General features: G+C 38.3%; 6 protein-coding genes, 1 long non-coding RNA gene and 1 other non-coding gene across 21 annotated transcripts in view; 3 read left to right on the top strand and 5 right to left on the bottom strand.

The window, feature by feature from the left end:
* Positions 1-64,686, bottom strand: part of SYCP2L (synaptonemal complex protein 2 like) — a 69,849-nt gene extending 5,163 nt beyond the window's left edge. The window contains exons 1-26 of the mRNA XM_036027498.1: positions 64,629-64,686; positions 62,643-62,780; positions 62,223-62,342; positions 58,909-59,013; positions 58,257-58,281; positions 52,518-52,603; positions 52,317-52,405; positions 49,859-49,893; positions 48,673-48,815; positions 46,935-46,987; positions 46,097-46,142; positions 44,366-44,458; positions 44,205-44,265; positions 37,188-37,327; positions 29,140-29,233; positions 28,413-28,630; positions 17,091-17,241; positions 16,434-16,483; positions 14,617-14,743; positions 13,834-13,907; positions 13,615-13,684; positions 5,247-5,348; positions 3,679-3,785; positions 2,703-2,794; positions 806-905; positions 602-660 (exon numbers count right to left, since the gene is read on the bottom strand). Of these exons, the coding sequence (XP_035883391.1) occupies positions 602-660; positions 806-905; positions 2,703-2,794; positions 3,679-3,785; positions 5,247-5,348; positions 13,615-13,684; positions 13,834-13,907; positions 14,617-14,743; positions 16,434-16,483; positions 17,091-17,241; positions 28,413-28,630; positions 29,140-29,233; positions 37,188-37,327; positions 44,205-44,265; positions 44,366-44,458; positions 46,097-46,142; positions 46,935-46,987; positions 48,673-48,815; positions 49,859-49,893; positions 52,317-52,405; positions 52,518-52,603; positions 58,257-58,281; positions 58,909-59,013; positions 62,223-62,342; positions 62,643-62,780; positions 64,629-64,649 (2,399 nt within the window). The 5' untranslated portion in view covers positions 64,650-64,686. The remainder of the gene's footprint in view (positions 1-601; positions 661-805; positions 906-2,702; positions 2,795-3,678; positions 3,786-5,246; positions 5,349-13,614; positions 13,685-13,833; positions 13,908-14,616; positions 14,744-16,433; positions 16,484-17,090; positions 17,242-28,412; positions 28,631-29,139; positions 29,234-37,187; positions 37,328-44,204; positions 44,266-44,365; positions 44,459-46,096; positions 46,143-46,934; positions 46,988-48,672; positions 48,816-49,858; positions 49,894-52,316; positions 52,406-52,517; positions 52,604-58,256; positions 58,282-58,908; positions 59,014-62,222; positions 62,343-62,642; positions 62,781-64,628) is intronic.
* Positions 64,687-69,625: 4,939 nt separating this feature from the next.
* On the top strand, positions 69,626-76,179 carry GCM2 (glial cells missing transcription factor 2). Its single transcript, XM_028512653.1, has 5 exons — positions 69,626-69,715; positions 73,200-73,452; positions 73,586-73,698; positions 74,112-74,237; positions 75,259-76,179. Exons 1-5 carry the CDS (start codon positions 69,626-69,628, stop codon positions 76,177-76,179), a joined length of 1,503 nt encoding a protein of 500 aa, XP_028368454.1.
* A 40,645-nt stretch (positions 76,180-116,824) lies between these two features.
* MAK (male germ cell associated kinase) lies at positions 116,825-221,482 on the top strand. Of its 10 annotated transcripts, none has more exons than XM_036026570.1 (17): positions 116,825-116,900; positions 122,290-122,612; positions 123,893-123,947; positions 124,649-124,770; positions 134,105-134,184; positions 137,440-137,572; positions 169,612-169,783; positions 173,276-173,443; positions 186,391-186,702; positions 191,248-191,420; positions 194,359-194,507; positions 211,852-211,983; positions 213,847-213,921; positions 216,582-216,701; positions 218,091-218,120; positions 219,849-219,937; positions 220,883-221,482. In XM_036026570.1, exons 2-17 carry the CDS (start codon positions 122,512-122,514, stop codon positions 220,955-220,957), a joined length of 1,986 nt encoding a protein of 661 aa, XP_035882463.1. In that variant the 5' UTR covers positions 116,825-116,900; positions 122,290-122,511; the 3' UTR covers positions 220,958-221,482. The 10 variants fall into 10 exon arrangements, with proteins under 10 accessions (XP_035882463.1, XP_028367833.1, XP_028367834.1 ...); XM_036026572.1 differs by lacking the exon at positions 116,825-116,900 and adding an exon at positions 116,907-117,058 and having other exon boundaries at positions 213,850-213,921; XM_036026569.1 differs by lacking the exon at positions 116,825-116,900 and adding an exon at positions 116,907-117,058.
* LOC118500747 lies at positions 150,111-169,113 on the bottom strand. Its single transcript, XR_004903333.1, has 3 exons — positions 168,513-169,113; positions 162,981-162,983; positions 150,111-150,121 (listed from the first exon to the last, which is right to left on the bottom strand). It is a non-coding gene; the product is annotated as an uncharacterized LOC118500747 (long non-coding RNA).
* Positions 178,293-178,399, bottom strand: LOC114498199. The gene has a single exon (XR_003684647.1). It is a non-coding gene; the product is annotated as a U6 spliceosomal RNA (small nuclear RNA).
* A 14,184-nt stretch (positions 221,483-235,666) lies between the features above and the next one.
* Positions 235,667-243,607, bottom strand: LOC114496711 (transmembrane protein 14C). Of its 2 annotated transcripts, none has more exons than XM_028512411.2 (6): positions 243,502-243,607; positions 242,456-242,535; positions 242,059-242,135; positions 240,705-240,806; positions 237,105-237,192; positions 235,667-236,163 (listed from the first exon to the last, which is right to left on the bottom strand). In XM_028512411.2, the coding sequence occupies exons 2-6, from the start codon at positions 242,476-242,478 to the stop codon at positions 236,106-236,108; spliced, it is 348 nt and encodes a 115-aa protein (XP_028368212.1). In that variant the 5' UTR covers positions 242,479-242,535; positions 243,502-243,607; the 3' UTR covers positions 235,667-236,105. The 2 variants fall into 2 exon arrangements, with proteins under 2 accessions (XP_028368212.1, XP_035882461.1); XM_036026568.1 differs by having other exon boundaries at positions 242,456-242,526; positions 243,502-243,573.
* An 8,752-nt stretch (positions 243,608-252,359) lies between these two features.
* On the bottom strand, positions 252,360-267,046 carry PAK1IP1 (PAK1 interacting protein 1). Of its 2 annotated transcripts, none has more exons than XM_028512051.2 (10): positions 266,729-267,046; positions 264,433-264,595; positions 260,901-261,021; positions 260,751-260,825; positions 260,268-260,320; positions 259,751-259,896; positions 259,557-259,654; positions 257,832-257,931; positions 256,980-257,103; positions 252,360-256,824 (listed from the first exon to the last, which is right to left on the bottom strand). In XM_028512051.2, exons 1-10 carry the CDS (start codon positions 266,810-266,812, stop codon positions 256,619-256,621), a joined length of 1,170 nt encoding a protein of 389 aa, XP_028367852.1. In that variant the 5' UTR covers positions 266,813-267,046; the 3' UTR covers positions 252,360-256,618. The 2 variants fall into 2 exon arrangements, with proteins under 2 accessions (XP_028367852.1, XP_028367851.1); XM_028512050.2 differs by having other exon boundaries at positions 264,433-264,598; positions 266,729-267,045.
* A 178-nt stretch (positions 267,047-267,224) lies between these two features.
* Positions 267,225-281,259, top strand: C5H6orf52 (chromosome 5 C6orf52 homolog). 3 transcript variants are annotated; one of them, XM_036026566.1, is made up of 4 exons: positions 267,225-267,684; positions 273,147-273,327; positions 276,926-276,971; positions 280,089-281,259. In XM_036026566.1, the coding sequence occupies exons 1-4, from the start codon at positions 267,656-267,658 to the stop codon at positions 280,244-280,246; spliced, it is 414 nt and encodes a 137-aa protein (XP_035882459.1). In that variant the 5' UTR covers positions 267,225-267,655; the 3' UTR covers positions 280,247-281,259. The 3 variants fall into 3 exon arrangements, with proteins under 3 accessions (XP_035882459.1, XP_035882458.1, XP_028369901.1); XM_036026565.1 differs by having other exon boundaries at positions 267,225-268,458; XM_028514100.2 differs by lacking the exon at positions 267,225-267,684 and adding an exon at positions 272,612-272,913.
* Positions 281,260-288,358: the final 7,099 nt, after the last annotated feature.

The raw sequence follows: 288,358 nt of genomic DNA, 5'->3' as shown, positions 1-288,358 counted from the left end.
CCACTGCAAGTATATGTAGAGATCACTTTTGATTGTTCAAACTGGAAGAACACACTAGAATTCCTCCCAGGGCAAAAGCAGAGGAGTGCATGCAGGGCTCTGCTCTGTACTACCCCACTCCCTCCTACACTCTAAAGAATGGGATGGGACCCCCAGTGCATTGAAGCAGCAGCCTCAGAATGTGGGGTGGGATAAACCCATTTGTTGTTTTATATATATGTGAGTGTTCTTGATAGAATATACTGTATCAAGAACACAAGTCAATATATAACTAGAAATCAACTGTTTACTCACAAATCAAAATCTTTTGCTCAAAATCTACTGATTTTATTTTTTTTAAATACTGCTTAAAAATAAAACAATTTGGATCACAAATACTCAAATTTGGATGATCCTGTTTCTGCTTTTGAAAATTTACCCTTCTGGGTTCATATCCTGAGCCAGACCACACTCAAGCAGTGCCACAGGAGCAGCTGGTTTAAAAAGAAGTAGGCATTTAGCTCCTTATGTGAAGTTCTACCAGCATCAACCCCCATACTCTAGCTAAAGCATAGCTCACATTCAACTAAGGTACTTCTAGGAAGAAACTTTAAAAAATTACCTAATCATCTGTAGGTCACAGAATGACTTCAGATCATCAGCCTGTTTCCCCAGAAATTCCTAAAATTGAATAGTACAGTGTTGAAATTCACTAAAATTCAATTCCTAAAATTGAATAGTAAATTGTTTAGGCAGTAAGCAGTTATTCTACCCTGCAACAGCTTCTTGAAAGCCACAGAGAATGCTGTAAACAAAAAGAACTTACCAGAACATCTTTCTCAAGGTGTTTCAGAGCCTGAAAATCCTTCTCAAGATTGGTCAGCTCTTGAAGAACAAAATTGTGAAACTGCTCTAGTTTATTCAGTCTATAAATGTAAAAGCAACAGATTTCACTGGGGCTGCTTGGCTGTGACAAAATACACTCTTGATTAATCCTCTCATCGCAAGGATACTTCACATTTGACTCTAGATGGTTCTTGTTTTTAAGAATTCACATCTCTTCTCTTCCCTCCCCTCACTGCCAGCCCATCCTCAACCCCTAAAACTTAACTGCAAACTGTGATTTACCCTATTGACAGAAGCCCGGAGAAAGCTGGTATTTCAATCCATACTTTGTAGAGAGCAAAGGAGAAATAATGCCAGGGAAAAGGAAGCCAACACTAGACCTGGGCTAGAAGCCACTGTACCACCAGCCACGGCTCCCCGATACTTCCTACCTTCCACTTGCACCCCTTTTCTTGAGTAAGCTGGCTCTAAAAGCTGAAATCAGCTAACAAACTTTTTCCATCTCTACGTTTTAGTTCTGAAATTTCTAATAGTTGTTATTGTGTCTGACCACCATATAAACTGCTTCTTTGTGTGCTTGCTTCTTGTCTGTCTTCTTCATTGTGCAGTAAATTCCACAAAGGCAAGATGTTCTTGACGCTCACCCTCCCTGCACTCCTCCTGCCTAGGGCACAGACCCGCACCTCACATGCTCGTGGGCATAGACTAAACAAAAAGTGAATAAATGTTTGCCCCCTAGAAGACAATGGAAGTTCCAGAAGACCCAAGTCCTTCTCAGGCTTATTTTAAGAATCAAATGGCAAGTACATGTACAAATGTTTGAAAAAATTATAAATTTCCATTCACATTATGTAGCCCACCCTAGGAAACTTTTTACTTCAGTTAAGGAAACCAACCTGCCATCAATGTCTTCCCACCTTTGTTTAAGGCCATTCTCTCCAACAGAAACAATCTCTATACTCGTCTTCCCTATACTGTTCAAACCTTCATTTCCAGACCCTCACAGCAGATGCACTTCCATTGTAATCACTCTGGATTAACTCCAGTCACTACAGAAACCCACCTCTCCACTTGCAATTCTCATCCTTCACATCTCTCTGAAATCTCAGCACCCTTGTGCTTCTTGCTACATGGTGATAGGGGTATGTGTGTTTGCACACATGTGCATGAGTGTGTAGTATTTTTTATTGTGTCAAAATATATATAACATAAAACCTACCCTTTTAACCACTTTAAGTGTACCGTTCTGTAGCAGTATAAGGCCATTCACAATGTTGTGCAACCATCACCACCATCCATTTCCAAAACTTCCCCATCTATCCAAACAACAACCCTGCATTGATTAAACAATAACTACCTGTTTCCTATTCCCCAAGCTGCTGGTAATCTCTATTCCATCTCTATGAATTTGCCTATTCTAAGTATATCATATAAGTGGAATCATACAGTAATTGTCCTTTTATATATTTCACTTAGCATAATGTCCTCACAGTTCATCTATACTATAGCCCATATCAGAATTTCACTCCTTTTTAAGGCTGTATAATATCCACTGTATGTCTCTACCACATATCATTTATCAAGCATTTTTTACATATATATATACACACTTGTCCTGTCTTCACAAGTGGGTTATGAATTTTTTAATAGTATCTTAAAATCATATAATGGAAGGTCATAAAGAAGCTTAAGGAAGGCCTTTAGTTCAACCCTTATCTTATGAGTGAAGAATCACACACCTGCAAGAGTTAAACCATGTATCAAACCTCACACGTGCCCAAGCTTCAACTCTTCACAAGCCAGCACAGTGGTCATGAGACAAATGTTTGTGAGGGATCACACTTTCATGAACTTGTTTTGAACTTTTATGCACTTACCTGCAGTGATGTATCTGGTTTAAAAATTTTATTAGGCAACTCGGTGCTTGCTTTGCATATTTTGAATAAAGTGTACTCCTCCTGTACCTAAGCTAAACCATAACAACAATAAAAAGGGTCACATTCGGGTTAACCATAACCTCACAAATTGAGTACAGGCTTTGTACTGAAAAGATGTTGACAGCATATCACATTCATTGCAAACATCATGGCTAGAGAATAGGTTCCACACTACACACCTTCCATGCATTACCTCAGGGTCAGTACCAATAAAGAACAATAAGCTAAAATAGAAAAACTCACATTCATACTATTGCTACACATATTGCATATCATGTACAAATTTCCATTATAAATTAGCTTACATTAAGAAAATGAGACTTCGGAGATCTTTCAACTTAGGTAAATGACTATACATTAGGGTAAGATAGTTCTCTCATATGTGCTATTAAATAACTCTAGGGATATACAAAAATAGGACAAAAAGGGGGCATTGAACTGGTTCTAAAATTCATCTGGCAGATGAAAGTTTGGTGACAGCCTGTATGTGCAGAGTCACAAAGAGAAGCCACCACTCGGCTGAACACCCACGCACAGCCTAACTCCATCTCTATCCCAGACACCTCTGTTATTCACACGCTTCCTCCCCGTCCTCTTAGTCTATCACTGTGACCAAATCATTGCCTCCTAGTAGTTCAGCTGTCTAGAATGCTATCAATGAAACCAAACCATGAGTCTGATTTCCATATAGTCCTTCTGGTCCGATGGTAGCAAATGGGCATGAAATAGCTGTCTTATAAATATAAACCACAATTCACAAAGGCTCTAAAGTCAGTGACCACAGCTAAGACAATCTACCTTCCCCAAACACTCAGAAACACTTTCACACATGAAAGACAACAGGATTAATAAATAATGTGAACCTGTTACTTTAAACTCATCACAGGCTAGCTTTTCATTGTTAGCAGATTATTACCTCGTATTTTCTTTTCAGTTCTCTAGTGAAGTTTTCAAAGGTTGTGATAACAGCAGAACTATTCAAGTTCTCTGGCACAGCTACCAGGGGTGGAGGAGAAATGCCTTCTGAACAATAAAAATAAAACATGAAGTAAAATCAGCATGTGCTTCATGTAGATGTGCTCCGTCCATTAGCTGAACTGAGGATGGACACTCAGGCAGAAGCACAAATCCAATCCACCAAGCTGCACAGCTGCCTGGTGGTGCCTGCAACAGGGCTGCCTCTGACTGAGGCCAACAAGGACACTCAAGCTGAGAATCCTTGCAGGAGGCACTTCATGTCACTTCCCATCAAACCTCACTCTCTAGAAAGTGCCCATTTAACTCAAACTTTCCCAGTACTTTAAATCAGTGCAACTGGTCTAAGAAGCAGACTGTGGTGTTGTAAGGAGTTTTAAGGAGGATATGATGGGTAGGGCATTTCTATAAGGCAGGGGTGTCAAACTCATTTTCGCCAGGGGCCACATCAGCCTCAAGGTTGCCTTCAAAGGGCTGACTGTAATTTCAGCTCCTTACCAGTTAAGGAGTAGTTACATTTATACAGTCCTAAAATTATTTTGGCCCTTGTAGGCAACTGCTAGGCTGATGTGGCCCCCGGTGAAAATGGTGAGTTTTGACACCCCTGATATACGGGAAACACTAGCATAACAACTTATGGGTGCCAGAAGTTTCATTAGGGCACATGAGGGGTCTGACACCATTCTAGGGGCCCTGCATGTGTCGACTCATTTAATCCTCTTAAAAACCATGTGAAGTAGGCACTGTTACTGTCCACATTTAATAAAGAGATCAAATAACTGCTGCAAGCTCACACCAGTTGCTTCAGGATTAGAACCCAGGCTGCCTGGCTCTTACCTACCATCCCCTAGCACCTCTAGGCTTCCCAATTTGCCTTATTGGAGCCTTTTGTTTCAAAATGTAGTGGCATCACTCTTCCAGAAGGCTAGCCCCACCTATGAGATCATCTCAGGTAATTCTCCTTCATTGTTTTAGAGTAAACATACACAACACAAAAATTTAGTTACGTATTTTTTGGACTATAAGATGCACCCCCCCATCGCCCTGCCCCAAATGTGGGAGGAATAATGTTTGTTAATGCTGCTGTTGAGTTCTGTTTACATTTACATTGGTGAAATATTACATTATTAAATATTTTACCACATTTTTTGCTTTAAATTTTTTTTTCTGTTTTCCTAATCTAAAACGTAGGTGTGTCTTATGGTCCAAAAAATATGGTAGTAACTATCAACTAAAGCAGAGACCTGTAAGTTTAGGAACCTTTGGCCCTGAAAATTGCCACAAAGAAGAGTTAAGTAGCAGAAACCAAAAGGTTAGAAGGGGATGTGCTTACTTTTATCTGTAATTTTTGCAACAATTTACTTGTCTCTGAAAGGACAGAACGCTTAGTTTTTAGAGTTTTTCAGCTGCTATGAACTTCAAACTGTAACTCTTGTAATTCGTGTTGCTACATTCAGTCACACTTTGCCACACTCTTGCATGACTGGCTGGCTGGCTGTATAATGTTACCTGACAAGTCTGTTTCTTCTGTCACTGAGGAAATGGATCCTGGAGCATCATCTTCTTTCAATTTTGACTGTTTCCACTTAGCAAAACTGCCATCTGATGTGTCTAAAGGTAAGCACAGCATATTAATAACCACACACACATTTATTTTGTCCCAAGTTTATCTTGTCTTCTTTTTGCCAGTTAATATCTAATCTTAAGTGCAGCAAGTGAAAGCTGTTTCCTGTTACTAACTACTTATTATTTGGCACATTCAACAAGTATCAAAGCACTAAGTCTAATATCTAAAAAGAACACATGGGAATAGGCTTCCTTTTGATGAGTTTTGTACCATTTAGGAACACCACTCTGCTTATCAAGGTACAGACTGACATACAAAAAGCAGTAATGATTGGCATCAAACACCCACTCCCCAACCCTGGGGGAAAAAAAATTCCCAGGCTCCAGGCTTAACTGCAAAGTAAAAAGGTTTCCAGGCAAATGGGTTTTGGAAGCTCACCTGATCACCCTATGGAGTGCGCCACCTGCTGGTAACACTGGAGCTTCAGAGTTGTAATAAGGGCTACCTTACAAATAAGGTCATTTTGGCTCCTCTCTAGTTCAAGTGACTTTGAAGGCCTCGTTTATGAGATTTAAATATAGATTCTCTTTTCAACTCAGCATTTGCTAATTATTTTATATTCTTATATTCACTTTTACCCCATCCAGGCCTTCCTGATTTTATCAATGTTACCACCATTGTCAACAGTGCACTAGCATTCGCCTGACTCTTGCTTTTCTTTACCGTCTACTTCTCTTCTGTCATCAAAGCCTGAGATTCTGCTTGTAGAATGAACCCATATCTGTTTCTGCATTTTCATGCCGTGGCTCCGTCCACACCTGAATTCCTACACCATAACCCTGGAGGATCTCATCAATCCCATACCTCCAGATGTCATCTGACAAATACCTCTCTTGCCTGAGCTCTCCTAGGTAGCAAAGCTGTGTTTCCAATTACCTACTCAACATTTCTGTCTCAAACCTACTCTTTTCTATTCCTCCTCATCCTAACCACTTCCTTCCCCACCATACACATAGCCCTTACACGCACACTTATCTGGTAAGTCACCTGCTTTTCCCTGCCTCCTCGCATATCCAGCTAGCCGCTATTGGTTTTCCCTCTGAAAGTGTTGAAATCTAATTTCATTAATATGCTTAATAAGCATTTTTTAATATTCCATGTGCAAGGAGTCATGCACTATGGTGGGCAGACAGTAGAGAAGCAAAGAAGCGAGTTTCTCTTTCTCCACTCTGCTCTTCTACCCTAGTCTCCTTGAGCTTCCTCAGACACCCCAGACACATCCTAACCTAAAGGCCTTTGCACTTGCTGTTCATCCATCTTGAGTCCTTTCCCCACATTTCTGCATTAAGGTTTTTCTCTGGCCATCCAATACCCTCCTCCCAATGTTTAAACTTCTTCTGTAATTAATTTGTTTAGCCTTTATCACAATATAACACTTAATACTATCTCCCAACCTTTAATCCCCTCTCCTGATGTTTTCTTAGCCTTTATCACCATATAATATACTACATGTTTTATTTTTCTTGTGTATTATTTCTCCCCCACTAAAAAGTAAGCTCCAATGAGGTCAGGCATTGTGTCCATTTTGTTCTCTAGAACAGGGGTTCCCCAACCTCTGGGCTGCAGACTGGTATCATTCCAGGCCTGTTAGGAACCAGGCCACACAGCAGGAGATGAGCTTGAATGTAATGTGCTTGACTCATCCCGAAACCATACCCCATCCCCCACCTGTGGAAAAACTGTCTTCCACAAAAATGGTCCCTGGTGCCAAAATTGTTGGGGACTGCTGCCCTAGAATATCTAACATGTAAACTGGTTCACACATAGTAGAAATTAAATAGACATTTATAGGCCAAACAAATGAATAAGTGCTGCAGAATATTCAAGCTTCTTCAACGTAAGATATGACATCTTAACTTCCAGTCAAGATGGGTGTGTAGGTAAATATGGTACTTGCCTACTCCCAGAACCACAACAAAATTACAACTACAGAACAACCATCATTCAGAACTGCCTGAAATCTGGCTGAATGGAAATCCTACAACTAGGGGATTAAAGAAGCCACATGGAGACTGATAAGAGGGCAAAGACATGGAACAGGCTGGTCCTACACTCATGTATGGTGGATCAAAATTGGAAGGGATATCTCAGCTGCAAAGGTCCCCCCTGAGAAGCAAGGGAACACAACCCAATATCAGACCCCCTAACCCAGGGGTCCAGTGCCAGGAAGAGAAGTCCTCATAACTTCTGACTGTAAAATCCAGCAGGAATTGTGGTTGAGGGAGATGAAGGGCTTTTGGAGTCCCAGGAAGTTCCTCTTAGAGGGCCCATGCACAGACTTACTCAGACTCACTCCCTCTGAGCTCGAGTTGGGGCAGCAACTTGAAAGGCACCAGGGATGTATGCAGAGGAACTGAATTATCCCGCATCAGGGCAAGAATCGGGGGCATCTTTCTCTGAGACAGAAGTGCTGGCAGAGGCCATTGTTCCTTTGCTGAACCCTCCCCTCACAGATCTGGCAGACAGGCACCATATCTGAAACTCAATCAACCTGGCTCACAATTTTCCCCACCCTGGTGATTCCCTGAGGTTCTGCCCCACCCAACCTTCAGGTCCACCCAAGCTGTTCTCAGTTGCTTTTTAATATGAATGGCCTATCACAACTCATTCTTCAAATGTTCCTGAAACCTCTTAAACAAGTAGCATCTGTCCATATCTTTCACTAAGTGGCCCCAGGCCCAGCACTAGTGGCATCTGGCTTTGGTTAACAGCTTGCCCTCAACTGGGCACCTCTGAGCCCAGCACAAGTAGCAGCCACCTGCATATTTCTCTGTAGCTCATGCTGGGTGTTCCTAGGTGGAACACAGGCAGTAGCTGACCTTGGCTTGCACCTCCCAGGAAGCCCCATAGTCAGCTGATAGCTTCAGACCACATCAGAACACCACTATCCAACCACTTCCACAAGCAATACACTAAAAGGGCAAATTTCATGGGCACCAGAGCCCTGCTGAAGTAAGTCCTGCTCTGTGGAGTGGGCCCTCTGCACAGCTGATCACCCACAGTGATCAGTGGTCACAGCCAGTCCTCGCAGCTGATTGGTCTGGTGGTAAATTCCTCCCATTGATGTGCCAACAGCAATCAAGGTTCAACTACAAGAGGAGAGTGTACACAGCCCACACAAGGCACACCTTGAGTACCCAGCTTAGATGATAGTGGAGGCTGTGCCATTGGACCCTACAGAACACCTACTACATTAGGCCACTCTACCAAGTCTGGGAGACATAGCAGCTCTACCTAATACATAGAGACAAAAATTGGAGACCTCCAAAATGAGACAAAAGTAACACATCCCAAGTGAAAGAACAAAACTCTAGAAAAAGAACTAAACAAAATGAAGACAAACAATGTACTACATGCAGAGTTCAAAACATTGGTTATAAGGATGCTCAATGAACTTAGAAAAAACTTCAACAGCATAAAAAATAACCAGTCAGAAATGAAAGGTACACTAACTAAAACAAAGATAATTTACAAGAAATCAGCAGTAGAGTAGATGAAGCCAAGAATCAAATTAGCAATTTGGATTATAAGGAAGTAAAAAACACCCAACCAGAACAGCAAAAAGAAAAAAAGGGTCCCCATAAATGAGGACAGTGTAAGGAGCCTCTGGGATAACTTCAAGCATACAAACATTCACATCATAGGACTGCCAGAAGAAGAGAGCAAGAATTTGAAAACCTATTTGAAAAAATAAAGACAAAAATTTCCCTAACCTGTTGAGGAAATAAACATAAAAGTCCAGGAAGCACAGAGAGTCCCAAACAAGATGAACCCAAAGAGGCCCACATTGAGACTCACAATCAAAATGCCAAAATTTAAAGACAAAGAGAAAATCTTAAGAGCAGCAAGAGAAAAGAAGTTAGTTACCTATAAGGGAGCTCCCATAAGACTGTCAGATGATTTCTGGCCAGCAGAGTTGGCAAGAAATACTCAAAGTAATAAAAAACAAAGACCTACAACCAAGATTATTTTACCCAGCAAAGCTATTATTTAGAATCTAAGGACAGACAAAGAATTTCCCAGACAAGAAAAAGCTAAAAGAGTTCACCATCACCAAACCAGTATTATATGAAATGTTAAAGGGTCTTCTCTAAGAAGAACAAGAAAAAAAGAGACAAAAAATTTGAACAATAAAATGGCAGTAAATACATAATCTATCAACAATTGAATCTAAAAAAACAAACAAGCAGAACAGAAACAGACTCATATATACAGAGAACATGATGGTTGCCAGATGGGAGGGGGTTGAGGGGATGCATGAAACAGGTAAAAGGATTAGGAGTACACATTTGTTACAGAATAGTCATGCCATTGGCTCAGTCTTGTTTCTACGGTAACTATATGCCTCTTTTAATCAGGACATTTTGATATTCTCATAAAGGGGTTAAAACTACATATATAGCCCTGGGTAGAGAGGCTTAGTTGTCAACATACCACAAAAAGTTCATAGGTTTCATTCCCAGTCGGGGCCCATGGCTGATTTGTGGGTTTGACCCCCAGGAGGGGTGTATATGTGAGGCAACCAGTTGATGTTTCTTTCTCACAATCATGGTTCTTTCTCTCCTTCATTTTCTCCCTCCCTTCCCCAGACTCTAAAAAAACAAAAACAAAACTAAAGACCCCAAAACTACATACACAAAACAGTTCCAAATGAACACAAACAGTAAACACATCATTTCTGAAATTAAACCCGCCTCAAACATATGATAACTGACCAAAATGGCAGAGGAATGGGTGCGAGTTACACTAACCACCTCTCAGGACCAAACTGGAATTACAAGTAAATTAAAGAAAAACTACCCTGAATAGCAAACTGAACACTCACTGAAGAGAGAAGCCTTATAACGAAGGACAGACAGAAACCACCCTGCCCAATAAGACTGGTAGGGAGTGCAGAGGTGTGAGAGGGATAGTGGGGCTCCTGCAGGCAGCGGCTAAAGTTCCAGAGGGGTATTTTAGTCACAGGAGGGCTCTCCTTGAGAAGTGTCAGGTCAAGACCCCAACCTGGGCCCCCACCTTAAGAGCCAGAACTGGGAAAGAAACTCAAATAATATACAGCTGTGAAAAGCATTGCAGTTTCTGTCCACCAGGGAGAGACAGCTAGAGAAACAGAGAGCCTCTAGAGGGCCAACACACAATTTTCTGTTTGCAGCCCCACACTTTGGGATCTGGCGGAAGGCAGGCAGAGTGAACTAGAGATGCATGCGAGTCTGGGACTGGTGGCTTTGGTGAGAAAGCAGAGGGATGAACTGCCAAGATCCCTGTGTTGAGTCTTTTCCCATACTGCAGAAGCCATCTCTCTCCAGCAGAGAATTCCCCTCCAAATGACATCAGCCTGAGAGGAAGCAATAGCCTCACCCACAGGAATCTGTGTTACCTCACCTGCAGAGCTCACACCAGGCTGCTAGGTATAGTTGGAGAATACATCAGTGATTAAGCAACTTGATTTATTAAGCAACTGAATTTATTTCTTCTTTTTATCTGATTGCTGTGGCTAGGACTTCAAAAGACATATTTCTCACTTTCACAAATAATTTTATTGATGTGGCTATTTTGACTATGTTGGCTATATCCTACATAGTATATCCTCAATTAATGTTTCAATTTGATCATATAATCCACCCAACCGTGGAGCATCATCCAGCAAGAAATCTCCAGCATGAAACTTTACAAATCACTTTTTATATGTTTGACCAGTTACAGCACCTTCTTCGGAAACTGCACAAATCTTTTAATGCGTTTCAGTTGCATTTTTACCCCTCTTGAAATAATAAAATATAATATGCCAAAAATGTTGTGTATTTTCTCCCATCTTCAATATTAAAATGGCTGCACAAAAATTCACCAATTTCGATAAGGTTTTGTAAATGCATGCTGATATACCAGCTGTCACAATCAATCTAACAAAATAGTTTCAAATGAAGTTAAAGACAACTCAGCACTAATATAGCCATCTTACAGAAAAAAACAAATGAACTTTTTGTTTAACCTAATACTGCCATATGCAAGAGCATGGATGGATCTTGAGAATATTATGATAAGTGAAAGCAGTTAGTCAGAAAAAGCTAAGACCCATATGATTTCACTCATACGTGGTATATAAAACTGAAACTCATGGACACAGACAGCAGTGTGCTGGTTACTGGCAGGAAGGGTGATGGAGTGCTGATGGGGGGAGGGAGCCCAATATATGGTGATAGAAGATGGTTTGACTGTAGGTGGTGGGCACACAGTGCAATATACAGATCTTGTGTCATGAAAATGTACTGCTGAAACCTATATGAAATATTAACCAATGCCATCCCAAAAATTTAATTAAAAATTTTTAAAAAGAAAAAATAGAAAAGCTTTTAAAATAAATAATAACAAATATATATTACAATGTGTGGGATTCACCTAGAGTAGTACTTAGAAATGTATAGCATTAAATGTATATAATATAGAAAATAGTATATGAGAATATCTTTCACCTTTGATAGGGAAGAATTTCTCAAGACTAAAAAAGTCCTAACTATAGAGAAAAGATAAATAATGTAGAATTCATTAAAGTTAAGAACTTTCATTTTTTGGAAAAGAAGTCATAAAGACATGCACAGACAGCATCATACAGAGTGAGAAGTGCAAACTACAAAGTGGAAGAAGATATTTATAAAACACATAACCAAGTCCAGAATACATGAAGAATTCCTAGGAATTTATATAAAGACAATCCTATTGTCAAATTGGCAAGCCATGTTTAGATACTACACAAAAAAGGAAATTCAAATAGCTATAAACATATAAGATGATGCTTAAATTTTATCAGGGATATTCTAATTAAAACTTCAATGTATACATAAACATACACATATACACACACATCAAATATTTTAAGCACCAAGTGATGGCAAGAAAGTGAAGCAGCAGAACTCTCATACACAGCTGGCAAGAAATACAATCACTTTGGGAAAAGTTTTTCACCTTTAAAACTGTTAAAAGGTTGTTATATACTCTATGGCCTAGCAATTCTATGTCTAAAAAACACCTAGAGAACATTTTTCTCTACCTGCATGATGAAATAAATGTACGTGATTCTTCACCGTGGCACTATTTCTAACTAAAACTGTAAACAATCCAAAGACTGCACAGTACTAGAATGAATAAATACATGATGGTGTATTCATGTAACCAAATACTGTATTGTAAAGAAAGAATATACTTCACCTACATGCATCAGCATACATGGATCTTATAAATGATTATAAGCAAAAGAAGCAGGCCGCATCAGATATACACAGTATGATGCCATTTGTTTAAATTTCAAATCAAATCTAAACTACATATTATTAGGGGTGCACACAAAGAAAGTAAAATTATGAAGAAAAGTGAGAGAAGCATTTCCACAACTCAGGACTGCTGTCACCTGTGTGAGGGCAGGGCCCTGTGCTGGGGACCCTAAGTCAGTGACAGTTTTCCAGTTCTCAGTCTGAGGTGTGGTTACATAGGTCTCCACTTTATCATCACTCTTTATACTGTGTACATGTTCTGTGTTCTCTTCTGAACATGTTGTATTCTTCATAATGGAAAAGTGAAAACAACAAAAGCAGTGGAATCCAACGCAAAACTAAACTGAATGGGCCCCTGTGAGGGGGGAAGTACTGGGGATGGAGTGTACCAAAATTTGGAAATAACAACGTTCTGAAACTGTATTGTAGTTCACAGATGTTTGCTGTGTTGGTATACTACATATCCTGCACATAAGTCATAACTATTTGAATCTTCCTCAATTTAATTTAAAATGTAAGGAAAAAACAAACAGTTCACAAACACCCTAAACAGCCATTAGGCACTGTACTCATTCACCACATTGTCAGTTAGCCTGGAAACCTTCATATTACTGTTACCATTACAAATGAATTTGGAAGTTTTAATAACTTGGCCACACAACTTTTTGAAGCATTTCTGATAAACTGTAAGTGCACCCACTAAGCTCTTCTCTGAGGCCAAAAACGAGTTGTGCAGGTTGACGGGATTTGGGTCCCCAAGCTATATGCTTCTTCATGTTAAGACACTCTTGTTCCTGAGTGAAGCCCCTGTCCCTCCCCCTGACCTTCATGCACATTTGGAGCTGGTGAGCAGATCAAGCTGCTCTGTCCAAGGCCTGGCAATTGTCATTCTGTAAAGTGAGTTTATCTGCTGCAACTTGAACAACACAGCCTGCAAAGTCCAATAATTTTGCTTCGGTCTGCAAAAAGAGTTTAGTATTCTCACCTCTGTCTTCCAGATTTTCAAGTTTATGTTTGAGGTTAGCACTTTTCATCAATAGCTCTTGGTTCACAGTCTTAAAAAAAGAAAAAACAGGCCACAGATATATGTATTTGTATGAAAATAAAAAAATGTATTATCCCTTAAAAAGGAATAAGCAGTATATCATGCAAATATAACATTAATCCTGGAAAATCAGATAAAAACCCAACAATTAAAGAGTACCTTAGGTAAATTTTCTTCAGCTTCTGAGTGCTCCAATGAAGAAAGACTGCTCAGTGGATGGGGACTTTGAAGTTCTGAGTATTAGAAAGAACAGTTTCAAGAGAATAAACAGACTAAGAAGCAACATCAGGCACTAACATTTCACTATGCCTTTATATATAAAATTTCACTGCCAAAAAAGGGGGCTACACAGTACCTACTGAAATAACAACAAAAAAAAGCTTTACTATATTTTTCATGGCATGTATGGTTATCAGGTTCGTAGCTCTGAACATAAGATAAATAGCCAGTTCAAATCACCACCTTTTATAGCTGCCCATCTGGCTGGCCCCAACTTCATGAGCAAGCATTCTACTGCCCCAGCCTACAATCCCTCTCCTTCTCTCTCTTAGTTCTACTCCCCTATTTCCTCTTATTCTCTAATGCTAATTTTCCCCTGTGCTTGTTTCTCTCCTTTACTTCTTTTCTGCCAGCAGCAGCCACGCGAAGAGGTTGTCAGTTGCGGTTACTTAGAGCCATTCTGTGCCTGGCAATGTGCTAAACTGCAGAATGATAAAAGTGAACGAAACCTCTAAAAGATGCAAATTAGTTTTAATAAAATTCAGTGGGGGTTAAGATACCTTTAGGTCAAGGGTTAGCAAACCCCTATCTTTTGCCAATGAGATTATTCAAGAGAAGATCCTATCTTCACACTTTCTTCAACATACATGACAAGTGTTTTATTTACTTCAAATTGCCTTTCCCCAATATAATTTTTTCTATTTAAATCAACAAATCAGGTACCTGTTTTCTGGGCAGAAACTTCGGGAGTTAAAAGGGCAGAACTACCCTTAAATTTTGTTCCAGAAATTGGAGGCATGGCATTATTTTGCCTGGAGGTATCTTTCCACAATGGTGTTAGAAGTTTAGCCTAAAATGTAGTACTTTTTAGAAGTGTTAACATTCATAATCACTTAAGACAAGCTACCAAAAAATTCCAAGACATTTCCAATACCCTTTATACAGGTTTACATATTAGAGTTGCTCCATTTGAAACTAAACACTAAAACTATAAGATCCCAGAGTTGGAGCACATTAGGTCATATATCAATTGATAATTCTAAATCAAAAGTAATTCCAAAGCAAAGATCTCAAAGTGAGGTCCCAGATCACAGCATCAGCAACACTGGGAATCTGATAGAAATGCAAATTCTCCGGCCCCACCTGTGATCTACTCAGTCAGAAACTCTAGGAACAGGACCCAGCTACCTATATTTTAACAAGTCACCCTGGTCATTCTGATAACTACTAAAGTTTTTTTTAACTTTATGGTATTTTCTTTCATTACCATTTGGTCCCCTTATACCAAGTTAACCACTGCTCTAAATCAGGTGCTGGTAAATAAAATTTTATTGGCACACAGCACACCGTGCATTGCAGTGTTGTCCACGGCAGCCTGCGTGCTGCAACAGCAGTGCTGAATAGTCGCCACAGAAACCCTGTGGCCTCGGAGTCAAACACATTTACTTTCTGGCCCTTTACAGAAAAAGTATGCTGTCCCCTGCTTGAAATTATTCTCTTATACTCCAATACAGAGAGGTAAATTTTGAAAACCAGTATTTATACAAAGTCAGCAATGCCTTCACTGAAAATTAGCATGTAGTTCTTACCACTTACACAGCTTTGATTTATGGATTCTCAAAGCTTTGATGTTTCTTTGGTGTTTATTTAAAATAAAAGATGCATTTACTAAAAACTGTTCATTTGGTCTATTTCTGGCAACATTATTTCAGGTTAAACAAAAATTTTGGGTACTTCCTCTGGCTCATAAGTTTAATCTGTAACCTCTGTCATTACAGAACCTCAGAGGCCCTAAGATTCACAGAGGGCCACAGCCCCCTGGCTGAAGGAGGAAGGCAGGTTTGGGCAGGTATCCACTTCTGACTCGAGCACTGAACACATGGTTGTTGACCCCTCCTCAGAATCTAAGCAACCGGACAGGACAGGTCTCATTTAATTAACAAGAGAGAAAAGCCAACTGCTGAGAGAGACAATTCAGCTAATCACAGGAAAAATTAGGCAATTCACAATTGGTCTGGAGGACACTAATGTTCATACTCTTAACCATTTTGCTATAAAATAAGGGTAAGTGAAGGGAATGAAGAAACTTTGAGGGTTTACTCAATATTTATATAGCCCTGAAGGCATTTCAACCACTTGCAAAATAAAGATGTAAATGTTTAAATCTCTAAAAGCTTTGGAAGTAACATATGAACAAACTGAATGCCAAGGGAAGAATTAAACCAAGAAGTTTCTTTTTAAAAGTAAGTTCAAAAGAGCACACATTTGCAGTAAATTGGAACAGCCTAGATTGTACACACTGTTATAATCTTTCAGCAACATGTGAGAGCAATGAAAAAGGTGCCTAAACCTTTACTCAAGATTCATCCTAAACGTTTAGAACTCCTTCCAGTCTCTACTGACAGTGGTTTACATACCAGTGCTTTGTTATTCTCATATTTCTGAAAGGTTTTTTTTTTTAGAAAAAGATGCGATTTAACCCTAAACAGATCAACCTGTGCCATGCTCATGCACAGGCAGCCCAGATAAAATTTACTTACTTGGTCTTTCTCATGGTCACTGCCCAGACTGGGAGGGGAAAGTGGCAAGACTAAAATGAAAGGGAAAAGTGTACAATGGATACATTTACTTAGGAGAAATACAAAAATTCATTTATTCCTCTCCCAATTATACATGTCCCAGTGAGAGGCAATTCTTATTTCCTACAACTGGCTCAAATGTTGGGCTCTTAAGATCCCTTTGTAATGATTCAGTTTTGTTCCTCACTACCCAGCACAAATGTCCTGCTCCGGATCACGTTCCTGAATGCTGTCTTCATGTCTTCAGGTTGTCCTTGTAGTTGTACCTAACTTACAGCACTTCTCCTTCTCCAAACCTGTTTTTCTCTAACAATGAGCTCAAGTGCCACCCACCTCTCCCCTGAAACTTTTCCCCATGATTCCAGCTCATATCAGATTCCTCTCATCTGACCTCCTACTCCACTTATGTACAGTTCACACTTAACAGTCACTGGCCAGTTCCATATTTTTACACTGTTTCACATAGGTACAGTTTGCCTCCTCAGTGTAATTGTAGCAGGGAAGGAGATTCACATGATCATACAATTCTTTGGCACCCTCTCTCATCATGTATGGAGAAATAAATACCCACGGGCTTATTTGAAAAATGACTTGGAAGAAGACATACACCAAACTTACTTTTTAAGCTACTTCTAGTTCTTGTCTTTCTTCTACCAGGATATGGTTTTAAGGATTTCCTATCTTGGTCATTGGTCCAAGATAGTGCAGTGCTACTAGAACTTGAATCTTGATTGCTCTCCGAGAAGAGGTGTTTCCTGTAACTGAACTTCTACAAACACAGACAGCGAATGAGCACTATTAAAGGGGTGTGGGTACTCTTTATGTAACATTAAACATATCACTACAAAGTTAGACAAGAGAGGAGTAACAGGGTTTCTTACATAATAAAGAGGCAGAAGTAAGGAGGGGAAGAAGAAACAGATTATTTCATTAGTCAATTCTTAACCAAGCACTGTTGTAAAGGATGACAAAATCCTGTCTAATCAGATATTGCAACTGAAGAGATGCTAGGTAACTGTTTAGAACCTGAGGCACCTCAGTATCATCAACACTGTCGCTTCAAAATACTAACCTGAACAACAAAACAAAGTATAAAAATAATTTTTTGCAAAGACATGCATGTCTACATTTTAGAGGAACTAAAATAAAAATAAGGGGGTCATTTCCATTTAAAACCTTAGACTTCTGAAATTGGACCTGTACTATGAAGTTTAGAGATTTGGGCAAATTTAATCTGTTCTGGTGTGTTATTCAACTGTACATTAATATTTATATATCTTTAAATACTTTTCTGTTTTTGGATTTGTTTTTATACATGTTATAACAAATAAATGTTTGTGATTAATTTTAATATGACATATAATTTGACTTCAACATAATATATCTTTCTTTGAGCCCTGTCTGCAGTGCCCCTCTGGGGCCCCGGTCCTTACACTGACATGCCTCTAGAGGGCTCCAGCACACTCAGCTCCCAGCAACTCATCTCAGGCCAGGGAGGATTTCATGAACCCACAGTACTGAATGGTGACAGTACCTCACGAGCCCTTCTCGAACTGTGACACCTATCAGCTGGAAGCTCCACCCTGTGCCTAAAATGGCAAAGCGCAGGATCAGCTTAGGGTGGGAACCAGCCTCACCCTTGTTTATGAAAATACAACCCATAACCTTTAAGGTGGGTGATGGTAAACTATCTGTTTTTAAGAGGAATTTATTTTTAAAGACCCAATTTAAAATGTTTAGCAGCTCAATATTTTGTAGAGAACTCATTTTGGAAAGGAACTCTGGGAGCCAGGCCTATCAGCATCTTACTCTTACAAAACGAATAAGAAAAGTTGGTGGAACTGCCCACATTTCTTCCCAGGTTCCTCAGCCCAGTGTCTTGTAAAGAGAAAGCATCACTTCACTGAATGTGCCCAGTAAAAATATCACACAGCAAGGCTTCCCAGTTTCTTTAGTTTTATATATTAAAAAGTGTTGAAAGCTACTTACAAAAACACGAGTAATCAGAGCAGTTGTTTTTAAAGTTGGCTGAATATTAGAATCACCAGGAGGGGGGAGTTAAAAAAATCCCAATGCCTGGGCTTTACCCTGGACCAATTAAGTCAGGATCACCCAGGAGGGGATCCAGGCTTCAGTATTTTCATCAGCTCCCCTGGTGATTCCAATTAGAAGACTGGGCAGTAGAGAGTGAGAACCATTGCTAAAAGCAAGCCAGAAAGGACCTTAACTGATCTGTTTAAAGCTCATGATCTCAACTTTTTAAAAAAATTCCATTTAATGTTCATTATAGAGATTTTTTTAATGCTCTGACTACATATTTGGAGCCGAAGTGGGAGGCAGACTGGAGATGTGTGAGTTGGTGCACAGAGAAACAAAACCAAGCCATTGACTCAGAGTGAAAAATTTCTATTCATTAACATGTCTGCTTCCACTCAGCATAAATCTCAAGTGTTTGTAGGTTTTTAACACTTTTCTGCTCACTAATCTTTTTTTTAAAAGCAATAATAGGCTTTAGCCTCAAAGCCTAATTAATATAAGTAAAACTACAGATCAATTTGATAACTTTGTTATTTTCCATTGTATTTATTTGGTGGCTTACATACCATTTGTTACAACTGATGCTGATTTTCCATTTGAAAGTGAAATAATTCCCTTTAAAATAAGTTTAAGATAAATTTAATTGAGAAAAATAGAGGCAAAGAGCAGAGCTATGATGAATTTTTAAGATAGTATGCAAATACGTAAAATTTGGGAGTAATACCCCCAAACAATAAAAATTGTTTCATTACCAGCATCCTTGTTTCTTGCTTACTGTCTCCCTTGAAAACAGATTCTTTCCTAAAACAAAACACATTGACTCAGCAGAACTGTACCACCTTCACCTTCTCCTTCCCTCATTTCATAGCCCTGACTTTTCTCCCGTCACGTGCCCTTTGTCGAATGTGAGCCCAGTACAAGCAATACCAAATCACATAGACAAACTTATCATATTGCAATGCATTTCCATAGATCCTCTGCCTGACAACAACTTGTTATTTACAGCAAAACCAAACTTTGCTGAGTCCTTCTCTGTCAGGCATGTAAAGAAGAAGACAGGGTACAACTACATGCAAGCAGTGAACTGTGGCAAAGCTGCAGAGCAGTGTTTGTCTGGCTCTGCCTTAGAATCAACTAATGAGTAGTAATGCTGAGCATCTTTTCATATACCTGTTTGTCATTTGTATGTCTTCTTTGAAAAAATGTCTATTCAAAGCCTTTCCCTATATTTTTTATCAGGTGATTCTTCTTTATTTGCTACTGAATTATAGGAGTTCCTTATATATCTTGATTTGCTATTTTGCCTTTTATGGTTTGCTACTATAAAAAAAATTTAAGTGTTGGTGAAGATGTGGAGCAACTGGACCCTTGCATACTGTTTATAAGAATGTAAAAGGATCTGGCCACTATAGAAAATAGCATGGCAATTTTTTAAGAAAATTAAAAATAGAACCATTATATGATCTAGCAATCCCATATATCCAATGAAATTGAAATCAGGATCTTGAATAGGTATCTTCACTCTAACGTTCACTGCAGCATTATTTACAATAGCCAAGATATGGAAGCAATCCAAATGCCCATGATTAATGAAGGGATAAACAAAATATGGTATATACATACAATGGAATACTGGTCAGCCTTTTAAAAGAAGGAAATCCTGCAATATGGAACAATATGGATGAACTTGGGCATTACGCTAACTGAAATAAGCTGGTCACAGAAAGACAAATACTGCATGATTCCACTTACATGAGGCATCTAAAAGAGTCAAAATTGTAGAAAGAATGAATAGGATGGTGATGTCCAGGGGCTGAGGAGAGGGGGAAATGTGGAGTTGCTATTCAACAACTATAAAGTTTCAGTAATATAAGGTAAATGAATTCTATAGGTTTCTCATATAATATTGTGCATCTAGACATCAATACTATATTGGGCACATAAAATTTTCTTAAGAGAGTAGAGTTCCTGTTAGGTGTTCTTAACACAATTTAAAAAAACATGAATGAAACAGCCAATGAACCTCCATTTCCAGGCAACCATTGATCTACTTTCTGTCTCCATAGACTAGTTTGCATTTTCTAGTATTTTATGTAAATGGAATCATACAATATGTACTCAGTTTTTGCCTGACTTCTTTGACTTGGCATTATTTTGAAAATACTTAATATATTTTGGGTATAGTTCTTCATCAGATATATGCTTTACAAAAATTTTCTCCAAGTACATGGCTAGTCTTTTCATTCCCCTAAAACTATATTCCAAAGGGAAAAAGTTGTTGATTTTAATTAAGTCCAATTTATCAACTTGTTCTTTTATAGACAATATCTTTGGTGTCATATCTAAGAAATCTTTGCTAACCCAAGCTCACAAATATTTTGTCTTAAGTTTTCTTTCATATAAGTTTTAGACTTAGGTCTATAATCAATTTCTTTAGTGAGTTTTTTTATATGGTAGAAGGCAAAGATCAAAAATAGTTTATTTTATTGCATGTATGGATATTCGATTGTCCTAGCATCGCTTTTTGGGAAAAAACAACCTATCCTTTTGCCACTGAATTCTCTGTGCATTTGTGTCACAGACCAGTGGTTCATATATGGGTAGGCCTCCTATTTCTGGACCTCCTAGTCTATTTCATTTATTTATATATCTTTATACAAAAACCATACTCCCTTGATTATTGTAGCTTTATAAAAAGTCTTGAAAATAGGTAGTGCGTTAGCACTTCCACTTTGTAATTATGAAATCTGTTTTGGCAATTATTTACGTGTTTAAATTTCCATCTGAAATTTAGAAATAACCTGCCAATTTCTTTTTTATATATACCTATCAATAATTATATTTTTAATTAAAAAATTTTTTTAAATTTAATTGCTGTTCAAGTAAAGTTGTCTCCATTTTACCCTTCTCCAATCCCCCTAACCCCAGCCATCCCTACTTCCTACCCTTGATCCCACCCCTCTTTGGCTTTGTCCGTGTGTCCTTCATAGATGTTCCTGGAAAGCCTACCCCATTTTCCCCCACCCTTCTCCCCTCCCACCTCCCCTCTCATTACTGTCAGTTTGTTCTTAATTTCAATGTCTCTAGTTACATATTGCTTGCTTGTTTGTTTTGTTAGTTAGGTTCTACTTATAGGTGAGATTATATGGTATTTGTCTTTCAGCTCCTGGCTTATTTCACTTAGCATAATGTTCTCCAGTTCCATCCATGTTTTTGCAAAGGGAAAGAGTTCTTTCCTTCTTTCTGCTGTGTAGTATTTCATTGTGTAAATGTACTATAGTTTTTTTATATATTCATTTACTGATGGGCACTTAGGTTGTTTCCAGCACTTGGCTATTGTAAATTTTGCTGCTATGAACACTGGGGTGCACTGGTTCTCCTGAAATGGAGTTTCAGGGCTCTTAGGGTATAATCCTAACAATGGAATTTCTGGGTCAAAAGGCAGTTCCATTTTTAGTTCCATACTGTTTTCCACAGTGGCTGCACTACTCTGCATTCCCACCAACAGTGCACTAGGGTTCCCTTTTCTCCACATCCAAAACAACAAAACAAACAACAACCAAACAAGTGAAAAACTCTGCTGGGATTTGAGTTGAATTTGCAGGGACTCTATAGATAACTTGGGAAGAATTGACATCTTAAAAATATTGTCTTCGTGAATAGATATTTCTCTAAAGAGGACATAGAGATGGCCAACAGACCTATGAAAAGATGCTCAATATCACTAATCATCAGAGAAACACAAATTAAAAACACAATGAGATATCACCTTACACCCATCAGGATGGCTATCATCAATAAAACAATAAACAAGTGTTGGCGAGGATGCAGAGAAAAGGGAACCTTGTACATTACTGATAGAATGAAGATTGGTGCACCCCCTATAAAAAAACAGTATGCAGTTACCTGAAAAAATTAAAAATAGGACTTCTGGCCCAGATGGAGGCATAGGTAGATACACCATGCCTCCTCACGCAACCAAAAGGACAACAACAAATTTAAAAACAAAAAACAACCAGAACTGCCAGAAAATTGAACTATTTGGAAGACTGACAAACAAGGAGTTGAAAAAGAAATATTCATCCAGACTGGAAGGAGGGACAGAGACAGGCAGCCAGGGTGAAGGGGATGTGCAGCAAGGAGGTAGCTGGAGGACCTGGTGGGTGAAGCAACAGCTGGTAGACCCATATTTGCATGCGGATGAACCAGGAGGAACAACTGGGAAGCAAGACAGGCTATGTAAAGTAGGGGTTAAGGTGGTAAAAGAAAGCCTCAATATCTCTGGCTATAAAAACCTCTGGTCAGTGTGGTGGCAGGAGAAACTCCCAGTCTCACAGGAGACTACATTAGAGGGGCCCACAAGGTCCTACAATGTACACAAACCCACCCACCCACCTAGGAATCAGCACCAGAAGGGCCCAATTGGCTTGTGGGTAACAGGGGAAGTGAAAGTGGGGCAAGAGTGGAGCAAGCAGCATTGTTTGTTAACCCCTCTCTGACCCTTCCCCCACATACAATGACACAACACAGCAAAGAGGCTTGCCCCACACAGAAGAGTAGCTAAGGCTCCATCCCTTACAATGTAACAGGTGCAATGAGACAGAGAAATATGGCCCAAATGAAAGAATAGATCAAAACTCTAGAAAAAGAACTAAGCCATGAGGAGATAGTCAACCTATCAGATGCAGATTTCAAAACACTGGTAATCAGGATGGTCACAAAAATGGTTGAGTATGGTTGCAAAATAGGGGAAGAAGTGAAGGCTATGCAAAGTAAAATAAAGGAAAATATACAGGCAACCAACAGTCAAGTGAAGGAAAACAGGATTCAAATCAACGATTTGGAGCAGAAGGAAGAAATGAACATTTAACCAGAACAGAATGAAGAAACAAGAATTTTTTAAAAATGAGGAGAGGCTTAGGAACCTCCAGGATACTTTAAACATTCCAACATCTGATCATGGGGGTGCCAGAAAGAGAAGACCAAGAAACTGAAAACTTATTTGAAAACATAATTAAGGAGAACTTCCCCCATCTGGAAAAGGAAATAGACTTCCAGGGAGTCCAGGAAGCTCATAGAGTCCCAAGGAAGCACATACCAAGACTCATCCTAATTAAGTTACCCAAGATTAAAAATAAGGAGAGAATCTCAAAAGCAGCAATAAAAAAGAAGTCAGTTACCTATAAAGGAATTTCCATAAGACTCTCAGCTGGATTCTCAAAAGAAACCTTACAGGCAAGAAAGGTCTGGAAAGAGGTATTCAAAGCCATGAAAGCCAAGGACCTACATCCAAGATTACTCAATCCAGCAAAGCTATCATTTAGAATGCAAAGGCAGATAATGTGCTTTCCAGATAAGGTCAAGTTAAAGAAGTTCATCGTCACCAAGCCCTTATTATATGAAATGTTAAAGGGACTTATCTAAGAAAAAGAAGATCAAAACTATGACCAGTAAAATGACAACAAACTTACAACTATCAACAACTGAACCTAAAAAAATAAAAAACAAGCCAAGCAAACAACTAGAACAGGAACAGAATCACAGAAATCGAGATCATATAGAGGGTTATCAGCAGGGAGAGAGAGAGAGGAGGATGGGAGAAAGGTACAAAGAATAACAAGTATAATTGGTAGGTACAAAATAGACAGGAGGAGGTAAAGAATCATATAGGAAATGGAGAAGCCAAAGAACTTATATGGACAATCCATGACCATGAGCTAAGGTGGGGGGAGCAGGGAGTAATGGTGGTAGGAGGGGCGGTACTGGGTGGAGGGAAATAAAGGGGAGAAAAAATATTTGACAACTGTAATAGCATAAAAAAACATACTTTAAAAGATTGAGAACTAGAACTACCATATATTCCAGCAATCCTATTCCAAGGTGTTTATCTAAAGAGATACAAAATACTTAATTCAAAAAGATTTATGCATCCTATGTTCAATGAAATATTATTTACAATGGCCAAACATGGAAATTACCAAGTGTCCATCAACAGACAACTGGACAAAGAAGAAGTCATACATATAAACAATGGCATATTATTCAGCCTTAATAAAGAATGAAATATTTCCATCTGAGACAACATGGATTGACATAGAGGGCATTATGCTGATTAAAATAAGTCAGAAAAACAAATACCATATAATTTAATTTATATGTGCAACCTAAAGAAAGAAAGTCATAGATACAGAGAACAAACTGATGGTTGCCAGATGGAAGCAAGGTTTTAGAGCTGGCTGAGAAAAGTGAAAAGATTAGGAAGTACAAACTGGCAGTTACAAAATAATCAGGGGGATGTGAACTACAGCATAGGAAATATAGTCAATGATAGTGCAGTAACTACTTATGGTATCAGGTGGGCATGCAAGACCTATTAGGGGGATCACTTTGTAAGTTATATAAATGTGTAACCACTATGCTGTACACTTGAAATTAGTATAATATTGTATATCAACTGTAATTGAAAATTAAAAAGTTAAAAATGGTTAAGATGATAAATTTTAAATTACATATATTTTGCCACAATTCTTAAAACTACAATTATACATTTAAAAATTTACTTTTAGTTCTAGCAGCCTTCTTGTAGATTTCACCCAACTGGCTACCTAGGTGATCCTATCACCTACAAGTACAGTTGTTCCAGTCATGCTCACAGCTGTTGCTGGGGCTGTGCTATAGTAGAGAATACAAGCTGTTCACTTCTTGTACTTTACTGGGAATTAAGTACTTAAAATGTGCACAGCAACTAAAATTCTATCAACTGGAGTATAAAAAAATTAGTAAGTGGGTTTAAGAAGGATATAATATCAATACATACACATTCACTGTATTTCTATAGAATAAACATTCAAAAACTGGAATTTAAAACATTTATAATAGCAGAGAATATGAAATACTTAGGGATAAATTCAAAATATTTGTAAGGTTTACACATTGAAAACAGTAAGACATTACTGAGAGGAAAAGTTTTAAATAAATAAAGAGATATATTATGTACATGATGTTGCTTCTTCCTAAATTGATCTATAAAGCCAACACAATCCCAGTCAAAATCCCAACAGACTTTTTTGTAAAGTTGATTCTAAAATTTATATGAAAATTTGAAGGACCTAGTATATTCAAGGCAACTCTGAAAAGAAAAATTGACAAAGATGGAAGACTAATACTACCCCATTTCAAAAGGGGAAATAGTACTTACAATAGCAAAATTATAGTAATTCAGATAATATGGAAAGACAGAAAAACAGATCAATGGAACAGAATATAGAGTCCAGAAATAGATCTATTCAGATATGGTCAACTGATCATCAATAAAGATTCCAAGAAAATTAAATGGGGGAAAAATAATTGTCTCAATAAATGGTCTGAAACAACAGGACAAACATATGAAAGGAAAAAGAGAGGAAGGATCAGAAGACAGAGAAAAAGGAATGGAGAGAGAGAGGGAGCAAGGAAGGAAAAAGATACTCAACCTCTATCTCACATAATATATAAAATTACTCACAAACTGAAATAAGATCTAAAATTTAAAATTCTAAAAGAAAACATAAGAAACAATACTACTGATCATGAGTTTGCCTAAGATTTCTTAAGCATGTCTCAAAAAAGCATTAAGCATTAAAAAATAATCAATAAATTGGATATTAGAAAAATTTAAAACTTTTGCTTTTTAAAAATACACTGTTATAAAAATAATTAAGACACAGAAAATAAATGCAAACATATATCTGATTAAAAAACATGTATGTATAATGTATAGAGTACTATAACTCAATAAGAAAAAAATAATCCATTTTTTAAATGAGCAAAAGATTTGAAGATACTTTACTGAACAAGATACATAGATGGAAAACAAATGTATGAAAAAGTGCTCAACACCACTTCCATTAGACTTCCACTGCAATGGCTAAGATAAAGAAGACATTACCAAGTACTGGTAAGAATGTCTAGCATCCAGAACTCTCAAAGACTACTGATGGGAATGTAAAATGCCACAACCACTTTGGAAAACAGTCTGACAGGGTTTTTTGAAAATAACATGCACCAACAAAGATCCAACCATTCCACTCCTATGTATTTAGCCAAGAGAAAAGAAAACACGTGTCCATGCAAACACTTGTACATGAATCCTAAGGACTTTACTTGCATCAACAAAAAAACAGAAACAACTCAAATGTCATCAACAGGTGAATGGATAAACAACTCTCAGCACAGCCATACAATGGAATACTACGGGGCAATATAAAAGAATGAACTGCTGATACATACAGCATGGATGTATCTCAAAATAATTAAAGCAAAAGAAGCTAGAAAAAAGTGCATACTGTTTGGTTCCATTTATATAAGATTTTTAACTCTGCAAACTTATCTACAGTGGCAGAAAGGGAATCAGTGATTGCAGTGGTGGTGGGAGGGAATTGAAATAGGGCAGGAGGGAGGGATTTCAAAGGAGCAGGAAGAAGTTCTTGGTGATGATGGATATGGTCAGTATCTGCTTGTGGTCACAGATGTGGTCATATGTTAAAACTCAATAAAATATATACACTTAAAACACATACAGTTTATTTCATTTTAATTATATCTCAAAGCTATAAAAACATCACTTGTCCTATGACCTATGCTTCAGAGGCACAGTGGCAAGTAAATAAATGCTGGGATATAAGCTTTCTGGCTGAGGTTATTCAATGTTTTCCTGCAGAAAAATACATCACCAAAGATAATACTGGGGCTATAAAAGCAGACCTGTAGGTCAGGAGAACATTCTATTGCTGCTCCAATCATTCTATAGAAACTGCACACAATGCCCTCTCCTTGTGTGGGGCGTGGCCACATGCAGAAAAGGGGGACAACTTAGACAGCTGACTTGTATATTAACTAGTCACATTAACAGAAATCTACATCATTTATATTTGTTTTAAAAAACACTTACATAGAGTTGTCTTTTAATTTAGGAACCAGAATTTCCACTGATTGTTCTTGTAAATCCGAAGAAAATTCATGTTCTGAAGTAACTTCTAGTGGTGAAAATTAAAAACAAAAATGTTAAGTTTTTCAAGTAAATATTTAAATATAAATATACCATCCAAGCCTTATTTATGAGAGATTTAAAAATCTGACCTTGCTGTGCATCACCCAGTTTCAATTTTTCAGGAGAACTATCAGCTATCTTTGTTTGCTGCAGAAAAAAAATATGTATTTCATTATGGTGCCTTTGAAGGCCTCTTTTATCACTTGTTTGTAGCCTCCAAAGAAAAGCATTTCCATTGAATACTAAGATACCAGGCTCTTTGTTCATTACAGTTAGCTGTTCCAAAAAATCGATATTCACCCTCAGGAGAAATTTGCCACTGTCGAAGACAATCAGAGTGTTCCAAAGTTACTAAGGGAAACATCAAGGGAAAACTTACAGAAATGTCTTCAATAGTGTCAGAATTGTTGAACTAAGCACAGAACTTCCCAAGGGGACCAAATATCTAGCCATGGTATGTTTGTTTTTTAAAAAATCCATTATACTATCATCACAGTTCAGTATGATGTGTCCAGGTAATCCAATATAAGTAAAGGAGAAAGGGGCAGAACCCTACACATGCTAAGCAGTGTGTTAGGTGCTATACACACATTGTGTTTTTAATCCTAGAGGTCCACACTGAGAACCAGCTATTACTTCCATTTTGTAGATGAGTCTTCAGGCTCAGTGATGTTAAGTAATTTACCCAAGTTCCCACAGGTAGTAAGTAAAAACCAGGTCTATCCCCAAAGATTAGGCTCCTTTCCCTACATCTCAGTTGCCAGATTTCAAATGAGGGAATGAGGCAGACCCAGCCAAGTCACTCATTCCATGGGAAAGCCAAATTGAAAGAAAAAAGAGAACGCATAAACAAGGCAGGCAAAAATAATCTAAAGGAAGGGATGGTCAAAAAGAGACAGATGGTTGGCCGAGAGAAAATGGACTACATGCCAGAAGAGGCAGCTTCCACCCAGTGGACAGAGTTCAGAATCTTGTTTCCAGCTCCCCGTACTCACAGCAAGCTCAGACTGGTCATTTAAGGGTGGAGTTGTCAGGCAGTTGTCAACTTCAGCACGCCTTAACTCTGCCAGCTCAGTGGATTCTTCTGCCTGATCTATCACATTAAGAAAAGCGTATATAAAAGTGATAACAGTACTCACGTATAACTGTGTGCACACTCTCCAATTGCTCTTTGTGGGACCCTCAGTGCAGGGACATCACCATCTTTTGGTAAAAGCTGGTAAATTAGGTCAGGTCTCCAATCTCAGATTGGAAATCTATAGGAACTGCAGAAAACAGCTGTGGGCTGTAACTCATAAGGGCTACCTGATCTGTGCACGGCCAGCCTTGTAGGTAGACAGGCCACTGCACACCCTATCCCCTGCTGCCTGCCACCCATGCCATTTTTTTTTCCTTTGTCATTTCCAGTTGACCCAGAAGAGGGACTATACTAGGTGGGGAAAATGATTTAAGGCTATTAGCAGGTTTTCTTTCTCTAAAGGTACAATAATGAATTTATTATTCTTACATGATCATAGGTTTTCAGTGACCTCTTCCAAGTAAGGTTTTATCATTATTTTTACAAATATTCAGAGTAAGAAAATGTGTTATCTTCTAATATACCTGTCTCTCTTTCATGGTTGATAGGAATCTCAGTGTCTTCTTTATTAAACTTATCAACAAGTTCTGAGGAGATTTCTGTCTGGATAGGCAACATCTGAAAGAAGCCACATGACTGTTAAAACCAGTAATCTTTTTTAAAAAATTTAAGGAAAATTTAAAGCTCAGAAACAGCACATTGAAAAACCAGAAGTTTGTCTTCATCTTGTCCTTTTTTGAAGGATCATTTCACTGTTCCCAGCTTCTGGCCTACCTCCATCCTTCAGGAAAGCTCTGACTTACCACTTCCCTGCTCTCAGCCCCTCCCATCCTGGAGTCTTCAGAGCCCTTGCTTCCTGTATCCCAAGTCTGAGCCCTGTAACTTCTATCCCTGCTTTACTCAGGGAATGAAGCTCTCAGGATGAGTGTGCTGTGAGTTCCCAACTGTAGGCTCTTGCCATCCCCATCCCTTCCTCACAGGGGCTCGTGGTAGAGGAACTGTGGCTTAATAGCATGAAAAGCCCAATTTTCTCCCAAAATATTTTATTCACTTTGTGAAATATGGAGATACATGTAATTCTGAAGTTTTTCATGAATGAAGGCAAACCTATAATGTCAGGCCAACTCATGAAGTATGATGGAAGAGGTATTTTCATTAATTAATTGATTCTACTTCTATTTCTCATCTTCATGAAATGGTCTTCTCATGGCTAAGTCTTTGGAAATTATATTTATAATGCATGTTAGCATGCATAAAATGATTTTCTATACAACTAAAGCCAAAAGGATACCAACTGAATGCATGCTCCCTCAGGTCTCTGATATCTTAATTCCACCCCTATTGACCATACCATAGTGTTTTATGTTTTCTTGTCACAAATTTCTTTGCTGTGCCTACTGTCTATGATAGTCTCCTTGCTCTTGTATACAAATACGAAATATTATACTTAGTGAGATCATAGCAATCTATATAAGGCTCAGATCATTACCACAAGAAAAGGCCAATAGATAGAACTATTGAAAATTTCCAAAGAGACACTATTCCTAGTGATTCCCTTCCATCCTCAACGAGCTGAGAGATAAGGAAGTAACAACAAGCCCACAGCAGGTATCCTCAGGACTTCTGGAATAATATGATAGGGAGATGATAATATCCTAGAAAAATTTTCAATTATTCAAAATAAATAAAATAAAGCATTTTGAGGCACAAAGAGGCATTGTGCACTACATAATTAGGATGATACATGAAAAAGAAGAACTGGGATTAAAACTCACTACTCTCAGCTCTTACTTATTACATGATATGAGAAATCAATCCTTCTGCTTAATCAAATGTTCACATCAACACCCAACAAGGAGTTCTGGTTCAAGATGGCAATGTAGGAAATTCCTAAACTCACCCCCTCCCACAGGCACACTGATCTTCAGCTACTATAGTACAATTTCCTCTGGGAAAAAAAAAACACCAAATGTAGCTGAATGATTCCTACAGATCAGGTGAACAAGAAAAAAACTACAGAGAAGAAGGCAAAAAATGTTAAGACATGATCTCACCATAAACCCTACCACTAGCATGGTAACCCACAATCAGGAAGGAACTCAGACTGCACATTTCTCATTGAGGAGCAAAGGGTATGAACTCCCACTTTTAAGTGGTGCCCCAACTTTTAAGATTTGCACCTGAGATACAAACTCTGCAACTATCTAGCTTTGAAAAGTCATTGGGACTTGAGTCCATGAGACTTACAAGGCTATAACAAACTGAGAAACAGTTTTGTTTTTTCTCTTAAATTATTGTTGTTCAATTACACTTGTTTGCATTTTCTCCCCACCTCTCCCCCCACAACCCCAGCCAAACTCACCTCCCTCTCTTGCTTCTACCCTCCCCCTTGGTTTTGTCCATTATAGTAGTATGTCCTTTATAGTAGTTCCTGAAAACCCTACTCCCTACTGTCCCCTTCCTGCTCCCCCTTGGCCATTGTTAGATTGTTCTTAATTTCAATGTCTCTGGTTATATTTTGTTTGCTTTTTTCTTTTGTTGATTATGTTCCAGTTAAAGGTAAGATCATGTGGTATTTGTCTCTCACTGCCTGGCTTATTTTACTTAGCATAATGTTCTCCAGTTCCATCCATGCAGTTGCAAAGGGTATAAGCTCCTTTTTTCCCTCTGCTGTGTAGAATTCCACTGTGTAAACGTACCATAGTTTTTTGATCCACTCATTTGCTGATGGGCACTTAGGTTGCTTCCAGCACTTGGCTATTGTAAATTGTGCTGCTATGAACATTGGGGTGCATAGGTTCTTTTGGATTGGTGTTTCAGGGCTCTTAGGGTATAATCCCAGCAGTGGAATTGCAGATCAAAAGGCAGTTCCATTTTTAGTTTTCTGAGGAAATTCCATACTGTTTTTCACAGTGGCTGCACCACTCTGCATTCCCACCAACAGTCTACTAGGGTTCCCCTTTCTCCGCATCCTCTCCAACACTTGTTTATTGATTTGTTTATGATGGCCATTCTGACTGGTGTGAGGTGGTATCTCATTGTGGTTTTAATTTGCAGCTCTCTGATGGCTAGTGATACTGAGGATCTTTTCATATGTCTCTGGACCCTCTGAATGTCCTCCTTAGAGAACTGTGTGTTCAAGTCTTTTGCCCATTTTTAATTGTTTTTTTTTTCCTGGAGTTGAGTCATGTGAGTTCTTTATATATTTTGGAAATCAAACCCTTGTCCCAGGTATCATTGGCAAATATGTTTTCCCATATAGTTGGTTCTCTTTTTATTTTAATGCTCTTTTCTTTAGCCACACAGAAGCTTTTTATTTTGATGAGATCCCATTTGTTTATTCTTTCCTTTATGTCCCTTGCTCTAGGGGACATATCCACAAAGATGTTGCTGCTTGGAATGTCTTAAGATTTTCCTGCCAATGTTTTCCTCTAGGACTTATATGGTGTTACAACTTATATTTAAGTCTTTTATCCACCTTGAATTTATTTTTGTGTATGGCATAAGTTGGTGATCAAATTTCAACTTTTTGCATGTAGCTGTCCAGTTCTCCCAACACCACTTGTTAAAAAGGCTATTTTTGCACCATTTTATGCTTCTTTCCCCTTTGTCAAATATTAATTGACCATAGAGACTTGGGTTTATTTCTGGGCTCTCTGTTCTGTTCCATTGGTCCATGTGCCTGTTTTTATGCCAGTACCAGGCTGTTTTGATTACAGTGGCCTTATAATACAGTTTGATATCAGGTATTGTGATCCCTCCTGCTTTGTTCTTCTTTCTCAAAATTGGGGTTGTTTATGGTTCCATATAAATTTCTTAAATGTTTGTTCTATATCTGTGAAATAAGTCATGGGTACTTTAATAGGGATTGCATTGAATGTATAAATTGCTTTGGGTAGTATGGGCATTTTGATGACCATACATTTATTCTTCCAATCCATGAGCATGGTAAATGGTTCCATTTGTTTGTGTCTTCCTTAATTTCTTTCTTCAGTGTTGTATAATTTTCTGAGTACAGGTCTTCTACCTCCTTGGTTAGGTTTATTCCTAGGTACTTTATTTTTCTTGTTGCTATATCAAATGGGATTTTTTTCCTGATTTCTTTGAGAAACAGTTCTTAAAGGGCTCACTTGCCTTCCCCAGGGCCCAGCATGGAAGCAACCCACTAAAAAGAAACTTATCTGCTTATCTTAAAACTTCAGTCTGAGTGCCAGGCATCTAAGGACAGAAGCCAGAAAGCACCATCATTATACTCTACTTTGTCTTGCCCTAGCTTGCCAATGTCTCTGGACAGCAGCTTATCCTCTCAACTAGTGCCTTGATTTTTACAGCTACAACCCAGGGGACACCTCTAAATTGCCTGGCTCTTGTGACCAGCAGGGCTCAAACTCAGGACTGCAAACAATGAAGAGTGTTCTTACCTAGCTACCACCCTCAGGACACACAAAAGATTGAGATGTCCAGTCTTTATGTGAAAAAGGCCTATTCACTTATCTCCATAGCTGCTGCCTGAGAGGCAGGTTTCTAATTAAACACAGAACTTAGGGCTGACTGTGAATCCCCAGAGGACTTGGAGGGCAGGTGTTATCTTCATACTTCCCCTCTGCCATGCACCAGACTACCAAGATCTCCCAGACAGCAACTTGTACACACATCTGGTACCCATTTCTACATCTGGTGCCCCAGTTTTGGTGGCTGTAACCCAAGGTATGCCCCTGGATTGCCTGGTTCTGATGGCCATCAGGGCTTGCATTCCTGTGTCCCATAGGACTATAACAGCTGAAGAGACAGTTCCTGTCTGGCTATCACCCCTAGGGCACAGCACACACAGCAGACTAAAACACACCCCCAGTTTTTCTTTGAAAAAGGCCTATTTGCTTTCCTGAAGATGTGGTAAGAGGGGCAGATTTCTGGCTGGGCACATGCATAGAGGCTACTGAGGTACTCTCCAAAACAGAGGCCAGTGGATGCTACCTTTGCCTTCTCCCTCTCTGCCTCACTATAGCTCACTAGTATCTTCCAGAAAGGAGCTTGTACTGTCACTTAGCACCCAATTTTTGTGGCTGCCACCCAGAGTACACCTCTAGATCACCTGGTTCTAATGGACAGTGGGGATTGCACTCACACTCACAGTCCCACAGGACTGTAAATATATTAATACTTCAAAAGCTGCTGGCTGATGGTCTATTTTCCAATCAGCCTGAATCTAGGTGTTGATTGAGATCTTTCCCTTTAGGATACTGACAGCTCTTGGAACAATTTCAAATACTAGGAGCCACTAAAAATGAAAGAGGCTGCTTGGACTTTCCCAGGACTGAGAGAAAATGAAGAGCTAGGGCAGGGTTGAGAAACAAGATTCATTTCTTTATGAGGCCACTCCTTCAGATTGGAAGAGGTGGCTATTTTATCTAATGCATAGAAAGCAACAAAAAGAGTAAAATAAAATGTAGGAACACAGGAACATGTTCCAAATGAAAACAAAATAAGTCTCAGAAGAAGACCTACATGAAAAGGATATAAGTGATTTACTTGATAAACAGTTCAAAATAACAGTCATAAAAATACTCACCAATGGTAGAATGGATTATCACAGTGAGAAATTCATAGAAAACATTAAAAATATAAGAAAATACCAAACAGAAGTCATAGACCTTAAGAATACTGTCACTAAAACTGAAAAACACTCTACAGATGTTCAACAACAGGATAGATGAAACAAAAGAAAGGATCACTGAACCTGAAGACAGAACTCATCCAATCAGAACAGCAAAAAAAAAAAAAAAAAAAAAAGAAAAGAAAAAGGTGAGGATACTATAAAATATTTATGAGACAACATCAAGTGGACAAACATTCACAATAGGGGTCAGAAGGACAACAAAGAGAGAAAGGGGAAGAAAGTTTATTTGAAGAGATAATGGCTTAAAATTTCTCTAACATGGAATAGGAAATAGACATCCATATCCAGGAAACCCAAAGAGGGAAGGAAGGGAGGGAGGGAGGGAAGAAGGAAGGAAAGAAAACAAACCCAAAAGACCCACAACATGATACATTATAATTAAAGTGTCAAAAGTTAAAGACAAAAAAGAATCTTAAAAGCAGCAAGAGAAAAACAACTTGTTACATATAAAGGACCCCATCTAAGACTATCAGTTTTCTCAGCTGAAAATTTGCAGGCCAAGGGTATGTGGCACAATATATTAAAAGTGCTCAAAGAAAAAAACTTCCAACCAAGAATATCCTACCTGACAATGCTGCATTCAAATTTGGAGATAAAGTGTTCTAGAAAAGCAAAAGCTAAAGGAGTTCATCATTACTAAACCATCTTTACAAGAAAATGTTAAATGGTCTCTTTAAGCTTAAATGAAAGGGTGCTAATTAGTAACAGGAAAATATATAAAACTATACATTTCACTGATAAAGATAGATATACAGTAAAATTATGAACAACCTAATGTAAATAAGCTAATACTATAATTACTTATAAAGCTAATATGAAAGTTAAAAAGATAACTGAATAAAAGTAACTATAACTACAATACTTTGTTAAGGGATATGCAAGATAAAAAGATGTAAATTTTAACATCAACAATATAAAACATGAGAGGAAGAGTAAAATGTAGAGCATCTGAATGAAGTTCAACTTAAATTGTTATCAACTTAAAAATAGACTGTCACAAGTTGCTTTATATCAGCCTTACAGTAACAAATCAAAAAACTATAGTAGACACACACACAAAAAAAGATTTTTAAATAGGAACCTAAGCATACCACTAAAGAAAATCATCAAATCATACAGAAATAGAACAAGAGAAGAAAGGAACAAAGGATGTATAAAAGAGCCACACAAAAAATGAACAAAATGGCAATCAGCATGTACCTATCAATAACTTTAAATGTAAATAAGTTCAATTCTCCATTCAAAAGACATAGTCACTGAATAGTTTTTTTTTTAAAGACCCATCTATATGTTGCCTTCAAGAGACTCACTTCAGATGTAAGGAAGCACACACGCTGAAAGTGAAGGGATGGAAAAGATATTCCATGCAAATGGAAAGTGAGAGAAAGCTGGAATAGCTATAGTTATATCAGACAAAATAGACTTTAAAACAAAGGCTCTATAGTTGTCCCTCGCTATATCGCAGTTCACTTATTGCAGCTTCACTGTATCACAGGTTTAAAACCCCAATAGAAGTAATTACGTTTACTTCACTGGTAAGTACACATATAGAATTTTATATGTTGTTAAAATTATATAGGTTTAAGAGTGTAGAAAGTGTTTAAGAGCATATGAAGTGTTTATAAGAGAGTGGGGAAGGTTTATAGGAGTGTGGGAAGGGTTTATAAAGCCTTAAAATATATATAAATAATAAAACAAATATAACATCGCTACTTCGTGGATTTTCACCTATCTCGGGAGTCTCTGAAATGTAACTCCCACGATAGGTGAGGGATCACTGTAATAAAAAACAAGGAAGGTTATTAGTTAATGATAAAGGGGTCAATTGTATCAGCACAATACAGTACTTATACATGTTTATGCACCTAACATAGGAATACCTACCTATATAAAGCAAATATTAAAAGACCTAAAGGGAGAATTAGAAATTACATATTTGAAAACTGCTGAGAGTAAATTAAAAGTTCTCATTACAAGAAAAAATCTTTAATTATGGCAACAGCTCACTAGACTTTTGTGGTGATCAGTTTGCTATATGCACAAATACTGAATCACTATGCTATACACCTGAAACTAATAGTCATGTACCACTTACTACATTCTGAGAAGTGCATCATTAGGTGATGTCATCACTGTGTGAACATTGAGTACACTTACACAAACCCAGATGGTGTAGCCTAGTACACACCTATGCTATATGGTAGAGTCTGCTGATCTTAGGCTTCAATCCTGTACAGCAAGTTACTGTACAAAAACAACATGAGATTAAAACAAACACAACCTAAAATGATGCAATCAAAAGACACAGTAAGCACCAGACGTATGAGGCTCCTGCCAGCATAACACAGTGTACTGCTCTACAGCAAAGTTCTTTTTTCAGTAAGGAGAAAGAGTATTCTAAAGAAACAAAAATGGGGAGGGGTGAAGGGTGGGGAGAAAATACAGACAACTGAACAATAATTTATATAATAAAAATAAATATTATTATACTTTTAAAAAGAAACAAAAATATACAATAGTGAACATATGTCAATAATATTGTTGCTTATCATTATCAATTATGTGCTATACATAATTGCATGTGTCATACTTTTATGTAACTGGTTGTGCAGTAGGTTTGTTTACACCATGACAAACACACATATAATGCACTGCACTATGATGATGATGTTATGAAGGCTACAATGTCACTTGGTGATAGGAATTTTTCAGCTCCATTATAATATTGTGGAACCACCCTCATCTATCAAGTCTATCACTGACTGAAACATTGTTATGTGAATGACATATTATATGTCAGTTGTATTTCAATTTTTAAAAACCCAACATGGAAACTTAAGAGACATGAAAACATACTAACACAGTAAAATAATTAAAGACAATTAAACCTGCCACCTGTTTGTCTTCTCCTAAAGCTTTAATGGAAGCTTGTGATATGTTGAATTGCAAATCAAAATGGATTTCTATTTTCCTCACTTCTTGGTTTCTGATATTAATAGGCTTCAGGTAAATGATAAATATCTTCTTTTCAGTCTCTAGAAAAAAAATAAAGTATACCAATGTGTATCAACAACTGTAAGTTTTATTTTAAATTTTTATAATTTATAATTTTATAAGTGTACTGTGATATTTGTCAATTGTCCAGATTTGTCCAGTAATTACTGGCTGAAAAGAAATATTTTAATGTGTCTTTTTAAAATATTTTTTATTTTTTATTTATTTTTAGACAGAGGGGAAGGGTGGGAGAAAGAGAGGGTGAGAAACATTAATGTGTAGTTGCTTCTCACAGCAACCCCCCAAATGGGGACCTGGCCCATAACCCAAGCATATGCCCTGACTGGGAATCGAACCAGTGACCCTTTGTTTTGCAGGCTGGCACCTAATCCATTGAGCCACACCAGCCAGGGTGAAAAGAAATATTTTAAAAGTTATTTTGAAGTTACTTTTATTAGATTCACATGTGTGTTTATAGACACACACAATATGATTAAGTGGTTAATTTGGCAGAAATAGAAAGTAACTGATCTTAGCCACACAGCAATGGAGATAGCTTCGTCTTCTAAAACTCAACCCATTTTTCAAAGAGTATTTTCTAAACATAAAGCTATCATTTATAACAGATGTTTTACATCCCAATATATTAAGAATAACTAACATTCATCCTCATTCTTTCTCTCTCCCAGATCCCACTCATTTCTAAAATTCAGATCAAATGTCAATGGTCACAATATGCAAAATGGAATAATCTACCTTTCTTTCAATGTTCTCCACTTACACAGGAGAAATGGAAACATCACAAACAGTCCTGTTCCTCAGACAACAGTCTCCTTGAGGGTCCCCTTCCAGGACACCAGCCCCTTACTGACAAATAGTAATTGTTTAGAACAGAAAATAGCTTGGACCAATGATTTTTAATGAGTGTGCTGCAAGAATTTTTTTTTAAACTTGCAATACCTAACTATTTAGTCAAGGGCACTGACCTCTTTTTCCTTATATTGTCAACCAAAAAAATGACAACACCCATAAGGGAACTAAATGGTAATGGGAAAAAATACAATGAAGATTAACTTTTTAAAAAATGACAATAGCCAAAATAAAAAATAGCCATCCAGAGTGAATGCCCTGTCTTGAACCATAAATATATAGGTCTTAATAGAGTGACATTCTATTGGTCACATCGCAAAATAAGGCTGCACCTGATTGGTTAATTCTTGGTGCCAGAAATCCTTATATACAATTATAGGTACCTGCCTTTTTAAAATATTGGAGAACAAAAATTATAGGTATCAAAATTTTACCTATTTTTGTCAGATGAGCAAAATATATATTTTTTGGTGTGCTACAGATTTTTAGTAATTAGTTTGTGTGCCATGAGATGAAAAATATTGAAGATTGCAGGCTTAGACAAAAATTCAAGGGGAGTCCAAGAATAAGCCATAATAAGTTCATGCTGAGTTGGAAACAACAGGAGGAAAAAAGAGTACAGTCTATGAAAGAGTGGGCAAAGCTAAAGTCACCAACTGTTGAGAATGGAAAGAGGAAAACAGAGTAAGACACACCTAGGTCTGGATCTGTGGCTACTGAGTATTTATAACACGGCTAGTACAAACTGAAGTGCGCCATTAGCATAAATTACACGTCAATCCATGAAGGCTTACTACAAGAAAGAGAGAGTAAAATATCTGATCAATTTTCCATATTAATTACATGTTAGAAAGTTGATATTTTTATATATTGGGTTAAATGTATATTATTAAAATTAGTCCACTTAAAACAACTTCTTAATGTGGCTATGTGAAAATTTAACATTAAATATGTGGCTCACATTATGTTTCTATAGGACAATGTTGGCCTAGAGAAAAGCTCAGTAATCCCCTAAAATACTGGTCTTGCTGAATATCTAGTCACTGCAGGAAAAGTCTATGAAACACTGCACAAAAGTAATTCAAACAATATCTAAAAGTATACATCTAGTTGGGCTGTACAGCTCAATGCAAACATACAAGCATCAGAAGAAATTACCTGAAGGCTGCACCAAGCATTCAACATACTACTAAAAACACTGCCAACTTCTTAGCAAGAAGTTGCATACAAAACTAAGGTGTTGCTTGGAGAATCTGCTAGACAATCTTTAGTGTCCTTGGCTATAAAAATAGAAAGTAATACCTATCTCCTTCAGATACTGTGAGGCACACAGTAAATCATAGTCTCAGAAAAGTGATATGTTAATGAAGTATAGAATATTAACTTTGAGGGGGAAAAAAGAATATTAACTTTGGCAAGTTGGTTCCTGAAAACCATTACAGTAGCAAGGTTTGGAGTTCAGGGATTTAAACAATGAAGAACAATGCTAGGGGTACCATAGTCAGAAAACCCATGAAGTTCTTTTAAAATGTTTATTTAGAGTAAATATCAACAATATTTTATGTATCTTAAATTAATAGTAACAGTTTGGATGCCTTTTATTTCTTCTTCATGACTGATCACTGTGGCCAGGATTTCAGTACCATGTTGAACGAGAGAGGTGAAAGCAGACACCACTGTCTTGTTCCTGATCTTAAAAGAAATGCTTTTAGTTTTTGCTCATTGAGCATGATGCTTGGCTGTAGGTTTTCCGTATGTGGCCTTTATTATGTTGAGGTATTATAACAGGGGAAATGGGGGCATGGTTGGGAAGCATGGAGGACTGTGCATGAGCAGCAGCTACAGTGTGATCATGCTGAGGAGCATGTGTTGTCCTATCAACCAGGGCAACATATCATGATTCAGCAGGAAGAAGTGTACAGGGTGCATGTTGGGCTAGGGAGGTGATTGGACAGAGGGACATACCCTCCTATCTGCTTCCACCACACAGGGTATTCTGGGGGACATCTTTAAAAGAGCAGAGAGTGTGAAAACAAGGAACTCTTTGCTTTCCCCTTGCCTTGCTAGTCTGGCCAGCTGCCAGGGGCCTCAGTTCCTGGGCCCATGATTCTTGCAGACCACATGGTCCAGAAGCATTCCCAGCACCCCTCCCCAGGTGTCCATAGTCTGCCTGGCAAGAAGCACAGCAGGCACTGGGCAGGTGGGGTACAAGGGAAGGAGGCTAGGGCTGGTGGACCCTGAAAGCCATATAATGGGGCAGCTAGCCTTACACCTCTTCCACACATGGGAAGCTACAGCAGCACGAGAGACTAGAGTGAGAGCTGTGCAGGGCTGCCTGACCAGGAACACAGCTGAACTGGTAAGCTGATGCTGAAGAGACAGGGAGCAAGTGCTGGACTGGTGGGCAGAAGCCAAGGAAGGAGCAGCATGCCACCAGTGGGACTTCGGTCAGTGCACACAGACTCCAAAGGATGCCTGGGGCAGACCATGACAACAAGCATGCTGCAGCTGCCTGCATCTTCCCAAGGACAGTACTTTTAAATGGGGAAAGGAATTCTGGGTGCAGCCTACAACTGATCTGGCCTGGCAGAGAGTGGCAGGGTAATTTCATTTGGATATTTTAGAAGGAATGGGCTTTGAATCTGAAACTTGCCTTTATTTCAAATGGTATGGTCATCAAATAAAAGATTCCTTTTCCTTTCCACCAAACTCTGTCTCCAGAGTTTTGCCTGTTTGGTGGCAAGTGGTGGGACCCCCACTGGCTGGTTTTGGTAACAGCACGATCCCTCTATCCCCACTTTGCTGAGAGTTTTATCATAAATGGGTGCTGGGTAGCATCTTTTCTACATCTACAATAACAGCTAACAACAACTTAAGTTATTTTTAACTTATATTTATGATTACACTTAATTTACATTTCTAGTGAGCTATTTATAACCCCTTTCTCTGTACTACAGATAGGAGGTACTCCCAACTAGTGTATCCTGTCTTTTCAATTCTTAACTGCTAAGTTTTCTCATCTGTGACACAATAAGAACTATATATTTGGCTTCTGCCCAGGTTCCTGACACAGAACTCCTAAAATCTTTATAATTTCCTGAGTGCTAGGAGCATCTTTTCTCCTAATATTTGGTCTTTTACTCCTGTTCCTGACATAAGAGCTAAGACTCTTAGCATCCCCCGAGTGATGAGTGTCTTTTGTATACTAATGAGGTGACTGGTGGCTGGAGGACCCTAGATGGCATCAGGATGGGGGCTGGTCGCAGAAGAGCTAAGGCACAATTAGAGGGTTAGAACTTTCAGACCCACCACTCAAGCTCCAGGGGAAAGGGGCCAGAGATTGAGTTAATAATCTATCATTCCTATGTGATAAAGCCTCCACAAAAATCCCTAAGGCAAGGGTCTGTAGAGCTTCAAGGTTGGTAAACACATCCTTGTGTGTGAAGGATGGAGCACCCCAATTTTACAGGGACAGAAGCTCCTGCATTCAGAGCGCATGTGGATCTCGCCCTGTGTACCTCTTTTACCTAGCTGTTCATCTATACCCTTTAATATATCTTTTATAATAAACTGGCAACTTAAATGTTTCCCTGAGTTCTGTGGGCTATTATAGTAAATTACAAAACCTAAGGAGAAAGTTGGGGAAACCCCAATTTGTAGCTAGTTGGTCAGAAGTACAGGTGGCCATCTGGGCCTTATGATTAGTGGGGGCAGTTTTGTGGGACTGAGACCTCAACCTGTGGGGTCTGCACTAACTCCAGGTAGTTAGCCTCAGAATTGAGGCCAAGAATTGACAACATTTGTTGTCAGAAGTGTTGTGAGTGAAGAGTTTTCTTTTACCCTCTCTCTCAATTCTTCCGACTCCCAGACTCCTCAGATGTCAACTGGTACAGTTCCAAAATCTAGGCTCCTTCTCACCTTCCCCTTGTTTCCCAGAGTTCCACTGGAAATGCCTCTCCTCCTGTCTCACCTCTTCTGCCATCTGCTTTACCACTTCATGTATCACAGTCCCAAAGTTTCCCTCTTTTTCCAATAATATCCAACAGGAGAAACTAAAAATGTCTGCACATTAAAACAAATTCTAACATGCATTGAAAAGAACCAATACAGAAAACTGAAACATTTGAAATGAGCCAAAAAGTTCCTGGGTGCCTGTCTACAATCCTTTCTGGGTTATCTGTACTCTTCATGGTCTTTGAGCTATTTTACAAAGCTGTGAGTTATAGAAAACTGATAATAATGAAAATGATTCTTGTCCTTAGAAATTCAAATCAATTGTGTCTGTGGAATGCAATTGCCTAGTCTTAAATCTATTTGTAAACTAATTTCAGTATTGCTTATATATGTGTGGTTTTAATTCTCCTTTGAACTGTTTATTACATCACACTGACTTCCTCATTAATTAATGAATTAAATAAAATCTGCAACTCACATTCATTTAGTAAATTTGTATAAGGATCATGATTACATCTTTTCAAAAATTATCATTTAACAAAACAAAGAATTTAGCTTATGTACACAAAATATTTCAGGGAAACTCAGGGCTGAGAAAGAATTACCTGATCCTAAGTGGTCCATGGGAGAGCCTTCAGTTACAGGTTCAAGGTTAAGAAGGATTTGTTCTCCCCAGGACTTATATGATGAGAAAGAATTGTGTTACACATTAGGTTTCACTTTTCACCCTGTTTTCAGGAAGCTAAGCACCAAATCTGAATCTCCATGCTGGCTACTTTAGACTAGTCTTCATTATAGATGTTTTTATTCTTGTCTGTGTTATCGATTTTCCATTTTTATTATTTTGGTATAAATATGCAAGCTGGTCTAAATTCTCTGTGGAAAGAAGTAAAGTATAATATCCATATTATCACATAATTTTAGTTTTCAATCTTTAATAAACCCAATTATTTTAAAATGTTAAATATATTAAATTACTTTTAAAAACATGCTTTAATTTTTTAAAGACCCAGTTTAGGAATCCTGATAGATGTTCAAGTATGGGTATAGCTGAAATGCTGAACTGAACTAACAGGTTACTTGTACCCACCCAGAAAAGGATCACTCCTGATTTCATGTCCTTCAAACCTACCTACCAATTTGAGAAGAAAGGTGAGTGATGGAGGTTTAAGAGGAGGATGCCAGGGAGATGATATTTAGACAGAGGTGGCACATAACCATATCCACTCATTATTACTATAAATCTGTAGGAAGGGAAGGACAGGTACTACATGCATTTTTTAAAATTGTAGTACAAAAAATAATATTTGCCATGTTAAGCATTCTTAGGTGTATAGTTCAGTAGTGTTAAGTATATATCATTGTACAACTGCTTTCCAGGACATTTTCATTTTGTAAATCTGAAATGGTTTAACATTAAACAACTACCCCCACTTTCCCCTCCCCACAGACCCTGGTAACCATTCTATAGTCTCTATCAATCTGAGTTCTTTAGATACCTTATGTAAGTGGAATCATACAGTATTTGTGTTTTTGTGACTGGCTGATTTCACTAAGCATTATGTCCTCAAGGTTCATGCATGTTGTCACATGTGTCAGAATTTCTTTCCTTTTTAAAGCTAAAATAATATTCTATTGTATGTATATCCCCCTTTTGTTTATCTATTCATCCACTGATGGGCTCTTAAGTTGCTTCCACACATTAGGTATTGTGAATAATGCTACAATAAACATGGGTCTATAAATACTCATATCTCTTTAAGTCCTGCTTTCAATTCTTCCAGACATATACCCAGAAGTGAAATTGCTAGATCACATAGTAGTTTTATTTTTAGTATTTTGAAAAACTAGACCATTTTCACAATGAGAAGACCAGGCAAGTAGAGAAAAGTAGGCAAGTAACGGAACCCCAAAGTCACAAAGCGAAGGAGTTAGCAGTCCTGTGCCCCTGCCTCCTGGTCCTCAGCCCACTGCTCCTTCCACTACAATTCTACATCAGTGCACAAAGTCTGCTCTGTAAGTAACTAAACACATACTGCAACTATTAAAAGAAATAATACTCTGAACTAAATGTTGGATAGTTTATCATCTTACCTATTATGCTGAAATTAATCACTTCTTCCTTCAAAAGTATTACTGAGTCCCACAAAGCACTCTTGGAGGAAAAATAAGTGAAATTCATGAGCATATAACACGTACTCACATATGAACACTCTCTAAGTGCTTAAGTTTAAACAAAAATCAAATGTGATTACCTCAGTACTATTTATATAAAAAGTTACACTCTGACTTCCTAGGTTGAAATCAATCCAAAATTTCTCTAATTTTTCATCTGCTGGTTTTCTCATCTGTAAGATAAAATTTCAGCATTAATTATACACATAAATATTATGTCAAAGGTTCAGATGAAAACTTTTCCATTAAAAACAGAACTTCTGCTTTTCCTAAAAAACTACCCTAATATTATAGGGTGTCTTCATTGCCTTACTCATTTCAACAAAACAAAAGGAAGATCTCAACTTTATACAAGTAAACTACTTCTGAAAAAAATCCTACTATCTTTAGCTATTTAATGAGATGTTTAAATATGTCAGATGGCTCTATCCACACAAACCTTTTTTCCTAGTGAAATCAGAGACGACAGTTCTATGTTTAAGCAGTAACAGTCTACACTGCATATGGATGGAAATGTGTAGCAAAGGAAGTACTGTGATCAAATAGAAGTGGTGATTTGTCTTCTAACTTACTGTGTACTAGGATAGAGCTAAGATGGAAGATTTCAAGTTACCTTCATTTTAATTATTACAAAATACATATATGCTTATAGTAAAAAAAAAGAGTCAAACAGTATGGTGTTTATAGAAACAGCAAGCTTCTCCTTCCCTGCCTCCCCACTACCCATAGGTACCTTCCCATAGGCACCATTAACAATGCCTTTGTTTTCTCCCAGACGTAGTGTAGACATTATCAGGAAATACAAAGTTTTTATTCCACAACAATGAAGCAAACACTAAACTTACCATTCTACCTCCTGTTTTCCCAATAAATAGTATTTCTTGGACACCTTTCCATCATACATGCCTACTTTTTTACAGCTATAGAGTTGAATAGAGGTTTTAACCCACAATGTATGAATCCAATGAACGGGCCCTGACTGTAGCTGATGGAAATTTAAAAGTCCAAGAAAGAAGGAGAACCAAGCAGAGAATGAACTCCTCAGACAATTAGAAGGAAAAGTAGAATACAGATACAGGAATCAAGCCATCAAAATCAGTTCTAGAGAGAAATTTGTAGAGTAGTCATGAGTTGCAGACACAGTTCACAGAGGCCAAGAACAGGTTTGGAACCCAAAACAAAAGACTCATTAATTAGGAAACCCTGAAGACATGGCTCAGACAACCTCCAACAAGGTGAAAGTCAGAGATCTTTCAAGATTTTACACCAAAATTGAGATGTTGCAGATTGGGGCACCTATACATGAAGGAACTTGTTCCTTTAGAAACCAAAGGAAGGAGTAAAAAGAGGCTGCTCAGCTTTGGACTATAAAATACATAGTAGAATTTCTTATGAAAAGGAAAGTGGCCCCAGTTGATGTGGTTGGAGTAAGAAGCATCAACTGTGTAGAAAGAAGCAAAATAATTGCCTTTTCCCCTTTTACCTAGATGTGAATAATGTTACCCACTAACACAGTAAAATAAGGCTAGGTTCCTGTAATTCACCACATGGACACATATAAACCCTAAAATTTCTTTATCAAGTAGTAACAATAGGACCCTTAAACTCACTGGTAATGCACCCCAGTTACAGTATGAGAACATAGGGGAAAGAGACAATGAGCTTCAGAGTTGAGGCCTCAGCCAGAAGTGAGCTGCCTTTTCTACAAAGCCCTGCTGAGTGACAAGAGCAGCATGGCCACTTACTGAGTAAACCTAACTCTGGGTTTCATCACATACCACCCTCACCACCCCCAGGAAGCAGAAACATACCTCATGCCCATCAGCAAAAGCAGCAATACATGGAAATGAATAGACCCTGTAAAACAATTCACAATTAAAAAGTAAAAATATGGATGGAACCCAAGCACAGCCTACAGATGTTCTACAAACCAGCATTTATGAGCAGGGTATGCCATCAAGTCTCCTTATACAAGATATGAAAGGGGACCTCAACTCTGCAAATGGGGATCATCTATGGCTAGATTTCAAGTCTCCATCTGGCAATCTACAAACCAGGTTTATTGGTACTATACCTCAGCCCAGTTGCTTGTCAAAATTACCAATGAAAGGAGTAAATTTAGCAAATATCTTCCCTTCGTGGACTTTACTGTCCATAATGTGCCTTCCCCTTGTGACCTCAAGGCTGTAGGACTTGTCATCAAATCTTCCCAGAGGATGTAATGTTAAAAATATTCCAAATCATAAATATGCTAAAAGACTGATAGAGATTATTTTTTTAATCTACACTTATTTCCAGAGAGAAGAGAAGGGAGGGAGAAAGAAAGGGAGAGAAACATCTATGTGTAACAGAAACATTGATTGCTTGTCTCCTACTTGCTGCCAATGGGAACCTGGCCCACAATCCAGGCATGTAAGTGCTCGCATCCAGTGAGCCACACCAGCCAGGGCTGACAGAGATTATTTTTAAACACACAAATGAGTCAACAGGCAGAATGCGTCTAATCTTCTAAGGTTTCTATGCAACGAATAATTCAGTAGTATGCAGTATATTCTGTCCCAAAATATTATAAAATAGATCCTATATTTTTATATTACACATTTTCAGAATATAACTAGTCAAAAAACAAGGCTCAGATAAACATCTTACCTTCTTTGGTCACCGAGTCTGTTGTTCAGGTAATTAAGAAACAGTCTACTGTCCTTCAAAGCAAATAATGCAAACACTTAAATAAACCATCAAGATGTCTTAAATAGTACTATCCTCACCAGCATGTTAGAAGCCAGTGTAATAACATGTTAACTAAAACAATACTTTATGTCAGAAGAGGAGGCCCCAGACATTATGTTCTAGAAGGAATCCCTGAGCCAGGAGATTTTCAGCTGAGGAATGTGTAGATCTCTCAAAGTTCCATGCACAATTATGTATCCCTTGGTTAGAAAAGTAGCAATAGAAACTGCATCTTACTGATGAGGTAGATTACAATATTTGACTAACCCACTGGGCATCCATCTCCCTAACATCTGCCCAGCACAAGCCAACCACAAACCCATAAAACTTACACATCACCTGCCATTTTCCTTATCCAGAACATTCTACATGCTGCTTCTTGGATTTCCCCTCCCAGTATATGCTCTAATAATGAAGAATATTTTTAGAGCTCTCCTATCCTACAGCTATTATGAAGGTAAATTTGTTGCCTCCAGAATTCAAAAGCCAAGAAGAGACTGATCCAGGCTTTTGCCAGCGAGGACTAGCTTTTGATAGTATTGAGTCCTGCATTCTGTGTCTATACCGAGCACTAAATAGACAACAGGAATGTGAGCCTTCAGATGAAAGCAGTTCAATTAGGAAGTTGATAGCTCTGGAGTGAGGGGTATGATTTGAAAAACAAGATAATTACTTTTGTCCTATTTTCACCAAATTTCCACGCAGATGAGGGAGTGACACGGGGGAGAAAAAAACATGCCTGGCACTTCCTTTTTCTCTCATTTAATTCTCTAAATGTTGAGGTTGGTTTTATTTTCATTTTATAGATGAGGACACTTGGGTTTTACAAGTAAATTGCCAAAATGCAAACATCAAAATACATATAAATCAGGGAGGTGGACTCCCAGGGCTCATAGTCTTTACACTGAGAACAAACTGAATCCTAATTATTGCAGACCTGACAACAGGCTCAAAGTCAACTGTAATATATTTAATGATATTTAAAGGTTTGGATTTAATAGAATCCTAACTGCACAACTGTTTAAACCCAAGAACCTTTGTTCATTACTTTTTCCTAAGTGTCCAACCCTCATTTTCAGAACTTTTACAAAGAAAAGGGAAAACATTTTAGCTATTGAAGATGAAGGTGAGTATGAAACAAAGCCATAAGCTATTTTTGTGCTACTTGAGGAGACAATCACAGTGAACCCAGGTTCATGGGACACACTGAAAATCATTGGCCCTCTAAAGTGTCCCAACACAAACACCCTGTGTTATACCACTAGAGTACAGGGTGCCTCCCGTTATTGCATTGGCTGCTCTCTGCAAGGCTGAAACTCACTTTCTTTTCTCCTCCAACTCTACCCACCCTTTGAGGTTCATTGAACAATTGTTCCCCCCACCCCATGACATTTTCTCTGCCTGGATCGATCAAATTCACATATAGTAACTTGTAAGTTACCTATAAAGAAGCCCCTATCTGTATCCACATATTTGACCCACAAAATATTTTATTTGTACTGTCCTCAAATTGTTTCACGTAGGTGGGAAACAGGAAGTTTAAAAATGGTAACTTAATTGCAGGTAAGGAAAAAACCCTCCCCTAAGCACAGGAAATTACTGAGAGGATGCTTAGTAAATATAGACTAAACAGAATTTTGAGGACCAGGAACCGCACCGTCTCAAATTCTTGATCCTTAATTTTTTTGAAAGCTTCAGCAATAACGTCATCTTCAAACCACTGATGGACAAGGTCATCTCTTGATGTTTTAGTTGTCAGTCTGCACAATGCTTCAGAAAGAGCAACCTGCTGACCATAATCTAGAGATTAAAAATACAGACAATTCTGGGCACAAAGCAAAGGAAAAAATGAGTTCCAGAGATTGGCATGACTTAAAGAAATTCCACTTTAAAAGACTAGTATTGTGTCTTATTAGCAGCAAGATGTATCTTGGAGTAGTTATAGTTATTTAAATTCAACATTTAAAGAAACATTAGGAGAATATCTAAACAGTATGTCAGCATATAATAAATGATATCTCCATATTTTATATTTTATATATATATTAAAACATTCATCAGAAGCAGCTCATCAAATAGCCTTTCAAAAGTATTTCTTTTTTTTTTAAGATTTTATTTATTTTTAGAGAGGGAAGGGAGGGAGAAAGAGAGAGAGAAACATCAATGTGCAGTTTCTGGGGGCCATGGCCTGCAATCCCGGCATGTGCCCTGACTGGGAATTGAACCTGCGATGCTTTGGTTCGCAGCCCGCGCTCAATCCACTGAGCTATGCCAGCCAGGGCAAAAGTATTTCTACTGCAAAGATTAAATCTCCACATCAATTGTGGCATTTCACAGCACAAATGCAAAAACTACATATATCAACATGTTTAAATCTTAATTTTAAGGACAAAAATAAAGTCTCAGCTGGATGGGTACAACAGAATGAAATTTATAAAATGCTTTTAGAATCTGCAAAATAATCATGTATATTGCTTTTGAATACACAGTGAAAATGTAGAGTAATATACTTAGGAATGAAAACCAAATCCAAGTCAAGGACTACCCCTACCAGTAGAGAGGGGACTGAGATCAGGGTCATGGGCACAGATTTAGTTTTAAAAACTAACCAAATGTAGCTAAATGATAAAATTTGACTACATTCATTGGTAAGTAAATAAGTAGTCATCAATTATTTTTTATGGTTTTCAGCATGCTGAAATTTCTTACAATAAATCAAAAACAAATCTTAATTCCTATTTCCAGTTTGGCCATAATTTATTTCCCATAGTTCCAAAATGCTCATAAAACCCTAATGCCCAATATTTAATATTTTTATATTTAAAATTCTAAACATTTCTTACCACCCACAGTCAAAATTGTCCTTGAGAGATCTTTCCTGAAAAACATTTAGATAAACTGCATGTTACTGAAATCAACCTTAATAGGGAAACTTCACTATATTCGCATTAAAATTTTAAACCAACATGTATATTTTTAAAGTTATTTATTTCAAATTCAGCATCAGCACGTTTTCAATGTCAAAAATAGATTTTAATGAAAAATTTTTCTCGTTTGTATGTTAATGACTTAAATGTTTTGTTTTATTTTGTTTTGTTTTATTCAAAAAAAGCTACAGTTCTACTCCTCCCTCTGTAAAGAGAATTCAATTTGATGGCCTTTGAGGATTCAGCCAAAGTTAAGAGCCTAGAATTTTGTAATCACTTCACCAGCCTTGTTGGAATGTGTGCCCCTTTTTTACATAGTTTAATATCAGGAAGAAATATTAACAATAAGTGCAGAAAAATATTAACAATAGGTACAGTAAGCTTTTCTAACTTATTTTAAAAAGTAAGTTATTACATTACTGTAACAGAGACTCCTTTTTTGTATGCAGAGTGTCTTCAACTTACAATTCTTTGATTTAAGATTTTTCAACTTCACAATGATGGAAAATGATACACATAATAAATTATATGAGATATTCAACACTTTATCATAAAGTAAGCTTTGTGTTAGATAATTGTGCCCAACTTTAGACTAACATAAGTGTGCTAAGCATGTTTAAGGTAGGCTAGGCTAAGCTATGATGTTTAGTAGGTTAGATATATTCACTGCATTTTTTACTTAAAATATATTCAATTACCATGGGTTTAATGGGACATAACCCCATTGCAAGTCAAGGAGCATCTGTGTTTGTTTAACAATTTTAATTAAATGCTAACAAATGTGATGTAGATCTTTTTTAATGTTTGAAATAACTCTCATTTTAACACATTTGTTAAGAAATCTTAACAAATCTTGTAGTAGTTCAGTTTCTCATAATAAACGATTGATTTGTTACTGCTAAGTAGAAGCCTTAAAACAGCACCACTGAGAGTTCTGCTTAATTTTATACTTGCACATTTTACCTGAAGTCTAGAATATTCCAGACTTGCTAGAACACACAAGCAATAAGGTAAGACCATAGGATTAGACTGACACTTAGAAAATTCCAGTCAGCTATTCTCCAAGTCTAAATACACTAAGAATCATGATTTTGCTAATGTATTCAATATTAGCAATAAATTATTCAATAATTTATTTCAATAAAATATTCAATAAATATTTTTTAGGAAAAATTCAGTGCAAAAAACTGAATCCTCCACAGACTCGTTAAGTGGACAAATATGACAGCAATGAGCCCCATGCTCACCAGTCCCGTCTCAGGCCTACACTATGGTAAACCTGGTCACCTGTCCTCACCCGGTCATGGCTGCGTATCCTATGAATCATTGGGTGCTACAACAGTGTCATCAGTGTGTGTTGGTGGTTAGCTCACAGTCATGGTTTTTGGTTCAAATTTCAAAATAGGGTGCTTGTTTTCTTCTTTCTATCTTCACAGATAACAACTCTGCCTCCAAATTTCAATTTCCCAAAACGACATAGTTGTGACTGGGGCACCAAAACACAAAAACACCAATCACTTGGGCCCTGGCCAGTGTGGCTCAGTTGGTTGGGGCATCATCCTGTACACTGAAAAGATTGTAGGTTTGATTCCCAGTCAGTGCATGTACCTAGTTTGCAGGTTTGATCCCCAGGTTGGGGAGCCTATAAGAGGCAACCAATCGATGTTTGTCTCTCACATTGATGTTTTCCTCTCTCTTTCTTACTCTCCCCCCCCCATTTCCTCTATCTCTAAAAACAATTAAAAAGTCCTTAAGTGAGGATTTTAAAAAAATCTATCACTTGAAAAGCAACACAAATTCCATCCATGCAACTATGGTATAGCTAATAGTTGGTAACCTCTGGCTATTTGATCTCTGCCAGGTAATGTGTGAATCATTTTCAGTGGATTGCCTGATTTAACTGGTACATACCTATCAATCAGGTATATTTAATGTTGGCTTTGTTTCACAGGCAAGCAAACTGAGACACAGTGAGCTTAATACTGTGCTCTAAATAGTACAATGAACATAAAAGGCAAAACCAGGGTCTGACGCCAAGCAGTTTACCAGCAGGATTTGTACTCAACATTCCCCCATAAATAACTAATTTAGTTCACACTAACAGTGAAAAATTAATCTATAGTCCGAGGAAGCTTTTTATCTCACAAACTTGATGGAAAAAAAGCCAAAAAGTCATAGTGCTAAAAAGGGGAGCTTAGCAAAGTCTGGCTTTTTTCCTGGGTCCTTCTTCATTGTTTAGCATAAGAAAACGAGGACAGCATTTCCTGAAGGAAGGAATGTCGCAATCAGGCCTAAGGAGAACAGAGACTGAGGCAGCGCAATCAAAGAGATTTTGCCTTTGCATCATCACTCAGTTAAGTACAAGGTCACTTACATAAGCTGACACACTCCTTCTGACGAGGGGAGTTGTTTTCTCTCCTCCCGAGGTACAGCACGCAAAAGGCTGTTCAAAGTCTTCAAAGCCTGGTCAGAGTTGAAGAAAGGGATTCAAGGGAAAGAAACAAACAGGGACAGTGCACAGCCTTCTCCCAGGTTTCTACAGCAACAGTTTTCTGTTTTGTTATTTGCTACTCACCTCTTGTTGAATCAAACGATTTACCATCTTTTCTGTCACCAGAAATCCTAAGGTAAACATGAAGGAACCCAACATCTGAATTTTCCCTGAAAGTATAATTTTAAAACAATCAAAGTAATGCTAGAAAGAATACGGAAATGTCTCCTACACAGCAGGAACAGGCTAAGACTGGAAAAGGCATGAGAGCAGTAAACATTTCAGAAGTTACATAGTTAGGGCAAGAGACAACTGGCAGCCTGCTTCGAGGCCGAGAAACCACCAGGCCACAGCACCCTTGCACTGCATAGATGCCACCAAGGAAAGTAAGAACAGTGTGTGCTGAGTGTGCTGTTTGATGGCCACAGCTCAAACAAAGCTTTTCTGCCTAGACTGAGCCACATGCAAAGCGCAACTCCTCACGCAGTGTCCCGCTGTTTCTTACATTCATGTGTTTCATAAAAATTAAAATTTTATAAGGTCTTATACTAACAGAAGCAGGAATTTTTTTAAAGTGTTGGCCTTTATTAAATAACATAATCACAGAAACTTGAAAACCTATGTGGTAATTTTTATGCTTATTAAATGAACTATTATTTTGATTTTATTTGAGCATATTATATTAAGATATGAAATGACACCAGTAGCGTACATTGCAAAAACTTATACTTGGATCATAGTATTATTTTGACAGGCTCAGATGTACTGTTTTGACATATGAATCATTCATCACATTTCATACACTTTTAAACCCCCATGTAACTCATGAAACTATAGGAACCCAAGCCAGAAAGTAGAAATTTAAAAGATCCCTGTTCAGTCCCAAAGCAGCCAAATTAATACTACTTGATAATCTCTAGTAGTATTAATACTAGAAACCAGGTATCTGGCTAGGGGCTGTGGCAACAATTTGCGTGTCAGTATAAAACTGGACGGAAAGATTCTAACAGAACCCAGATTGATAGCAGGGGATCCTAAAGATACTTATGCAGCCTATTAGCAAATATCAGCCATCATTAGACTTTTCCATTTAAAGGGTAATAAAGAAAAAACTAATGAACATTGCCCAATGAAAAAAGAAAGAGAAGCAGATTAAGTCAAGTGGTAGCAGAAAAATAACTTTGGAAAATATGCTTATTTCAGGAAACAAAATTTTTTGAGGCATCTGATTTATCATCTCAAATCTCAATAGAACATGAATTCTATGGAATAAAAAAATAGATATGCAAGAAAAGGTAACCATCTAAGATGAATATAGAGAATACAACTGTAAATGAGAAAGAAATATATAATATGAAAATTAAAGCCATTCTAGATATTTCAATTTGAGGGAATTTAATACAGGAAATTAATTATAAAGATAATTTTTAAAAGCTGTGAAGCCAAACTGGAAACACTGATGTGGTCGAGCAATTAACATCATTAACAAAATGACCAGGCCCCTCCCAGTGTGTCACCCCTCCCCCAAAGTCACTTGGACAAAGTAGTATTATCAGACCCCAGGAATCAAGGTCACCTAGCAAAAGCTGTAACACAAATGGGCCAGAGCCACAGAGACTATGCAGTCACTCCTGGAAATGGCACCTCCATAGAACAGAGAGGGAGAAATGCCTTTTTTGCTCCTTGCTGCTTCTGATTTCCTTCTATTGGCTAATCCTAGCAGGCAGCCAGTTGATAAGAAAACCTAGAAAAAACAGTTCTCTGTAATAGAAAGTAGAGTGAGAGAAAGAGTGGATATATGCTTTGGCAGAGACAAATCACCACCACCCAGAACTTTCAAGGAAGCAAAGATGTGATAGCAGAATTCAAGACTGTACTGGAAGTAATGAGAACAGAATTAAAGTGATGACTTCTAAGAAAAATTTAGGAACTGTTCTCAAAATACATGGGGAAAAATGACAGAAACTGATGCATGTGAAGACAGAAAAGATGTAACAAATGAATAATAACCTCAAATAGAGGCTAGAATAGAAGGAGTAACTGTACTGAGGGGAACCCCCCCCCAAAATGGAATTATTTTCTGGAGGTGGGGGCCTTGTAGTACAGGCTTCCTCCAATAGGTGAGTATTCTAGGAACCCATCTCTATCAGTGTACCAGCTGGTGTTGTTGTGAGAGGCTGCATTTGGCATCAATGAATGTTTTTGAAGACTCTTTCAATGTGTTTTCCCATGTCATGATGGGTAATTTACAAGCACACCTGCTTATACCATGCTGAGTATTTAGCAGTTTCTTACCAAAAAAGGCATGACCCCCATGCTCCACCCTCCCTACTCACTGAATCTCACCCCAGAGACATTTTTTTGTTTCCCTGGATGAAAAGGTCCTCAAAGAGAAACACTTTGCTAACATGAAGAGGTGGAAAAAACCCACAGAAGCACTAAAAGGCATAAAAATCAACAAGTTCAAAAACTGTTTTGAGCAGTGGAAAAACGTAAGTGTTCTGCATCTGAATAGGTGTATTGCATCAAATGGAGAGTACGCTGAAGGTAAGAGAAGATTAAATATGTAAGAATAAATACACAATTTTCTATAAATAAATTCCATTTGGGGGGATCCCCTCTTGTAAAGGACTTTCTGCTGCCTCCCATCACCCTTCCCCCTCCTTTTACATAGCTGCCATGCTATGGGGTGGGACACATTGGCTTAAGTTATGCTGGGATATCATTTCATCTTCTCATAGTGATTGGCTCATTTAGCGGTGGGGCATCCAATTAGAGCAAAGCTATGGCTTTCTTTTGATGATTGAGAAAAAAGAAATTTTCTTCCCTCCTGGATGTGAAGCAGAAAGCACAAAGTTCTGGTTACTGGCCACCACCTAACAACCAGCAAGGGACACCAACTGAAGAGCGAATACAAGGAAGGCAGAATTGAAAGAACTACAGTGCATGTAGCACAGCCACAACCGAAGTGCTCCTGGAACTACCTACCTCTGGCCTTGTTAGCTCCTGTGCCTATAAGCACCTTTATCGTAAGACTATGTGAACTAGATACTACTCTGTTACATAGATGGAAAATACTTTACCTCTGTGGTTTTCAACTAGAGGTGATTTTTGCCCCCTCCTCCACCCAAGGGGCACTTAGCAATTTCTGGAGACTTTTTTTTTTTGCTTATCACAACTGCAGAAGTGGGAAGAACTGCTATTAGCATCTGAGTAAAGGCTAGGAAGGCTGCTAAACATCCTAAATGTACAGTAAACCAACCCCCTCCCAAAATTATCTGGCCCTAAAGGTCAACAGTGTCAAAGTTGAGAAACCTGACTCTAACTCATACAATTATCAAAGAATAAAATTCTCCAAGCTAAGTAAGATCTGACTTTGAAGTAGCTCAGCACAAACCACCTAAAACAAACGTGTGCCCACACTTCCAGCACTTAATATTAGAAGACAATGAAACAAGAGTTTTGAAGGGAAGAAACTGCAAAGCAAGAGTTATAGTGTATAAAAACCACAAAGACTTTATTAAATGATAAAAAGCTCTGACCATGACCAACCTACACACCCCAATAACACTATTCCAAAGATAATATTGCGTTGGAGATAAAGCACAACAAAGAACTCAAGACTGAGGACATCATGATATAAACAGGTTGGTAGTGACCCCTACGCAATTATTGTAAATAGACCTGCAACACAAGGCAAAGAGCAAATCCTGTTTACAAAGATATATACCTAATCCAGGCCTAAAACCCCCGATTAAATTAATCTGGGTAAAAGATGGAGAAGGAATAAAAACATGTTGAATTCCTTGTTATGTAATATAAAGAAAAAATAAGGTGCTATCATTTTGATGTTAATAATTAAATTAAGAGTAACTACCAGTATAATACAACTCAAACATAAGCCATTCAAATCACTACAGAGAAGCAAATTGTGAAAGAAAATAGAATCCATATAGTAAAGCACAAAACAAAGGAATCATAAAATGGAATACATCTAAAGATGACATAAATCTTGGTGGAAAAAGGAATACTAATTCCATCAATGACAAGAAGAGATGGAAAAGTCAGTGAAAACATCTTTGTACTTCAAAGAAAGATATTAGCTCTCAACTCTGTGGAGCCTGGACATAATGCCATCCATGCAAAACGACTGTCAGAGCCACATGTGAAAATCTGACTTGTTCAGAGAGGTCAGCCACCCTAAGGTGGCCAGGGTGGGCTCCAACCAGAAACTGTCATTGCTATGCTGTTCCCCCTCCGAATTAATAGGTTGAAGCCCTAACCTCAATGTGATGGTATTTGAAATGGGCTCCTTTGAAAAGGTGATTAGGGATAGATGCAATCATGAGGGTAGGGTATTCATGATGAGATTAGTATCTTTATATAAGATGAGATACCAGCCCTGGCTGGTGTGGCTCTGTGGACTGAGCACCAGCCTGCAAACCAACAGGTTGCCTGTTCGATTCCCAGTCAGGGCACATGCCTAGCTTGTGGGCCAGGTCTCCAGTTGGGTGAATGTGAGAGGTAAGAGATCAATATATCTTTCACTCATTGATGTTTTTCTCCCTCTCTGCTTCCCTACCCCCCTCTTTCAAAGTAAATAAACAAAATCTTTAAAAAACACTTATAAAAAGATGAGATACCAGAGAGTTGGCTTGCTCTTTGCCATGTGCCATGTGAGGACATAGCAAGAAGGTAGCCATCTGCAAGCCAGAAAGAGGGTTTTCACCAGAACCCAACAGGCTGGCACCCCAATCTCAGATTTCCAACCTCCAGAAGTGTGAGAAAATAAATTCCTGCTGCTTAAGCCACTGAGCCTTTGCTATTTTGCTATGGCAGCCCAAGCTGACTAATACAGTCATCTAGAACAGTGCTGCTTCCATTCGGGGCAATGGAGTTAGTGTGCAGACAGGACTCTCTAAGTGGACTGAACAATGACAGTAGACTGAATAGATCTCTCTCATATGTATTTTTCTCAAATATGCAGTGGTCTATATTGCTGCAATTAATATAAGACAAGTTTATTTTTAAATGTTACAAAAATCAAAATAGTTTTTAACCATTGTGTATTTTATTAATCAATTTTAGAGACATTAACTATCACTTATGAAGGTCACAAGAAATTTACTTGGAAGTATTTGGATCCACCTACTAAGAATAGGAGGGCCTTTAAAAAAATCAACTAAGCACCATGTACATGTAAGTTTCTAGCACTGAATTTCCTCAATTATGAGGTAACATCCATTGTAGAATGTAATGTCAATTTAATAACAGCTTCTCAAGAGACAAATAAGACAAACAATAGGAAGAGGACATACCCAATTTAAGATGACATCAATTTCTGAATGTTCCAATATTTTTGAATCCATAGTATAATTCAAGATATCAAATTACCTTTAACTTGAGTACATGGAACAGAATCAGCAATCTAACTACTGAGTATTCTAAAAATTTGCCTTTTAGACTCTTGAAAGACAAAGAAGGCATCTGAATCAGCTCCAGGTTAAATCAGTAACAGCTCAGCCTTTGCTGCTTGGAATGACAAAGATGGCTCTCCGTGCCAGAACGGAGCAGGGTAGCCAATCACAATTGGAGCGGCTAAATTAAGACGGACCTCAGGCAAAGTATGAGGTCCGTCTCAACATACTTTACAACAAAATTCAGCTCAACATCACAATATGAATACCATAGGTGGTCAATAAATCCAAACAATAATTAAACCCACTTTACTTTTACATGTCACATAGACAAATATTCTCTCTGTACCAGAATAGTCTGTTAATGAAAAGTAAATAGTCAATTAGTGGTTAGTAATACACTTACCTTTACTACTCCTCCTGGAAATAATCTAATAAAAAAAAGAAAAAGTAAGGCTTGCATAATTTTTAAAAAGTATTGTAAACTATAATGTTTACAATACTTGATGCTGATATTTCTCTAGCAGGCAGGAGTTGACTTTAAATACAGCAGAAAAAAATTTAGAGAAATTCTATGTGAACTTCAATCACTTTATTAAAATCGGCATATCATTATCAAGTGAATAATAATATATTGGATTGGCATGTATGAGAATAAAACATCTCATCTTTTTATAATATTGGTTATCTTATTGCTTGTTTCTATTTCATATAATATTCTAATAATAAAATATGGGAGTTTTGTAGTAAAACCCAATCTTAGAAAAATCCAAGTTTTAGAAATAATGCAGCCCTGGCTGGTGTAGCTCAGTGGATTGAGCACAGGCTGCAAAACAAAGTGTCGCAGGTTTGATTCCCAGTCAGGGTACTTGCCTGGGTTGCAGGCCATGACCCCCAGCACCCGCACACTGATGTTTCTCTCTCTCTCTTTCTCTTTCTCCCTCCCTTCCCTCTCTAAAAGTAAATAAATAAAATCTTTTTTAAAAAAAGAAATAATGCAAAGATTCCTGCAAATTACCAATGGTATCTGTTCAGGGAAGCGTCCACCCCATCCTTACCAGTGCTGCATCAAAGAAGTCCTCTGTAACATTCATCAGGGATGTGTCTGAAGCGAGATCTTCCATGGTCAGAAATCCTACTGTTCTTTCAAACCAGGTAACCATGTACACAAGAGAAGAAACACAGATGAAACCCCCATGACTGCATAACTACTCCCTATTCGGTAACATTTCATAAGATAATTCTTTAACTAGAGAAAAATAATTTTAAAGACCTCTTTCCATTCCATCACCAAATTCAATTAGGCCTGGCTCTGAGGCCTCCATCTAGAACACTCCAGAATGTAATCATACTGCTACAGAGTTGCAATAAGTAAATTCTCAGACACCAGCAAGAATGGTTTGTTTACATTTGGCCAGGAAGCAAGGCTAGAGAGCCACATAAAGGGGCTAGTGAGGAAGGGTGAGGACAAAAATTAGGCTCCCAACACAGAAGTTCCTGTCCTCTGGGAAGGTGTAGAAAGACAAGCTGTTAAAGGAGATGTAGAATGTGGAACGTGCTCCAAAAGTGCATGTAGTACAGTAAATATTCCAATGTCTCACTACCTTTCTTTTGCCAAAAGTAGCAAAAGCTACTTGAAAATTTTTCCTTTCCATAAGGACATATATCTTTAAGCTCATATTAAGTTGCTAACATTGCTATGATTTAAAATAAACTTCCATAAATCCTCCTACAACATATGTATTCAATAAATCAAAGGCCATCTTTGGACCAGTGCTGCTGAGAATGGTCACTCTTAATAGAAAAAGGAAAAAGAGGAAAAAATTCTGCATGCATAGTTAAAAATTATCACTTGAACACAAAGTTCATAACATGAGTTCATGGTGATCCACTCTTATCAGGAGCAGAGCCTTGGACACTGTTCAATTTGGAGCTAAGAATACAAGGCACTCCGGCTAAAGACCACGAACAAATCAATCAGCTCTCACCCTTGGCGGCACCTTGGGAGAACCCCCAGGAGCTATGGAACACCCTCATGCCTAGGACCCATGCGGACTCAGTAAATCAGAATCTCTGCTGATGTACCTGGGTAGTGCTTGTTAAAGTCCTCCAGGTGATTCTAATGCACAGCAGGATGGAGCCACTACTAGCTTCCAAGTAATGGTTCTTTTATCTCAAATCAGACAAATATTTGTATTAGACTGAATGATCATTCACTTCTGAAGCAAACTTTTTTCCAACAGACAGAGGAAAGAAATGTACCTCTATACAGCAGAACTCACTGCTAAGGTGACAGTTTCTGTTCCCTATATTCATACTCAAAATTTTATGATTTTTAAATGCATTTTTGCCACCATTCTATTTATTCCTCCAAATCCTATTCCCTTTCCAGCCCACCAAAATATATTGGTTGAGCAGAGATACAAAGAATGGGGGAAATGCCACATTATTTGATGAAGGCTTGGGACCAGGAAGTCACTCCTGAACCCATTTATATGCTATGGTCATACATGGTCTAACAGATAAAACCAACTGCCCCACTGCACAACCAACAGCTGTGTTGTTACCAGAGGACCAGATAAATAGTTATTTACAGATGCAGTAGCTACTACTCATTATGTATATGGTATACGACAAGTTAATGCTCCTGGATCTTTGGGTACAGGACTAAATGCATTCCTTTCTGTAGGAAATTCTTACTCTGTGGCAAGTTAACACCCAGCACATTTTCTATTGGTTGCAAACACAACTGGATTTACAAGTACAGAATCTAATATCCCATCCACTTTGATATTAGTCTCTTCTTCTTGGCCAAAACTTACATGAAACAACAGCACTTGCTTTCTTTTTTTCTTTTTTTAATTTATTTAATTGTTGTTCAAGTACAGTTTTTTGTCTTTTACTCCCATTCCAGCCCACCCCCCCAGCCCTCCCCACCTCTAGCCCTTCCCACCTCCCTCCCATTTCCACTCCCAGCTAGATGTTGTCCATGTGTCTTTTATACTTGTTCCTGTAAACCCTTCCCCTTTTCCCCTGAATCTTCCTCCCCCCTCCCCTCTCCCCGCTAGTCACTGTCAGCACTTGCGTTAAATGTATCTAAATTATGGTTACGAAATTTCCATCATTAATTAGAATGTCAATGGAATATAGAAATTTCTATGATTTCAAAACTCCAGTGGAAAGCTGATCTGACACTTTAAACCTTTGGGAGGGTATTCTTAAATCAAAATGGGAAATGCTGGTTGGGGCAGATGGCAACTCATCCCCCCAATAATCAGCTTAAGGTTCCAAGGTACCCCTGGGAAGTCCTGCTCCATTTCCTTTGAAATTTGATTTTTCTCTTCTCTACTTCCTGTTACTTGCATAAGTGTGTATCAGGGAGTTAGGGGAGACTAAACGCAAAATGAAACATACAGTTTGTATACTAAGCACTTGAGCACTACTTGAGCACTTAGTTTCCCCCCCACCCCCTCTCAACCCTGAGAAGACTTAGGGAAAGTCTGGTGTTTATTCTTTCTTCCCTGGAGAGGCAGCTGCCCAGAGGCGTTTTTGGGTTAAAAAAAAAAAAAAAAGACAGAAACAAATCTCCTTGACACAACCAGATCTTAAAACATTTGAGGTAGTAGAGTCCAAGGAGTAAATCAAAGACGTCACTACCAGTCAGATCACCCTTCTGCCCCTCTACCTCCTCCCATCTTCTCCCCAACAAATAAATCATCTCAGGACTGAAAAATCTCATCATGTAAAGGGAACTGCAGCCAGAGTTTTTGCAAACTCTGCTGGGTCCAGATGCCATTATAGAGGTACTCGTAATATTACCTACTAGTTAATTAAAAGGCAGAACAGAATTTCATAATTGGGGTGACTTAGAATAAATAAAAAATGTTTGCCATTTGTTTTTTCAGCTTGAACTGGGATTTTAGAAAGTTGGAAAAGTGGGCTGTGGCAAGGGGAAGTATTTGATAATTTAGGTCCAATCTTGTTATTAATGTGTATTAAAATACTTATAGAGCCTTTGCAGGGGTTGCAGGGAGAAGTGTGGAATGACTAGTCCACTACCTACTCATCCTATATTCCTAAGTCAAATTCACTAAAATAATAAAAACATGTGACTACTGCTTCCACTCGTCCAGGAGAGAAAGGGGCGGTGTCTGACTCCTGCTGTGCCTCCCAAAGTGTCCTGCCTGACACATACACCAGGAAACATATGCTGAACTCAATTTTTGACTGGATATGGGCAATAAACACTGTTACCAATTTCTTTTCCAATTTGATTTTAAAGGAACAGAAAATACCAAACTTACCTAGATTACTGAATCCTCTCTAGTTCTTTAAGTTACCCAAAGCCATACAAAATTAAAACATGACTTATCTTTGGGATCAGTCCCTGCTGAATTAACAAAGGCTCATCTTCTTTGAGGCCATCAATGAAGAACCGCTGAATACATTTCAGCAACAGTGAAACATACAGAAATTCACTTTTGTCCAGTCCCTACGTATGAGACCACACTAAGTTAAAAGTCTTACAATGAAAGTTGAGAGTAGATCTCAAGTGTTCTCATCACAAGGAAAAGAAGTTTATTTTTAAATTTTCTTTTTTTTGTACTATATGACAGATGTTAACTGAACTTATTGTGGCAATCATTTCACATCCATACATCAAATCTCTATGCTACACACCTTGAACTTACACAGTGCTATATGTTAATTACATCTCAACAAAACTGGAGGAAAGCTTTACTGAGTATAATACATTTTGGTATTCTGGTCAAAAAACAAACAACCTACTTGCCTTATTTATTGATTTGTCAAGATGGTATAATACAAGATGATCATATTTTTGAGGAATGTGGCTTGCTTTCTGTTGAAAATATTCTTTTATTTTCTGAAATCCTTTTCCATGGAATGCATCAATAATAAGTGATTGAAGCTGAAAGGTTGATAGTTTGCAAATTACCATTTTTCCCTAAGAAGATTTTTTTCACAATAACATTTCTAACTACCATTATCAATAATAACTGTGTGAAAATATTAGAGGATAAATATAAAACAGAGTTATATCTTGAACAGCACATAAGCATGTAGCCAATAAGCAAGTTTGTTGGCTTAAGACAGTGCAAGCATTATCTGGTAGAAATTGCAGATTCGGTTCCAGACCATCCCAATAAAGCAAGTATTGCAATAAAGCCAGTTGTAATGTTGTTGCTGGTGGAAGGTCTTGCCTTTAGTTTGTAAAAAATGCAACACCTGTAAAGTGCAATAAAGCAAAACACAATAAACTGAGTTATATAGCTGCAGTTTCATGGCTCCCGGGCCACCAGCAGTATGGCCATCACCTGAGGCTTGTTAGGAATCAGGAACTTGGGGTGGTGTGCAGGTGATTATCAGCATGCTAACATCTAAGAAACACTGACTTTAGGAAACCTGCACTTCAGTTACAGATATCTGGGGGTACAGAGTGTTTATCCTCAATAGTGTTAGAAATTCTAAAACACTAAAAATTTCAAGCCTATTGTCACTCATTAAGTGACATGAAAGCTCATAAAAGGAAGAAAATGGCTCCAACACGAGTAACTTCAGATCATGAAAGCTGATAAATATGCCAATTTCCATGATGAAACTGATCTTTTCTGCCTGAACATTAGCCAAGTCATACTTCTAATTATATATTTGAATAGTACTCTTCCTTAAATATCTGTACTACAGAGACATGATTTTAAATCCAGTCCAATCCTGCAGGCTAAATTACAACATATAATGTTATTTTAATAAGAAGGTATTATACTATATGAAGCCCCAAATTCTACTTACCCTTAGTACTGATTTAAATGGGAAGACAGCATTTGAAATTAAATATTTAAATATTATTTTCTTTATAAAGTTACCACATAGTGAATCTTTCTGTGCCAAGTGTTAAGTGTTCTGCAGATGTTCTCATTTCATTTTCATCACCACCCTAAGAGGTTACATTCTTTATCTAGGGATAATAATAGCAAGTCTGGGAAAGGTTAAGATTTCACACGAGATCACCCAGCTGAGATTCACACTCTGATTCTCTTGAGTCAGAACCTCAGCCTCTGTCTGCTCAACACTCTGCCTGGCTTGTCTGCACTCTGATAAACCCAAAACCTTTGCCTTGGTCTGCAGGGCTCTGCCTGATTTGTTCTCTATCAGCTTCCTCTGATTGACTTCCCTTATAATGAGTCCCAGAATAGTAAAATTCTTCCCTGTCTCAGGGCCTCTGCACTGGCTAATGAATGCCTAGACTGCTTCTCCCCACAACTTTCCCCCCATCTGGCTCCTGTCACCTCTCAAATCTCTGCTTCAGTATCACATTTTCATGTATGTCTTCTAGGACCTTGCCTAAAGTAAGCCAAGTATCTCCCTTCACTCTCAATTATTCTCCATCACAACACCCTGTTCCTTTCCTTCCTCCTACTCTTCTTTGGTCGGTAACCTGTTTCTTTGGCCAGGTACCAAGCTGCATGCTCTAGGAGGGCACAAACTCTGTTTTGTTCAGTACTGTTTACCTGCATTTAGAATACTGGCTAGCACAAAATAGCTTAGACTAGCTTATACTTATCACAAGACACAACAATAAATTGGATGTTGAAGATTAGGGAAGGAGAAGCAGCAAAGATGATTTCTCTGACTCTGGTTTGAGCAACCAGAGGAACAACAGTACTGAAAGCTCAGGGAATAGAGAACAAGGAAGAGTATACACTGGGAGTAAAGGGAGAGAGAGGGAGAGAGAACATGAAATTAACTTGATCTTTACATAGAAGGCATCCTGGGCCATTCCACTCCCATCATCTTCCTGAACAGGCTGCAAAGGACCCTCGTTTTCCTGTGTACAGTAAAAAAGTTTTTTTAAATTTTTATTTGAAACAAATGCAGTTCAAATTTTTCAAGTAAAAGAAATAGAAGTTCATATTAATTTCTTTTAAAAAATTCTTGTTTGCCCATGCCCCTGATTTTAAGTCTGGTCCATATTATTTTCTTGAACAAAACATGTTTTTTGCTCGCTCATGCCCCTGATTTTATGTCGAAGTCAGATACTACTTTAAACAAAAAAATCTATCCAACCTCTTTAGCACTAAAACACAACTATCACAAGAAGCAAAGCAAACATCATTGTTATAAAAAAACCACACAAAATAAATATATTTAAACTATATAGACAACTATAAAATAAAAGGCTTTGAATTAATGAACCTTTTAGAACAAGAATTTGTAAAATAAAATTTTAAAAGACGCATTTCAAGCCCAGTCATGAGTTTAAACTTCATGTTTCTGATTTACAGGAATTTTAAATGTGATCTAGGACATATTGAAATTTCAAGGACCAAATAACAGCCACCCATCCCAGAGAATTTACAAAACGGCAGTGGATTGTTATATATTTTCCTCAAAAAGTGACCCCTGGGTCTGCCATCCTGTTTTTCACAACACAGTGCAATAACAGCATCTCATCTGCTCACTTCATCCCAACAATTAATTAAATTGGAAAGTATAACAAAAAATATTTTTTCAATCTCTTCTCAAGTTTTTTAAAAACCTAGCTTGGGCTAACAGTTCTACTTCTACATATTCTTGCCCCCAACTCCTCAAATGTCACCATATTTTACAATATTATCGTCACTGTTTATAAGTATGAAAGATAGGGTGAAATCAAAAACCCAAACCCAAACTTTTTTTTTTTCCCTACCAGCCGTATTTTCGGCTGGGCAAACGACGAGGCAATTGAAAACAACTAATTATTGCCTTCCAAGCATTAATTCTACACTTTATCCTTCCCCCAGCGCTCTGTTAAACAAGGGACCAGAGGTTCCTAAACTGGTTTGTCATCTCACTAAAGGCGTCAATAAACTCCACAAAAATCTAAAGAGGTGGAAGCGCCCGAAGGGTCCCGGAGAAGGGCCAGATCCTTGGCCGCCAGGGCACAGGAATGGAAGCCAGCCCCGGGTCTCTGGGCTAGCACGCAGGGCTCCGCGCCGAGAGCGGGACAGACCACGCAAGAAGGAGGCCAGAGCTGAAAGGGTGCCCAGCCCTCCCAGTGTCACTCACGTCCCGCATCCCAAGGCTCCTAGCCGGCGCCGCACTCCACTTCCCGCGATGCCGCGCGCCGGGAGAGGCCGGATGGCTCTTGGATTCCAATCTTTGTCAGGAGTCTAATTGCTGAATTCGCCCCCGAAATTCACTAGAATCCAGTATTTGAGACGGAAGGTACGCTTGCAAGCAACTAGCAACCCTGGTCTGGCCACCAGGACTCAGGCACATAGTTCAAGAGATTACTCAAAGCATGTAAACAACGTCATTTAAACGTTCTACCTCTGCAAATTTCTACACTGATAGGTGTCCCCTTTGAGTCAGCAGGCAGTTTTCTCTCCATCTTTAACAGCTGTTGAGCTGTTTTTGGTCTATTAATAGTAATATAGACTAAAGCTGAACTTTTACCACAAGAACCAGATTGTACCTGAAATCTGAGTGTACTCCTGATACCACAAAAGGAAGTGTAAAAAAAAAAAACCCCCAAAATAAAAACAAACACAAAACCTTGCTGTACTCAGTCAAAATAAAACCAAAACAAGCAAACATATTTTCATCCAGTTTGTTTTCTGCCCACGTCCTTTAGCAGGACACAAATGTGTACTAACCACCAGGGTAAGTGGCCTGTTACGATAACACCGTGGCAGCAAAAATAATTTGGACTAGTGTTTTCTTTAAAAAAAAAGACCCCTCAAATCCAAACATTCCTTGTGTAAACATCAACTTGAATTATAACTAGATGCTAAGGGTATTTCATGTTATGACATTTACAGAAGATACTTGTTTACATCCAAGCAAAACATAATATAATCAGAATCTCAGCTGGTTAGTCCAGGACTGTGTATGCACCTCAAGTTCATTCCAAATACTTATTTCAAAGCTCATCATTTCCTGGCACATATGATGTAAATATACTTCATTAATTTACCTATATTAATCTCAACCTACCAAATCCAAAGCCTTCTTCCTTACCTTTGAATTAATTGGCTTTTATAATATCAAAATAGTAATTAAGGAAGAGCCAGCCTTGAATATAAAGTGTTATGAATCAGTGCAAATATTACTGAAGGAAAGAATTGAAGCATAATAAACAATAATCAAAATATAGTTTAAATACATTTTACTTTAGGAAATATAACAATGTAATAAATACCATATAATAAAATTATTAGATTTTAAAACTTTATATCCCATTATTTTCAGGCTTTTCAGGAAAAATATATCCTCCCAAACAATATGGTTGTTAATGCATTCAAATTTTCAGGAGAAATTAAAAATAATATAATAAAGAACACCTCCATTTATTTATTTTTATTTTTTTATATTTTCACTTTGATTCATTTCACTAATGTATTTTACCCAAATTTTAGGGCAATTTATAACATGCATATTTTAATTCTTCTCAAATTAATATGGTGGAGACTGTATGACATTTCTTTGGACACCAGAATCCATTTAGAAAAAAAGGATATGAGTAATTGATTTGGCTTTAATGTTAAAAATTGAATTTCTTTATGTTTTTGAAGGATATAACTCTAAGAGTATTCCAAAACTATAAAGACACGAAGTATTCTAAAAATGTTTACAAGACTAGAAATTAATATCTATGCATTCTGAGATGTTACTTTAAATTATTTTTGAAGTTATACTAAAATTGTTTAAAGTATATATTATGTTACACTATCAAATTAACAAAATAGCTATTTAAAAAATAAAATGTCAAATATTTTAACTTCTAAAAGACAAAACAGCATAAAAAGCAATTGAATAAAAGGGTTGCAATGACCTTCGGCAATCAGTTAGTAGATAAAAGTCTGAGGACAGAACCAGTGGGTGAAGAGTGGATACTCTCTTCCTTCCCTCCCAGGACTTCCTGAGGACCATGTGAGAGTGATTTTAATCACAAACCCAGACCAATACGACATTTCAGGGGACAAGACCTGTGGAGCAGAGGAGACTTGGGAGGCGTATCCCAGCTTGAATCTAGAAAGAAGATAAGTCATGGAAATGCCCATTTCCTGTCTCGTCACGAGAGTTCTCTTCCAATCAGCTGCCAATGGCCGGCGGCTCTGAAAAGCACTTCACGCCTGAGAGTGCCTTTGACCCAGGAGGTTAAGAGGATCAGGAGCGTAGATGGTTATTCGGGTAGTGGGTTTTTCCTCTGCTTCTTCCCGCTTTTCGCCAAAGGATAAGACTAATACTGCAAGAAGTGCTGGCCTGGGTGCCCTCCCAGCTGGGTCCCACGCGGCATTAGTCCCTGTGCTGGGCGTGCGCTCGGAGATTGCAAGCGCCAGTCACGGTGCGCCGGTCGCAGGGTTTAGAGGAGTGTAGGTCTGGAGAATTCTCCTCTAACAGAGATGGCCTTCAGTGGCTGGCTCTTCTCTGGCTAGGGCTGGGAACAGAAGCACGCCCCCCGCAAAACAGAATAAATTCCGGGAACCCATCTTCTCTCCGCCCAACATGAACAATGAGCGACTTAAGTCACTTCAGTCGTTTTTCTTTTATTGGACGCCTCCAGGTACTGGAATCACTCTAATGAGGCGGAATAACAGACGAAGGGTTGATCTCAACCTTGAGGAGCCCACCGCGAGCCTCCTCACCTGGTTACAGCAGCCTCCAGAAAAGCCTCCCCAGATGGAATAGGAGTAAATACGATTTTGTCTTGTATGTCCACAACAATACCAATAAGGTTTTTTTTTAAGGGTTGTGTCAGGTGGATGGCGACTGAAAACTCGCTGAGCCCCAATCCCTCATTTAAGCAGATAGGGAAACTGGTTCAGAGGGAGCCAAGACAACAGAGATAGCTATGGGTTCTGCAGGAGCTCCTGCGCCTGGGGCCGCAGAATCCACCTTCTTCCTCTTCCTCCACCTACCCCTAGCTAGTCTTCCCTCACCCTTTCCAGGTTCATTTTTCAAAACTATCTTCCCACTGGGCCGGTCGCTCCTCAACCCCACGGAACACGTGTACACCTAGGCCCGCGAGCCCACAGGGACCTTTGGCATGCTCTCCCTCGGACGTCAGCCTGGCACCCTTCTCCCCCTCCCCCACAAAACAAGCACAACTCCCAGACACGGACACCAGCTGCTGCAAAAGACTAGAGTAGAGGCCCAAAGAGGACCGACACCAACCCGGAGGGCATGGGCAGAGTCATTCAGACTGGGGTGCACGGGCGAACTACCGCTCCGGAGCGACCTGTGAATTGAGCATTGGCTCTCAAGGGATGACTCGAAAGCCTCTTGTCTAAAAAGCTGCCATCTAAACCCAATCCGAAACCCCAGAGGCAGGGCGAGGTTAGAAAAAAAATAATTTCAATTTAAATGAGGTATTCCAACATCCATACCCCTACCCTCGCCCCTTAACATCTAGGCCTGTTTTCTGTCACCCAAGGGCTCAGGCCAACCTTCCCCTCTGTTCCTAGTTCTGTAGGGGAGAGGGAGCTGGAGAGGGAGCGAGGAAAGGCGGAGCAGGGGGAGGTGAATCTTTATAAGTGTGCGGACTGCTGCCTGGCGCCTTCAGCACCGAAGCCTGAACAGGGCTCCGCCAGGGTCTTTAATCCCTGTGGATTTCCTAATTCTCTCTCTCTCTCTCTCCCTCCCTCACCCTCTCCCTCCTGTTCACTACTTTCTTTTAAAAAACGGGGAGGAAATCACCTGGTGCACTTCTAGGTTTATTTTCCTCTTCTATCTTTCAGAATCCTTGCCAGAAACCACTAACAAAGTGGGCAGATGCCGACCGGAGAGAGGCAGAAGGCGGACTGTGTGTGCTCCTATGGGATGAAGCTCAGTTGGGACATCAACGACCCGCAGATGCCGCAGGTGTGTGATAACTGGCGTGAACGCACAAGTGGTGCTGTCCAAAGAAGGAGGGTGGCATTCAAGTCCTTGCAGAGACTGTGGACAGAGGGCATGCGCCCGCACCAACAAAGGGATGAGAGTCCTCAAGTGTAAATGGACTCTACAATGGGCAGAGTTGGGTTTAGAGGTGTATCTTCACCCAGCTCTTTCTTCGAGCCTGTCAGAAAACACTGAAAGCAGTGGAAACTTTCAGTCAGGCTCCAAGTTTCCAATCCTCTGGAAGGGGACGACTGGTCCATTACTGTCCTTAACTGAGGCAGAAATCAAGCAATCCTCTCCTTATCTGTTCTTTGTAATCCCTGAAAAAGGTAGGGGATGTTGCCAAGGTAGATACTACTGCTTCTTGTGCAGCAAAACTGTGAGACAGGCTGTACTCTCGGAGACGGTGATGGAAATCTTAAACAAATAGCATGATTTAGGATTTAGGCAAGTTATTCAGATGCCCTGGGATACCTGGATGAAGCACAGCTCCTAGCAAACTGTACTGTCATGCTAACCAAGACTTTGGTGACTAGAGGGCTGGAGTCTGGATTTTGGACATAACATGACAAGAAAATCATTTTCTTTATGACAAGAAAATTTCTGTCCTTTTAGGGTGGTTTTGTTTTGTTTTGTTTTGTTTTGTTTTAATGGAACAAAGTGGTTTAAAGCCAAGTCTAGGGAATTTATGCTTTGTTATACTGGTTTGGGGCAAAAACTGAGGAGTGACTTTAAAGTTCTGGGTCCTGTAATAACTTGCAAGTTCTGGAGAGAGCAGGGGAATGACTTCCCAAGCAATGGCAAGTGTTGTGGCACTGGAATGAGAGGGTTTTCCTTCACTCAGGAGCTACTATGCACCATACAGATGCTCGCATGGATAGCAGTTAATTAGCAAAGTTGTGTAACCTCTCAAAGAGATCATGCTGTTTTGGATGTCATTTTTGTAGAAAGTTTGTTTTATTTGTTTGTTTTAAAGTTCGCCTACTTTACAGCCACACTACCATTTTTGTAAAAGTGGACCACAGTACAATGAGCGCATCTCATTCATTCTCACTGACTTTAGTCCACATAAATCTTCATAGAAAAAAATCTAATTTTGCATTTTAGAAAAGAGCCACATCCAAGTAATGAAAAGATGACTTCTTTCAAGCATTTTCTAGACTTCCTATGTAAGTGTGAGTAATTTTTCCTTTTGGAGACTAGTTCTTAAGCAGGGAGTTTGTGTGGCATCTCAAAAGGGGCAGATGCACTGGGCTGAATAAAGAGAACTAGAAAAACTTAGGCTTCTAGCCCTGTTTTGATTAATTGAAGGAAATAGAGCTAAACTGGCTGTATGACCTTGAGATAGTTACTGAGTTTGCCTGTCTCAACCTACTCACCTGTCATCAAGGTGCAAGACTAGATAACAATCTTAAGCTCTGGGCATTCGTGTTTAGTGTGTCCATGCTTGTCCGTGTGTGAGTGTGTGCGCTCACACATGCCCACACATTAGAGAAAATGAAACCCGATCCTGGAGTCCTCCATTCTTGTTTTGACTTAAAAACACTGTCTCTGTGGCCTAATTTTTGGTATCATTACTTTAGTAGCTGGTGTGAGACGTGGGAGCCTCGTCTGTACACTTACAGAGCAATGCTAAAAAAAAGTCTGTTATGGAAAATTGTCAATTTGTTACTAAGCTCTTTAAATTGTAATATTCACTTTGACAACAAAGATATTAGCATTTAGTATAAACTTAGAGTTGATAGCACATCATTATATATTTCATTTGTGACTGACCTTAAGTCAATCTATTAATTTTTTGTCAACTATAATATTTCTAGACAAGATAATAGTGCCTATTAATAATGATTTCAACAATACCCCTGTGGTTTTAGAAACAAAATTGTCCACCTACCTATTACTGTGAAACTGTACAATGCTTACGATGTACATAAGTCCAAACTGTCCAACTGAGAATACTTTTTGCTTTGCAAATGTTGCATCTAATTTTCTTGGGGTGGTGGAAGGGAGAGAAGTTGCAAATGTCTTATTACTATGATAATGCAGATAATGTCTATACCTCCATCATGCCAGCGAAGCCCCACCGGCCTGGCTGCCACAGCCTTCTGTTTAAATCCCAGCTATGCCACTGTAGAAGGTTCTCTCTCTAACTTCCATTTCCTTGTCTACTAAATAAGAGTAACGATGCCTCTCATGCAACTCTGCTGTGAGATTGTACATATGACATAATGTGGCTTTGGGGACCTTACTATCTCTGTCCCAAACACCCAATTCCACATGGTAGTATGGAAACAACCACGGACAACACATCGACAAATGAACATGGCCATATCACAATAAAACTTTACTTATGGGTACTGAAATTTGAATTTCATGTAATTTTCATGTCAAAAAAATAACTAAAATTTTTTAATTATATAAAAATATAATTAAAAGTCATTCTTAGCTTGTAGGCTGTAGTAAAACCTGTGGCCCACAGTCCCTTTTTTACTGAACCCTGTCCCAGGTACTCTTTAGAGAGGGGTTAGTAAGTGCTAATTAAAGGGTAGTTTTATATTAAACTTATATATAAGAATAACATTGCAATATAAGTAATGCATAATATGGACAAAGAGCACCAAACATGAACAGTAAAGCAGTGATCAGCATTTTAGATATAACTTATTATTGGAGCCATGTGGCTCTTGGTTGAGAATGACAATCCATGTTGCTCTAGGTAGAGGTCTCATTCTCCATGCTGAGGTTTACCTTGATGCTTAGGCCCTTCATTGCAATGCTCTTGTAAACTTGGAGAGCTAAGTCAGGAGGAAGAGGGAAGCTGTTCTCGCCTCTCTGATATTACTCTAGGTATCACTACTGAAGTGACTGAGAGGTTTGGGAGAGAGCCGAGAGCATTTGAAGAAAAAGTGCTGTGTTGAAGTAAAGCTATTTACAGGCTCAACTGCATGTCAGTGAGAGAGCATCCCAATCACTTTTTGCCCTGGCACTTTGATACTTAATCTGAAAATGTTTTCAACATTGAAGCACACAAGAAGTGTTATAATATGGTGACAAGGAAAACAGGCTCTGGAGTCAAACTGCTAGGGCTCAAATCCTAGAGCTAGGTCTTACTAGCTGTGTGACTTTGGGCAAGTCAGTTAACGTCTCTGGCATCCACTTCTTATTAGGCAAAATGGGCATAATAATATCACCTATTGTCTGTGTGTTGTGAAGTGTAGATGAATTGATATGTGTACAGCCTTCAGATGATAAGTACTATATTAACATCAGGTAGGCCAACTGTCAGGAAGGCATTACAGATCGGAAGAATGACATTTTGCAATGGCTTAGTTTCTGAGTTTTACAACACTTCTGGATCTAAAACGAGCCAATTTTTATCCTATTGTCCTTGAGAAAATTATGAATTCAATGTGTTGGCTTTGGTCTTGATGAACTTGACTGCCCTTCCTTTTGTGCGCCTTTCCAGGAGCCAGCCCACTTCGACCACTTCTGCGAGTGGCCAGATGGCTACGTGCGCTTCGTCTATCGCAGCGATGAGAAGAAGGCACAGCGCCACCTGAGTGGCTGGGCCATGCGCAATACCAACAACCACAATGGCCACATCCTCAAGAAGTCCTGCCTGGGCGTGGTGGTTTGTGTGCAGGCCTGTGTCCTGCCAGATGGCTCCCGCCTGCAGCTTCGGCCTGCCATCTGCGACAAGGCGCGGCTAAAGCAGCAGAGTGAGGCCGTGGGCCTGGGGTGGGGCAGCCCTGCAACCCTCAGTTCCCTCTATCCAACTAATTTACCTTTTCTTCCTTCAAAGGAGTCTGGGGTCAGGGATGTTATTAATATTCTTCCCCTCTGTCTTTGCAGAGAGAGCATGCCCAAACTGCCATTCTGCTTTGGAACTGATTCCCTGTCGAGGGCACAGCGGCTACCCTGTAACCAACTTCTGGAGGCTTGAGGGCAACGCCATATTTTTTCAGGTGGCTGGGGTGACACCACCATTTGTGATGTATATTTTCATCACACAGTAGGCACCAAACCACCTGGGATATGCCTTAAGAACTCTAGACCAAACCAAATCCACATCTAGTGGCCAGAAAGAGGTTCTGGGCCCCCCAGGGCCTTTCCAGGCTCCTAGGATAATTAGTGTGCTCCTTACTATGAAAGGAAGTAATATGCTCTGGAAGTATGAGAGATCACGAACCATGTAGTAGTTATAGTTTATTTATTATGGTGAAAGGACTGTTAGATAATCTTTTAAGATGTCTATTATTGATGCTATTATATTAGTTCAAGAAATTTTTTTCCCTGTCAGTTTGAAAAAGACAAATAACAACTTGGGACCTTGGGAAAGAGATAATTTTTGACCAACATTGCCATTTTCCTTATGTAGGCCAAGGGAGTTCATGATCACCCACGACCAGAAAGTAAATCAGAGACGGAAGCTAGGAGAAGTGCCATCAAGAGACAAATGGCCTCTTTTTACCAACCCCAGAGAAAGAGAATTCGAGAACCAGAGGTAATGGGGAGCTGACATTACACTCTGGTCTGTGTTTACACTGCATATTACCATAATATACAGTGGTATATTGTGTGTATATTACACTGTATATTACCACAATATACAGTGGTAATTATGTAAAACATTAATGTCATGCATTAATTAGAAAGATTTGATTATCTGTGAAAATTATATCTCTCCAACAAAGTGTCATTGAATCAACATTTTGGGTAGTCTTTTTAATTTTATCTTCTTTTCAGAAAAAAAAAAGAGAACTTTCCGCAGTCAATAATATAGTGAGAATGTATGCTGACATCCTGATATAAGGGCAGTTAGGCAGGAGAGGATCCAGTGGTTCTAAAGAAAGAAATGTGCATACCAAGAGTGAGTTAACATTCATCCTTGAGAAAGTCCTTTACACTATGTACATAGAACAGATCAAATTTGTTTGTGCAACTTGATTCAGTTTAGCTTTTGATCCAGAGCATGCCAAGCAGGCAGAGTGTTAGTCTGAGGATAAGAGAAACTGACATTGTCTGAGTACTTTCTATGTACCAGGCACATAAGGTCTCAAGTTTCACACATGAAATGTTGTGAAAGGCTTGGGGGTTACTATTATTGAGCCCCATTTTAAAAATTAGGAATCTGAGACTCATAGAGGTTAAGTAATTTGTTCAATTAATGAGGAATGGAGTCAGGATTTGAACCCTGATCTGTGTCAGACTCCAGAGTCTCCGCTTTTATGAACATACTACAGCAAATGGTCTGTACTCTCCTATAATTTGACACTCAGACTCATCCTACCTGGCTGCTGTCAACTCCTCTCTGTAGCAGTGTCTTATTCATGGCCGAGCAAGCTCAAGTTATACAACCACTGGCCCATGTGCCCAAATCATGTACCTGAGCTGTGCAGTGCTCACAACACAGACCCCCCCAATTGGAAGTTTATTTTCATTTGGTTGGTTGGCTTCTGTTACAGGTGAGAGTATCCATGCAATTTGCATTTGGTTTACAAATAAAAATTTATATCACTTTTTAGGCAGGAAAGGATCAAGACAACAGTGGACATTTCAACAACATACCTGCCCTGGAAAATACAGAAGAACATGATATAATTACTGACACTGGCTTTCCAATGGTAGGGCAGTCTTGTGTTTCCTGCTCAAACTCTGATACTTACAAGGCTACCTGTGACTTAGCCACCTTTCAAGGAGATGTAGTGCTACCCTTTCAGAAATATCCAAACCCAAGAATCTATTTGCCTAAGCCACCTTGCAGCTATGAATTAACAGGTCCTGATTATGCAAATATAAGCCCATATTCCAGCAATAACGCTAATGAATCAGACTGGGTTCATCTGAATGCACTACAATATAACATCAAGTCATATAGCAGCTTCCAGAGAAGCTGTGATTTCACCAGTAAACAACATGGCTGGAAACCAGCACTTGGAAAACCTTGCCTTGGGGAGAGGACTGACCCTAGGCAGTTCCCAGCCATAGCCAATCACCCCTACTATAACCCCGAGCTTCCCTGCAGGTACCTCACCACTCCCCCACCAGGTGCTCCCTCCCTACAGACTGTGATCACCACCACCACTAAAGTGTCCTACCAGGCCTACCAGCCCCCTGCTCTGAAATACTGTGACAACGTGCGGGAAGCTAAGAGCCTTTCAGCCTATAACTATGCTTCCGAAAACACCCCGATATCCATCTATCCAGAAGCCTTGGACCTTCCAGCTACAGTCACCAGGGCAGCTTCTCCTTCAATGTCATTTTCTTTGAAAATTCCAGGAGATTGCAGGGCCATCAGACCTACTGTGGCTTTTCCTCAAGAATCAGCTGCCTCCAGAACAGACAAAGCAGAGACCTGGGATGTGTGTGCATCTGGAATGGGGTCTACACTCAGTTATTCAGATCGAGTTAGCCCATTGTTTAGTTATGACAATGAGGACTTTTAAACAGCAAACCTGGCATGACATAATATTGGTGCCATGCCTGCAACAGAACATGAAAAGGCAACTGTCTCCTGTTGAGTTGGAATATTTATGTAGTACATTTTTAAACCCACTACACTCACAGAATTAGGTCTGGAATGTGACTCTCCTAACTGAACCTGGTTCTCATTCTAAGCCTTCTTCCATTAGGCCATATTAGGGAATCTTATATCAAGTTCTTTAGATTACAGAATCTAAAGATTTCACGAATCTTTTTGGCATTTTGAGGTTGTCAAATAGCTTCAGGAAGAAATCTTTACACACTTACCACCTGAGTCACTTTTTTTTCTATATTTCAATATTTTAATAGGAACTGAGTTGCTTGGCTCAAAATCTGAGTTAGTGCTTAAGATTTTTATTTAGCATGTAAAGCCTGTTAAAATAGTTTCAGGAAGTAATTTTGGTCATTTTAACTCCAAAGTATATATCTACAGGTTTTTAAAAAATCTATATTAACCCTGGCTGATGTGGCTCAGTGGATTGAGCACCAGCTTGTGAACCAAAGGGTTGCTGGTTCAATTCCCAGTCAGAGTACATTCCTTGATTATAGGCCAGGTTCCCCAGCTGGGGTTATGTGAGAGGCAACCACAAATTGATGTTTCTCCCCCTCTCTTTCTCCCTCCCTTCCCCCCTGTCTAAAAATAAGTAAAATCTTTTTTAAAAAACCTATGTTATTGCAATGATAAAATGCAATTGTTTTCAAGAAAATTTTGTTTTCCACTGTCAGCTAAATAGTTCTTATTAATATTGATGATTGTTTTCATAACATATACAGCTTAACAATGATGTGCCCTTAATGGATTATTATCATACTATCATATTAAAATTAGAATTGAGATGTTTTATTCAAATATAGCTTTATCATTTCTTTGTTACTTCTCACAAATATTAATTGATAATGTTCAGTTAATATAGTAAGTTGTAAAGTAATATAGCTGATGCTTAAGTTACATCAAAACAGAAATACAGAAAGAAATTGTTCATATTATGACCTCAAAAATAGTTGTTATAATAGATTAAAACATATTAGTATATTTAACACTTTTATAATTTATTCATTTTTGTACCTTTTGACCCCTGTTAAGAGAAAAATTAAAGTGGAATGAACATAGCTATGAGAGTCACTTCAACTAGAGTGAGGAGGCTATTAGGGAAGTGAACCCTAATATGTCACTTTTCCTTTATCCAGCCATCTGTTGGCAAATGCTTAGGTTGTTTCCATGGTTCAGTTATTGTAAATAATGCCACAATCAACATAGGGTAGGGTGCACATATCTTCTCAAATTAGTGTTTTCATTTTCTTTAGATAAACACCCAGAAGTAGAGTTGCTTTACCATGTGGTACGGTAGTTCCATATTTCATCTTTTGAAGGAACTGCATACTGTTTCCATAGCAATTTTACCAATTTTCATTAACACCAACAGTGCACAAGTGTTCTCTTACATCCTTGCCCACATTTGTTATATTGCCCTTTTGATAATGGCCATTCTTTTTTTAAAAAATATATTTTATTGATTATGCTATTACTGTTGTCCCATTTCCCTCTTCACGCCCCTCCACCCTGTACACCCTCTTCTACCCACTTCCCCCCCCTTTAGTTCATGTCCATGTGTCATACTTATAAGTTCTTTAGCTTCTACATTTCTCATACTATTCTTACCCTCCCCCTGTCTATTTTCTACCCACAATCTATGCTACTTATTCTCTGTACCTTTCCCCCTCCCACTCCCCGGTTGCTAACCCTCCATGTGATCTCCATTTCTGTGGTTCTGTTCCTGTTCTAGTTGTTTGCTTAGTTTCTTTTGGTTTTGCTTTAGGTGTGGTTGTTAATAATTGTGAGTATGCTGTCCTTTTACTATACATGTTTTTTTTAATCTTCTTTTCTTAGATAAGTCCCTTTAACATTTCATACAATAAGGGCTTGGTGATGATGAACTCCTATAACTTGACCTTATCTGGGAAGCACTTTCTCTGCCCTTACATTCTAAATGAAAGCTTTGCTGGATAGAGTAATCTGGGATATAGATCCTTGTCTTTCATGACTTGGAATACTTCTTTCCAGCCCCTTCTTGCCTGTAAGGTCTCTTTTGAGAAATCAGCTGACAGTCTGATGGGAACTCCTTTGTAGGTTACTGTCCCCTTATCTCTTGCTGCTTCTAGGATTCTCCTTCATTTTTACCTTGGCTAATGTAATTATGATGTGCCTTGGTGTGTTTCTTCTTGGGTCCAACTTCTCTAGGACTGTCTGAGCTTCCTGGACTTCCTGGAAGTCTATTTCCTTTACCAGAATGGGGAAGTTCTCCTTTATTATTTGTTCAAATTCGTTTTCAATCTGTTGCTCTACCTCTTTCCCTTCCAGTACCCCTATAATTCAGATGTTGGAATGTTTCAAGATGTCCTGGAGGTTTCTAAGCTTCTCCTCATTTTTTTGAATTCTCATTTCTCTATTCTTTCCTGTTTGGTTGTTTCTTTCTTCCTTCTGGTCCACTCTATTGTTTTGAGTCCCAGTTTCCTTCCTATCACTATTGGTTCCCTGTGCATTTTCCTTCATTTCTTTTATGGTAACCTGCATTTGTTCATCTAATTTGTGACCAAAATCAACCAATTCTGTGAGCTTCCTGATCACCAGTGTTTTGAACTGTGCATCTGACAGGTTAGCTATCTCTTGGTTGCTCAAAAGGATGATTTCTGGGGCACTGATTTGTTCTGTTTGAGCCATCTCTCTCTCTCTTTTTTTTTTTTTTTTTGGTCTGGTCACTGCTGTTATGGTGAGGGGTGGATCCTTAGGTGTTCTCCAGGGCTGGTCACCCCAGTCGCTAGATTGCGACGTTGTGAGGGTGGGGTCAAGAGGGAACAATGGCGGTAGCTTCATTCTCCGTGGGACCTCAGTCCCTTCCCTGGGATCCTGGGTTGTGCACTATGCCCTACTCCACAATCGCCACCTCACTGGGTCTGCCAGCTGCCACTTGTGTACTCAGGGTCCACCCACTGCGATCTTGTGCACTCCAGATGCCTTACGAGCTCCCGGTTGCCTTATGCTCCCAATTCTCCCTGTTCTCCAAGCCCGGCTGCTTGTCTCCGCCCCTCCTACCGGTCTGGATTAACAGGTCTATTTCAACTTCTTGGCTATCTGACTTCCATTCAGATAAATTTTCTGTTGGTTCTGGGTATTATTCTGCCTCTAAATTGTTGTTCCAATCTTGGTTGTGCGTGGAGGTACGGTGCATCCACCTATGCCTCTATCTTGCCAGAAGTCCGATAATAGCCATTCTAACAAATGTGAGGTAATGCCTGCCTTGGTGATAGGGTTGCCAGAGTTAGCAAATAATATAGAGAATGCTCTGTATTAGATGCTCTTAAATTAGAATTAAGATAAATAACAAGAAATTTTGAGTATAAGTGTATCCAAAATATTGCATGGATGAACAAAAACTATTTGTTTTTTGTCTAAACTGTAGATTTAACTAGATGTCCTGTACCTGTCACTCCTACTTGGTAAAATATTATAATTTAATTTCATACTTGTTCAAAATATGGTAAATGATGTTTGATGAAGTGAGAGGCTAAAAATATCTTTACATAAAACTATTGGTTCCTGAAATTTTATAAGGAAATACTATTTATTTTAACTGTGTAGTCTAGTTAATGGGAGAGAATATATTTTTATTATCCTTTATCATATAAACATCATAGATAAACTTAATAAATATTTTTAAAAGCAAAAAAAAATCACCCTCTAACATATCTATTTACAAACTGCATTGAATGGTGAACCAGATTTCCTAACACTAACCTCTTCAGCTAATAGTCACCCTGTTTATTCATATTTCTATACCATTTGATTAAAGCAAAAGAGTGTTCTTTGTATCATATCTCAGTAATGGATTTTTCATTAATTGGCCCATTAAAGCTTGGTCTTCTGATCCTCTTGGACAGCTGAGTTACCCACATAACATTCTGTTTACAGTTTGATAAATCTTTTTAAAAATGAGCCATTCTGGGGCTGGGCATGGAGAAAGAAGCTGAAGAAGCTGCTCTCAGACATCAGCCACCCGTGGTTCTCCCAACTCATGTACAAGAAGGACATTACTGAGTAAAAATGCCACCTGGCCTCCTATAGAAAATAAACATTCAATTTTCTAATGAATCTTAAGGGTTAGGTTTTTAAGAAATAAAAAAGACTTCTGCCTGGAGATGGTTGATTTAATAAACTATATTGCTTATTCAGGTTTCCATAAACTTCTTTTAACCACTCTAAGCACTATGCTTTTAAAAACATTCTGGCTATTGCCAAGATGCAGCAAAAAGCCTATTAATTCAAGTGCACCCAGAAGTGAGACACAAGAAAGGGACATGCAGCCAGCCAGCCATATGCAAAGTGCTCACTATGGGAATTACAAAGAAGCATAATCTGGGGTCTCTGCCTTCAAGAAATTTCTAGGAAACGAGAAATAATATATGCTGAACAGCATGTTAAATAGCAGGTAAGGTTACATTATCATTTGCATGGTAATATTATTTAAAGTGTTTCTAAAAACATTTCCTTTCTACTCTTAGAGCTGTTGAAAGCATTAAAGCTGTGAATGTCAAATTTGTTTCTGCAGCTGGAAAGGCTGGGCAGAGGGACCTTCTGCCAAAGGAAGGATGACGGGCAGGGAGATTCAGAAGTCTAACCTGAGAGAAAGGGAGGGAGAAGATAAGCAACATTCTCATGAATATTTTTTTCATCCCATTTTTCTTTTTTTAGTAAGATATTTTTCCTTGTTAGTATTTTGTTATTAAGACATTCTTCTTCCAAACTCTCCATGTATATATTCTTCAAATTACCTCAAAATTAATTTTCTCATGAAATATTCTTTATGGAAGCATTCTTCATGAATATGAATATATTCCATGACTATATTCATTAATATGTTCTTCTTGATTACAAGTATTTTAATACAGCCATAAGAATATACTTAAAATGAATGAATATAATATTGTTCCCATTTCTAGAGAATCTATTTTTTAAAGATAGACAATATATTTGTCCATATTCGTAATGAATATATTTTTTAAGTTACCTTTAGAAAGAGGGAAGGGAGGGAGAAAGATGGAGAGAAACATCAATGTGTGGTTGCCTTTCACATGCACCAAACTGGGGACTAGGCCCACAGCCCAGGTATGTGCCCTGACTGGGAATTGAACCCCCAGCAACCCTTTGGTTTACAGGCCCACACTGAACCCACTGAGTCACACCAGCCAGGGCCATAGTGAACATATTTGTGATCAGTTATTCAAGCAAATATTTGAGCACCTACCATGTGCTGTGCACTGTTCTAGATCCTAATGATAAAGTAATGGATGCCAAGCCTGGTCCTTGCTCCTATGGAGCTTACAGTTTTTGTAAAGAATATGTTCTCTAGTTCCAGCCAAGATGGAGGTATAGGTAGAAACCCTTCACTTCCTCACACAACCAAAAGAAGAAAAACAACCAATATAAAATCAATAAACAACCAGAGCTGCCAGAAAATCAAATGGCATGGAACTCTGAATTAAAAAAAAAAATCAACCAGAACAACCAAATTGGTAAGGCAACAGATAGAAGCTGCATTGAGGCCAAGGACTGGGTGGGAGGGGCTGACTTAAGGGAAAACTAAGACTCAGAGGGGGCTATGGACTACGGCGGTTGCTGTGGTGGGAGTAACTCCCAGTCTCACATGAGTTCATTGAAGAGTGCACTAAAGACAGAAGGTGAGCTGCATTGTTCCCTCACTGGCCCCTCCCCCACAGGCAGCACCACAGCCCAGCAAAGAGGTTTGCCCTGCCCCGGTGAATACCTAGCCCCCCCCCACCCCCTTACAACTTATCAGGGTCCCCGAGCAAAGAAATATGGCCCAAATGAAAGAACAGTACAAAAATTCAGAAAGAGAACTAAGAGAGGAGGATATAGCCAACCTATCTGATGGAGAATTTAAAGTCCTTGCAATCAAAATGCTCACAGAACTGATTGAGCTCGGTTGAAAAACTAAAGGACAAATGAAAGATACTCAAAATGAAATAAAGGAAAATTTTCAGGGAACCAATAGTGACAGAAGGGAAACCAGGACTCAAAGCAACAATTTGGAACAAAAGGGAGAAATAAACATCCAACTGGAACAGAATGAAGAAACAAGAATTCAAAAACATGAAGGGAGGCTGAGGAATCTCTGGGACAACCTGAAACGTTTCAATACCCAAATCATAGGGGTGCCAGAAGGAGAAGAACAACAGGAAGAAATTGAAAACTTATTTGAACAATTAATGAAGGAAAACTTCCCTAATATGGCAAAGGAAATAGACTTCCAGGAAGTCTAGGAAGCCTAGAGAGACCCAAAGAAGTTGGACCCAAAGAGGAACACACCAAGGCACATCATCATTAAGTTACCCAAGATTAAAGACAAAGAGACAGTCTTAAAAGCAGCAAGAGGAAAGGAGACAGTTACCCACAAAGGAGTACCCATAAGGCTATCAGCTGATTTCTCAAAAGAAAACTTGCAGGCAAGAAGGGGGTGGAAAGAAGTATTCCTTACGTCATGAAACGTAAGGACCTATATCCAACATCACTCTATCTAGCAAAGCTATCATTTAGAATGGATGGGCAGATAGAGTGCTTCCCAGATAAGATCAAGTTAAAGGAGTTCATTGTCACCAAGCCCTTATTATATGAAATGTTAAAAGGACTTATCTAAGAAAATATCAAAACTATGAACATATTAAAATGACAACAAACTCACAACTATCAACAAATGAACCTAAAAGAAAAGAAAAACAACAAAAACAAAAACTAAGCAAACAAATAGAACAGGAACAGGATTAGAGAAATGGACATCACATGGAGTGTCTTCACTGGTGAGGGCAAAGGGAGGAATGGGGGGAACAGGTACAGGGAAGAAGCAGCATAATTGGTAGGCATTAAATAGATGGGGAGAGGTCAAAAATGGTATAGGAAACAGAGAACTCAAAGAATTTGTATGTACAATCCATGGATATAAACTAAGGGGGGGAGATGCTGGAGGGTTGGGGGGTGCAGGGTGGAGGGGGGATAAAGGGGAAAAATTTGGAAAACTATAATAGCATAATCAATAAAATATAATTTAGAAAAAATAGAGTATGTTCTCAATAAAGAGGGAAATGTTATGTATATTCTTATAGCTGAGTACAACTTAATCCCTTACTAATTTTTCCATCTGGTCTAGTCAGTGCTCCTTGTTTTTTCTCCCAGCAAAAAATCTCCTTTCTGCCCAACTGTCTCTAACACAGCAGTATACATTTGAGGCAAAGGCAAATTAAATATTCTTCAAAATGCTGTTATGAACATAAAATTAAAATTGGCCTACCAAAATTTTGCAAAAGCCCTCAAAACTTAAAAAAAAATCTCATCCCATTCATTAGTAATTGCTATAAACTTTGTAAGTTGTTATTTAAAAAAAAAAAAGGGAAATCAGAGAAATCGCTGTTTGGAAAAGTATTTTCCAACAAATGTCTTTTATGAAGAAATTCACTCGTCATCATTCTGCTGATTTGCAGTGGACATCCACTGAGTATCACATACTAGATAGTTAACAACCCCCCCCATTGAAGCTGAGACTTGAGACCATGTGTTGAAAATGAAGATGGGGGAACACTAAAGGCTGCTCGCACTCTGTCTGGAAGGAGAGGAGAGCCTTCTGTGTAGATTTGGTTCAAAGGGACTCAGCCTGCTCCTATGTGCCAATGTCTTTCAGTCAAACAGCTCTCCTCTACTTCCAAGTGAAAGAGATGAGCCTGGAGCATCTAGTAGCACTGGAAAGTGCTAAACAAACAAACCCAATAACAACAAAGCCCCACTATGATAGGTGTCATATGAAAGATCCCCTCATAGCCAAAATTGGAATAAGTTAAGAAAAAATAGTATTGGATTCTAAAGCCAAAGTATAGAAAAAATCCATGCGTCCATCCTGATATGAATACATGATTAAACAGGTGGGGGGAGAATAGACAAATGTTCTGTACAGAATAATTCTAAATAATTGATGTAGATGCCCCAACCTCAAGGAGACAGAGCACAATTCTCCACTCCTTATTGTGGGCTGTTCATAGTCACTTCCTTCCAGAGTACTGTATGGAAAGGGAAAAAACAGTAACTTTATAATAGAAAATCTGACAGACAGTACCTCACCCAGATGATCAAGGTCAACATCAACAGTGGTTAAGTCATACTGATAGTATGTACCCCTGATATCATGTGATGAAAATGGCACTTCACTTCTGTGTTTTTCCTCTTACAAGAAACAGAATCACAACCTAAGCAAGAGTAAAACAATAGATCAGGGGCATCAATCTCATTTCCACTGGGGGCCACATCAGCCTTACGATTGCCTTCAAAGGGCCGAATGTAACTTTAGCACTGTATAATGTAACTACTCCCTAATAGTTAAGTGAGCTGTTAACTGTTGCTGGGCTGGATAAAACAAGGTGGAGGGTGGGATTCGACCCATGGGCCTCGTGTTTGCCACCTGTGTAATAGATGAATCCCTGTTGACAGATCATTCTGCAAAACAGTATTCCTCAAAACTGTCAAGGTCATCAAAACAAGGAAAGCCTGAGAAACTCACAGTGTAGAAGACCCTGAGCCCTGGCTGGGTGGCTTAGTTGTTTGGAGTGTCATCCTGTACACCAGAAGGTTGTGAGATCCATCCCATTCAGGACATATACCTAGGACGTGTATGCAGTCACCAGCTGGGGCACGTACAGGAGGCAACCAATAGGTGTTTTTGTTTTCCTTTCCTTTCCCTTCCTTTCTTCCTTCCTTCTCTCTCTCTCTTACTTCCTTCTCTCTAAAATTGATAAATACAGAGTCTGACAGAAGTAAGGTTTCCTTCACTGTTATTGGTACGGTAATAATATGGATGTAATAATTTATAGTTTTAGTTTCAACATTTCAGCTAAAATGTCATATGGTGTGCTTCAGTGTGATGTCATGTTACAGAATTATATGCTAATGATTTTGTAATATAAGATTTTGTAATAAAATGGGGTGTTATTTGTGCTGGACCCCTGTGTATCCTCAGATGATGATTTTTTTAAAAAATCAATAAGCATATCTTCAGGTGAGAATTTTAAAAAGAGAGAGAGCGAGGAAGAGAGAGAGAGACATGTCTGAAAATTAAATGTAATGTGGTATCCTGGAAAAGGACACTAGGTAAAAACTGAAGAAGTCGGAATAAAATAAGAACTAATAATAATGTATTAACTAATTGTAACAAGTATACCACACATTATTAAGATGTTAATGATAGAGGAAACTGGGTGCAGAGTATAGGTGAACTCTGTACTTTCTCAATTAGTTTGTAAATCTAAAACTTCTAAAAATAAAGTCTATTTAAAGTATACAATAAATATTCTACCTTCCCAGGTCCCCTCTTTGTCAGCAGGATCCTACACACAAAGGAATAATAGAGCAGAGCCTTCACTGGAAGGGCAAAACATCCTCATATGTGTGCCTAACACCCTGTTATATCCTGCTTCAACATATGTTTGAAGGTATTTTCTTATATCGGATTTTAACCATTCTGGTGCATTGAACCAATTTTAGCAAGATGAAATGTAGTAAGATAATGGTCCTGTCTTGCTAGTTTGGGGTCTAACAAACACACATGGGCAGTTTGGGGTTGATGGGTCACTGGGAGCCCCTGAGGAAAGAACTCTGAGGTTTAGCCGACATGGTGATTCAACAGTATGATAGGGTTGCTTTCAGACAGCAGCTCATGAAGCAGGCAGGAGCATGTCTAGACAAGATGTAGCCATGTTAACAGGCCTTCCCGGTGAACTGCTATTGTCTTAATAATTCTCCCTTATTGGCTATTCTTCTCTCTAGCCACCTCCAGGCCTAATTTGATGTTGGCTTCATGGTTGGCACCATGGCTTCATGGTGGCCCATGGTCATGGGCTCACACACATGGTCAGTGTGTGAGTATCTACCTCAACCTCTTCCCAGGCTGACAGTCTTTACTAGCAAAAAAGCCAAAGTAACTTTTGAGGACACAAATAAAATTATATATTAAGATAGTAGCTAACATTTATTGATTACTCTATGCCAGGCATCATGCTAAATATGTTTCATATATGATCCAATTTTATTCTCTGTCAAAAGATGTGTTCACCACTGAATGCCTGAAACGAAGAGCTGAAATTACTGGCAAACAAGGAACAGCTGTGCTCATAAGCTGCCGTGTCTGAGCAGAGCAGAGAGCTGTGCTTACATAGGGTTGAGGCCAACACAGAGTTCAGACACTGGTGCATGTTCAGAAGCAGAGGTATTAACGATGGGTCTGTTGATATTTACCTTTGGAAACAGTCATTCGAGTAAGACACTTGTTGATAGGCTGCCCTTTAGAAGTATAGTTATTCAGTGGGTCTATTGCTAATTAACTATTTTGAAGTGTGAGCTGTCTCTGGCTGACTTACCGATTACTGTGGCAAGTGTCATTGATAAATCCAGGTGGGTTTAAAACTGATCCTGATGATTACTTGTTGCTAAAGCCAAAGAACTGGTTCTTCCCTTGGAGTAGAGTATCTCTTTATTCTCAATCACTAAATACTGTAATGTAGTTACTATTATTATCCTCACATAGAGATTCACAGAAACTAAGATTGAGTTAAGTGACTGGTTTAAGACACAAAGTAGTAACATGGAACCTTAAAACTGGCTCTTTCTCTATATAAGATTCAGGCACAAAATTATACTGGGGCTATGATAAGATGGGAATAATATTACTCCATCTTGTATTTATTACACCCTGTGTATATATTAGGTGAGGTATTAGTAATCTGGAACATATTCAGAAAATGATAAAGAGGTGGATGAAAAAATGAAAAACTTTTGTCGTTTGATGTTTTAGTTAGGGTTCTCCAGAGGAGGACGTAAATAGGAGATATATATATATATAGAGAGAGAGAGAGGAGATATATATAGATTAGATAGATGATAAAGATAGAGATAGAGATGGAGGTAGAGATAGAGACAGAGACAGAGACAGAGATAGAGATAGAGATAGAGATAGAGATTTAAAGAAATGACACACAGTCCTCAGACTGTCAGGTCAGAAATCTGTAGGGCAGGCCCATAGGCTACAAATTCTGACAAAAGTTGATTTGTAGTTCTGAGTTCTGCAGGAAGGCAGGCTGAAAACTCAGGCAGGGTTTCTTTGTTGCAGTCTTCTTTTTAAATACTTTTGATTTTTATTGTTGTTCAAGTACAGTTTTCTGCCTTTTCCCCCCACCCTTCCCCATCACCCCAGCCTTCCCCACCTCCCTCCACTGTTTTCACCCACCATTGTTATTGTCCATGTATCCTTTAGATTTGTTCCTGTAAATGCTTCATCCCTTTCCCCCATTTTCCCCTCCCCTCTCCCTTCTGGTTACTGTCAGCTTGTTCCCAATTTCAATGTCTCTGGTTATATTTTGCTTGTTTCTTTGTTTTGTTCTTTAGGTTCCTGTTAAAGGTGAGATCATATGCTATTTGTCTTTCACTTGCCTGGCTTATTTCACTTAGCATAATGCTTTCCAGTTCCATCCATGCTGTTGCAAAGGGTAGGAGCTCCTTCTTTCTTTCTTTCTGCTGCATAGAATTCCATTGTAAATGTCCCATAGTTTTTTAATCCATTCATTTACTGATGGGCATTTGGGTTGCTTCCAACCCCTGGCTATTGTAAGTTGTGCTGCTATGAACACAGGAGTGCATAGGTATAGGAGACTGTTCTGTGTGGCATGGGCCCTGACAGGACCCATGCCCACGGATAGGTTCTCCCATGGGGAATCAGACGTGCACTGTACCTAGACTGCTTTGAGACTTGCTTTTTCCTAAAACTCCCTCACCCTGAGTTGAGGCAGCAAACGTTTACTGCATGTCTTTAAAGTAACTTCATGCCCTGGCTGAAGTGGATCAGTGGATTGAGCACCAGCCTGCAAACCAAAGGGTTGCTGGTTTGATTCCCAGTCAGGGCACATGGTTAGGTTACAGGCCAGGTTCCTGGTAGGGGACGTATGAGATGCAGCCACATACTGACGTTTCTCTCCCTCCATTTCTCCCTCCCCACCATCTCTAAAAATAAACAAATAAATAAAATATTTTTAAAAAAGGAAATATAAAGTAACTTCCTAAAACCCATGCTAAACCTTCCAAGGACGAGTGTAACCCATTCAACCACTTTTCCCTTTGCATTTGCAGATATCCTTCTTCTGTGATGTGACTAGTGGCATCTGCTCCTTTGTTTTCTGTAAAAGGTAATCAACTAAAGTGAACCTGTGCATGGTAAATGAGGATCATCATGTAATGTGCCCAGAAAAAGCAATCAAAGCTTGTCAAGGCAAGGGTCGAGGTGCTCTTCTCTTGAGAGAGTGGCCATGTCATCCCTTTTCCTACACAGGACTCAGCAGTCCATGTAAATTTGTCTCATGTCTCATCCACAATGCAGCAGGCACTGCTTGCCGGTGACCATGTCAGCTGGTACCCCAGAAGAGGGACCCGGGGATATGAGCCGTCATTGTGGACAACACACCAACTTGGTGGGACTGCATGTGTCAGCCCAGTTAAGTGCCGACAACACTGAGTGCTTTTTGGTTAGGTCGTAGAATGTGTTGGATTTCAGAGGAAAAGTGGTTGAATTGCTTACACTTGTCCTTGGAAGGTTTAGCATGGATTTTAGGAAGTTACTTTAAAGATATTCAGTAAATGTTTGCTGCCTCAATTCAGGGTGAGGGAGTTTTGGCAAAAAGCAAGTCTCAAATCAGTCTAGGTACAATGGAGGTCTGATTCCCCACAAGAGAACCTATCTGTGGGCACAGGTTCTGTATGGGCCCACGCCACACAGAACAGTCTCCTATACATAGGTTCTTTGGATTGATGTTTCAGGGTTTTTAGGATAAAATCCTAGAGTGGAATTGCCAGGTCAAAAGGCAATTCCATTTTTAGTTTTCTGAGGAAATTCCATAGTGTTTTTCATAGTGGTTGTACCAGCCTATAATCTACCAACAGTGCACTAGGGTTCCCTTTTCTCCACAACCTCTCTAACACTTATTGTTTGTTGAAGAATTAACATCATCAAAATGTCCATACCACCCAAAGCAACTTATGGATTCAATGCAATACCTATTAAAGTACCAATGGCATATCTCTCAGACATAGAACAAACACATAAAAAATTTACGTGGAACCATGAATGACCCCAAATAGCTGCAGCAATTTTGAGAAAGAAGAGCAAAGTAGGAGGGATCTCAATACCTGATATCAAACTGTATTACAAGGCCATTGTACTCAAAACAGCCTGGTACTGGCATAAGAACAGACACATAGATCAATGGAACAGAATAGAGAACCCAGAAATAAACCCAAGTTTTTATGGTCAATTAGTATTTGACAAAGGGGGCATGGGCATAAAATGGAGTAAAAACAGCCTCTTCCACAAATGGTGTTGGGAGAACTAGACAGCTACATGCAAAATAATGAAACTTGACCACCAACTTACACCATACACAAAAATAAATTCAAGGTGGATAAAAGACTTAAATATAAGTCATGATACCATGAAAGTCTTTCAGGAGAACATGGGCAGGAGAATCTCAGATATTCTACACAACAATATTTTCACTGATATGTCCCCTAGAGCAAGGGACATAAAGAAAAGAATAAACAAATGGGACCTCATCAAATTAAAAAGCTTCTGCATGGCTAAAGAAACCAGTCTTAAAATGAAAAGAGAGCCAACCATATGGGAAAACATATTTGCCAATGATACCTCAGACAAGGGTTTGATCTCTAAAATATATAAAGAAGTCACACGACTCCATTCTAAGAAGACAAGCAATCCAATTAAAAATGGGCAAAGAACTTGAACAGACACGTCTTCAAGGAGGACATACAGAGGGCCCAGAGACATATGAAAAGATGTTCAGTATCACTAGCCATCAGACAGGTGCAAATTAAAACCACAATGAGATACCACTTCACACTGGTGAGAATGGCCATCATCAACAAATCTTTGTTGCAGTCTTGAGGTAAAACTGCTTTTTCTTTTAACAACCTGTCTTTCCTCTTAAGGCCTTGAAGTGATTAAATGAGGCCAATCCACATAATGGAGGGATGGAGGGTAATCTGCTGTACTCAAAGCCTACTGATTTAAATGTTGATTCCCATCTATAAATTCCTTCACAGACATCTAGAATAAAGCTTGACCAAACAACTGTGCACTATAGCCTAGCCACATGACTCCATCAAATTAACCATTACATTTAATAAAATGTAAAGCATCCAGTAATACTTAGGAAAAAAGTTAGAATAAAATAGTTAGAAAATAGTTAGAGTAATAGCTAGAAAAAAAGACTCAGATGGGACATGATAAAGTCTAGAAACATTTGCAGTAGTGGCATTACTTGTGTTGAGATGGCATTAAGTAGTATAGTGTAGAGTTTAGGGACATTGTCTTCAGTTTAGGAACATGGTATTTAGACAAAACTGAAAATAGTGAGCATGAGAATAGATTTTTCCACATTTCACATAGCTATTTAGTGAGAGTGGGGATTTGGACTCAGGTTTTGTGCTCTGTGAAAATCAAGTAAGCAGTTTCTTTTTGTGGATAGTTTAAGGGCTGTAGTTCCTTCCCTTTTCCTTTTATTCAGGGGCAGACATTCTAAATTACCTGGAACACTTGCATGGGAACATGGGAAATATGTACAATCTGAAATAATTAGGAGGGAATGTGAGCCAGGAAACAGGATGCAGTCTAGAAGTTTGCTTAGAATCAACCCATTTAAGGTACAAAGGAAAACACTGGGAAAAAAATGCGTCTGGTTAAGCAAGAGCATTTTGTTATGATAGAACCTTTCCCCTGGACCTTGGAATCATGGATCAAGTTAAGCCTTCTCAAAATGGAACTCAGTACATCCTTAGGAGGAAGATAAATGGTGACACTCTTAACACTGCAAATACTGATTTCCATCACACATGTCCTGTTTTGTATTCTTTCATGATTTGTTCAGGACAAAAGTCAGATTTAAAATCTGCCTTATCCATAAAAATACAACTTAGAATATTGACACTTTGAAGGTTTAACTTATTTTGACAAAATTTAATTAATACTATTTAAGATTAGACAAGATTATGCATGAAAATATAATGTATTTTATATGGAGAAAAAAGAAAACTAATAATATGCCAAGTTACTATAAGACTTTTCATTTACCATAGTAATCTGTAATTCTTACTCTGCTACTAGCTATTTGGTAGCTAATGACGTTCTTCTACACTTTGCACTGATGGTGGAGAACATGGGAGATATACCTATGATTGTAAGCTATGACTGTGAGACCCTGGAGACTCAATTCTCTGATGAAGACAAATTGCCATGAGTCTGTGAAATGTTATATTAGGCATTTGCTGAATCTGAAGGGAGTAGCAGGTGGTGACAGAATAACAAATGTTATCAGTGACCTGTATCAGTTGTGCAGATGCCAGGAAAATTATTTCAAGGTTATTTCACAGGTATTTGCAATAGATCATAAATCAAAAATGGTTGCTGGCTTGTAGTATCATGCATTCTACTTTGAATATCTAGCAAAGAACAGACAGGTCTAATTTGAACTCCAACAATTACCTCTTACTCTTTAAATCAGGGGTGTCCAAACTTTTGGTGTCTCTGTGCCACACTAGAAGAAGAGTTGTCTTGAGCCACACATTAAATATAATGTGACACATGATCACAAAAAAAATCTCATAAAATTTTAAGTAAATTTACAATCTTGTGTTGGGCCTCATTCATAGTCATCCTGGGCTGTGTGCAGCCCATGGACTGCAGGTTGGACACCTCTGCTTTAAATGTTCCCTGAGGGAAATTCCTAATTAATTAAGAAATCAATTTTAAAATGTAGAAATGAAGTAAGGGATGAATTCTCCCTTTTTTATTTAGCCTTTAGAGTAGAAGGCTACTCCACTACACTGTAGGATTTAATAGACAGCAGAAATACTTGTGAAGTAGGAATACTTTCTAAAAATTTCATCCACAGCTTTTTTTCTATAAAGAATATTTATTTATTTATTTATTTATTCATTATTTTTATTCTATTTCAAGTCTCTAAATAATTCTGACATCATAATCCATTAGAGTCTACTTTCCATACCCACTTGGTTGGCTATGGAATCGTAGACACTTCATGCCATGTGGTACAGACGAAACTCCCAGAGAAAGATCTGTATCTATGCTGACTGGTATGGCTCAGTGTGTTGAGCATCATCATCCTGGAAACCAAAAGGTCACCAGTTAGATTCCTGGTCAGGGCACATGTCTGGGTTGCTGGTCAGGTCCTTGGTTGGAGGCATGTGAGAGGCAACAGATCGATGTTCCCCTCCCTCCCTTTCTTGCTCCCTTCCCCTCTCTCTAAAAATAAATGAATCAAATCTTTTTAAAAATGAAGAGATCCATAACCGTCAGAATTCTTGAGAAATGCAGAACCAATAGGAGATTCACACACACATGCATATACACATATAGATAACATATGTCTGTGAGCATATATGTTTGTATTTGCCTTTACATATGTACAGTGTATATATAAACACAAACACATATGAAGAGATTTATTTTAAGGAATCACCTCAGATGATTGTAGGGGCTGGTAAGTCTGAAATTTGCAGAGCAGGCTGGCAGGCTGGCAATTCAACAGGATTTGATGTTGTGATCTTAAGGCAAAATTTTTTTTCCTGAAAAACCTGTTTTTCCGCTTAAGGCCTTCAACTGATTCGAGGAGACCTACTGACCCAAATCTCCTTGACTTAAAGCCAACAGGTTGTAAACATTAATTACAGCTACAAAATATCCTCACAGCACAGTCAGGTTAGTGTTTGACAAGTCAGTGGGGCATCAGCCTAGCTTGGTGGACACATAAATTTGAAACCTCAGGGTCATTGGCTGATGGCCCCCCACCACCTACACTTATTGTAATGACTGCCTTTCCCTGGGGTACTACATATCTGGCTCTTCTGGTCATTTAGGTATCAGCTCAAATGTTATCTTCACAGGGCCTTTCCCTGGCCACTATATCTATTCTTGCCCAGTAAACCCTTTCCACACATTTCTCTCTATCACAGTGCTGTGTGTGTGTGTGTGTACATACATATATGGCTTAATTGTTTCTCTGACTCTTTAAAATATAAGTTATATTACAGCTGGTCCATGATTATTTTGGTCATTACTTATTCATGTCAAAAGCAGTGCCTGACAGATAGTAGGCATTTAATAAATATTTGTACAATTAGTAGACCCAATAAGGCAGGTAATTCATTCTATTTTTAAAGAGTTCAAATCATGAGCAAGTTATGAAAATGTTACCTATGCTAAACTGAATCACCCCTGCATGAAAAGCCATCCATTTGTCGATTTATCTTCTGAACCACCTGAAATAATTCTGCTCCTCATTCTATATGTATAAACATATGAATACAGTGTTCTTCTCTCCTATTAATTTCTTATCCAGACTAAACACCTTTAATGGTTTCCACAGTCTGCCCAGCTTGCATGTATCCAATTGAAAGATCTCTACCTTAAAATGGGCCTTGTTGAGTGGAACACGTTATACTGGGTGTGTTGTAACCAGCACAAGCTGCAAGACTGACACTTCCAAGACCTGAACACTATAAGCCTATTAATTTACCTGAACACTCTATGCCTATTAACTTGACCTAGCAGATTATTATCATTTCTAGGAGTCATATCACACTCCTAAACACACAAAAAATGTGCATGCTTGTAATGGCTAGTCATTTATTAAGCAACTGTCTATGTTGAACAGAGACTTTATGGGATTAAAATTTTATGTCTCTGTCTCAAGAAGTTTATAATCCAAGTAGTAAAAACTATTATACATAATGAGAATTTTCAGCTTTGGAAGAAACTTTAAAGGGCATCTAGTCTCATCTTTTCAGTTTATGGAAAATTCAGTGGGGTTCAGAGTAGCTAGAAATGAAATGATAACAAACAAGACAGAATAGAATGTGATGGAGTGATCATCATGGGTGCAGACAGTAGCACAGTATAAAATAAATTCAGAGAGGAAGAAAATCAGTGATACTTCCAGTTGCTGGTGAGAACCTCATAGAAGAAGTAGGCCTGAGTCCTGGGGTGTGGAGGGAATTTGGTATGTAGCAAACAGAGCTGGCATTTGGGTAAATATTTGTACAATTAATATTTCAAAATAAATATAGTAAAGTGAACCTGCTAAGAGGACACAAGACAGGATGCAGTATAGTATGTTCTTGAGACAAACTCACAAAAATAAATGGTATTTATATCAAATACCAAAATGTTATGTAATACAGGTATATAGTTAATAAAATAATAATAAACTTTTTAAATGTAAGACTATAGTTTTACAGAAAGCCTACAGAACAATTCAAACCTTAACACCAGATAATAACTACATTTTATGGATAACTCTTATGGAATTATCAAATACGTGCTGTGAATAGTAATAACTAACCACATGTCAAAAAGTGCATATGTCACAGTGCTGTTTATAAGCTATTTTTCTTCCAAAGCCTTATAATTACTTCCAAAGTACTAAAGCCTAGAAATAGTTCAGTGAATGAAAAAAAAAATCAGTGTTTACAAAAGAAGGAACTGATTCACGAAAAAGAATATGAGTTCTCTAAGTTTTCTTCTGACCTGTTCTCTATATTTGTCACAGCATGATCTGAAGAAAACAGAAAAGAAGGAGAGGGAGGAAAGGAAAAGAGGAAGGGCAAGTGGGAAGGAGGGAAGGAAGGAAGGAAGGAAGAAAAAAAGAAAGGGAGGGAGGGAGGGAGGGAGCAAACCTATCATTAAAATTCTGGCCTTTTGAAGAAGATGGTGCCCAAAGCAAAGAAGGAAGCCCCTGCCCCACCCAAAGCCGAAGCCAAGGCAAAGGCTTTGAAGACAAAGAAAGCAATGCTAAAAGGTGTCCACAGCCACATACACACACACACACACACAAGATCCACACATCACCCACCTTCTGGAGGCCTAAGGCACTGTGGCTCCCAAGGCAGTGTAAATATCCTCAAACAGCACTCCCAGGAGAAATAATCTTGACCACTATGCCATCAACTTCTCCCTGATTACTGAGTCAGCCATGAAGAAGAGAAAAGACAACAGTACACTTGTGTTCATTGTGGATGTCAAGGCCAACAAGCACCAGATCAGACAGTCTGTGAAGAAGCTGTATGACATTGATGTGGCCAAGGTGTTCAACACCCTGATTAGATTGAGATCATCTAAACTGAATCCAGCTGTCTAATTCTAAATATAAAAATTTTATACTAAAAAAAAAAAAAAAATTCTATATTACCTGAGGGGATGATTACACAACATTGTGAATGTATTAAAAGCCACTAAACTGTTCACTTCAAAATGGTTAAATTTGTATTATGTAAATCTTAACTCAATTAAAAAAATATTTTTACTAGTTCAGAGAAGGTATTATAATAATATAGAAATGGCCACATCTGAAAATCCTCCTCTTCTTGGTTTATAGAAACATCTTCATTTACTCTTTGTGTCCATATGATTCATGAGCTACACTGGCCTCAACTTTAAGGTAAAGCAGTGCAGTGCCTTGGGAATATTTCTGAAATTATAGAATCATAAATATTGTATAAGATTACTATTTTTAAATTGATTACATGCCCTAAGTCATGTAATCACCCTGGTTGTACTTTCCTCCATAGTAAAATGGGGATGGAACTGTTGTAAAAATCAGATATAAAAACATGCATAAAAGTGCTTTGTATCATTCATTCAACAAATATGTTTGGAGTCTCTACTGTGTATTTGACACTGTCTAGGCACTGAAGATAGAGCAGAGAACAGGCAGCTCAAATATCTGCCCTCATTGAGTTTACATTCTAGTTATGGAGATTGACAATACACAAGATCTCAATGAGGAAATATTTAGCATGGCATATAGTGATACATACTAAGGAAGAAAAGGAAGGAGACAAAGGGAATTGGGAACATGTGTTGCAGGGAGCTGTACAAATTTAGACAAGAGTCCAGGGAATGTCTCACTAAGATTGTAACCCTTGGGTAACAATCTGAAGAAAATGTGAGAACTGGCCACAGTGGTGACAAGATGTAAGAGCATTCCAGGCAGAGGGAACATCTAACGTTCAGCATGTTTGGAACCTCCAATTTCCTGTAGCTGGGTAAGTGAGGGGAGAGGAGGGAACAAAAGGTAGGGCCTTGTAAGTCTTAATAAGAGCTGTACCTTTTATTGGAGTGATGTAGGAAAGCATTGGAGGGTTTTGAATGAAGGGTTTTCATCTGATGTCTGTGTATTCTAACAGGATCACTCTGGCCAATGTGTTGGAAATAGACTGTAGAAGGGCAAGTGTGGAAGCAGGGAGGCTGGTTAGAGGGTTATTACAATGATGCACATGAGATATGATGGCAGCTTGAACCAGCACTGAAGGCAGCAGGTGTGGTGAGGAATGGTCAAGTTCAGAATGTTATGAAGGCAAGTTTATGGGTTTTGTTAATGTTGAGAATAAGAGGGTGAAGAGTCAAGAATGACACACCAAATACTCAATCTGACAGCTGAAATCATGGAGTTGCCATTGACCAAGATGGGGAAGACTGAAGAAGGAGCACTTTTGGAAAGTAGGGGAAGGAGAGAGTATTAGGAGCTCAGCTTTGAACATGTTAAGTTCAAACTATTAGATTTCTAAGGGAAGTGTTGAGTAGGCAGTTGGATATATTAATCTAGGGTTTAGGATAGAGGCATAGACTTGGAGGTTCAAATTTTGGAATTATCAGCATGCAATAATGGTTGGCATTTGTAGATAGTAAAATGCTATTCAGATATAAAGTATCTTCCCTACCAGTTACTCATGAATAGAACGCAGCAGCAATCATTGGCCTACTAACCCCTCTGAAGCACCAAAGACACTTTTAAAAAAGTATTTTTAATAGAACACAATTGTGTCTGGAAAATAGGACATATGCAAGTGTTAGTTTTTTTCTCAGTCTACTTCTCAACTATTTTATTGCTGATCTTAAATCAGCAAGAAGTTCAGAGGTTCTTAATTGATATTAGACTTACAAAGTATAATCAACTGGAAGTTCTGAGAAGGCCCTGTAATGACATCTTCTTCAAGAATGCTTATCTTTCTAGAAACAGAAAAGCTTCCATGTGAAATGCCGTCTAAAAGAAGCATGAAGTTGCTAGGTCAGCCATTGTCTTGATAACAATCATGTACGGAAGACTATTTGGCCAAGCTTTGATAAGAAATATGCTGGTAGTTTAAAAATATACACTTTTGAACACTCCATCCTGTAAGGAGAATTTAAAGAAATCTCTATTAAGATTAACCACTGAAAAGTTGATTATTTGAGGTTGAAACAATTTATGGAAAATGCAAAGATAAGGTTATATAGGGAGGAATCCCAAGAATGACTATATTAAACTACTGCAAATCTTGATATTATATTGAGAATCAGAATCCATGTTTTGTCATTTTGCTGTTACACATCTACATGTCAATCCATAAAAAATATTTGTGTTGTAAAATACAATATTGTTCTGAATATTTGGAGTATCAATACTTACAACTAAATCTCAAATTTCTTGTTCTAGAAATGGTAGAGTGGCTCATATTGGACTAGCTCTCCTTCAGGTAACAGTTATAAACTCTGGACAAATATAAAATTTAACTACTTAAAGGCCATGGAAAAAAATCACCAAGTTAGGTAGAAATTGGAGGGGACTGGAGCCTTGAGAGCAGGGAGCCACAATGACTACAGTTCGTGTTTATACATTTGTCTCCTGAGAGCACGCCCTGTCCAAGCGGCTTGGAGCTGCTAGAACAGGAGCATCCTGCTACAGTGGTTTGGCTTGTCAGACATTGAAGTCTGGAGCTGTCAAAGTAGCTGGAAACTGAGGGGAGGAATCTTGGAGTAGAGGGAGCTACAGAGAAAAAGTCCCAAAGCTGTGTATAAATTCACTTTAAACTCTTGCCTGCCCTGTGAACGCTGCTTGCATTGACAGGGCTGCAAGGAGACCAGGGCGAAGCAGCAGCTGGAGAGCTGCCAAAACAGAGCACGCCTCCCCGGGTCCCCACTGTGAGGGGGAAGACATTTGCAGTTTGTGTCTCACCCAGTTAGAAGAGTCTGGTAATGCCATGAGCTTTCCATCAAAGCCCTAAAATGGCTATAGCAGGTAAATGTTATATCTTAGGTCTAAGAGAGTTTACCCTAAAACTAATGACAAAACTAAAACAAACCCATCTTTAAAAGTGTAATACTGAGCAAGTATTCATAAGTTTCAGGTGATTAGCTGGTAAATGACTACTTAAAACAAAGTCAACACTCATAAATTTCCAAAAACAGATGAAAACCATCAATGGATTCAAAATACTCAGTGCATCTCAAAAAGAGAAATACAAACAGAATCACACCCGTGCTCATCACTGTCAGACAGCTGAAAAATAAAGAGAAAAATTTTTAAATCTTCAGATAAAATGAGGGAAATTATACGAATAACTTCTGGCTTTTCATTAGAAATAATGGAGAGTAGAATAGCATCTTCAACGTCTGGAAAAAAATAAAACATGTTAATCCAGAGTGCTATATGCATCAGAAGTGTATTTCGTAAATAAAGGTACAACCCTGACCAGTTCAGCTGAGTGGGAGTCATACCACAAAGCAAATGTTGCTGGTTTGGTTCCCAGTCAGGGCACACGCAGACACATACAAGAGGCCACTGATCGATGTTTCTCTCTTGCATAGATGTTTCTCTCCCTTTCCTTCTCCCTCTCTTCCCCTATCTCTAAAAGTAAGTAAATAAAATTTTTTAAAAACCAAATAAAGGTACAATGAAAACATCCTACAGGCATCAAAAGGATAATAAAGAAATATTATGAACTACCGGAAGTCAGTAAATTGAACAACTGAGATGAAATCAGAAAATTCCTTGAAAAAAAACTTACAACTGACATAAAAATTTTAAAAATTATGAATAACTCTAAGATTATTTTAAAAAGTAAATTTATAATGAAAAACTTTTCTGCAAAGAAAACTCTTGGCTTAGATGATTTCAATGTTGAATGCTACCAGACATTTAAATAAGAAATAACATCAGTCTACCCAAATTATTTCAGGAAGTAAAAGAGGAGGCAACACTTTCTAGCTGTTTTGATGAGTCTAGCACAGCCTTAATATGAGAATTTGATAAAATATGGTAAGGAAAAACATTTCAGTTCAATGTCCTTCATGAACACAATTAAAAAATCCCTACCAAAATATTATTACATTGAATTCGAACAATACATTAAAAACAAGATGGAACGCTTTCATGTGGAGTTTATCCCAGGTTAAGTTTGCTTTAACTACACATTCACCTGGGGGAAAATGAACTTCAACCCTTACATCATACTACACACAAAAAATTAATTTGTGATAGATCATAGACCTAAATCTAAAAGCTAAAACTATAAAGCTTCAAGAAGAAAACAAGAGAATATCTTTGCAATCTCTACAAAGAGGTAGGCAAAGATTTCTTAATGAGAGCACAAAAAAAACCCACTAACTGTTAAAGAAAAATATAAGTAGGACATTATCGGGATGTGAAACTTCTGCTCATCAAACAAGACCACTAAGAAAACGAAAAAGCCACAAAGAGAAAATATTTGCAAAACTTATATCTGACAAAGAACCTCTATGCAGAATACATTAAAAAAACTCAATCTAATCACTAAGAAGAAGACAAAGAACTCAGCAGAAAATTGTCCCCCCAAACTTGAAATGGAACTTCACAAAAGAAAATGTATGAATGTCTAATACATATGTACATTAAAAAATGCTCAATGTTATTAGTCATCAGGGAAATGTAAATTAAAACTAAATGAGATTATTTAGACTTTTGCAAAAAGTAGAATGGCTAATTTTCTCTTTTAAAGGACAATACCAAATGTTAGCAAGAATGTGGAGCAAACATGAACTCTCATACATGGCTGGTAGAATCCATTAAGTTGTACAACTATTTTAGAAAACTATTTGGCAGTTTCTTTTAAAGTTTAACATACACCTCCCTTATGATACAGCAATTTCACTCCTAGGTATTTACCCCAAAGAAATGAAAACATATTTCCACAAAAAAAAAATTATACAAGAATTATTATAGCAGTTTTATTTGTTTTAACCAAATATCAGTGAATAGGAAGATGAATAAACAAATTATGGTAAGTTCATACAAAGGAATGCTATTCTGTAATTGAACTACAGATAAAAACAACAATAGAGATGAATGTTAAAACATTATGTTCAGCAAAACATTAGGGCACAAAAGAGCAAATCCTCTACTTGCTCTTTTGAGTATGCAAAGCGGTTTATTCTTGTATTATGATTTATTAATTATTGTATTATTTTCCATATGAACAACTATTCAAAGAAAACAACTTCATTTACATGAAGTTCAATGAAAATTCAACTTCATTTACATGAAGTTCAATGAAAATTGAACTTCATTTACAAGAAATCAATGAAGATTGCCCACAGGAAAGAGGGGTTGGGATTAGCTGGTCAGAGATTGAGGGATCTTTCTGGAGTGAAGTGAAGGTTCTATGTCTTAATCAGGGTTTTGATAACACAAGTATATAGATTTATAGAAACTCAATGAATTGTACACTTAAGATCTGGCATTTCAGTGTATGTAGATTTTACCTCAAATTTTTAAAAAGTGAATTCCTTGCGTTTCCCAAATTAAAATAGAAGTCTCTACATGAATATTCCTCTAGAATAAAATAACTTCAGAGAGAGAAGAATAGCCAAAAGGAAGTCCTTTATTCCCACTGTAAGTGTTTTGGAGAGAAACTGCTATGTTCTTGAAGATGTATATCCACCCTGATGTTACTCCAAGACACTTAAGAACTTTTTTTAGGTTTATGGAAGGAATATTAATTTGGATTACACACTGTGGATCACTCAGTGTCCTACTGCATCTTGGTGAGGCAAAGAGCAGGGAAGTATGTAGAGATCTTGCACACATTGACACTGCAAATTTCTCCTAGAATAGTCAGTAACAGAGTGTAACCCACTGATCAAATTCAGTGATATTCCTCCTCCAGTATTTGTCATTTGGCTTCAAGCATAAGTTAAATCCATACCTAAAAAGTGTGGTGATAATTAAGACAATTTATGTTGCTCCAAAATCTGAAATTGTCTTTGTTGAGGTGTGGAAATGGGGAGCTGTTAAATCACCTAATCTCTTCATTTCTAATAAAAACAACAGCAACAAATTTCCCAAACTGCCACTTTTCATTAGTAATTGTTTGTAAACCATTTTTGCTCTACTGTATAATTGTCCTTAGCTAGCAGAAGCAGTTTAAGCTACGAATATTTACCATACTCAAATTTTAAGCATATTCCAGCAGACTCTAAGATGCTTCTCTGAAAAGCCAGACAACATAAAAAATTTCTTAGAATCAGTATTTTGTCATAACAGAATCCTAATTGCAATAGGCAATACATACAACCAGGTAACCATTACATGTTAATTTTATTTTTTCTAAAACTACTTCTTACTATGTGTTTCTACATATACACATAAAAATAGTATTATAATGGGCTACTCTTCCTTATATCTAATTCCCACTAGCCTGAGGAAACCACGTTCAAATCTTTTGAGCATTCTGCTGGTATTTATTTCCATATTTCTAAACCACAAGTTTAGACTGCTATTTCTTTCTACTATCATTACCTAGGATTCCTTTTCCCCTCTCTCCCGTGTTAAATCATCTTTATCCAGAATCTTACATCTTCCTTCCAGTCTTATCTCTCCTTCGGGTGGATCACATTTTCTAGAAACATGCTGAGAAAGGATATATGAGAGTATTTATGGAAGGAGCATACATGCCTCAAATTCAAGGTGAAAAATAATTTTTCTCAAATCATGAAGGCATTGCTCTACTGTTTGTTTGCTTAGTTATTTTCCCAGTTTCCAGCATCGGCTACCACTGAAATTCTTAATCATTTGTGTGTGACTCATTTTTTTCCTTTTTGGAAGCTTTTAGAATCTTCTATTTATCACTAGCTTTTAAAATTTTCACTGTGACATATCTTCAAGTCCCACTCCCCCTATTCTTTTACTGGGCATTTGTTGGGCTCTTTTAATCTGAAAATAAGTATCCTTCAATTCTGTGTTTTTCTTGTATAATTTCTTTGATTTTTTTTATCCTATCTCCCCTGTTCTTTCTCCTGCACAATCATTAGACAAAAGACTTGATTCTCTCATTTTCTAATTGTTTCTCTTCTGTTTATTTTTTTTAAAACTGCATGTTGTTCGATTCAATTTCCAGGAGTTTTTCTTAAAATTATCTTCAACTATTCTATTAATTTATTTTATATTTTTGCTATCCTGATTTTATTTTTCTGAGTTCTTTATTGTTCCTTGAATATTACTTCCTTTTATAATATCCTCTTTCTGTTTCATGAATACCATATTTTCTCTTTATATCCTGAAGAACATTAATTATAGTTCTGGGTTTGCTTTACTTTTATTATTCTTTTAATGTCTCCTGAATTGCTTTTGTTTCCTCTGAATCACAGAATTTCCTCCTGAGTCTCAGATTCTTTACTTGGGTGGGGCTTGTCAATTTGGGGACTCAACTGTCAGTATATGCAGGATTTTTTCTGGTTTCAATCCACTTTCCCAGAGGGTATTGTTCTGTTACCTATGGCATAATTCAGTTGCTGTCTTTCTGGAAAGCACAGAAAGTGGCCTAGAGTCTCACCATTCAAAATGCAGTAGTTTTTTAAACCTACCTGATTTCAGCCTGCATCTTATCTGCTCTTCTGCTGAGCTAGGAGGGACAGCTGCCTGGTTGGGTGGGCCAAAGGATAAGATATGAGGTCTGTTTCTTTTTACAGACTTTCAGTCAATTCTCTTTTCTTTGGCCCCACCCTAGCCACCTTCTGCAGTCCCTCAAAATATTCAATTGCTGAACTTCATCTGAGTTTGGTAGCATGAATCAGCTTTTTTCTCCTTTTCCATTTAGTTTTTACAGTTATGTTTTTATTTTGAAAGGATGATCATTTATCTTCAGGGAAAAAAGTACTTTGCTTTTCTTAAGTCCCCCAAGATTTAGGCTTTATAAGCCTGTTCACCAGTAAAGAAAAAATGACCGTGAGTGTTGTAAAAATATCTAACAGATTGTGCTGTCTGATTTTTAATTTATAACTCAACAAACAACAGAAAATCTCTTTTTATTAAAAAACATATATCTTAACATTTAAACAAAATCATATCTAAATAAATATCTTTAAAATCTCTGTATGAAGCCAATTAAACACCACACTTACTAAAGACTTGTATGGTGTTTTGAAAATCTGAAGCTTACGTGTACCTCTTGTGCTTAAAGAGTTTCATTGATTTCCCAAGTTTTTTTAAAACATAACCTCACCTAAATGTTCCATTGTGACCCCAATCAAGAAGTATGCATTTTAAAAAATAAAAAAAGTTGGGAATAAATATTGGGATTTCCATAGTCATTTGTCTTTATGATGTCCCTGAAGTATTTTTTAAATTTTATTTCAGGTTTTGATTTAGGCAAGAACTTAATGATGTATCATATTACAGTAAAATCTTCTATGTCAGTGAATAAAATATATAAACAAAGTGTCTGGACCTAAAAACATATTGATAAAGATCAGTTCCACGATTTCATTTGACAGAAACAAACATACTTGAGGTGATATAATTTATTACTTCCTTCTAAGCAGGACAGGCTCTCATCTTACTTGTGACAGGAATGAAGTCAACTGAATAGTCTGTTTAAACATAATGCAGTGAAGTAGTTGCTTCTTGACAGATAAGCCAGATCTCAGATTCCCATTTCTGTGGCTTCAAGATGATCACAGTCCTCCACGGGGAAGTTTTGTGCCTAAAGTTCCAATTGATTGTTTTGGATTCAATGACTTTTAATCTCTTAGGTGTGTGTCCCTCCTGGTTTCTGCCTGCAACCTCTGGGACATTTCTAAGGTAGGTGCAAAGGGTTTTAGTACTGGGGTGGCACTTAGCCAAGATGCAGTGGTTGTGTATCACTGAATGGCACTGACATCTTTGCTCTGGTAGAAAGCTATAAGCTGTGCCCTGATCAGGTAGCTCAGTTGCTTGGAACATCATCCTGATGCGCCAAGGTTGTGATTTCAAACCCCAGTCAGGGAACACACAAAAATCAACCAATGAATGCATAAATGGGTAAAACAAAAAAATGATGTATTTCTATCTCTCTCCCATTCACTTTCTCAACTCAACAACAATGAAAAGCTACAAGCTGTGAATATTGGTAAAAAACAACACATCCACACATATTCTGTTTTACTGGAAAACCTGTTTACATGGTAATAAGTGGTTTCCACTGTTTAGTGTAAAAATCATTTGTTTGTTTGTTTAAGGTAACTGGCTTCTTCAGTGACAATGGCAGGATGGGTGGGGTAGGACAAAATGGCGGCTGGACTACAATCCATCATGGTGGCTCTAACAAACAGGGCATCTCAACTACAACCCGGAAGAGATGGCTGATGTCAAACCAGGGCTCGAGGAGAGCCACCAATGATATGTTGCCACTTTGTTTGGAGGGGACCAATGCCCAGCCCCCACAAAGAGGGCCGACCAAAATAAAATCCCACCATATCCCGTTTGCTCGCAGCTTTTCTCAGCCCCCTGCTGTGCAGACGCAGGGAGAGGGGGGGAAGAGAACATCACCCAGGCACACAAACCCCAGTAAAGCTCTGTCTATTTTTGTAGCTAATTAGCATTTATTCTTCAGCAGAGTCTAAGAAAACCTTTCAGATACCAGTTTTTATGTTTAATAAAACTTTTGGTTTAAAATAAAGTGGGCAGCAGTTCCAGCCAAGCTGGAGACAAAGGTAGAACCCTTTTGTTTCCTTGCACAACCATAAGAAGGATAACAACCAATCTAAAAATAATAAACAACCAGAAGTGCCAGAAAATCAGACTGCATGGAACTCTGACAATGAAGGAATTAAGGAAACATTCATCCAGACAGTAGGGAGGAGACCTGTGGCCCGGAGGCATACAACCTGGCGGGGCTGGCTGAGAGGACCTGAGGGGACGCAGGGCTGGCTGAACAGGAATCAAAGACTCAGAGCTAGTGGTAAACTAGGGTTGAGGTTGCCACGGCAGGAGAAACTCTCAGTCTCACACGACAGAGTTCCTTGGAAAGTGGGGCTACAGCTGAGCAGATGAGCTGCATTGTTCCCTCTCTGACCCCTCCCCCACAGACAGAGACACAACGCAACAAAAAGGGTTGCCCTGCCCTGGTGAATACCTAAGGCCCCACCTCCTTACAATACAATAGGTGTGCAGAGACAAAGAAATATGACCCAAATAAAAGAACAGATCAAAGCTCCAGAGAAAGAGCTAAGTGATGAAGAGATAGCCAACCTATCTGATGGAGAGTTAAAAACTCTGGTAATCAAGATGCTCACAGAACTGATTGAGCTTGGTCACAAAATGAAGGAACAAATGAAGGCTATCCAAAGTGAAATAAACAAAATATTCAGGGAACCAAGAGTGACAGAAAGGAAACCAGGACTCAAATCAACAATTTGGGACAAAAGGAAGAAGTAAACATCCAACCAGAACAGAATGAAGAAACAAGAATTCAAAAAATGAGGAGAGACTTAGGAACCTCTGGGACACCTTTAAACGCTCCAATATCCAAATCACAGTGGTGCCAGTAGGAGCAAAAAGAGCAAGAATTTGAGAACTTATTTGAACAAATCATGAAAAAAACCTTCCCCAATCTGGTGAAGGAAATAGACTTCTAGGAAGTCCAAGAAACCCAGAGAGTCCCAAAGAAATTGGACTCAAAGAGGAACACACCAAGGTACATCATCATTAAGTTACTCAAGATTAAAGATGAAGAGAGAATCTTAAAAGCAGCAACAGGAAAGGAGACAGTTACCTACAAAGAAGTTCCCGTAATACTGCAGCTGATTTCTCAAAAGAAACTTTACAGGCAAGAAGGGGCTGGAAAAAAGTATTTGAAATCATGAAAGGCGAGGACCCACATCTAAAATTACTCTACCCAACAAAACTATCATTTAGAGGGGATGGATAGATGAAGTGTGTCACAGATAAGGTAAAGTTAAAGGAGTTCATCATCACCAAGCCCTTATTGTATGAAATGTGAAAGGGACTTATCTAAGAAATAGAAGAATATCAAAAACTATGAACAGTAAAATGATAAGAAACTCACAACTATCAACCACTGAACCTAAAAAAAATCAATGAAAACAAAAACTAAGCAGACAACTAGAACAGGAAAAGAATCAGAGAAATGGACATCAAATGGAGGGTTTTCAGTGGGGAAGGGGAGGGGAAGAATAAGGGGGAAAGGTACAGGGAATAAGAAGCATAATTGGTAGGCATAAAATAGACAGCAAGAGGTTAAGAATGGTATAGGAAACAACGAAATCAAAGAACTTATATGGCCCTGACTGGTGTGGCTCAGCAGATTGAGCACGCTGCCCTGTAAACCAAAGGGTTGACAATTTGATTCCCAGTCAGGGCACATGCCTGGGTTACAGATCGGGTCACCAGTAGGGGGAGCACAAGAGGCAACCACAGATTATTGTTTCCCTCCCTCACTTTCTCCCTCCCTTCCCTTCTGTCTACTAACAGAAAGAATATCTGTTAAAAAAAAAAAAAAGAACTTATATGTACAATCCGTGGACATGAATGAGGAGGGTGAGGAATGCAAGGGGGTTGGGGATGCAGGGCAGAAGGGGGATAAAGGGGGAAAACTGGGAAAATGTAATAGTATAATCAATAAAATACTTTAAAAATAAATAAAATAAAGTGTACTTTCAAAAACAAACAGATAGATAGATGATAGATAGATAGATAGATAGATAAAGTGGAGCATCATCCTGTACATCAAAGTTTGTGGATTCCATTCCTGGTCAGGGCACATATAAGGAGGGAACCCAAAAGACCAGGAATTTATTTGTAAAAAACTGTGTATTTACTTTTATGTGTTTAAACTTCAGTCACCTTCAAAGTGCTTCTCCATTAGACACAATACACCTATCGAGTCTTTTTTCCACTGCACAAAATAATTTTGATGGATCTTAGTGCTTCTGCCATTTTTTTGTTTTACCTCTTCCACATAGGCAAAAGGTTTCCCTTTGAGAATTTTTCATCTGGAGAAACAAACAACAGTCACTCGGGGTGAGATTGGGTGAACAGGGAGAGTGGGGCACAAGGGTCAGACTGTTTTTTTGTCAAAAAGTGCTGAACACTCACTGCAATGTGGTCAGTTGTGCCCCTTAATCACCCATCAAGAGATAGGCAAATGCAATGAGAGTCTTCAGAAAAAATTCACTGAAGCTGAATGCAACCTCTCATGACAACACCAGCTGGTACACCAATACAGATACTCACATTAGCAGGGGGAGCCTGTACCACAAGGGGCCTGCACTCTAGAAGATAATTCTGGTTTTTTTTGGGGGGGGTTCCCCCTCATAGCTAGGTTGTGGGTTCTATGCCTGGACTGGGTGCACATATAGGAAGGAACTGATCGATGTTTCTCTTTCTCTCATTCTCTCTCTCTATATATAATCAATAAGTATAATCTTGGGTAAAGATTAATGAAATGAAGTGACATGAAATGAAATGAAATGAAATGAAGTAAAATAAAATAAAATAGTGGGAAAATACAGCAAAATACTAAACAGTAAACAGAATGTGATAACACATTTTATTTTAAAAATTTGCCTGTTTTTTTTCAATTTTCTCAATTTATATTTGAAAAAATGAAAATAAATTTTTCTCTTTTAAAATAAAAATTTTAATGCTTCTAATGCCAAGCAGTGGATCAGGGAAAAAATCCAATAAATAATTGGATATGAATATCTCTACAAAAACAAAAGTGAATCAAGCCTAAAAGACATAGTCCCTATCGGACTGTAACCTGCAAATTCCTATTTTAGAACATGAACTGCTTGAGGGCAGGCTCTCTATTGTTCATTCAACAAATGTTTATTAAGCCCCTACAATGTACCAGGCACTCTTCTATGTAACATAGACAACAATGAACAAGTCACATAAAATCCCTGCCCTGTCAAGATTATAATATAGTGGAGATGGACGGGAAAACAAACAATGAATAATTTAGTTATATAGTATATTGAAAGGTAATAAGTGCTGTGAAGGAAAATAAAGCATTCTTAAAATTATGACCATGTAAAACTTGTTTAGAGTTAAGATTTGATTAGGATCTTATATAGTTGATATGTTTCTTTAGGAAATAATTTATATCCTAAGGAAGGGTAATAACCCACAAACACATCATTTGAGGTGAGCTGGATCAGAGTTGGGAGTTGAGAAAAAAGTAAAAGAGGACCACATAATAAAAAGAATGTATTGAACCCAGAATGTTCTGATCCCTTAGTCATTCACTGAATGTCAGGGTCCCACACTTGGCATTGACACTGAGGTGGGAATTCAGTGTGGAAGCTGGGCTGACTGGATGATCCTTCACCCTGCAATTCTGAGGTGCCAGGGGAAGGCACAGAGAGCCAGGACAGCTAAGTTCGAATACTGGAAGGAGTAACACGTGGGAGGAAAATGTATGTCTTTTTTATCATCCTATATAAATCAAGAACACTTTTAACTGAAGTGGAAAGGAAAATCAAATGACTAAACAAGGGGAATTTCCTGGCTCTTGCAGTTGAAAAGACTAATAGATTCAGGCATGACTCAATGCAGGTGCTCAAATGCTGTGATCCAGAAGTGATGTCATTCTCACTCTGCTCTGCAGTCTTCTGTGTTCATACTCAGCAAAAATGTGCTGCAAAGATGGAGCCCAGCTCCTCCAGGCCCTCATTTTACTAAGATTCCTTCATGAAAAGGGAATGTCTTTTTCTCAGTATTTGAGAATCGTGCGGCCATCTACGTAAGCTAGCCACTGGTTCTCTGAGTAACTCACATGTCCATTCTTGAAGCTGAGCCACAAAGACAAATGGGTCATGGGGTCTCCCCAAAGGAAAACTGGAGGGATACCTGACAGGATGGAATAAATGCTGGAAAGGCAAAAACGAGAGGTCCACTGAAGATCATACAGGGTGAAATTCATATTAATGGTCAGGAACTTCAAAGTAACATGTTACCATTCAATGAAAGGGCAATTTAAACAAGCAGAATGGTCCCAAACTGAGATTAGAGGAGGTAGTGAGTTCTGTTGTAGGAGATTCCGTCCAAGAATCACATTTTGAAGGTTTCTAAGGTTTCCATCAATCAACTGAATCCATTTAAGGACTGACTTGTGATTGGACACCACAACACTCCCCTCTTTCTCTGCTGCTGTTACACTTCTCCATTCCATCATATCTGAACTGTGCAGCTTCAAATGTCTCCTAACTAGTCTTCCTACTTCCCACTTGCCCCTCTACGATTCTTTCTCCAGACAGCAGCCAGAAGAAACTTTCATCCATTCATTCAACAAATATTTATTGAGTACCTGGTATGTTCCAGGTACTAATTAAAGGACAGATAACATTGGTGACCAAACACATAAACCCCTGTCTTCAGACAGCCTCTGTTCCACTGGGGGAGGCAGAAAATAAACCACACATATTGGTAAAATATATGAGATATTAAATTGTGATAAGTGCTAAAAAGAAAAAAAATAAAGCATCAATATATGCACGAAGTGTTAGCATGGTGGATAGTTAGGGTGGTCAGGGAAGGCTTCACTGAAAAAGTTCTCTTTCAATGAAGACCAAAAGGAAGTAAATGACTGAGCCTTGAAGATATCTGAGGGATGAAAATTCCAAGCAGAAGGAAAGCCAGAGCATAGGTCAAAGGCCTGAGTGTCTCCGGTGATGGTGAGAAGGCCAGTGTAGTTGAAGCACAGGAACTACAAGAAATTAGTAGGAGATGATGTCACATAGATAAAAGGTGACCGGGTGACTTTCATAGTTTTGTAGGTCATGGTAAGGACCTTGGGAGGAAGATGAGAGTGTACTGTGGGATTTTAAACAAAGTGACAAAATATGTCTTGTGTTTTTAACAGGATCGTTTGACTTCCATGAGAATATACTGAAAGTGAACAAAGGCTAAAATTTCTATCTTAAATTTTTTTTACCCTCACCCAAGGACATATTTTTTCATTGCTTTCAGAGAGAGAGGAAGGGGGAAGGGAGAGACAGAGAGAAACACCAATGTCCCAGAGAAACATTGATCCATTGCCTTTCATAGGCTCCCTGACCAGGGTTCAAATCCACAAGCCAGGTATGTGCCCTGACTGGGGATCAAACCTGCAGCCTTCCCTTTGCTGTATGGTATGATGTTCCAACCAACTGAGCCACACCTGCCAGGGCTAAAGTTTCTATCTTAACTCCACTGAACACCATGAGGATCTTATAATTCTTTAATTCTGATTAACTCTTCAATTTATATGCTAATGTCATCTAATATTTTGGTTCATATTTTTAACTTCATAAATTAGACTATCATTTTACATGAAGAATATGTATGCATTTATACATTTATGCATTTATACATGCTTATCTTATCTTTTTGCACCTGACTTGCCTCCTGGGATTACATTCCTTCTTCCTAAGGTCCAGTCTTTGAAAGTGCCTTTGAAGTAGGTCTGTTGGTTTTAAAATATCTTTTTTGTTTTGTTTTTTAAATGTGGAAATGCCTCTATTTGTCCTTGTTCTTACAACATAGTTTTCTTAGGTATAATTCTAGTGACAGTTACTTCTTCTCAGTTATTTGAGGGAAAGTTTTCATTATCTCTTGAGGGGAAATTTTCGTTACATCTCCTGGCTTCAAGTTTTACTGTTGAAAAAGTCCATTGTCAGTCTAGTTGCTCTTCCTTTGTGAGCCATCTCTTTTCTCCCTGACTGCTTTTAAGTTAGCTTTTTCTTTGGTATTCTGAAGTTTTACTACTTTGTGTCTGGAAGTGAGTATGTTTTTTTAAAATATATTTTATTGATTATGCTATTACAGTTGTCCCATTTTCCCCCCTTCACTCCCCTCCACCCTGCAATACCCTCTCCCATCCACATTTCCCCCTTTAGTTCATGTCCATGGGTCATACATATAAGTTCTCTGGCTTCTACATTTCCCATACTATTCTTACCCTCCCCCTGTCTATTTTCTACCTACTACTTATGCTACTTATTCTCTGCACCCTTCCCCCCATTCTCCCCCTCCCACTTCCCTGCTGATAACCCTCCACGTGATCTCCATTTCTGTGGCTCTGTTCCTGTTCTACTTGTTTGTTTAGTTTGTTTTTGGTTGTTTTTTTTTTCAGGTTCAGTTTTTAATAGCTGAGTTTGTTGTCATTTTACTATTCACAGTTTTTTATCTTCTTTTTCTTAGATAAGGCCCTTAAACATTTCATTCAATAAGGGCTTGGTGATGATGAACTCCTTTAGCTTAACCTTTCCTGGAAAGCACTGTATCTGCCCTTCCATTCCAAATGACAACTTTTCTGGATAGAGTAATCTTGGATGTAGGTCCTTGCCTTTCATGACTTAGAATACTTCTTTCTACCCCCTTCTTGCCTGCAAGTTTTCTTTTAAGAAATCAGCTGATAGCCTTATGGGTACTCCTTTGTAGGTAACTGTCTCCTTTCCTCTTGCTGCTTTTAAGACTATCTCTTTGTCTTTAATCTTGGGTAACTTAATGATGATGTGCCTTGGTGTGTACTTCCTTGGGTCCAACTTCTTTGGGACTCTCTGAACTTCCTAGAAGTTTATTTCCTTTATCAGATTGGGGAAGTTCTCCTTCATTATCTTTTCAATTTCTTGGTCTTCCTTTTCTCCTTCTGGCACCCCTATGATTTAGATTTTGGAATGTTTAAAGTTGTCCTGGAGGTTCCTCAGCCTCTCCTCATTTTTTTTTTAATTCTTCTTTCTTCATTCTGTTCTGGTTGAATGTTTCTTTCCTCCTTTTGTTCCAAGCGGTTGATTTGAGTCCTGGTTTCCTTCCCTTCATTGTTGGTGCCCTGTACATTTCCCTTTATTTCACTTTTCATAGCCTTCATTTTTTTTCTCTAATTTGCAACCATATTCAACCAATTCCATGAGTTTCCTGATTACCAGTGTTTTGAACTGTGCATCTGATTGTCTGGCTATCTCTTCATTGCATAATTGTGTTTTTTTTCTGGAGCATTTCCGGAGCTTTAATAGGTTCTTTCATTTGGGCCTTTTTTTTTTTTTTTTTTTTTTTTGTCTTGGTGTTCATGTTATGTTTAAGGGGTGGAATGTTGGGAACTGCCTTCCCTGGTTTCAGAAGCTGTAACACCCCATGGCTAAAGCTGAGTGAGAGACCTTGGGACCATAAGCCACAAAGCAGACAAGGCTTATCTCTCTGGCAGAAGCACCACCTGTTCCCTCTTTCACTTCACCCTGCTTGGCCCTGAGGCCTGACAAATGACGGGTAAGATTCCTCAAGAAACAGATGACCTAAGACAGGCATGGTCATGCAAAGGTCCCTCAGGGAAGGACTTGGGGGGGCTATAGAAAAAGGGGATGATGTACCTTCACCCCTTGGCTTTGGCACAACCTGAGTCCTCATTCTATTTGCAAGAAGTCTTCTAATCTCTTGGCTGCCTTACTTCCCCTACCTGACTTAAGCCTGAAACAATGACAGGGGGTGGTAAAGCCCTGGGTAGGAATGGGTGGTTGGGTGGTTCCCTGAGGTGATCAGGCTTAAGAAAGAATACATAAAATCCTGTGAAACCTGCTTTGCTAAGAATGCCCTCAATTTTCTGATAAGGGTCCAAGCATGAAATGAGTTTATTTCCCAAAGTTTTATAGCCCTTTATCTAACTGACCCTGACCCCGAATAAGCCCTCAGAGTTCTTTGTATGCTATCTATTGTTTGATCCTTACTGCCTGACAATGATTGATGAGCTTTACCTATATTCCTATGCAGAATGAACCCAATAAAAGCTCATTAACAAAAAGGCTCTTGGCTCTTCTCCTTTGAGAGATTGGCCACCTTTCCTCCCCAGGCAGAGCCCCTGGAGCCTTAGGTTTTCACCAGGGTGGGGCAACTCATGTCACTGCTGTGACTGTACGTTGGGGAGTGGTCTGAGAGGGAACAATGCCCCTTGCTTTACTCTCTGCTGGTTTTCAGTCATTTCCCCTGCTACCCACAAGCAAATTGGGCCCTTCTGGTGCCAATTCTTGGGCGGGTGGGCTTGTGTACATTCTAGGACCCTGTGGGTCTCTCCAACGAACTCTCCTGTGAGGCTGGGAGTTTCTGCTGCCTCAACCCCCACAGGTTTTTTTCAGTCAGAGACTTTGAGGGTTTACTTCCCCACAATGGAACCCTGGGTCCCTTGGTCTGTCTTGCTCCCCAGTTGTTCATCCTGGTTTTTCTGCACTCAAATGTGGTACTGCCCTGGGCATCATCCACTGCCTTTTCCACCCTTCTCCACCTGGCTGCCTATCTCTGCCCCTCCTACTGGTCTGGATGAATATTTCTTCTTTAACTCCTTGGTTGCCGGACTTCCATACAGTTTGATTTTCTCTCAGTTCTGGTTTTTTGTTTTTTAAATTTGTTGTCATCCTTCTTTTGGTTGTGCAAGGAGGCACAGTGTGTCTAACTACACCTCCATCTTGGCCAGAAGTCTGAGTATGTTTTCACTTGCCCAGCTTGGTATTCTTTATGTGTCCTTTATCCGTGGATCATATGTTCAGTTAGTTGCAGAAAATACTCAGCCACAATTTTGCAAAACTTGCCTCTCCTCCAGTCTCTATTCTCTACCTCTTAGGCTCTATTTAGACATACATTAGACTTTTTCATTCTTCCATCTTATCTTTTAATCTCTCATTAATATCTTCTATCTTCGTTTCTCTTATGCTACATTCTGGGTGATTTCTGCAGATTTTGTGCCAGTTCCCTAATTCTTTCTTTGGTTCCAATATGTTATTTAACTCATTCTTTTAAGAAACATTAACAATTATGATGTTTACTTTTAACAGTTTATTTGATTATTTTTCTAATATTCCTGGTCAGCTTTGGTTCATTTTTGTGATTCTGTATACTTTTTCAAACATAGTTATCTTATATTCAAGTTAATATTTCCAATTTGAGAAATACTTGAAAGCCCGAACATATTGATGCTTTTTCTGCTAATTCTCACTTGAAGGGGTTCACTTGTCATATGGTCATGGGTTCATATGTTCTGGAGGCCTAAACTGAGGATACTTCTTCAAAGATCACTTGAGTTTGTTTCTTCTAGGTTTCAGATGGTTCTACCGGTATAGGCCCCTTCCCAGGGTCCTTGGTTAATTTTTGGGTCTCTGGTTCAGCTCAGCCCCACTGTCACTGGTCCAGAGTGTAGTCTTCTTGCTGCTGTGTTGAAGTTGAATTTGCTTTTGAACAAGCTTTGCCTTTCACATTTGTTTACTGCACATGCTGGAGTACCAGTTACCTTTTAGGAGGAGTTGGGAGTGGTCAGAGATTTTCTGTTCTTCCTGTTCTAACAATGTGATAAAAGTTATGCTTTACACCTGGTCCAGTTGTTGCAAAGCAGGAAGACTTCACAGTATCTAGTAGGCATGCTGTCCTCTTTTTGTTTTCCTACTCATTTCTTGTTTTTTTAAACCTACCTTTTCTTACTCTGAAATATTTTTTGAGCTCTCCTACTGCTTCTCTGAATTTTTTTTCACTCTCACTTCCATTTTTCTCTTCCATTCTTTAGAAGAGGGAATTTTCCAGAATTCCAGTCCCTTTCTTCTTAGTTTACCTCATCCAAACAATGACGTTATTCACAATATTGCGATATGTTGGTATTTCCAGCTCTGACATAACCCTAAGTTACAAATCTATATTTCACAGTGCTTTCTTGTGGCCCCCAATGGGTTTTTCTCAAACTCAAAATTTTCAAAACTGGGTCTACCCTCTATCCTCAAATCTGCTCTTCTTCAAATATTTTCCAACTTAGTTGTGGATACCATTCATCTAAGCCATATGGTCCTATCAATTTTAACTCCTAAATATCCCTTGAAACCTGTCCCTCTCTGTCCCACTTCCATCATTGCTGCTATAGTTGGATTCTCATTCCTTCATGATAAATTACAGTAGCCTCTTTTTCTTTCTCTTGCCTTCAAACTCACTGCTCAAATCCACCAATTCCCTTCTATTCTTGTGATCTTTCTAAAATGTGAATGTGAACATGTCACTTCTCTGTGGAAAATTCTTCAGTGGTCCACTTTCGCAGCATGGTATGGATTAGGCTTCATAATGGTACATGTAAGACCTTCATGATCTAACACAGGCTTTTTACTTTGCCTGTGTATTTCACTTTAAGCTATGAGAGGGCCATGAGCATGTCTGTCTTGTTACCTTGGCATTATTTTCAGTGCCAAGCCCAGAGCCTGACATCTAATTTATAATTACTAAGTGGATACATCACTGCCTTGTGTATCATGTTTCTGATTTATATACGCTTTTTGCTAGCTAGTCTGAGGTGTTATTTATTTATTTTTTTGCAGTAACATGTGTACCTTCCTCTTGCAACTCTAAGCTAGTTAATATTTGTTCATTTATTCTCACATTCATTCATTTGTCTTGTAATTATTGGGTTGGCCAAAGAGCTTGTTTGTTTTTTCCCCATAAGGTGGCTCTAGTAGCACTTAGTTGTCTTTAACTTCATTAGAAACAATTTTGTTAGATTGTATTGTGACAGCTGTCATATCAGCACACATTTAAAAAAACATCAAAAATGGTGAATTTTTGTGCAGCTATTTTAATGTTGAAGATGGAAGAAAATATGAACATTTTGGCATATTTGGCTTTATTATTTCAAGAAAGGTAAAAATGCAACTGAAACACACACAAAAAAAGAGATGTGTGGTGTATAGAGAAGGTGCTGTGACTGATCTAATGTGTCAAAAGTAGTTTGTGAAGTTTCATGCTGGAGATTTCTCACTGAATGATGCTCTGTGCTCAGGTAGACCAAAAAAAGACATTAATTGAGAACCAAATAAAGACATTAATTGAGAACAATCAATGTTATACCATGTGAGAGATAGCCGACATAAAATATCCAAATCAATAAAGTTATTGGTGAAAATACTTTTACAGAAAAAACCTAAATGAACTTTTTGGCCAACGCAATACCACCAGCTAACACTGTGACTGCTACAGAGTAAGCGCTCTGAGTCAATAAATGAAAACAAATTTAGAAGTGTGGCCTAAGAGATAACAAGAATTAACCAATATAAGGAACTGCAACAGAAGAGTAGTTTTTCTCCAGGTGGTATATGCATAACAACAGAAGCACAAGGCAAGCATAATGTCTCTCTCTTCCCCTTCCCTAACATGGAAACCAGATTTAGTGAATCAAGCAAGACTTGGTAGAAAGAATTGGAGCAAAACCCAACAAAATAAACAGCAAACCAACCAACCAAATGGGCTCAACAGACGCCCAGGTGTTCCAAGAAGCCAGGTCCCTCAAGGAGGCCAGAGGGCAGGATGGGGCGGGGCCTGCCCGGCTAGACCACGCCCCTCTGGGTGCGAGTGTAAATTAGCGGGCTGCGCATTCCCGCTGTTTCCTAGGAGATGAAACACACAGGACGCCGGCGCTTCACAAGGAGCATTTGAGGTAAGCGGCCGGCGTGGGCAGGTAATCCCAAACCGGCTGCGAAGCCTCCACTCTCCCACCTACCCAGCCCGAGCTCAAGCGAGGCTGGCTCAGCATGTCCCCTCGAAGCCCAGTCCCACCAGAGTCAACCTCCGAGGAGAGAAGGGGCCCGTACTCTGGTAGAGGAGGAACTTCGGGGAGGAGACCCGGGGAGGGGCGGTGCGGCGGGAGGGGTCGCCGACGCTGCTCTGCCACACACCCTCGACCACTCTCCGGCGCTCTCAGACGTTAGGGATTGGACTGGTTCGGAGGTGCCGGTGGAACATCCTTAATCCGAGGGTCCGTGCCCCCAAACCTCTACCCTAGGGTCGCGCCACTCTTCCGTCTCCGCGGCTCCCTCTACTGATTGTGCTGGAGCAGAAACTACTTTTAGGAGTGAGGGGAGGGCGGGGTCGGGTCTGAGGAAGCAGCGAAAGGAGTTCGGAACTGCTACAAAGTGAAAATGGAGGGAGAAGTCTTTTAAAGGACCCTCTTTGCGCGAAAAGGATAAGAGTACGGGTGTAAAGAAAACTTTCTTTACTGCAAATAAGTCGGGTTGGAAAGTGAGGGTACCAGTAAAACTGGTTTTTAGTGGTTTGTAATCTCATTTATAAAAGGAAAGAGATTTTGTAATTGTGTTTAGATAATTCTTTTAAATGAGCAGACATTCGTTCTAATGATAACGGAATCATCATGAAAGTCAAAGTTATCGGACTAATTTTAATCAGACAACAACCCGTTGAGTCAAAATAGTCGTGGGGACAGTTACTTTTCAGCTCTTTGGCCTGCCTTTGCCTCTGTCACCCCTCAGTTTGCCGCTGCGTGATGGGGAAAAGCAGGTACGTCTTTTCTTCGAAGGCGACCACTTACTGCCTTCAAGAGGCTGGTCTTGGGCAAGGATGTTAGATCTCTGGTGGGGTTTTTGTTTTTAGTTTTAAAATGATTTGAGACTATTAGCAAAGAGCACCAGTGCAATTATATTTTAACACGGAATCTTTGTTTTTCCATTGTGAAAGCTTTCCTTTTAATTTTTGTAAACACGATTTACTTCGAAATCTTCTGTTTTGCTTTTTAAACAACTTAGTGTTTTTTAAAACGTTACTTTTTAAAAAATAATATCATACAGTAGGTTCTACAAATACAAGTTGAAGATATCCAATGGTGTCTTTTCAGTGGCAGACACAAATTTTGCCCTCCCTTTGCCCTCTATGTTAATCTTCTTTAATCCTATCTAAATCCCTCTTAACTGGCAGAAGCTGTTGAGAATAAAGCTAAACTTTACAGCAATTGTACACTTACATGAGCAGTAATTGTGCATTTAGATAAAAATAAAACAAGCAGGAGAGAAATTTGATGGGCCTCTAAATAAATGTCTTTTTTTAAATCAGAATATAAGGTTTGTTTAACCCATAGGAAAGTAAATAATTGTAGCTTGATTGTAGGAAATTCCAAGTACCTGACAGTTCTGTTAGGCTGAAGATCATAGTTATATACCTGTACTTGTGTTTTGCCTTGTTACATGTGTATATGGAAATAAATGTATAGAAATATTCATGTATGTAAGAAATCATGTTAATACCTGTCTGTTTTGCAGAATTAGCTTTCCGTAGGTCAACAGAAAAGAACATATGTAACTTGTAGAGAAATACTGTGTTTGAACTGGGAACCCATAGGTAGTCTATGTTCCTTAAGTTACATATACTGCTTTTGATTAGTAACCAGTTTAGGACCTTTCCATGCTACATTGATAAAAGTATTAATAGTTGTTTGTGCAAGTAGGCCCATGGGAATAATGATTTTTTAGAACCCTTTATATTTATGCATCTTCACATTAGGCCATGGTAAGGGGACAGCTGAAATGATTAGCATTTCAGCCTGGAGAGCTATTTATTTTTTAGTTAATATGACTCAAAAGAGGCTTTCCAAAGCTTTTGTTTGGGACCATGGTATGTAAATTTGTTTTACTAAAAGATTGGGTAGGGTCATATTCACAGTTTTCACTACTCAACCCCTCAAATGAAAGAAGCTGGGAAATGACCACGTCTGTTGTTTATTCTTCCTTGAATATAAATACCCTACCCTGTAGACACCCTCACTTGAAACAAACCTTGTATTTCCAGTGTATATTTGAAAGTCCGTTGGTTAGGCTTGGAATGAAGTTCCAGAAGCCACTCTAAAACTGGGTTTTGAGGCCAAATGCAGATAGGTATTAAGGACTGAATGATCTGTTGTGCTAATAGTGCTTGTGATAGTGGTGGTTCATTGTCTTACTAGTGAATGAGAAAGGTAATTAATTCCACTTTTACAGTCTAAGTCACTGCAAAGTAAAGTTTGGACTACTGTTCCCCCTTTAAATGATTGCTGTTTCCTTCTCAAGCAATGTGTCCTTTTGCAGAATTGCGTACATTTACTTTCTATCTCTTAGACCTTCAGTTAGGTATTAACATGAAAGTAATTGTTGCATATGCAACACATTTGCAAAGGAAAGCAATGCTATTATCCAATTCGATGTCTTAATTAAATAATTTTTGGGGTGAGGTGAAAAATAAAATTCTCATGACGGGAGCTCCAGGTAGCCTCCCTTCTCCCTTACTCACAATTTCTTTCCCCTCACTGTTTCTGGCCTGTTGTTTTTACAAGGTCCTTCAGGAATAGGATGAACCAGGTGTAGCCCCAGAGTTTTATTAATTAGGAAAAACCATTTCCCTATTTGTAGAATCTTGGTATTCCAATTTGGAGGATCTTGGTATTTTAGGGTAAAGCAGTTGAGTTAGGAATCTTAACGTGGGAAGGGGGCAGCTTTTGTTGTAGGGCAGATTCTGAATGGTTTGAGGGAAAAGAGGGGTGGTTTATTACAATCAGCTATATCGGTGATCGTAAAAGCCAATAGGAATGGGTCATTTTGAAATTAGGGACTACACTGAAAGAACACAGCTTCAGGCTAATGCAAGTATCAGACTGACTCCATCTTTGATTCTCCGATTGATCATTGATAGGTTATTTAACCCTTCTGTATTTTTATTTTATAATTTTACTGGTATGATGGACATCATAGCCTTTTGGACAGTTATATTCTCTGTATGGTTATTTATGCAGTAAACCTATAGAGAGCACCATTTCCTTAAGAGAGATAGGTGTATGTCATCTTAAATAGAGTAGCTAGAAAAGACTGTTAAGTAATGTAATATGTTGATTGTAAATTGCAAAATACTGATTTCATGAAATCCTAAATGATCAGAAGAAATACATTTCAGCCCATAGTTTAATCATAGCATGTAGTACAAAACAACCCAAAAGATTTTCAAAATTGTATTTTCTTGTACATCTAAAGTAAAAATTAATAAAAGCAAATACATGTTTTGGTCAAGTATCCTGCTGAGGGATGTTGCCTTTCTCCATGTTAATACTTTAATATTTAGAATCTGTGTTTATGTATAATTTAATGACCACTTGCAAAAAACTGCATGAATAGGGGAACCATTTGCTGCCATTTGATAAACCATTTGCTCAGATGCAAGCTAAAAGAAATGAGGAACCCCTAAATAGAACTGGAAGCTGCTATCATCATCTCTTTTTCAAGATCTTGGCCACAGAGTTAGCATAGCCTGAATTATTTCCCATGTAGCTTTGAAAGGGTTCTTATCTGTATGAAATAAAAACACTCCCTGTTATTGAAAAGCCCCACAGGGTTTTTCTGAAGTTTCCTGTGGACAAGTATATTCCTGAATATAAGAAACAACTTAGTTTTACTGTGCTTCTCTACACTTGTTTGTTTTTTTCTCCAGAAAGCCTGTTGTTGGAAGTTCAGGTACATTGACAACTACATCACATCCCTGTCTGTCCTAATTTATGCATATAATACAGAAGCAATTTCTGTGATTTAATTTGATCTTGTAGAAATGAAACAGTGCTGCAATGAAAGGAAAATAATCTTTGAATGAAGTATCAAATTATAAAAGGCATTTTAAAACACACTATTTATTTTAATGATGCCAGACATCCTGCAATTAAGCATAATGCCTTGTAACAGAATTAATAGAGATTTTTTTTAAGATTTTATTTATTTATTTTTAGAGAGGGAAGGGGGAGGGAGAGAGAGAGAGAGAGAGAGAGAGAGAGAGAGAGAGAGAGAGAGAGGGAGAGAGAGAGAGAGAAACATCAATGTGTAGTTGCTGGGGGTCATGGCCTGCAACCCAGGCATGTACCCTGACTGGGAATCGAACCTGCGACACTTTGGCTCGCAGCCCTTGCTCAATCCACTGAGCTACGCCAGCCAGGGCAGAATTAATAGAGATTTTTAAAAGCAAAATAAGAATGAAAAGTAGGTATGAACTGAGAACCAGTTTCTTAAATGTGGAACTAAGAACAGTGGGAAGAAACAAATGTAATGAAGTAGACACTAAGCCTAGAGTTTTGTTTTTCTGTAATCGTAATAATAAAATCAGAACCTATTGAAACCTGTACCCTTCAAATTATATCCATAATTGTTTATTTGTAGTTTTGAAATCCACAGCTCTCTGAAAGGTGAAATTTTAAAAATTGTGCAAACACATTTGCAACAAGATATGACCTGAATGATGGGAGGACATTCATAGTCTTTTTTATTTTGCTTAGTATACTTTTCATATATTTTTCTGTAGGTATATTAAGAGGCTAATGGGAAGCATTGCATTACATACAGTATATGCACCACATTACTTTTCCAAAACATGAGAATTCCTGGATTCCAAAGAGATCTTGCCTAGGAGTTTCACACAGTGGATTATGGTCCAGATTAAATATGATGCAGAAAGTGATTCAAAGGATTGATATAGTATAGATGTCTGATTTCCCAAGGTCTGATTTGGAATAATATAGATTATATTTAAAAAAAAAAGAAGTCATACACATCACTAGGCTGATATTTATTGAACATTCCTGGGATAAATAGTACAGTACCAAAGGTATATTATCAGTCTGTTAAATGTAAACTTCATTCCAAAAAACATAAATGATTTACTGACAAATGTTTAACACATTAGTATTTATATTATTCATAATTTTCTCTGTGCTATATATTACCAATAAACTTCTTGAAGAGATTCTTTTTTTTTTTATATACTATAATTTTCATTTTCTTTTTTTTTTTTAAATATTTTATTTATTTATTTTTAGAGAGGGAAGGGGGAGAGAGAGAGAGGGAGGGAGAGAGAGAGAGAGAGAGACATTAATGTGCGGTTGCTGGGGGTTATGGCCTGCAACCCAGGAATGTACCCTGGCTGGGAATCGAACCTGGGACACTTTGGTTCCCAGCCCGCGCTCAATCCACTGAGCTATGCCAGCCAGGGGTGAGATTCTTTAATGAAAGTTCTTTTGTTATTATTTTTTATAGGGTATTTATAAGAATGGATGCACTGTTTCCTTGCCAGATTCCTTATTGCTGTAACTCATGAACCTGCATAGTCTTGGGAATGAACCTATGTTCAATGATGACAAACCTGTCACCAGTGTAGCAACAACAGTCTAACAGCAAAAACAAAAATTAAAAAGCATTTAAATTTATATCCCACAAAGAAGCCATTGTAATCAACAACTGCTGCATTATTTTTCCAAGATGAACCGGTATACAACCATGCGACAGCTAGGAGACGGCACCTATGGGAGTGTGCTAATGGGCAAGAGTAATGAATCTGGGGAACTGGTGGCCATCAAAAGGTACTGTATACAACACTGCAAAGTTTACCATTGGTGCTGATCTTTCTTTTCCTTTGTTTGCTTGAGAATACATGCAAACAGTAATGCTTTTGTGTCTTACTGTAGATCATAGACTTGGGCACATCTAGTATTTAATGAGTGCTAGGCAGTTTGTAATAACTTTTTCTTATGCATTAGTTTCTACTTTATAGCTAAGGAATTTGAGGCACGTAGAGGTCATTAAGTCATTCATCCAAGGTCATATAATAAGGGAGCTGCTGAGTGAGGGTTTAAATCTACTGCTACCTTCTTGGCTACCATGGTGTGTTGCTAATTCTTTATGCTGCCTTTCCTTTACTTATTTCCTTACCCCGTCCTGTGTTTTACACTCTTGTACAGGCTCAGAATAATTCCTGTAGGAATTAGTTTAATAAATATGGATAAATCTAAGGTTTCTGAGAATCTTCTAGAATATCTCAATAGCAAATTATAATGCTAAATGAAAGCAGTAGGACATACAGGATTCTGATTTTTCATAATCCAGCTTTGTAATTTCTACACCTGAAGAAATATTTTTAGAATATAAGTCTTGTTTTTCTTGTCTCTCATTTTGTGTGGTGACTAAAAATACATTCATATAAATAATACAATCTCTTTCTGTGGCATATGTATTGGAATTACTTTATTACCGTAGATTCACTTTTTATGTATTCATCTTTAATGGTAACCAACATTAGCAGGGAAGAGAGGCAGTAAAAACAAAATTCAAGAAAGTTATTTCTAAAATTTGGTTACTTCTGAATTATTGCCAATTTAAATAAATCACTTGATTTTATGGGCCTCTTGTTTAAATCTAAGGTAATGAATGATATAAAAGTTGTCAGAGAAAGCATTTTACTAAATTTGCTACCAAAATTTGTAATTTTCTTCTATTCCACCTAATTATAGTATTTCATATTTATCTTTTAAGTTTTAGAAAGAGGGCCTTTTGGAAGAAGCCTTTGTAGAAAGGCCCAGTAAAACTAATTAGAGAGATGTAAGAATTCATCCAGAAAGGAAGATTAATGATAATTCTTTCACTTTTGTATTAAAGCAGAATTTCAATTATGACATAGTCATGAACTTACACCAAATAGCCTTGAGATATGTGGAAGGGAGGTGATTTGCTTTTCAGGAGGAGGGAAATGGGAGAATCATAGCTTGCCCAAAGTGAACTAATAACAGTGAGAAAGCCAGTGGTTTAATTTGTGCTTTCAAATCTTTAGTCCCCATACACTAAACTTAACTGTTTTTAACTTCAGGATGAAGAGAAAGTTCTATTCTTGGGATGAATGCATGAACTTGAGAGAAGTTAAGGTAAAAATCCTAGAGATGAAAAGAATTGGAGAAGGCCTTAGCTCTACCTCATACCTATCTCATTTCTGAGGAAAGTAGCTAAGGAGATTATTCTATAGTTAAAGACTTAAAATTAAAGATTTTGAATTAATTTTAGGAGATTAATCTTTTCTCTGTAGGAAGCAATACAAAGATCATTATATTTCCTAACATTTTCCTTTATCTTCTAATTTCTCATTTCTCATCAGAATCTCAATGAAGAACAGAAAATAACTATGCCTTTTGTATCTGTAAATACATTCTCACTTTTAAGAGTATTTTCATTTATACTACAATGAAAAGACAACTTTTTAAATTACTATATACCATTTCTTTATATTTTATGCTGTATGATTTGAATAAAATTTTGGAGACTTTTGCATGGTTAAGTCAGAAAAAAGTTAGACCTAGTTAATATACTTAGAAAAAAATGTTTAGTAGGTATTATTGACTTGGTTTATTTTTGCACTCAAATTAATTACTTAAAACAATTCACTGCTTACTTCAAATAGGCATTCTAAAATGTTTTTAGAAATGTGAATTTTATAGATATTAAAATTCATTAATGAATTCAGAAGAAATGGGCTATTAAGATAATTATCATACCTACTAGCATTGGTGAGATTTTGCCAGCTTCTGTAATTCTGTTGTAAGAATTTTAATGCTTATTTGCTGTGTTGCAGTCTCTGAAGAAACTTAATCATGCCAATGTGATTAAACTAAAAGAAGTTATCAGAGAAAATGACCATCTTTATTTTATATTTGAATATATGAAAGAAAACCTCTATCAATTAATGAAAGACAGGTATGTCTGCATTTTATGAAAATTGTACTTTTCTCCTATTATCTCCTCCATGAGTTCCTTGGGTCCCTTCAGTATGACACATTTTACAATATACAGATTGTAAGAGGGGGATTTAAGTTCATTAGTTTTTATCTTCATGAAAGGAAGTATTTAACGTTGAAGAACTGGCTACAACATAGCTACTTTCCTTCTGTAATCTCTTAAAAATCAAAATAAATATATGATGTAAACACACATACTATCTACCTGTACTTTTGAAGCAAAATTTATTTATAATTTAATGTTCAGTAATAAAGCTGGTCTTGGGCAAAATTGAGAAAATTATGTTCATTTCTGTCCTAAGTGTCTTGTGGAAGGTTAATGAAAGAATGCAGGAAGAAATGAAGTAGCTTCCTAAAAAGGAGCTAATAAACTCAGTAGAATGCTTAAGTGAATGATAGAACTTAATGTTACCCATCCTAAGGAAATTCTTATTTTAATTTTTAAACCTGTGAACAGAACCTAACGAGGAAGAGCTTCAGTCATTTGTCATGAGTTTGGGGAGGATAATATTTAGGAGGTAGATGCCAGTCACATCTGGGAGGTTAATGTCCAAAATTTTGTCTGCTTTTAAAGCGAAGGTTGAATAAAATATCTTCAAATACTTTGGAAACAAATTTCCCAGTAGATTGATGTTGACTTCTCTCTGCATTTCTTTCACATACACACATACTCACCCAAGGCCTCAGCATGGTGAGCAAATTTTTCTTTAATCATATTTCTTCTTCTTTCAGGCTGGCATGTTCCAGGCTGATATCATAACATTAATAGCAATTAAAGTAAAAGTAAAAGTTTTCTACCTCCCAAATCAGTATTTATTTTCTAGAGTCCTTTCTAGCCCTTCTATACAGGCATGCATACTTTTTGCATGGTTGTAATTTTAAATATCATACATTATTTTATTTCATTCATTCACTTATAGGCCTATTTTAATACTGATATATAATTTTCATAGTTACCATAGGATGTTCTGTTAAATGATTATACTAAGCTTCACTTAGCTCTGAATTATTTTAAAAGAAATAACTATCAGTCGGAGACTGGGTTGGTAATTATAATGCATAACATTGATAGAATTATTTTGTAGCCATTAAAAGTGATAATTACAGCCCTGGCTGGCGTAGCTCAGTGGATTGAGCGCGGGCTGGGAACCAAAGTGTCCCAGGTTCGATTCCCAGCCAGGGTACATTCCTGGGTTGCAGGCCATAACCCCCAGCAACCGCACATTGATATTTCTCTCTCTCTCTCTATCTCCCTCCCTTCCCTCTCTAAAAATAAATATAAATAAATAAAAAAAGAAAAAAAAGAAAAATATATGTTAAAAAAAGTGATAATTACAAAGATTATGGAAATGCTTATAAGTAGATAAAAAACAGAAAGCAAAATTGTATTTATGTAACATTGATACCTAATACAAGAGTTATGCATGTGCATGGTTTAGTATTACATTAGAATACTGAAAAACCAAAATAGTTTCTTAGGTGGTGAGATTATGGGTAATTTTAATTTTGGGGCTTCTAATAATAATTTATGCTGTTTAAAATATATGAAATGATAAACATGCATGATATATTGAAATGTAGTTGTTGAAGAAGAAATTAAATACATAGAAATATATGAAGTATTATACTGTCATCTGATTAAAAATATGTCTGTCCATGGAAGTGGTTAATGTAATAGAAAATGAACACTAAAAAGAATCAACTTTGGAAATTAAGTATTCAATTCTGGATTTTTAAATGAAATGTAAATAAAAGTGATATTATTTAGAAAATTATTCAATATCAAAGGTATAAATTTAACCATTAACAAGTGTATATGGTAAAGGGCTGTTTGGGTTAAGTGGTAATTTTACACTTTGTTTTTGGTACTTAACTTCCTGAAACATTGTTTTTGAGGATCTAGAAAAACTCAGAAGTCTTTTTTATTCAAATAAACTTTTCTATTTCAATTGGAAACCAATATACATTAACCTTTGTTCTGATACTATAAATTTCAGCATATAGCATTCTTTTTACAAATTTAAAATTGTTGGCTAGGATAAAAATATTGTGTTTCTTTTAAAATTTATAGTTTGTGAAAGTATGTTTTTTTATTTAATAATTTTTTTGCTGTATATCTTGACCATTTAGTCCCCTCATACCCCCGCCCCCCCGCAGTTACCACACTGTTGTCCATGTCCATGGGTCCTTTTTCCTTTTTGCTCAATCCCTCTACTCCCTACCCACCCATCCCCTTCACTGTCATCCTGCTATCTATGAGGGTGATAGATAGTTTAGGCTGTTCATTAGATTCCACATATAAGTGAAATCATACGGTATTTGTCTTTGCCAGGCTTATTTCACTTAGCATAATATTCTCCAGGTTCATCCATACTGTTGCAAAGGGTAAAACTTTATTTTTTTACAGTTGAGGAGTATTCCATTGTGTAAATGTCCCATAGTTTGTTTATGTACTCACCTACTGATGGACACTTGGGGCTACTTCCATATCTTGGTGATTATAAATAACGCTGCAATGAACACAGGGGTCTTTATGTTCTTTTGAATTAACATTTTGGATTCCTTCAGATATATTCACAGAAGTAGGATCTCTGGGTCAAAGGCAGATCTGCTTTTAATTTTTTGAGATATTGCCATATTCCTTTCTGTAGTGGTTGTACCAATCAGGATTCCCACCAACAGTGCAAAAAGTTTCTCCTTTCTCTACATCCTCGCCAGCACCTGTTGTTTTGTTGATTTATTGATGATAGCCATTCTGACAGGTGTAAGAATGTATCTGTGGTTTTTATTTGTTTATCTAATGATTAGTGACATTGAACATCTTTTCGTATGTCTATTAGCCATCTGTATGTCCTCTTTGGAGAAGTGTCTATTCAGATCCTTTGCCCATTTTTTAATTGAGTTGTTTGGGAGTTTTTTTTGGTGTTGAGTTTGTAAGTTTTTTATAAATTTTGGATATTAACCCCTTATCAGATGCATTGGTGAATATGTTCTCCCATTCTGTGAGTTGTTTTTTTATTTTATTGATAACTTGATTTGCTGTGCAAAAACTTTTCAGTTTGATGTAGTCCCATTTGTTTATTTTTGTTTCCCTTGCCTGGGGAAATATATCAGATAAAATATTGCTCAAGCTATGTCCGAGATTTTGCTGCCTATGTTTCTCTACAATTTTTATTATTTCAGTTCTAACATTTAATTCTTTGATTCATTTTAAAATTATTCTTGTGTTTGGTGTAAGAAGGTGATCTAGTTTCATTTTTATGCACTTATCTGTTCAATTTTCCCAAATCATTTATTGAATCAACTGTATTTAGCCCATTGTATGTGCTTGCTTCTTCTGTCGAATAGTAATTGACTGTAAAGGCATGGGATTATTTTTGAGCTTTCTGTTCTGTTCCATTGATATATGTGTCTGTTTTTATGCCATTACCATGCTGTTTTGATTATTGTGGCATTATAGTATAGTTTGTTAATTAGGTAGCATGATTCCTCCAGTTTTCTTCTTTATTCTCAGGATCACTGTGGCTATGCAGGACCTTTCGTGGTTTCATATACATTTTTTAAAAATGTGTTCTATTTCTGTGAAATACGTCATTAAAATCTTGATAGGGATTGTGTTGAATCTATAGATTGCTTTGGGTAGTATGGACATTTTAATGATGTTTATTCTTCCTATCTACGAACATGGTATATGCTTCTGCTTAGTTGTATCTTCTTCAGTTTCTTTCTTCGGTGTCATAATTTTCCGAGTACAGGTCTTTTATATCTTTGGTTAGATTTATTCCTAGGTATTTTATTCTTTTTGAATCAATTGTGAATGGGATTATTTTCTTAATATCCCTTTCTGTTAGTTCATTACTGGCATATAAAAATGCAACTTATTTCTGAATATTAGTTTTGTATTCTGCTACATTATTCAATTCATTTATAATCATACTAGTTTCTTGGTGGAATCTTTAGTTGGATTCTATATGTACAGGATCATGTCATCTGCAAATAAAGACAGTTTTACTTCTTCCTTTCCAATTGGGATGCCCTTTATTTCTTCTTTTTTGTCTGATTGCTGTGGCTAGGACTTCCAGTACTATGTTGAATAAGAGAGGTGAAGGTGGACATCCTTATCTTGTTTCCTATCTTAAGGAGAATACTTGTAGTTTTTGCCTGTTGAATATGATGCTAGCAGTGGGTTTGTCATTTATGGCCTTTATTATGTTGAGGGATGTTCCCTCTATTCCCACTTTGCTGAGAGTTTTTTATCATAAATTGGTGCTGGATTTTATCAAAAGTTTTTTCTGCATCTATTGGTATGATCATGTGGTTTTTATCCTTCATTTCATTTATGTATGTAGTGAATCACATTTATTGATTTACAATTGTTATACCAACCTTGCATTCCTGGAATAAATCCCACTTGATCATAGTGTATGATCTTTTTGATGTATTGCTGTATTTGGTTTACTTATATTTTGTTGAGGATTTTAACATCTATCTTCATTAGGAATATTGGCCTATAATTTTCTTTTTTTGTAGTGTCTTTATCTGATTTTGGCATTACGATAATGCTGACCTCATAAAATGAGCTTTGGAGCCTCCCTCCTCCTGAATTTTTTGAAATAGATTGAGAAGAATAGGTGTTTGTTCTTCCAGGAATGTTTGGTACAATTCACCTGTGAAGCCATCCAGTCCAGGGCTTTTGTTCATTGGGAGTTTTTTGATTACTGTTTCAATTTCACTAGGTGTAGTCTGTCTAGTTTTGGAAGAGTGTATGTTACTAGGAGTTTATCCATTTCATCCAGGTTGTCCAGTTTGTTGACATATATAATTGTTCATAATATTTCTACAATCTTTGTATTTCTTGGGTGTTATTTCCCCTCTTTGATTTCCTATTTTATTTATTTGGTTTCTCTCTCTCTTTTTTCTTGATGTTCTGGTTAAAGGTTTGTCAATCTTGTTTATCTTTTCTGAGAACCAGCTCTTGGATTCATTGATATTTTGTATCCTTTTTGAGATTTTTATTTATTTCTACTCTGATCTTTATTACTTCCTTCTACTCACTTTGGGCTTTGTTTGTTGTTCTTTTTCAAGTTCCTTTAAATGTGAAGTTAAATTGTTTATTTGAGTTTTTTCTTGTTTTTTGAGATAGGCACATAATGCTATGAATTTCCCACTTAGAATTCCTTTCCCTGTGTCCCACAGATTTTGGATAGTTGTGTTCTCATTTTTATATGTTTCAAGGTATCTTTTGATTTCTTCCTTGACCAATTCATTGTTCAATACTGTGTTATTTAGCTTCCATGTCTTTGTGTGTTTTTTAGTGTCCTTCTTTTGATTGATTTCTGCTTTCGTAGCATTGTGGTCAGATAAGATGCTTGATATGATTTCAATCTTCCTAAATTTATTGGGACTTCTTTGTGTACTAACATGCAGTCTATCCTAGAAAATATTCCATGTGTACTTGAAAAGTATGTATATTCTGCTGCTTTGGGGTGAAATGCTATGAAGATATCAATTAAATCCATTTGATCTACCATGTTCTTTGTGGCTGCTGTCTCCTTTTGATTTTTTGTCTGGAAGATCTATCCATTGAAATCAATGGGGTGTTAAAATCACCAACTGTGACTGTATTTCTGTTGATCTCTCCCTTTATGTATGTCAAGAATTGTTTCACATAATTAGGTGCTCCTATGTTGGGTGCATAATTGTTTACTAGGATTATATTCTCTTATTGGATTGTTCCCTTTATCATTATGTAGTATCCTTGTTTGTCTCTTACTATAGCATTGGTTTTAAAGCCTCTTTTGTTGGATATAAATATTGCTACCTCAGCTCCTTTTTTCCTTTCCATTAGTATGAAATACCATTTTCCATTCCCTTACTTTTAGTCTGTGTGTATCTTTTCATCTGAGATGAGTCTCTTGGAGGCAGCATATATATGGGTCTTGTTTTCTTATCCATTCAGGTATGCTATGTCTTTGGTTGGGGCATTTAAGCCATTTACATTTAAGGTGGTTATTGATAAATACATATTTAGTGCCATTTTATTGTTAGACTATTTTTTTCCTGTTATTTTTCTTTCTCTTTTTCTTCTTCTTAAAGCAAGCCCTTTAACATTTGTTGCAGTATTGGTTTGGTGTTAACAAACTCTTGCTTTTTCTTATCTGGAAAGCTCCTTACTTCTCCCTCAGTTTTAAATGATGGCTTTGCTGGGTAAAGTAGCTTTGATTATAGGTCCTTGCTTTTCATCACCTTGAATAGTTCATGCCAGTCCCTTTAGGTGAAATGATTTGTTGAGAAATCAGATGACTGTAATTGGTGCTCCCTTGTAGATAACTACCTGCTCTGCTCTTGCAGCTTTTAGGATTCTCTCCTTTGTTTAAACCATGTTGTTTTAATTGTGATGTGTCTCAGTGTATGCCTCTTCGGGTCCAACTTTTTCAGAATTCTCTGAGTTTCATGGACTTATATGTTTTTTTTTTCTTCACCAGATTAGGGAAGTTTTTGGTCATTATTTCTTCTAATACCTTCTTGGTACCTTGCTTGCTCTCTTCTTCTTCTGGTATTTCTATGATATGGATGTTGTTATACTTCATGTTGTCTAAAATGTTTCTTAAGCTCTCCTTATTTTTGCTGCTCTGCCTGAGTGTTTTATTCTACTTTGTTTCCAAATCACTGATTCCATTCTCTGTGTCATCTAACCTATTGTTTATTCCTTCCAGTGCATTATTTATTTCAGAAAGTGCTTTGTTTATTTCTGACTGGTCCTTTTTTATGGTTTCTGTGTCCTTTTTTCATGCAGTTGAGTATCCTTATAATCATTAGTCTAAACTCTCTGATATCTTTCTTGCCTCCATTTCATTTAGTTCTTCTGGAAAATAGTTTTCGTCTTTCATTTGGGGTTTGTTTCTTTCTTTTTCCATTTTGGCTGCTTTTTGTGTATTTGTTTCTATGTATTAGGTAGGTCTGTAAGACTCTTGTACATGCCTAGGTCAAACCCTGCCTGTGACTAGCCTTGGGAAGCCTGCTTGGTGGTATCAGCAAACCATAGCATGTGTGTGGTTCTTTCTGCTAGGATTGCTGGTGTGCAGAAAGAACCAGGCTGCATGCCAAGACTGGCTCCAAGCAGCACCAAGTCCGAAGAGAGTCAGCTGAAGTCTTGGAGCTCCCAGAGACCCATCTCTTTCTGAAGGCTTTCTCAGTCAGGCTTAAAGAGTAAAAGTCTTCCAGCTGCACTCCTCAGTAGCAGGTCTTAAGCACCATACTGTAGGGCAGAACAATTCCTGCAAGCGGGGCAATTGCTTCCCCTCAGGCTGATGCCACTTGGTGGGGACTACTTTGCCTAAGAAAGATGGCTCCTGCAATATGGGGAATGACTCAGCATAGGGATCCTGGCAGCTGCTCCTTCAGCTCTCTACTGAGAGCCACCACCCCCGGCCTCTCCTCAAGTGTCTCTAGTCAACTCTGCCCTTTCTCTTCTGGAACCCAGGGTAAGTGACTGTAAACAAAATTTTACGTGTTGACCCTTTAAAAGGCTCTCTGAGTCTCCAGCCATCTCTCTCTGGCAGACAGAAAACCTGCTGCTTTTCACAGCTGGACGTTATCTGGATTCCTTTCCCATTTCTGGTTCTGTAGGCTGGGGAGCTCAGCTTGGGGTTTAAACCTTATACTACTCAGGAGAAACCCCTTGGCTGCTGAAATATTCCTGTGGGACTTCAGCTGCTGCCCATGGGAGTCTAGACAGCCCTGTTATGCCTCTTTCACACTCCCTACCAGTCCCATTGTGGTGATATGGCTTCTCCTGTATGTCTGTGGTTATAAGGCTCCTCTCTAGCTAGTGTTCAGTTGATTATTTGGGGTGATTTTTCTATACTTTAGTTGTAATTCCAGTTTGGTCCTGGGAGGAGGTTAGTGTAGCTTCCACTTACTCCTCTGCCATCTTGGGTCTCTGAAAGTGAGTTTTTCAAATATTTCAATAATACATGATCAGTACTATTTTCAGGCCCTGGCCAGTAGTTCAGTTGGTTAGAGCATTGTCCCAATATGCCAAGGTTGTAGGTTCAATCCCCAGTTGGGGTCTCTCTTTCTTGCTGTCTGTCCCTCCCTTCCTCTTTCTCTCAAAAAAAAAAAAAAAATCAATAAAAGACTTTTTTAAAATATTATTTTCAAATTTGAGATAAGGCTATGTTTATCTTTATGGTTTGCTTCTAGCCCATTCGGTGGGACATTTTGGAATATTATGTAAACATATAGTTAACAATACAATGTTAAAAAAAAGACTTTTTCCCATATGTTGAGAACACTTGAATAAACACTCTTAATTAATCCAATCAGTCATTGCTGAAATAAAGATGTTAGAAAATGTTGAAATGATTACTTGCGAAACATAGAATGGCTTCAGAATCAAAGAAGAATTAACTTGGAGTCAAGGAATTAAATTTGATCACATTAATTTTTGGTATGCTATTGATTAATATTTGTCAGCCTTAATTTGGCCCTTATTTGGATCTTACTTTGTTAGGCCTTTTGTAAATACCGTATAAAGCTTCACTGTCTAGTGCAGTATCTGTGAGACACAGGTAGCAATTTTGAAGTGTGGCAAGTCTGGATTGAGCTATAAATGTAAAATAAATTACATGTCAGATTTTGAAGACTTGGTACAAAAAAGAAGAATGTAAATTGATTAGTAATTTTATAATTTTTAAAAAGATTTTAATTTATTTTCAGAGAGAGGAAAAGAGAAGGAGAGAGAGAGAGAGAGACATCAATGTGTGGTTGCCTCTTGCGTGCCCTCTACTGGGGACCTGGCCTGCAAACTCAGGCGTGTGCCCTGACTAGGAACTGAACCTGCGACCCTTTGGTTTGCAGCCTGGTGTTTAATCCACTGAGCTACACCAGCCAGGGCTCATTAGTAATTTTAAAATACTGACTGCGTGTTAAAATAATATTTGGTATATGTTGAGTTCGACAAAACATTGTTAAACACTTGTGTTTCTCACTCGTGGTTCTTGTTATATTTTTATTAGACAGTACAAATGCATACTCTAGAACTGAAGCAGTTATGCCCTTAAAACTTTTAAAGCCTACATACACTAGCTATTTGAGTTTTTACTACCAAGCAAAACAAAAACAATTCTAAGTTTCACTTTTTAAATATGTGACAGCACTATGAAACTATAAATCATACTTTAGCCAGAATCATAAGGCCAGGAGGAGCTCCAAGGGAGGAGGAACCTCATTTGTTTTGGTGGTTGGTTAGCAGCTGTTACATGAGTATTTTTCTGTTCATTTCTTCACAGGAACAAGTTGTTCCCTGAGTCAGTCATCAGGAATATTATGTATCAAATATTGCAAGGGCTGGCATTTATCCATAAACATGGTAGGTTTCTTTGTTTTTCTTTTTATTGTTGTTCGAGTACCGTTGTCTCCATTTTCCCCCTAATACTCCCCCTTGCCACACCTATCCCCACCTTCCACCCTCAGTGCTATACCCACGTTTGGCTTTGTCTATGTGTCCTTTATACATGTTCCTTGACGACCCTTCCCCTTTTCTTTCCTCATAATCCCCCTCCTTTAAGCTTCCTTTTCCTGCTTCAGATTATTGTCAACATCACACACAGGAATTGAACATGTACATAAATAATGTTATGTTTGGATAACTGCAAGTTTGCAGTATGTGACTATACATACTTATATTTTTAAGAATTTAGTATTTTTATCATTTTATATAAAATACAACTTCTATAATCTGTAACTGTCTTCCAGTATGGCAGAAATTTTTAACAGTTTGATCATCAGCCTTTGGTCTTAGTGGTCATAAACCTATCCTGCAACTTCATTCCCTCTGATTTTACCATGGAAATGAGAACAATAAATATATAAGGCCCTTCTTTTGGAAATGATAAGAATACTTTGATTTACCAAGACTAGTTATTATTATTTAAATAGTTTAAATCAACCATATTATAATATTTCATAGTTTCCCTTGGTATTTACATTTAGTTGTTTCTGTTCTTTGAGTAAAATTAAAGCAAGTGATCTCATTTTTATGAATTTCTTATTTATGTAGTCTTTACATAGTTTTTGCATATCAATCAAACCAAAATAATTAGTATTGTAAGTTAGTATGATATTATAAAAACTTTTAGCAAACATTTCTTTAGTCACTAGATGTTTAGATATTAAGTTAGAAAAGTTTCTACTATACCATTGGTGCATTTTGAACATAGGCATTCAAAAAACACCATCATTAGTCTCCGTTCATGTTTCATCCCATATTTTATATTTCTTTTTCTCCTTTAAGTGCTACAGGAAATAATTTATTTTCTAAAAATACTATGCAGCTCTGACTGCTGTGGCTCAGTTGGAGTGTTGTACTGTAAACCGGAGGTCATGGGTTCAATTTCTGGTCAGCACACCTTCCTAGGTTGTGGGTTTGGTCCCCCAGCAGGGGGTACGAGAGGTGATGGTTGTTTCTTTTTCACATTAATGTTTCTCTCCCTTCTCCCATCCTTCCCTTCTCTGTAAAATCAATAAGTAGGTCCTTATGTGAGGATAAAAAAAAATGGTCTGCAGAATTCCACAGAAGCATTGAGAAAATTCCTGAATCCCCAGTTGTTCGTCTTATATAAACTAGTAAGGTCTTTAAAAGTCTAAAACCCTGGGTAATATACTACAACCCATTGGTAAAAGTCATTTATTAATTATAGACATATAAAAAATGTATGCTGTTTTCATTGTTTGTGGTAGATGCCTAATCTTCAGCCCCAAATCTAGAATAGGGTGAATATATTATGCCATTGAAACTCTGGTCAGCATGGTACTCTTGATATTTACGAGTTACTTTATGCTAATGAAGCAAGTATGATATGAAAATCAAAAGTCTCGAATTGTTTGATTTTTGGGGGAAGAACTTTGTGTTTTATTAATAGTTTTCAGGCTAGTAATAAAGTTGTTTTAGTTTCCTTAGATATGTATCGATTATTAGCAACTTCAGAGCACAAGGGATTCAAGGAAATTAGTATGGGATTTATAAATTTCTGCTGAAATTAAATAACATGAGTAATCTAGAATTACATAATTGGCCACACAGTGATTTGGGAAACTGGACTTTAACAACAATAGGCATTTTTACAAAACTTTATTTCTCTGTAGTTGATAAATACCACATATGTAATATTTTGAGAAAATATTTTTTAAATAGTGGCTGTCAAAAAAACAAGACTAATATTTTAGTTAAAACAGGACCAAATCTCCAATATATTTATATTAGTGAGGATAGGGAAAGTCTAAACTTTACATATATGTAATTGGTTCAATTCTAAGATTTTATGGATTAATGTCACTTTGCCATCATGTGTTCGCATTCCTGTCTTCTTATAAAAGTGCAACAGATTTCTCTTGGAAGTTAGTGAAATGGCTCCTAACAGCTATTTTGAGTAAGAAGTACCAGATAAACTGAGTTCAGAACTCAGTTATAGATGTCACAAATGTAGAACCCACACTGGCTTTGAAAGACTTAAGATTGAGCTTAGGATGAGACAGTCTTCCTAGCCCAAAGCTGCATGAAAATCCTCTCGTGATGAATATTACAGCCAGTGACCTGGCTTGTTCTTTATCCTCCCACCTTGCAGGGTCATTAGAATACAAGCCATCTGTGTACAAGAAGTGTGCTTTAGATCTCTCATAGAAATTTACAAGGAGGGCTTTAGAGGTTTTTCTTCTGCCTGGGTTTTCTGCCTCATTTTCATTGGGCTGCTTTTTAGATTCCATAACTAACCACTTATTTTATATATTGGTTGGTAAATAAGCATTATAGTTACTGGGTTTTTCAGTAAAGCAGCTACCAAGGAAGAACTGAACTGTTAAATAAAAGAATTTTAAATAAATTGGTTAAAATGGTTGGAGATCTCTTTTTGTTTAATAGGCTTTTCAAGTAAGTGATTATACTCAAGGAATCTCATGTGAAATGTAATAGAGCCCCATAGTAAGACCAGCTGTGTTGACTTAAGCCTGATTATGCAGCCCTACTCAAGGTTTCATTGAGCTAGTTCTCTCTCAACCTCAACCTCCTCGTCTCTTACACAACAGTGATCATAATACCTCTTTAAGGCTGTTCTGCAAATTAATGAGATTGTCATAATGTGGCAGTATCCAGCCCACTGCCTGAACTTACTGGATTAACAAATACATGTTATTTTATGTATTTTTTTATCCTCACCTGAGGATTTGTTTGTTGATTTTAGAGAGAGAGAAAAGGAGGGAGGAGGGAGAGAAACATCAATGTGAGAGAGAAACATTGATCGATTGGATGCCTCCTACACACACCCGGCCCCAAGATGGAATGGCACTCTTTTGGTGTGTGGAACAACACTCCAGTCAATGGGCCTCACCTGCCAGGGTGAAGGAATACATGTTATTTTTAATGATCTTACATGCCTTGCGATCTTTCTTGCTAAATTACTTTGAAAGGAGTATCTCCACCTCCAGTCACTTTTTATACACTAAACATGGTTTCTTTTTTCCCCTTAGTTCACATTCCTAATTATAACAGAGAGGCTCAGTTCTATTTTGTTTATGTCACATATATTTAAACATGATAGTTGATGGTTGTTTTTCCTTTTTATATTCCTAGGTTTTTTTCATAGGGATATGAAACCAGAAAACTTGCTTTGTATGGGTCCAGAACTTGTGAAAATTGCTGATTTTGGTCTTGCAAGGGAATTAAGGTCACAGCCACCATACACTGATTATGTGTCAACCCGATGGTGAGTGTTATGCAGCTCTCCAGAGGCATATGCCTATGCTGAAGTTTTCCTCTAGTGAATTGTCAAATATCATTCTGGATGTTCCATATGTATTATTTAAAGCAAAATGTAGAAGTGACTTCGTATTCTTTGGAGATAAAGGATCAGTTGAGACTATACTAATTTATGAATAAGAGGAGGAAAAAAGATTTTTTATTCATTCAACAAATATTTATTGAACACCTACTATGTGCCAGATATTAACTTAGGCACTGGGAACAGAGAAGTGAACTAAACAAAAAGAACACTGCCTCATATACAAATAACCAAGTTGCAAATATCATGAGTTACCAACAGAAGGATATCATACATGTTCATCAAAAAACATATACTAGTCCCAAACTGCAAACTACCCAAATGTCCATCACCAAGTGGTGTGATATATTCACCCAGTGAAATGCTTTACAGCAATGAAAATGAAAGGCCTGTAATTACATGCAACAGTATGGATGAGTCTTACAGATATAATGTTGAGAGCAAGAGACCAAACAAAAAAGAATACATACTGTATGATCCCATTGATATTAAATGCAAAAGTAGAGAAAACTAATCTATGTTGTTAAAAGTCAAAATAGCAGTTACATGGCGGGGGGCGGGTAGCAACTGGAAGAGTTCAGGAGAGGGGACTTCTGGGATGCTGGTAATATGCAGTTTCTTGATCTGGGTGCTGGGTCCATGGGTGTGTTTTGTTTGTGAAAAGTCATCAGGCTAGTACTCTTATGATACATACATTTTTCTGTATGTATATATACTCCAGTAAAGATAAGAATATTTGTGTATCAGACGGAGAAAAATAAAATATGAAAAGGCACAGGGAGTTGGGGGAGATAAGGGAAGAAAAAAAGAATGTTGCTATTATAAATAGAAGATTTTGCTGAGAAGAGCCTGGGAGGACATGCCAGGGTAAGCAGGAGCTTTTCTGGGGGAGAAAATGCTGAGGGTAAAGACCTTGACACAGGAGTGCCACATGTGGACTCTGCAGAGCCCAGAATGAATAAGGAGGGCAGTAGTAGGAAATGAGGTCTGAATGTTTAGGGATGGCCAGATCTCCTAGTTCATTGAAGGACTATAGTGGCTTTTTAATCTGAGGGACTAGGGAGCCCTTGGAGAATTTTGACATGATCTGACATGTTTTAAAACTCTGACTGATGTATTGAAAATAGAATTTAGAGGAGCAAGGGCAGAAGCAGGGAGGCCAGGTAGGAAGCTATTGTAATAATTCAGGCAAGAAATGGTGGCTGTGGAGATGGTGAAAGGTGTAGGATGTTGGCTATGTTTTTAAAGTAGAGCAAACATGAGTTCCTGGTAAATCAGGTGTTGGATTATAATATATAAGGGAGTCAAGACTCCACCTTTTTCCCCTCAGCAACTGGAAGGATGGAGTGAGCACTAATTGAGATAGGGAATTCTAGGGAGTTCTTGCTCAGGGGGTTGGGGCAGGGGAAGCACAATTTGGTTTTGGGTTGAGGTGAATGTTTATGTAAGGGGAGATGTCAAAGTAGACAGCTGGATTTATGATACAGAGTTCAGGGGAGAGGGCTGGGCTGAAGATGTGAAGTAGAAGACATTAGTGTTAAAAATTGTAAGATTAAATGAAGTCACTAAGTGAGCAAGTGTAGTTAGAGAACAGAAGCGATCTGAAAACTGAGCTAGATAATGTAATCATAGGCCCCCATTTGCCCAGGACAGTTTCAGCCAATGCCTGTTTTGTTTCTTTTCATTAAAGTTATTGGGATGACATTGGTTTAATATGATTACAAGCATACATTTCTTGGATATATGATCTATATATTATTGCACTATGTGCCCACCACCAAAAGTCAAATCTTCTGTCACCATATGTTTGACTCCCTTTACCCTTTTCAACCCACCCCCGCTTCCCTCTGTTGTCTGTGTCTATGAGTTTTTGTTTTTCTTGTTTGTATCCCCCATATGAGTGAAAGCATATATTCTTAACTTTTCCTGTCTGACCTATTTGGCTTAGCATGATATTCTTAGGGTCCATCCATGTTGTTGCAAATGGCAGTATTTTATCTTTTCCTTATGGTTGAGTAATATTCCATTGTATATATGTACCACATCTTCTTTATTCAGTCATCTATGGAAGGACACTTTAGTTGTTTTAATGTCTTGGACACCGTGAGTAATGCCTCAGTATACATAGGGGTGCATATCTCTTTGCGAATAAATATTTTCAAATTTTTTAGGTAGATACCTAGAAAGGGGTTGCTGGATCATATGGTTGCTCTGTTCTTGATTTTTTGAGGAATCTCCATCTTTTTTTTTTTTTCCCCACAGTGGCTGTACCAGTTTACATTCCCACTAGCAGTGAATGAGGGTTCCTTTTTTCCTACACAGCCTCTCCAACACTATTACACTTGCCTTGTTGACAATTGCCATTCTAATAGGTGTGAAGTGGTATCTCATTGTGGTATTGATTGGCATTTCCCTAATAGCCAGTGAAGTTGAGGATCTTTTTATATATCCATTGGTCATTTGTATGTTTTTTTTTGGTAGAAGTGTCTATTCGGGTCCTTTATTCATTTTTTAATTGGATTGTTTCTTCATTTGATGTTGAGTTATATGAGTTCTCGCTATATTTTGGGCATTAATCCCTTGACAGAGCTGTTGTCTGCAAATATCTCCTCCCATTCATTTGGTTGCATTTATGTTTTGTTGGTTTCTTTTGCTGTGCAGAAGCTTTTTAGTTTGATATAGTCCCATTCACTTACTTTTGCTTTTACTTCCCTTGCCTTTGGGGTCAAATTCTTTATATAGAAAACTCTAAAGACTCCACCAAAAGAAACTATTAAAAACAGTAAATACATAAAGTTGCAGGATACAAAATCAATATACAAAATCCACAGCATTCCCATGTACTAACAATGAAATTTCAGAAAAAAAAAATGAAAAACACAATTCTTTATGCAATTGCAACCAAAAGAGTAAATATCTAGGAATAAACTTAATAAAGGATATGAAGGACCTATACCTTACAATGCATTATTAAAAGAAATTTTAAAATAATACAGTTAAATGGAAAGATATTCTGTGTTTGTGGTTTGAATAGAATCAACATAAAATGACCATATTACCCAAAGCAATATACAGATTTAATACAACCCCCATCAAAATCCCAGTGATTTTTTTAAAGGAATAGAACAAAACGGTAGAGCTTGTTAGGAACATGTAAAAAGGACATATGGGCAAAAAAAAAAAAAGAATGAAAGATCATAAGATTTGTATGGAACTACAGAAGACCCCGAGTAGCCAAAGCAATCCTGAGAAAAAAGAACAAAGCCAGAGGTATCACACTCCCTGACTTCAATAGTTATGATAATCAAAACAACATGGTATTGGCAGAAAAACATACACACACAGGCCAATGGAACAGAATTGAGAGCACAGAAATAAACCCATATTTAGATGGGCAAATAATTCAACAAAGGCGCCAAAAACATAAAATGGAGGAAAGAAAGCCTCCTTAATAGATAGTGTTAGGAAAAATGGAAAAGCTACATGCAAAAGAATGAAATGAGACTGATGTTTGTGCCAATATATAAAAGTTAACTCAAAATGGATCAGAGGCCTAAAAATAAGATCTGAAACAATAAATTACATACAAGAAAACAGATACTAAACTTAGGGACCTTGGTCCTAAGAGCCAATGCCTATTATCAGCAGTTTCATTTAAATGAGCTAGGACAGGTCTGAGAGACCTCCACTGTATGCTTCCTGCTCCCTCTGTGGTCTTACATGGTAATGTGAGAGATGTGTGAAAGTGAATGATGAACCAAGTGAACACCTTAACATGACTAATTTAGAGATTTCCTGTCTATTTAAACATTTCCTGAAGCAATATAAACAAATGTGCTTAGATAGAAGTGATCTTCAGCCAACTGGTTCACTGAGGGTGCGAACAGGAGTAGTCTTGATACTGTTTGCCCGTCCATGCACATGGATACAAGCTTCTTGTCCACGGTCTTTGCCATAACCTTTGAGATGGCTGCGGGTAAGATCGTGGGAAACATAGGAAGTTATAGGTTAGGTGTACTGGAAGTATATGTGGGAAATAAACCCACAGCAGGGTACTCGTAGGGCATAGAGAAAGTGGCCTAAATATTTATTTTAAAGTGATTATTACATAGTATAAGGATATAACTATTTTGCTGTTTGGTGCTATGGATTGACTTATATCTCAAAAACGGATAGGTTGAATACCTAGCCCTTGATACCTGTGCCTGTGACTTGATTTGGAAACACTGCATTTTGCCATGTATAATGTGCATACATGTTTTTGTCCCAAACTTTCAGGAAAAAAATCATTTTAATTTCTTAATTCAATTATTTATTTATAGTTAGAAATTTGTTTTTTATATTATAAAGGAATTTTAGCATTTATTTTTTTTAAATATATTTTGTTGATTATGCTATTATAGTTCCATTTTTTCCCCTTCATTCATCTCGACCTGTACTCCTTTCCCACCCACACTCCCCTGCCACCTTAGTTCATGTCCATGGGTTGTACATATAAGTTCTTTGGCTTCTCTATTTCCTGTACTATTCTTAACCTCCCCCTGTGTATTTTGTACCTACCATTTATGCTTCCTATTCCCTGTACCTTTTCCCTCATTCTCCCACGTCCCCTGTCACTTCTGCTCTGATAACCCTCCATATGATCTCCATTTCTGTGACTCTGTTCCTGTTCTAGTTGCTTGCTTTTTGTGATTTCTTTTTTTAGGTTTGGTTATTGATAGTTGTGAGTTTGTTGTCCTTTTACTATTCATAATTTTTATCTTCTTCTTTTCCTTAGATGAGTCCCTTTAACATTTCATATAATAAGGTCTTGGTGATGATGAGCTCCTTTAACTTGAACTTATCTGGGAAGCACTTTATCTGTCCTCGCATTCTAAATGATAGCTTTGCTGGATAGAGTAATCTTGGATGTAGGTCCTTGCCTTTCATGACTTCAAATACTTCTTTCCAGCCCCTTCTTGACTGCAAGATCTCTTTTGAGAAATCAGCTCACAGTCTGATGGGAACTCCTTCATAGGTAACTCTCTCCTTTTCTCTTGCTGCTTTTAAGATTCTCTCATTATCTTTAATCTTGGGTAGTGTAATCCTGATGTGCCTTGGTGTGTGCCTCTTTGGGTCCGATTTCTTTGGGACTCTCTGAGCTTCCTGGACTTTCTGGAAGTCTATTTCCTTTTCCAGATTGGGGAAGTTCTCCTTCATTATGTTTTCAAATAAGCTTTCAATTTCTTGGTCTTCCTCTTCTCCTTCTGGCACCCCTATGATTCGGATGTTGGAACGTTTAAAATTGTCCCAGAGGTTCCTGAGTCTCTCCTCATTTATTTTGTAAATTCTTGTTTCTTCATTCTGTTCTGGTTGAATGTTTATTTCTTCCTTCTGGTCTAAAGTGTTGATTTGAGCTCAGTTTCCTCCCCTTCACAGTTGGTTCTCTGTATGTGTTTCTTTATTTCATTTTGCGTAGCCTTCACTTTTTCCTCTGTTTTGTGACCATACTCAACCATTTCTGTGAGCATCCTGATTACCAATGTTTTGAACTCTGCATCTGATAGGTTGGCTATCTCCTCATCACTTAGTTCTTTCTCTGGAGTTGTGATCTGTTCTTTCGTCAGGGCTATGTTTCTTTATGTCATCGCACCTGTTACATTGTAAGGGGCGGAGCCGTAGGTATTTGCCAGGGTGGGGCAACCCACTTCCCTGTGTTGTGGCACTGTATTGGGGGGAGGGGTCTGAGAGGATACAGTGCCACTTGCTCAGCTCTCGGCTGGCTTTCAGTCACTTCCTCTGCTACCCACAAGCACATTGGGCCCTTCTGGTGCTGAATCCCAGGTGGGTGGGCTTGTGTACATTCTAGGACTCTGTGCCTCTCTCCAGTGAACGCTCCTGTGAGGCTAGGAGTTTCTCCCACTGCTGCAACCCCCATAGGTTTTTACAGCCACAGGTTTTGAGGCTTTCTTTCCCCATGCTGGAATCCTAGGTTGTGTGATCTGTCTCACTCCCCAGTTGTTTCTCCTGGTTTATCTGCATGCAAATATGGGACCACCTGGTCTGCCAGCCACTGCCTCATCTATCCATTCCCTCAGCTACTGCCTTTCCACACATCCTTCTGCCCCAGCTGCCCATCTCTGCCCCTCCTACCAGTGTGGATAAATGTTTCTTCTTTAACTCCTTGGTTGTTGGACTTTCATACAGTTTGATTTTTCTGGCAGTTCTGGTTGGTTTTTGTTTACAGATTTATTGTTGTCCTTCTTGCATTTCTGCATGGAGGCAAAGTGTGTCTACGTCTGCCTCCATCTTGGCCAGAATTCCATTTTTTTTTAGCATTTATTTTTTAGCATAGTGTACAAGAAATTTTAGGGAATCCCAAAACACAAGTACAGATACAAGGTACTTCAAATACAGCCCATGTATAATGCATATCCTTATATTTCCCTTAAAAATTTGGGCAAAGACATGCACATTATACACAGCAAAACACTGTAGTTTCTTTGCAGATATAATTACCTTAAGATGAAATCTTCATGGTGGGCCCTAATCCAATGTGACTAGTGTCCTTATGAGAAGGGAGGGGAGGGGATGGGGGGGAGGGGAGTGGAGAGGAGAGGAGGGACACAGAGACACACACAGTGGGAATACGGGAAGACATACGGGAAGAATGGCATGAGAGGATGGAGGCAGAGATTGGAATGATGCAGCTGCAAGCTAAGGAACACCCAGGATTGCCAGCAGCACCAGAAGCTAAGAGAAAGGCACAGGACCAATTGTCTCTCAGAGCCTTTAGAGGGAACAGGGCCCTACTGTCATGTGTCTTTATCTTCCAGAACTGTGAGAGTTTATGTTTCAGTTAGTTTAAACTAGTGATTTTCAACTGGTATGCCACAAGAATTTTTAAAACATACAGTACCTGACTTTATTCAGAGGCACTGACCTCTTTTTCCTTAGATTGTCAAATAAAAAAAATTATAACAGCCAACACAACAATAGCTATCTAATATGAATGAATCAAAACTATACCTATTTTTTTGTCAGAGCAACAAAAAATATGTTTTTTGGTGTGCTGCAGAGTTTTAGTAATTATATGTGCCATGAGATGAAAAAAGTTGAAAATTACTTGTTTAAATCATCTAGTTGTGACATTTTGTTATAGCAGCACCAGGAAACTAAGACTTTTTTTTATTGTTGCTCAAGTACAGTTTTCTGCCTTTTCCCTTCACCCCTCCCCACCACCCCAGCCCTCCCTGCCTCCTTCCCCTGAAACTAATACATTTAGTAATGCTTTTTCAAAAAAGAGTTTGCAAGGAACCCTTTTTTCAACAATGGCCTCCAAAAATAATAAGTGTATAGGTAGTGGAATATTAACTTTTTTTGGTGCTTCTTGAGAAGTTGCTAATGAACTTACATAAAATATTCATTGGCATTTGCTGTCCACCACAGGAGCCATAAGTCACTGACTTGGTGGAAACCAGAACACACAAATCTGTGGAAGAAGCACCAGCATTTTTTATAAATAAATAGCTATTTTAAGAACACTATGCCAAAGGCAGCCATTAGCAAGTATATTTTTAGGAGATGAGTTTACACATCCCTGGCTGATGTGGTTCAGTGGATTGAGCGCTGGCTTGCAAACCAGAGGGTCACTGGTTCAATTCCCAGTCAGGGCACATACCTGGATTGTAGGCCACCTCCCCAGTGGGAGGTGCATGTGAGGCAACCATACATTGATGTTTCTTTCCCTCCCTTACTTCCTCCCTTCCCCTATCTCTAAAAATGAATACATCTTTTTTTTTTAAGAAGAGTTTACATGTGACTCCATGGGGCACTAATTTTTATTTAGTGAAATGAATAGTGTAAATTTCCCTTTTATTTTTTTAGTATTGTTATACTATTACAGTTGTCCCAGTTCTTCCCCTTTTTCCCTCCTTTGCCGAGCCACCACCCCCAGTCCCACTCCCACAGTTAGTCCTCACACTGTTGTCTACGTACATAGGCCATTCATATATGTTCTTTAACTGATCCCTTCCCCTTCTTTCCACCATTAACTCCCTCCCACCTCTGGCAACTGTCAGTCTGTTCATGTTTCCATGTCTCTGGTTTTATTTCACTCATTAGTTTATTTTGTTCATTATATTCCTCTTATAAGTGAGATCACTTAGTTTTTGTCTTTCACCAACTGGCTTATTTCACTTAGAATAATAGTCTCCAGTTCCAATGGTGGTACTATAAAAGCTAGGAGTTCCTTCTTTATTTCTGCTCCATAGTATTCCATTGTGTAAATGTACCACAGTTTTAATCCACTCATTTAATGGTAGGTGTTTCCAGCACTTGGCTATTGTAAACAGTGCTGCTACGAACATGGGGACATATAGTTGCTTTTGAATTGGTGATTGGGATTCTTCGGGTATGTTCCCAGCAGTGGAATCGCTGGGTCAAAAGGAAGTTCCATTTTTAATTTTTTGAGGAAATTCCAGCTGTTTTCCACAGTGGTTACACAAGTCTGCATTCCCACCAACAGTGTCCTAGGGTTCACTCTTCTCCACATACTCCACATCACTTGTTGTTTGTTGATTTATTACTGATTCATTCTGACAGGTGAGGTGATACCTCATTGTGGTTTTAATTTGCATCTCTCTGATGGCTAGTGATGTTGAGCATTTTTTCATAGGATTATGGGCCATCTGTATGTCTTCCTTGGAGAAGTGTCTATTCATATCCTTTGCCCATTTTTTAAATGTCTTCCTCACATTGAGTCTTATGGGTTCTTTATATATTTTGGAGATTAAAACCTTGTACAGGAGTTCCGGCCAAGATGGAGGCAGACGTAGACACACTTTGCCTCCATGCAGAAATGCAAGAAGGACAACAATAAATCTGTAAACAAAAACCAACCAGAACTGCCAGAAAAATCAAACTGTATGAAAGTCCAACAACCAAGGAGTTAAAGAAGAAACATTTATCCACACTGGTAGGAGGGGCAGAGATGGGCAGCTGGGGCAGAAGGATGTGTGGAAAGGCAGTAGCTGAGGGAATGGATAGATGAGGCAGTGGCTGGCAGACCAGGTGGTCCCATATTTGCATGCAGATAAACCAGGAGAAACAACTGGGGAGTGAGACAGATCACACAACCTAGGATTCCAGCATGGGGAAAGAAAGCCTCAAAACCTGTGGCTGTAAAAACCTATGGGGGTTGCAGCAGTGGGAGAAACTCCTAGCCTCACAGGAGCGTTCACTGGAGAGAGGCACAGAGTCCTAGAATGTACACAAGCCCACCCACCTGGGATTCAGCACCAGAAGGGCCCAATGTGCTTGTGGGTAGCAGAGGAAGTGACTGAAAGCCAGCCGAGAGCTGAGCAAGTGGCACTGTATCCTCTCAGACCCCTCCCCCCAATACAGTGCCACAACACAGGGAAGTGGGTTGCCCCACCCTGGCAAATACCTACGGCTCCGCCCCTTACAATGTAACAGGTGCGATGACATAAAGAAACATAGCCCTGATGAAAGAACAGATCACAACTCCAGAGAAAGAACTAAGTGATGAGGAGATAGCCAACCTATCAGATGCAGAGTTCAAAACATTGGTAATCAGGATGCTCACAGAAATGGTTGAGTATGGTCACAAAACAGAGGAAAAAGTGAAGGCTACGCAAAATGAAATAAAGAAACACATACAGAGAACCAACTGTGAAGGGGAGGAAACTGAGCTCAAATCAACACTTTAGACCAGAAGGAAGAAATAAACATTCAACCAGAACAGAATGAAGAAACAAGAATTTACAAAATAATGAGGAGAGACTCAGGAACCTCTGGGACAATTTTAAACGTTCCAACATCCGAATCATAGGGGTGCCAGAAGGAGAAGAGGAAGACCAAGAAATTGAAAGCTTATTTGAAAACATAATGAAGGAGAACTTCCCCAATCTGGAAAAGGAAATAGACTTCCAGAAAGTCCAGGAAGCTCAGAGAGTCCCAAAGAAATCGGACCCAAAGAGGCACACACCAAGGCACATCAGGATTACACTACCCAAGATTAAAGATAATGAGAGAATCTTAAAAGCAGCAAGAGAAAAGGAGAGAGTTACCTATGAAGGAGTTCCCATCAGACTGTGAGCTGATTTCTCAAAAGAGATCTTGCAGTCAAGAAGGGGCTGGAAAGAAGTATTTGAAGTCATGAAAGGCAAGGACCTACATCCAAGATTACTCTATCCAGCAAAGCTATCATTTAGAATGCGAGGACAGATAAAGTGCTTCCCAGATAAGTTCAAGTTAAAGGAGCTCATCATCACCAAGACCTTATTATATGAAATGTTAAAGGGACTCATCTAAGGAAAAGAAGAAGATAAAAATTATGAATAGTAAAAGGACAACAAACTCACAACTATCAACAATGGAACCTTAAAATAAAAGAAAAGCAAACAAACTAAGCAAGCAACTAGAACAGGAAGAGAATCAGAAAAGACCGATACCATATGATCTCAACTTTAACTGGAATCAACCGACAAAACAAACCATCAAGCAAAATATAATCATAGACATTGCAATTAAGAACAGTCTGACAGTAACCAGAGGGGAGGTTGGAGGGGATAATGGGAGGAAAGGGGGAAGAGTTTTTAGGAACAACTGTAAAGAACACATGGACAAAACCAGGGTGGGGGTGGAATCAGGGCAGGGAGATGAGGATGGCTGCGGCCGGGGCAGAGGTGGGGGAAAATGCAGACAACTGTACGTGAACAACAATAAAATAAAATAATTAAAAAGTATGTTCTTCTTACATGGTTCAATGTCTCTAAAATAATGAAAAATAATATGAGATATTTTTAAAGAACAGAAAAAAACAAGAAATGGAGATCACATGGAGGGTTATCAGCAAGGAGGAGGCAGAATTCGGGAAAAGGTACAGAGAACAAGCGTAAATGGTAGGTACAAAATAGGGGGAGGTTAAGAATAGTATAGGAAATGGAGAAGCCAAAGAACTGATGATGCAGGGAATGCTGGTGGTGGGGTGGAGTGCATGCTGGAGGGGAATAAAGGGGAGAAAAAGTGGGATAACTGTAATAGTATAATCAGTAAAATATACTTAAAAATAAATTTCTTTACATAACAAAAAGATAAATAAAATATAACCCTGTCTGATGTATCATTGGCAAGTATGTTCTTCCATATAGCGGTTCCCTTTCAATTTGATGATGGTTTTTTATTGCACAGAAGGTTTGTAATGTGAAGTAATTCCCTTTTTTAATGTTTTCCTTTATTTCCCTTGTCATAGAAGATATATTAGCAAAAATATTGCTACAGGGGATACCTGAAATTTTACTGCTTATGTTTTCTTGTAGGACTTTATGGTATCACAACTTATATTTAAGTCTTTTATCCATTTTGAGTTTAGTATGATGTAAGTTGGTAGTCTAGTTTCATTTTTTATTTTTTTTGCATGTACCAGTCCAGATCTCCCAAAACCATTTTTTGAAGAGGCTATTTTTACTCCATTTTATGGTCTGGGCCCTTTTGCCAAATATTAAATTACAATATTGACATGGGTTTATTTCTGGGCTCTCTATTCTGTTCCATTGATCTATGTGTCTGTTCTTATGCCAGTACCAGATTGTTTTGATTACAGAGACCTTATAGTATAGTTTGATATGAGGTATTTTGATCCCTCCAACTTTGTTGTTCTTTCTCAAGATTGCTGAGGCTATTAGGAGTGTTTTTTAGTTCCATATAAATTTTTGAAATATTTGTTCTATCTATGAAATATGCCATTGGTGTTTTCGTAGGGATTGCATAGAATCTAGAGATTGCTTTGGATAGTATGGACATTTTAATTAGCTATTTTTTCCAATCCATCAACACAATATATGCTTCCATTTATTTGTATCTTCCTTTTTTTCTTAAGTGTTCTTTAGTTTTCCAAGCACAGGTCTTTTACCTCCTTGGTTAAATTTATTCCTAGGTACTTAATTTGTCTTGTTGCTGTAGTAAGTGGTTTTTCCTAGTTTCTCTTTCTGATGTTTCATTGCTGGTGTACCAAAAATACTCAGCAAAGTGAAAGTAGAGGGAGCATACCTCAATATAATAAAAGCCATGTATGAGAAACCTACTGCCAACATCATACTCAATGGGCAAAAACTAAAAGCTTTCCCCCCAAGATCAGGCACAAGACAAGGGTGTCTGCTTTTACCACCCTTATTCAACATTGTACTCAAAGTTCCAACCACAAGATCAGACAAGAAAAATAAATAAAAGGCATCCAAATTGGAAAGGAGGAAGTAAAGCTGTCATTATTTGCACACATGATAGTGTACACAGAAAACCCTAGAGCCTCTGCCGAAAAACTACTCAACCTACCTCAAAATGACCTCAATTTCTGAATATTTACTTTGTATCCCACTATTTTGCTAAATTCACTTATTAGGGCATCTTTAAAAGTTCCACTACCCAAATTATAGGGGTACCAGAAGGAGAAGAGGAAGAGAAACAAATTGAAAACTTATTTGAACTAATAATGAAGAACTTCCCCCAGTCTGGCAAAGGAAACAAACTTCCAGGAAGTTCAGGAAGCTCAGAGATTCCCAAAGAAATTGGACTGAAGGAGGAGCACACCAAGGCACATCATAATTAGATTCACCAAGATTAAAGAGGAGAATCTTAGAAGCAGCAAGAGAAAAGGAGTCAGTAAACCACGAAGGAGTTCCCATCAGACTGTCAGCTGATTTCTTAAAAGAGACCTTGCAGGCAAGAAGGGGGTGGAAAGAAGTATTCCAAGTCATGAAAGGCAAGGACCTACATCCAAGATTACTCTGTCCAGCAAAGCTTTCATTTAGAATGGAAGGGCAGATATAGTGCTTCCCAGATAAGGTCAAGTTAAAGGAGTTCATCATCACCAAGACCTTATTATATGAAATGTTAAAGGGATTTATCTAAGAAAAAAGATAAAATATGAACAGAAAAATGACAGTAAACTCAGTTATTAGTAACCACACCAAAAACAAAAATAAACTACATAAGCAAACAAGTAGAACAGGAACAGAATCACAGAAATGGAGATTGCATGGAGGGTTATCAGCAGGGGAGTGGGACGGGGAGGAGAGGGTGAAAAGGTACAGAGAATAAGTAGCATAAATGGTGGGTAGAAAATAGACAGGGGGAGTTTAAGAATGGTATAGGAAATGTTGGTCCTGGCTGGCATAGCTCAGTGGATTGAGCATGGGCTGCGAACCAAAGTGTCTCAGGTTCGATTCCCAGTCAGGGTACATGCCTGGGTTGCAGGCCATGACCCCCAGCAACCGCACATTGATGTTTCTCTCTCTTTCTATCTCCCTCTCTTCCCTCTCTAAAAATAAATAAATAAAATCTTTTTAAAAATAAAAAGAATGGCATAGGAAATGTGGAAGCCAAAGAACTTACAAGTATGACCCATGGGCATGAACTAAAGGTGGGGAATGTGGGTGGGAGGTGGTATGCAGGGTGGAGGGTAATAAAGGGGAGAAAATGGGACAAGTGTAATAGCATAATCAATAAAATATATTAAAAACTAAATAGTGAAATAATAGGAAGAAAATTGAAGAAAAAGAAAAAATGCTTAAAAGCTATGCAGGAGAAAAAAATAACACAAATAATGAAAGTGAGGTGGCGTTTGCCTCAGCAGAGTCTAGTGTTTGCCTACTGTCTTCTCCTTCTGGATTTGTCTCTGATAATGTCAGATGGTGTCCCAGTCTAGCTTTAGAAAGCATGTTCAAGGCTTCAAGGAAACAGTCTGTGGCTGTTTCCTTTAGGTTTGGCTGGTCCTACCTGGTCTGCCCTGCTGGCTTTTTATCAGCACAAGGCCCAGGGATGGCTCATCTAATGTCTGACAGCACCACATGTATCACCTCTATCTGCCTCTAGAGGGGGTTTCTGGTGCTATTGGGAAGATGGTATCCCTGGTTCTCCCTTGGGAGGCACTGTTCAGTCTTCAGAGAAGATGATGGGTGTGTTCCCCTGCCTCTGCATTACCCATCTTGTTCTGTCCCAGATTATCTCCCAATAATGTATAGTTTCTGATGACTTAGCTGTCCATGTCCTGTGAGTGGCCCACAGGACATGCAAAAGGGTCAGTTCTTCCCTGCTTGGTACTGATGGTAGCTCTGTAGAACAGCCAAGGCTGGGCAGTGCCCTTAGTACTGCTTGCTGTGCCAATTTGTAATCTCTCTTCTCTGCCATTTTCCAGTGGAATAGGGCTTGAGAAGGAATCACTGTAGCTTGTCACATCTGATAAAACTTTATAAAGGGCTCTTTAAGCGATTTTCTTTCCCCTGTGGATATGTGCCCAGAAGGGGGTTCTTGAGCTTGGCCCTACTGTTCTGAGGAATTTACAATCCTGCAGGTGGGGATCAGGCACACCTTCCTTTTCCCAGAGGTTAGGACTCCATGGTGTGAGGGGACCTGCCTGGCTGGAAAGAATCTTAGATGCTCAGCTCTTGCTTATCTAACTTTCAGCCCACTGCTCTCACAGGAAGCTCAGACCCAAGCTCTCCATTCTGTTAGCAGCCCCCCCCCCCCCCCGTCACCTACCCCTGCCCCACCCCGCTGGCCAGCTGTGCTAGATGGGGCCCTACAATCCCCTTGCCATGCAGCTTTCTAATTTTCCTGCTGGATTCTATGGGTATGACTGCACTTTCAGTCTGGTTTCTTTGCTGGCAGGACAGCTGCATTCATGTAACCCTAGCCCAGCCACACTCCTGTTCCCTTTTCAAAAAGTCAGTATGTAGCACCCAACTGCAGCACTGAGTCATCGCCTAGTTCTCCACGTACTCTACCTCTCCAAAAAGCAACAAGTCTCTTAATCACCTCTGGCCACAGCCAGCCAAATTGTTGGAGCCAACAATTTTAGGAGATAGAATTTCTCTCTGGAACTCCCCTGGTTGGGGCTGCAGCAGTGGGTATGCTGCTCACTGTGTGTGTGCAGCCTGAGATCCCTAGGATCCATATATCCTCACAAGTTTCTCCTGAATAAGGTTGGAGATTCCCTATGTGGGACTAGGGCCCCCCACTCTGGGAGGAGAGGGAGCTACTAAGCTGCATTTTCTGCCTGGTCTCTCCTTTGCTGCAGGTGCCTTGAACAGGATATTTCCCCTTCAACTTATAACATCTCTTACCAGCATCCTCTGTACTCCTTGGCTTCAAAAATTCATATTAACTGAGATTCTGTTGATTGTTAGATCATTTGTAGGAATATCAGCCAAAAATCTATGCTGGGAACACAAGCAAGTGGGCTCAGCTTCTACCTACTAGGCTGCATTCATCCTCACCCTGAACTTTACTCTTTTTAATTCCAAGGTTTTTTTCTTTTTAATTTTTATGGATTTATTGGGGTGACATTGGCTAATAAAATTATATAGGTTTCAGATACACAATTCTGTAATACATCATCTGCATATTGTATTGTGTGTTCACCACCCCAAGTCAAGGGTCTTTTCATCACAATCCTCTCTTTACTTCTACCTCTCACTCCAGCCCCTTTCCCTGTGGCAATCACCACATTGTTGTCTGTGTCTATAATTTTGTTTGTTTGTTTGTTTGGTTTGCTTAATCTCTTCACCTTTTTCACCCGGACCCCACCTCTCCTCTCAGACAGCCATCAGACTGTTCTCTGTATCTGTGAGTCTGTTTTTATTGTGTTTGTTAGTTTATTTTATTAGATTCCACATGTAAGTAAAATCACATGGTACTTGTCTTTTCCTGACTGGCTTATTTCACTTAGCACAATACTTTCTAGGCCCATTGTTATCACAAAAGGTAAGATTTCCCTTTTTTATGGCCAAGTAGTATTCCATTGTATAAATATACTACAGCATTTTTTATTCACGGATGGGCACTTGGGCTGCTTCCAAATGTTGGCTCTTGTGAATAACACTGCAATAAATGGTGTGCATATGTTCTTTCACATTAGTGTTTCGTGTATCTTCAGATGTAGTCCCAGAAGTTAAATCTCTGTGTCATAAGGCAGTTCCATTTTTAATCTTTTTACAATGTTACTCAGTTGCGGTTGTTTTTCCCCCCATTGCCCTTCTATGCCCTGTCCAACCTGCGCTCCCAAAGACAATCCCAAGCCCATTGTTCTTGTCCATGGGTCCTTTGTACATGTTTACTTGACCCTTCCCCTTCTTTCCCCTGATATCCCCCTCCCCAACTACCATCTGGTCACTGTCAGTTTGTTCTTTATTTCCGTGTCTTTGGTTCTTTTTTGCTCATTTCCTTGCTTTGGTGCTTATGTTCCACTTACAGGCGAAATCTATAGGTATTTGTCTTACAGGTATTTGTCTTTCACTGCCTTGCTTATTTCACTTAGCATAATACTTTCTAGTTCTATCCACAGATAGGAGTTCTTTCTTTTGGCTGTGTAGTATTCCATTGTGTAAATGTACCACAGTTTTTGATCCATTCATTTATTGATGGGCACTTAGGCTCTTTTCCAGCACTTAGCTATTGTAAATTGTGCTGCTATGAACATAGGGGTGCATAGGTTCTTTTGAACTGATGTTTCAGAATTCTTAGGGTATAATCCCAGTAGTGGAATTGTCAGGTCAAAAGGCAGGTCAAAAGGCAGTTTTAGTTTTCTGAGGAAATTCCATACTGTTTTCCACAGTGGCTGCACCAGTCTGCATACCCACCAACAGTCTACTAGGGTTCCCTTTTCTCTACAAGTTTGTCCACACTGATTGTTTGTTGATTTGTTAATGATGGCCATTCTGACTGGTGTGAAGTGGTATCTCATTATGGCTTTAATTTGCATCTCTCTGATGGCTAGTGATGTTGAGCATCCATTCAATGCCTAGGGACCCTCTGGATGTCCTCCTTGGAGAGCTGTCTGTTCAGGTCCCTTGCTCATTTTTTAATTAAATTGTGTGTCTTCTTGGTGTGGAGTAGTGTGAGTTCTTTCTATATTTTGATCAAAGGTTATAGATCAAACCTTTGTTCAAGGTATCATTGGCAAATATGTTTTCCCATAAGGCTCATTCCCTTTTAATTTTGTTGATTTTTTTTAGCTGTGCAGAAACTTTTTTATTTGATGTAGTCCCATTTGTTTATTATTTTCTTTATATCAGTAGCCCTCTAGGATGTATCAGTGAAAATATTGGTGTGTGGGATACCTGAAATTTTTCTGCCTGTGTGCTCTTCTGAGACTTCTATGGTGTCATGATTTATATTTAAGTCTCTTATCCATCTTGAGTTTATTTTCCTGTATGGTGTAGGTTGGTGGTCCAATTTCACTCTTGCATGTACCTGCCTAGATCTTTCAGCACCATTTGTTGAAGAGGTCATTTTTACTCCATTTTATGCTTCTTCTCCCTTTGTGAGTATTAATTGACCATAGAGACTTGGGTTTATTTCTGTGCTTTCTATTCTGTTCCATTGATTTGTGTGTCTGTTTTTATGCCAGTACCAGCCTGTTTTGATTACAGTGGCCTTGTAATATATAGTTTGATATCAGCTATTGTGCTCCCTCCTACTTTGTTTTTATTTCTCAAAATTGCTAAGGCTATTTGGGGTCATTTATGGTTCCATTTAAATTTTTGAAGTGTTCTATATCTGTGAAATATGTCATTGGTATTTTAATAGGGATTGCATTGAATCTATAGATTGCTTTGGGTAGTATGGACATTTTAATGATGTTAATTCTTCGGGTCCGTGAACACGGTATATGCTTCCATTTATTTGTATCTTCCTTAATTTCTTTCTTCAGTGTTCTGTACTTTCTAACTACAGGTATTTTACCTCCTTGGTTAGGTTTATTCCTAAGTACTTTATTTTTCTTGTTGCTACAATAAATGGGATTTCCCCCCTAATTTCTGTTTCTAATATGTCATTGTTGGTGTACAAAAATGCTTTCAATTTCTGAATTGACTTTGTATCCTGTTGTTTTGCCAATTTCACTTACTAGGCCAAGAATTGTTTTTGGTGGATTCTGTAGTATTTTATATGTACCCTATCATGTCATTTGCAAACAGTGACAGATTTGCTTCCTTTTTTTTTTTTCCAATTTGGATGCCTTTTATTTCTTTTTCTTGTCTACTCACTGTGGCTATTCAATACGGTGTTGACTAGAAGTGTTAAAAGTGGACACCTTTGTCTTGTACCTGATCTTGGGGGGGAAGCTTTTAGTTTTTGCCCATTGAGTATGATGTTGACAGCAGGTTTCTCGTATATGGCCTTATGGTATATTTTGAGGAATGTTCCCTGTATTTCACTTTGCTAAGTTTCTTTATCATTAATAGGTGCTATACTTTCTCAAATGCTTTTGCACCATTTATTGATATGATCATGTGATTTTATCCTTCATCTTGTTTAAGTGATGTATTATATTTATTGATTTGTGAATATTGGACCATCCTTGCATTCCTGGTATGAATCCCACTCAATCATGGTGTGTGATCTTTTTAATGTATTACTTATTCCAGTTTCCCCATATTTTCTTCAGGATTTTAGCATCTCTGGTCATCAGCGATATTGGCTTATAGTTTTCTTTCTTTGTTGTATCTCTATCTGGTTTTAGATTTAGGAAGATGCAGGTCTTGTGAAAAGAGGTTGGGAGTCTTCTCTCTTCTTGGATGGTTTGGAATAGTTTGAGCAGGATAGGGATTAGCTCTTTCCTGAAGGTTTGGTAAATTTCTCCTGTGAAGCTGTACAGTCCAGGGCTTTTGTGTGCTGAGAGTTTTTTGATTACTGCTTCAGTTTCACTAGCTGTTATTGGTCTGTTGGGGCTTTCTGCTTCTTTCTGATTTAGTTTTGGAAGATTACTATATGTTTCTAGAAATTTGTCCATTTTGCCCAGGTTTTCAAGTTTCTTGGCTTATAGTCATCCATAGTAATTTCTTACAATCCTTTGTATTTCTGTGGTATTAGTTGTAATTTCTCCTCTTTTGTTTCTGATTTTATTTATTTGGGTCCTCTTTTTTTGATGAGTCTGGCTAAAGGCTTGTTGATTTTATTTATCTTTTCAAAGAACCAGCTTCTGGATTTATTTATCCTTTGAATTGTTCTTTTAGCCTCTATGCCATTTAATTCTGCTATGATCTTGATTATTTCCTTCCTTCTACTTGTCTGGGCTTTGTTTGTTGTTATTTCCCCAGTTCTTGTAGTTGTAGGTTAGGTGTGTATTTTCAATTTTTCTCTCTTTTTTAGGTAGGTCTGTTTTACTGTGAACTTCCCTCTCAGGACTGACTTCACTGTGTCCCGTAGGTTTGGGGCTGATGTGTGTTCATTTTCATTTGTTTCCAGAAACTTTTTGATTTTTTTCTTGATTTTCTTGTTAATCCATTTATTGTTTAATAGCATGTTATTCAGTCTCCATGAATTTGACTGTTTTTGAGTTTTGCTTTTGATTGGTTTCTAGTTTAAGGCCATTGTGATCTATGAAAATGCTTGATGTGATTTCAGTTTTCTTGAATTTGTTGGGGCTTGTTTTGTATTCTACTATGTGGTCTATCTCTGAGAATGTTCCATGTGCATTTGAAAAGAATGTATATTTTCCTTCTTTGATGTGAAAGGTTCTGTACATTATCAGTTAAGTCCATTTGATCTAGGACATTGTTCAATGCTGCAATATCTGTGTTGATATTTTGTTTGGAACATCTATCCATTTTTGATAGTGGGGTGTTAAAATCCCCTCGTATAGGTGTGTTGCTGTCTATATCTTTCTTGAAGCCCTCCAAGATTTTTTTTATATATTTGGGTGTTCCTATGTTGGATGCATATATGTTTACAATCTTTATGTCTTTTTGATGAATTCTTCCCTTCAGTATTATGAAGTGACCTTATCTGTGTCTTTTTATGGCCTTTGTTTTGAAGTCTGTTTTTTTCAGATACAAGTATTGTTATACCAGCTTTTTTTTTTCTGTCTATTTGCTTGGAATATTTTTTTCTAGCCCTTCACTTTCAGTCTGTGTAGGTCTTTTGTTCTGAGGTGGGTCTCTTGTAGGCAGCATTGGTACATGTCATGTGTTCTTATCCATTCAGCTATCCTGTGTCTTTTGATTGGAGCATTTAATCCATTTACATTCAGGGTTATTATTGATAGGTACTTATTCATTGCCACTTTTCCCCTTTATACCTGTATTTCTCTCTCTCACATTTTTCATTTTCTTAAAGCATTCCCTTTAGCGTGTCTTGCAATGCTGGGTTGATGGAGGTGTATTCCTTTAGCCTTCTTTTGTCTAGAGAACTCCTTATTTCACCTTATATTTTAAATGTGAGCCTGGCTCAGTAGAGTATTCTTGGTTCAGGCCTCTGCTTTTCATTACTTGGACTATTTTGTGCTTTCCCCTTCTGGCTTGTAGCGTTTCTGTTGAGAAATCAGCTTCTAGCTTTACTGGGGCTCCCTTGTATGTTACATTCTGTTTCTCCTTTTTTCCCTTTAAGATTCTCTCTTTGTCTTTGAATTTTGCCATTTTAATTATGATGTGTCTTGGAGATGGGCCTCTTTGGGTTCATCTTGATTGGAAAGCACACCCCTCTGTGCTTCCTGGACTTGGGTGTGTTTTTCTGTCATCAAATTAGGGGTGTTTTCTGTCATTACTTTTTCAAACAGGTTTTCTATCACTTGCTCTTCTTCTTGTCCTTCTAGTATCCCTATTATACAGATATTATATTTCATGTTGTCCTGCAACTCTCTTAATGCCTCTTGGTTCTTTTTGAGTCTTTTTTTCATTTCATTGCTCTGTCTGGTAATTTTTTGTACCTTGTCCTCCAGCTCACTGATTTGATCCTCTGCTTCATGTAACCTTTTAAATCTGTCTACTGTGTTCTTCATTTCAGGTACTGTATTTTTCATATCCTCCTGTCTCTCATTGATAGTTTCTATGTCCTTTTTCATGCTAGTATATTCACATTAAGTTTATTGAAGCTTCCCTGGAGTTCTTTGAAGTTCTCACTGACCTCCTTCAGCGTCCTTATAACCATTATTTTGAACTCAATGTCTCTAGTTTGGTTGCCTCAACTTCATTTAGCAGTCATTCTTGGGGTTCCTTTTTTCCTTTCTGTTGTGGGTTGTTTCTTCATCTCTCCATTTTAGTTGACTCTTCTGGTTTTTTCCTTTTTGTCAAATTTATCTTCTTTGACTCCCTATCTTTATGATGTGATCTTCTGTGTTAGGAGACCTGTGGGACTCAGTGGTGCATTCTTCATGATCATCTGGGCTTGATGCTCTTGCACTGCCCTTTATGCCTTTTATGTGGTTATAACTGGGTTTTGGTTGCTGTTGGGTCATTCTTCAGTGAGTTCTTCCCTCTGTGTGACTGAGAGTTACTCCGCCTGCCAAGTTTTGTGTACTGTTGTACAGGTGCTGCTAGAACAAAAACCAAAGAGCCCAGGAAACAGATCCACACCTGCACAGATATCCCCCACCCACAAATACACTATCAACAATCAGTGTGTTCATATTAATAAAGGTGTAAAGAGATTAAGACTATTTTAAGGAAAAAGAAACAAATATGAGATGACTAAATGAAAGAAAAGAGATTTTGTGATATAGAGGGAGGGGCAATAATAAAAGTAGGATATAGAGACAAGGCAAAGAAAAAAATAAAATTTACTTGGTAACTAAAAAAGGGAGGAGGGAAGGTAGAATGGAGTAAGAGAAGAAAAGCATGTAGTATTAGGTTAAACCAAATTTAAATTAAATATATATATTCATATATAGCTAATGAAAAAAACAGACAACAAATATATGTGTGTATAATATGGTCCTAATTGTAGAAAAATCTCTATCCCAGAGATATCAACAACCAATGAGCTAAGATTTATATAGGTGGAATGGGAATAAGAGAGCACAAGGAAAGAAAAAAAAGCTGAAGAGATGTCTAGAGGAAAGAGAAGTTATTTTGAAAGCATACAGGGAGAAGGAATACTAAGAGTGCAGGATGAAAACTCAGCTAAGAAAAGGAAATGCTAACATTTAAAATGAAAACAGGGAAGACCAGGAGGAAGGCAAAAATGGAGTGAGAGAGGGAAACAGTGAAATTTGAGACTTGAAATACAAAGATAGTCTCTATCTAGAATAAGATTGAAGAACTGCAACATCCACCACCATATCTACTACCTGTGAGCACAGATTGATAAAGGTGGAGAGAGAATAAGAGTATTTTTTAAAATACATTTTATTCATTATGCTATTACAGTTGTCCCATTTTTCCCCTTCACTCCCCTACACACCCTCTCCTACAAACATTCCCCCTTTAATTAATGTCCATATCTCATACTTATAAGTTCTTTATCTTCTACATTTCCCATACTATTCTTACCCTCCCCGTCTATTTCCTACCTACCATCTATGCTGCTTATTCTCTGTACTTTCCCCCCTCTCTCCTCCCACTCCCCTGTTGATAATTCTCCATGTGATCTCCATTTCTGTGATTCCGTTCCTGTTCTAGTTGTTTGCTTATTTTGTTTTTGTTTTTGTTTTAGGTGTGGTTGTTAATAATTGTGAGTTTGCTGGCATTTTACTGTATATATTTTTCTTCTTCTTTTTCTTAGATAAGTCCTTTTAACATTTCGTAAAACAAGGACTTGGTGATGATTAACTCCTTTAACTTGACCTTATCTGAGGAGCACTTTACCTGTGCTTTCATTCTAAATGAAAGCTTTGCTGAACAGAGTAATCTTGGATGTAGGTCCTTGCCTTTCATGACTTGGAATACTTCCTTCCAGCCCCTTCTTGCCTGCAAGATCTCTTGAGAAATCAGCTGACAGTCTTATGGGAACTCCTTTATAGAGAACTGTCTCATTATCTCTTGCTGCTTCTAGGATTCTCTCCTTCATTTTAATCTTGGGTAATGTAATTATGATGTGCCTTGGTATGTTCTTCCTTGGGTCCAACTTCTTTGGGACTCTCTGAGCTTCCTGGACATCCTGGAAGTCTGTTTTCTTTTCCAGATTGGGGAAGTTCTCCTTCATTATGTTTTCAAATAAGTTTTCAAATTCTTGCTCTTTTTGCTCCTTCTGGCACTCCTATGATTTGGATGTTGGAATGTTTAAAGATGTCCTGGAGGTTCCTAAGCCTCTCCTCATTTTTTTGAATTCTTGTTTCTTCATTCTGTTCTGGTTGAATGTTTCTTTCTTTTTTCCAGTCCACACCATTGATTTGAGTCTCGGTTTCCTTCCCATCATCGTTGGTTCCCTGTACATTTTCCTTTATTTCACTTAACATAGTGTTCATTTTTCCATTTAATTTGCAACCATATTCAGCCAATTTTGTGAGCATCCTGATTACCAGTGTTTTGAATTGTGCATCTGGTAGGTTGGCTATTTCTTTGTTACTTAGTTGTAGTTTTTCTGGAGCTTTGATCTGTTCTTTCATTTGGCCTTTTTTTTTTTCTCTAAGTGAACCTGTTTTGTAGTTAGGGGCAGAGCCTTAGGTATTCACCAAGGCAGGGCAACTCACGTTGCTGCGTTGTGACACTATATGTGGGGGAGGGGTCCAGGAGGGAACAGTGCTGCTTGCTCAGCTCTCTTCTGGATTCCAGTCATTTCCCCCACTACCCACAATCAAATTTGGCCATTCTGGTGCTCATTCCTGGGTGGGCGGGTTTGCGTACATTCTAGTACCCTATGGGTCTCTCCAGTAAACTCTCCTGTGAGGCTGGGAGTTTTTCCTGTTGCCACCTTAATTCCCACAGGTGTTTTTAGTCAGAGGTTTGAGGCTTTATTTCCCTGTGCTGGAGCCCTAGGTTGAGTTGGAGCCCTGGTCATGTGGTCTGTGTTGCTCCCCAGTTTTTCCTCCCAGTTTATCTGCACACGAATGTGGTACTGCCCACTCCGACACCTCGCTGGGTCTACCAGCTGCAGCCTTCTCGCACCACTCCACAATCTGCTGCCTTGCTGGGTCTGCCATCCGCTGCCTTGTCTCAAGTCCTCTCCACCTGGCTACCCTCTCCACCCCTTTTACTGGTCTGGATGAATGTTTCTTCTTTAACTCCTTGGTTGTCGGGCTTCTATATGGTTCGATTTGCTGTCAGTTCTGGTTGTTTTTTTTTGTTTTTAAATTTCTTGTTGTCCTTCTTTCCCTCTCCATCTTGGTCAGAAGTGAGAATAGAGTATTTTTAAGAGCAGAAGGAAAGTGAGATGACTAATGACAATCACAAATAGTTTTGCAAGGCTGGAGGTGGCAGTAGTAGTAATAGTGTGGAATAGAAACAAGTCATAGCAAAAGAGAAAATAGAATTTAAAACAAATATATGAAGGGGAGGAAGGAGGTAATATGGAATAGAGAAGGGAAGAGTAATATATGAGATTTGAAGTAAACTATGTTATAAAACCTGGTGCCATGTTATGCCCAAACTTGAAGGATATGATATGACTGTTAAACAGCTTTGCAGGAGAGAAGATAGTGTCTTGCTGTGCCTGTCTTTATTTTCTCTGCTTTGCTGGGTTTTGTAAATCAGTCTGGAAGAGCTGTGTAGCATATAGTGTCTGGCAAAGGGCCTTTTCCCTCTTTCCCATGAGGAAATATACACAGCAGAAAACTCCTGGGCCTGACCTGCTGCTCTGCTGAGCCTGTAATTACTCAGGTGGGGGTTGGGTACGCATGTCTGTGAAAGACTCTGGCTGAGTGGAGCAAATCTCAGGCATTCAGCTCCTGCCTTCCAGATCTGAGCCTGCCACTCTCTCTCACAGGATGTTTGGACTGAATACTCTGCTCTGCCCTCTGCTTGTGAACTGTGTTGGGTCAGGTCCTCCTGTTCCTTCAGTTTATTTTGTGCCTCTGAGTTTTTTGGTTAGTAAAGCTGCTGTGTGCTACCCATGTGCACAGGTCACTGCCAAGTCTTGGGCACATCTCCTCTCCCCTTTTAAAAGAGTTTCTCTGTGGCCCCAATGCTGTAGCATGGGTCCCACAGCATCCTGTTCTCCATACACTCCTACTCCCCCAAAATCACACAGTCTTTCACAATCAGGGCTGTCCACCTTACATAGCTTCCAACAATTTCAGATAAAGTTTGTCCCTGAATCTTTCCTGAGTGGTGTTGGAAAGACCCCCTCATATCTGCTATAACACAAGGCAATACTGGAGTGTTATCTCTGCCTCCTTCAGAGGTCCTCAGTCTCAGGCCTGCCTGTTCCTGCCATGCTGTTTCTGGAGCCCACCAGTTTCTGGAGTTCTTTGCTAACCAAAAAACTGACCTAGGCCTTCTCTTGCCACCCCAGTAACTCCAGTAACTCTCTCAGGTCCTCAGCCAATTTACTGCCACCCCGACTCTGTGCAGCTCGCGGTGCTGGCCTGGATAGTGATGGCTGTCCTAGAAAGCACAGGCCGTCGGCCCCCTGGGTTCCTCACAGGCAGGCTGGTGCCTGTGTACTCCTGCACACTCCCCACACTCTCCTCCGAGTATGCTCTCATTCATAGATGCTTTCACTCACTGTCCACTCTTGTGTTCTGACTTAAAATCTCGTCTGTGTCTGGGAGCAGATGAATGGAGCTGCTTGCTACTCTGCTGCCACTTAATCTCAAGTGCCCATTTTAAATTTTTTGAGGTATCTCCATACTGCTTTCCTATACAGTGACTGCACCGTCTGCATTCCCACCAACAGTGTGCTGAGAGTTCCCTTTTCTCTACATCCTGGCCAACCCTTGTTTTGTTGATTTATGGCCGATAGCCATTCTCAAAGGTATGAGATGGTATCTCATTGTGGTTTTAATTTGCATTTCTCTGATGGCTAGTGATGTTGAGCATCTTTTCATATGTTTATGGGCCATCTGTATGTCCTCTTTGGAGAAGTGCCTATTCAGGTCCTTTGCTAATCCATTCTAATTTGGATTTTTGGGGATTTTTTTGGCTGAATTTTGTAAGTTCTGTATAAATTTTGCATATTAAGTTCGTATCTGAAGTATCATTGGAGAATATATTCTCCCATTCAGTGGGTTGTCTTTTCATTTTGTGGATGGTTTCCTTTAATATGGAAAAAATTTAGTTTGATGTAGTCCCATTTGTTTATTTTTCTTTTGATTCTCTTGTCTGAGGAATAATATCAGATAAAATATTGCTAAAAGAAATGTCCAAGTATTAATTAGTATTTTTTCTTGTAGGGCTTTTATGGTTTCAGGTCCAACATTTAATCTTTAGTTCACTTTGAGTTTATTTTTGTTTATGGGGTAAAAATATGGTCTATTTTCATTTTTTTGCACGTAACCGCCCAATTCTCCCAACACCATTTATTGAAGAAACTACCTTTACTCCATTGTATCTTCTTGCCTTTTTCATCAAATATTAATTCGCCATAATGGTATGGGTTTATTTCAGGACTCTGTATCATTGATCTATATGTCCATTTTTATGCCAGTGCCAGGCTATTTTGATTACTAGGGCCTTATAGTATAATTTCATATCAGATAGTATGATTCCTCTAATGTTCTTCTTTCTCAAGATTCCTGAGGCTCTGTGGGGTTTTTTCTGGTTCCATATAAAGTTTTGCAATATTCTAGTTCTGTGAAGTATGCCTTTGATATCTTGATAGGAATTGTATTGCATCCATAGATTGCTTTGGGTAGGATGGACACTTTAATGATGTTAATTCTTCCTATCCATGAAAAACTGATATGCTTCCATGTATTTGTATCTTCAGTTTCTTTCTTCACTGTCTTATAATTTTCTGAGTATAGGTCTTTTACATCCTTAACCTGCTGAGGTTAAATTTATTCCTTGGCTTTTTTTTTATGTAATTATAAATAAGATTGTCTCCTTAGTTTAGTTTCTGATAGTTCATTATTGGGATGTAGAAAGGCAACTGTTTACTGGATATTTATTTTGTCTCCAGGTACTTTAGTGGATTCATTTATCAGTTCTAATAACTTTTTTATGGTCTTTAGGGTTCTTGTTATAAAAGTATCATGTCACTTCTGTCAAGATGGCAGCGTAGGGAGACATGGCTCACCTCTTCACACAACCACATCAAAATCACAACTAAAATATAAAACCACCATCACTCCAAACCATCAGAAACTGAGTTGAATGGAAATCTGACAACTTACTGTGTAATTAAAGAAACCACATGCATCCAGACTGGTAGGAGGGGTGCTGACGTGGAATGGGCTGGTCCCTTACGCTCATGTGGTGGATAAAAGTACAGGAAGGATATCTTGGGAGCAAGGAGTCCCAGCTCCACACCAGGTCCCCCAGTCCAGGGTTCCAGTGCCAGGAAGATAAGTCCCCCCCATCTTCTGGCTACAAAAACGAGTGGGGATTGAGTCGGTGGAAGAAAACTGCTGGAACCCCGAGCAGTTCCTCTTAAAAAAACCCACACATGGACTCACATACTCAGACTCACTATCTCTGAGCACCAGCACCAGGCTAACAGCTTGAAGACATCAGAGGCATAAGGGGAAGAACTGAAGTGTCTGGCATCAAGGCAAGCAGAAGCCATTGTCCTTTTTCTAAACCCTCCCCCTACAAAGCTAGCAAGCTGGTCCCATATCTGAGACCTAGCTAACACTGTTTGACCCACCTTGGTGACTCTGTCCCACCCAGTTTATGGACCCGCCCAAGCTGCTTTTCCATATGATTGGTTGGCCTTGGCTCACGCTTCACAACTTCCTAAATCCTCTCAAACAAGCAACATCAGGCCTCAGTGAGCCCCAGGTGCAGCACTAGCACCAGCCAGCCTGGATTCACAGCTTGACTTTGATTAGAACCCCCAAGCCCAGCACAAGTAGCACCCATCTGAGATTGCTTTACAGTTTGGGCAGGGTGGCCCTTGTCAAAACACAGGTAAAAACTGACTTTGGCTTGCACCACCCAGGAAACCCCAGGGCCAGTGCACCCAGTGGACATCTACAGACCACATAGGAGCACTACTACCTTGTATCACCATCCAGTTTGGATGCCCTTTTTTAAATTATTATTTATTGACTTTTTTTTTAAGACAGAGACATCTATTTGTTGTCCTTATATATGCATTCATTGGTTGCTTTTTGTATATGCTGTTATTGTCATCAAACCTTTAACCTTGGTGTATGGAAACAAAGTTCTAGCCCACTGAGTTACTCTTCCAGAGCTTTTATATTTTTTCTTCTTTTCTGTTTGCTGTGTCTAGCACTTCCAGTACAATATTGAATAAGAGAGGTGAAAAGGACATCCCTGTCTTGTTCCTAATCTTAAGAGAAACCCTTGTATTTTGCTCATTGAGTATTATGTTGGCTGTGGGTCTTCATATATGGCCTTTATTATATTGAGGTATGTTCCCTTTATTCCCACTTCGCTGATAGTTTTTATCATAAATGGATGCTTGATTTTATCAGGTGCTTTTTTTTCTATATCTATGGATATGATCATGTGATTTTTATCCTTCATTTTGTTCATGTGGTGAATCACATTCATTGTTTTGCAGATATTGTATCAACTTTGCATTCATGGAATACATCCCACTTGATCATGGTGTTTCATCATTTTAATGCATTACTGGATCCTGTTTGCTAATATTTTGTTGATTTTAACATCTGTGTTCATCAGGGATATTGGCCCATAATTATCTTTCTTTGTAGTCTCTTTACCTGATTTTGGAATTAGCATAATGCTGGCCTCGGGAAATGAGCTTCAGAGTCTGCCCACTTCTTGAATTTTTTGGAATCATTTGAGGAGAGATGTTCTGTGAACGTTTAATAAAAATATCCTGTGAAGCCATATGATCCAGGACTTTTTTTTCTTGGGACTATTTGTGTTACTGCTCAATTTCACTTGTAATTTGTCTATTTAAACTCTTTCATTCTCTTGATTCAGTTTTTGGAAGATTTTATGTTTGTAGGAACTTACCCATTTTTTCCAGATTGTCCAGTTTGTTGGCATATAGTTGTTATGATATTTTCTTCCAATCCCTAGTATTTCTGTGGAGGTTACTGCTCTTTCATTTTTTATTTTGGGTCTTTTCTCTTTGTTTCTTGATGAGTCTGCTTAAAGATTTGTTGTCTTTTCAAAGAACCAGCTGTTGGTGTCATTGGTCTTTTTTATTGTCATTTTTGAGTCTTTACTGTATTTCTGCTCTGATCTTTGCTTGTTTTTCTTCTTTGCTTTCTTTGTGCTTTGTTTGCTGTTCTTTTTTCCAGGTTTTGTTTTGTAACTATAAAAAGTAAAGTGATTGACCATGAATGTAGATCGTTCTTTACTCAAGGTAGAACTTCACAATTAGACAATGCTAGTTTTAAATGAGTATTTTTGAATAATTCAAAGGAATAATCAGTTACCTTATTTCTAATGATGGTTTGATTTTTTCATTGCAATTCACAGAATCAACAGTAAAGTTTCTGGAAGTTCTTTCTGGGAAAGGTGGAATACTATTGTAATTTCAGTTAAAAAGTCAGCATTGCTAAGTGAAATAAGCCAGGCGGTAAAAGACAAATACCATATGATCTCACCTTTAACAGGAACCTAAACAACAAAACAAAGAAACAAGCAAAATATAACCAATGACACTGAAATAGAGAACAGGCTGACAGTGTTCAGAGGGGAGAGGAGAGGGAATTTCAGGGGAAAAAGGGAAGGGTTTACAGGAACAAGTATAAAGGACACATGAATAAAAAACTAGGGGCAGGTGGAAATGGGAGGGAGGAGGGGAGGGCTGGGTGGGTGGGCTGGGATTGGGAGTAAAAGATAGAAAATTGTACTGCAACAACAATTAAAATGCAATTAAAAAAATAAAAAATTAGAAAAAGTCATCATTTAAGATAAATTAGTTTTTGCGGTAATATTACAAATGTAAATTTAAGTGGAACACACCATCATAAAACCAGTGTCTTTTATAAATTAAGAAAGCTAAAATGATTTATATCTATTTTGTAATGTATCTGAATAAGCTACCTTTCTTTTTCTTAATATATCAGATAGCACTTATTTCCATAAGCAGTTAAATCTGTGTTTGACCAATCAAAACATAAATTGTAGTCCAAATTTACAATGTATATATACACTTATACAGAGAGTCACTGAACTACTAAATTCTTTGATGATATTGATGTTGACTACAAAATAATACTTCAGTGCAGCATGTGCTTTATCTATTTGCTGTCAAATTTTAGAATTGTTTGAGCCTTCGAAGAATTACTTTTGTAAATCAGCTAAGGTGATTTACAATGGTATCTAGCTTCTTTGTAAACAAGTCCTTTATATTATGGCTGCATTTTATTCCAAATCACTTAGAAATCTTTCATCAGAATTTTTGATAAATGGAGTGCCAAAAACACAATGTTTTTGAAGTTTGTAGAAAATTGTAATTATTGGAAATGAAGTTTGCACATAGGAAGACAATGATTTTTATTCCTACAAATGCAAAGGAGGAATTGAACAAATTAAATGACTAGAGCTCAAACAGTGTACTACTTTCATTTTTCTTAATGTATAATTAAATTTAGAACATCGCTTCTTGAAGGAAGAACTTTCTGTTTTCAACTGGGTAAATTTAGGTTCTACACTGACAAGGAATATAATTAAGACTTGTTTTCAGCATCTAAAGTGGCAAAACATTTAAAACAATTTTTGTCTCAAGAAACTATTTGTCAAAGCAGATAATAACAAGTGTTGCCAAGGATGCGATGAAATTGGAACCCTCATACATTACTGGTGGGAATGTAAAATTATCCAAAAGAGTCTGGCAGTTCCTCAGTGGTTAAATGTCTAGTTACCATGTGATTTATCCAGCAATTCCACATCTAAGTATATATACCCAAGAGAAGTTAAAACTCCCATCCACACAAAAACTTATAAGTGAATGTTTGTAACAGCAATATACATAATAGTCCCAAAGTGGAAACAACCCAAATGTCTATCAGCTGATGAATGTATAAACAAAATATGGTATGTCAATACAATGGACTGTTTTCAGCATTTATTTTACTTTTTTGTAGAGTACAGACCTCATTAACTTTTTTTCAATTGAATTTATTTGAGTAACATTGATTAACAAAATTAATACAGGCTTCAGGTGAACAATTCTATAGCACATCATCTCTACACTGTATTGTGTGTTCACTACCCCAAGTTATTATCTGGCACTTAAAAGGGTAAAGTACTGATACATGCTGTAATATGGATGAACCCAGAACACATGTTAAGTGGAAGAAGCCAGTCACAAAGGACAATGTAGTATATGGTTACATTGATATTAAATGTCCACAATAGGTAAATCTATAGACAGAGAAAATACATTAGTGCCACCAGCATAAGGTATATTGGTGGGGTTTCTTTTTGGAATAATGAAAATGTTCTAGAATTGATCGTGATGATGATGCACAAGTCTGTGACTATACTTAAAGCTATTGAATTGTACTGTTTTAAAAAGCTGAATCATGTATTATGTGAATTATATCTCAATAAAGCTGTCAAAAAAAGGGACTCTGTATGGAAGCAGAAGGCAATATTGTAAAACATTTGGGCTGAAATATGTACACATTTCAATGCTAATCCTCTACCAGGTAAATTTGCTCTTATAAACTATTTTTATCAAGTAAAAATATCATCAATTGAGGAAATTGAATCAGTTGAAAAAATCAGCATTCTCAAACTGATAAGAAAGAAGAAAAAAATCCCACTACTCAGGGATAATCTTTGTTAATCTTTTGTTTTCTATCTTTCATATGGATATATCATGGATATAATGTTTCATGAAATTATATACTCTTCCCATTCAGAATATATCAGCTTCCATTCAGAGCTCCCTCCTTTTTCTTAATATATCAGATACCACATTTCCATGTTTGTTCATTTGAGTTCTTATTGTAGGCTATTTGAACATTTCAGTTATATTAGTCACCAGCCCTACTAATTGTTTGTGGTCAGAGAATATGCATGATGTCCAATTTAACCCCAGTGCATTTTACAAATGCCTGATGCACAGAAGGCACTTAATAGCTGTTCCTTGACTAAAATGACTGACCAAACAGAGCAGAATCCTACTGCCACTCAATCATTGAAATTGCAATGAAAATAATCTGTTTTATTTTGTTTTCCTTTCTATTTTCATAGGTATCGTGCTCCTGAAGTTTTATTAAGATCTTCAGTTTACAGCTCTCCCATTGATTTGTGGGCTGTTGGGAGTATAATGGCTGAACTATATACATTAAGACCACTTTTCCCAGGGACAAGTGAGGTTGATGAAATCTTTAAAATTTGCCAAGTTTTAGGGACTCCAAAAAAAGTAAGTACTCTTGTTCTTAAATTGTTATAACTTTTGATTATAACTTTTGCCTAGCTATATGATATTTTTATTTTCAAATAGGTTTATGATTTAGTGGTTAAGTTTCTTTTAATTCTTAATTTTTTAAAAAAATTGGGGTGGGATGAGGATTATAAGAAGTCAGATCCCAATAGACTGAATAAAAAAGATGCTTGCCTTTGTTTAAGAACCTAGGAAAAATGCTCCATATTTAGAATTCTGTGTATTTAATTTTGGGTTGATGACTGACAGCTACATAGACATCCTTACTTGGACTCTTACCTACTTTCCCTGTGAATGTCCATTGGCATCAACTCATTACCCCAGATGTCCTGGATTACTTTCTCTTAGCTTTGCCTTGTTGCCTTTTATATACCTCTGCCATGGACATATGACTTCTTGGACTGAATATTTTTCACTTAACTACTTCATTCAACTAGATTTTACATTCAGGGGTGTGCTTAATAAGTTTAAGTATATATAATTATCTCTTAATTAGTATGTGTCATATGGTTAACAGTAGCTATTAAAGCTTTAAGTTGTCATTACCCAGCTATGTGAAATTTTTATTTTTAATTGTATTTTATGGATTATGCTATTACAGTAGTCCTGATTTTTACCCTATTGTCCCATTCCACCTAGCCTTACCACTCCCTCAGGCAGTCCCCCTTCCATTGTTCATCTCCATGGGTCATGCATATAAGTTCATTGGCTACTCATTTCATATAGTGTATTTTTATATCCCCATGGCTATTCTGTAACTACCTATTTGTAATTCTTAATCGCCTCACCTTGTCTCCCATTCCCTCACACCAGCTTCCATATGGCAGTCATCAAAACACTCTGTATATGCATGATTCTGTCTCTGTTCTTTTTGTTTGCTTAGTTTTTTAGATTCAATTGTTTATAGATATATATTTTTGCCATTTTATTGTTCAAAGTTTTGAGCTTCTTCTTTTTCTTAAATAAGTCCTGTCAACATTTCATATAATAATTGTTTGGTGATGATGACCTCCTTTAGTTTTTTCTTGTCTGGGAAGCTCTTTATCTGCCCTTGGATTCTAAGTGACAGCTTTGCTGAGTAGGGCAATCTTGGCTGTGGGTACCTGCTTTTCATGACTTTGAATATTTCTTGCCAATCCCTTCTAGCCTGAAAAGTTTCTTTTGAGAAATCAGCTGATAGTCTTATGGGAACTCCCCTGTAGGTAACTAACTGTTTTTCTCTTGTTGCTTTTAAGACTCTTTCTTTATCTTTAACCTTTGGCTTGTTAATTATGATGTGTTTTGGAGTGGGCCTCTTTGCATCCATATTGTTTGGGACTCTGTGCTTCCAGGATTTGCATGTTTATTTCCTTCACCAAATTAGGGAAGTTTTCTTTCATTACTTTTTCAAATAGATTTCCAATTTCATGCTCTTTCTCCTCTTCTTCTGGCATGCCTATGTTGCGGAAGTTGGGCCTCTTGAAGTTGTCTGAGAGGCTACTTATACATATATTCTCATTTTTTTTGGATTCTTTTCTTGTTCTGATTGTTTTTTTTCTACCTTATGTTCTAAACCATTGATTTGATTCTCACCTTCATCCACTCTACTGTTGTTTCCCTGTAAATTGTTCTTTATTTCAATTAGTGTGTCCTTTGTTTCTGACTGGATCTTTATGTTGCTGAGGTCCTCACTAAGTTCTTTGAGCATCCTTATAAAGTGTTTGGAACTCTGCATCAGAAAGATTGCTTATCTCCAGGTTGTTTAGCTCTTTTTCTGGAGTTTTGATTTGTTCTTTTCATTTGGGCCATGTTTCTTTGTCTCCTCGTTTTGGCAGCTTTCCTGTGTTTGTTTCTATGTATGAGGTAGAGCTGCTTTTGACTCCGTGTCTTGGTAGTGTGGCCTAATATAGTAGGTGCCCTGCAGGGGTCCAGTGGCACAGCCTCCTCTATCACCAAAGCTATACTCGAAGTGCGCCCTTCATGTGGGCTGAGTACACTGTCCTCTTGGAGTTAAGCCTTGATTGCTGTTGGCACATCAATGGATGGGATTTACCAAGGCCAGTCAGCTGCAAAGATTGGCTGTGACCACTTGCCACCAACCTCTGCCCCCCATGGAGGATCAACTGTGCAGAGGCAATGTGATAGTGCTCCTATGTGGTCTGTAGATGTCCACTGGGTGCACTGGCCCTGGGGTTCCCTGGGTGGTGCAAGCCAAAGTCAGTTTTTACCTGTGTTTTGACAAGGGCCACCCTGCCCAAACTGTAAAGCAATCTCAGATGGGTGCTACTTGTGCTGGGCTTGGGGGTTCTAATCAAAGTCAAGCTGTGAATCCAGGCTGGCTGGTGCTAGTGCTGCACCTGGGGCTCACTGAGGCCTGATGTTGCTTGTTTGAGAGGATTTAGGAAGTTGTGAAGCGTGAGCCAAGGCCAACCAATCATATGGAAAAGCAGCTTGGGTGGGTCCATAAACTGGGTGGGACAGAGTCACCAAGGTGGGTCAAACAGTGTTAGCTAGGTCTCAGATATGGGACCAGCTTGCTAGCTTTGTAGGGGGAGGGTTTAGAAAAAGGACAATGGCTTCTGCTTGCCTTGATGCCAGACACTTCAGTTCCTCCCCTTATGCCTCTGATGTCTTCAAGCTGTTAGCCTGGTGCTGGTGCTCAGAGATAGTGAGTCTGAGTATGTGAGTCCATGTGTGGGTTTTTTTAAGAGGAACTGCTCGGGGTTCCAGCAGTTTTCTTCCACCGACTCAATCCCCACTCGTTTTTGTAGCCAGAAGATGGGGGGGACTTATCTTCCTGGCACTGGAACCCTGGACTGGGGGACCTGGTGTGGAGCTGGGACTCCTTGCTCCCAAGATATCCTTCCTGTACTTTTATCCACCACATGAGCGTAAGGGACCAGCCCATTCCACGTCAGCACCCCTCCTACCAGTCTGGATGCATGTGGTTTCTTTAATTACACAGTAAGTTGTCAGATTTCCATTCAACTCAGTTTCTGATGGTTTGGAGTGATGATGGTTCTATATTTTAGTTGTGATTTTGATGTGGTTGTGTGAAGAGGTGAGCCATGTCTCCCTACGCTGCCATCTTGACTGGAAGTGTGCAATTTTTAACATTAGTGTAATGTATAATGAGGATCTTTGTCACGATGAGACACATTGTAAAGCAGGTATCCTTATTTTTTCAAAGTCACTGTCATCATGCATGCCATTGTCATATTCATCATCATCATCCAAATAGTAGACAAGAGTTTAATATTTTGAAATTTATAAAAATGCCTTCTCATTTTTTCCTAACTCTCAGTTCAGTATTATTTCTATACTGTTTGTAGCACTGAATTGTTAGTGGTCTAGTAGTTCATTCTCACATTTATTTATATGAATCAACATTAAAATTTTCACATGTGAATGGCTTGTATATTATTACTGTGTTTTTAAATGTATTACTAATATTCTCTTTGCTGTCTCCCTACTTACATATTTCTTAAACAGAGTGACTGGCCAGAAGGGTACCAGCTTGCATCTGCGATGAATTTCCGTTTTCCCCAGTGTGTTCCTATAAACTTAAAAACTCTTATTCCAAATGCCAGTAATGAAGCTATTCAGCTTATGACTGAAATGTTGAATTGGAATCCAAAGAAACGACCAACAGCAAGCCAGGTAAAATTAATCTCCCTGGTACACTTTTGTTAAGTTTTGAGGATGTACAATACAGGGATATTTTCATTTGTAAAGAGAAGTCTTTTCACAGCCAGGTATATCAAAAGAATTAAAGCCCTAAAGTCTTAAGGCGAGTATATATAATAAATTAATTTCTGGGCATGCAAGATACTTGGGAAAATTGCAAAAATAGTTACACCAGTAATTTTACATGTTTTATAGTTCAAATGAGAAATGTTATAAAGGTAAGGCTGAAAGGAATACTGTATTTTGCCATATATAATACACACTTTTTTTAGATTATTAGATTAGTCTTATTTTTGTTTCTTTTTTTGGCTTTATTCCATTTATTTATTTTTTCCACTTCTTTTGTTGTTGCTCAAGTACAGTGGTCTCTATTTTCCTCCTACCAATCTCCACACTTCAGCCATCCCCACTTCCCACCCTTGGTTCTATCCCCCTTTGGTTTTGTCCCTGTGTCCTTTGTACCTGTTCCCATAAACCCTTCCCCTTTCCCCCCCTTATCCCCTACCACCTCCCCTCTGGTTATTGTCAATTCTTAATTTCAATGTCTCTGGTTATATTCTGCTTACTTGTTTGTTTTTTTTTTACTGGGTTCCACTTATATGTGAGATGATATGATACTTGTTTTTCATCGCTTGGCTTATTTTACTTACCATAATGCTCTCCAGATCCATTTGTCCCAAAGAGTAGAGCTCCTTTCTTTCTGCTGTGTAGTATTCCATTGGGTAAATGTACCATAGTTTTTTGATCCATTCATTTACTTACTAGCACATAGGTTGCTCCCAACCCTTGGCTATTGTAAATTGTGCTGCTATGAACATTGGGATGTATAGGTTCTTTTGAATTGGTGTTTCAGGGATCTTAGGGTATAATCCCAACAGTGGAATTACCAGGTCAAAAAGCAGATTCATTTTTACTTTTCTGAAGAAATTCCATACTGTTTTCCACATTGGCTGCACCAGTTTGCATTCTCACCAAAGTGCACTAGGGTTTCCTTTTCTCCACATTCTCTCTGACACTTGTTTGTTGATTTGCTTATGATGGCCATTCTGACCAGTGTGAAATGGTATCTTATTGTGTTTTCAGTTTGCGTCTCTCTGATGGCTAGTGATGCTGAGCATCTTTTCATAATTCTTGGGGCACTTTGCATGTCCTCCTTAGACATGTATCTGTTCAAGTCCTTTGCCCATTTTTTAATTGGTTGTTTGTCTTCCTGGAGTGGAGTCGTGTGAGTTCTTTATATATTTGGAGATCAAACCCTTGTCCGAAGTGTCATTGGCAAGTGTGCTTTCTCATATGGTTGATTCTCTTTTCATTTTAATGCTGTTGTCTTTAGCTGTGCAGAAGCTTTTTATTTTGATGAGATCCCATTTGTTTATTCTTTCCTTTATGTCCCTTGCTATAGGGGACATATTGGTGAAAACACTGTTGTGTGGAATATCTGAAATTTTCCTGCCTATGTTCTCCTCTAGGACTTTTATGATGTCATGACTTATATTTAAATCTTTTATCCACCTTGAATTTATTTTTGTGTATGGTGTAAGTTGGTGACCAAGTTTCATTATTTTTCATGTAGCTGTCTAGCTCTCCCAACACCTTTTGTTGAGAGACTATTTTTGTTCCATTTTATGCTTCTGCCCCCTTTGTCACATATTAATTGACCATAAAAACTTGGGTTTATTTCTGGGCTCTCTATTCTGTTCCATTTGTCCATGTGTTTATTCTTATGCCAGTACCATGGTGTTTTGAGTACAATGGCCTTGTAATACATTTTGAGATCAGGTATTGTGATCCCTCCTACTGTGTTCTTCTTTCTCAAAATTGCTGCAGTTATTTGGGGTCATTTATGGTTCCATATAAGTTTCTGAAATGTTTGTTCTATGTCTGTTAAATATGTCATTGGTACTTTAATAGGGATTACGTTGAATCTATAAATTGCTTTGGATAATATGGACATTTTTATGATGTTAGTTCTTCCGATCCATGAACATGGTACATGCTTCCATTTGTTTGTCTTTCTTAATTTTTTTCTTCAGTGTTATGTAGTTTTCAGAGTACAAGTCTTTTACCTCCTTGGTTAGGTTTATTCCTGGGTACTTTATTTTTCTTGTTGCTGTATGAAATGAGATTTTTTTCCTGATATCTGTTTCTGCTATTTCATTGTTGAGATACAAAAATGCCTTTGATTTCAGAATATTGACTTTGTATACCTCTCTTTTTCCAAATTCACTTATTTGGTCAAGTACTTTTTTGATGGAGTCTAGGATTTTCTATGTATACTATCATGTCATCTGCAAACAGTGACAGTTTTGCTTGCTCCTTTCCAATTTGGATGCATTTTACTTCTTTTTCTTGTCTGATTGCTATAGCTAGGAATTCCAATACTATGTTGAATAGGAGTGGTGGAAGTGGACACCTTTGTCTTGTTCCTGATCTTAGTGGGAAAGTTTTTAGTTTTTACCCATTGAGTATAATGTTGGGTATAGGTTTCTCACATATTGCCTTTATTATGTTGAGGAATGATCCCTCTACTCCCACTCTGCTGAGTGTTTTTTCATAAATGGGCACTGTACCTTACCAAATGCTTTTTCTACATCTATTGATATGATCATGTGATTTTTGTCTTTTGTTATGGATGCATTACGTTTACTGATTCGTGTATATTGTATCATCCTTGCATCCCTGGGATGTATCTCACTTGATCATGATGTATGATCTTTTTAATGTATTGCTAGATGCATTTTGCCAGTATTTTGTTGAGGATTTTAGCATCTGTGTTCATCAGTGATATTGGCCTGTTGTTTTCTTTCTTTGTTGTATCTGTGTCTGGTTTTGTAATTAGGATGATCCTGGCTTCATAAAAAGAGTTTGGGAATCTTCCATTTTCTTGGAATGGTCTGTGAAGGATAGGTGTTAGCTCTTCCTTAAATTTTTGTAAAATTCTCCTGTGAAACCATCTGGTCCAGGGCTTTTGTGTGTTGCAAGTTTTTTGATTACTGCTTCAATTTAGTCAGTTGTTATTGGTCTATTCAGGCTTTCTATTACTTCTTCATTGAGTTTTGGAAGATTATATTTTTCTAGAAATTTGTCCATTTCATCTACGTTTTCAAATTTCTTGGCATACAGTTCTTTTTAGTAATTTCTCACAGTCCTTTGTATTTCTGTGGTATCAGTTGTAATCTCTCCTCTTTCATTTCTGATTGTGTTTATTTAGTTTCTCTTTTTTTCTTGATGAGCCTGCTTAAAGGCTTGTCGATTTTGTTTATCTTTTCAAAGAACCAGCTCCTGTATTTATTGATCCTTGGAATTATTCTTTTAGTCTCTATGTCATTTAATTCTGCTGATCTTGGTTATTTCCTTTCTTCTACTTGCTCTGGGCTGCCTTTGTTGTTGTTCATCCAGTTCTTGTAGATGTAGGGTTAGGTTGTTTATTTGAAATGTTTCTCTCTTTTTTTTAGGTAGGCCTGTATCGCTATGAATTTCCCTGTCAGGACTGCCTTTGCTGTGTCCCATAAGTTTTGGATTGTTGTGAGTTCATTTTTATTTATTCCCACAAACTTTTTGATTTCTTCTTTGATCTCATACTTGACCCATTCATTGTTAATAGTATGGTATTTAATCTCCATGAATTCGAGTGTTTTTGAGTTTTTTCTCTGAGGTTGGTTTCTAGTTTCAGTCCCTTGTGGTCAGAGAAAATGCTTGATATGATTTCAGTTTTCTTGAATATCTTGAGGCTTATTTTGTGTCTTATCATGTGTTCTATCTTTCAAAATGTTCCACATGCATTGGAAAAGAATGTGTATTTAGCTTTTTTGGGATGAAAGGCTCTCTCTATATATATATATCAGTTAAGTCTGTTTGATCTAGGACATTGTTCAGTGCTGCAATATCCTTGTTGATATTTTGTTTGGAAGATCTATCCATTTTGATAGTGGGGTGTTAAAATCCCCTAGTATAGGTGTGTTGCTGTCTGTATCTTTCTTGAAGTCCCCCAAGTTTTTTCTTGTGTATTTGGGTGCTCCTATGTTGTGTGCATATGTGTTTATATCTTCTTGATTGATTCTTCCCTTGATCAGTATGAAGTGTCATTCTGGGTCTCTTTTTATGGCTCTTAGTTTGAAGTCTATTTTGTCTGATATGAGTATTGCTACCTCAGCTTTTTTTTCCTGTCCGTTTGCTTAGAATATGTTTTTCCAGCCCTTCACTTTCAGTCTGTGTAGGTCTTTTGTTCTGAGGTGGGTCTCTTGTAGACAGCATATGTGTGGGTTATGATTTCTTACCCATTTGGCTACTCTGTTTTTTGATTTGAACATTTAATCCATTTACATTTAAGGTTATTATTGATAGGTATTTATTCATTGCCATTTTACTTCCTTTGTACCTGTGTTCCTTTCTCTATCACTTTTTTTCTTCCTTTACTTAATGCAATCCCTTTCACATAGCTTGCAGTGCTGGTTTGTTGGAGGTGTATTCTTTCAGACTTGTTTTGTTTGGGGAACTCCTTATTTCACCTTCCATTTTAATTGAGAGACTTGCTGCAGGCAAGCCTTGGTTGTAGGCCATTGTTTTTCATACTTGGATTATTTCTTGCCATTCCCTTCCTGCCTAGATCATTTCCATTGAGAAATCAGCCGCTAGCCTTATCGGGGTTCCCTTGTATGTTACTTCCTGATTCTCCCTTTCTGAGTTTAAGATTCTCTCTTTGTCCTGGAACTTTGCCATTTTAATTATAATGTGTCTTAGAGTGGGCCTCTTTGGGTTCCTCTTAATTGGGACCCTCTGTACTTCCTGGATTTGTGTAACTTTTTCTCTCATCAAATTAGGGGAAAATATGGAACACTTCACAAGTTTGTGTGTCATCCTTGCTCAGGGGCCATGCTAATCTTCTCTGTATAATTCCAATTTTAGTATATGTACTGATGAAGCGAGTGCTAATACACACTTTTTTGCCCAAATTTTTAAGGGAAAAATATTGATGTGCATTTTACATGGGTAATACTAATTCCATATCTATATAAATGTTTTTAATTCTTTTATTTATGCTTATATTTAAAAGTGTAACTCTAGAAAGCACTAACTTATTTACATGCAAAATAATACTCAAACACAATAATAGATTTTGTTGAACTTGCAATGAACTTGCAATGAAAGCAGTTTTGCCCAATGATTCAATGAAATGAAACAAATTGTGATGTATTGTTATCCACAGAGTAAGATAGATGATGCCAATTGTTATGCACTTGATAAGATAGGTGATGCCAGCTTTATTACGATAGGGTGAACAGCATGACATTTTTCTTCATACACTTTAGGTAGGAGAAATTATTGGAAAATCCCTTGGAAAACATTGAAACAATTTTCATACACTGTAAGCTTTAAGCTAAAAGTTAACTAAATATCTAAAAAGCATGGCAGTAGAGCTGCCAAGAGACACATTGGACCTCTTCCCACAGTGTCATCAGATTTTGGAGGCAATGGGAAGAAAAGCTTCTTCAGATGCCAAGACAGAAGGTGGCAACACAAGGGAGACCTCCAAAGTGGCCTGAGATGGAGCAGAAAGTGAAGACCTGGATTCTGGAGCAGTGACAAACTGGGATGTGTTTTGACCAAGATGGTACAAGAAGAAGGTGAAAGGATTGCAGGAGAAAAAAACATTGATGATATCTCAGGGAAACCTAAATGGTACTTTAACTTTATGAAGAGAGAACCTTTAAGCATGAGGACATGAATGAAACTTACCCAGAGTCTTCCAGCAGCCTATGAGGATCAAGTTTTGGAATTTAAGTCTAATGTTATCAGTCTTTGAAAGACTTACAACTTTGAGCTGTCCCAAATCGCCAGTATGAATGAGGCCCCACTCACGTTGATGTGCCATCCAAAAAAACTGGGGATGTCAAAGGAGCAAAGACCATGGCTGTTAGAACTAGTTGTCATGAGAAAACACATTTTACTGTTGTTCTAGCCTGTTTGTCCTATCTAGCAGATGGGTCAAAGCTACTACCTATGATCATCTTTTTTTTTTAAGATTTTATTTATTTATTTCCAGAGAGGGAAGGGAGGGAGATAGAGAGAAACATCAATGTGCAGTTGCTGGGGGTTATGGCCTGCAACCCAGGCAGGTACCCTGGCTGGGAATCGAACCTGTGACCCAGTCCACGCTCATCCACTGAGCCACGCCAGCCAGGGTCCTATGATCATCTTTAAAAGAAAACTATTTCTGAAAGAAGATTCTATTGTGGTTATTGTCCAAATGCATGAAGGAGAATGGATGAATGAAGAAGGCATGAAATGTGGTTTAACAAAATCTTGTCATGAAAGTCTGGAGGATTACTTTAAAAACCAGCTTTGCTTGTTTTTGATCACTTGAAAGCCTATGTTACACAAAGTGAAAAACAATCACAGCAGACTTGAAAACCCAACTTGCTATAATAGCTGGTGGGCTAACCAGCCAACTGAAACCTTTTGATGTGTCAGTAAACAAGCCCATTAAGGCCCTAATGAAGAAATAATGGATGTTGTAGATGCAATCAGTTTGTAATGATTTAATACCTACAGGCAGAATCAAGAAAGCATCCATTTCCCAGATTTGTGATTGGATCCTAGGATGGTAAAACGGTGTCAAGAAGGAAGTGGTTATAAAATCGTTTTAAAAAATGCAGTTTTGGGATGTTCTGGCCAACATGGAGGCATAGGTAACATCATTTCCTCGCACAACCAAAAGAAGGATAACAACCAATTTAAAAACAGAAACAATCCTGGCTGGTGTGGCTCAGTGGATTGAGCGCTGGCCTGCAAACCCAAGGATTGCTAGTTCAATTCCTAGTCAGGGCACATGCCTTGGTTGCAAGGCCAGGTGTCTAGTAGGGGACATGTAAGGGGAAACCACACATTGCTGTTTCTCTTCCTCTCTTTCTCTTTCCCTTTTCCTCCCTTTAAAAAATAAATAAAATCTTAAAAAAAACAAAAACAAAAGCTGCCAGAATATTATACTGTATGGAAGTGTGACAACCAAGTATTTAAAGAAGAAATATTCATCCAGACTGGTAGAAGGAGTGGAGGTGGGAAGCTGAGGCTGAGATGGTGTACAACCAGTTGGCAGCTGGCAGATGAGTGGGCGAGGTGGCAGCTGGTGAACCAGGAAGTCCCACATTTGTATGTGGATAAGCTGGAAGGAATAACTAGGGGGTGAGACAGACTATGCAACCCAGGGTTCCAGTGTGGGGAAATAAAGCCTCAAATTCTATGGCTATAAAAATCTGTGGGGGTTGCGGTGGTGGATGAATGACTTACAGGATCCTAGAACAACACAAGCCCACCCACCTGGGAATTAGCACCTGAAAAGGCACGGTCCCCTTGTGAGAATCGAGGGAAGTGCTGGAAAGTGGGGCAAGAGCTAAGCAAGCTGGCAAGTGGCATTGTTCCCTCTCTGACCCCTCCCCCACATCAGCACCATAACCCAGCCAACTGGGTTGCCCCACCATGGTGAATACCTAAGGCTCTGTCCCTTATAGCATAACAGGTTGCCAGGAAAAAGAAATGTGGCCCAAATGAAAGAACAGATTGAAACTCCAGAAAAAGAAGTAAGTGACAAGGAGACAGCTAACCTATCAGATGCATAGTTCAAAAACACTGACAATTAAGTTGTTCACATGGTTGAGTATGGTTGCAAAATAAAGGAAGAAGTGAAGGCTACACAAAGTGAAATAAAGAAAAATATATAACCTAATGAACAAAACAAACAAGCAAGCAAAGTATAACCAAAGACATTGAAATTGAGACAGGCTGACAGTGACCAGAGGGGAGAAGGGAGGGGATAATGGGGGGAAAGGGTGAAGGGTTTACAGGAACAATTATAAAGGACATATGAACAATAACAAGGGGGGGGGGTGGAAACAGAGGAGGGAGTTGGGGAGGGCTGGGGGAAAAAGGCAGAAAACTGTACTTGAACAATAAAAAGTTAAAAATAATAAAAGAAAAATATACAGGTAACCAACAGTGAAGGGAAGAAAACTGATACTCAAATCAATGATTTGAAACAAAAAGAAGAAACAAACATCCAACCAGAACAGAATGAAGAAACAATAATTCAAAAAAATGAGAAGAGGCTTAGGTACCTCCAGGACAACTTTAAAGGTTCCAACATTCAAATCATTCAGGCGCCAGAAGGAGAAGGTAAAGAACAAGATATTAAAAACTTATTTGAATGAGTAATGAAGGAAAACTTCCTCAATCTGGTGAAGTAACTAGACATGGAAGTCCAAGGTGCTGAGAGAGTCCCAAAGAATTTGGATTTAAGAAGAAACACGCCAAGGCACATCATAATTACATTACCCAAAGTTAAAGATAAGAAGATAATCTTAAAAGCAGCAAGAGAAAAGGAGACAGTACCTACAAAGGAATTCCCATAAGACAGTCAGCTGATTTCTCAAAAGAAACCTTACAGGCAAGAAGAGGGTGCAAAGAAGTATTCAGAATCATGAAAGGCGAGGACCTACATCCAAGATTACTCTATCCAGAAAAGCTATAATTTAGAATGGAAGGGCAGAAAAAGTGCTTCCCAGATAAGTTCAAGTTAAAGGAGTTCATCATCACCAGACCCTATTACATGAAATGTTAAAGGGACTTATCTAAGAAAAAGATCAAAACTATGAACAGTAAAATGATGACAAACTCACAACTGTCAACAACTGAATCTAAAAAACAAAGAAAAACTAAGCAATAACTAGAAGAGGAAGAGCATCACAGAAATGGAGATCCCATGGAAGGTTATTAGTGGGGAGGGGAGGGGTAGAATGGGGGAAAGGTACAGGGACTAAGAAGCATAATTGGTAGGCACAAAATAGGCAAGGAGGTTAAGAGTAGTATAGGAAATGGAGAAGCCAAAGAACGTATATTTATGACCCACGGACATGAACTAAGGTGGGGGAATGATGGTGGAAGAGGGGGCAGGGTGGAGGGGAGTAAAAGTCATAAAAAGGGACAACTGTAATAGCATAATCAATAAAATATACTTTTGAAAAAGAGAAAATGAGGCATTAGCAATGCTGTGGATGAATCTGAGGATCATGATATTTAATGGGATGAGTAAAGTTAGTTACTCTTCAGAAGACACTGGTAATGTAGAAATTGAAGAAGACAATACTTCTGATATTGACAGTGATGAAGAATTCCTGGCCTGCTATGATGCATACATATTGTAAAATTTGTTACCAGAATATAAAATTTCTTATACCTTGTATTTGTTCTTGTGTTTTGTAAGTATTTGTTACATAAAATTTCTTCTACCATAATATATTCAAAAATAAGTGTTAAAATTATTTTCTAGTATCAAAAAACAAGCATCTTAATATTAATTAATTAAAACAAAAATTTTTTTCTGAAAGTTTGGGCCAAAACGTGTGCATTATACAAGGGAGCACATTATACATGGCAAAATGTGGTAAATCTCTTAAAGGTAAACATTCATGCAGGCTAGTGCAGGCTAGTTAGGAAGACACCTGCTATGGTAGTAAAAAGGCTTCTCTGCAAATCATTTGATGACTTTCCGATGTTCACCTTTGAGTTAGATTCTTGTTCACTCTCCCACAGGAGGGCAGTACATGCTGCTGAAAGCTTGGCCACCCTGTGACTACACCTAACATTGTACCTCAAGTCTTACAGTCTTGAAAACACCATGCTTTTAAATTAAAAATGTGGGCTTAATTTAACAGGTTAAATTAAAATGTCATATTAAGATTATTGTTTTTTTCCTATTATTTAAGTATAAATTCATTGTTAAAAATTACCAAAAAATTATTTGGCTTTTAAAAAATTTAACTTGAGAAAATGTTTTCTAAATATCCTATGGAAGAACAGATGGGAAAGAATAGTCAAGACAGGTTTGAACAAAAATAAGTAGTTGAAAGATGGTGCTAGGGGGATAGCTTGCCCTATCAAATATGAAGTCTGTAACGTGATGATGACAAAACAGTGAAGGTACTAGCATAAGAATTGACAAATAGCTCAGAGTTGCAAAGGCTTAAAGTCAGTGTGAGGTAAACATGGCACCATAAATTGGAGGGAAGGGAACGGGAACACTTCAATGAATCCTATTGGGACAATTAGTTAACTCTTAGGGGAAAAGTAAGTTTAGGTTTTACTTTTTACCATACCTTACAAGTAAATCACAGAAGTTTAAATAATGGTGGGCGGGGGTGTTAATAAACTATTGAGAACTAAAGAAAGTATAGGTGAATATTTTATCTCAAGGTATGAACAAGATGGGTATAAAAGTAATAGAAGAAAACACAAATGGAAAACTCAGAAGATGTGATTATAAAAATTAAAATTTTTCTTACATAAAAATCTTTAAAAGGGCAATTATTTTTAACAAACAGTACAGTGTATTTTCTAATGTTTCTAAATATTCATTACTTTTGTAACAAAAATATAATAAAAATCTTTAAAATGTACCTGAAAAAATGGGCATGAGATGTGAAAAAAATCACAGAAAAAGAAATTAGAATTACTAAAAACTCTTTTTAAATCTCCAACCCTTGTTCATGGTCATGAAATGCAAATGCAAATGAAATACTATTTTTTACCTATCAAATTAACAAAAAATAAAAGTAGTTTAAAAGCTATTTCTCTAAGTATTAATGGAAAACAACTTTGCAATATCTACAAAGAGCCTTAAAAAAACAGTCAAAAAGTTGGGTAAAAATTTATGCCCAAAGATGTTCAAAGCTATATTAAGAACTTTTCCATTGGAAGTATAAACCTAAATATTGCCAGGGGAACATTTAAAGCATATACACCCTTAATATGGACTGTTATGCCACCATTAAATTGAAATTTTTTTAATAACTCTTTCAGAGAATTCTTAAGCTCAAGTGCTAAGTGTAAAAAGTGAGCTGTTTATATGTGTAATATGATTGTATTTTAAAAATATGTAGCACCTGGCTGGCATAGCTCAGTGGATTGAGTGCGGGCTGTGAACCAAAAAGTGTCGCAGGTTCGATTCCCAGCCAGGGTACATGCCTAGGTTGCAGGCCATGACCCCTCAGCAACTGCACATTGATGTTTCTCTCTGCCTCTCTTTCTCCCTCCCTTCCCTCTCTAAAAAATAAATAAATAAAATCTTTAAAAAAACAAAAAATAAAAAATAAAAAATAAAAATATGTAACTAGAAAGGTATATTCAGAAAAACATTTAAATGTGACCCATAGTTTCCTCTTGGTGTTGGCATTGGAGATTATTTTAATTTCTTTGTGACAACTTTCCAAACAGTACTTATTCTATGTAATGAACAAATATTCCCTTAATAAACAGGAAAAAATAAATTTATTTTTAAAAAGATTGTCTTAAAGGATGGTAGCTGGTATATTAAAGGCAAAAAATTGTTAGAGATGAAGCTTTGAATTTGCAAAACATATTCATAAAGGTTCTAGCTCCAAAATGTGCACTATCAATGTAGGAGTATTGACATACTAATTAATGTGACTTAATTCAGAATTTGAGGGTCTTCTGTGCATCAGGTACTGATGTATTTAAATTGTGTGTATTTGTTGAGTTCCATTTAACAATGTCAGTGTAATTAACACACAATCAGTTTTGTGGTAGGTGACATCTTAATACCTTTTCACCTCTGCCAAAATGTACCTCCATACCTATAACCTTCTTCACTATTTTGTAGCCCCGCTTCTTAGTGTAAATAAGGAGACTTAGTTAGGGAAAGATTAAGTTACAGGATCAGGGCCAATGTACTGAGCTGCCTCCTTCCCTTACACACCTGAGAAGTTAGCTGGTGTGTAAGGGTCATGGCTCTGCTCATATAGGGTAGAGGTACAGAAAAACAAGCCTTGGCTCTCTTAAAGAGCTCCTCCCCCCCTTCCCAAACACAAACTCAGCAGAACTGGGAACTTCCCTCCTTCATCCAGGCACATGACCCTGAGGAGAGGATCAGTGGCCATAGCCCACCTGCACAGAAGGCTTCATACATTTCTTTAGACCAAGTTTCATCAGCCTCAGCATTGACAGTTCTGACCAGATAATGCTTTGTTGTGGGGACTGTTGTGTTAACTGCAGGATATTCAGAAGCATTCTTTGCAGCATACCTAGATGCCAGTTGCATTCCCTGCCCCCAAGTCATGACAAAAAATATCTCCAGACATTGCCAAATGTCACCTGGGGGACAAAATCACCCCAGTTGAGAACCACTGCTCTAGACTGTCACCCAGACAGTCATCAGGGCTCCCCACCTCCAGCTTTATGCAGTAGTAGGAACTGGATGACTGACCTTGAAACCCAAACAACGATCATTTTTATTAGTATTTTTATATTTTCTTCCTATAAATATCTTCTCTTTGCCGGTGTATTGATGAATATGCTTTATCATGTATGCATTTGTAATTTTCTTTCTTAGAATTTTTTTATTGCTAGTAGATATGGTATTATATGTAGCCTAAGAGTAGTCCTGAATTTTATTAACACATAGAGTTAACCATTTTTAAATAAACTACATAAAAGATTTTTAAACTCATTTCTTAATGCCTTTGGATGGACTCTAAACCATAATCAGTGTCTAGCATTTTAGCTTAAATTGATCACATCAAAATTAGCCAAAGTTTATAAGCTAAATTTTGTTTTCATACAAAATCTTAAAACAAATAGAATAATTGCTTTGCCTGGATGTTAAAATTACAAGTGAATTTTACATTCTTCCTAATAACTTACACTTTATTTCTCCTGAGAATGTTCTTTCTCAAATCACTTTTTCCTGGTTATCTTTTTAAAGTTACCTCATGGGGAAAATAGACACTCTCTAAATCTTTGAAACTTACCTGGACTAGTGATACACACCTAGCCCAGTGTCAGACAGTAGTTTATATGCAATAAATTTAGATGGAACCATTTTACATTTGTTATTTCCATGTTTTTTATAGGCATTGAAACACCCATATTTTCAAGTTGGTCAAGTATTAGGCCCTTCCTCACGTCATCTGGAAACAAAACAATCTGTAAATAAGCAGGTACAACTGCTAGAATTGAAGCCATCTTTAATTGAGCTAGAACCTACCCCTCTGCCAGATGTAAATGATCAGACTGCTGGACAGCCCCAGCCAAAATTTGGCCACCAGCCACTGCAGTTCATCCAGCCTCCACAGAACACGAGTGTCCAGAAAGCGCCAAAGCAGCAGAGCCAACAGAAACAGCCTCAGACACTATTTCCAAGTATCATCAAAAACATGCCAACTGTAAGTCACCCATGATGCTTTTAGATGTAATAGTTTGACTAGCTCAAGTGGGATTTGGTTTCTAGGCATTCCTAAAAATGTCAGGGAAGATATAAAAGATTATTCTGTGTCAAAGCCTCTGCTTCCTCTGTCAGGATCTTGGCATGGGATAAAATTCTAAAAAGAAAAACTCAGAGTGAATGTCAGAAAGGTTACATGCTGTGGACTTTCTCTAACAGTTATTTAGGTTCAAGAGAACTCAAAGAAAAATTGAAAAGAATCTGGGACAAAAGAAAGCTGGTAAGGATTTTAACAGTAATTTTATACTGCTTTTAAATGTTAATAAATGTGAACAGAATGGTTTTTTTTTTCCTTAAGTGTCAGGCATAATATAAAATTTCCTCTTCCCATTTCTTTTGTTCAGGGAGTTTGTCAGGTGCCATATATTTTAATGGTCTCCTGAAGAGGTATACCATACTCCCAAATGTATTTGTATTCTTGGCATTTTAGAACTGAAAGACATCTTAAAGAACCTTGTGTCTAATTCCTTATCCAGTCCTTCCCCCAACAGCAGTAATCACAGTCTAACATATTACTGATTCCTTGTTTCTTATGTGTATTGTTTATTATCTGGCTATTCCTACTAGAATGTAAGCTCCATGAGGTCAAGAATGTTTGTGTGTTTTATTTACAGACCCAGACTCAGAATAGGGCCTGGCACATAGTAAATCCTCAACAAACGAATGAATGAGCAATTGCCCACACTATCTTTAAATGACCTCCAGGATCTTGAGGAATCCACATATTCTGACTATTAGAAAGCTCTTCCTTAAACTGAGCTAAAATCTGGTTTTCTTTGTCTTTTAGCAAAAGGTCATCACTCTTCTAGAAAGGCAGCCTTCCAGATATTTGAAAATACCCTTATATCATCTGCTCTTTTCTCCAGGAGAAACATCCCAGTTCCTTCATTTGCTCCACATATGACATCGTTCACCAGTGACAGTAACCTTTGATTCCTGTGTATGAAGCTGCCTTTGAGTCCCCTCATGATCCTGCTCCACTCTTAGAAAGAGGCTGCCAGCACTAGGAGCAGAGAGCAGGCAGGGCGTGAAAAACTGGATGAATCACCTCCAACATTCCAGAACCACATGTCCACTAGTACCAATGAGGATTACATTTGTTTTTGTTTTTCTTCTTGTTTTTCTTGAAAGGCACATCAAATGTAGACTCATAGTGAGAGGGAAGGAAAAGAAGTTGATATTTGAGTAGCCACTAAGTGCCATTTACTCTGCTAGGCCCCCTAGTATGCTTTTGCTAAGTTAAAGTACCCAATAACCTAGCCCTAAATTTTTAGATAGCAAATAAGTTCCAGAGTTGGGATTGAGTATTTTGTCAACTAAAATTCCTAAGTCTATTTTTTTGTAGGTGCTTCTGCTAAATCACATATTCTTAACTTTCTTTATGTATTTGATCTCTAGGATTCAAAAATTGCAGGAACAAACTTTTACCTCTTAAATTTCTAATAAGTATTTTTAAACCCTTATTTTGTCTTCTGAGTTTAACCATTCTGCCCAGATTTTCACCAGCTATGGATTTGTTCAGTTGTTCATTTGTTTTTGTTTTCTTCTGTACCTTCATATTGAACGATGAGCCCTTGGGCAGGCCACTTGAACCTTCTGGCAGATTGACTCTGATCATTAATCAGTGCTCTTGGCCATAACAAAATACCATAGACTGGTGACTTAAACAACAGAAATTTATTTGCTCACAGTTCTGGAGGATGGGAAAGTCCAATATCAAGGTGCTAACCAATTTGATTCCTAGTGAGAGCCCTCTTCCTGGTTTGTAGACTAGACCTTCTTGCTTTGCCCTTACATGGCAGAGAGAGAAGGTAAGCTTTCTGAAGTCTCTTCTTGTTAAGGCACTAATTCCCATCATGAGGGCCTCTCCCTCATGACCTCATATAATCCCCGATTACATCCTAAAGGCCCCATCTCCCAATACCATCACAATGGTGTGTAAATGGACGGGGAGGTGGACAATAAATATTCAGTCTGTAACAGTACTGGCCCACCTTTGTTGTCCTTTCATTACTTCATTATAGCATGAAACACCCTTTCACCTACGTTGTTGAAGTGCACGTAGACTACCTGTACTCATTTGTCTTTCATGGGAAATGGTGGCCTATATGATCTACCACTTATTTTACTCAATGCTCAAAAACTTGCCTTTAATAACTAATTTTAGAATCTCTGTCCTCATCCTGTACCAAACTTATTAATATAGTTTGTGAAAATTCACTTTCTACTTTATAAAAATTATATTTGCCCCTTTCCGATTTTCTCAGACATACAAGACTACTTGGTATTGCTGATGTTGTTTAGCAGCATACAGCAGCAGCTCCCTAAAATACAATTCAACTGAAATAAGGGTCTTGAACTCAGCTAAGTATAACTTTTGATTAACTCGACTCATTTGGGGCTTTGAATCATTTTATTCTCCTTAGTCTGGAGTTCATGCTCCTTGACAAAGAAAATAGTGTAATAGAATTTGGCAGATAACACTTTTTGTCATCATCCATCACTATATCATCAGGTTCAAGAAACAGCATATTCATTTTTTAAGCATCTTCTTGCTCACAACATAACTGTATTTGCTGACCTTGCTTCCAAATTCCCTAAATTTCAATTGCCTTTTGGATTTTTCAGCTTACGTGTCCCCAGCCCACCCCATGTAAATTTGAGTTAAACCACTCATTGTTTGCCCCAAGCCAAGTCTTCTTACTTGTTTTTTATTCCTTTTTTTTATCCCTGCCTGGAGATCTGTTTATTGATTTTAGAGAGAGGAAAAGGGAGGGAGGGAGAGAGAGAAAAACATCAGTGTAAGAGAAATACATCAGCTGGTTGCCTCATGCATGTACCCTGACCAGGGATCAAACTTGCAACCTAGGGTGTGTGCCTAGGGTATGTACGGGGATCCTACCAGCAACCTTTTGGTGTACAGGACAATGCTCCAACCAATGGAGCCACCCAGTCAGGACCCTCATTCCTTATTTCTGAGATGATTAGACTCAAACTTTTAAAGTGTCCTGACCTTTTCTCCTGTATCCACTAGGATTACATGTAGTGACTTATGACAGAAATCTGACCACTTTGACTTAAACAATAAGGGATTGTTTTTCTTTCATAAAAAGAAGTCAGGAAGTGGGCAAGCCAGGGCTGGGCCACTTGTAAAAAGAACCAGATGCTTTTGTCTTCTTGTTCTACTACCCTTAGCAAGCAGCTTTTATACCTACAGACATAAGATGATTGCTGCTCCTGTGTGGTTGCACCTGCTGTCTGGAAGGAGGAAGAGTGAAATACACTGACACAGGATAGCAGAGTCTAAAAATGTCCCTCCTGTGACCCCCTTCCAACAGACTTTTACCTACAGCACACTAGCTAGATCATGTCACATGGCTACCTATTGCTGCAAGGAAGGTTGGGGGTTTAGATATTTTAACAGGGCATGTTGCTGCACTGAACAAACTATTAGTAAGGAAAAAGGGAAGATTGGCTCCTGGGTGGGCAAGTAGCAGTGTCTGCTACATTCTCCTTTGATCTCTGCTCAGATAGACTGAAAGTCCAGACTTTTTATTCTTTGTTAAAACTAATGTATTTTTTTTCTGAGCATTCCAACCACTCTGAATCTGTCGCCCTTGTCACTACCTGCCACTAAAATTTTAAAGGCATCCTGTATGAAGCCTGGCCTTTCTAGCATATTGCCTTTATCGCATCACTTTTTTTTTTTTTTGCTCAAAAACATCCAGTATTCTCCATTGCCCAGAGGATGACTGCACTTTCTTAGGCCCTTCATAATGTAACATTAGTGTGTTTTTGCAACCCTGACTTCTGCTACTTCAGCACAAACCATCCACTTCTGTAAAATTAGTCTACCTTTTTTTCTTGGAACAAACTCTGGCACTCTCCTGTTAAAAAGCCATACTTTGTACATTTCCTCTTCAAACTCTAGAATAATAATAACTATAACAACAGCAATAATAATATCTAACCTTTAATATGCCTATGTGCTAGGCCCTATCGTAAGGACTTTCAGTGTATTTTACTATTAAATTCATAAACACCAATTCAGGTAAATACTATATGTTCCCATTTAAGGAGGAGGAAACAAAGACTTTGAGAAGTTAAGTCACTTGCCTAAAGAGACACAGCTACACATGGCAGTTTTCCAAATTACACATCAGTGAGGAGTCAGTTTTGATCCTAAATATTCAAGTCTCCTTCCAAACCAGATTCACAGAGATCACTCCCTTCTATCAATTCCTGTTATATTTTTAACATGTGCTACTTGTATTTATGTTAGTACTTTTATGTATGTTTGTGTGTGTATATATACATATACACACATACATGCACACATATATTTGTGTGTGTGTGTGTATAGCTCCTTAACTATATGGAAGACTCCTTGAGAATGGGGACTTTTAATATCAAATACAATAGCTTGTGCATATAAAAGGCATTCAGCAAATGATTAAAGATGATGATGACTGATTTTCCACCACAGAAGCCAAATAGCACGCTGGGGCATAAAAGCGCTAGGAGGCGTTGGGGTCAGACTGTGTTCAAGTCTGGAGATAGTTTGGAAGAGTTTGAGGACTGTGACTTTGGAACCTCCCCTTCCAAGAAGTCAAGCATGAATGTTTTCAAAGAAAAGAGGAGAAAAGATTCTCCATTTCGGTAAGATTTTAAATTCCTCTGGAAAGTATATTTATCATGCATCAACTTTATTTTACTCATTAAATATAAATGAATGTAGATATTAAAACTAACTTAACCTTTGAAAAGGTAAGACTCTTGACACCTCATGGTCATGATTCTCAGTATTAATGACTGAGTGTCACAGATGTGTGGAGGAAGGGGTTCTTGTTAAATCTTCAGTGTGCCTGTTGAATTATGATCACCACTGTTCCCATTTGAAATTCAAATGACTATTAGCAGAAGGTAGAGCACACTCCGATGGTGTCTGTCCACATTCAAGTATTTCTTTGCTTGATCTTCTAAACTTTTTTGGTCATTTCCTGAAGTTTTCCTGAATTTTAATATCTCTGTCAATCCCTTTTCTTTTCGTAAGTTGAATCATCATGAATGTGTTATTCAACTTTGAAGTGAGGGTGGGTTAAATTTTGGTGAATGTTTTGGGAAAACATTTTCCTTTTTTTCCCCTCTTTGAGAGGAATAAGGAGAAAAGATGTGATATGAGTCAGAGAAATTTATCCGATAGCTGTTTGGTATTATATAGTGGAGAAATCTTCATTTTGGGGTATACGTACTTCTGAAGGTACATGAAAACTCTCCAAGGGGGACATATGCTTGGATAATTCCTAGTCGATCAATTTCTAGATCCTTGAGTTACACAGTACTTCTCCCTAAAATATGTGAGCTGGAGAATAAGTTTGCTAATCCACCTTCCACATTGCAGAGAGCTGCACCTCTCAGCCATTTCAAAGCTTGCATGCCATAAGGGTTTAACGACCTGTGTGGTGCTAAACAAAGGGAGAAATCAGAAGACTCCCACCTTCATCTCAAAAGGCTTTCTGTCTTTCCTTGTCTTATGCTATTTCTTTTAAGGGGAAAAGCCTGCCTTAGAAATAGCATATTTTAGTATGTGTTGGAAAGCATGGACATTCAGAACCACTTTAGGGACCAGAGCCTAGTGATGCTTTATTTTTTTAAGGGTACTAGAAATGTTTTGTGAAACTATCTGATTTATCAAAACCTATGGATAGAAATTATACATAATTTTTGAAGATTCAGAGTATTTTATGTAATAAGGTAGTTAAAAACCTATTTTGTCAAGTCATACCATGAAATATTCCAGTTACAGTCAGTTCTCCTATTTCATCTTATAGAATGTTTACTGTTTTGATCTGCTATTAATAAGTACCAAGAAATAAAATTGTTTAATTTATGATGAAAAATTATAGACTTCAACTTAAACATGTACAGGGAGCTACATAGTTGAGTTTTTTTGTTTAAACAATTATTTGCATCTGGGAACAAGAGTTTGAAGATCGTTGGTGTAAGCTGTAGATGACTTGAAATTTTTTCTTTTTAAACCCATGTCATTCTAATTACAGCTGAACTTTATCATATACAGGGATGGGCAAAAGCACGTTAATAATAACAAAAATAATACGATAATTAATAAATAATACAAGAATAAATTTTGTGTACTTACAAGTGTAAACCTACTTTTGCCTACCCCTGTATTTTTAGGGTAAAAGATGTTTGAATCAAAACCTATAATTAAGATCAGGTTTGTGGTCTATATACTTGATTCTGTCAAGGGGACTATTGGTAAAAATTTTCAGCATCAACTTTTCCTTTGAAATTCTTTAGAAATAGAGGAACTATATAATAATGAAATTTAAATGTAGGTCTTTCTTCCATTTTAGTTTTTGGGTATTTTTAAATGGCCTTATATACTTTAAGCACATAATAATTATTAATATACTACCATTTATTAAGCACCTACCTAAATTTTATTTATAATTTTCATATTTCGGTAAAAATATTTGTAGAATAGGATGCTAGACCTCAGAAAGGTTAAATGAATAGGCTGCCCAAGGTTAGATGAGGCTTAATTCAAGTCCAGATCTCTGTCTTTTCTGCACCACACTGTCTCTTAAGCAACAGGCACTCAAAAGCTTGGTGAGCTGAATGGACTCTGCTGTTCTCTACTCAGTTTCTCAGGCAGCCTGTCTTCCCATAAAGAATACAGAGTACCAAACACTGGGGTGTTAAACCTTTACTTAGTGGTTATCTTCTTTTAAGATATTTATACTAATTAATATTTATACTTGTATTCATACTCGGTAGACATTTACTAAGTATCTAGTTGGTATTAAAAAGATGTATGAACATGATATCATCTGTCTTCTATTCATTAAACATACAGAAGCAGAAATAGGACCTTCAAACATCTATTAAGACAGAGTATTTATTAAGTACCATTAATGAGCGAGCTGCAGGGCACTCTAAGAGCTCTGTTGGTGGGCACTTTGAAGAGGAGAGGAAAGTCCTTATAGAGTAAGCAGTTTTGAAAATGAGTAGAATTTCAGCAATTGGTGTGACTACAATGAGCTGAGGGGAAAGGAAAGAAGTCAGAAATGTATAGGACTGCTCCTAATGAAGGGGGCCTAGATGTGTCTAGGGATAGCCCAAAGTGGGCTGGGGGAGCCAGCAGTTCAAAGGGCCAGCCAAGTCCATGTCAGTCTCCAGAGGGGTCCCAAACAACCTTACTGATTATACATATACCGGTGACATTGGTTGTGATTGGCTTCCCTTTCCTTGTGCCCAAGTCTTCTTACATTATAAATCCACAACTGCAACAGTTGTAGGGAACATAGAAACATTTATACAGACAGTTTGCTGCTCAGTATGCTTTCTGTCATGTAATGTCTAGTATTAGACATGATTTTATGCCCTGGTTAGTATTTATTGAGGGGGAAAGGTCATCAGTTAGTATTCCTACGAACAAAAGAACTGTGATGGAAACCATTAGAGTGAGGTCACCTTGACTATTTTGAAAAGTTGTACAGAGAATAGGTGAGACCATAGTAGTGCCATCTTCTCATTTTGCATGCTGTAATACTACCGTATGTTGACTTTCAAGGCTTCCAGAGTCAGTACCGTCAGGCTCCAACCACTTACCAGGAGAAAACAAGAGCTTACCTACTGCTATTTCCCTAAAATCTGATTCTGAATTGTCAACAGCTTCAACAGCTAAACAATACTACTTAAAACAATCAAGATATCTTCCAGGTAAGTAGACAAAAGAAAATGCTTACTCCTACCAACTATATAGATAAGTCAAACTCAAGTGTCCTGAACCTTTGTGGAAAAGGCACCCTTGAAATAAAAAGTATAATAACAGTGCTCTTTGCTGGCTCAGCCTTGTCAGTGCTTGTTATCAAGTACTTTTCTGGGCCTCCTGCCTTTGTGAAGTCTGCTCAAGAAATGCCTAGCAGCCAAAAATCAAGATAAAGAATATGACTCAAAATAATAGCCCCCTCCACCCAACCAAAGCTATGCCTTTAGTAAATGCTAAATTTTATTAAAACAATTTTGCACCCCCATTACAACTTTTTATAAAATGTACAATTTTATACTGTTCCCTAAATGATGTGATACATGTTTTCTAAAGATCGTTTGAATTTCTGAGTAGAACATGCTAGGGTCACAAGATGGGCAAGGAGGTTGGTCAAGAAGCCATTGAATTCGTCTCGGTAGAGAGGATAATTACTTATTCCAGAATGGTAAAAGCAGATAGGGAAATGGGTAAAATCTAGTCTAGATGTCTTTCAGTAGTGAAACTGACAGGACCTGCTGATGTGATTAGCATGGGTAACGATAAAGAACGGAAAGAATTAGTGTTGGCTTCTGGATTTTTGACTTGGCAACTGGGTGGATAATGATGACTTTAACTGAGAAAGGGAGGATTAGGAGAGGACAAGAATGTAGAAGTAGAGAATAAGGAGTTGAGGTTGGGATGCCTATTTTTTTTATTGTTCTATTACGATTGTCCCAATTTTCCCCTTTTGTCCTCCTCCGCTGCCCAGCCCACCTCCTGCTCCCACCATCAATCCCCACACTGTTGTCCATGCCCATGGATCATTCAAACATGGTGTTGGGATGCCTATAGAACAACTGAGTTGATGTATCTAACAGACAATTGGATATATGAATCTGGAGCTTAGGAAAAAGATCTAGACAGATGGTGAATTTACATTTTACCTGAAAAGAGAATTTTCTCCTGAAAATTCACTTAAAAATTCAAGTTAGTTGAAAGGAAATCAAACTTTAAATCACTATGTATCTATACAGATACATCTTTAGTTCAGCAAGAGGAAGAAATGATAATTTTTCTCTCTGCTGTTGTGGAAATGGTCATTTACAGGTTTCTGAACATAGTTAGGCCATTTGGTTCATATGAGGAAGATTTGCTTTTCACATTTAAGCCTCCAGAAGTAAGCTACAGTCTTCACTTCCCAGAAGTGTGTTTGGGAAACAAGGGTAAGGAAGATGAGAGAAAAGGTTGAGACTGGATTGGTAGCAAGAGATTGATGCATAACATATTTTTCTGGTTATATGGTTACCTTTTAGGCAACCATATAAACTTCAGTACTAGAAATCCAATAGGAATTCACTCCTGTTGTCAATAACTGAGTAGAGAAAAGAATGAAACTAAGTAAAGGGTTTAGAAATGAATGGGGTAGAAAACAGAAGACACGTGGATATGTAACCAAAAGCAGGTCCAGCTGCCTGCTGCTACGAAAACCAATATTCAAGAGGCAGGTGCTGATGTAAAGGAAAGGGTTTATTTTCAGATGCCAGCCACCTGGAAGATGGGGGACTCATGTCTCAAATCCTATCTCCACATCTCAGTGGAGGCAGAGACTTTTATAAGGAAGGAGAGAGAAAGCAAAACAAAGAGATCAAGGGGAGGGGGTTGAGAAGTTCTCCACCTCCACTAGCACAGCCCATTCCAATAAGGCAATTGATGTCTTGCTGCCAGTGTGTGTCGTCCTGCTTTAGTCATCCTGGCTCCACGTCATCCTGGCTCCATAGCATCCTGGCTCCATGGTTGAAGGTCAGCAAATCTCCTGGAGTTGGGATGCCTAAAGGTCAAAGTCTGTCTTTCTGGGCAGTTAGTTCCTAGGATTCTTATACAAACATGCTGTTTATCTACAAGCTACATATTAGTCAGAGTCAGCACTTACAGAAATAATGTCTAAAGAATGGTGGGATGGGTTACAGTTTCCCACTGTTACTGTTATACACAACGGTAACAGCAATATGTTATGTTTTCACTGTTACTGACATATAGTTAGGCACAGATGTTGAATAAGTTGCAATAAACCTATGGAGAACTAATCACAGCATTTAGGATTCACTTCTCTGCTGATTAGTAAGGAGGAAGACACTTCCTGAGAGAAGTTGAAGAGATTGGCATGAAGTTATCGAGGTCAGAGCTAAAAGGATAATGGATATTTGAAGATCTAAGTGTGATAAACACTTGTTGTAGTTATAAATCCTTCTAGGGGAGGGGAGTCAGCTGGCATGTAGTAGATGAGCAGCACTTTTCATGCAGAAGGGGGAAAACATTCTAGGGCCTATAGGGAGTATGCACATTCATTTCTTAATTCTGTTGATTCATTTGTTTGTTTTTCTTTTTATTTATTTTATTTTTAATAGTTTACTTTTATTGTATTTTTAGTCATTTTATTCATTCACTCAGTGATAAATAATAAGTACCTAATATGTGCCAGGTATTTACTGTTCTAGACATTGATATACAGGGTGGGGCAAAAATAGATTTATAATTAGTATGGAAAATAATACATTAATTAATAATATAAGAATGAACTCTGTGTTTTATATACTTATACCTGTAAACCTACTTTTGCCCCACCCTGTATTTATATAGCATATACAATACATTGAACAAGAGGGACATGGTCCCTGCTCTACAGAAGCTTACATTCTAATGGAGAAAGAAAGAGAAAATTAGCAGATAGTGGTAAATACTGCTGTGAAAACAGGGAGATGAACTCGGGATGAGTGCTCAGTCAAAGGGGGGTGGGGGCCAAGGTCCTTGATTATCTAACATTTGAGCCGATACCAGAAAGATGAGAATAGAAATAGTCATGTGAAGATGAGAATAGGAATAGTCATGTGAAGAGCTGAGAAAAGATGTTTCAGGCAGAGGGGGGAAAGACACTTGCTTATTTGAGAAATAAAACAAACGACTTCACATTTGTACTTTAATGGGCTTAGGAGAGAGTGGTATGAGGGAAGGTGGGGAAATCTGGCAGAGTTCAGATGATATAGTACTTGGAAAGCAGGGAAAAGAACTTGGGTTTTATTTGGAGTCCGGTGGAGGCCTTTGAGAGGACTTCAGCAGGTGAGTGAAATGTGATTTGTATATTAAAGAGACTCTTTGTATAAGGAATGGATTATATGAACAAGACTAGAAGCTTGCGAGGCCATTTGGGAAGCTACCGCAGTCCTCTGGGGGAAATATGATGATGATTTAGAGACAGATGGGCTCAAGATATAATATGGAAATGGCCTTGCTGATGGATGTTGGTAGAAAACAAGGGAAAAGTGAGTTTGGGTCATTGAATCTTGAGTGGATGGTGGTGCTGTGTCCTGAGATGGGAAAACTTAGGAGGAGCAAGATTGGGTGGGGAAGAGGCAGTCATTCTTATCTGAGGGCTGACACACTGAAGTTGCTTGTGAAACTCCAATGTGGAGAGGCCAAGCAAGCAATTAGAGGGAAAGAGTCAGGAACCCTGAAAAGGGACCTAGTTCCAAGATAACAGATTGGGAGTCCCTGGTGACTCCCAGACAGTATTTAAAGCCATGCAATGATTAGGATTGGCAATGAAGAAAGACCTTGTGAGCTGGAACAGTGGTAGCATTAGAGGAGGAGGAGCTGAGAAAGGGAAAAGGAAGCAGCCAGACAGATGAGGGGCAAACCCCACCATGGTGGTTTCCAGAGGCCAAGAAGGTGCATGTACCTGAAAGAGTTGCTTTCCCCTGAGCAGTTGGATAAGGAGGATGGAAATGTCTGATTAGATCTGACAGTGGAGAGGGGCCAGGTGACCTTGATGAGCAGTTTCAGTCTCAAATGGGGAGGGAGATGTAGATTGGAATATGTTGAAAACTGATGAGAAATAAGAAATCAGTAACCAGAGACCTAAAATGGCTGAGGAGTAAGTTGAAGCAACATTAATCTCCTCCCAGGACCAATGTAGCTAAATTTATAACTAAATTGTAGAGAAATCATCCTTAATAGCTAATTGAACACTAGCTGGAGAGAAGCCTTATAACCAAAGACAGACAGAAGAAACCACTTCATCACAATTAGACTGGAGGGTAGTACAGAGGAGGTATGAGGGCTGGCAGGGCTCCCGTGGGGAATAATTGAAGTTCCGGAGGGATATTTCAGCAGCCAGGGGTTCCCCTGACAAATATGAGGTCTAAACCCCAAGCTGGGCTCCCCAGCCTAGAGCACCAGAGCCAAAAGGAACCCAGATAAAATCCAGCAGTGAAAAGCAGTGGGGTTTCTGTCTACCAGAAAGAGATAACTAAAAACACAGAGAGCTTCTTAAAGGGCCAATGCCAAAAATTTCATTTGCTGCCACTTACTCTGGGTTCCACCAGAGGCAGGGTTGAGTGGACTAGAGACGCTTGAGGACAATCGGAGGTAGGTGGCTCTGGGGAGAGAACTTGAGGAATAACCACCAGGATCCCTTTGTTAAGTCATTCCCCACACTGCAGAAGCCATCTTTCTCAGGCAGGGCTCTCCCCTCCAAGTGGTATCAGCCTGAGGGGAAGCAATAGCCCTGTCCACAGGAATTACTCTGCCCTACCCTGTAGAGCTTAAGCAGGGCTGCAGGATACAGCTTGAGCCTATATCATTGATTAACTTTAACACGTAAGGTAGATCTCTAGGGGCTCAGAGATTTAGCTGACCCTCCCCCAGGCTCAGTGCTGGCAAAAGCCAGCCTTGGTGTACGGCCTCGTTCTTTCACCCACACAAACAGGCCCAGCAGAGGGGGCAACATGCTGTGAAACACTGATAGCTCTGAAAGGGTTGCCCAGGGCTAGTCACATGCAGAACCTGACAAAGGTCTGAACCAGAGTCTTTGCAGATACATACAAAGGTACAAATTAGGTACATACATACCTAATATATAGAAACAAATACAAAGAAGCAGCCCAAATGGGAAGACAAAGTAACAGATGCCAAATGAAAGAACAAGAGAATTCTTCAGAAGAGGAACTGGAAGTGAAATGGAGGCAAGAAATTTATCAAAGAGTTTAGAGTAATGATTATAAGGATATTCAACAGCATGAAAAAAGACATAGAAACCATAAAAAAGGACCTGTCAGAAATAATGCAATTTCTGAAATCAATAATACATTGGAAGGAATAAACAGTAGGTTAATGAAGAAGAGGATCAAATCAGTGATTTGGAAAACAAGGTAGAAAAAAATAACCAAGCAGAACAGAAAAAGGAAAAACAATTTTAAAAAATGAAGAGAGCTTAAGAAACATTTAAACAACATAAAGGGTAACAACAACTGCATCATGGTAACATCAGATTTGGAAGAGAACATGCAAGGGATTGAGAACCTATTTGAAGAACTAATGACTGAAAATGTCCCTAATCTGGTGGAAGAAAAAGATGTACAAGCCCAGGAATCTCCAAGTCCCAGACAAGTTGGGCTCAAAGAAGGCTACACCAAGACACATCATAATTACAGTGACAGGGTTAAAGACAAAGCGAGAATCCTAAAAGCTGCAAGAGAAAAAGCAGGTAGTTACCTACAAGATTGCACCAATTAGACTGTCATTTGATTTCTCAAGAGAAATATTACAGGCCAGAAGGCATGAAATTTTCAAGGTGCTGAAAAGCAAGGACCTACAACCAAGGCTACTTTACCCAGAAAGGCTATCATTTAAAGTTGAAGGAGAAATGAGAAGCTTCCCAGAATAGAAAAAACTAAAGGAGTTTGTTAACACTAAGCCAGTACTGCAGCAAATGTTAAAAGGCTTGCTTTAAGAAGAAAAAAGAGAAACAAAAAAAGAAGAAAATAGTCTTAACAATAAAAAGACTATATGCATATCTATCAATCACCTTATATATAAATGGCTTAAAATGCTCCAGCCAAAAGACATTGGGTAGCTGAATGGACAAGAATACAAGACCCATATATATATATATATATATATATATATATATATATATATATATATATATATGCTGCCTCCAAGAGACCTACCTCAGATTGAAAGATATGCAGACTAAAAGTAAAGGAATTGAAAATGGTACTTCATGCTATTGGAAAGGGAAAAAGCTGTGGTAGTAATACTTATATTCAACAAAATAGACTTTAAAACCAAGGCCATAGTAAGAGGCAAAGAAGGACACTACAAAATGATAAAGGAAACAATCCAAAAAGGATATAACCCTTGTAAACATTTACACACCCAACACAGGAGCACCTGAATACATAAAGCAAATCTTGATGAGCATAAAGTGAGAGTTCAACAGAAATACAGTTATAGTTGGAGATGTTAACATACCTTTGACTATAATGAATAGATCTTCCAGACAGAAAATCAACAAGGAGATAGTATCCTTAAATGACACACTAGATCAAATGGATTTAATTGATATCTTTGAAGCATTTCACCACAAATCAGAATATACACACTTTTCAAATGCACATGGAATGTTTTCTAGAATAGATCACATGTCAGGACACAGAACAAGTCTTAATAAATTCAAGAAGATTGAAATCACATCAAGGATCTTCTCTGACCACAAAGCTATGAACCTAGAAGTCAGTCACAAGAAGAACACTGAAAAACACACAAAGACATGGAGGCTAAATAACATGTTATTAAACAATGAATGGGTTAACTATGAGGTCAAGGAAGAAATCACCTTGAAATAAATGAAAACAAGAACACAACAATCCAAAATTTGTGGAAAACAGGGAAAGTAATCCCAAGAGGGAAATTCATTACAGGCCTATTTCAGAAAAAAAGAAAAAGCTCAACTAAACCATCTAACTTCACACTTGAAGGAACTTGATAAAGAAACACAAACAAAACCCAAAGTGAGTAGAAGGAACTAAATAACAAAGATCAGAGCAGAAAAGTGAAGTAGAGTCTAAAAAAAAGATGCAAAAGATCAATATTTCCAAGAGTTAGTTCTTTGAAAAGATAAACAAGATTGACAAACCTTTAACCAGACTCATCATGAAAAAAAGAGGACCCAAATAAATAAAATCTGAAATGAAAGAAGTACGAACTGATACCAAAGAAATATGAAGGATTGTTAAGAAAATATTATGAACAACTATATGCCATCAAACTGGACAACCTGGATGAAATAGATAAATTCCTAGAAACATAGTATCTTCCCAAACTAAATCAGGAAGAATCAGAGAATCTAAATAGATGGTTTATACATACTGAAATAGAAGCAGTAATCAAAAAACTCCCAACAAACAAAAGCCTTGGACTTCACAGATGAATTTTACCAAACATTCCAGGAAGAACTAACACCTCTCTTTCTCGAACTATTTCAAAAAATTCAACTGGAGGGAAGGCTCCCAAGCTGATTTTATAAGGACAGCATTATCCTAATTCCAAAACCAGGTAAAGACACTACAAAGAAAGAAAATTATAGGCCAATATCCCTGATGAACATAGACACTAAAATCCTCAACAAATATTAGCAAATTGAATACACCAATACATCAAAAAGATTATATACCATAATCAAGTGGGATTTATTCTGGGAATGCAAGGTTGATAAAACACTTGTAAATCAATAAATGTATTCACTACATAAATAAAATGAATGATAAATACGATATGATCATACCAATAGATGCAGAAAAAGCTGTTGATAAAATCTAGTACCCATTATTGACAAAACTCTCAACACAGTGGGAATAGAGGAAACATACCTTAATGTAATAAAGGCCATATACGACAGACCTACTGCTAGCATCATACTCAACAGGCAAAAACTACAAATGTTCCCCTTAAGATCAGGAACAAAGCAGGGATGTCTGCTTTTATTTCCTTTATTTAAGATTGTTCTGAAGTCCTAGCCCCAGCAATTGGACAAAAAGAAGAAATAAAGCTTATCCAATTTGCATAGGAAGAAGTAAACTGTCTTTATTTGCAGTTGGCATGATACTGTACATAAAGAAACCCAAATATTCCACCAAGAAACTACTAGAATTGATAAATGAATTCAGTAAAGTAGCAGGATACAAAATTACTATCCAGAAATCAGTTGCATTGTCCTGTGTCACTAATGGAGTAACAGAAAGGAAAATCAAGAAAACAATCCCATTCACAGTTGCTTCAACAAAAATAATATACATAGGAATAAACCTAACTACAGATGTAAAAGACCCATTCTAGGGTCCTGGCAGGTGTGACTCAATGGATTGAGTGCCAGCCTGTGAACCAAAGGGACACCAGTTCAATTTGCCAGTCAGGGCACATGCCTGGGTTGCAGGCCAGGTCCACGGGGCGGGAGGGGCGGGGGGAGTTGTGAGAGACAACTGCACATTGATGTTTCTCACCCTGTCTTTCTCCTTCCCCCTCTGTCTAAAAATAAATAAATAAATTGGAAAAAAAGACCTATACTTGGAAAATTATAAGACACTGAAGAAAGAAACTGAAGAAAATATAAATAAGTGAAAGCACATACCATGTTTCTGGATAGGAAGAATTAACATCATTAAAACATCCATGCTACCCAAAGCAATCTATAGATTCAGTGCAATTCCTTTCAATATTACAATGACATATTTCACAGAACTAGAACAATATTTCAAAAATACATATGGAACTACAAAAGGCCCCACATAGCAACAGTGATTCTGAGAATGAAGAACAAAGTTGGAGGAATCATGCTACCTAAAATCAAACTACAATGAGGCCATAGTAATCAAAACAGCGTGGCATTGGCATAAAAACAGACATATAGTTCAGTGGAAGAGAATAGAGAGCCCAGTATTAAACCTATGTCTTTACTGTCAATTAATATTTGACAGAAATTCAGCACATACAATGGGTTAAAGATAGTTTATTCAATGAATGGTGTTGGGAAAATTGGACAGATATGTGCATAAAAATGAAACTAGACCACCTTTTTACACCACACACAAGAATAAATTCAAAATGGATCAAAGACTTAAATGTTAGACCTGAAACCATAAAAATTCTAGGAACAAACATGGACAGCAAAATCTTAGATATAGCTCGTAAGAATATTTTATTGGCTCGTAAATATTTTAGCTCGTAAGAATGTTTTTTCCTCAGGCAAGGGAAAAAGCAGAAAAAATAAATGGGGCCACATCAGACTAAAAAGTTTTTGTACAGCAAAGGAAATTATCAGCAAAATAAAAAGATATTCACTGAATGGGAGAACATACCAATTCATCTGATAAAGGGCAAATATTCAAAATTTATAAAGAACTTACAAAACTCAACACTAAATAAACAAACAACCTAATTAAAAAATGGGCAAAGAACCTGAATAGACAGTTCTCCAAAGAGGACATACAGATGGCAAATACACATATGAAAAGATGCTTAATGTCACTTATCATTAGAGAGATGCAAATTAAAACCACAATGAAAGATCATCTCAAACCTGTTAGTATGGCTATCATCAATAAATCAACAAGCAACAAGTTCTGGCAAGAATGTGGAGAAAGGGGAACCCTTTTGCACTGCTGGTAGGAATGCAGACTGGTGCAGCCACTGTAGAAAGCAGTATGGAGATACCTGAAAACATTTAAAATGGATCTGCCTTTTGACACAGTGATCCCACTCTGGGAAGGAACCCAAAATACTAATTTGAAAGAATTATGTTCACCCTTATGTTCATTGCATTATTATCTGCAATTGCCAAAATATGGGAGCAGCCCAAGTGTTCATCAGTAGATGAGTGGATGAAGTAACTATGGGAAGTTTATACAATGGATTACTAGTTGACTGTAAAAAAAAAAAAAAAAAAAGAATATTTTAGCCTTTGTGACAATATGAATGAAACTGGAGAACATTATGTTAAGTGAAATAAGCCAGTCAGAGAAAGACAAATACTATGTGATTTCACTCATTTATGGAATCTAATGAACAAACTGAATTTACAAACAAAATTGAGATAGATTCATAGATAGAGAGCAGGATTACAGCTAAGGACTCAGGAGGTTAAGGGGTGTGGTAATTGAGGAAAAAGGACTCATGGACATGGACAATGGTGTGGTAATTGCTGAGGGGAGGTGGGTATAAGGGAACTAAATGGTAATAGAAAAAATACAATGAATGAATGAGTAAATAAATAAAAATAAGACATGCAGATGCTCTAGAACATGTTACTAAGTGCAGACACTTTTGGCCTTAAGGGCTTTTACTGCAGTATTTTTCTCATCAGTGTCATTTGTTTATGCTCTACCAAGAGCCAAGTATTTCAACTTGAAATTTCTCACAATAATGTGCTTATTTCTTATTCTGTTGCCACTGTGAAGATGTAACAGATGAAGTCATGTGACAATGAAAAATAACCGTCTGTGTAGCCATCTTTTTAAACTCCCATTGTCCAACCTCCAGGACCCTCCTATTTGCATAAAATGGCCCTTGGGTACTGTGGAGGAGCTCCTAGACAATTGCCTAGAAAAGTTACATGATTAAAGGGAAGGTGGCAGCTTGTATGGAACTGGCACACTTCTATACCCAAACAGCCATGGGGTGACAAGAGAGTGAAAACAGGGCCTGGGTTGAAGGCTTGGCTTGACTTTTAGAGAGAATTTTTTTATCATTTAACGTGAGAGAGGAAAGAGATTTTTTGAAGCAGCTGCTATGCATAACTATATGTATTTATATATCAAAATGTGTGTGTGTATATATATGAGATGCAATCAATAAAACTTTACTGTTATTTTTTAAGGTTTTATTATTTATTTTTAATTACATTTTATTGTTTATGCTATACAGTTGTCCCAATTTTCCCCCTTTTGATCTCCTTCACCCAGTACCCCTGACTCCATCAGGCAATTCCCCCAACCATTACTTGTGGCAGACTCTGGCCAGCAGAGTTCTGCCTTGTTGTGGCTGAAAGAGAAAATAAATGCACAGGCGACAGCCATCCTGTGGATAAAAAGGGAACGGCACAGCTACTCTCTCAAGGGGAGAGAGAGCCTATGAGTGCCTCAGCCACTCTCTCAAAAAGAGAGTGCGCCGACCCTTGCCTAAACAGGCTTTTATTGTTTTTCTTGGGTCTTACACCAGAAAAAGATTTATTATCTATTACATAGAATATTGTTGTCTACATTTTAGGTACAATCAAGGAAATGAAAATAACATGCAAAGGGGAATGGCAACAAGCTGATTAGCTCTGCCCTTGGGTGAATTCACACAGGCTTTGGAAATTACCTTGAAGATAGACGATACACATTTGTTATTTTAGAGCAGGGTGATGGAGTTTTAGCAAAAGCAAGCCATAACAATCAGTATGCATTTTCTAGGCCTGATTCCTGCAGGAAAACTTGGTTTGAAGGTCTGGCTCCTGTCCACCACTTCGCTTCTGTAGGTTTTCCATACAGAGCTGAGTCACATTTGCCAGACTGAAACAAATTGGTCCCCTACTGGTCCCCATTCATCTCCATGAGTCGTGAGCATAAGTTCTTTGGCTACTCATTTCCTGTACTGTACTTTACATCCCTATGGCTGTTCTGTAACTATGTATTTGTACATTTTAATCCCCTCAGCTCTTCACCCAGTCACCCATACCACCCACCCATCTGGCAACCATCAAAACGCTCTCCATATGCATGATTCTTTCTCTGTTATTCTTTGCTTAGTTTGTTTTTTAGATTCAATTGTTGATAGGTATGTATTTTTTGCCATTTTATGTTTCATAGTTTTGATCTTCTTTTTCTTAAATAAGTTCCTTCAACATTTCATATAGTAATAGTTGGGTGATGATGAACTCCTTTATTTTTTCTTGACTGGAAAGTTCTCTATCTGCCTTTCAATTCTAAATAATTGCTTTGCTGGGTAGAGCAATCTTGGCTGTAGGTCTCTGCTGTTCATGACTTTGAATATTTCCTGCCAGTCCCTTTGCGCCTGCAGTGTTTGAGAAATCAACTGAAAGTCTTATGGGAAGTCCCCAGTAGGTAACTAACTCTTTTCTTTTGTTGCTTTTAACATTCTCTTTTTATGGCATTTTACTTATGATGTGTCTTGGAGTGGGGCCTCTTTGCATCCACCTTGTTTGGGATTCTGTGCTTTCTGAACTTGTATGTTTATTTCCTTCACCAACTTAGGGAAGTTTTCTTTCATTACTTTTTCAAATAGCTTTCCAATTTCTTGCTTTTTCTCTTCTCCTTCTGGCAATCCTATGCTGTGAATGTTGGAACACTTGAATTTGTCCCAGAGGCTGCTTACAGCATCATCATTTTTTTTTTGTTTTGGGTTTTTTTTTTATCTTTTTTCTTCTTGTTCTGATTGGTTTCTTTTTTCCTTCCCTATGTTCTAAATCATTGATTTGATTCTGAGCTTCATCCACTCTATGTTGTTTCCCTATAAATTGTTCTTTATTTCAGTTAGCATATCTTTCATTTCTGACTGGATCTTTTTTATGCTGTTGAGTTCCACACTAAGTTCTTTGAGCATCCTCATTACCAGTGTTTTGAACTCTGCATCTGATAGATTAATTATCTCTATTTTGCTTAGTTCTTTTTCTGGAGTTTTGATCTTTTTTGTGTGTGGGGGGGCATGTTTCTTTATGTCCTCATTTTGGCAGCCTTCCTGTGTTCCTATGTATTGGGTAGAGCTGCTATAACTCCCTGTCTTGGTAGCATGGCCTAATGTGGTAAGTGTCCTGTATGGTTCAGTGGCACAGCCTCCCTTATCACCCAAGCTGTACTCGAGGTGTGCCCTTCATGTGGGCTGAATCACCCTCCTCTTGTAGTTGAGCCCTGGTTGCTGCTGGCAGGTCAATGGGAGGGATTTACCCAGGCCAGTCAGCTTCAAGTACTGGCTGTGACCACTGTCCATCCTCCATGGAGGGTCAGCTGTGCAAGGGCAGGGTTGTGGTGCTTCAGCATGGTCTTAGCTGTATACTGGGTGCACTGGGTCTGGGGTTGCCTGGGTGGTACTGGCCAAGGTCAGCCCCCACCTGTGTTTTGCCCAGGGCCACCCTGCCTGGGTTATAAAGCAATCTGAGATGATTGCTAATTGTGCCAGCCTTGGAGATTCCCAGGCAAGGCCAAGCTGTGAATCTAGGCAGGCTGCTGCTACTGCTGGGCCTGGAACCACTTAGTAAGAGGCACAGGGGCTGGAGGCTTAGTAAGGCCAACTATGTCTTGTTTGATAGGATTTATGTAGTTTTGAAGCATGAGCCAAGACCAGCCATTCATATGGAAAAGTCACAGTTAACAGATTGGGTCAGCCTGTACGTTGGGTGGGTCAGATTCTCAGGGGATCTCCATGGCAGTACAGTTTTAGCGAGGTGGGTGGAGTCTCAGAGAAGGCACTCACCTGCTGCCCCTGTGGCTCAGCACGGGGAGCTCAGAAAAGGGACAATGGCCTCTGTCATCTTTCTCTCTGGGAAAAAGCTGCCCCCCTGCTCTCACCCTGATGCCAGATACTTCAGTTCCTCCTTGTATGCCATGGTGCCTTTCAAGCTGCTACCCCAGTGCTGGAGCTCAGAGGGAGTGAGTCTGAGTAAGTCCTTGTGGGAGTTCTTTAAGAAGAACTGCTTTGGACTTCAGAAGTTTCTTCTACCAACTCAATCCCCATTGGTTTTTGCAGTCAGAAGTTATGGAGATTAATCTTCCTGGTACTGGAACCCTGGACTGCGGGACCTGGTGTGGGGCTGGGACTTCTCGTTCCAGAGGTATCCTTCCCAAATTTTTACCCACCCCACATGGATGTGGGACCAGCCTGTTCTGTGTCTCTGCCTCTACTACCAGTCTGGATGGATGTGGTTTCTTTAATTTCATATCCATTCAACTCAATTTCTGATGGCTCTGAGTGATGGTTGCTGTATATTTTAGTTGTAATTTTACTGTGGTTGTGTAAGGAGGCTTTCTGTGTTTACCTGTGCTGCCACCTTGACCAGAAATCTCCTACTGTTATTTTTTTTAAGAAAGAAAGAAATCACCTTATATGTAGACAACTCTTTGGTGGCATTTGGCTGTGAAGAGGAGTTTAGAAATAGAGCCACACCAGAGTGGGGGTGGCAGGGGTGGTGCTTTTGGAGCAGGTTTGCATGTGGATGGGAATGATCACTTCCAGAGGGAGGAACTGATCATGGCAGAAGAGGAGGGGAATGAATGAGGGACTGTAACGCTTAGGAAGGTGAGAAGAGTTGGGATTAAAACCATAAGAGATGGGGTGTACATTTAAAAGGAACAAAGATACTTGTGTTGTAATCTGTTAGATACCAGTAGGTTTGTAAATTTTGGCATTGAAACCATGAGGGAGTTATGATCTGACTGCACAAGCAGGGGTGTAAGAAACTTTACAGAACACAGATTCATGGGAGGCACTTTTTCCTGCCCTTTTTTTGGTTAAGCAAATCAGTATATTTCTTGTAGCTATAGAAGTGAGCTCTCTGGTGGTGGGAAAGGCTACTGTAAATTTTTCTCAGAAGATAAATGGATCTAAAGCACTCCATTTTCATACCTTTGCCCGCTAATGTGGTTCAGAAACATATTTCAGGATATCAGACTTAATCTGATTGTTTCCTTTTAACCAGAAAGAGCTGACAAATTCTGAAAACTACTTTTGGTCAAAAGTATGGCTGTAATTGAGATTTAATACTTAGACTAAAAATTAGAAAGAATTATTTGAAATCTATACTTGAGCCTTTCTGTTACCCTACTGGCACTTTTTTGTTTTGAAGATGGCCCTCTAGAGCTGGGTGAAATTTGGAAGTAGAATTGAGCTCAGTTCAGTCACTTGGACAAACATTTATTGAGCACCTAATGTGAGCCAGCAGCTTTAGAAGGTAGAGACCCAAATGAGAAGTGATCATTCTCATCTGTGATCCAAAGTTGTTTTTATAGTGGAGTATCTTCAGGAATAAAGAGTAAAAATTCTCTCTGCTGGCCTTCTTTTTGTACTATAAATTCAAGTATAAAAGGTCGTATTAAGCATCAATCTCTAGGGTCATGGGAGCTCTAGAAATGTACCATGTAATTTTAGGGCAGCATGACATGGCACTACAAGGATTGTCAGATCTGTGACACTAGCCTTCAGGGAAAGAGATGCAAGAGTCGGTTATTGGCCAGCTACTGACTGTATGGAGCAAGACTTTGAAATTCTGTTTTCTGTTACTTACAATGGGACTACAATCATCAGCTCACCCTGTAAGCCTTAGGTACTTATTTTTTTTTTTTTTGCAAGGTAGTTGCAAATAGAGCATGCAGTAGAAGCACTAACATCTCTCAGTGATGCCCTGTGTTTGCCCTCAGGCAGCTCCCACAACCAGGACTCTCCAGCTTGATGCTACCACACTAACAGGAAGATCAGCACACTCCATAGCACTTTTGAACCCTAGTCTGTGGATCCTTCCCAAGTCCCTTTGTCACTTAATGTCCATCCTTCCACCCTGTGTACTCAATGTCCCGTATCATTCCTGTACCTATCACCACTACTCATTTAAAATTTCTTAACACACAAATTCCCATGACCTGACCCCTGAGCTCTCTCCAGCCTCATTCTGTGCCACACCCCATGCTTGCTCCATGCATATTAAACCTCTCTGGGTCCTTGCCCCTCTCAGGTCCACCGCAGCACTGTTGCCTCTCCGGGAACATACTCCTCATCCCTACCGGGTTCTAATCATGATTCACATTTCAGCTGAAAATTACTTTTTTTGAAGAAAGACAAGCTTAGTTACTTCTGTTATTTGCCCCTTCAGCACCAAATTCTTCTAAACAGTCTGCACACTCCTAATTATTTACCTAATGATTCATAACTACTAATGTCTCCCTTCTCATTGTAAGAGCCAAAAGGGAGAAACTGTTCTCTTTTGTTCACCACTTTTTCTCCTGTGCCACACACACTGCCTGACGCCTGGCATGTGCTCAGTAAATATTTGCTAACTGACTTTTGAATCTCCTTTGAGGTGAGGCATGATAGTGTATTAATTTCTACTTCTCTCTAATACAGTGCTTGGTATACAGAAGGTGCCCAGTAAAAACTTATAAACATAAGTTTTTATAATACATAAATGATTTCAAATTCCAGATTATATTTATTTTCAAAAAAGGATCTTAAGACATAAAATTAAAGCAATTATCTTCAGTAGTGTATATATTTACTATAAAAAAGGTATATTGCAAGGCTAACTAGATTAACAAAATAATTTAAATATTCAGGGCCCATTTTTTTGTTGTTGAACTGTATTTATGAAAATCGTTCACTTAAAGAGATTTTTAGTTTTTCACCCTACCTTGTACTTTGCTTTTGGATAAAAACTTTTTTATTGTAAAAATGTTTTCAATATGAATAATTGCTAGCTAGTACATTTTCTTTATTGTCAGGTAACAGCCTATTATAATTCTATTTGTAGGTGTTCTATTAAAAACCAAAATCCATAAGAGCTTATATATCATATAAGAAATGGAAATTATTTATCTCACAGAGTATTTCCTTAGAAAACTGATGGCAGATAATCTTGAAGCTCAGTACAGAAGCTTGTTTCTGGCTATAAAACAAGGATATTAATAGGTGTCTCTTATATGTGAAACCCTGCTAAGGAATTCCCTCTTTGAAAAGCAGAAGTTCATACTACCTGGAAATAGCTGCTGACTCCCTACATTAATGGTAGCTAGAGAAAACATGGCCTGTATCACCCAGAGGCTTAGACTTTGGTGTCTCTAGCACCTCATAAGTTGAATACAATTTGTCAGTAAAAGAAAGCAAGTCAGGAAATTTTCAAATCTTTTAAAAGTAGGTAAACAACACTACTTTGACCATTAGCACCAAAGTCTGAAGTTGACTCCACATCTTAGATTTCAGAAAATCATAAATAATCTAACCGTTTAGATTTTACTGGGTCTAATACACAAGCAGACTTCACAAATAGGTCTTCATGCATCTGCTTCTGAACTTCTCCGGTCCCCGAGTTCTCGGTCACAGGTCTGTTTCCCCAGCTGCACTAAGTGTTCCTCAAGGGCCCGGCATGGAGTACACACTCAAAATAAGTGCATGACTTGGAAATATCTTTTTGAAGAAAGTTTTTGTTGCACCTTAATTTTTACCACTTAGCAAGACATGTTTAATTATTACTTCTGTTAGAGAAACTATCTTATGTGTATAAAATATACTGGGAGGATTTTAGGTTATTGTACTTAGGACTTAGGAGAGCATTAGGGTTCATAAAAAAGGAAGTATTTGCTACATTGTAACCAAAAGTTTTTTCCATTTTTCCCTCAAGTTATTCCTAATCTTTGTTTGAATATGTAATAAATATGTTTTTCCTTCAAGTTTATGATCACAAAGTTCAAGTAAACTTCGAAATGACTGTTTTGTTCTTCCAAGGTGTAAATCCTAAGAACGTGTCCTTCATAGCCAGTGGAAAGGATATGAGCCCGTATACTTGGAACAATCAGTTATTTCCTAAGTCATTGGGACCCATTGGTGCAGAACTTGCTTTCAAAAGGCATAATGCAGGTAAAGCAAGAGTACATTTAAAGTATAAATTTTCATTGTTTTTCTTCTGCAGATTTTTACTTTTAAATACATTGCAGCTGCCTCCTTGCAACCAAGATACCCCTGGGGGAACACAAAGGTTTTCCAACTGGTACTTGAGCACAGATAGTTTTAAGGGAATCATGTGCCAGATCACAACTTCCATGTGGATTATATCCTAAAATGAATGCCTGAACAAGAGTTTCTGTTCTCCTACCTTACAAAAGAAAAGAAGACTTCTCACTGTTTACCATGGTGTGTTTCCTATTTCCCCAAAGTGTAAAAAATAAAAATACCTGGGTTACCTAATGAAAGGGACAGTTTTATTATTTTGGTGTCAGTATTGAGAAAGTGATTGGGGAACAAATCCTTGTTAAGTGAAGTGGTTTTCAGTTCTTTAAAAAAATCGAAGGAGAACCTAATTGCGTTATTAGCTGATAATTAAAAATCACTTTTTGTGAGGTCACTATATGATTTTTGGTCTATAACTTCTCATAAAGTGCAATGACTACAGTGATGAAGCTGTAACAAAACACTTTTCATTCCTAACTTCTTGTTGATATTGACAAGGTTCTCCAGTGCTTCCATCTTTAAAAATGGAAAAAAAAAAGGCAATAGAATAGAATCAGTGTTGAACACTGTCTAGTTTTGGCAATAAGTAATGTCATTTATGGTTACATGAACTACTTGAAAAAGGTCCCATTTTCTCATTAATAGATGAATTCCCTCCCCCCAAATAACTTTTCATGTGTAATCAAAATTTAGATACTCATTTTTCATTAATTATATACAATGAATCATTGTAATTATAACTAACTTAATCCAGAAGAGTATTTCAATATGCTTATGTTACAAGAAATTTTTTAAGGTTTCAATTTATGCATTTTGAGTGATCAGTTTAAAGATTTTTAAGCCTAAAATTAATATTTGGGAGTTATGAATGAAAGTAAAACTCTAGAGAGAAAAGAGATTATTGTGAAATTTCCAACTGTTAAAGATAAAACCTATTCATGTGTTTCTTAGGTTAATATTGGTGGACATAAAATCAGTATAGCCCTGGCCAGGTACTCAGTTGGTTAGAGCATCATTCTGATACTCCAAGGTTGTGGGGTTTGATCTCTGGTCAGGGCACATAAGAAAACAATCAATGAATGCATAAATAAGTGGAACAACTAATTGATGTTTCTCTCTCTCCCTCCCCTTCTCTCTCTAAAATTAATAAATAAAAAGTTTAAATAAAAAATCGCTATGGTATGTAGACTCCATTGGTTATATTTAAAGAGATGTAATAGTTTTATTTTTAAATATCTATAATTACAACATGCCAGAAATCTTTTAGAACTGTAAAACTTATAATGAAAATTTTCAGGTATCAGTTTAAAGTATATGAAGAAGTAAAGAGGTTTTTTAAAAAAAAAATATAGGTGGTTTTCAATCAAAAACATTTGAGGATTACTCTCTAGCAATGGAGTCATTGTGAGGTGACATCTACACACCTTGGGGCATTTTGCAAGTTTTCCAGGCACACCGAAGACTCAACTTACCCGTTTAATAAGTGCAGAGATATCAAACACTGTGATACTTGAATTTACTTACTTTTCCTCAGTTTTTTAAAAATAATATTTACTGAACTAACTGATGAATAAGTTTAAATGGTAGCACTACAACTTTGAGTCTCGGGGAATGAAAGATTGGCACCGAATGAAAGCTGTGAGAACATCAGAAGTATTTTTCATATAAAGAGTTCTTTCTGGATCTTTTCCCTAATCATCTAATCCATTTTTCTCTGCTTTTCTTAAAATATTCTCCCTATTATTCTTTCTTTCCAATCTGCCTTCTATTTAGAAGAAAGCATAATTAAACCAATTGAAAAACTATCATGCAGTGAAAGTTATCCTGAAAAATTAGAGGACCTACAAGGTAATTTCTGGGCATTATAGATGAGTACATCTTGTTCTTTGAATCTCTTGTTCAATTTTCTTGTCAACATTTACCCCAAATCTTGTCATGAAAGGCCATTATGAAGGCCAAGGTCTCCTACTTTTAGGAGTCAGACCAGGCCCAGGAGAAGGAGACACATTCCACATCAAGAACATCTTTCTTCAGTAGTTGGCATTCTAAGACTAATTTGTTCTCAAAAAGCTCCATGCTTGTCTTCTTAAATTAATAATGACATTTATACAAATCAAGTAAATCTATTGAAAAGGATATTTTCTAATTTTGTAATAGATATTCCTGGAATTTTTTCAAGTTCTGAAACTTATTTCTTAAGCATTAACAATCATTTAAAAGAAAAAGATACCCAGGTTAATAGAAATGGTGGATTTCCTAGAGAGTTGGTGTTGGTACTTTAAACAGTATGGACTATTGGCTCCGACCAAAAATTTGCAGCTCACAAGGTACTTCAAATGACAAGCCGAAGTAATTTAAGAAGACTTCATTTTCTACACATTTTGCCTTAGCAGCTTCTTTCTCCAATAGGAAGCAGCCTCCTAGAACTGTTCAGTGCATGGCTTTTAGAGTCCGGCATGCCCCATTCTGCTACTCACTAGCCTTGCGACTTTGGACGAGTTATGTAGTCTCCCTGAGTTAAATTACTTTCCCCATCTGTAAAATGGAGGAAATCGTATTTACCTAGGTAGTATTATATAACCATTCCTAGGGTTTTTGTCAAACAGTAAGCATTGAATAAGTGTTTGCTCTGATGATGAGGATGAGAATGAGAGAGATGGTCTGAAGTTGCTATTGAATGTGGTCACTGCCTTGAACTTCCTTTCAAAGAGTCTTGAAGAAAAGGACTGATTTGAGATTTAAAATGAGTACTGGAGGGAAAAGAAAGGTCAAAATAGGCAGCTGCATTTATAGAAAATTCAGCAATGTTAAAAATTGTATAAACTGATAACATTTACTGTGCAAAATCCATTAAAGTCTGATAAGTAATATTGTTGTTTGGTTCAAGAGCAAACACTTATTGACAGTCTACTGTGCATAGCACCATGACAGACATCAGGGACACAGAAGGTCAGAGTCCATACTTGGGAACAAATAATGTCATGTAAAAATGTTTTGGTGGTAGCTACCAAATGAACAGGTCTTTGAAGCTACCAAAACTATCAGCACTGTATCACCTTTTCTGTGACCAGCTTGTCTCCTTTCTGGCAAAGCTAGCCTCCTTGAAAGAGTAGTTGTATTCATTTTTCCTCATATTTCCAGGCTGCTCAACTCACTGTGGTTTATCTCTAGATTATTGAAACAACTCCTGCAAAGTCCTGAAGTTATTCTAGTGGCCAGATCCAATGGGTCCCTTGGCCTCCGTGCCTCACTTATTATTCCTTCTGTCTTCACACACTGTATTCTCTTGAATTTTCAGACCCTGTTCTTCCTACCATCTACCTTTCTATTCTCTCTGCCTCACCAGGTCCGTTCATTTCCCTTAACGCTGGTGTTCCCTGGAGTTCTCTATTCTTGGTCTTAGCTCATCTTGCAGTCCCTCTGAGATCACTCCACCAAACCCACAGCCCCATGAGCACCATACTTGATCATTCCAAGGCTCCCAGCCTGCTCCACCTCTACTACTTGAATGTTCCACAGGCACAATATCTTCCCCCAAATCTGAGTCTCCTCATATTGTTGTTGGTCACTTAAAGGTCAAATATACAGGGTCCAGCAGAAGTGAAGCCTGCGTGAGTGTGGTTGGTAGGGCAATAATGTGGGTGTAATAATTTATAGATTTAGTTTGAACATTTCACCTAAAATGTCAAATGGTGTGCTTGAGTGTGATACTGTTATGTTACAGAATTACATGCTCATGATTTTGTAATAAAAGATTTTGTAGTAAAAAGGGATGTTATTTGTGCTGGACCCTGTATATCCTTTTCCCTACACCACCTGCCCCATGTACCTGCTCAGTTCCCCTCTTCTCCATCCCTTCTATGACTGTGTTAGTTCACACCTTTATAATTTCTCATTTCAGCTCTAGCAGTGACTGCCTGACTGGTCTCCTGCTTTAGATTCTTCCCTTTCACCCCACCCCTAGATTGCCTCTAGATGGGTCATTTACTAATAATGATGCAGATGATGACGAGGAGGATGGCAACTGACACTTGCTGAACACCAGATTCTGTGCCAAGTGCTTTGCATACATCTTGTTCAATCCCTACAACAACCCTATGAGGACAGGTGCACTTTACCGTGATTTTACAGAAGAAAGATGAGCACAGAAAGCACCACAGAGGTGGGGGCTTCCTGGCAGGAAATACCCCCATGTTAGGAACTGGGACCATAAAAAACTGCTATGTTCAGGGAGAACTCAGCCTTGCATTCTGATTCTAGCTCAATCACTCACTGTGAGAACTTAGGCAAGTTCTAATAGCCACAAGGTATGGATAATAATATGCATCTACAAGGGTTGTTATATGGACTGAACAGGAATATCTGTTAAACCATAGTGCTGTGCCTGAAATATAGTAGCTGCTCAAAAAGTAGAATTTAGAATTAGTAGGGGTAGAATTCAATGTTACTCTCTGGTGCTTTAAAATATTCGCCTTCTGACAATGAAACTTTATGTGATACATTACTAGGAAATCTTGGAAATTATGCAACTTACAGTCCGTCGAGATATATTCCTTCCTTTCTCAAAAAAGAAGTGGGGTCAGCTGGTCAGAGGATCCACTTAGCACCTCTTGGTGCAACAGCTTCAGGTAAGAACAATTTTAGATACAGTTTTTGGGAATTATGATCAGAAAGGAGCATTTTAAGGTTTCTACAGTCACTTTTCCCCAGTGAACTTAAATTAGTCTCACATTATTGACAGCAGTTCTAATTGGTTTTGGAAAAATGCCCTGGTTCCCATCCAGAGCTGTGGTTTGAAAGTCCAATAATTGTAAGAGCTGCCTCTAATTGTTGTAAGTGGTGACTCTCTGCCAGATACGCAGATTTAATCTTCACAATGACCTGATGAGGTAGACCTCCTTTGCAGAGGAGGGAACTGACGTTAAGTAATTTACTTGAGGTCACACAGCTAGAAAAAAATGGTGGAGCTGCGATAGAAACTTATGTCTGTCTAATTCCACAGTCTGCTGTGTTGCATACATCATGAGACATGAGAAATGAGACATTTTTTCAGAGCTTCCTGCCCACTAACTGGTACAGAGTGAAAGCTTAAAAATGTTGAGACTGTGTGATGTGTCAGTTAACAGGCCATTCCTCTACGTTTCCATTCTAGAGTATAAGACAACTGTGGCATAACTTGCACTGACTTTTGCTTTGCCAGTGGTGAAAGGTTTTATTCCTTCACCCTCCAGTGTTATGACTGACCAGGTCACCTGTTCTGTACTGGTGAGGCATATGACAGCCACATGCAAGGGTACATTCTTAAAACTGAGGGTGGTGGTTTTGTACTTGAGCTGACCAGATTTGACAATGAATGTTCTCTAAATTTTTGTAATCTAAAATAGATAACCTCATTAAAGCATATAAAATGGCCATTAAGGCAAATAATCGGAAGTTTGATAAGATAACTAGTTATAGTTTAACTTAAAACTTGACTCCAAAAGTATTCTCATAGACTATCCTAACCAGGGTCTTACATTAAAACTCCTGATTAGAGTTGCTAACCTTAAAAGCTCACACTGTTGGAGCTGAAATTATAAAAAGTGCTGAACTTTTGTAATTTTATAGCTCTTACTACAGTAGAACTGCTTAAACAATACTCAGTTCTCTTGTCTGTAAAAAGAATTGCTTCATTATCTCTCTGTTAAAACACAATATATAAACATTTAAAATGTTTAAATGTAGAAATAATTTTTATGAAGCCTAAAGTATTTTAAGCCAGACTTATGAGTTATTAGCCATGTCTTAATAGCAATTTTTCATGTAAAAGCAGAAAATCATAATGTTTTAAATTATTTTGTTACCTGAGTACCTGCTCTTAGAAGGTGAAATTGGGTATTTTTAAACATTTTTATAAGCTACTACAACCTTTTTATATTAGTTATTCTGTCATATTATCATGCATATTCCTGTTTTCATTTTTTTAAACTAAATGCTTTCTCATAACGTTTCATCTCTTCATTTATTCTGCTTATCAGATTTTCCTACAGATGGTGATAGGAGGAAAGGTAAAAAAAAAAAGAAGTAAATACTAATCATTTGCAAGTGGTCAATGCAAATCCTTAGGAAAACACTGTTCTGTAAGAGATGTGTCATCCAGTCCTCCCACTTGTGTGGCAGTTTCCCACAAGAAAATAAAAGCAGGTCATTACCATGTTTACTCAACTATTTCCCCTTCTCTCATAGTCTCCCTTTCCACTGTTTCTCTTCCTTACTCTCAAATTTTGAGGAAAAAAGTCATTAACTTTTTCCTCCTTCCCCTTATAATCTCTCATGCCAAACTTCCTAAAACCTCCTCATCCCCTGTTCTGATGGTAACAAGGACTTGAGGAGTGACTTTTTTTTTTTAAGATTGTATTTATTTATTTTAGAGCGGGGAAGGGAAAGGAGAAAGAGAGGGAGAGAGAACTCAGTATGCGGTTGCCTCTCACATGGCCCCCACTGGGGACCTGGCCCACAATCCAGGCTTGTACCCTAACTGGGAATCTAACTAGTGACCCTTTGGTTCGGAGCCTGTGCTCAATCCACTGAGCTACACTAGCCAGGTCGAGGAGTGACTTTCATATGCAGCCGCCCATTAGGGCCCTGTACCCAAGAGCTCTATAGACATTAACTCATTTAATCCTCCCAATGACTCTATTACAGAAGGTACTACAGGGTGGGCAAAAGTAGGTGTACAGTTACATGTGAAAGTTGATTCTTATATTATTATTCATTATTTATTGTATTATTTTCCATGTGAAAAACTGTAAACCTACTTTTACCCCACCTTGTATTAAAATCTCCATTTTATGGAGGGCATTTTTCTTTTTTGTATCTTGCTAAAAGTTATATAGTAGTGGCACTGATGAAATTCTTAACTAGAGGCAAACACCTTTTCTGTTACCAAACATTTTCTACAAGAAGTTAAATGCCCTTGATATAGGACACATGCAGTTTTTACAGTAAACACACAGCAAGGATTAGAGGCTGACTGGCTTCCGGGAGTGCTGAGGTGCAGGGCCTGGTCCAGCTGAAGCAGGGACATTTCTCGCCCTGCAGTGGGGCCTGGGCTCCATTGTCAGTGACTACATTTTTTACCAAAACTATTGAATCCTAAAACTATTCTTTTTCAGAAAGAAATCCTAAATGTCAACATTTTGCCTTCTTGGCAAAATGATTCCTTTGTTGAAAGTTTTACAAACCTTGGTCTAGACACAGTTTCCTTCAAATATATTTAGGACCCAACTTAAGTTGCCCTGACCTGAAAAAAACTTGTCTCTTTTTGTATTTTCCAAGCCCCTCACTGCCCACCCAGTGTTAGCCTAAGACTGTGTCTCCTTTCTGCTGCTCTGAGTCACCTGGGCTCATGACCTCTTTTTTTCTCCTCCCTCCACGCCCATCCCCTCACACGTTGTCTCCTCTGTCCATGGGACCATTTTGACATGTGAACCTTGGGTGAGCTCACTAACTAAACAGACCAATGCTCGTTCTGTGTTCCAGTTGATTAGAACTAAAGAGCTTTCCCTGGAGCACTTAACTGGCCCTTTTAGATACTTTGTCCCTACCTTTGCTAGATAGCTTTTTGCTAGCTTTACCTTTGAGAATTTTTAAACCTTTGAGTTAAGAGTAGGATGAAATGACCTGTCAAACCACCAAAGGGAGAGCTCTTGGCCTCTCTGTCTCAACCAAACTACACAGCAGGCAGTGACTAATCACCAGGGTGGTTCCTCACTTAATGCCTCGTTCCCTTTAAGCCGAGGTTAGCAGCACACCAGGACCCACATGCTCCCATAACTTCCTCCTACATTCCCAATTTTACAGTGAAAGTACAAAGAAAAAACAGGTAAACCACACAGGTAGGGTATATGAAATGGTCAGAACCATATCAAAAGTCACTCAGAGTTTACTCCAAGAATGCCACTGACACACAGTGTGAAAAGATATTTAAATCCCAAATTGAAAGCTTAAATAACCCTCCTTAGAATACCTGATACCTAGCTTGTAGTCTGAAGTGAGGAGGGGCTGATCGAGGAACTGCAGATATTAAAGTTCTCTGTGAAGCGATTTACTGCTTTACCGTTTGAGATGTTCAGGCAGCTTGAACATAAATTGTTCAGATAAAAAATGTTTAACAATTTAAAATTTTGCACAATTTTAGTAAGCCAAATGTATGAATAAAACAAACCTTGTGATGGGAAGGTTTGGGGTCCTAGGAATGGCTCACCTTTTAGAGGGATTCTGTTATCATCCATCCTTTTTCCCAATAAAAAATTAAAATTTTTAACTCTAAAAGCCACATTTTAATGTTTAAAAAGAAATCTAACATGTAGTTCCATGAAGCCAGAGCTTTACAGAATTCACAATTCTGTATACACCCTTCTGTAGTTATACTGTGTTTGAATATCATTTAGATATTAACTACAGTGTAATTTTATAAAGTCACAAACCCTGTGGGTATTGCCTATTGAACCTGAATGTTGTAATTGGGTGCTACCTATCCAAATGATGAGCAGTTCACGAACCCAGATAAGAACAGAGTAGCAGTGTCAGGAGTATAAACCAGAAATAATGGCTCTGAAGCTACTGAAAATTCTAATTGGTGTCAACAAAATACTACACTAGAATTTTCGGTTTTAATGTTAAAAAAAAAAACTCTTATTAGAGACTACTGAATTAATCTTTTAAAGATAAATTCAAAATCTCCCCATAAAATGAAAGGCTGAGTCACTGTGTTTTGAATTCAATTTTATCAAATAAAATTCTAGTTTCTGATCCTGATTTCTTTCAGAATATACCTGGAACACAAAAACTGGTCGGGGGAAATGTTCAGGACCTACTTACAATCCTACAGCCAAGAATCTAAATGTTGTGAACCGTGCACAGCCAGTTCCCTCAGTGCATGGGAGGACGGACTGGGTGGCCAAGTACGGAGGCCACCGGTAGGAGCGGTGCAACAGCCCCCGGGAAACGTCTGCAGATGTCTGCTACTGAGTTCTGGAAGACAGATGTAATAGTGGGCACTTTGAAGAGCAAAAATCATCCCCTATTTTCTTTCCTAGAAATGAAATGCATTTTATTGGCTTCACTGCCCATGTATGGGTAGGACCGACATTTAGTTAGGACTTTACAAAGTATTGAATAAACTATTTGCCAAAGTATCAAGTATTTGATGTACAAATTAATAGATACTAAGTACAAGAAGCTTTTGTTAAAAATGCATCCTGAAGTGTTTAGTGTTTTAGTTTTCATGTGTTGTATATTTGCATAAACTACTTCATATTTCATCATTTGGCCTCAGAGGTTTTGTTATGTTTTTTTTATAGCAATTAGGTAGGCCATGGATGATGCGGGCTGTCAGTTATAGTTCTTATTGGCCAAGACTCTGCTCCACCACTTTGGCAATGGCAGAAGAATGGTAATTTATCATTTGTATTTCTATTTTGAAATTACAGAAACAATTATAATGCCAATCTTGAGCAGGATGTCTTTCTTAGAAATAAATTTATATTTAACATAGATTTAAATCTAACATGTTAAATCTTAACATATAAATCTATATTTAACATAGATATTTCAAAATTATGCCACCTCATTTTAGTGGGAAAAGAACCTATTGTTTAATGTTGACCAGTACAGCTGCTACGAAGTCATGCTAAACATCACACTCAATGGCTTGATGACTCCCAAATGAGCCAAGTCAAGGTTCTCCCATGTTCACATCAAGAAAGTTCTTAAAACTATGATGTGTGTTCACCAGACTTGCAAAACACTTTTGTCTCCCTGCTCCTGCTGGATGTGTAAGGGTGAGGATGTCAACTGGTTGCCCAGAGCAGTACAGTGTTGCTGCTGACTGTTGACTCAGCCCTGACCCTCACATTCGCTCTGAAGCAAATGCATTCAGCTGCTGTGGCAGTGACTTCACTTAGCACATTTTTTGTCTTAGTTTTATTTCTAAATTGGTATTTAAAATAGACACTTTGAACTTAGGACAACTCTAAACCTGCCATTTTATGGACTGGACATTAGTACTCTATATTCTTTTTAAAGAACAATGTTATCAACTGATAATTTTATGTATTTTATGACTTTGTAGTAATTGCTAATGTAATTGGTATCATCCTATGAACATTATCCAAAGGCATATTATAGTAATAATATGCCTTTCGTATAGAATACTCAGCTCTCCTTGTTGAAAATTGTTAAAATCTAAAGAATGATTTATGTTATTGGTAATGGTTATATTTGTACAGTTTTATTTGCTGTGTCAAAGCTAAAATATTCTTTTATGTTGCTGGGACTGTTTAAACACTGGATAGATATTAATATGCTTAACTAGTATCTTTTCTGTACACTTTTAAACTTTGTACTTATACTTTGAAGCCTATTTGTTGTTTTAATTAGTCAGCTTTGGTTTGTTTGGGTTTTTTTAAAAGCAGTTTTATGTTTATGGAAAAATTGCACGAGAGGTACAAAGTTTCCATATTTACTCCCTCATCACCTCCTCCTCAAATTTCCTCTATCATTAACATCTTGCATTAGTGTGTGACATTTGTTATAACTAATGAACCAATATTGACACATTGTTAACTAAAGCCCACAGTTTACATTAGGGTTCACGCTTTGTGTTGTACATTACAGGGGTTTTGACAAAAATGTATGACATGTAACTAACTTTACAGTACTATACAGAATGGTTTCACTGCCCTAAAAATCCCCTGTGTTCTACCCATTCATCCCTTTTTCCTCTCCTCAAACCTCTGGCAACCACTGATCATTTTATTTGCCTCCATTTTTCACAGTGTCATACAATTGCTCTCTTTCACTTACAAATTTACATTTAAGTTTCCTCCTTGTCTTTTCTTGGCTTGATATCTCATTTCTGTTTATCACTAAACAATACTGCATTGCTTATTATTTACCAGTTTATTTATCCATTCACCTACTAAAGGACATCTTGGTTGTTTCCAAGTTTTGGCAATTACGAGTAAAGCTGCTGTAAACAATCATGTGCATGTTCTCGTGTGGAAATCAGTTTTCACCTCACTGGGGTAAATTCCAAGGAGCATAATTGCTGGGTCATGTGGTAGGAATATGTTTAGTTTTGTATAAAAAAGTCAACTATCTTCCAAAGTGACTACCATTTTTGTGTTCACACCAGTGATGAGAGTTCCTGTTGCTCCACATCCTTGTCAGCATTTAGTTTTGTCAATTTTAGATTTTGGCCATTTTAATAAGTATGTGGTGGTATTGTGTTATTTCAATTTGCAACTCCCTAGTGACATATGGCATGGAGCATCTTTTCACATGCTTATTTGCTATTTGTGTATCATCTTTGGTAAACTTTTGCTCATTTTTAAGTTGTTTTCTTATAGTTGAGTTTTCGCAGTTCTTTATTTTGGTTAACAGGTCTTTATCAGATATGCTTTTTGCAAATATTTCTTCCCTGTCTGTGACTTGTCTTGTCATTCTCTTAGCATTACCTTTTTCAGGGTGTAACTTTTTAATTGTAATGAAGTCTAATTTATCAATATTTTGTTTCATGGATCATGCTTTTTATATATATATATTTTTTATTGATTATGCTATTACAGTTGTTCGCTTCTCCCCTTTATTCCCATCTGCCCTGTACCCTCCACCATCATTCTGTACCTACCATTTATGCTTCTTATTCCCTGTACCTTTTCCCCTACTCTCCCCCTCGCCCTCCCTACTGATAACCCTCCATGTGATCTCTATTTCTGTGGATCTGTTCCTATTCTAGTTGTTTGCTTAGTTTGTTTTTGTTTTTGTTTTTTTAGGTTTGGTTGTTGATAGTTGTGAGTTTGTTGCCATTTTACTGTTCACATTTTTTATCTTTTTCTTACATAAGTCCCTTTAATCTTTCATATAATAAGTGGTTGGTTTTGATGAACTCCTGTAACCTGACCTTATCTGGGAAGCACTTTATCTGTCCTTGCATTCTAAATGATAGCTTTGCTGGAGAGAGTAATCTTGGATGTAGGTCCTTGCCTTTCATGACTTGGAATACTTCTTTCCAGCCCCTTCTTACTGACAAGTTTCTTTTGAGAAATCAGCTGAGAGTCTTATGGGAACTCCTTTGTAGGTAACTGTTTCTTTTTCTCTTGCTGCTTTTAAGATTCTCTCCCTATCTTTAATCTCGGGTAATGTAATTATGGTGTGCCTTGGTGTGTTCCTCCTTGGGTCCAACTTCTTTGGGACTCTCTGAGCTTCCTGGACTTCTTGGAAGTTTATTTCCTTTTCTAGATCAGGGATGTTCTCCTTCATTATTTTTTCAAGTAAGTTTTCAGTTTCTTGCTCTTCCTTTTCTTCTGGCACCCCTATGATTTGGATGTTGAACATTTAAAGTTGTCCCAGAAGTTCCTAAGCCTGTCCTCATTTTTTTGAATTCTTGTTCCTTAAGTCTGCTCTGGTTGAATGTTTAGTTCTTCCTTCTGCCCCAAATTGTTGATTTGATTACCAGTTTCCTTCCTTTCACTGTTGGTTCCCTGTATATTTTCCTTTATTTCACTTTTTCCTCTATTTTGCAACCATACTCAAACCATTTCTGTGAGCATCTTGATTACCAGTGTTTTGAACTCTGCATCAGACAGGTTGGCTATCTCTTCATTGCTTAATTGTATTTTTTCTGGAGCTTTGATCTGTTCTTTGGTTTGGGCCATATTTTTTGTTTTGGCATACCTGCTACATAGTAAGGGGTGGAGCCTTAGGTACTCACCAGGATGAGGCAATCCACTTGCCTGCATTGTGACACCGTATGTGGGGGAGGGGTCAGGGAGTGAACGGTGCTGCTTACTCAGTTCTCCGTTGACTATCAGTCACTTCCTCTGCCACCCACAAGCAATTGGGCCCTTCTGGTGCTGGTTTCCAGGTGGATGGTTTCATGTACATTCTAGGATCCTATGGCTCTCTCCAATGAATTTTGTGAGGCTGGGAGTTTCTCCTGCTGCTTAAACCCCCACAGATTTTTTTCAGTCTGAGGTTTTGAGGCTCTATTTCCCTGCACTGGAACCCTGGGTTGTGCAGTCTGTCTCACTCCCAGTTGTTCCTCCCTATTTATTCACATGCAAATGTTGGACTGCCCAGTCCTCCAGCCACTGCCTTGCCTTGAGTCCTCCCTGCCCCTCCTACTGGTTTAGATGAATTTATCTTTAACTCCTTGGTTGCCCGACTTCCATACAGTTCGATTTTCTGGCAGTTCTGGTTATTTTCTGGTTTTAAATTTGTTGTTGTCATTCTTTTGATTGTGCAAGGAGGCAGAGTGTATCTTACTTATGCCTCCATCTTGGCCAGAAATCTCATGGATCATGCTTTCAGTGTGGTATATAAAAATTCATCACCAGCCCTGGATGCTGTGGCTCCATTGCTTGGAGCATCATCCCGTGGACCAAAAGGTGGTGGGTTCAGTTCCTGGTCAGGGCATGTCTAGGTTGCAATTTGGTCACTGGTTGGGGTGTGTACGAGAGGCAACCAATTGATGTTTCTCTCTGATGTGGATCCTGGCCTACAGGATCCATGTGTTATGGCTGCTGTGAACAAATACAGGGCATGTCTAGGTTGCAATTTGGTCACTGGTTGGGGTGTGTACGAAAGGCAACCAATTGATGTTTCTCTCTGACGTGGATCCTGGCCTACAGGATCCATGTGTTATGGTTGCTATGAACAAATACACACAACTACAGAAGTCCTGTGGAGAGAAAGGGACAGCATGGCCACTCTCTGAGAGAGAGAGGGAGCCCCAGCCCCTGCCCAGACAGGCTTTTATTGCTTTTCTGGGCACATTACATTGAGGATGGTCCTCATTTACTAGCACAGGTTCACTGCAGGTGATCACCTTTTACAGATAACAAAGGAAAGAATGTTGCTAATTACTTCAAAGAGAAGGGTGTTGCAGACCAAGGGGAAAAGTGTTTAAACCAATTATACTCCATACTTGGGAGGTTTAGCACAGACTTTAGGAAGTTACAGTAAGCACTTGCTGCCTCAATTCAGGGTGAGGGAGTTTTAGCAAAAGTAAGCCTCATAGCAATCTAGGTACAATGCAGGCCTGATTCCCCACAGGAAAACCTCTCTGTGGGCTTGGGTCCTGTGTCCGACTTGCTTCCCATTGGTTTTCCACATGAGAGCTGGGCCACATTGCCATGCCATGCGAAACAGCTCCCAACATCTCTCCCTCCCTACTTCCCTCTCTCATGCATCAATGAGCATGTCCTTGGGTGAGGATGGGTAAATAAGTTGTCACCAAACCAAGAGTCACCAATGATTTGCTCCCCTAATTATCTTCTAGGAGTTTTATAGTTTTGTATTTTTCACTTAGATCTATGACCCATTTGAGTTAATTTTTGTGAAAGATGTAAATGTATGTCTGCATTCTTTTTTTTTCATGTTGATGTTGTTCCAGCATCATTTGTTGACAAGACTCACTATTGAACTGCCTTTACTGCTTTGTCAAAGATCAGTTAACTATATATGTATGGTCTCTTTCTGGGCTCTATTCTGTTCCATTAATTTATGTGTCTGTTCTTTTGCCAGTACCATAGTCTTGATTACTATAGATTTATATAAATTTTGAAGTCAGGTAATATCAGTCCTCCAACTTTGTTTCTCTGCTTCAATATTTTGTTGGCTATTTTGGGCCTTTACTGCTCCATATAAAGTCTTGATTAGAATCAGTTTGTCAATATCCCAAAAATAACATAGTAGGATTTGGGTTTTGATTGCATTGAATCTAGATCATTGGGAAGACTGACATCTTGACAATACTGAGACTTTCTGTTATGTACATGGACTCTCAGATACCTTCTTTCACTTATTTTATCAGCCTTTGTCATTTTCTTCATGTAATCTTATACATTTATTAGATTATTTTAGTGCTAATGTGAACAGTATAGCTAATTTAAAATTTCAGTTGTTCATTGCTTATATATAAGCAGATGAGTTTTCTGCATTAATTTTGTATACTAATACCTGTTATAATCACATTAAGTCCAGGAGTTTCTTTGAAATTTTCTACATAGACCGTCATGTCATCAGCAACCAAAAAGTTTTATTTCTTCCTTCCCAATCAGTGTACCTTCTCTTATTGCACTAGCTATGACTTCCAGTACAATTTGAGTACCGCCTTCCTTGCCTTCCTTTTGTTCCAGATCTTCACTGGAAATAACTGGTTTCTCCCCAGTATGATGCTAGCTGTAGTTTTTTTGTAGATGTTCTATGCTGAGGAAGTTCCTCCTCTTTCTTAATTTGCTGTTTTTATTATGAATGGGTGTTAGATTCTGTTGAATGTTTTTCTGCATCTATTGATATGATCATAATCATATGATTTTAGTTTCTACCCCATTGATGTGATAGATTACATTAACTGACTTTCAAATGCTGGACTAGTTTTATATACTGATATAAATCCCACTTAGTCATGGTATGTAATTCTTTTTCTACATTGTTGGATTTGATTTCCTAATATTTTGTTGAGGCATTTTTGCATCTATGTTCATATAGGTAAATAGATAGAGTGCCTAATGTTAACAATTGGTGAAGTGGTAAAACTAGGTAAAGGGTATATGGATGCTCATGGGTATAATTGAAACTTTTCTGTAATTTGAAAATTTTTAAAATAAAATGTTAAAATGAAACAACATAAATAAGGCCCTGGCTGATGCGGCTCAGTTGGTTAGAGCATCTGAATGGTTGGTTGTAACTGAAAGGTTGTAGGTTCCTTTCCCATTCAGGGCACATGACTAAGTTGTGGGTTTGATTCCTGGTCCAGGCACGTATGGGAGGCAACCAGCTGATGCTTCTTTCTCACATCAATGTTTCTTTCTCTCTCTTCCTTCCTCTCTAAAAGCAATGAAAAAAAAAGTCCTTGGGTGAGGTTAAAATAATGTTTTTTTTAAAAAGCAACATAAATATGAACGAAATGATTTGTCATAAATACAGGAAATTGATATAACCAGAGTATGAAGTTTTTCTCAGAAAACAGATTTAGAGGCCTAATGTAAATAAATGAGTATATGGATAACACAGTAAACAAAGTTCATCCAATGTATGTAATATACAGAATAAGGAAAAATAGATTCTTCCCAAATACACATGACATGCGCAAAAAATTGACTTTATAGTAGGCCACGAAGAACATCTTAAACTATCAAGTGTAGAAATATGTAAGTCACAACTTCATTCTATAATGTAATAAAACTAAAATAAAGAATAAAGGCCCCTCAAATCTATCCACTTAACAGATTCAAAATCATTATTCTAAACACTTAAAAGTCAAAAGGAAAAATTAAAAAATGAAAGACACCCTTTAGAAACGAACAACTTTTGAACTATAAACTATATAACTCCTATAAACAAAATTATAAAACTCCTAGAAGATAATTAGGGGAGCAAATCATTGGTGACCCTTGGTTTGATAGACCGCTGTATTAAAAGTTGTAAAATTCAGCCAAAATAGAAAAAACAAAAACAAAAACAAGAAGCACTAAAAATACGCTGAATTTGAGCAGTTAGGTTACAAAACTAGAAAAAAGAGAAACAACTTAAAATTTAAAAGGAATTAAAAGTGTAGAATAATGAAATAAAAGATTTCAACCTGGCAGCAGCAAGCATTATCTAGAACCCAGGTCTTTGTTTCTGATATCTTGGAAATGGCTGACTCTAGTACTGGAACATGAAATGCACAAGATGAACTTGGACAAGGCCAGAAAGTAGGGGAGTTCTGGGAAAAAAAAAACAAGCAAGCGAAAAATATCCACATTGATGGGTTATGTCAAAGGAACACAGGAGCCAAGCTGAAAGAACTCCTAACAGCCAAGACTGCAACAATTTGAGCAAGAAAATTAATAAAATACTGGATTATAACCCAAAGTAGAAAGTATGTATGAACCTGTAGTGTTAAGTGAATGAATGAATGGCAAAGAAGAAATAAATGGCTTATGCAGCAAAATTCCAAATAATTTATGTAGCTACTCTGCCCTCCAGGAGGTGAAGTACAACTTCCCATTCCTTAAGTGTGGAATGTGCAGAATGACTTCCTTTCAAGGAATACCATGTGGGAAGGGGGGGAAAAAGAATAACTCCCAAGTGGAGAAGCCTGATGAATAGTATACCTCATCCAGATGGTCAAGGTCAACATTAACATATATGTTATATGCAGCCTTAACATGTGATGAAAATGTCATTTACCTCTGTGGTCTTCCTTCTAAAAACTTATAACCCCAGGCTTACCATGAGAAAAACACTTGAGAAAGTCCAAGATAAATACATTCTACAAAATTAGTACTCCTCAAAACTGTCAGCCATCAAAACCAAAATGTATAAAGTAGTCACAGCTAAGAGAAGCTTAAGGAGACACGACAACTAAATGTAATGTGGTATCCTAGATGAGATCCTGGAATAGAATAAGAGAGTGAAAAAGTAAGGAAGTCTGAATGAAGTATGGACTTTAGTTAATGATTATCAATATTGGTTAATTATAACAAGGTATCATGCTACTGAAAAATGTTACTAATAGGGGAAACTGGGTGTAGGGTGTGTGGGAACTGTATCCTCAAAACTGTTCTAAAAATAGTTTATTTCTTAAAAGATTTGAATAATTTCTCTATTCAGCAAATATTTAAGTGTATGTTATGTACTAAATATGGTATATATGGTAGTAACAAAATGGTCATTTTCCCTGACCTCACCAAATGTACATTCTGTAGGTGGACATTAAACACAAAAATTGTATAGTCATCCCTAGGTATCCATGGGGTGTTAGTTCCAGGACCCTCCACTGATACCACAATCCATGAATGCTCAAGTCCCTTATATAAAATGGCATACAAGAATGCATGCAGTTGGTCCTCTGCATAAGTGAACTTCCAACCCATGGATTGAAAAGACTGCTTTCAATCCATGGTTGGTTGAATCCACAAATGCAAAACCCAGGATATGGAGAACTACTAAAATTATTGGAAAAAATTCATGTATAAGTGGACTTGCGCAGTTCAAACCTGTATTGTTCAATCTTCAGTTGTATTTGCAAATTATGAGTGCTATTGAGAGAAAGAATAGGGTGTTGGAGACTAAAGGAGGGATCTAAATGTAGTAAGAGATGATTCTCCATCTAGGAATCTAATTATACTTGAAATATGCCTGACTGCTGGGTAGAGAATGAATTATTGGGTCAAAGCATGAAAACCAGTCCAATTAGAAGATTAAAAGATGGTGATACTTGGACTTGGGTATTAGAAATAGTATGGAAAAGAATGATTGTGTCTGTTGATAGAAGGCTATTAGTTTCTCGTATTGATCTTGCTGCTTTATAGAACTTTGTCATTAGTTCTAATAGGTTTTTAGTTGCTTTTCTTGGATTTCCTAGACAATTGTATTAACTACTTTAAATGTTTAATTTCTTTCCTTTGCACTATTAAATTATGCCTCATTTATTTCCATTATTGTATTGCTTTGTCTATTATCTTTAGAAGAGTGTCAGTGATAGCAGCTTATTATTTCTAATTTTAACATTAAGCCATAGGACTAGATCAAAGGGCAGCTGACAAAAACCTATGGCAAGTAATATACTTGAGTGATTCAATAGAAGGATTTACATAAATGACAAATTCATTTTGTTCAGACTGATACCTAATTTAAAATACATACAAAAAAGTTCCCATTAATAATAACAAAACTACAAAATACCCTAAAATAATTTTAATAGAAATGCAAAGAACTACATGAATAAAGCTCTCAAATAATGCTTTAAGATATTAAAGAAAAAACTAAATGATAGCACATGCAATTTTCCTGGATTGAAGAATAAATATTTTATAACTCTGAATTCCTCCCAAATTTATCTATAGTCAAATCCCATGTAAAATTTAAAATTAAAAGCCCTAATTTTAGATTTATCTAGAAAAGTATGTAAAGAAAAATTTGAAAAGTAACAATGACACACTTGCCCTACCAAATATAAAAGTTCAGTTCTATACAGTGGCCATTAAAATTTGGCACTGAGCCAGGAGGTAAGTAGATTTATGGAAGAGACTAGAAAACCCAGAATTAGTCCCAAATATGGAAATTCATATGGTTCAGGTGGCATTCCAAAGCAATGAATAAAGGATACACCCTTCAACAAACAATACTAAGGGCAATGGCCCTTTTTTTTTTTTGAGAAAAGAATCCTGTCATATCCTTAATTTGCAGAATTCCCACAAAAATAAATTCTAAAGGCAATAAAAATAGAAAGCTAAGAAATGAAACTGTAAAAGTATTGAAAGAAAATGAGAATTTTATTTTACACTCTTAAAAAGTAGAATGCTTTCCTAAGGAAGACACAAAATTTGAAAACCATAAAGAGAATGGGATAAATTTGATTCTATACAAAATTTTAATTTCTGCATGACAAAAATTACCATAAACGAAGTCAAATGACAAAATATGTTATTGTGAATGTATAAAACAAAGTATAACATCTTTATTATACAGTCACCGACCAACATGAAAAACAAAAACCAAAAATGATAAATATATGAACAGGCACACAAAATGTATTATCACTGGTTAATAAATGAAAAGATGCTCAATAACTCATAACAAAATAGTTAAAACAAGTAGATATTTTGGCTTAGGTCAGGGGTTGACAAACTATGGTCAGTGAGCCAAATTCACTCCATTGCCTATTTTTGTGTAGCTGGAAAACTAAGAATTTTGTTAAATCAAAACATGGCTTTTCCAAAAATCAAAATGATTACTATTTTGTAATATGTGAAAATGATTTGAATTCAATTTTTTTGGTGTACCACAGGACTTTAGTAATTAGTTTGTGTGCCATAAGATGAAAAAGGTTGAAAAGTGCTGCCCTAAACAGAAACAACTCCTTTTTTGTGTCTTCCTGGTAATGTACATCTTCTGTTGTGCATTTATTTCTATGTTGTCTTTGTTTAGATGTCAGTCTTCTCCACTAGATTCCATGAGGGCAAGCTATGGTTTGTTCTTTTTCTTCCAGGACCTGTCACAAACTTAGGGCAGTGAATACACAGGAAACTTTGCTGAGAAAGAAAGGACTTGGGGAGGGCACTGTCAGTGCTGCCTGACAATAAAGACTCCGCCCACCCCATCTGTGGGCGGCCTTGGAACTGTCAGAGCTGACTACTGGTACACAAGTGCACTGGTGATGCACTTTAGACCTAAACTAATTCCCACCTTCAGGGAGCTTTGTCTAATGTTGGAGCCCCTCCCCTAGAAATAAACACCAAAATTGGTGCCCTTTGAAAACATTACAGACAGATGAAAAATCAGCACCACAACTGTAATTCAAAATCACATTTATAGAAGCCTGGAAGGATGGTAGCTTTAGATGGTCTGTGGTTACACCATCATAAGATAAGTGCCTTTGTCAGCTGCCAAATATTTGAGTGTGCATGCAAATGTATGGACATGTTACATATACATGCATGTATCTGAGTTTGGAGGATGTAAAATACTGACAAGGATTATAAAATACATGTAACTATAATATTTTAATTAGCAACCATGATAACTACCCAAGCACTAGCTTAGACCCTAAAATAAATCTGATGTAGAGTATTATTTTTTTATTTAGAAAAATCTTTTGCCATGCCTCAGCCCTTACAATTCATGATTCAAACATTGAATCATGACAAGTGGATGACAAGTCATAATGATGCTCACTTCTGCCTGGCCCTCACACAACACAGGGCTTTGGGAAACAAGCATAATGGCAAAGGTTAGGTCTGCAAACGTACACTGTACAGACAGCTCTTCCCTGTTCAGGACACCCCAGCCACCTGTGGGTGTTCTGACCTTTGTAATACTCTCTAACTACACCAGTCGGTCTTCTCATACATTTCACTAAGAGTAAATTTTTTAAATATCAAGAAGATAATGTTCTGCCTACTTGATTCTCTTTGTCCGTGGTCCTTAAGACAATACAGGACTAATATCTAAAAGATCATAATGGAATTCACCAAGGCTTGAAATCAAACCACAGATCAACGAAGATTATAAATGTGTCTTGGTTATTTAAATCATGAATCTGGCATAATTATGATAAAAGTCCGTTCATGACTATGCCAGGAACTATGGAGCAATTTTTTATTTTAGGCATTTCCAAATATGTGACATCAGACACTAACCCTTTCATGATCTGTTAGTTATTTACAGCAATATGTAAAAAAGAACTGCAGTCTCAAGTTGATAAAAAGCTCATAGAGTCACTGCTGTAAGGAGTGGTCCAAAAATCTTACCTATTTCCTGGTTGCATTACCAGAAATGCATAGTTGAGAATACAGTGCTCTGGTCACAGCCCGTGTGCAGAGCTCTGGGCATCACACTACAAGAACGAGCCCTGACAGACATGTCATGTAAAATGAGGATGAGAGAACTAGGGCTTTTTTTTTTTTTTAAGTAGTTTTACTGCTGATATGATTGCATTATTTACAAGCTAAAAAACCTAACAGCATGGTTATAAAAATGCTGGGTGATAGATTAATCTTAGAAAATGTTCATCTGTGCAGAGAATACATTTTCTTCCATTAATTATTATGGAAACAAATTCACAGGTTATATATGGTATTTTCCAAAAGGACTATTAATAGAACCTTTTGAGATGAATTAGTATAACATTTTTAAATAGGATCAATGTCAAATTGAATGCAACTTTTTTTTTTAATACAACACTGGAAAAAGGTGCTAAGTTGTTTGGCACCTCCTTACAAATATTTTACATGGTCACATTCATTAAATGTTACATTTCTGAATTTTTGCAAAAATATATTTTATCATAGAATGGCATTATTTTAGAGTTTGAGAAACTGACATGGTCAGTTCAGAAAATGAAGTCTGAATAAAGTCATTGCATTTAAAACATATATATATATTGATTGATGAGGAAGGTGTGACTTTCATTGTTATAGGTCTTATAATTCATAAACATAACCTGTATCTCAGGATAAAAATGTTATATATTTGAAGTTATACATGGTGAGGAGTGTTTAAATCCTTGCAAACAGTAATACATCATAAAAGACCATGCCAATCTTATGTGTGTACTATAAATGAACTGGTTACTATTTGTTGTACAGCTCACATGTTTACACACTCAGTAACCTAATATCCCCTGAGGGAATCACCTTTTAAGTGATCCTTACAGTGGTGTTTTAAGGTTACTTTATCACATACCTCCTTGGTTTTCGACTTCTGCTCTGAAAAATTTTTTTAGTAATGTGATAATGATGGTACATTTTTCTCTCGTTTCTAGCGAAAGGCTTTTAGTCCACCAGTAACTATAATCAAATGTTATTAAATGTTAATGTTGCCATTCTGTAAATACTGAATTTTTCCTTTCATTTAGCACAGTGCTGCTTCTGTCTGTCTCAATGCTGGCATTAAGATCATGAGCCCTTTTTCTCCCATAGTGCAGGCTTTGAAACTACTTTTATTAAATTATTGATGTAATTTGGTATTTTTCCATAATCTACATTTAAACAAAATTACATCGTGTGTTTTCTAAATTCATCCCCATTAAAACTTGCCTTAATGTACCAGTTGCTTTTGTCACCATTAGCCATAATGTGTTTCATTTACTTTCACAATAAACTTGTTTAGTGGAAAAAATAAATAAAAGTAGTTTTATTTTTAAGGTTCTATTTATTTTTTTAGAGAGGGGAAGGGAGGGAGAAAAAGGGAGAGAAATATCAATGTGTGGTTGCCTCTTGCACACCCCAAACTGTGAACCTGGCCCGCAACTCAGGCATGTGCCCTGGCTGGGAATCAAACTAATGACCTTTTGGTTCACAGGCCAGCTTTCAATCCACTAAGCCACATCAGCCAGGGCTATGACTCCTTTCTAAATCCAACCAATACCAGTTAAGTTAGAGTTAAGTAGCAGATATCCCCTTCTTTTTAAAGAGAGGGAAACTAAAGAGTCCAGAATGAGTTAATTCTTAATGCTGATAAAAACAAAGTGAAGTGAAAAATGTGCGAGTATCCATTCAGTGAACTGAAAATGTCAGTATACTGCTAATGTGTCTAAAGTAGAGACCCACCTAGTAATTCAAGTTTCAGATAGGTCTTTTAGTTCACATTTACGGATTAACTAGTTAACCAAAATTTCTTTTTTTTTATTACACAGTCCTAATCTTAGAAATTCTTGCTCTGGCTGGTGTAGTTCAGTGGATTGAGTGCGGGCTGCAAACCAATGTGTCGCAGGTTCAATTCCCAGTCAGGGTACATGCCTGGGTTGCAGGCCATGACCCCCAGCAACCGCACATGGATGTTTCTCTCTCTCTCTGTCTCCCTCCCTTCCCTCTCTAAAAATAAATAAAATCTTAAAAAAAAAAAAAGAAAAAAGAAATTCTCACTTACAGGTCTTTTCAAAACCAGCTTTGATGCAATATACAAGTAACTTCTCTTGGCCCTCACGTTTTTTGAAATGGGTAATCCCTAAATAAAATATTTTAGAAACTTTCATTTCCCTCTATTTTACTAATACTTACATTTCATTCTATGTTCCAGACAACTCTGGCAACAAAGACACCACAGAAAATATTAGTTATACTAAACTTTATTTCCACTAATATTTCCTTTACATAATTTCAAAGAAGGTCTGTGCTCTAAGATGAGCAAAAGAACAGATATCCCAAATCTCAGAGATTTTTTCTTCACAATGTTCTTCTAAACAAGGCATGGGGAGTTTCAGGGCCCCCAATGTTGACACCTAACATTTTACCCCTTGAGACTTTATGTAAAAGTGCAGAAAGAAATAACATCAACATACAAGAATCAGATTCTATGAGGGCATTATAAACTCATGTTATATGCTACCCATCTCTTTAGGGTTGTAATAATAACAGCTGGTACTTTTCTCTGCAAAGTTCAATGTTTTTTTAAGTAAAATGTCTGCATATGTGAAAATGCTGCATTTATTTCTCTCAATACACTAAAAGTAGTGGTAGTTTTAAAATTCTTCAAGAGTCCAAGCTGGAACATTACTATGACTGATGGGGTCTATTGAACAAGTTAATTCCAAGTTTGGCAACCATCAGCAAGCTGTCAGAAAAAAAACACACATACACAAACATCAGGTAAAAAACAGAACTGGCACTTGCCTATTTTCTTAAAGGACAAGGGCTCTGTGGGTCCCTCACTGCATAGTGAGCAGGTACCATGACAGAGGAAGCAGTGACAGAACTTCCATCCCCCAAGGCACCAAAGAAAAAAACTTGCCTAGAGTCAGTCTTATGCTGAGGCCTTAAAACAATACATGTGAGCTGGAGTTCCTAATCCTACTGCCAATAGTCCCAAAATGAGAAAACTGAAGGCTGGAAAGATCAAGGCCTCCCCCTCCCCATGGTCACAGAGCTAGCTAAAGGCAGATCTGCAGCCTCCCAGTTTATTGTTCTTGACCTCACTTGGTTTACATTATGAAACATTTTCCTTGACAGCATCATAACTACGACCAAATGACCAAAGTCATACTTGTAATTAATCATTTCTCAAAACAGATTTTAAAAAGTTCTCCTATCTTTAGGGTCTCTTTATTATGCTTAAGGACTACAGAGTTTTTTAAAAATCTGGTTTAAATTTTATAATCAGTTAATGAGAAATAGGAATCAATAGAAACTCCCTTCAAGCAAAACTTTCAATAATAAAGGGCACCCACATAACTAAGAAACGTGGAACCCACACCGAATAAGCTGCGATCATGCTTTGCACTAAAGCTTCTTCCTCTATAGGGAGGAACCAGGATGGGCCGGAGAGCAAATGTGAGAGGAAAACTGTTTCCAGAATGAATGAACATACTTATTTCATTTTCATATTACATCAGCTACTGTTTTTGCAGCCTTTCCTACTTGTGTATACATTAAATCATTTTAGTTGATGCTCAGCATCAAGTATATTGAAACAAGTGTATCTGTGGGTGTACAAAGTATTATGGGCATTAAATTGAAATCTATACTGGTGAAGAACTGCAACAGAATAGCAAGTACCTGGCACCCGCAATTAAGCCCGCAGGCATAAATTTTCCAGAGTGGTAGAATCTCATTCCCATAATGCCAGCCAAGGTTCCAGATGTAGCTGATGGGAAAAAGAGGCAAAGTTCATTACATCTTATATTTGGAAGAAGTGACCAAAGTCCCACCCATCTTTCAAGGGCCATACCCCATCTCATGCCTCCCAAGTTCAGGGAACTTCATGACTACCCACATCCTATGAGATTTAAATACAAATACTAGAATACAAGGCCCTCACAGCCTGGGTCCCGTCAGCCTTTCCTGCCTTATCTCCTACCTTTCCTCAGACATAGATTTCTTAATTTCCTCCAAACTGCTTTTGGGTTTTTTTTCCCTCCTTTTCTTGACAATTCTATTGGGTTGGCCAAAAAGTTCATTTGGTTTTTTCCGTAAGATGGCTCTAGAGTGCTTGGTTGTCTTTTAACTTCATTCGAAACAATTGTTAGGTTGTATTGTGACAGCTCTTATATCAGTGTGCATTTATATTAAAAAAAAATCAAAATTGGTGACTTTTTGTGGCTCCATTTTAATACTGAAGATTTTCATATACATTTTCAGCATATTATGCTATATTACTTCAAGAAAGATAAAAATGCAACTGAAACACAAAAAATATTTGTGCAGTGTATGGAGAAGGTGCTGTCACTGATTGAAAGTATCGAAAATGGTTTGCAAAGTTTCACACTGGAGATTTCTGGCTGGATGAGGCTCCACGGTCAGGTATACCAGTTGAAGTTACTAGCAAGCAAATCAAGACATTAAACTGAGAACAATCAATGTTATACCAACTTGGGAAATAGTCAACATACTTTTATTTTATGGAAAAAACTAAACAGGCTTTCTGGCCAACCCAGTATTTACCCTATATGCTCTTTCCAGTCAACATCTGTTAAAATGCCTACTATGTATGCCATGCACTGTACTGGATGCTGGAGAACACATCAAAAAGGTCTCTGTCCTATAGTTCTTCAAGTTTGATGAAACAAATTTGTGAGAATCATGCAAAAACTTAGTATACTTGTATTACAGGTACAATTGATGCAATACAAGTAACAGGGAGATTGTGAAAGTATTTGCTGAGGAAGTGAGGACTGAGTGGAGACCTGAAAGCAGCAGTTAATACGCCAAAGGGGAAGGAAGCACATTCCAAGCAAAGGGAGTAATATATGCAGGGCCATGTGCTGAGAGGCCACGTGGAGAAAAGGCCAGTATGGTGCAGAACTCAAGATATGACTAGCAAGGAAGAGAGGCCAGATCATACAGAGTCTTGAAGGCCATGTTATGGATTGTGGTCTTCATCCTAAGAGCAATGAGAAGCCATTAAAGGACATTTAATTGAGTTGCATTCTGAAAACAGAATTCTATCTGTATCACAGAAAACCAACTGCAGGGACACTGGAGCATGCACGGATACCAATTAAGAAACTTCCTCAGGAAAGCAGGGAAAGAGAAGGATGACTGGGATGAGGATCGTGGCCATGGAGATAGAGGAGGAGACAATTTAGGATGTACTGGAAGCAGTGCTGATAGGACTAGCTGATGAGTCAGAAAGAGGGAGGGGAAGGGTGCGATCAAGACCTGAATGGATGGAGAATACCAGAAGACAATGTGTGCGAGGACGGGAAGTCGGACTTTGGGACATCTGGATTTCAAGCAGACAACTGTATGTAAAAGAGTAAAGCTTGGAGGAGAGAAACTTTTGAGTCATTTGTATATTGGTGGTAATTTAAGGCCTGGGCTTTAATGACATTGTCAGGTGAGAAAGTATAAAGAAACTTTAAAAAGCCAGGCCTTAGGCCAGTTTAATACTTAACGACCCCCAACCCCCGCAAAAAAAAAGGTCAACAAAAGAAAATGAGGAAAAAAACCAAAGCAACAGGAGAGTGAAAAAAAATGGATTGGTGTACTGTTCTGAGAGCAAATAACAGGCCAAATAATAGGACTACACTAGATTTTGAAAAATACAGGTCACTGGCAGCATCAGAGAAAGCTGCTTATTTCCATGAACAAAGGGGACAGAAATGGAGACTGAAGTGGGTCAAAAATGTCCGAGAGGTGTAGAAACAAAGACAGGAAGTACAATGAGTTTTTAGAGAAGTTTCTAAAGGGAAAGAACAGAACCAACTGGAGAAGGAAGTAGGGTCATTAGATCCTTTTTTTTTTATGGGTGTGATGACCACATCTGAACACCAGTAAGAGGAATCCATCTGAAATGTAGAATATAAGTAAGAGATCGCATCGGTGACAGTGTAAAGCTCCAAGACGGAATGGGAGAAGAGAGCCAAAGCTAGAGTGAAGGGACTGGCCTTGGCGAAGAGGAAGAGGACAAGGGAAGGCTTGGATGTCAGTGGTATGAAGTTCAGGCCCCCATGTTATGGCTGCTGTTTCTTCTTTAGATAGGCAATGAGAGTGATTTGCTAGAGCAAAGAAGTGGGATCACAAATGGGAAAGCCATTCTTTCCCATAAGTCTGAAAGTCATTCTGGAGCTTTAGTGAGGGAGGTGGTAGGCAGAGCTAAGAGCTGGGCACCTCCTCCCTCGCCAGCACACCCCAAATGAGCTATCACTGACTTCCTTTCCAGCCCAGGCAGAACTGTACAAACCACTCTTAACATGCTTGTGCTCCCCACCACACTGGTAAGGACCAGAACTGCATGTTTTCTCATGGTGTGGGTTTGTGGAGATAGTAAAGAACACACATTCTTAGCAGACTATCTGACACATGGGTGGAGCTCAATAAAAAATGTACCAAAAGCAGCCCTGATAATAAGTAATCTTCCCTTCCCTGCACTTCTCACTGTCTGGGCTGCTCACAGGGCACTTCAGCAACCCCAGAGAGTCACTTTTTATGTCCCTAATTAAGGTACAGGCTCCTTGAAAGCAAGGCCTTCGTCTTACACGTTTAGCTTACTGCCAAGGGACTAATGATTTAAAAATGGGGAAAATGCAATATTGATGAGAACTTAACCTAGACACATGATCCTTTAGTGATGCTCAAGCAGTTTTTAGTGGGTAATTACAATGGTTAAGAGACATACGCTTGCTTTATACAAGTTTAGTACTAATTTCACTGGGTAAATCTAAATTCATGAGGTATGAAAACTGTTTCAAGACAAATACCACATGATATCACCTTTAACAGGAATCTAAACAACAAAACTAGCAAAATATAACCAAAGACACTGAAATAGGGGATAGTCTGACAGTGGCCAGAGGGGAGAGAAGAGGGAATTTCAGGGGGGAATGGGTAGGGATTACAGGAACAAATTTGGAGGACACATGGACAAAAACTAGGGGTGGGGGGTAATGGGGGGAAGGGGGGAGGGTTGGGTGGGTGGGCTGGAATGGGAGTAGGGGGGAGAAAACTGTACTTGAACAATGATTAAAATAAAAAAAAAGAAAGAAAACCATTTCATATTGTGTACATAAAAAATAAGCAGAAACCAGCACAACCCCCCAACCCCCCACTTAAAAACTTCCCTAGGACTTGGCAGAAGCAACCTGACACATCCCACCAAACCTCTGGTAAAGTCTTCTGGATAGAGAATTAACTGGGAAGACAGTGAAGCTGACATACCTAGGAAAACCCAGACGTTCCTTGGATCCTGAGAGAGCTGATAAGCGCCCAGGCCTGCCAAACCACCAAAGAGGAGCCCAGCAGCCAGAGATGGGACACTACCTGGAGGGAAGCAAACACACGCCTGTGTTACAATGTCAGACATTTATTTCATTAATAGAATCCACCAGACTTTCCTTCCTGACAAAGGAAAGCAGTGAAGGGAACTCTGAACACAGTTCTCAAATATAAAAATGTTTTGGGGAATTAGCTAAATAGCTCTGGTAAAACTACCAGAGAAATCAGGGTAATCACACACCATTTCTCTCTCCTCTAATAGGGAGGGTGCTTCCACCTAAGAAGGGTAACTACTGCTTATAAAAGCATCCGTTTAAGAAACAAGAAATTATGGCAATTGGAACTCCATTGATGTATTGCCTTTATGTTGTTTTTTTTAGAAGAAAAACTACGATGCCTTTGTATTTGCTGTCTGCACCCCTGAAATCAATTCCATACCATGTTTGAATGCTACACATTTTACACATGTACTATATACATAGTCAACACATACTGTATTTTTATATGTGTTCACACTTATCAGATCTCTTATACATAGTGGCAGTATTATAGCAGATCAGAAAATGTGTGATATCTCAGCAATTTTGCATTTAGGGGTCTCATATTAAAAAAAAAAAAGAAGGGGGAGGGAAGGAGGAGAAGAGGAGGAAGGAGGAAGAGAGTTCCTAAATAGGCCTAGTTAACTCACCAGGGCCTGTAACTGTCCATGGACAGGACCTTGGGCAAATCCCAAAAGGATTTTGGGAAAACAGGGTCAGTGAGTAAAAAGATTTGGAGAATAAGAATACAAAAATTCTAGTGTATGCACACACGCGCATGTGTGTTGGGGTGGGGATGTAGATAAGGCGTAGAAATGAGCAGGCTTTCTCACATATCCCTGTCTAATTTAATGAGGAACTTCAAAAAATGAGTAAGTGGAGACTAGGGGTTTCCTAGTACTTAAAGAGAAGAGCACAGAGACAGCAGGCACACTGGGGTCAAGGCTGATGTATGGCCGTTGCTGATAAAAACAATCTACCACCACCCCTGCTCAGCATCTTTAGATAAAGAGGCAAAAACAAGTAATTCATAAGAAGCCTGGCTTAACTGAGCCAGATAACCCAAAGGCAAGTGCAGGAGGAGCCACTGCAGGAGGAGCTTCCACAGGAATTGCCAGACTGACAATAAGCCAGCACTCAAGCTAGAGGGCCTAAAGCAAACTTGACTCAAATAAGATTGCACTTTGGAAACCCTGGGGACTCACTCTTCACCAGGAACAATGTGAGGTCTTAATAGGTTAAGTAACTACAAACCGTACCAGCTTTTGCATAACCAATGATCCCACCAGAAGCAACCAGTGCTGCATAGCCAAAACCAATCCAATGTAAAGGCACTCTGAAAAAAAAGAGGTAAGAAATCACTACCAGACATGTTTCAAAAAATGAAAATAACTCCCCCACCATCATAGAAAGGGACTTAAAAGGTCATCATTACAGAACAATCCTGTCACTGTGGAAATGAAAATGAAGCCCAGATGTTAGATGATTTGCCTGAGTTGGTGGCAGAGCTGGAACTCAAACCCTGGCCTTCATGTTTATTATCCTATATTCAGTACTGCCCTGGCAATCTACTTTTAGAGCCCTTTTCAGAAGGGAAAAAAAACTCTGGTTCTGAGAAGCTCAGGGCTACTCCATTCCCATTCATTATGCACTTACAGTGGGCCAGAGTCCTTCTGCATTGTTCCCTCTCACACAGTCCACACAGGAGACTACACGCGGGTCTGCACCTGCAGGGGCTGGATCACAGGGTGGTTAATAGCATACAGTCTAACAGTCAGAAAGAAGTGGGTACAAGTTCCAGTTCCACCCCTTTGTAACTAAGAAGTAATGGACAAGCTACCCAACCTCCCTAAGCCTCAGTTTCCTTCACTATACCATGAGAATAGCAACAGTACAAATTTCCTGGGGCTGTTGTGGGCACCAACTGGGATAATATATACAATAAAAGTGCTGAACCAATCATTTTTGTAAAAGTCTCAATTCTAATAACAGGACCACAGGAAACAGCAAATTTCACAAACCAGCTCTATAGAAACCTTTTCAATAGTTAACAAAATTATGTATTACAAAATCGAAAAGCAAATATCATCTGTGCCCTTGATTCGACAATTTTAATTGTCCCTTTTAGGGGAGAAGGGTGCTGCTTTTTCCTTTTGCTCAAAAAACCAAACTATTTCAATACTTAACGTTTGTAAAACTTTTAAACGGTTATTTACTTTTGCATCCAACTCAGCTGTTGGAGGAAGGAGGACAAAATGCAGGAAAACTCAGGTCATAATTACAACGCTATATACACCCTTATTAAAGCAACTCCTAATTTCTTAAAGAAATGCTTTTGACCTCCAGGGAGGCTAAGACTGAAAGCAACACATACCCCTTTCGTTTCATTTAAACTATTAAATGTGTATAAAAAGAGGTGGGCAGTCATTAATTCAAAGTGGCATTGAGTTACCGAGGTTTTTTAAGGAGACGAGGCAACAAAACCTCCAGGAAACTAAACAGCACTACACTATTTGCCTCAAGAACTCAGTATTTCCACAGGACTCACAACCTACTTTGAGAAAAGCAGAAAATGCGCAACTAGAAAGGCAACTATGATGCAACCTAAAGCTCCCGCCTGGACCCAGGGGACGAAGAGCATGCAGCAGCAAAGCCGCCTACATAATTCCAGAAAGTCAAAGCAATTATATAATAATAATTACCAAGTACCCGAACCGCTTTCTTACAGGTCTTCTCGGATTGACGAGGGAGCACAGACCAAGAGGCGGGGAGTCTGGCGCCGGAAATGTCGCGACCTCGCTCTGCGTCCCGGAAGCAGGCCGTGACGCGGGGCGGAGCGGAGCGTGGGGGTGGGGCTTTCAGCGGGGCGTGGCGGGCGAGCTCGGAGTCCCGCGGCTGGGCGGCTGCCGGGTCCCGCCAGCACCAGCTCCTGCCCTAGCTACAAGCTTGGGTAGCTAAAAGCCGAAAACCCAGAGTTTGAGGCGGGTCTTGCAAGAGACTGAATGCGTTGGACCAGGCGAGGGATAGAAGCCACCGAGGCGGGAAAAGGACGTCTGACACTGGATTCCGAAGGGACCCCATTCACACGGAGAGACGCGTTACTAGGTGTAAACTAGATGCAGGCAGGCCATCCGAGAGGATTGTCACTGTAGCCCCATCACATTGTTTGCTACAACGGGGACACTTTCTACCTGCACAGAATATGATGTCCACAAGCTAGCAATGGGCTCTCTTCGGTGTTACAGAGAGTGAGGCTACTTGAGAAGCACCTTAAAGGGGGAAAGAGGGTAAGTTAAATACAGGGTCCGGAAGAAGTAAGTCCTGCTTGAGTGTGGTTAGGAGGGTAATGATATGGGTGTAATAATTTAGTTTTATTTTGAACATTTCACCTGTGTGTTATTGTTGTTATAGGATTGCATGCTTATGATTTTGTAATTTAAAAAAGCGTTATTTTTGCCGGACCCTGTATAATTTACAACTTCCTCAGCGATGTCCCAGTGCCCACAAGACATCTCCACTCCCACTTCAGACCTGCTTCTCTTCCGTGGCTTTCTCGAACCATTCACTCAGTTGCTGTACACCAAAATTTGAGTGTCATCCTTGATGTCTCTTCTTCGTCCCCTGCAAGTATCAACAGAGATCAATCTTATAAATACAATCTTCAGTGAAAAGGAAATTGAAGCACATACATACTCTGAAACTTTCCACTTGCAGCAGCTCCTACCTCTAGATAGCAGTGTTTACCATAGATGATTCTAAGGGCTAAGAGCTTTGAATATTCCTTCTGGAATGGCCAGACCTTCACCAACTTAATGGAAGACTCTTCTGAAAAGCTTATTACCCTCTTGGTCCATCCATGCTGGCAAACCAAAAATGGGACTTGTTTTAACCAGCTGAATGGATTTACGGATTTGTTTCTATGTAGATGCAGGCTTCAAACCTTAAATTATATCCCGCATGATCATCCCCCTGCCCTTTAGACTTAAAGAAATTTAACCACAGAAAATTAAGTGAATTTCCTATAGTTCTAGTCCTTGGCTGAGCTGTTATTGGAAATAAGGTCTATCATACACCCTTAACTCTACATTATGCTGGCTCTTACCAAAATGCACAGTTCTGTGTGTGCAGCCATCATAAAATATCATAACATAGGGTCTCTGAGTTGTGACCAGAAGAACTGTGTAAGATATTCTCACAACTTTTTCACATTCTGACCAATTTGGACTAATCACATTTATATTCACCTTGCCATATAACTTATTCCATATCACACCCATCACAAAATTTTTTAAAATCATAAATTATTTAATCTAATTTTTATTAATTCCACACATGATTCGTGTTTAGTAATGTTTCTAATGGTATAAACATATTTTGAGAGAAACTCAGCATTTTTTCTCCACCCATAATGCCCTCCCCTTTGGCAACCATCAACTTGTTCTCTGTATCTATGAGTATTCTTATTCATTTGTCTTTTTTTTAGATTCCACATGTAAGTGAAATCATATAGTATTTCTTTCTCTGCCTGGCTTATTTCATGTGGCTTAATTCCCTCTAGGTCCATCCATGTTGTCACAAATCCCAAAATTTTATTATTACTAATATTTCATTGAATATATACCACATCTTCTTTATCCATTCCTTTATCAATGGACATCTCTATGTTGCTTCCATATCTTGGCTATTGTAAATAATACTGCAATGAACATAGGGCTGGTATATCTTTCCAAATTACTGTTTTTGTTTTCTTCAGATAAATACCCAGAAGTGGTATTGTTGGGTCATATGGCAGCTCTATTTTTAATTTTTAAAGGAAATCTCCATACCATTTTCTGTGGTGGCTGCAATATACAATCCATCAACAGTGCATGAAGGTTCACTTTTGTCCACATCCTTGCCAGCACTTGATTTTTTGATGATAGTGATTCTGAAGGGTGTGGTTTCTCATGTTTTGATTTGCATTTCTCTGATGATTACTGACATTGAGCCTCTTTTCATGTCTGTTGGTCATCTGTATGTCCTCTTTGAAGAAATGTCTCTTATTCAGGACCTCTGTCCATTTTTTAATTGGATTGGGGTTTGGGGTTTTTTGAGGGGTGGTGGTGTTAAGTTGTATGAATTCCTTATATAGTTTAGATTTTAACTCCTTACTGAGTATATCATTTGTATCTTCTCCCATTCAATAGTTGTCTTTCCATCTTGTTGATGCCTTCATTGTGCAAAAACCTTTTAGTCTGATGTAGGCTCTTAATTAGGAGCCCAACGAATTCCTACAACCCCAAACCACAAGCCTGCAAGTGGGATGTGTGACGTGGACTCCAACCAGGGGGGTCCATGGTGTTGTGGATGCCACAAATTCACACGGACCGCAGAAGTCCTGTGGAGAAAAAGGGACGGCATGGCCACTCTCTGAGTGAGAGAGCGCCTCAACCCTTACCTGGACAGACTTTTATTGTTTTCTAACAGCATACATCAAAGAAGGTTCTCATTTATTATGCTCAGGTTTGCTTTAGATGACTGCTTTTTACAGATAACAAAGGAAAGGATGTTACTGATTACTTCTTACAGATTAACAAAGAAAAAAATGTTCCAAGTGCAAGGGAACGATAAGAGTGATTGCTCTGGTTACACTCTGTCCTTGAGAGGATTAGCACAGACTTCAGGAAGTTAAAGATATGCAGTAAACATTTGCTGCTTCAGTTCAGGGTGAGGGAGTTTTAGCAAAAGCAAGCCTCAAAGCAGCCTAGGTACAATGCAGGCCTGGTTTCCCACAGGAAAGCTGATCTGTGGGTCTGGGTAGCCAATCTGTGCATCTGGCTCCTGTGTGCCGTCTCACACCTGCCAGTTTTCCGACAGGGGTGGGCTACATTTGCCATTGCCAAGCAGATGGGTTCCCTATAGGTATGACCAAGTGTGTGTGTGAGGAAATTAGTTCCATTTTCAATTTCTAGGTTTTTAGGAGTGTTTTATAGCTTTGTTTAAAGAATATCACCCATTCAATAAATCCTCCAAGAAATTAGTGAGATTATGAAAAAATGCCTAGTTTTTTTCTATGCTCTATGACACATGCTTCTAGGTCTTCACATTAGAGCTGTAATATGAGCAAAAACAGAGTGTGCTTATTATATGCCAGACGCTGTTCTAAGTGCTTTACATAGATGAACTCATTTAATCTTTATACCAACCCTGTCAACAGAGAATATCATCATCTCTGGATTTTACACATTGAGGAAGTTAAGGAAAGTTAACTGGTATAAAGTTAGTATATGGCAGAGCTGCCCTAACTCCTTTAGTCTCTTCTCAATATGGTGACCAGTAAAGTCCTTTTACAAGCCCAACGGTGTCACTCTTCAGCTCAAAACCCTCCAGTGGCGCTCCCTTGTCTCCTCTAGGGACTGCAAAGCCCTCCACACCCGCCTCCTTGCCTTCAGCTGCTGCTCCTCTGCCCTTTGCTCATGCTGCTTCAGCCTCCTTGCTCCCACCTCCCAGCACTGAGCACTCACATGTGCTGCTTCATCTTCCAGGAACCCTCTGCCCAGATGCCTAGGCCCTCAGGCCCTTTAAGTCTTTATTCAAATATTACCTCAACCAGGCCTTCCTGAATCATCTATGTATGATGGCAACTCATACAACTGCAACTCATTTGCATTTACCTCTACAGCTTATGCTTCTCCATGTCACTTACCTCCTAATATGCTATGTAACTTACTAAATGTATAGTCATCTCCCTACTCGAGCATGCAAGTTCCCTGAGAGGGAAGATTTTTATGCAGCACTTAGAACAGTGCCCAGCCCATAATGGGTGAGTAGCTAAATAGATGTAGAGTGCGAAGAGAGAGCCTGGTCTGCAGAAGGAAGAATGAAGACAACATGCAGTTTTGGAGACAAATAAGAGGGAGAGGTTGCCATGGCTACATCCTGCCCCTTTGTGGGTTCTGGTTCTCTTCCTGCCCTAGCTTCTGTCAGACACCTGTGTTCTTGTCAAAAATCTACCTCCTCTGGGTAGCCATACTTTTGTTTTTTGTAGCTAAGAGTCTTTCTTAACTGGAAGCAAAATAGTACCCTGTTCCCTCTGCCAAAAATGCCTTTTTATTCTTGTCCAAAAATGCAATCTCGTCTTTTCCTAAAGTCGTCAAGCTTCCCAGACCATCCCAGGCCATTAATGCAGGCAATAAGCTATTTACTGAAGCTTTTGTCCTCTGGGCAGCAGTCAACCATGTTTTTCCTTTCAGCCTCCAGAATCTGGGGTAGTGCCTGGCATGTGGTGAGCACATAGATGGCTACTGAATAAACAAACGGAGAGGGAAGATATAGGTGGCATGAGTGGCATAGATGGCTTTACTAAATGTTGAGGAGTTTGTAATGAAAATATATATCAAAGTAGATAATTCAATACCTAAGATGGTTTAAACTATATGCAAACTATACATTCCTAGGAGAAAAAAGGAAACAAAATGAACCTTCTTTCAAGATGAATTACATATTTTAGTATGAACTATTAGCATGTGGGAAATGCAATGGCTTCTAAGGACACTAACAGGCAAGATCTACCAGAGGTCACAGAAGGGCTCACAGACGAGAATTAAAATGCTCGAATCACATCTTTAAACTTAAAACAATGGGAGAAGCAAGGGAAAGAAGTGGGATAAATAATCGCCATAGGAGAGGCTCTGAGCCAGGTAGAACTGTGCTACCTAATCCTGAGTCACATAATATTCATGCCCGCCCACTCCTGTCCACATTAGCCTTCCTCCTGACAGTACTGAAGACCAAAAGTTTGAACAAGGAGAGCTGCAGGGGGAGCCTCCAGCAGCATCCACGCCATGACACCCGCTTGCTCAGCAAAGGGAGGTAGGCACAAGTAAGCTTGGTCAATAGCAGCACTTTGCCTGTTGGCCTGCAGAAGGGCAGTGTGTTTTATTGCAATAATCATGTAATCAAATCTTGCTTCTCAAACATCTTCCCCCCAATTTGGTTCTCAACCAAGTTGTTCACAGAAAAAATGTCTCAGTTGTTGAACAAAACTTCAGTTCTCAACCTGACAACCCTTTTATGCTGATGGTGCAATTCATGTTTTGGGAATATTTAGTGCTCGGCTGTCTCGTGTATGTTTATGACCTATGAATAGTAGGCATCTCAGACCTTCGATTCCTTTCTGTCTATAACACATTCTATTTACTATAAATACTTACCTTAACCCATTCTATAAATTCTGCCTACGTTTAACAAACCATTTACTAACTTACTTATACTTTTATCTTAAAAGCTTTCCTCTGGTTTACAAATGCAGTGATCTTTAATAGAATCAAATATTCTCAAAAGCAAATGTGCATTCCAACTGTATTTTTTTTCAATGCCACATAAAAAACCCTGCTGCCTTTGTTGTAGCCCAAGTTAGACGGTACAATCTGAGCCTCCTAATTAGACTACTGACATTCTCATTCAGGAGCAAAATAGAATTCCTAGTAAAAGCATTCAAATGAGAAGACAGAAACAAATACACTTGGTGACTGGGCTTTGCACATTATGGTGGCTTGAGGTAGGTGATATGTAAAAGAACAGGTTTCATTAGACCAACCATAAGCCACACAGCTGAAGGCATGAGAGGGGAAGGCAATTGCAATGGGCCTATCATAAGAAAGTGTCAAAAGGAATCAAAACAGTTTAAATGAGTTACATTAAAAACATGTGATGGGAGCCCTGTCTGGTCTGGCTCAGTGGGTTGATCATGGGCTGTGAACCAAAGGGTTGCCAGTTGGATTCCCAGTGGGTGCACATGCCTGAGTTGCAGGCCAGGTCCTCAGTGGGGGCCACAAGGGAGGCAACCACACATTGGTGTTTCTCTCCTTCTCTTTCTCCCTCCCTTCCCCTCTCTCTAAAAATAAATAAAAATTAAAAAAGAAAACATGTGAAAGGGAAAATTTTCAAATGATGTCTGGTAAGACTTTAATATCTGAAAGAACTCCTACAACTCAACAACAAAAGGCAAACGACCTAGTTAAAATATGGACAAAGGACTTATACAGACATTTCTCCAAAGATGATATACATATGACCAGTAAGCATGTAAAAGATGCTTAACATCATTAGTCACTAGAAAGATACAAATCAAAAGCACAGTGATATATTACTTCATACCTATTAGGATGGATATAAGAACAAGTGCTTGTGATGATGCAGAGAAATCAAAATCCTTGCTCCTTGCAAATGGACATGTAAAATACTATTACCACTGTGGAAAAGTTTGGCAATTCCTCAAAAAGTTAGATACAATTACTGCATGACCCAGCAATTCCACACCCAGAATTTAGAACAGGGGCACAGAGACTTGTATGCCAATGTTCATTATTCACAATAGCCCAGAGGGGAAAACCCATGTCCGTCAACAGATAAATGGATAAATAAGATGTGCTATATACATACAACAGAATAATATTTAGCCATAAAAAGGAATGAAATTCTGACACATGCTGCAACCCAAGTGAATCTTGAAGATATTGAGTGAAATAAGCTATATACAAAAAGACATGATTGTATAGTTCCATTTATATGAAATGCTCCAAATAAGCAAAGCCATAGAAACAGAAAGTAAAATAGAAGTTATGAGGGGTTGAGGGGAGAAGTGAATGGGGAGTTATTGTTGACTGGGTATAGAATTTCTCTCTGGGTGATGGAAATATTGATGATTGATAACTAATGCCACTTAACTTTACACTTAAAAATGGTTTACATGGCCAATTTTGTTCTATATACTTAACCACAATTTAAAGAGGAAAACTGTCATGTTCATGAAAAATGAGACTAGAAAAGTATTACATATTGAAGGAGTCCAAAGAAACAAGACAACCAAATGCAATGTCATATCCTGGACTGGATCCTGGAACAGAGAAAGGACATGGGGGGAGTAACTGTTGAAATGTGAAGGCTGTAGTTTAGTTAACAGTACTGCAGCAATGTTCATTTCTTAGTTTTGGTGAATGCACCATGATTATGTAAGATGTTAACAGTGGAGGTGGCTGCGTGAGGGGTCTGTGGGGACTGATGTTTGCAAATTATCTGTAAACTGAAAATTATTCCAAAATAAAAGGCTAAAAAAAAATAAAAAGGGCTACAGCAGTGAACTTCAAAGCCTCTGTCAACCCTGGCAGCCTGATTCTGATCCATAACTCCCTTTTACTTATTCTTTAAAGCTCTGCAGAGGTGCTGACGTTTTTCACAAACCAAAAGCTACAAGTCACAGTGTGTGAGGAAAGGACAGGAAATAAGTATTAAAAAAGATCATTTCTCTTCTCTTAATGTCCCCTGCCTCCCCTGTCCCCTGTCAAATTTTTAAAAGGTCAGCCATTGACAAAATAAATGACATTCTGAAGTTTAACTTTGTAAATCAAGCAGCAAGCTAACTTCAGCCATTTAGCTTAAATATGACAGTACCTACACTCTATGGGAGTAGGTATTTTAATAACATGGGTTGACAGATCAATGTCAACCTAAAGGGAGATGATGCTGCACTGCCACTGACATCTACCAGTTTCAAATTTGTCAAATCAAATGACAAATTTATGGGTGGTGACGGGAAGTACAAATGGGAACAGGCTGATATGCTGGGGTAATAGCAAACTCCAAGGTCAGAAAGGGTAGAGGGCTCATAGTTGTATAGACAGTCTGGTGACCGTGTCAGGTCTGAAACACAGGTCTCCCAACTCCCTTTCCTAGGCTTAATGAAAACACTCTAGGAGCTAATAGTCCCTGTTCTAGTTATATCCTCCTATCAATCATCTTCACTTCAGATGAGATAAGCTAAATAAACTACAATTATTCATAAGCAATCATGTCCAATGATGTCGTGCAAAAGGAACAGTAAGATATTCTGAAAAGACTTCAAGACTCTACACTTTTTTAAGAACACAAACATACAATATACAATCTAAGTACTTAAGGTCTTACCCTAAGATTAATGAAAATGAGTTCAAGAGACTAAAATGACAGTTTCATCATTTCAGTTAAATGCTTCCACCAATAATTAACAGCTGATGGGAATGTTATCATATGCATTATATTAAATTGTTGTAATATGCATTTTCTAGACACTGGAATCAAATATATGGAAGCTTCATCAAGTAAGTTCTTTATAGTAAGCTGATCTCACATCATTATTCTAGAGTGAATGGCATAAGGGATAATATTTGTATCAATTTTCAATCTAACAACTCTATTCAGGGAATGTCCATTTCTGGGAAGATAGGGTACACATAATTTCCCCTATTTTTCCTGAGGACACCCAGAAACCATGGATATCATATATAGATCACATAATATAAAATTCAGAAAGATGGAGAGAAGGCAAAGCAACTAAGGACCTCAGAAGCAGAGGAAGACCATGGTAGTAAATTCCTTAAACTGTTTCAGAGCCGAAGAAACTGGCAGCCCAGAAATGCCAACAATGCAAGGGGAAATGGACAGCCTCAGCAAAATCCAGCTCTTTCTAGCCAAAGGAGCACAAAAGGGGCAGCCTTGCAGGATGTAAAATTTTCAAGCAACGACCACTCTACTCCAGTCAAACACCATAGAAAAAAAACAAAACTGTGGCCCCACCCCAACCCAGCAAAGGGCTAATTGGAGCCTCACCTTTCACCCTCAGGAGGCAGTAAGGTATCCAACCTTCCAGCTGAGTGATGTCAAAAAAAGACCAAGTACAGAGCTTGCTCTTTCATCCCCACTGGCTGATAACAAGTCCCCTCTCTACCACAATGTCAGTGGTGACCCCACTGAGATGCAGAGCTCCCACCTGCTCCCAGCAATGATAAGCTCTCCCAAACCTACACAGGAATATTTATAGGGGCCTTGGTCATAATTTCTAAAAAACTGGAAACAACTAGATGTCCTTCAACAGATAGTTAACATGTAATGTAACTGTAGTATAACCACATCATAATGTAGACTATGCAACAACCTGAATCCATTTCCCAGTAATGCTGAGTGGAAAAAATCATGCCCTACAAATGTATAATCCATTTATTATAATTTCATCAAAATTAGAGATGAAGAACAGATAAGCAATTGCCAAGAGTTAAGGAAGTGGGTGTAGCTATAAAGCTACAGGAGGGAAGCAGCTATGAAAGGCAACATGAGGCATCCCTGTGGTGAAAGGAATGTTCTACATCTTGCTTATGTCACTCCTATATACCAGATATGTTTTACTTTAATTTCCAAGATGTTACCATTGCAGGGAACTGCGTAAAGGGTACATATTTCTATATATGACTTCTTATAACTGCATATGAATTTACAATTATCTCAAAATAAAAAGTTGAATTTTAAGAAGAACCGAACCCACTATTCCTTTTAGAGTCCTTGCTAATAGGAAATAAAAGGTATACATACAGATTGGGAAAGACAACATTGTCTTTGTTCACAGATGACATGACTGAAAGAATTCGGAAAAAACAAAACAAAAACCCTAGCTTACAGGGGTGTCAAAACTCATCTTCACCGGGGGCCACATCAGTCTCCTGGTTGCCTTCAAAGGGCTGAATGTAATTTTAGGACTGTATAAATGTAACTACTCCCTAACAGTTAAGTGAGCTTTTAACTGTTGCCGGGCTGGATAAAACAAAGTCCAGGGCCAGATTGGGCCTGCAGGCCTTGTATTTTCCACCTGTGCCCTACCATTAAGTAATTACAGCAAGGTTGCAGGATACAAGGTTAAAACACAAAAGCAATTGCTTTCCTATATACCAATAATTGACAAGTGGAATTTGAAATTATAAACACAATACCATTTATATGAGCAAACCCCAAAATAAAATAGGTATCTAACAAAATTTGTTAAGATCTATATGAGGAAATCTACAAAACTCTGATGAATGAAATCAAAGAACTAAATAAATGGAGATACTCACATTCCACATTCCTGAATAGGAGAACTCAATGTTGTCAGGATGTTAGTTCTTATTAAAATACTTTAAAAATTTTTAAGAAGATGTCAGTTCTTAACAAATTGATCTACAGATTCAATGCAATCCCAAGTTATTTTATGTAATATCGACAATCTGATTGTAAAGTTTACAGGGAGGGGCAAAAGACCCCAAATAGCAAACAATATTGAAGAACAAAGTTGGAGAACTGATGCTACCTGACATTAAAACTTATAATAAAGCTGTAATAATCACGATAGTGTAGCACTGGCAGAAGAATAGACAAATAGATCAATGGAGCTGAACAGAGTCCATAAAAAGATCACCACAAACAGAGCTCACTGACCTTTGACAAAAGCAACACAATGAAGCAAAGAATCTGACAAATGATGCCAAAAACACGCGAAGGAAATCTATACACAAAAGCCTTTCACAAAAATTAACTCAGAATGAATTGTAGATCTCAATGTAAAATGCAAAACTATGGAACTCCTCTAAGGGTAACACAGGAAAAAACCTAGATGACCTTGGGTGTAGGGTTTTTTGATATGATCCATGATAAAAATAACTGATAAGCTAGAGTTCCTTAAAAACTTCTGCTCTACAAGATAGTACTATGAGAAGACAAACCACAGATGGGGAGAAGATGTTTGCAAGACACATCTGATAAAGGATCATTACCCTAAATATACAATTAACTTTTAAAACTCAGTGGGAAAACAATCAGATTGAAAAATGGGCCAAAGACCTCTACACACCTCACCAAAGATACACAGATGGCAAGTAAGCATATGAAAAGATGTGCCAAATCATGTTATTGGGGAAATGCAAATTAAAACAAGGAGACACCACTGCCATACACCTACTAGATTGGCCAAAATCCTGAACACTGTCAACACCTAACACCAGTGAGGATGTGGAGCAGCAGCCACTTTTGCTTTGCTGGTGGGAAAATGATATAGCCACTTTGTAAGACAGTTTGGTAGTTTGTTACAAAAACTAAACATACTCTTACCATACAGTCCAGTGATCGTGTTATGTTCCTATTTATCCAAGTAAGTTGAAAACATGTCCACCTAAAAACCAGTATGTGAATATAGCAACTTTATTCGTAACTGCCAAATCTTGGAAGCAAGATGTTCTCCAGCAGGTGAATAGTCAACTGTGGTGCTTATTTAAGACAGTAGACAATATATAAGACACCAAAAAGAAATGAGCTGCCATGGCTGGTGTGGCTCTGTGAACTGAGCATCATCTTGCAAAACAAAAGGCTGCTGGTTCGATTCCCAATCAGGGCACATGCCTGGGTTGCAGGCTAGGTCCCTGGTTGGGGGCATATTAGAGGCAACAGATCAATGTTTCTTTCCCTCTTTTTTTCCCACCCTCCCCTCTCTCTAAAAAGAAATACAATCTTCAAAAAGATTTTTTTTAATAAAAAAGAAATGAGCTATCAAGCAATAAAAAAAGATATGAAGGAAACTTAAATGCGTATCACTAAATGGAAGAGACCAATCAAAAAAGGCTACAATACTGCATGATTCTAACTATATCACATTATGAAAAGACAAAACTATGGAGACAGAAAAAGATCAATGATTGTCAGATGTGGAAAAGAAATGAATGAGCTAAACAGCTATTTTAGGGCAGTGAAAACACTCAGCAAATATGTCATTAAATACTAGTCCAAATCTATAGAATATACACCAAAAGTGATCCCCTGCCCTGGTTGGTGCAGCTCAGTTGGCTGGAGCGTGGTACCGTAACCAAAAGGTTGCAGGTCAATTCCCAGTTGGGGCACATGCCTAAGTTGCAGGTTTGATCCTCAGCCTGGGTCTGGATGACCTCTGGTCAGATCAGACAGGAGGCAACCAATCGATGCTTCTCTCTTGCATCAGTATTTCCCTCTCGCCCTTCCTCTTTCTAAAAGCAATTAAGAGGGTGTCCTCCGGTGAGGATTTTTTAAAAAAAGTGATTCCCAAAGTTAAACTTGATGATGTGTCCATGTAGGTTCATCCTCAGTAAAAAACTTGCTATTCTTGTGAGTGATGCTGACAATGGCAGGGGCTACAGGGGCACTGGAAAGTCTCTGCAACTTCCTCTCAATTTTATAACCCCAGAACTACTCTTAAGAAAATAGTCTCAAAAACAAAACAAAACAAAACAAAACACAAACCTACCTTCATCCTTGTCTACAGGTCTGAAATAAGTTAACAAAGAGGTGCAATGGAACATCAGCACACGATTTGGTTCATTTCCTAAACGAGTCCCTCCTCTGAAGAGAGTGGCATTTCCAGTGTCCAACTGCTCAGGTATCTGATTTTGCCCAATCAGGAGGGATGAAACATGGGCCCACCTAAGTAAAACCTATAAATCCTCTAGATCAAATCATCTTTTCAAAACATCCAGTAATCTATGAGGAAAGAAGGTAAGAAATGATGACAGTATAAGCAACAGGCTGATTTGAAAACTACCTGTTAGATTAGCTACATGAATTTTTTAATGGCTTGAAATGGACAAAAAAAGAAATGCCATTTTCCATGACCTTAAACTCTCTTACTTACCTCTGGTAAAGACTGTGTTCAAGATTTTTTTGATTTTTGTATTACTTTGTATTACATTATTTTGAGAAAGACCTTTATTTGCTTTACACAACAGTAAAAATTCTATTACACACTAACATAATATATATCATGATATATACTGCCTACTAAAAAGTTTTGCTACTGTTTAAAAACAAAAAAACAAAAACCAAAAGTGACTTAGTGATTTTTTTTAACTATACATTTTTTTCCAAAAGAGGAAATTCCTAGCTTTTACTTGGCAGAAAAAAATAGGTACATTTAAAAAGAATGATTCCATTTAAAAGGTTTTTTTTCTTAAGAGAAATTTGAATTCACTGAGTTATTCATATTTTCTTCCTTTTTCTCTTCTTTTCCAATGTGTCTACCATTTTCTTCTTCTTGGTTGACACCAGGCCACTTCCTTTTGTTGGCTTCTTACTGACACCAGTTAAACCCCGTTTCTTCATGCTAGGTTTCGACTGCCTTTCTTCTTCCAGCACAACATCGCCAGATTCCTCTGTGCTGCTTTTGGACTGTTCTTCTTTACTTACTAAAACACAAGACAGTGTATGTAAGATTTTTTCTCCCCATTGAAAAAGAATCACAAGCTGACAATATAAAGTGAAGTTATCTGGGTCTCCTTCATTTCAATAATTCAAGAGGTAACAGATTATTCAATTTTTTATAACAACCAATTTCATTTACCTAGAGAAGGCTCTGCAGCTGGAGGAAGGCTTTCTTTCGGGTCTGTCGCACTATCTAGCCACACTCCAAGACATGTCAGCCTGGCGTTAGTGTTCACTTCACAAAGTAAAAATGGGGGAACTTCCTAAAACAAGCAAGAGAAATTCGTAACAACATAGGGGAATTTTAAATAATTTTCTTTTTTCTATAATCAACTCCTTAACTTAAAACACTGTATTTTCTTTAGAATAAGATATGCTGTTTAGAAGAAATCTATTATCTTGATTTCTGATTGATTTGGCTATGTCCTTCACAGAGCCAATTTCTGACTACTCAGAAACTGTAAATTCACTAAGGAAAGGGACCATGTCGTATTCATTTCTAGGTGTTAACAAAGTAAGCACTTAACACACCATATTCACAGGATAAACAAGACTGTCTAGGAGAGGGACACTATCAAAGGGAATTTAATATTCCAATTATCTGGTTCAAAACCAGTGTTGGTTCCACAGTTAATCAGGAATTTCCAATTTTTCTCTTTTTTTAAGTAATGGCAGTATTTTACCTAACAAAACATTACAGAGAACATCAATATACAAAAAAGAAGAAAGTAGAACCTCTCTGGAAAAAAAAAAAAAAACAGGAGTTCTCAGATCCTGCCAGCTCAGATTCACCAATGCCAACCCAAGTCAGCTCTGTGGAACCCTACCTAACCTTAAAATCATGAATATCAATCACACCTGAAAGACTTTTAAAGAGCTTGTTTCAAGATCTCTGACTATGACACTTAAAGAATTCCATCTCACTTGACTCAAGGCAATACTGACAGTAAGACTGCATTACAGTGTACTGATACTGTGCTAAGACACTGACCTTGTCCTGTTTAAGCTTCCACATTTTGATGAAACCATCACTTGATGCTGTAACAATAACATGATGCTCTGGAATTTCAAAACTGAACATGTCTTTTACCCTATAACAGAAACATTAACACCATAAATGATCTTCCTGTCAAATACCACTATACTGTAATAAGCTTCTATGCACACAGGCTCTTCCTTTTTCAGTAACTGTGCTTCACTTCGCATGAGTCAGTGTGTCATTTTTCAGGGTCTAAATTCTAAGATAAAACTATTACTTATATCTTTTAAAAAAGTTGAAAAAATGATGATGATGATATTATAATCAGGGTATCACAAAGGAAATAAAGGTACTTAAAACAAAGCCCCTCACCTCAAGAAAATACAAGTTTAGTATGGAAAGAAAAGACAAAGGTGAATCAAGGTTTCCTCTGATACATTAATTCCTCTCATTCTAATGCCACTGACCCTAGTCTAAGCTACTATCATTTTTGTTCTGAATTATGAAGCAGTATAATTGGTCTCTCTGCTTCCATTTTTGCCCCCTAACAATTTTTTAAATGTTAATCAAAACATGTTACTCCCAGGCTTAAAATTCTACAAAGCTAGGATTTGCATTGGAATAACACAGGAAAGGAGGAAGTGACTAGGAATATTTAAGAAGCAAGACTGGCCATAAATTGACCACTGCTGAAGCTGGATGGTGGGTCTACGGGGGCTGCTTCCTTAAACTGATTTATCTGCCTTTAAATTTTTCCATAGTAAGAAATTAACACAACAGAATCTTCAAAGCCATTTAATATAAAACCAAAACTTTTCACCACAGCCTACAAGGCAGTGCACCATTTGACTCACTTTAATCTATTAACACAAGTCTCCTGTTCCTGAAATGCACCCAGCACTTTCCCCCTCAGAGCTATAGTGTGCCTAAAATTCTCTCTTCTTTTTTAAGAACAGTTGCTTTTTTATCTCTGAGGTCCCACTCCCCCTTCCCTAATAATGTTAACTAGGTCTGTACAGTGATTGCAGTATTATGAGTGTTTACAGAGATTTCTTAAAACCTAACTTATTTAGAAAATAACTAAAACTTACTTGAGATGTGCAGCACACAAATAAAACACATTCAAGTATAACTCTTTACATTTTCACCTTTTTCAAAATTATAGTGGAAAAGCAGGGGCAAACTTACAACTGGATCTGAATCCCAGCTCTGTTGGCTAACAGTGGGGTCATCTTGGCAAAATCACTTAACTATGTAGTGAGACTTAGGGTGCACCCCTAGAAACACAGTGAGCAGTAAGAGGTAGCAGAGACTGGCACAAAACAGAAGTCTATAATGTCTTGTACTTCTTCTGAAGGAAAAGCAAATGCGGTAATAAAGGGGGGAGAAGCAGACAATGAGAATAAAGTAAAAGGCAAGAGTGGTCAGAAGCAAAGCTGAAGACTGTTTTATTTTTCCCCCATTCAAATATGGTTCACTTCAGGCCCCAAGACTGATGAAATTATTGGAAATGTATTTTGTGCACATGACTAGTCTTGACGACAACTTGGCCACTTTTGCACTTACTAAGGTCAAGACCTTTTCGTCGTCCACTTAGACTCCAGACATCATACATATGCGGGTGTCCATCTCTGCAACTGTTCATAAAAACATATATCCTGCTGCATCTAACTACTGCACATGACATTTGAGACTGTACCCATATACATAATGAACTGGTAAAACAAAAAAAAATACCTGTTTTCATGAGCTTTAAATTCACAGAGACACATTAATGAATCAGTATCAAAAAACCTTACAACTTCTTCATCTCCACCCACTGCAAGGACAGACTCCTGAGAGACAGAAAAAGAATGAGTAATCCAGAATGTCAAACAATTCCTACCATCATATACACACTAAATTTACATCACTCATTTCTGATCACTTACAGAAAGAAATGTAACAGAAGACACTCTCTTTTCATTTGTGATAGTGCCAGTAACAGATGCTGTGTCAAGACGATAGACATCTATTTTATTTAGTATGACAACTATGTATTTCTCTCCTTTTGGGGACCATTCCACTATGTGAGCATCTGTAAGTTAAACAAAATCTTTCACTTCATAAATAAAAAATAATCAGAATACTAAAAATAGCAAATATTTATACTTCACACTTTCACATCTATTATCCTACTGAATACTCAACAAGAAACATAATACATATTTTGCAAGTTCAATTTTAGACAATAAACTGGGTTCAAAGAATCACTAAAGATTATAGGGCTGGTCAGTAGTACAGCCATAAGAATTCCAATCTAACACGAAAGAAGAAAGTAACCCAAAGCATTTGCTTTCAGACGTACCACCATCATGCAGGCAAATAAATGTGTGCATGCAGGCACATGTGTGTATATTCATATTCTACCAAATTGTCATAAAACACATTCCAAACAAAAATACTCACTTTGTTTTATATTTTTTATGAATGCTGATCTTCCTTCCACAAGATTCCATGTTCTATAAAACAAGAAGCTCATTTATGGCACAGTCACGAACTTTTACGAGGCTTTAAGGTTAGCATAAAGACTCACTCAAATGTCAATTTACTAAATATGTGGCTATTCAGAAGAACTGCTGTCTCTCCTAGGGCAGCAGCTAAAATATTGATTCTCAAGATTAACTTGTTAAAGGGGTATTCCCACTTACCTTTAATACATTTAATGTATTTTCAAAAGGTTTCACATCATAAAACACTTTACAGTTCACAATGACTGAAAACTATTGTGTATGTTTCCATACAAAGCTTGTCATTTTTTTCCTACCATTACAAAAAGGTTCCCTAGCTTTCAACCTTTCCTTGTATCATAGTATTATGGTGGGTTCCTGCTGTACTTGAAGAAGAAAAATCACAACTGAAGTAAAGATGCTATTGAGCATTATGACTTACCTTAATGTCTTATCTGTACCCACAGACAGAGCCAACTTGCCAGATGGGTGAATAGAAAGAAAGGTCACATGTCCCCTAAAAGGAAATCAACAGTTAGCCCCCAAATTGACTAACACCTGGAGACTGCCAACGACAAAGGGCAAGACTCACTTGTGCGCCTTAATCGACTTCAGGCACTCCCATTTCTTTGCATCCCAGACACAAATGAGCCCATCTTCCGCCCCACTAATTAAGTGCCTGTTGCCATGGAATTTCAGGCAAGTTATTGTGCCTGTGGAAAAACAAAACAGGCAAAATTAATATTCAAAATTATTATTCTGAATGCAAATACCATTTCTGGTTTGAATGCGATGCTGTGATAACTAAAACATCAAATGTAAGTATTACTGAATTGAACCTTAAAACTTAGGTGGAAAAAATAACCTTTTAATATAGTTTTAAGCCTACTCAAGGATTTTCAGCAGTTTCTCTAGTTTTAGATATATATTTGACCTGACCAGTTTATTTTCTTGCTCTACATTCCCATAATCACATAAATAGGAGAGAGCTGGTAAGACTGAAAAGTCAAACAAAACTAACCAGCTAGCAGCTCACCTGGGGTAACAAACTGAAATGTACAGCCATACATTCTAAACAGCTACCCAATCACCCACATTCCAGAGCTGTTTTTTTTTTTTAATCCTCACCAACAGTATGTTTATTGATTTTAGAGCCAAGAAGGGTGAGAGAGAGACATCAATGTGAGAGAAATATCAATTGGTTGCCTCCTGCACATGACCTGACTGGGAATCAAACCTGCAACCTTTTGGTGCATGGGACAATGCTCCAACCAACTGAGCCTTTAGGCCAGAGCCCAGAGCTATTTTTAATTCAACTTCTACAAAATTCTCATCTACCATCCTAAAAACTTAACATGTTCAACTTTTCCACTATGCCCTCTCTCATTCCCATAGTTCAAATATTAAAAGGCTGAAGGGAGGTGAGTTGGGAAGAACCCAGCATTCCTCTTGCTCCTAAAAGCAGTCCATGCCATTATACATTTACCCTCAAGGAAAATTCCCTGTCCTTTGAAGGTGTCAGCCAGCTTCACTGCCCTGCAGCAAAACACTGCTTGCAGGCTGAATCTGGCTGGTGCACTGTTTTTGTAAGTGCACTTTTATCTGAACACAGCCTTACTCATTCAGTTACAAGACACCCGTGGCTGCTTTGACAATACAATGGCAGAGGTGAATAAATCCTAGCAGAGACCATATGGCCACAAAACCTAAATATGTATTTACAATACATTTACAAAATGACAATTTTGTCATTTATGGAATAAGACTGTGAATCCCTGGGTTACTAATGTTCATCTGCACACCTCCTCGTCAATCCTTTACATTTGCCCTTTATATTGAAAGAGCTAAAGAGCTTTGATGAGTCTGTACCAGCCCCTGATTCCTGTACTAAGACTATATGGGCTAACATACCAGCTTTCTTTCAAAGTGGGAGGCTTTAGCTATCTTTGCTCATGTTTTCCTGTTTCCCTACTATCCTATTTCTTACCCTGGATATTTTCCTTTCCCATATCTTCCTTTCCTGCCTATGGCTCCATCTGCTCCTTAGGAAAGAGCTTATTTAGACAACTGATGGAAAACCAGAATTTATATGAGGAATGAAGTAAATCAAGGGCCCTACTTCATTCATTCCCCCATCCAAACTCTTACTGTAAGTCCTTTTCTTACCGTTGAACACCTGTATCAACGGGTTTGGACAGACTAGTTTTGTTTCAATTATTCCTTCCAAGTCTTAGAAAAAGAGGCGGCTTTCTCATACAAACTGGGATTGGAAGACACAGGAAAAGAAATGTTTGTTGCAATGACTCAAAGTCTAGCTTCTGTCAAAACAAACAAACAAAAACAAGATACTTTTCAAAACAGTAAAGGACCATCTAATATGACAGAATTGATCACTTCTAATTTACTGCTAGACACCAATGCTTGAGGTGGAACTTCTAAAATACATGAAGACAGGATAGGAAAAACAAGTACCTGTCTTACCTGCCTTTAATTGCAGGCAAACAACTTCCATGGCTGAGATTCCCTAAACTAAGTACATATCTAATTGCTTCTACTAATTTGAGTTCTTCCTTTCCAATTTTCCCTCTTCTCAGATACATGTTAAACTCCTCAATCTTTGTCTCCTGGGAAAATGCAATGAAAGTAACATATAATTTTCAATACTGAGGAAAAAAGACAAAACTACTGTTCAGTCTATTTCTTGATCCTGCCACTATACTGGGCAATGTACCATCTGTGTGGAGAATCACTACTGACTTGAGAATCACTATTTCTTGGCTTCCTCAACTCTAGTGACCTTTGCCTTCTCTGTATTTTAGTCCCTCACACCCACGTCACAGATACTGTTACCATCCAGAGCTGTTCCACATCAGAACTCTTGAACTCTAAGATTTCTGACCCAACCTCACATCTTGCCAGCCCTTTCACAACTACCATTAATCATACTCCACCTGCTTGCTTATTTCAGAGATCTACAGACCTTAACAACCCATTTTTCTGTAGGCCAAAAACCTATTCTTTCACCAAAATTCTAATTCCCCTCTAATTCAATCCCTCCACACAAACCAAATTAACCTTCCTTGCTCTACAGAATGTCTATAGCTTACTGGAAACCGATGTTACCAAATCCACAGCCTCCAAATTCAACTGGGCGGCTCTCATCAGTCCTTTTGCTTGTTGTTAGTCAGCATTTCTTTCATATCCTAACTGCCAGCACTGTCCTCAAACCTTGATCTCTCTCTCTTTCCCATTCAATCCCTAATCTCCTTCTCAAGGACCACCAGGATTTGGCCCCATCTACTTCTCCAGCCACCTCAACCTTCATTTTACCCTTCTCATAACACTGCCCTGCTTACAGTTCCCCATGCACACCAGTGATTAAAAACATGGGCTCCAGACCTAGGTTCAAGTTCTAGTTCCATTGTTTTTAACCTGGGGCAAGTCATGTAATATCGTTGAACTACGGTTTCTCTTCTATAAACTGAAAATACAAGTGTACCTTTTTGGCACTACTGGTACATGATACTCCTTCAGTAAAAGCAGCTGTCAACATGATGTTGTTGCTTGTACTCCTCATGCTACCTGCTCTCCCTGGAATGCCCTCTCCCTCTTCGCAAACTTCACTTGGCTAACAGATGCTATTTCTTTTCTGATTTTAAAGATTTTACTTACTTTTAGAAGAGAGGGAAGGGAGGAAGAATGAGAGGCAGAAAAACATCATTGTGCAGTTGCCTCTCATGTACCTCCTACCAGAAACCTGGCCGGCAACCCAGGCACATGTCCTGAGTGGGAATCGAACAGGTGACTCTTCAGTTTGCCGGCCAGCACTCAATCCATTGAGCCATACCACCCGGGGCTAGTATTTCTCTTTCAAGGTAATTCAGATGTCATTTTAAGAAAGTTTTCAGTGAATATTCATTTCCTCCCCTTTCCCTCCAGACCGAGTTAAGTGCTTTCCTTGTCTTCCAATACAAATTGTGAACACCTTAAGAACAAAGAACAATATGTTTTTCTCATTTCTGTATTTCCTAGCACAGAATCTGGTTACTGAACTGTGCAACTGAAGTCAAATTATAAAGTAGTGATACCTCAACATTATTATCCGAAAGGATGTCATTTCTTACCATTGTGATGCACCAGGGCTCCATGGTCTACCTTCTTTTTCATATCATAAATATGAATTGTTTCATCTTTGCTCCCAGTGACTACAAAACGACTATTTATAGCCACCGCTGACAAGCAGGCTGTGTGGGCATGGTGAGTGAAGTCAGCCACAGGAGTCCATTTCTGCTGAAGAGTAAACCATATAATGAATGTCACAACCATGTCATAGTTCTCCAGAAACAGATAAATGGTTTCATGTGCCATGAAAACTATCAGTGGCTCTTACAAACAAAGAAAAAACTATCCCATGATATGTAGATTAAAACAAACAAGGAAGAGATAACTATAATAACAAGTCCTATAAAGGAAAATAAACAGGATTAGTAGTACGTTTGCATTATACCAACATAAGTCCAAGAGATTGGCTAATGATGAAGTTTCAAGAATTCTACACTCACTGACATGTAACTTTCATATTGGAGAAGTGTGACTGGTTGAGTGCAAAGAACGGATGCACACACACCTCTCAATTTGAAGGACATGCATCAAAAAGTATTAGCAAAACAAACAAACCAAAGAAGAAAAAACCCACCTGATTTCTTTGAACATACTTATAATGTTATTGTAAATTAATTCTTAAGTAACTACAGCAAGAGATAGTGCTTCTGTCAATCAAAACCCAGGGAACCTCTTTTCAGTAAAGAGACAACATTCCTTGGGGGCCTCTATGGCCCTAAGTGAATATTACAGAAGGAATGTTGGTTATGTGGGCTACTGTCTGTCCAGGCGTACTGGTTAATGGTTAAGAGCTTCAAGTGTCAGAGACACCGGGGATTTGAGTCCCAGGTCTACCAAATTTTAGCTGTATGGCCATGAGTAGGTCACTTGACATATCTCAATGTCAGGTTCCTCATCTCTAACATGAGTATAACTATATCTGCCTCAGAGGACTGATGTGAGTCTACATGTATCTGGAACATGACAAACAACATTATTATTAAGAAAACACAATTAGTAGCATCATCTTCAAATATTCAAAACATATCACCTTTCAACCAAAGACAGATTAATAAACACAGAAGAAAATAAACAAAAGCAATTAATCAAAACACACACCACTAATTTTCTGGTTAATTCAAGACTGATGCCTTGATTTCTCCATTAAGAAACACTCAATGTGCCCTGGCTGGTGTGGCTCAGTGGATTCAGTGCTGGCCTGCAAACCAAAGGGCCCCCAGTTCGATTTCCAGCCAGGGCACATGTCTGGGTGCAGGCCAGGTCCCCAGTAGAAGGTATGAGAGGCAACCACACATTGATGTCTGTCTCCAGCTCTTCCTTTCTCCCTCCCTTCCCCTCTCTCTAAAAATAAATCTTAAAAGAAAAAAGATTGCTTTGCTTAAAAAAAAAAAAAAGAACCTCATGAAATAGGTTCCTAGGAGATACCTAGGATTGCTAAGGTAAAAAAAAAAAAAAATAGTCCTGAGCCATCCTATTTTTAGTCCTGAGAATATGCTGTTTGACTATAGGCAATTTACTTTTTTACTCATACATCTCATAAAATACTTCTATTTTGTTGTAATTTCTCTCCATGCATTTGTCTTCCAGTCCTCGCCCGCTTACGCCTGGAAGATATCAGGCGCAGGATCCACACCCTTTGCTTCTTTCCACCTTCGTTGCCTTAATGTCCCCACAGTAAGGATCCAATAATGAGCTGGTGTCATCTTGAACCATCTCTAATATTTTGTAAAACTCCAGGACAGAAATTCAGTGAAAGAACAAACATCTAAACTGGCAGTCAATTTATAGGAGCAACACTTAAATACATAATCTACAACTCATTTGCTCCTTCACAGAAATGCCATCTTCCTTTGTGTACCGTAGTCATAAACGTGCCCGTAGTCATAACAGACAGGCACTATCTCGTTTCATGAATTGCCTACTCCATGTTTTTGTTTAATTTTATTTATTTTTAGAGAAGGGAGAAAGAGATGGAAACATCAATGTGTGGTTGCCTCCGGCGCGCCCCCTCCTGGGGACCTGGCCAATAACCTAGGAATGTGCCCTCACTGGGAATTGACGGATACTCTGGTTCACAGACCAGCACTCAATCCATTGAGCCACACCAGTCAGGGCTGCCTGCTCTATGCATTAAAGAGCTAACTTATACTTAAGTTTCATGAGTTTGATCTGTCAATTAATCTCTAAGAAATCACAGGGTGTATTCACTTCTCGTTTTATGTTTACCCTAGCCGTGCAGGGACTAGGCCTGACCTTCCCCCGTCCGCACCTCCGGCGGTCCAGCGAATAGGCTATTACCTCGTGGCCACCGCTTGCCTTGCGCTCCCGGTGCACAGCGAACCCAAAAAGGACCTGTTCGTAGCAACCAGCGACCAGCTCCATTCAGTAGTACACGTGCCTCTTTTAGCAAGCCGCGCTCAGCGTGAGAGGCGGAGACTAAAACGGATGCAAGCAGGAGAGGGTCCTTCCTCCACTGGCGCTTAAATAGACGTCATGCCACGGGACTGCCTTTTAGGAGCCTGCATCAGCGGAAACGGTTTCAGGGCTTGAAATCACGCACAGTTTTCAAGCGGAGAATAAGGAAGGAGACTACATGAGGAGGTTCTCATTGCTATGAAAAAAAAAGGGGATGAGCAGGCATAGTCTAGGAAGCCTTGAGTTAGGCTCGCCTAAGGAGGTGGGCGGGACTTCCTCGCGGAAGCCCCTCATTTCGGTGACCTCTAAGGAGGGGGCGAGCCAGCTTCCGGCGGGGCGGGGGCGGAGTCCGGCCCCTGGCGGCATTTAGGTATTGGATTCTCGGGACTGTTGTCTGTTGCGGGCTCTGACACGCGGTAAAGTTGGGCTTCCTTTTTGTGCAGCAAACAGTGGAATGAACCTGTTTTTCTCACATTCTCTGGTGGCGGGGCATTGAGAGCGTGGGATTTGGCATTCGCGGTTACCAGAGCAGGCGGTCCAGAAAGTTTGTTCGCTTCCTGTTTTCCGGCCTGCTCTGGCCAGGTAATCCCGCCCTGCACACCTTTCCTTCCACCTTGGTTCATTTCTAACGCTAGGATCCTGTTGGCCAGCGGAGGAAGAAAGGCGCAACCATACTTTATGAGCATTCCAGAAGATCTCTTTCACCACTTGCCCAGCTTAAGTGCGAGGTCAAATGTTAATCAAAGCAAAATGGCTTTGATTGACATTTGAAATTTTTCATGAGGTTTGGAGATTCAGGGATGTGTTAAAATGACATCTTCGCATAAATTTACCACAGAGTAAATCTTGCAATGTGTAATTCGTCACATAAATGCCACAGCAGGTCCATTTATCGAGCAGGAGGTAGTAGATGCATTCGTCAAGGTCGATTCTTCAAACCCCGCTTAGTGCTAATTCTGTAGCACACCTCTTTGTTTCCAAGAAATTTGTTCTCTGGTGTTTTGTTGGTACGTTATTTGTGCTAAACAAATACGTTTTGTTTTACTTGATGCTGGGTGTTACACAAATGATTTCACTTTGGTTGCTTTGGTGTCATAGCACAAGGAAGACCTTGTCTTCTGCGCACTTTGGGGATTCCACATGTAAACACTCCGCTGGCACCGAAATGTAGTTAGTTCTCAGTCTCTGGAAAACCAGCGTAGGCCTCTTTTATAGTAACTCCTTTGCCTTGTGCTAATTACCTTACAATGTTACAAAAAGTCAAGTTACCATTTTAATTATTTCCTATTTATTGTTTCTTAACTGTTATCTCCAAAGAACCACTAAGGTCAGGAATGTGAAATGCTTGAGTGGGTGTCCCTTGGGCATGCCACAAAGAATGAGTAAGCACGACTTTTCTTTGAAATCTCATTTTTTTTTAAAAAGGGTCTTTTTGCATTTTACTCTGTGATCCACCTGTTTAATGTGAAAGTAATTTTCTCTCATCCAAAAAGAAAACAAACTTTGAATAAAATTGTTTGAAAATCCATGTTTTGTATATTCTGTTGCTTCTGGAATGCCCCTGGTACCCTGTCTCATTACCCCAGGAAAATCTCAGCTGCTGTTTGTGAAGAGTTAGTACTCATTTAACATTTTTAAAAGTTAAAATTTTAACATATTACTATAACCGGATAATTACTGTAATCAACATGTATTACCAGATAGTCACACTTTTACCTGTTTAATTATTGGACATTTTAGAGAAGAACCTTGTGGCTGGAAAAATTCTTGTGCTCCAATCTTTTAGAGTATAGCTGGTTCTGGAATGAAAACCATAGTGTAAACAACATAAATATAACTCAACGTGGTTTACTTTTTTGTTTGTTTTTCCTGTCAGAAATTACTGGAACCAATAAAGAACTCAGATGACCTTAGCATGTAGTTTAGGTGTTTCTACTCCTAGGGAGTTAATGAATCCCCTGAAATTATATACACAATTGTGTATGCACATTTCTTTAATAAAAGATTTTGTTTATTTTTAGAGAGGGGAAGGGAGGAAGAGGAAGAGTAACATAAACGTGTGTTTGCCTCTCATGTGCCTCCCACTGGGGACCTGGCCCACAATTCAGGCATGGGCCCTGACTGGGAATCAAACCTGCAACCCTTTGGTTCACAGGCCAGCACTTAATCCACTGAGCCACACCAGCCAGGGCATATATGTACATTTTTGCAGAAGAACATTGATAAAATGTATTTTCAAAGAGATTAGGGCCTCATTAAAGTTAAACTACACTAATGGAGCCTGTTATAAATGCTGAAATAGGTCCAGAAAAGGAATTCTTTGAAAACCACACAAGTAACAGTAGACCTAGTGCTGCTGCTGCTTTTTCTATTTCCTTGGGTACATTCTCTTTAACAGAACAGTTTTCATTGTCTAAAGAAAAACAATACAAAATTATATACCTGTTCAACTGGATTCAAACTGAACATACTTCCTGCTCCCTTTTCCAAACACAGAATATAAGAAGCTATTTAATCTCACTCTTGTGAAAACTGCAGTTGCCAAGAAACAACCACTGTTCCAAGTTCATTAACACTAAAATACAACAGGGTTGTATTTTTGGTTTTGCTTTTAAATTACTGATTGAAAGCTTTTTATGTTTAAGTGATGCATTTATTTATTCATTCTTTCAACATATTTATTGAGTGCCTGGCTTTTGTTTGCTAAAGAAAAAACAGCCAGCTTATCTTTTTTTGCGGGGGGGGGGGCAGTGAGTAGGGGAGGTGGTGAAGTGGATATACTGGGCTAAAAGCAGGATACAGTGGAGACAAATCAGCCTTATTAGAAGTAGCATGTGAGTCTAATATTCCTGCCCAGCTATTCTTTCTCAATGTAACAGGTATCAAGTCTTAAATTTTAGGACTGCAGAGGTTGCATGTTGCTTATATTCTCTGAGGACTTTGGCCTCCTTTACACATAGAACTGAAGGAGACAGAGAGAGTGGGCTACTTCCCCTGGACACTGACTAGGGGCCTACCATGATATAAATTTGCTTCACCCCATTCATGGAACTAATCCAGGTGAAATACGAGGTTTGAATTTGAAGCTTTTAGAAAGCAAAACAATATTTGTGAACGCTTTCTTGTCACTCCTATCTACAAAACCCTTGAATGTTTATCTTCATCTCTGGAGCCTTGTTCATGGTCCTCTGTGCCTCATCTCCTGCCATCTTTCTAGCTGGTCTGCCTGCCCTGTCCCCCAGGTGGTTTTTTAACATGCTACGTTGGCCTTTCCCTTCCTCAGCCTCCTTACGTAACCTTATCAATAACCAACTCCCACAATCTTTTCCAACTACTTCATCTCTCACCCATTCATAGCCCAAATTGATTTTGCTTTTACAAAAAAAAAGTCCAAAAATAAGAGAAGGGGAAAAACTACACTGTTAAAGTTTTACAAAAAAGAAAATCCTAAGCTATGTTTTATTTGATGTCTAAGTTGTTATAGTAGTTAATAATTCCGTTTAATTTCATATAACTTAAAACAATAGGGGCTTAAACAAGACATTTCTTAAAAGAAATCTGGAGGTAGGCCAGTCTGGGGCTGGTACAGGGAGTTAGTCCATAGTCATTGGGACACAGGCCTGTTTTCTCCATACAATCCTGTATTTGCGTGCGTGACATATTCCTTGATATTATCTCATGCCGGGGTCCAGCCTCGGCGGGGTCTCAGGATCCCTGAAGGATGCACGGCACAGGCGAAGCAAATGAAGTGAGACACCCAGTGGGGTGCCAGAGGACAGCCAGGCTTTTGGGGCCTGACTGACTCACCGAGAAAAATCAATCTTTATTTTTATTGGGGAGGTTATACAACATTCAATGCATAGTGTGATTGTTAAAACAGAAACAGTTACCGCAGAAATAATTTCTAAAAACACAGAAGGTTTTATAGATCAATCATGTTAAACAAATAACTGAAAAGTACAGGAGGTCCCACAGGTCAACCATATTAAACAAACGTTGTTTTGACCAAGAGGGTCATTAATCAGATAGCCAACAAAGCTATATGGACACAAACTTTCAGTTGCCAATTAGTAACTAGGTATCTATTAAGGTTCTAGGGATTGGTCTAAATTAAAAGGGTGCAACGGGTGATTCATAGGTTATATAGAAATTAGCTATTGTCCGTTGAGGTTAGATTTGTCTCGGTTAGGTAGCTGGTTTTTTTGCCTAGGTCTTTGATTTATACATCTTGAGGGGGCCATGTTTTGTGTTCGTTTCCATGTATTGAGATTATTATTTCCAACTAGAACTCCTTGCTTCTATACACTCCTGTCCAGGGTATGGGAGGGGTAGTGGCTCTAATAAATCTTAAGCTTTTGAGTGGCGACTCCTTAAGAAACATTCCTAGCAACAGTTTCCTTCAGTGTTCTGGCAGTTGGTCTGCCCATAGTTTTTGTCCTTAACTTCCCAGGTGGGGGAAGCAGGCAGCATTAGGGTTGCCAGGGGTCTCTATTCTGTGGTCAGCAAGTCATTTCGTGCAGAATCAGAGGCATCGTACAGATTTTTTGTTATAGCACACAGGTATCCCAAAATCCCACCACCTATTGCTAGCAGGGACAGGCATACAGGAACAGATAGACAGGAGATCCAGCCACAGTTGCCTCTGCTGTGCAGATGCATCTCATCCGACCTGACTGTGTCAAAGGTCAGCTGTTGGTCGGCTCCTGACAATCTCATAGGCCAAGACAGGTGCAGAGTTATTTTGCCTCCAGCCATCATATCTGTAATCTCAGCACTAGGCTTGGCGAAAGGGTGGAGGACAAAAAGGCCTTCCAGCTAAGCAAACTCCTTACCCAGTTTTACTCAATCTCTTTATAGTAGTTCTTTTTTACATCTTATTAGCCAGATTTTGGCCACCTGGCCACATCTCCCTGGGAGCGGGAAGCCAGGAAATGTAGTCTTTTAAAGAGGCCTGTTAATGCCCCTGAATTAATTCAGGTTTCTGTTATTAAGGAAGAAAAGGAAACAAAATCGGGTGGTACCCAGCAATATGTGTCACAGCTGCTAATCAATGACATCTCCCCTGAAGACATGGAGAAACCCACTAGAATATAAGCTCCACTATATCACCAGTGCCAATCACCCTGCTTTGTGTCTAGTAGGGGCTCAGTAAATAATGGGTAAATGATTTAAACTCATGATTATTATTTTTCTTATTACAGGTACATACAGAATACATCAAGCACTTGAATAGTGGAATAATTCATTAACTTAAAGTGCATGGGAACTGGCTAGAAAGGCAGAATCGGAGGCTCCCCTCCAGATCTATTGAATCAGAACCTACATTTTAAACAACTTGCACAGGCAATGTGAATATGCATTGAAGTTTGGGAAGCTTATTGTGCCCTTAAAAAAATACTGAACCACAGATTTTTTTCTTTTTCTTTTTCCTGTACTTGAATTAAGTTGTGTGTGTGTGTGTGTGTGTGTGTGTGTGTGAGATGTACCAGTTTTTCCCACCAGCAGGCTGAGGTGATTTCAACCTGTAAGAGATACTAAAAAAAAAAAAAAGTCCACTATGTGCCAGTTCTGTTTACAGATAGCTGAACTGAGAAGGGAAGCATCAAACTGTGGTATTTGTCTTACATTAAAAGTGACTCTGTTATATAGGTGAGGTGGAGACTTCCCTGTCCTTCTCAGTTGCGCAACACAAACTCCCCTTCCATCTTCCTGGGTTCTGGCCCACTTCACCAAGCCTGACAACTCAAAGCCGGGTGGTTTGCTGAATCATTTGCTGAAGTTCCCCCAGGTGACTCTCTGTACTCCTGCCCTGACCCAGGCCTTAACCACATTAACCTGAAAGTCAAACAGTTAATTGCCGAGCAGGAATTGCTGCTCTCTGAGGCAGTTGTGAGAGTTATTTGTCAGGTTGAGAGGTATTAGCCCTGGAGCTGGAAATTCTGACTCAGGAGCAAAAACGGTGGATTCCTCATCTCATTTTATTGAGTTTCTGGTTAAATGGCGGGACAGGAGAGCTTTGCAGGTTTTGATGTAGCTCAACAAAATCACTATTACTGGTACTGGCAAAGGTGAGGTGTTTTTCCTATCCCAAATGAAAATGAAGGCCATTTGTGTTCTATTTCTTATATAATTTTTAGCAATTTACAAACCGTTGCTTTAAAAATTGGTGTCTTAAACAGCTAAAGCAGACATTATACTTGCTTTTAACTTCTAGGGAAGGAGAAAGGGCCCTGTGGTTTTGAATGATTCTGCTGCCTGGGTTGGTGATGTCATTCTTGTTGTCTCCCTCCCCTCTGCCTAGAGTGAAGCAGGAGTTCCAGCCCCACCGGGGTTACCCCTTTGACAACTGGTATGAGGAACAACAGCACAACTGTTATCCTCTTCCCGGCTACAGCTGTGGTTTTGCAGTGAATGGAAATGAACACAACCTTTCTTCATGTGGGACTTCTGGACACCCAACTGAAACTTCAGTTATGCCTGAGGTATCACCCTCTGAAATGAATCCTGTATTGTTTGTGTGCTCAACATGGAAACATCTTTTTCCTATCTTCACAACCTCCACATACTGCCATTCAGATTCCCACAGCCATGGCTTTTGCTCCCTGTTTTAATACCAGAGAGTAACAACTGATGATCTAAGAAATTTTGATTTACAAACGACCCTAAGTCCTCACTATCTTCCAAAAACAAAATAGGCTGATGAGGTCTTGTGCCTAAATTCTTGTTACTAAATTTTAGATTATCATCTTTCAGTAGATTTTACTCTTAAACACTTAAAATAAGATAGGAGGTTGGGTTTTTTTTATTGTTTTGATACAGCAATGTATATTAACTCACTTTTTAAAAGATACTTTACTATTTTGATTACTAAAGTAACCTATTTCTGAAACCACACAAAGATGTATTAGAGTGAGGGAAAGCCTCCCCAGCTCACTATTCCACTTCTCCATCTCCTCCCCACTTAGAAGAAGACACTATTTAAGTTGATCTTGTCCTCTAGATTTTCTCCCCTTGTAGTCTTGTTGCATCAGTGTGATTGGGCTTTATTTGTTTGGGGGAGTTGGGAGTGCCTTGGACAGGAATGGACTGTGTAGTACATATACTCTTTTGCTTCTTGCTTCTGCATGTAGCATCAGGAGAGCTACATGCATAGGTTCCATCAGTAGAGCTTCCTTTGAAAGCTGCCCATTTGGATATGCTGTGATTTTAGCTCATCCCTATTGACTGACATTTTAAAGGTTCTCAGTGCCTTAACTTCAGGCACTTATCTTCTTCAGGCACTTAACGTCTTTGCGTCTTTGCCTTATCTCCAGTCATTTGAGTGTTTTTTGTTTGTGTGTTTGTTTTAGGTAAGAAAAATTTCTGAAAGTGGGAGATCTGGATTAAAGGATATAACATTTGAAATTTTAAAAAGCAGCTTACCAAAAAGCCTGCCTTGGTTTACACTTTCCACTGCTCTTGGTGTGGTTGCTTCTCCATTTTGTTTTGTTTGTTGTTCTGTGTGATTAGCCAATTGGACAAGTGTGGAAGGCATTTGCCTATTATTGAGGGCAAATATATTTTGCACACAATACCTTTTGACTTGGTTGATGTTTTTGCCTACCTTCTGTTGTGTTGTGTGACCCTGTTTCTTGGCTGTGTGAGATATTTACATATTAGGGAAATTAGCACTTTGCAGTCCAAAGTGTTAACAGAGTTTTCTACACAGTTTGTTTCCTAATGTGCACAGTGACATTCTTTGCGATGGCCTTGGCTTTTACACCAGATTTGAATTTAACAGTTAATCACTGTTTTAAAACGTTCATTTGCTTGATTTTTTTCCCCCAACTTTTTCATTTTTCAAGTTTGTTTCAGGTGTGCTTCATAGTGAAAATATATTGTTAGGCTTCTCAGCTTTTTCTCTTTTAAATCCAATTTGGGTTTTACCCTTTTAGCAGGTGCTTATTGCATCTTCTAAAAAAATCTTTTCCTACATTGCCTGAGGTTTCAGCACATTTCTTTTGGTTTTAACCCTTTTTTGAGAAAGGGGAAGTGGTCTATCTGATGTCTAGTGATTACCTTTATATCTTTAAATAGAGAAGTATAGATTTGAATGTATTAACCACTCCAGAAATGAAAGTATTTCTTTATCCACTCATGAAAAATTAAGAAATTAACACTTTTTCTCTCTCTGCTACCCTTTCCCTCCTCTCATCTCCCCTTTTTCATTGACACATTTTGTTTTTTATTATTTCACCCTCTAGTCATTATTACTATAATAAGCAGTTTTTCATTCAAGAATTATAAATCTATTCTCTTTGGTTACCATACTTGTGCCACCTGCTTGCTCTCTTGGTAGAAGTTCCTGGTTATGAAGCTGGTCACAAAATTCAAGATGATAAAGCTCTTTGTTGGGTCTTTTGACTCACACATCCTCACTTGAATCTTCCCTAATAAAGTGTGCCCCCTATGAGATGTGATAGTTTCATTGCCCACTTCCCCCACAGTAGCACACCCGTGTCCCTAGTCCTTGTCTCCCCAAGTTAAGGGGTTAGACTCTCCACTTTGACATTATGTCTTGGTTAAGTTTATAAGAAGTGGATATCTCCAGAATGATTCTCAGGTCTTTGGGGGTTCACCAGCACCACCTGCCCAAACTACTTCTAACAGAGGACAACCATTTATAGCTGTCCCATTCTTTAAGGACAAACAACCACATACACTGCCCAGGTGAACCTCAGACTAGAGAGAATGCTCTGTCTCCAGACAGGTTCTGCTCCACACACCTTCATAATTTAGGATCCACATTTACCAGATCACACATTGCAAAGGAAAAAATGTGAGGTTACTTACACATCGTATTAAAAGAAAGGTCTCATTTAAGCACAGGCTCTGGCTTCTTAGCCATTTCTAAATAGAAAAAAATACATCAGTGGTGTGATTAAGTTTATGGTAGCCAGATAATTTATTTTCCAAACCAGGACCTATTTCAGAGTGAAAGGGGGACATTCTTTTAGATGGATTGAAGAAAGGAGATAATGGATCTTGGGCTTTCAATATAATCTCGTTCTTATCAGCAAGGGAAGCATAATTAAGGTCATTGGTGTCAGAAACTAATTCAGCCCTTTCTGGATTGGGTGGTTCCTTGAAACAGCTGTACAACCTAAACAAAGACGGGTTTCCAACTGGTGCCTATAAAGAGAAGTCTTAAAAATTTACACCCCACTAGAGCCAACAGAGTTTGGATTAACCAACCAAGATTTATTTTGGCAGTGCTTCTGGAATTTAGTTCTCATTATGTCAGAGGAAAGTTAATTTCTGGTTTGCTTTTCTGTAACCTCTGTATTTCCTTAAGCACTTCCTATTCTGGTCCTTAACTGCACCATAGAGTTGGGATGTGATTAGAAGGCCATGAGGGGAATGTGTTCGTGGAGCCTTTGCAGATTGTCATCTGGAAGGAAGGACAGAGCTCCAGGTAGAGAGTTGGACATCTAGTACATGGACTACGGAGTCTGGATTCAGGGTCCCTGGGGTCTGGTTACTATCCCAGGCTCTAGGATGCCAATTAGCTCTCAGAAACTTCAGAGAGCCCAGAGTTCTTTGTCAGGCTTGCTCCTCCTTTGTGAGTTTTCTTCTGTTGACCCAGTTCACTAGTTTAATAATTGTAAAATTATATCATTTGAAGATTCTTCTAATTCAAGTTCAAAAACAAATTTGATCTAAGCCCTGGCTGGCGTAGCTCAGTGGATTGAGCACGGGCTGTGAATCAGTGTCGCAGGTTCAATTCCCAGTCAGGGTACATGCCTGGGTTGCAGGCCATGACTCCCAGCAACTGAACATTGATGTTTCTCTCTCTTCTCCCTCCCTTCCCTCTATAAAAAAAAAATAATAATAATAAATAAATAAAAATAAAATCTTAAAAAAATATATCTTACCTTAAAATTCTTAATAAATAAATAAATAAGTAAATAAATAAATTTGATCTAAAGGGAATTTAGTGTTCTAGATATTTGGAGAGCTAGGTTTTTCGAAGAAATTATGTGTGACAGTAAATGTTTAAATACAATTATTTTTTTCTTAAAATACTGATTTTCATTGTAGGAAGCCACAGCTCTGGTGGAAAACCAAGATGAAGACCTACTAGAAGGTAACATAAAACTTGTGTTGCTAAAGCACAAGTAGTTAAAAACAAACCTAACCCAATTTCTAGGTTCCTCATTCACATAACTGCCTAGAAACTGAGAGATCCTATTGGAAAATGCCAACATAGTTGCCTAAGCCTTTCTCTTTAGTAATTCATCTAGTTTTTGCAAATTACTTCTGTGAGAACAGGTCTTTCTGAAGGACTGGGAAAAGGAAGCATTTCCAAAAAATAATAAGTTGATTTTTTAAAGATCTCTTTCCTCCATAAGTTTAGACTTTAGGATTAATTATGTTTTAATTTTGATTTTTAAGGAGAAAAGCATGAGGCAGTTGCTGTGGCCTTAACTTCCTAGCTTCCCTCAGGGTTATTCGTTCCTGGAGGACCCAACAGTTCTCCTCTGTAGTGCCAGGTATTTCTTCATGTAGCTCTTGATCTGTTTTGAAACCACCAAAATGTACCTGCCCAGAGAAGAGCCCTGTTTCTGAACATGTCTTATTCAAGGAGGAGAAGAAAACATTTGTCTTCTTTTATTTATTTTAGGTTATGGAAAACAGAACTAAAAGTGAAATGCAGAGAACACTTTTGTCTGTTTTTTATCAACTGTCTTATCACATGCCCATCTGGTCTCTTCCTCTACCCTCTCCCCATTCCCACAAGACAAACCAACCCACTGCCTTTGTGATTTTAGAAAAGATGGGAGCATCCATTTTGTAGTCCCAGTAACCAATACCAGGTCTCCATGTTAGTTGGTGTCCAATGTTTAAATAGAATGAAATTGATGTTTAAAAGAAATCTTCAAATGCTATGGGGCAGTTCTACTTTTTAGTACTTTGATTGCAGTGTGAATACTGTGTGCTCATTCTAGCTCTCAGGGGGGTTTCATTCTGGTTAATGAGTGAGTCTGTCCTCCTGGCTTTTACCAGTTCTTTAGATGGCCTATAAAAATGACAGAGGAAGGCATATTGTAAGATTGTGCTGTCTGGATCCAGACTGCCAGGGTGCAGATCTCTTTTATAAGCTCTGTAGTGCCAGACAAATTAACCTCCAGTGCACTGGCATCCCCACCTGTCAAATGGGGTTTAAAACCTACCTTAGACAAAGTGTGAGGACAATACCTGTAAAGTGCTTTTGAGAGTTCTAACAGAGTCTGGCACAGAATAACCTCTCAAGTGTTAGCTATTCATTGATCTGTGCAGCTCTGTTTAGTAGAAATGTAATGTAAAACACAAATCCACCCACATAAGTGGTTTTAAATTTTTTAGTAGCCAAATTAAAAAAAAAAGACATGAAAAATTAATTTAAATATTTTAAACTTAATCTAGTATATACAGAATATTATATCAACATGTAATCAATATAAAATTTAATGATATTGCAACTTGTTAATGCCAATTTTTCAAAATGCAGTGTGTATTTATATCACATCTCAACGAGGCCTAGCCACACTTCAAGTGCTCAAAAGCCACATGTGACTCGTGGCTACTGTATTGGACAGCATAGATCAAGAGAGCCCACAGGTTTAGGAAAGATGTAATTCATCTGTCTTTTATAGGCTACTATTACCCCAATGGCCAATATCACTGGAAGGGCCTAAATCATTAATCTGGGGTTCCTAGCTGACAATTTGTTTTCTAGGCCACAGGTTACAGGAGAGAGATGCTCATTAGCATGTGGTCCTAACATCTATCCCCCAACCAGAAACATGGAGAGTCAGAAGCTTTTTAGCAAATGACTGCCCATGACAATGACAGAAAGGACTCTGGAACATGACTTTAGGAAAGAAAATTGCAGAAAGTTTGGGGGAAACTAGAAATATCTAATTTTATGATACCTTGCTCTCAAAGGAAAGATACTTCAAAAGGGATGAGAAGCTCTAAAGAACATGAATCAGACGAAAGTCACACATGACTCTAGTGAAGACAAATAAGTAGTTCATGAAACTTAGGGGTAGGGGCTATTCCATGATCTTGGTTCTAAAATGATAAAAATAGAAGGATATCATATTAGGAAGTTTGGGCTGCTCTAACAAAATACCACAGATCGGGCAGCTTGAACAACAGAAATTTCTCGTAGTTCTGAGCAGTAGAAAGTCCAATATTAGGTGCCAGCTGATTCGGTTTCTGGTGAGGGCTCTCTTCCTGGCTTACAGATGGCTACATTTTCATATCTTCGTGTAGTGGGGGGAGAGAGATCGGGAGCTCTGTTGTCCTTTTTAAAGGGCACTAATCCCATGGAACTAGGGCCCTGCCCTCATGATCTCATCTCACCCTAATTATCTCCCAAAGACCCCATCTCCAAATATCATCAAATCTGAAGTTAGGATTTCAACATATGAATTTTTTTAGAGGGGGCACAAATTATTTATAACAGGCATATAAATAAATACAAATGAATAGCATGAACACATGTGAGTATTAGGAAGCAAATTATGGCTCTAAATGAGCTAAGGTTTGCAAAACTTACAAAGGAAAACAGAAAGGATTTCTTCAGTTACATTCAATACAAGGAGAAAAAATAGAATATATTAAAAAAGTCAATGATGTTGGAAACCTGTTAGTTTGAATATCTTGATCTGATGCTTTCATGATAACATAACACTACCTTCTCATCACAGGGTTCTAGGATTCAGAGAAGGAAGGCCCAATTCGTCTCTTTTTCTATATTACTGGTAGTTGCTATATATAATTCATTCATATGTCAATCTGTTAACTAAGCAGATAAAATGGCATAGTTATTTTTTCAAAGTCCTGTCAGGCACTTGGTCCTGGCTCACTGTTTGGCTCCATATCTACCCAAGTGCTTATGACAGAAACTCAGGAGTTATCTTCCATTCCCCACCTTTCTTCTTTACCCCAAATTGACTCCATCTCCAAATAGTGTCTGTTGATTCAACCCATTTTCTCCTCAGTCACCATCTAGGTGCTCGTTAAGTCTGGTAGTACTATTTCTTTTTTAGGTTCAATTTCTGTTTTCAAGTCTTATTGAAAGGAAGCACAATTTAAAAATGTTAACATTGTCTTCAATATTTCCTCTTAATTTTTTTATAAAAAAACTGTAAGCCATTTCTAATATATATCCTGTCAAATTCTATTTTATCATATGCAATATTGGCTTCTACAGATCCCAATCTTCATTTGAATATTGAGGAATTAAACAAAGAGTTTATGGTGAAAAGTGAAGAACTCTACGACTCTCTCATGAATTGCCGCTGGCAGCCCCTGGATACAGTTCACTCTAAAATCCCAGATGAGTCCTCACAGAAGCCAGATGTTCATTAAGTTACCCAATTACCATATTGTATCCTATTTTGGTTTTGTTTTTCAAAAAATTTCTCCCAGGAATACACTGGGTTCTGTATGTAAACACAAATATCTAGAACTTAAATATGATTGAAATGATAGAACATAATGTAAATAAACTTTATCAGCACACCCATTTCCAGAAGTGTGTTATCTTAGATAAGTGCCAGAAGCTGCACTGTAAGACATTTGAAAATAGAGTTAATATGAGATGGGGCTGACCTGAACTGATCATGGCCTTACCTACTCTGATGTGATTTGCTCCTTTCCTCTAATGTTAAATGTTCATGGAGAGAAATCCTATGCACAGAGATTCAAGGTTTCTTGTGTAGGAAATATAGTTAGAACTTGATGTATGACCTCTATCTCCTGACCCACGAGCTCTCTCATGGCAGAACTGGACAGCAGAAAACAGTGGAGACTTGCTTATCTCATTTGAACAGAAAAATTCCTATGCATGGAAAATGTTTGCCTATCTGCCTTCTTAGAAAGGAATTGGGCCCCCATAAAAGCCAGTTCTGAAATGTCAATGCATGTATTGACTATGCCCTTATAAAACATGGTCTTTTTTTTTGGTTCTGAAGATAAACATGGTCCTATTTATTATTTTGTCAGAGATAGATACTTGAGTAATAGCCCTGGGGCTCATCTGAATAACTTGAAGGCCTGAAGACTTGTTGCTTAAAGAGTTAATCAGACTCTCTCCTGCTCTGTGAGTGGTTAAGACATACTAATCCTTGTCCCAACTAGGTTCAAAGAGCCAAATCCAATATTGAGAGCCAGGTGGTTGCAGCCCCTCTAAAGGAGCTTACAGTGCCTTGTAGCATAGGACAGAGTTTCTCAGTTGTGGCATTACTGAAATTTTGGGCCAGACACTTCTTTGTTGTGGGGCTGTCTATGCATTGTCCCGACCTCTACCATTATGTGCCAGTAGCACTCCATACTCCAGATGTGACAACCAAAATGTTTCTAGACATTGCCAAATGTCCCCTTGTGACAAAAATTGCCTCTGATTGAGAATCAGAGTATAGGGCAGTGACTCATCAGAATTGCCTGGAAGGCGTGTTAAAGCTCATTTTCATGGCTACTACCACCAAAGTTTGACTCAATATGTTTGGGTGCAACCTGAAGACTTTCTTTTCTAAAAAGTTTCTAGGTAATGCTGATGCTGCTGGTGCAGGCACTACACTTTGAGGACCACTGTCACTGGGACATTCTCAACTGGTTCAGTTTAGCTCTATGTGGTAAAGAGGCTGAGGTTCTCCTTTCATGTTCTCCACCCCAACACAAGAGGTACAAGTCTCCAACTTCTGTAGAGCCTTCATCTGTTTAGGTATCCAGTTGCCTCCTAGAGCTATGTGTTTTGGGAACCAGCAACATGTCTGACCCTGGGGAATGACTCTTACATGATCTGAGCTATGTGTAGTGGTCCCATTTCTTTTGCTAGTGATTTGTTTACATAGAGGCATGACAAAATTCTGGCTCATGAGATGTGGGGAGTTTTCCTCACTTTTAAAAGGAGAAACAAAAGACAACTGCCTTCTCTTTATCTGAACATTAGGTTTAGGTGTGATGCCTGGCACTGTTGCGGCCATATTGTGACCATTAGGAAACAACCTGAAGGCAGTGCCTGAAGGATCCACTGGGAATGACAGTGAAGAAGATGCAAAGAACCTGGATCCATGATATTTGGCATTCAAATGGCATTGAGTCTTTGAATTAGCCAATCCTGGAATCTCTCTACATCTAGACTTATTATATAACACAATAATATATTTTCTTACTCTTTAACCCACTCTGAATTTTTGTGATTGTAGAAAAGCATCCTACCATGTGCCAAAAAGTTGTGTCTTTGAATCAAAAGGAGACCAGTTATTATGTCTAAAGCTGTGCTGTCTAATATGGCAGCCCCATGTGGCTATTGAAATTTAAATTTTAACTAGTGAAAACTAAAGATTCAGTTCCTCTGTTTCAGTAGCTACATTTCAAGTGTTCAGGGGTTACTGCTTTAAGAAGTGCAGATTACAGAACATTTCTGTCACTGCACAAAGATTTATTTTATAACACTGGTCTGGTAGGCAAGGGGTAGAGGCCTGATATGAAATTACAGCAGTGTTTTCTCAATCATTTTTTATTACAGCCCCCTTCAGGAGCCCTTTTAGACATTTTCCCCCTAGTCATCTGCCCCATGAAATTTTAATTCCATAGATGTTATACGAGGTCTGTCCAGAATCTATCCAGTCATGTAATATGAAAAATCAAGATATTTATTGAAAAAGATACAAGAAACATTGTACATAGGGCAATGATACCTCCATTCCCTTCAAAACAGCCACCTTGGACCTCACACTGTTCTCCTAATCACCATCAGCTGCCCCATCATATTTTCATGAATCTCATCAATATTTTGAAATCTCTTCCCTTTCAAAGATGATTTTAGCTTTGGGAAAAGCCAGGAGTTTCAGGGTGCCAGATCTGGGCTGTAGTGGAGCTGAGTTACCTGGGTGATTTGATGTTTCAACAAAAATCTCTGCACAAGACATGGTGGATGAGTAGCTGTGTTGTTGTGATGAAACTGCCAATCACCAGTTGCCATAGCTGTGGCCTCTGAATCATCCGAATAGTTTCTGTAGAGGAATGTTCAAGCTTAAGGCAAAATTTGATGCAGATTCATTGCTGTACTTGCTCAGTCATTTTGAATGTGATGTCCACACAGTACAAATGCTTACTCAATGGCGTCTAATACAGTGAAGATGTCATTGTTCACCCATGTGCATTGCAGTCTACACTCCTTGGCTGCTAGGTTACATTGATGCCATATAAACCTTTCTCACTATATTAACAATGGCTGGATTTTTTCTGAACATGCCTTGTAAATACTTTATGTCTGTGCTTTATACATTGAAAAGAGTAAGATGATTTTTAGCCCTGGCTGGCATAGCTCAGTGAATTGAGCTCAGGCTGCGAACCAAAGTGTCGCAGGTTTGATTCCCAGCCAGGGCACATGCCTGGGTTGCAGGTTTGGTCCCTGGTTGGGGAGCATAAAGGAGAGGCAACCAAATGATGTTTCTTGCTCACATCAATATTTCTCTCCCTCTCTTTTTCCCTCCCTTCTCTCTCTAAAAATAAATTAAAATCTTATAAAAATAATGTCACTTGGGTTACTTTATGGACCATAGCTTGGAAGGAGATAGGAGCAGAGGTGGGGATCACAGTCAGGAAACTTGCCGCTGCCCTGTAAGAGAGACTGGAGGTTTGTCATAGGGTAGCAGGTGTGTGTTTGGAGAAAGATGGGGAAATTTGAGGTACTTTCTGAAGATGAAATGGCAGCTCTTTTTGATAGTAGTGAGCGAGAAGGGATGAGTCAAGAGTCAGATTTTGGCTTGAGTGTTTGCATGGAACGTGGTTCCATTTATTACAATGGAGAAAACTGGGAGAACAGTAGGGCAGGGGAGGGGTTTATTTTCAAAACTTCAGTTATGAATATTTTAGAATTGAGATGCCTGTTAAACATTAGGTGGGAACTGCCTGAAACTTTTGAAATGTATCTACTGCACCAATATCCTTTTAAAACATTTTGACGCTATTACAGATATCCCCCATATTCCCCCCTCTACCCTGCTCCACCCTCAGCCTTCACTACACTGTTGTCTGTGTCCATGGGCCAGACCAACTGAGCCACACTGGTCAGGGCCCAGGTGATATTCTAAAGACATAAAACAGACCTTGGGTGGCGGGGGGGATTCCTCCTTAAAATCCTTTAGTTGCTTCCCAGTACAATTTAAATAAAATTTATGGTGACTTAAAATCCCTGCTTCACCACATTTGTTTCTGTGTCCATGGGCTATGCATACAAGCATATATGTTCTCTAGCTGATCTCCTCCAGTCCTCCCCCCACCCTTCCCCTCTGAGATCTGACAGTCTGTCCCATGTGTCCATGCATCTGGTCATTTTTTGTTTGTCAGTTTATTTCATTAATTCAATTCCACATATAAGTGAGATGATTTGTTTTTATCTGACTGACTTATTTCACTTACATAATAATCTCCAGGTCTGTCCATGCTATCACAAAGGGTAAGATTTCCCTCTTTTCTATGGCTATGTGGTATTCCATTGTGTAAATGTACTACCTCTGCTTGAAGCTTGCACAAGTAAGGAATCCATTCCTTTCTGCCTGTTCAGCCAAATGTGGGCCAATACTGAAATAGCTATATTGGTGAATAAGCCCACTAAAGCCTGAAGGATGAGAAGCCGTGTGGAGGAGAACTGAGGTGCCCCCACAGAGAGCCAGCACCAGCTGACAGATGTGAGAGTGAGGCCCTACTGGAACTGTCTATGACTATGACCCCATGAGTGATCCCAGGTAAGACCTTCAGAGAAGCCTCCCAATGGGTCCCAGCTTGATTTTGCAGTAAAAGGAACAGGATGTAGACACATATTAGCAGGACAAAAAATTGAATTTAGTGAAGCAAATATTTGTTGGAGAAATGGCCAGAAATATATGCATTTTTGTATACTACAAAGAAACAAGCAATTTATTTTATGTATGTCAATATTGTGCATAAATAAAAAATATGATTTTAAAATGTATCTAGAATTTGGACTCTAAATGAAGCTAGAACAGAGGTGGGTTGGATAATAACTGTTTTTGGCTTTTTGAGCCATACTGTCTTTGTCCTACCTACTCATCTCTGCCATTGCCATGCAAAAGCAGCCACAGACTTTAAATAAACAAATGGGCTAGGCTGTCTCCCAGTCAAACTTTACTTGTAAGAATAGGGGCAGGCCAGATTTGGCTCAGAAGTCATATTTTTTCTACCCCTGTTCTAGAAAAACTTCTTCAAAAAGTTTTAAGTAAAAATTTTAAGTGGCATAAAAGCACTGCCATAGTTTAATTGGTAAGGTTTGTATTTTTCAATGATATAAAAAAATATGGGTCATATAATCAGTGGTATTTGGATTCAGTAAAATACAGTGTATTGATATATACATGTTTAAGGAATAAGGTGTGACATAATCTGACTTGATGGGAATGAAAAGCCAGAATTTAGCAGGTGAACATCTTTTGAAGTTTTGGGCAGCATTGTAATTGAAACTCAGTTTGGTGGGGCAGTATATAACGTGCCATGCAAAACTCGATGAAACTTGATTAAGAAGGTCTAGATTTTAGAAAAAGATAATTCAGTGAAAGATAAAATGAAAGTGTCAACATAAATTCATGTTTGAAAGGTTCCTGTTCTGTGGCTGAAATAGCCCATACTGCCTGTGATATCATTCTGCTTATCACTATTAGTCCTACAAAGTGGTAAACAACCAGCTTAGGTATGAAGGCTGTCTTTATAATTTTTCATTACCTAGTGGGATGAGGTAACTTGGAAGAAAATGCTGGATTGTGGGGCAGAGGAAGCAAGAATATCTGATATCTCTGACTGGTGGAGAGTGATGATTCAGAGATTTCTGGGTTAGCAATGATGGGGACAAACAATCTAGTGTGAGCAGAGAATCTCCCTCTCATGGCAGTGTCCAGACAGTGGCAAGCTGAGTATGCAAAAACCATGGTGATAGGAACAAATTACAGCTGCAAAAAGGGCAAGGTGCTCTAAGCTTCTGAATAAAGAAATTAAGGAATAAGCACAGATGCTTACATAATGTTAACCTTGTTTATAAGTGTCATGGGTTGGTATAGATAGGGAGAGGCCTCTACTAGAGTTCTGAGTAATTATCAGCAATAGTATCAGTTACTGATTGTTGTGGCCCTAAAAAGCCCTCAGGCTGTTCAAGTCCTTCTGTTGAGAGTTAATGGTAAGTGGCCTAGTTGATTGTGATGAACCCCCATTGGGCCCATTTGCGGAGCAGTGGGCTTTGTAGTTCTGTTTGTGGTTATCTTGTCCAGGGAGATGAGAATCCAAGAGCTAAAGAGGTAAGAAAGCAAAAGGCCTTGTACTCATCACTGATTGATGACCTCAGCTTGGGAAAAACGTCTTAATTTCTGGTGCTGCTACATTTTGCTATATAAAGAGAAAACCATTGGGCCAATGGAATGGAATCCCCAGCATCTGATGTGGCAACTTTAGGATTGTGTGGACCAATAGTCAATAGATCCTTTCTCCGGATTGATTAACCCATAGGGACATGGGGACTGAAGGACCAGGCTCTTCCTTGTGATGAAAGAGGAAGGAAATGATGAGGGCTAACCCCTCTCCTTGGGCCTGTGTGTACAATGATTGTCGTAGGATGCTTTGAGGCTTAATGGTATGCTTCAGCTTCACCTGAATGAACTGCAATTGGGGTGTCAGCAGCAGAGTCCAAAGGCCATCAAGAGTCCTACAGTTATTGTGATGTGATCTGTCTTGGAAACCAGGAATGGGGAATAGAGGAAGAAATGACATGTGACTGGCATCATTACTTCCTTTATCTCCTGTACCTTCAATAAACAGGCTTCTGCCTCCTGAGTCTGGATGTTTTTTAGAGGGCACTTGGTTTTGTCCACACAGCCTACCTTTTCTAGACAATATGTTTCTGAGTCTTATCTTGAGATTTCTAGTGAGGCTTTTCCTATCCTTTCTGACCTTTCCTTTCTGGTCACAGTTGATGGCTGGTCTAGGAGCGGGCTCCAACCCAGCCTAAGCCATAGTATCTGCCTCAGCTGATTGTTAGGAATGATCTCATGACCTAAGATGAACCTATTAATTCTTTCCTGGAGGTTCCTGAAGAAACACAGTCCTTCTTTGGTGGTGAAGCTGGGAGGGATAGGACCTAGGAGCAGCTGTAGCAATGTCTCCTGCTGGGGGGTAAAGTAATTAATGAGAGAAGCAGATAGAAATGCTAGAAGAAGAAAGTCATGGGATGTTTTATTCTCTAGTATTTCATTTTCTGAACCCCTGTTCTTTTCATGAATCATAAAGCTTCTGATACAATTCCCTCATTGGAACTCAAAATGTCCTAATTTAATCAAGCTGTTTATTTGGCCATCCCATGTGGACAACTTAAAAGTGATGTTCTACATTTTCATTCCTCTAGTTAACTCCTCCTAGGCTGCATGTTCTTCTACCTGTATGTTTTTCTCAGATCTAGTTCATCCATTCCTGTCCCGTTCTACTCTATGCATCCTGTGAAAGTAGCCCACACTTGTTTTTGCAGCACAGGCCTTTCTTTTGTGCTCCACATTGTGTATCTTACTGTTTACTTGATTACTTACTCATCGGCTATCAAATAGGCATGCCAAAATTACCATGTTTGTAATGGATCGTCCTCAGTTTTTTATCTATGTCATATTCTATCAACCAATTGTAAGTACTTGAGTATCCCCCTGCCCTTAATATGCAGGGACTTGGACCACAGAAAGGGGCGATGAAAAACTTTAGGGATTTATTGCTATTGTTGGAGGATTAATTTTACTTTTGACTCTGGGGACAGGTGGAGATTGGGGCTGCACGGTGGCAGAAGCTGATTCATCTCCTGTGGCCACCTTCACAGATGCTAGAGCCGAACACTTTTACAGCAGAGTTTTTTAAAAAATGGTGTGTGCTAGAATACACATAACATAACATTTTCCATCTTAACGATTTCAAGAGTACAGTTTAGTGACCTTAAGTACATTCACATTGTTGTGAAATTATTACCACTATCCATCCACAGAACTCTTTCATTTTGCAAAACTTACACTTCATGCCCATTAAACAATAACTCCCCCTTTTCTTCTCCTAGCCTCTGGCAATCACCATTCTACTTTCTGTCTCTATGGATTTGCCTATCCTGGGTATTTCATATCAATAATTATATAAATCTCACTATATGTGACCTTTTGTCTACCTCAAATTTCTCTGCTTGTGTCCAAATACATAGCTACCACCCTAGGATAAACCTCCAGGCTCCCTTCTAGGACAGCTGCAATTTTTCTTACTGCATTTCCCACCTCTGCTCCTATCTCACTTCAATCTATGCTGACCAAATAGTTGTCTTAGAGCTGGTCAGAGGGCTGCGTAATCACTGAGTGGCCAGCAGCCCCAATGACTTCATAGGTCTGGGTGGGACCTGAAGTTTTCAATTCTAAAAAGCTCCTAGGTAATGCTGCCACTAGTGGTGGTCCT

The sequence above is a fragment of the Phyllostomus discolor genome, chromosome 5, assembly GCF_004126475.2.
Source record: "Phyllostomus discolor isolate MPI-MPIP mPhyDis1 chromosome 5, mPhyDis1.pri.v3, whole genome shotgun sequence".
NCBI classification, from domain to species: Eukaryota; Metazoa; Chordata; class Mammalia; order Chiroptera; family Phyllostomidae; genus Phyllostomus; species Phyllostomus discolor.
The sequence above is the reverse complement of the archived record's forward strand: the minus strand, read 5'-3'. Positions and strand labels throughout refer to the sequence as shown.

Excerpts from the sequence above, each read along its gene's own strand:
- GCM2 (XM_028512653.1), top strand. The coding sequence starts at position 69,626 with ATGCCGACCGGAGAGAGGCAGAAGGCGGACTGTGTGTGCTCCTATGGG. Across the intron at positions 69,716-73,199 it reads ACGACCCGCAGATGCCGCAG|GAGCCAGCCCACTTCGACCA; the intron begins GTGTGTGATAAC and ends GCGCCTTTCCAG. Across the intron at positions 74,238-75,258 it reads AGAGAATTCGAGAACCAGAG|GCAGGAAAGGATCAAGACAA; the intron begins GTAATGGGGAGC and ends ATCACTTTTTAG.
- MAK (XM_036026570.1), top strand. The coding sequence starts at position 122,512 with ATGAACCGGTATACAACCATGCGACAGCTAGGAGACGGCACCTATGGG. Across the intron at positions 122,613-123,892 it reads GAACTGGTGGCCATCAAAAG|GATGAAGAGAAAGTTCTATT; the intron begins GTACTGTATACA and ends TTTTAACTTCAG. Across the intron at positions 134,185-137,439 it reads GGCATTTATCCATAAACATG|GTTTTTTTCATAGGGATATG; the intron begins GTAGGTTTCTTT and ends TTATATTCCTAG.
- LOC114496711 (XM_028512411.2), bottom strand. The coding sequence starts at position 242,478 with ATGCAGAAGGACTCTGGCCCACT. Across the intron at positions 237,193-240,704 it reads GAACGTCTGGGTTTTCCTAG|CTACATCTGGAACCTTGGCT; the intron begins GTATGTCAGCTT and ends TTTTCCCATCAG. Across the intron at positions 236,164-237,104 it reads GGCTTAATTGCGGGTGCCAG|CTTGCTGATGGTTGCCAAAC; the intron begins GTACTTGCTATT and ends TTTTTCTGACAG.
- PAK1IP1 (XM_028512050.2), bottom strand. The coding sequence starts at position 266,812 with ATGGAGCTGGTCGCTGGTTGCTACGAACAGGTCCTTTTTGGGTTCGCT. Across the intron at positions 264,599-266,728 it reads AGGCAAGCGGTGGCCACGAG|CAGAAATGGACTCCTGTGGC; the intron begins GTAATAGCCTAT and ends TTTACTCTTCAG. Across the intron at positions 259,655-259,750 it reads CTTCTGTTACATTTCTTTCT|GAGTCTGTCCTTGCAGTGGG; the intron begins GTAAGTGATCAG and ends TCTGTCTCTCAG.
- C5H6orf52 (XM_036026565.1), top strand. The coding sequence starts at position 268,373 with ATGTTTTGTATATTCTGTTGCTTCTGGAATGCCCCTGGTACCCTGTCT. Across the intron at positions 268,459-273,146 it reads TCAGCTGCTGTTTGTGAAGA|AGTGAAGCAGGAGTTCCAGC; the intron begins GTTAGTACTCAT and ends CCCTCTGCCTAG. Across the intron at positions 273,328-276,925 it reads AAACTTCAGTTATGCCTGAG|GAAGCCACAGCTCTGGTGGA; the intron begins GTATCACCCTCT and ends TTTTCATTGTAG.